This window comes from Condylostylus longicornis, unplaced genomic scaffold (assembly GCF_029603195.1).
Source record: "Condylostylus longicornis isolate FDR11 unplaced genomic scaffold, ASM2960319v2 ptg000010l, whole genome shotgun sequence".
Classification (NCBI taxonomy): domain Eukaryota; kingdom Metazoa; phylum Arthropoda; class Insecta; order Diptera; family Dolichopodidae; genus Condylostylus; species Condylostylus longicornis.
In genome coordinates, this window is record NW_026577979.1 from 1,747,525 (window position 1) to 2,035,882 (window position 288,358).

A 288,358-nucleotide genomic window follows, 5' to 3' on the forward strand; every position below is an offset into this window, starting at 1 on the left:
AGAATTCTTACATTGTGTTACGTAATTTAGCTTTATGTTATAGTACAATTGGTTTAGCTTTAATCCTAACTTTGCCTTAGTACAATTGTGTTAGTAGCTTTGGAGAGCAAGATACAAATCTCATAAATTGATTACTGAATTCAATACCATAATATAAAATTCCAAAAGTGAAGTATAATTAATTTTATAGTTAGATGAGCTTTATAAATAATTTGATTATCTATTTAGTACCTTGCTAATGTTTCAGCGTTTTAGTTTTTGCTTTCTACTTACTCATATCAATTATTGATATGATAAGGCCGGACAGGCAATCCATATTTTTCCACATTTGGTTCTATTTTCTGCATTTTGCTTAAATCATCAAATCTGATGTAAAAAATTTTTAATCTTTCTACAACTTAGCCCTCTTAATAAATAAAACTGTCATATAGCAAATTTCTTGACATTAAAATTTTAATGAGGTTTTAATGAGGTTTTATTAGAAGATTAAGATTTGAATTCCAAATACTATTAACCCCTTTGCACTATGAAGTCACCTCTGGCGTGACAAAAATATTTTTCTCTAAAACTCTGATGTTACCTCTGGCGTTACAAAACCGTTATTAATGCTTGCGCAATTCAATTATTGTTAGTATTGAGTGTATTCTCCAAGTAATTACTTCATACCTAAAATATGATATCAAAACCAGAAAAATTAATTTAAAGTTGGTCCAGAACAAATTAGAAAAACAATATTATAGTGCAAAGGGTTGAGCATAATAATTTTGTTATTAGAGATCTTATAGCAATTCGATTCCGGAATTTCGTTGGATGAGAACATTTCATGCAACAATAAATAAATCGGTTTTTTTTCTCTTATTTTCGATATTCTCATAATTTATTGAACGTTCTTTGTATATTATTATGTAGTATGTATGTATGTATGTATAAAATGTATGCATAGTGCCGCTAGAATTAAAAATAAGGCAATGAACTTTTTCCTATTAACTATTTTATGCATAAATTGCAAAATTTTGTTTGCATACGAAACATTTTCCATTTTTATTATTTTTTTTTTTTTTTTGTTTAAATGAATGAATATTATAAACAGCCCCAAGGGTATAAAGCAGGCATGCTCCGAAGAAAAAAAAAGTAAAAAAAGAAAAACGTTACTGTTAATGCAGATTTCAACTTTTTTATTTTTTATTTTTGTTTTTTTTTTTGAACAAAAATTAAAAAAAGAAAATTTTTTTTTTTAGTAAAATGGTAATAGAATATTGAATAGTTCGATATTTTTTTTTTAATAAAACTGATTCGATCAATACATTTACTACCTACCTTCGAACCTCTCTACATTAAGTTTTGTGCATTAAAATATCATTCTAATAAAAAGCACAACACAAAGAATAAAATTCAAGGAAAAACGACAATAAAACCAAAAACGAAAAATTTAGTGAATGTTTTTTTTTTTGTATGATGCACTGGGAAACAAAATAAACTGATATAGGCAAACGTTAGTAAAGGTGCTCCACACAAGGAGAGAGAAGGGGAGAGAGAGCGGAAGGAAGAAGAATTAAACAAACACATATATAACACATATAAAATATAGACACAAATCTCATAGCTCCACAAATAAAAGGAGATAGACTCGTTGAGTCGCTAAGATAGAAAAAGACGAAAATAAGGCCACATATAATACCTACAATAAAAAAAAAAGAAATACTTATCTTGTCGTAAAATTGTTTTAATTATGCTATAACATGATAACAGCATTACATGTAATTCGTGGTAACTCAGTTTTTGAAGAATTTTTAACAAAAATTTCATATTATATGTGATATTCCAAAAAGATTTTACTTGTATCTTATTTCTATAGCACGTATAATATGTACACGGAAATGTAATATGTATATACATATATATGTATATATAATATATTATATAACTATAAACTAAATAATAAAATATTTTTTGCAACGTTTTCAATCCATTACACGTACTCGTAGAAACTTAAGTTTTTTGTTTTAAGTTTTTCTCTTTAAAATTTACAAAAACAAGAAAATTTCTCTGAATAAAGTTGGGTCAAACCAATGGTTTGTATTGTAGCACTTTTCCCTTCAACAAGTGAAAATTCTGCTTTTAACTACACTATGTACACCTATCACACTATTAGAATTATTTTCATTCATGTTCAAAGCTATTTCTAGGATTGCATATATTTAGGATGATGCATACATGCAGTCTTCGAAATAAAGCAAAAATTAATATAAAGAGGGGTTAACATAATGCTCGATTTTAAGGTTTAATTGTGTAAGTTAAGAAAAATAATTATATTTTTTAATGTCATGGAATTTACCGTCAGCTTTTTGCGTTTATAGAAATTTGAAAAAGCTTGCGGTTTCGGAAATATAAGGTGTCAAAAATTCAAATTTTACAAATTTCATAGAGGCCATAACTTGAGAGGGGGTGGAGATGGAAAAAAATTTTCTTCTAACGAAATGAAGCATTTATTAGTGTATAATTGCTTCTAAAATTTTAAGCTTCTACAGGCCGGGGTCTAGAAGAAAAACGACATCAAAAATTTGGAAAAAAAGGACTTTAGATTACGGTAAATTTTAACGGCCATTTTGGTTTTCTAAAGTTTAACTATAGTATACCGCGGTAGGAAAAGCAAGCCACTGCCTTTCTGCGTTTGCAAAATTTCAAAAATGCTTATGGTTTCATTGCAACAAATAGTTAAAATAGGTTATTTTTAGTGCTTTGAGGGGGTTTAACTTCTAGAGGGGGGGAGATAGATAAAAATTTTGTTCTACGGAAATAAGTTTCTAGTGAAGATCTATGTACGTATTAAATTTCAGCTTTCTATCTTTAAGAATGTAGAAGTTTTGTAAATAGACACACGGACAGACGGACGGGCGGACGGACGGACGGACAGAGTGAAACTAATAAGCACTTTTTTTCAAAAAATTTTTGGAAAAGTGCTAAAAGTCTGAAAATGATTTTTTCGTCTTTTTTTTTTGGTATTAGAAAAGCGTTAATAACAATTATAAGAAGTATGTAATTGTGACAGACGGATTCGCGATTAGAAGATTCTTTATATATACACTAAATTACAAGTTTATTTATTAAATTTTTTACATTGACTGTTATTATAAAAATAGATATGCTGACTTGTAAATGCCCCTTTCAATGAGAGATAGAATTGAGAAAAATCTGCTATATAGGTATAAGTATGTAACGTACTATGAATATGCATAAGTTTTACGTAATTAACCTTAGAATCACTTTCACTTTAATTGAAGCCATCTTAAATCTTATATTCACTCTTATGACTTAGTTTTAATCAACATTATATCCCATTACAAAGCATTTCAATCAATTTTCATTATCAAATTGGAGCAACAAAGCGAACTTCACCAGTTATTTAGGCCTATTTTCTGACAACCTTATAAGTTATTGATTTTCAAATTGACTGCGATATTTCTCTTTTTTGCCATTTAATAGCCAGTCATATTTGCCATTTAATAGCCATTTACAGAAGTTTGTAACTCTCTTCTCCAAATACGTTTTTTTATTAATAAAATTTATCGTTAACTCAATCGGAATAATGTGCAGTAACAAGAGCACATATTGTCATTGTAATATAAAAAAAACATGACAACTTTTTGCTCATCAAATTAAATGCCAAATTTTTAAATGTCAATTATGAAAGTGTTATTCTCTTTCATATTATTGTTTACTCTCTCAACTATTCAATTAATTAATAAATTGTAATTTGATTTAAAATTTGATGCGGTAAGTGTTTATTTTGTTTGAAATACGAATAGTATATTAATCATAGTAACAAATCATATACTTACGATATCTAGAATTTTAAAGCTAAATATGCGTCATATATAACCAATGATATTCTGTTTTTTTTTTTTTTAAAGTAAACCAAGAAGCTGTATAAAAAATAACACAAAAATTTATAATTAATTGCATGAAATTTTTCTATAACCACCAACTGAGATTTTAATAATAAACATGATTTATTTCTTATTTAAGTTTACTTGAAAACATTGTGCCTCTTCATATTATTTCTTATTATAAGAGCTCGTCTGTATTAAATGATTAATACATTAAAATTGAAATGATATTAATAAAATAAACAGAAGCTGAGCAAAAAATATTAAATTTAACTCTCACTAGCTTTTAATATTTATTATAATACATAATTTATGTTATTTTAATAATTAATAATCGATTCATTTTCAATAATTTGATTACAAATGATTTGATTTTTTATTAATTTTTTTATGATTACAAAACTGCCATTTTTCTTCTACTTAAAGAATTGATTACGTACGTGTGGGTACTACTAAGAAATCTTGGAAATTTTTTGAATCAATTGTTCTTGTATGTATTTTATTTTAGTTTTAATTTGAGACTGTCAGAATTTTAAAGTTTTTATTATTACGCGGATTTATCCTTACGTGGAATTTGTCATGAATTCCCGCATATTTCTCAAAAACGCTTTTGCTCTATTATAATAAAACAAACACTTATATCGTTTTTGACAACTGTCCGAGCTCTAATGCTATATACTTTAAAAACTCTTGCTTCGCTTTAATTATCTTCAACTTTTTACTCTATGCTTGAAAATTAATCTAGATTTCTAAACATTTCCATACTCAATTTCTTCCCGAACATGAACTACGTGAACAAAAAATTTTACTCTTCAATTCATGTGTTTTATATATACATATGCGCATATCTACTCGAACAGAGTACAAAAATTTATGAATACTACATTATAGTAAAGGGGAATGAGGACTGAGGAGAGTATAATAAAGAATAAAACGTTCCTTAGGAGAAAAAGTGTAAAAATATCTAAAAACACTTACAATATTTTACTTAATCATGCAAGATATTGTTTCCATATTTCCTTTATTAAATATATAATATAAAATTACATGATAATTTTAAATAATAACATAAAATTTTAGTATTAATAAAAGTTTAGTAATTTTAGCTTTAAAATTTTCTATATATTGAACTACTCTTAATCAATTTTCTATCATATAAAATTATCATAATTTTGTATACAACAAAGTAATCAAATCATAAAAATTAACTCTTACCTTAAAATTCTCCTGATCAATGGCTACAATATATTAAATATTCTAGATCCATTACGGATATAGTGTAAAAAATGATATCCTGACACTATAATCGATCAAAATTTTAGAAAAAGAAAAACAAAAAACCAACAGATTGCATGAATTCAAATCTTTTAATTAATCGATTTCAATTTTTCATTAAAATTTTGCTTCAAGTTACCATTGAAATTCAATGATTAGCGTTATTCGAACTTATGTTTTACAACCACTTACAATTTATTTCCAATTTTTTTGTTTCTGTTTCATTCGTTTAAAATAAAGAAACACCACTTTAGTATTGCAAATTATATAGATTTTGTAACATAACTATTATACGAATGTTTATGATTTATTATATTTGTATATATACATACTAACTTAAATTAAGTATTAAGTTATAGACTCTTGTATTAAAAATAATAATGATGAAGATTTTAAACAAACAAAACATAAATTTAAAATCTAATGTAATAATTTTGAGGCAATATTTTTTTTTTATAATTGAATAGAATGGGAGTGAAGAAGAGAGATATAGGGTGTGTGTGTGTGTATATATTGAACGAATATCAATGATTTCTTTTCCTAATATTGATTTTTTCCAATAACATAATTATAGGAATTAATTTTAAATCAAACAAAACAGAAGAGAAAGAGCAAAGAAAAGCTGTAAATATCCGTGCCTAGCTATAGATTTTTTTTTTACCGTGTTTGTTTACCTTTAATTTTTTACGTTTATTTTTTTGCTTATGTCTAAATTATTAGTGTAATTTTTAAACGTCAAATTGAATTCTTTGTAATCATACGAGTATAGTCCCATGCAAAGTAGTAAAACAAAATTTTGGTTTGAGAAAATTTCTATTTGAAAAAGAAAAAATTCGAGTTTTTCGAACTATGAGGGTAATTTTCTTGATTGAAATTGTTAAGAAGTCAATAATTTGGTAAAATAAATTTTCTCAAGAATGAACATTAAAGTTTTAATTTTTTTTTAAATTTAAAACGACATTCAATAATTTCGGTTAATAGTAATAGTAAACTTTTAATACCTCTTGAACAGGAGATTCTGGAAAGCTATAGTCTTTTCAGAATAATCATATTTTTGAACCATTACGATCTTTACAATTTCATTCCATGTCGTTTCCTCTTTGACTCCGAATAAGTGCGTTTATTCATCGTAATCACACAAGATAAGGACACAAATTCTCCTTCAAATGCTCTTAATACAAGTAGCTTTCATAGTGAGCATGCTGGCGGTATGATTCATGTCAATTGTATGACTAGCAAGGCAATTTATTAGCAAGACCATCTATGCATTGAGATATAAATTCGCTAAATTTAATAATATGGTCATGATAAAAGATGGTAGCAAAACTATGAATATTACTTCTGTATTCAGCGGGCGTAATATATTCGGACTCATTTTAAAAATTATTCATAAATTATTCAAAAATCAACTTTTTTTTGATTTAATTTGAATTTTCAAATTATTTCCATACTTAAAGAATAAATTTTTACTACGCACCTTTCTTTTCTTCTATATAATTACATTTTTATATAGTGCTTAAATGTTTCAGTTTAATAAGTTCCTCTTTTAAATACAAACAGCATAAAATTCAATTTAAAAGAAACACATTTATAACACATAGGTTTGTATACACGCACACGCTCTTTATACATAAATATTTATACAATAATATGTGTGTACTACGGTAATAAGAAGTTAAATAATACCCTGCAAAATATCCTGATTCTAAAAAAACAATGCAACTTTAATAAGGCGATTGTTTAGTTCAATAAAATGTTGATTATAATTTTCCTAGAAATTATCATTTAAGAATTTAACTTGGGTACTCTAAAGGTACCCCATTGTAAACCATTTATTTCTGCCCCTAAATTAATTATATAAGAATGCTTATATACAATATGTTGTAATATTCTACAGTTGATTTTCTGATGATTTCTTTTTTCTTGCTTCATCAACTCTAATATTTTAACATTAACAACAATTTAAAATTGCATACTTTTATTTGTTGGCATTTTCAATATTTTTTTTTTACTTTTACCCTTATTTCATTTTTTATACCAGATATACTAATAGCAACGTGTACATTTATATGAGATCGTTTACAAAAGGGTGTTCCAATACTTTTTAAATTTTAATTTTAAATAAAATAGTAGCAAAAAATTTTTTTGTGTATAAAAATGAGATTGTCAAGTTATCGAACAAAAATTTACATTATTACTTTTAACATGCTAATCAAAGCTTCATCCAGTTGCTTGATAATAGATGCATGAGGAATGATTTCCCAGCTTATTGTACAGAGAAGATGGATCAATAAATTATTTCCATCTCTTATTATGGGTAATATGTGCATTATTTGGATAAATCTTTTGGAATTTTACAGAAAATTTTAATTAGCGGTTTTTTCTAAATTTCTCAACGTCATTAGTTTAAATAACTACATTATACCTCATTATCGCCACACTATTACAAGCATTTGAGTTTAATCTTACTTTAATACTGCAATTTAAGTTCTAAGTCGTCATTATGATTTTTCTCGGTTAATCATTCAAACGATGTCTACACACTGCCAGTTTTTCTAATTACTCTTACTTATTTCGAATTTTTCAATACCAAATAATACACAGTTCTAATTTTAATCGCTTCTACTTTAATTTTCAAATTATGAGGTTTTAAATTAACAACCTGCTGCAGAATAGTACATGTAGTAAAACAAAGATTCAATGTATTATGTACATTGTGTTTTTTAGAAATACAAAATATCTTTAGGGGATCATATACTTGTTACATTTTGAGTTGTTCGGTTCCTGCATATATCTTTATTATTTATCTTTTTTTTTCTGTTAAAATATTTCTTAACTTTTAATATTTAGTTAGTAATTCTCTTTTGTCATATTATTAAAATTTTAGTATAACCAATGATTTTAAAGGAATTCATTGAATTTATTAAGACCCCCAAATGATTTTGATTTGATGTTTCCTTTTTATATTATTATGATTGACTTCGTTCTATAGATAATATACACAAAATATGTTTGTAAAGAATACAAGAATATATATGTATAAATATATGTTATTTTTATTATTTTAGATTTTGTTGAGTATAATTAAATCATAAAAGGAAAATTTATATTAATCATAATATTAGCATTGTTTAAGGGCTTCAATAAATTTAATAAAATAAAAGGTATAAAATGTAAAAATTTTACATTTCCTTCATAAAATCTACATTAAATTGGAAATGGCTACTTGACAATAATTAATTTAAATTTTGAACTCAATTTAGTAAGAATTCATGATTCACCAATTTATATTATAAATTTTTAATGCTGTATAAACAGTGAAACCTCGACAACATAGAATTTGTTAATGAATTAGTGGTTGTGGTTATGAAAATTTAGCAACAAAATATGAAAATATATATAATGTATATAATTTAGATTATAGATTGAAATTTAAAATTATAATTTGAATATTGTCCTATGAAGATAGCCCTTTTAGATGCTAAGAGTTAATATAAACGATTTGCATCAAATTACATTATCAAATGGTAATATAAAATACCATATAATAAGTAAAGCTCTGCCATCCTCTATGAATTACTTAGCGCTTTTGTGTTTTTATGGCACCATGGTCGTTTGGGCAAAATTTCAGTATTACGTGAGTTTTGTTATAAGTAAATGTTTTAATGATTGCTATGTAGTAGACAATATTTCCCAATATACTTTATTTGTTATTACACTGATATTGACGTACAACAATAACAAATTTTTACAAAAAAAGTCACAATATCAAATCATAATTTTCTATGATTCTGGCACAGGCTCGAAATGAACACGAGAAAATTTCATATTTAAAGTTTTATTATTAAAATATTAAATCAAAATATTTTGACAATTATTAAAGTAATGGAAAATTCGCTAATTTGATTTTAGAAAATTTTAACAAAAATAATTTTTAAAATGCAAATTTAATGTCAAATTTTAGTAATAAATAAGAATAACTTAAACTTCAAGAGCAAGTTTTAGTAAATAAGAGAAAATATTGCATATTTAAAGGCGTTCGTTTTATTCATAAATTTTTTCTGTAAGTAACGAGGTAAATTATTATAAGAATTGTTGGTATTGCTTACCAACTGGTTAAAGCCAGACTTGTAATTTAGTTAGGAACCAATTAAATTCCGAAAGAATTTTTCAATTGTTGAACCCGCACTTAAATCAAAAACAAATACATACATAAATATCCTGCATTACCGTTAAATATAAATAAGTATAATTTATATTAAGCGTGAGAATTTCTGTGAGAATTTCTTGAATTGTATATAAAAAATAGTTCTTCGGCCAAGATTTATATGCTTACATGCATAACAAACCAAACACCAAATACGTATACGTACTAGTGAATTTCAATTTAAAATAACATTTAATAAAAAAAAAGCAATCCAACTGTGGTGTTTGAAATTTACTAACTAAGCACAGAGAAAAAAAAATTAAATTTATTAAAGTTAAATAAGAAATTTTCTTTTTAATATTGATTTATTGGCCGGCTTTTAAAATTAATTTTCAATTTCTATTTCTTTTTTTTTTACTTTGCTTCCAATGAGCTTACTGTGTTTTGTGCTAGATTTTAAAATAATAAATATTCTATCGGCTAAAATTCAATATGCGATCTAAAGCATTATCATACATATAAGTGAGTATTTAACAAAAAAAAAGAAAAAACTAATTTAATTATATTCCTGGCAGCAATAAACCTGAGCGTTAAATAAAAATATTTTTCGCTGAAAAATATTACAAATAATATTTAACTTAAATGTGCAAAAACCATTGTTGAACATAAGCACATAAGCGCATATGTTGTAATTCATTATTATAAAAATTTAAACAACATGTTCCTTGATCACTTGTTGCCTCTATACTAAATCACAAAATGTTGTAAATAACAATAAATTTTGTATTTCATACGTGAATTCATGAATTTGATCATAAATAATATGAGAAAAGTAGGTAAAAGTTGATTAGTTTTTAAATGAAATTTTATAAAGTGCATTGTACATAGCTGCGAAAAAAAAAACAAACAAATCAACGTTTTCGGAGAAAATTGCAAAAATATAAGAAATTCTAAATTTGTTCTTAAAGTTTTATGTGTGGGAAATAAAATTTGTGCTCGTATATGTTTTGCATTTGATTATGGATTTTCAGATACATAGGCGCTACGTTAGGGTAAAATATCTTGCAATTTCAGAAGTTTTACATATTAAATAAGCTAATATTAAATAAGTAAGCAATTAAATTAAGTAACTTATTACTCTAAGTAATTAATTATGCTCTAATGAGGTTTACTAGTAATACTGTAACAAAGGGTTCTTTATTATCCTTGGCATCAATTTTATAAATTTCAAAATTATTTAAGTTAGTTCAATATATTTTTCAAAATTCGTGATGTTTTTGGCTATTGTTGATTGATAAATCAATAAGTTAATGATGAACTGTCCCATATACTGTATAACATTAGATATCTACAAATTTCTCTATATATTATTAAAATACTTGACCCTCAACTATCTTTTATAATTATTAAAACTTCAATTATCTTTTAAAAAGTTCTATTCAAAATCAATTTATTGGCCTATATTAATATCAAAGTGAGGAATATTAAAAATTAGCTGGGAATCTTATATTACTTTACTTACACTATTGTAGTGTAACGAAACAAATGTCTATTATGCATGCCGTATCGACAACAGTCACATAAATTTATCACCAAATAAATGAGAACCATTAGAAATAATGAAATTTTTACCATAATATAAAGATTAAAATTTTATGAAAACAATTTTAATCATTAATATTATATTAAATTATACAAGTACAGTATAACAGTTAAAGAAAATAATTAAAATTTTTATATGAAAACAGCAGTGTTTTCTTCATTAAAATATTAAAAATTTTATTATAAAAAAATTTTTTTTTAATTAAAAATAAAAATCGTGATTACAAGTAAAGAAATAATAATATTATCCTATAACTATAAGTCTATTAGAAATCATTAAGGGAAGCATATGATTATTATCCAAAAAATCTAATAATTATCCAATTTATATGAAGTTCCCAGTGTCATTCATTTTCTTTCTACACTTTAATTCTCTTCTTTCTTTTTTGAACAATTTTATAACGATTTTCTATAAAATGAGAAGCAATACATACTAGTCAATAATAGTTCTTTCGCTTGATATTTGAAAGCACAATGATATAATGCAGGAGATTTACTAAATTCTTTAAATTAAATTGAAAATATTAAATATACCCAATTTTAATATAAAATTTTTGAAAAAGAATAATTATACTTTCATTAGCTTTTAACATTTTTAGTTTCAAGGAAAAATATAGCACATTAAATTTCTCAATAATAAAAATCTAAACGGCTTCTGTACTTCGAATTTTCTCTTAAGTACTGCGGCTTCTAAGTGTGTAGCTTAAAAGAAAATCTTGGTTTGTTTATTAAAAAACTAATTGACTTCAATTAAGTTTGAATTTTGTTTTAAATTTAGTTTTTTGAAAAATCAAAAAAAAAAAAATTTTTATTTTAATGTTACGAAGGGGATAATATTGTAACGCAGTATTAAAAATTTAAATGTTATTCATTGAGGTACAATATAATTGAAGTATGATAAATTCCAGGTGTAATAAAAAATTTCTTGACACTCCGTTTTAGTATTATCACCTGCGTTACAATTCAAATTTTGGTTTTCAATAGTAAAAAATTATGACACATACATTAGATCTTGCAAAGGTTACCCCAAAAAACATTCTGTTGAAAATATAAAAAGAAAAAAATAATAAGTTTGTAGAATAACTACACACCATTAAAATTTATCGAAATCTTTGATTTTTTATACTCTGCTTTTTATATTTTTTTTTAATAAACTAATCAACTTAAAGACTGATTGATGTTAATTGTTAACCTTTATGGATCCTTAAAGGAAAAATAATGAAAAAAGAACAACACGACAAAAAGCGAGAAAAAACTGTGAAGTCAATAATGTCAAAAAGAAAGGAGTTGCCTTGTCACACTATTACTAATAGAAGCACATATACATACACACATTTTAATATGACTTCATGTGTTTCCTTCCAATTCAACTCAAACGGACGGAATATGAAAATTGTATAAGTAAATACGATACGATACGAAAAATGATAATATGACTTGCATGCCTCATGAAAATATTTTTATGGTCAAAACGAAGGCATAACGGATATAAAGATTTTTATGGAATGATAAAAAAAAGTAAAATAAAACCATAAAAAAAAAATTTAATATATTTATAAAAAAATAATAAGAGATCGATATATTTATAATAACATTATAAAGAAAGAGAAGAAGAAATTCAAAAAAAAAAAAAATTGGGGGAGAAAAAGCGATCGAAAACGGAAAAAAGCGATTTAATGGGAATTTCGTGTGTTCAAAAAATCGAAAACCTAATTTTCTAAAAATAAGTTATTAAAATGAAAAAAAAAGAACATAAAAATATATTTTCGGTTTTTGGCTCTTTATCTATAGCAGGAAAAAAAAAAATAGTAACCTAAAATGTAACTTCTGGTTTTAGGTTGTAAATAATTAAGTTATTCAACCTATTCATGGGGTACACAACATTCTTACTTTAAATATTTTTGCGGTCATCATTATGAGAATTTTTTAATTTTTTATTATAATTGTAATCAATTTTATCAAGCAGTCAAAATATAGCATACAATTTCCTACAAGATGCTTAAAAAAGAATAGTAGGAAGACTTTTAGAGAAACTGCGTGAAAGGAATTAAGTAACTTGAATGTAGATTCTAAAAAATTACATTCAAAAGAGAATATTGCATACTACTTCTTTCGATCCATTATGACTTGTTTACTTTAAAAAAATTAGTTTTCAGATCTATACTAAATTTATTAACTAGTTGATCCTATGATAACTTCTAATTGAAATACAAATAAAAAATAGCCTCGGTTATCTTTCCTGCATTCCCTGCATTTTTTACTTTGTTTTTGCGCATTGAAAACATGACATTTTCAAGTTCGGCGTAATGCTAAAATTTCTTAGCATGAATTTTTAAAAGCAGATAATAAAATTATTCTTTCTGGCCATCTTTCTTCTATTCGATGATGTGCTAAAACTGATACAAAAAAAATATTTTATTGCAATCATGATGAAAATTCAAATCAAATATTTATAATACCCTTTCTATATCATAATTAAAATGACATTTTGTTTGACAATGATGATACGCTCTTCTTTCTCTTTCTTTTTTTTTTTTTTTTGCTTTCTCTTTTTATAATTATAATAACAAGAATGTTGGTTATCTTTAATAAATTGACAACTGTTTATGGTTTAAGCGATCCTATAAATTCTTAACACGAATGTCATAAACTAAAATATCGACTAGTAATAAAATGAGTATATAAAAATAATAAAAATATAAAAAAATATAAAAAATAAAACTCATAATGAGAAATCTCAAAAAATTTTCCTCTTTTTGTTTTCTTTATTATTTTGCGTTATTTTTGTGAATTGTGGTGACTTCAAAAAAAAATAACAAAACAAAAAATGAAAAAACGAAAAAAACTCTATTTTTACTATTTATTTATTTCGATGACATTTAATTAAATTAGATCGATATCGTAATATCGTATATATATAATTACCTATATAGAGAGTATCGATAACAAAAAAAAAATCGATTCTAAAATATTTTTGTATTTCCAATATGTTGGCATGATGTTTTGTTCACTATTATTATAATGTGTGTGACGTATGTGTTGAGGTAAAATACAAAAACTAAAATGCTCTTACGATATTGCAGTTAACATTGTCAAGTTAACAAATAAGCGAAAAAAAAGAAAATAATAATAATAGTTAAGCATTAGAGTAGATAAAATTTACTGTCTTTTTTTTCTTTTTAATATTTGCTTTGCTTTGCTTCTTATTATTATTGTTGTTGTTTGCAATTTTTCCAATTTTTATGGTCGGCACAAATCACGATTTTAGACTTTTATCAAATTAATGAACGATTGTTAAATATAGATTACGTAAATATATGTATAAAATCGTTTTTCGCTCTTTTTTTAATATTTTTGTTTTTCCTTATCGTATATTTATTTTATTTATTTTTTTTAATGAAAATTTAAAATAAAAGGAATAATAAATACTCGTATAGTAAAATAAAAAAAAAAACAAAAAAAAAAATTGATTTTTTTTTTTTTAATTTAGACATTTATGTCATTTCGTTAGGGTTATTTATGTCATTCAACTTTTTGAAATAACTCTGCTTTAACTTTTTTTTTTATAATCAGCTATTGTCGAAACTATTTTAGTTTCTATCTATCTTATAAAATAATATTGAAGAATTTTTTTTTTTCTTTTATGATGATATGATATGTAAGTATGTTAGATTTTTGCTATTTTTTTTTTTAAATATATTTTAGTCACGAAAAATTTTATAATATATTTAAAATTATAAACAAGAAGAATGCTAGAAAAAAAAAAAAATTTTTTTCTTATAATGAAAATTTAATAAATTAAGAATTAAATTAATTGAAAATACTTATATTTTCTAAATAGACGCAATGCACACAATATTAAATGCAAAATTTACGTATTTATAGAAGCAAGTACTCATGGGATTGAATAAATTATGGGAATAAAATATTAAATGAAAGGATTAAGATTTATTTAATTACTTATGCGAATAATTTTCGAAATTATCTTAATTGTAAAATGTTAAATTTGATTTTGATTAAAAAATTTATTAAAAATATTAATGACTCTCCCAATAGTTTATAATACAATTCCATTCAGAACAAATTTAATTTGAATTTATTTAATTTTAATCGTGTTTTAATAGATATAGTGAATAAATTTTATTTGTAGGATCCATCATTTTGTTTGGTATTCTATTTAATTTAAATTTCTATATGATTTCAATTTCATTATTTCAGGCGTAACTACATCAAAGTAAATGAGAGCATTAGAAACAAAAATTTACAGCAGTTAACATTTTTAACACCCTGTTGCTTATTATTTTTTATGTTTTTTACTTTTTAATTAATGTTTTACATTACTTGGGCTCAAACATTGGTTAAGATACTATAAGAAATATATTAATGTTATAAGTATTATAAAATATACGAAATAAAATGTTAATATAAAAAATATTTATCAATATATATATAAAATATAAACGATATTGTACACCGTACCAAAAATAAAACAATAAATACCTGTTATAGAGAAAAAACTATGACAGGCTAGTCATCCGCCTAATTAATCCATTAGTTGTTGGGTAAACTAAACCTTTGCTACAAAAAAATCAAGTGGAAGGCTCTAATACTCAATTGCCCCAAGTAGAGTAAGGAAAATAAAAATATTTTTTTGCTTGATTACTTTGATTTTATTTGACTATCAATTGTTTTTGTTGATTACTTTGTTTGACTTTTATTTTCAATATGATCCCTTAAAATTTAGCCCATCACAATCTCTTTAAAACAACCGTCGGCATACTTTTATGGGTTATCGGGAAATATGCACTATGTAAGTGTTAGCATGGGTCACTCGAATTTCTTACATTACCTACTAACAAGAAGAAATGACATTTTCAACTTATTTTATTAATTTTTTTGTTTTGATAAATAATAAATTCGTGTAGAATTTTATGTAGTTATGTTATATTATTGACATAAATTGAGTTTTTCAAATTTTAATAGTCGCAATTGTATAAATTTTTTCTTGCAATCAGAATGCCGAGCCGCAATTTACCAAAGACTTTTTTACAAATACCTTTTAAAATTTTTGAACTATTAAATGTTACCGGAATCGAATAGATAGTTGTAAAATGGTAATTTTAAGTGTGTTGAATACTAAAAAAAAAGTTCTATTATTTTGTTTTGAAAATGTGAAATTTTCGTGCTTTTGATACAATTAAGATTTGATTATTTAATTTGACATTATTAAGTAAAATTGATTAAAAATATGATTATGAGGATTTTGAAGCTATATTATTAAATCATATCTTCAATTAAACATAGAAAATCCTTGTCGAATAAAATTATTTTTTTTATAGAAATTACGGCCGCTATTAGAACAACTTCAGTTTGAAGTGATTCTTTCATGTTAATTCCTAATATCCTAAATAAATACGATATCAATTCCGCGCTCTCATTTAAACTAAAATTAAATTTCATTATTTCTCTGAACATGAAACAAAAAACACAATAATATAAAAATATATCGCTAACATTGAAACGCGTAATTTAATGAAAACCCACTATAAATATTTTACCAATGTCTTGTCTTTAAAAAAAAAAACACAATATTTTATCACAAAATTAATCAAGTGAAAATTATTTATAAATAAAACCTGAATAAACATTTTTGCAAAACTTTATTCCTTTGATGTTCATTCAATTTTGAAATAAAAGGGGAAAATTTTATATATAAATATTTTATATACAAAGTAATTATAAATTGCGTGATGAAAAACTTCAAATAGCTTTTGTAGGTAAACAAACAAAATAATAAATTTATATACATAAATAGGAAAAACAGGAGTAAACAAAGTAAACAAAGTAAAAAACTCATCTAATAAAATATTTAAAATTAACGCAAATACAATAATTGTGCTGAACAGTTTGAGTTCAATTAGGTTTAACTATACTAGATGATAATGAAAAGTGGAAAAATAAAAAAATTTTAATCATTAATATTTGCATATAACGGTCTACATATAATTACTTATTTATTTAGAGGCAATTTTATTTTTTAGATTTTCAACGCCAGTATTTACCTAATACTAATTACTTTGAAAAATAATAGAAGAAAACAATTAAATTGAATGTAAAACTGAAAAATTGAAAAAATTGCATATTTTTAGGAGTTTTTTTTATTAATAATAAATAATAATAAATAAGTGTAATTTCATTAAGAAATTACACTAATTTATTGCTGCCTCTTAATATAGACTTTTATACAGTTACATATAATGAAACAAATAAATCTGTTTTTTAAAAGTACCCAACGATTGCCCTTAATATACTCTTGTACTACAGTTTTCACGAAATAATATATTAAAATTTCTATTCGCAAACGGGAGCCGATTAAAAATTTGTATAATTATTAACTATATTAAAAAATTATTAAAAAAGAACTGCAGAAATTTTCATAATATATGCCAGACCTCTGTATTAACTTACAAGTTTTGGAAGAAAATGCAATTAATAAATTTTACTTTACAGCAATTTCATTTATGGAGGAATCAGAGTCAATGATACATGAATATAATTTAATGAAAATTTTAAACAATTAGAAAAAAGCTATTATAGCTAGCAGAACAATAAGAGTATTAAATTTTTTCAATAGTCTTAATAAGAGCAACTTGTTATACCCTGCACTTCGTGAAGGGTATATTAACTTTGGTATGGAGTTTGTAACTACTTGAAGGAGTCATCTGCGGTATGGACATATATATATATTCTTGCTCAGCGTAAAATTCTGCGTTGATTTAGACATGTCCGTCCGTCCGTCCGTCCGTCCGTCCGTCCGTCCGTCCGTCCGATCGCACGATAACTCAAAAACGAATAATGCAATCGACACCAAACTTTCACAAGTTGCTTCTTTTGTGCCAAGGACGAACCCTATTGTTATTGGACCAATTCGGACAACGGGTTCGGGTAGCTGCCATACAACTCAACGAGTTTATTTTAATTATTTCAAAAACTAATAAAGGTACAAATATAAAATTTTGTATACATGTGTCCAATTATATTCTGCATATGCTCTAAAAATTTTAATGAGATAGCTGCACCGGTTCGGGTGGCTGCCATGCAACTCCAAAAGCAAATTTTTTATATTCGGCAAAATAATAAAGTCAGATTCATGAAACTTGGCAGTCGTGTGTCCAATTATAGGACAAAGATATTTCTGAAGTTTTGGTGGAATTGCTTGACAGGTTCGAGTGGCTCCCATACAACTCCAAAAGCTTATTTTAAGTATTTGGAAAAGTAATAAAGTTAGATTCATGAAACTTGGCAGTTGTGTGTCCAATTATAGATCAGATATATTTGCGAAGTTTTAGTGGAATTGCTTGGCAGGTTCGGATAGCTGCCATACAACTCCAAAAGCTAATTTTAAATATTTGGAAAAATAATAAAGACAGATTCATTAAACTTGGCAGTTGTGTGTCTAATTATAGGTCAAAGATATTTCTGAAGTTTTTGTGGAATTGCTTGACAGGTTCGAGTGGCTCCCATACAAGTCCAAAAGCTTATTTTAAGTATTTGGAAAAGTAATAAAGTTAGATCCATGAAACTTGGCAGTTGTGTGTCCAATTATAGATCAGATATATTAGCGAAGTTTTAGTGGAATTATTTGGCAGGTTCAGGTACCTGCCATATAACTCCAAAAGCTAATTTTAAATATTTGGAAAAATAATAAAGTCCAATTCACGAAACTTGGTAGTTGTGTGTTCAGTTATAGATCAGACATATCCGCGAAGTTTCTATAGAATGGTTTCACAGGTTTGAGTAATTGCTATACAACAATGAAAGGTGCAGGGTATAATTCAATCGGTTCATACCGACTGAAACGTTTTTACTTGTTTATGATTACATTCATGCACAAGAGAATATTCACAAAAAAACAAAAATTATTGAATTTAGAAATTTTCGCATAAGTACAAATTTGAATTTTGTCTGTTGTATAGACCAAATTCAAATTTGAATACAGTTGTACATATATAGAGAGGCCTAGAAGCAGAAAGAGGAAACAATATTCTTTAAAATCACCCAATTTAAACCCTAATCAAAATAAATTTTAGAATAAGAACCAAACAAAATTATAATTTAGGAATAAAAAATCCCCATTAAATTTCGCCAAAATATTTATTAAGTGCCTTCATTTATACTAGATTAACATTTATTAATTTTATTAACTACATTTTAGTTTTACAAGTGAAATCAGGTGCTATAAATGAATAATTTGTAGAAAAAACATTGAAAAAAACCACAAATATTAAACAATACACAAGATTCAAGAAGCGTTTAAGTCTTAAAGAAGAAAGAATATTTTTTTTAGAAAACAAAAAAAAAATTTAAGAAAAATTTATGAAAGCTGAAAGATGCATTGTTTTCAACTTTTGTGGTTTTTCACATACACAATTTTACTTCTATAATAATTTCCTATTAAAAAAAAATTAACTGAAAAATTGTTATTATAGAAAAAGATGTAAAAAAATTTTTTTTGTAAAGAAAAAGAGTAAAATATGATAAATGAGCGTATAAAATATCAGACAAAAACGTTTAAATCGTAAAACAATTCTTTGTTGAAAAAAGAACACAGAAAAAACAAAAAAAACCTTTAAAAAGAACATTTTTATTTTTATATACCTATTTAGAGTAACCAATTAATCACAAATAATTTTTTTTCTTTTTCATGGAAAATTATTAGAATATTTATTTATGCTTATGAATCGTGTAACATTTATGAGCTCACAAATGATTTTCGGCCAACTATTTGACTACAAATTTTTCCAAAATTTTTCAAAAAATATTTTTCTGAAAAAAGTTGTTCAGGTCTATCTAATCTGAATTCTAATAATTTTTTTTTCTTGTGATTTAAGAGTAAAACACCAAAAATTAAGACGATCCTCACATTTTCCCAAGTTAACAAAGTTTAGAATTTTCCGAACAAATTTTAGTCAAACGATTTTTAACAAATCCAAAATATACTAAAAACACGAAAGCGCATTTGAAATTAGATTCGGAAGTGGGAGTGAAAATGTGAGTTTAATTCAGAGTAGAAGTTGAAATCAGGGTCAGAGGTGGACTAGGAGTCAGAATCGGGAAATGAAAGAGAAAGTAGGAATTTTATTGGAAGCAGTAGCCGAAATCAGAGTTAGAGACGGTGTCGAAGTCAGTTATCAGAGGCGATATTGGATTATTAGTCGATGTCCAAAACGTAGTCACAGTGGGAGTAGTAGTCAGACTGGGAAGAGAAAGTGAACGTCGGAGTTTTATCCGAAACAGTAACCGAAATCAGAGTCAGAGGCGGTGTTGGACTCTTACTCGAAGTCAAAATCGTGGTCGCAATCGGAGTAATGGTCAGAATCTGAAGAGAATAGCAGAAAGAGGGTCATCTAAAGTGAAAGTCACAATTTTATTGGCGGTATCCTATTCGAAGTCGATATCGGAGTCAGAGTAGCAGTCCCAAATTACACAATAAACATAAACGAGCCTTTTGTGGTGGCGGACAACTTTAAAAAAAATAATCATCAATCCGAAAACTTTCGGTAATAATTGCTTAACCCTACAATAATAACGCTTTTATGAAAAATTAATTTTATTACCTTTGAATTCTCACACAGGCATTGAAATAAATTTGTACATTGCAACTTCGAATCAAAAAGTGTTATACAAAAATATTATGAAATTATATGCAATTTAATTTACATTAAAAAATTTAACCAACATTTACACGCTTATTATAACTTTTTTTTTATTTTCAATTCAAAAATTAAATTTCAAAGAAAAATGGAATTTAACTAACCGCAAAATGATAAACTTCTCTTTTTTTTCCCTCATTTTAAACTTATAGCTATATGTATAACAATTCTTCTTTTACAAAAATGAAATTATACAAAAACTGAATTGAGGAAAGATAAATTTCCAGTAAAGGTTTTCTTGGTTTACTGCTTTTTATAAAAAATTTCTCATTTACTTATGCTCAAATTATTTTACCTATGTAATCAGCCAATGTCCGATAGTGTCCAGTTCATAAAAAAATTTAAATACTGCGTGAATTTTTTCTTTTTTTTTTTTTTTGGCTTTCTATTCAATACTCTTTGATTTTAACGCCTTTCTTAAAAGTAATAAAGTATAAATTTTATCACAAAAACCAAAAGAAAATTGGTTAAGAATTGAGGTTAATTTCTTTGAAATTCTCTATATACTTTTATTTTATAACATTTTAAGAATTTTAAAATTTTTTTCTATTTTTTTTTTTTGTTTTTAGAATTTACTATTAATCTTATATAAAATTATTTAATCAAATTAGTTAGGTGGAAATATCAAAAATCAAATATTTTCAAATGAAAAGAAAAAGCAAAACATTTAATTTTAAAATTTTAAAACAAATGCGAGCTTAGCATTTTCATTAGACATTTCACTGCTTTTATATAGAAAATTCTTGTAAATAAACGCAATGTGCGGTTTCAAAAGCAGGGTGAATGTTATTGGTTTGAAAATTTAAGATATGTGTATTTTAACCGAATTAACAGAAAATTGTTACAATGTTGATTAAGTGTACTATAAAATACAAAAGAAAGTTAAGTATAGAAAACGGGTTAAAAAAAAAAGAGTTAAATTGATTACAGAATTAATTTTTTTTTTGCTCTCTACCTTATTGATAAAACAAAAAACAAATTTTTAAATTTTTATTTTCTCTATTTCAATTAATGATTTAACTTAAAGGTGGAATCATTTGAATTGAGAAAAAAATATTTAAGTTTTCCTTTTTTTTTGTTTGCACATTTGAATACATTGGAAGTAGCTAGAGCTATAAATTATCGAAATAAGTAAAATTTGAGCAAAAATTTGTTAGGAAAAAAATGAAGAATTTATGCTGTTAGGAATTTGTGATTGAACACAGTTATACTTCAATTATTTGTACGATACTTAAAAAATTTGTTTGGAGATATCTAGATTTTGTTGCTCTTGTGTATATATTTTAATTGAATCAATTAAGATTTTCAAAAATATCTTTAAATAACACTAATTTTTAGCAAAAGGTGCTTATTAATCGTAACGCTAAGAAATAATGATCTGGGATATAGATATAATTCTGAAGCCGAATTCTGAGTTGATTTAACTATGAACCTTCCATCTGTTTAGGACCTATTTAAATTGTAATCGAGGTACTGATTCTACAAAAGGTTTTTTTTCGTATATTATAGAAACTATTGAATTTAACAGAGCAGAAATTTTGTATAAACAAATTTGGCCATTATTTTCAATAAAATGTTATAAATTTATAAAAAAACCATATAGATATGAAAGACGCCAACATTATGTGTGATATGGCAACAGTGTGAGATACAGCCCTTAAAATCATTCATTCGTACGAGTATCATAAAGTTGACACGGTAAACTCTATCCATACTAATTTTTTCAAATTACAAGAATAAGAGTGCATTAAGTTTAAATATATTTCTTTAAGAAAAATATTCTCTTCACAAAAAATCATTCAATCGATTTTATCACTCGGTGCGATTGAGTATTCAACATTATTCTTAAAATATTTTTATAAATAAATTTCAAAATTTTATTAATTTGTTGAATTTTTAAAATATTTTAATTTTTATACTAAAATTATGTCTTTTTCTTTTTTCTTTTCAGGTAATTCACTATATTTCCAACAATACTCTGGACATTGTAACAAAAAATCATAATTTTCAACAATAACGCTTGTTTAATACTTGTTTAATTCAAATTAAAAATAATTTATGTGGCAGTCACAGTACAGAACTACAACTAAGCGGACCATGCAAATTAATAATTCTAAAAAATTCTTTGTTGTTTTAAGTATTTCAAATAATATGTAGTACAGATGGTAATATGAACCTTTCGCAGCTACACTATTGTTGCAGGTTAAATATTGCGTACAAGATGTTTGCTTCAAATAATGTCTACTAAAATTCTATTACATAGAATTTTATACTCTTATGTAGATTAAGTACAATTTTCGGTTTATAAATTTCAAATTATATAAAATATTTCCTTAAAAAAAAATTCACATAAAAGAGCATTATTGCGCAAAACAATATTCGTAGCTTAAAAAAATATAATTTCAAAGATCACACCTTAATATTTGAAAAGTGAGTTGCCTTTAAAATGAAAAACAGAAAACGTTTACTTACTTTAACATTCTCCTAAGTGAGAACTCCCAATATCAAAATATCAAGAATTCTTATAAAATTTTTTCCTCTATATTTTTTGCAAAATCATTTAATCGGTACTACATCCTACGTATAATAAAGATATTTCAAAAGAAAATTATTTTATTCATTTAAAATCACCTTCGTATTGAATCATTATTAGTGAGTAAACAATATTCAAATTGCTCCCGTAAAACATCGGAAACATTCTTGTTCAGTGGCATATTCTTATACCTTAATGTTTAATATGCATATTTATTACTTTTATAGTGCAATATTTTCCAATTTTATGCTGATTGAAATTTCAAAACTACTGTCGAATATTATCCTTTTAGATGGCATTCTTTTTAAAATTAGTGATCCTATTTAACAAATTTGTACAAAAGGAAAACTTCATTGCTATTTAACTTAATTAGCTACTATGCAACTTGTTTAAGAGGAAAGAAAATTTTGTTATCGTAAAAGAAGAGTTCTTAGAACGAATTTTGAAAATACTGAAAAAAATATGAAAATACAAATAAAATTTTTGTGAAAACTCAGTATTTTACTAGAAATACAAAAGAAATGCTTGCCACAGGTTTCAATTTTCAAATAATTTATTCTGTTATTCTGTTATACAAGTATTTTTCCAATTTCAAAGTTCCGGCTGTGTTAAATTTACTTGAATATATCATTGCTATGTTTGAAGAGTGAAAACCAAATATTCTAATTGAATTCCGTATCAAATTCTGTAGTTCATATTCCAATAAAATTTTAAATTATCCAGTCAAATTTTTCACAAACTTCATATTTTAAAATTCAATGTTATTTTAATCTCTTATACAATAATAAAATATTTTTTGAGTAATTTACATAAAAGTCACCTTATATTTCAATAAAATTCAAAAAAACATTGCAATATTTTTAACCCTCTTTAACTTTAATATTAAAAAAATATGAGACTGTCAGTTTCCAATCACACATACGTTCCATGTTTGTAAATCACAAAAAATTTACTTGCTTATACTTATATTGAATGAAATCTTGTAAATAACTCAAATTTTATGATGAATAAAAATTGCATAAAATTCAACAAAAAAAAAAAAAAAATAGGTGTAATATATCAAGGTAAGAGCGCAATCAGCAGCAGCAGCAGGCAAATTACAAAAGAATTTCATCGCGTAATAACAATTTTTTTTTTTTCAAAATAACAACAATAAAGTGAAAAACAAATTTCTTTTGGCGCTACATTTTGACACTATAAATTATAAAATATGACATGACAAATATGTAAATGATTTTTTTTTTTTTTTTTTCATTTTCAACAAAAATATTTCAATTCCCATTCAATTTCAGAAGGACATAGTTACAAACATATTTTTGAAATCGAACATTTTGCGCAAAAAAAAAAAAATGTTACCTTTAAACTCATTTTTCTCCTTGAATTAATTTTCATATATGATATACACGAGCTACATAATATTGGGTACAAACACATGAGTAAGTGTAGATACGTTCTATAGGTATAACTTATAAATTGTGTATACTAAAGATGAATCCAATATTAATATTAAGAATGGCAAGAGAAAAATATTGTTTTTAGCATTTTCTTTATAACAATAATAAAAAAATTTTTATTTTAAAATATGATTAATTGGTTTGTTTTGCTCGTTCGTCCATTATTTTTGTTCATTCATTTGTAAAATGCTTTTCTTTTCTTTTGGTATTTTTGTAATAAAAAATTTTATTTTTTTTTTTGTAGAAAAAATATTATTATGTTGTTTACCTTTTTGGAGTAATAAAAAGGCGTAAACAATATTTTCTAAGAAAATTAATTTAATCCTGTGTTTTTTTTTCCAAAAAAACATATTGTAATAAAATATCCTATAAGAATAAATATTGTTAAGTTTGAATGTTCTTGTACTCTTTAAGAATTTGATTTTTAACAAAAAACGCTAAGGATATGTGCTATAAGGATAATATACATGTATATAATTATTATATGAAAAAGAAAAACCTGTGATCTAATTTCAAAAATTAAAACTATTCTTTGATCCTTTAGCAATTTTTTAAATTAATTAACTCGTTTAGCTGTTAAATAATAATTATGGCCATATTTTCGATTTCTCATAATATTTTCGTGCCGTGCATTTGGGTAAGAAAATACCATTACTTTATATAATAATTAGTGGAAAATATTGAAAAGGGTGTAAGAATTTAACTATATGTAAGTACTTGTATAAGGTCTGTAATTGTATAAGGCTTGTGAATTTAAAAATTTCGCAATTTGGAGATCAAAATATTAACGATTTCATTTAGACTGGCTAAGAGTATAGTTTGTTGATAATATAAAGAAAAAATTTTTAGTAAAATATTTAATTTATACAATATGATTTTGAACTAGTTTTCGTAAAATTTTTATTAATTATTGTTAATTTATTAGAATTGAAAATAATTATGGAATTAATTATGTTTAACAAATTAGTTGATTATTTAAGAAATTTTTCTATTTTTATAAAAACCCCCCATTTAAAAAAGGAAACGAAAATCGAACGAAAATCGAGCTAATCGAAAATCGACCAAAAGAAAATCGAGCTAATAATTTCCTACTAAATAATTATAAATTTCATATTACAAGGATTTTATTTTATCAAGTCTTTTCGATCGAACTTTTGTTCGAACTCGAGTAAAAATTCGATCGAACGACCGCATTCTTTCAAACACATTAAAACTTGTCCAATTCAATGAAATTTTGAAAAATCTTTTTCAACAATATTGCACTCATAATATTGAATTGTAATCTTAATAAATTAAATTTAAAATTATTCATACAAAATATTTAATTTATTATTTTTTTCCTGAAAATGTACTTATAAAAATTATTTATTTGATTACAAAACTTCTTTTAGTTGATTAAAACAATTTTATTTTTTTTTATCGACCGCATTGCATACAAAAAGCGAGGTTATCCGATAGCATCAAAATTCGGATGTCGAGTTTTCAGTGGGAAAGTACGAAAGCGTAATAAAAATATTTTTAGAGAAATGTCGGTCTGTGTGTCTGTGTGCGCATGTGTGTATCCCAAGTTCGGCTGAACCGATTTTGATAAAATTTTATGTGTGAGTTTATTTCGAATATATTACGAAGATATAATGAAAAATAATTGATTTTTTTGAAAATTAATATCTGAACTCATGGTGTTAATACAATTAACCTATAAATTTTTTCGAAATGTCAGTACACACATAAAATTGTAACCACTCGGAAACTGAACTTGGCGGCGATTTTACATTTTTCTTAATATCTAAGGAATTAATTGATGAATTGAGTTCTGGTGTTTTGTTACCAAAACTAACTCACAAACTTCTCACGGAATTCCGATGACACGAAGCAAAACTCAACTAACAGCCAAGTTTTCATTTTTCGAGGAATGTTAACTAAAACATTACTAGAGTCGCTAAAATTATAAAGAAGTTTTTAAAACGCATTTTCATTGCCTTCTGTAATACTTTCACTAAACTAGACTAACAACTAACAATATGCATTGCTGTCGGTTATGTGCTGATCACATCAAAAATTTTTTTTTGTTGTTCCCATATTCTGCGAAATTTTTTTATTATTTCGCCTTTACTTTTTTTTTATTAACATTAAAAATTTTCTTGAAACTTGAAAAATTTGTATAACATAAATTCAATATACTCGCATAAAATATATTGTAGATAGAATGAAATATATAAAATATCTCTTATATCTTTCTATTTAAATCTCTTCATTTTCATTATAAATTCAGTAAAGAAAAAAGTATAAAAATATCAGAACAGAAAAACATATAAAACACAATAATGAAGAGATAAAAAATGAAAAGCCTTTACAAAACAAAAAAAAAATGTAATAAATATTAAATGAAAAGATTTATTACGATTTATATACTTCCTCACCCATCATCTTTATTAAATATTATTTACCTTGTTAATAAAAAAAAAATTAAATGTACAAAAATATGCAAAAAATTGAAAAAAAAAAGAGGCACTGAAATGATTTTTTTTTATGATTTTTTTTATATTCAATATTTTTTTTAACAAAAATTTATTTATTTGCATTCACCAAACCTTTAAATCAAAATCAAAAAAGATGAAGCGTTTTCTTGTTGTTTTTGTTCCTGAAAGAAACAAAAAGTATCCCTTAAAATACACGAATTCACTTTATCAACGGAAATCCGTAGGCGTTTTTCAGAACTACTATACATATAGAGACGCAGAGAGAGAGAGACAGAAAGAAAAAAATTTCAATAACAAATAAAAAGGAATTTTTTCTTTTTCGTCTTTTTTTTTTTAAAAGTCAAGAGAAAATTTTTAACATTCATTGCATATCTCGTAAATCATTACAGTTTTTATTTTTTTTTACGTTTTTCTTATAAAATGAAAAAAGTCCATATATTATAATGTAGATTATGTAAGTAAACATGTGTGCTTGTATATCGGTAAACTTACTACGTAATATTAATAATATTTTGGTACGTAACTACGTACGACGAGTATAAGTTTTTTTTTTTTTGTGTATATCGGAATTGCAAATATTCATAACAATCATAACTCTTCTCTTCAATTCAATTCCTCTTCTTCATTCAAAAGAGACAAATTTTTTTTTTTTTTTTAGTTTTTATTCTCATTTTTTTATTTTGCCCCTGAATTTTTTTCATTGTTTTCAATTCCAACTCCAAACTCTTCATATTTTCTGATTGAAATTCAACCCTTTGAAAAATTCCAAAAATAAGAAAAAAGAAGAGAATAAATGGAATTTTTTATTGTTATACACTCAGAAAAAAAAATATATATATATGCATATATAGAATATGGAATGCAGCAACCAAAATTCACCTGACCAAAACATAAACTTATTTTTCAAAAAAAAAAAAATATTTTGAATACATTTGGAATATGTAGAAATTTTTTTTTTTTTTTTGGAGAATTGAAGAATTTTGAATTGGTTTGCTCGTCATAAGAATTATTATAAGAAATGCAAGAAAAAAAAAAATTGAGGGAATTTTTTCAAAAAAGAATTGAGGCGATTGAGAGGGCAAAAAAAAAATTAAAGAATACAAAAAAAAAAAAAAATTCTTTTAATTCACGAAAAATTTATGAAATTTCTCAAACGTATGAACTTATGTAGATATCTACGTCATATGTAGCAGGTATTTCGAAAATTAAAAAAGAAAATATTTGAAATTTTGTAAAAGATAAAATATGGTCAAATGTAGAACTAATTTTCTCTTATTGTGTAACATAATTGAGAAGTCATAATAAAATAAGGGAACAAGTTATTTTAAAAATTATAAATTTGATAAATTTTCTTTATTATTGTAAGAACAGCCAGATATGTAAGAACAGGTATACGTTATATCACTCAGAATGATAGTGAATTCATCATTAGTCCCTTCAACAAGTGAATACTGGTCATACTGCTTTTAAAAACTATCTAGAAATATAAATACTACATTATTAAATCATATACGAAAATATTTCAAAAATTGCATACCTTTAGGAGTGACAATATATTTATACTTTAAAATACAATGAAAAAAAAACTATTTAAAGAGGTCTTAACGTAATGCTCAGATTTAAAGGCTTTTATATAACAATATAAAACAATTTTATTTTTTAATGGAATTTACCGTTAGCTTTCTGCACTCATATAAATTTGTAAAAGCTTGCAGCTTCTGAAAATATAAAGCGCTAAAAATTCAAGTTTTACACATTTTAAGGGAGTTAATCTGAGTATGGGTGGAAGTGGAAAAAAATTTTCTTTTAGCGAAATGAGCTATTTATTAGTGTCCAATAGTTGCTAAAATTTCAGACTTCTACCTATAATAAAAGCAATTTTGCTTGTTATTGTTTAAATAATACAAGAGCTATTATTTTTACAATCAGTAACATTTCAACTTATTTTTAATTAAATTAATTAATTTTTAAAATAATTGAAGAAATTTTTAAAATAACCAGCGAATAATCAGCTTTCATAAAGCACTATGCATTCATTCGATTACGTTTTAAATGAATTTCCATATTCTTCTTTTCTATAATTGATAATAAACGAATATTCATTTGATTACTTTCATGTATACACAATATTACAGTGTGTTTTATGAAATACCAATAAAAGCATTCATTCATTTCGAATACCATTTCGTATTTATTTTTATACTCTCGTCAATTTAAATCAACAGAATCATAAAACAATACAAAACCCATCACTTAAGGTTATTGAATTAATTCTAAGAATTTCATTTAGTTTTTTGTTTCATACTTGTAATGTTTCTTTTCTCTCCCCCACATCTTCTCATTCATCACCCGTAAATCCATCATATAAGTACATATACATTTATTCATAACAAGTACATATTTTTATTTGCAATCCTGCAATTTTGAAAAAACAAAAACATGATCCATAAGTACATATGCATTATCCTTATCCTTAATTTTTTTCTCAATTGTGTATAAAAACAAAACTAAAACAAAAAAACAGATAGATATCTATAAAGATTCATTCATACACATACACAATATGCATTTACTCAATAAATACCCACAACTGGAATATATTGAAAACACCAAGAAAAAAAAAAGGATTATTCGATTGAAATAGATTTTGATCTAAAGTAGATATTTAATGAAATTCATGTACCTGTCCTTTTTTTCTTACAAAACAACAACCAAAAAAAAAAGACAAACCAAATGGTTACGATATCAAGCCAAAACAAAAGTAAAACAATCCCAGGTATATGGTAGTTATGTGTAAGTTTACCTTTTTAACTATAATAGTTAAATAATCATGGTTACCTTAAGTACAATCTTAAACATGTACAATTCAATGATAAAAGATAAAGAAGTGGAGAAAAAAAAAATTGCATATAAGTACACCAAAATCATTGGAACGTATAAGTGAAATTATGCAACAACAGCAACCGAACACTATAAAAGAGAAAAACAAACAACACTAAGCAAAATACAAGAATAACATAACAGATTTCAATGTTATACACAATAAGCATATCAAAAAACAAAAAAAAAAGTAGAGGAGTACTAACTACATTTTTCATAGAACTTAAGCATCTCATATCAATCAGGCTACAACAACTAAAACTCACAGGCAGAATATTGTATTTTATGTTTTGTGTACTTGTGTCTTTCATAAAAACAAAAAAAAAAAAAAGAGTGCAGGAGAAAAAAAAAATCTGAAAAGATTATAGGAAAACGCAATATAGCAACAACAACAAAAATAATAATATATTAAATACGAGGAATTGGGTAAACCCTCTCAGTTGGGCGCCACAATCATTCTCACAGTTTGTTCGAAAAAAAAAAAAAAAAAAAATTCTTCATAATATGTAAGGTGGATCACTTGTAATGTTTTGTTTTCTTTTTTCACTTATCGTTTATTTATTGTGTATTATTTCAGAGACTAGTTAGTATATTGTAAGGAAGGTATTAAATTCGGATCGAATATCTTAATTTTCAAGATTTTAACAGAAATGCAGACATAACCCAAAAATTATAAATTATATTTAAAAGATGGTTGAGTAATGTGAGGCAGATAAGTAGAAGTTTTCTTAATATAGGCGCGTACCAAAATGCAGACCTGTTGTCTTGACTAATAACTTGACTAATGCCTAATTTGACTAATTCAGAAAGTAAAATTATATTGAATAATTTGAATAAGACAAATTATAGTAAGATTACATGAATTTAGGTAGATGCCCAAAATTCCTATATAACTCTCATTTTCGTGCAGAGCAAAGAAAATTTAAAATAATAAAGCTTACCCTTTATTTTTGTATGATAAAAAAATTTGGGCTTTCTCTCTTAGGTTCATAGGTTTTCTCTCTTAGGCTTTCTCGCTTTCTAAAAGAAAATATAACACAAAGTAATTTGACATGATCATTTAATAGTCCTGATCCTGACCAAATAAATTTTTGTTTTTTCTTAAATTTTTTAATTGTTTTTCATATTTTTTATGATTGAAAAAATTAAAAAAATGGTTAAGGATTTCTTTGAACTTGCAGTTTAACCTTCAAAATTTTGTTAACAATTTACTTGAAAGAGTTTATTTGAGTTTCGACCAGACTGAGAACGTTATTAATTTTAATAATTGAAGTATAATAAGAGATGGATTCTAACAAAAATTTAAAATGGGAATTTATTTTTGTTCTTTAACAGATACTTTTTCATATATGATGACATAATATTGTGGCAGCAGGGTTAAAACAGACAGTTTAGAATAAATAACAGACAAAATAGTTACAATATTTTGCAAACATGTTATACTTATTTTCAAACTAATGTCCTCACCTTCTGCTTTCTAATATTTTTAGATATTTCTAGATGTTTCTGTTTTCTAGATATTTTTATACTGAGAAGCAATATGTTTAACTGAAAATTTAATTCATTGCATAGAATTATTCTTATGTTTTTATGTTATTGTTAAGCTAGCTCAGATAATACTTAAGATAGCTTGGGCTGATACTTTTAGATAGAGAAAAACTGCACTCTTTTATTTAATATAAATCAGTTACAATGTAAATTTTTCATGAAAATTCATTAGAAAGCTATTTACCATAAAATCTGCAACGACCAGCTCCAAAATAACGAAATCAAAGAACAAAAATTAATTTTACCATTCTTTTAACAGGCTTATTTCTGCTATATTTAATATGTAGTGGCAGTGTTATCCTATAGATGTGATATATAGCTTCATATAAGCTGAATCTGAAATTAGTTCATAATTTACTAATAATAATAATAATAGTAATAATAAATACCCGTATATACAAACTGATATGTAAATTTTTAATTAATTCAATTACTTAATAACTGTAATCATAATTAATTCAATTCCATATAATCTACGTTATGTTAATTTAACAATTTGCTTTAAATTTACATATATATGTATTGCATCCATTCGAAATTTTTAATAGTATTGGTATACCATATACATATAGATAACAGAACTGATTACTTATTTAGCATTTTAATTATTATAGGTGCATTATGCATTCATAGCTTGATTACTTTTAAAAAACAAAATAATAAAAATTTGGTTTTCCTTACTTTATTTTCAAATTTCTTTATCAAGTGATCATGATATTCTTTTATTCACTTGAATAAACGTTTCCTATATATGCTGCATTATTCAACTCGGACTGATCAGGAAAAACCAAAAAAAGAACCAAATAGAAGATGATGAAAATAAAAAAGAAATTTAAAAAATAATCTTTCAAACCAAAAATGATTTTTTTTATACAATGTTGCAGAACTAAATCCTATGTAAACAAAAATTTGTAATTTTCTTCTATAACTCTAAACACTTGAAACGGAACAGGCGGCGGGGAATACATACAGAAAATAAACAACATTTTGTAAAGAATAAAGCAGTTTTTGAGTGGAATACAAAGAATGAGAAAAATTTAAAGAACAACAACAGTAACACATGTAAAATAATTTGAAAACTATAAAAATTGGGAGTCAAAACAATTCTATTATCTTTTTGTCTATTTTGCTCCTATTCAATTTTTTATAAGATTTTGTTATACAATAAAAAACTAAAAAAAAAACTATCGAAAACTTTTTGATTTGATAACAAAATTATTAGAGAAATTTTTTTATTTACAATACGGAGACGGAAAATCTTTCCATTAAGACGATGACGGACGAATAAAAGCATAAATTTTTCACTATACAGATTTTATGTATATTTTTTAAAATTAAATTTTATGGTCTTATTATTTTGTTATGGTCTTTTTTCTTTTTGAAATTAGTTATACACGTTGTTTATAGTATATATAGAATAGCTTATATTATTATTGCTTACAGGCTCTTATAAAAGACCAAAAAAAACATTGGCAATCAATGATTTTGAAGAAATAACCAAATATAGAGTATACAAAGATGAGAAGAATTTGTAATACAGAGCATATCATACGTATACTTGTATAATACTACATGAATAAAAAATTATAATTACTTAATTAGAAGAGAAAAATTGTCTAGAGTATTATGAATGGACTCTACAGTCTATCTATTTATACGTTGTAGAATATGTATACATTTTGTAAATATTGATGGCTACAAGGAGAATTGCTTTAAATTTTAATACTGAATATATTTAAGTTTAAAATTATAATATTAGTTTTTAATTTTAAATTTTAATTGAAGGCGATGTTTTGGTGTACATAAATTAAACCGCTGATTTTAAAATTGTAATAATAAGCTATTTCTAAACAATTCGGCAACTAAATGTCTTAAGACTTAGTGAATAAAATTAAGGTTTGAGAAAGTGGCCAAAATTTTGTAAAAAAAAATTTCGAAGTTTCAAAAAATTTCGAACGAAAGTACCTGCTTAGAAAAAATTGAAATAATAAACAAGTAAAAACGTTTCGGTCGGTATAAACCGATTGAATTATACCCTGCACCGTTGTTGTATAGAAATTACTCAAACCTGTGAAACCATTCTATAGAAACTTTACGAATATGTTTGACCTATAACAGACACACAACTGCCAAATTTCATGAATCTGACTTTATTATTTTTCCAAATATTTAAAATTAGCTTTTGGAGTTGTATGGCAGGTACACGAACCTGTCAAGCAATTCCACTAAAACTTCAGAAATATATCTGACCTATAATTGGACACACGACTGCCAAGTTTCATGAATCTGACTTTATTATTTTGCCGAATATAAAAAATTTGCTTTTGTAGTTGTATGGCAGCCACCCGAACCGGTGCAGCTATACTATTAAAATTTTTAGAGCATATGTAGAATATAATTGGACCCATGTATACAAAATTTTATATTTGTACCTTTATTAGTTTTTGAAATATTTAAAATAAACTCTTTGAGTTGTATGGCAGCTAGCCGAACCCGTTGTCCAAATTAGTCCAATAACAATAGAGTTCGTCCTTGGCACAAAAGAAACAACTTGTGAAAGTTTGGTGTCGATTGCATTATTCGTTTTTGAGTTATCGTGCGATCGGACGGACGGACGGACGAACGGACGGACATGTCTAATTCGAAGCAGAATTTTACGCTGAGCAAGAATATATATATATATATGTTCATACCGCAGATGACTCCTTCAAGTAGTTATACACTCCATACCAAAGTTAATATACCCTTCACGAAGTGCAGGGTATAAAAAAGGGAGAAAAATTGATTTTTCCTAAAGTTCGAATGATTGGTATTCCGAAAGTACACAAAACACATAGCCAAGTCAGCTGTTTGTTTTAAGCCCTTTACTAGACCTTTCAGAAACTGATTGTTTGAAGCCCCTATCTTTTTCGGGACGGAAGTTATAATCAAAAAGCTTAGATAACTAGAAATTTCGTGAAAATTCGTTAAAATCCCTGTATCTCGAAAACCCTTGACATTTCGCACCTAGTTCGGAACAAAAGTTTTACCCATTTTTAACCCTCTAACCAATGGTATATGTTGCTGTTTACCTTTCTGAATCACCCTGTATATATGAGTTCTGAATTTACTTCCATATCCGAAGGCGTAACAAGACAAATTAATAGAATTTTTGACTAAAATATATATTATGTTTACTTAAATTATAAGTTAGCTTTGCATTGCGATCGATGCTTTGTTTATAAGAACTCTCACCTTAAAACTCTTTAAAAGAATCTTCATGAGCACATTATTTTCCATGAGCACAAGAACATTTAAAAATTCTACTTCCACTGCAGTACAATTTTACGTCTTAATTTCCTCTTAGTACGTGCAATTCTTTCGAACTTGATATTTTTCAAATAACTTAACATTTTCTATAATTGATAAAACTTAAATAGTTGCAAAATAAATTTTATTTTGATGTTACCTGGGACTGTCAATATATCTTTATGAATAATATTTATTGTAATGAGTACTATATGTATAACACATATGTATGTATATTCTAATACACTTGTTATAAAATAATAATAATATTATAATGAATTCGGTTTTTACCTTTAGTAATCTTTTTATACTCTCAGCATTATTATAGTATTTATATTGCAGTATAATAAATGTTCTTCATCTTCTTTTCTGTAACATTGATTGGCGTGGCGCTGTGGCGCCAATAAAAAAAACTCTTAGAGAAATCAACATAATATTGTTGTGATTATACAAAAGTATCTATAAAAAATTTTTATACGTGCATATAGTTTTCCATATTTATACTATAATACAAATGCATACTTAACTAAAATGTGTATGTGTGTCTTTTTCAATACAAATATTTAATTTTTCTGAAACTAATGTAAGTAATTATTATAAATTTTTTTTCTTTAGCTTTTACTTATTAGAATTTTGTGTTGATTCTACTGGTATTGAAAAGGTTAATAATTTAAGATTATTATTTGATTGGAACTAATTGACACAATATTATTAAATATACATATATAATATGATTGTACAATTTTGGAAAAGAAGAAATGAAATGAAATATTTATGATGATGATAGATAAACTAATTATTGAATATCACCAATATTTCTACTGTTATACAGAAAATTTCATGTTAAAAACAGTTTTTATTAAAGAACAGAACCACCTGAACCGCACTATTTAGAGTAAGACACCGTTCTTATAATAATATATAGTTTTAGAGCTAATTTCTTTCAGAGAAGGTTAGTTTGGTATATTAATCTGGTAATTTGTATTTGGAGTTAAAATTTCGTATAATAGAATATTGCTCTTTAACAAAACGCCAAGGTGTTGAATATTTGATGCGCTTACGGAAAATACAGCATAAACAGTACTTAATTAAAACAGACTTGAATTCCTAATTTTTCCTTAAATAGAAATCTCTTATATTCCCAATTTATTGCTACCTTACATAAAGTTTCGCTCATTTACTGCACTGTCGTGCGGCAAATTCTTATGTATACGATTTGTGTGACAATAAGAAGAAATGAGAACAATATAAAAAATGCATGAGCTATAAATTTTTGGATATTCGTTCGGCTTTTGCATAAGTATAAACTTTCAATTTACTAAAAATCAACTTTCTACACTGTTATACATGCATAATATTATATACATAAATTAATTTTTAGTAAAATCACTTCAAATATTCAAGAATGATTTTATTATCATCATTTCTTCTTTTCACATATTATTTTATATAATCAAAATGGGATGTCAAATAAAACGCTTCGAAAACGACTCATTCCTTCTTTTTTCCTTTCATTTTTTTTCCTTCAATTTTGATAATTTGGAATTTCTTCAATCTCATATCATCATCTCCGTTTCTCTTATACTACTTATATAAACTAAATTTAATATAGAAAACTCGTCACGTATCAATCCACACACATACACATAAACGTCTAGTAAAATAATATAGAGTTAAAATTATATTAAAACGTTTCATATCTGAATTCAAACAATTGAAGAATAAAATTCATAAAAGCAAAAAAAAAAAAATATTTTGATTTTATTTGCATTTTAAATGAAAGAATGGGAAACAGGAAGGCATGCACAAAAAAAAACAAAAATGGCAAATAAAACACAAACGAAATATCAAAGAATTTTTAATTTTATTTCCCTATTTTCCCAATCATTAGACAAACTTTGAGCAACATGAAAAGAATTTTTGATAGAAATTTTTCTCGAAAAAAAAAAAAAACTCTACACATCTATCGGAATACTAAAAATGTAAAAGTTTAAAATAGAAAAATTTGTATAGAGAATAAAATGACGAAAAATAATATAGAAGAAATAAAAAAATTTCATTTAATTTTCTCTTAAATTTTTCATATCCCAAAAGGATTGTAAAATGAAATAAGAAAAAAAAGCAAGAACAACAAAAAAAAGGGAGACAAAAATAAAAATATTTCCTTTTTTTTTTGATTTTTCAAGATGAAAGCCAAGGATGTGATGGCATTCACATGTCAATAATTTTAAATAACTTTAGAGTTATTTGAAAATGAAATCAAACAGAGGAAATACAAATAAAAATTTTAAAAATCTACCACATTAAATGCATAGCTAGCAGTACTTCTTTAAAATATTGTTCTATATTTCATAAAATTGATAATAATATTTTTATCGGTCTTTATATTATGCTTGTATAATGCTGCGTGAATGAGACTAAACAGTAAATTATTGAAGAATTTTTCAAAATAAATTGAATAGTTTATTTTTGAAATTCATAATTATAATTTTCTTTCATTATAATTTCAGTAAAAGTGTTGTGCTTCCCGGAATAACTGTGCCGAATTTTGATTGTAAAATTAAATTTGCAAAACAAAAATTACTTGTCAATATTACTGAGATTGTTTCACCTTTGCGAAGAATACATGACTCTTAATCTTATTCCTTTTCATGCTGTTACGGATATTATGTCAGACAGAAATTTTTTAATGCCATTTTCTTTGACCCTTGAAGCCACATTTGGACGTTCCAGTTCCCCACTTTAACGCAAACAATTTTTGTCCCAAAAAACTAAAAGAAATAATTTTGTAGCTTTTATGTCTGAATCGCCGTTTATATAAGAAAATTTCTTGTCTTTAAATTTATTTGCTCCTAATTTGTACATTAAACAATAAATTGATGATGAGGCTATGAATATATTACACTACATATAGTTACAATAATATTAGTATTAGAATAATTTATAAAATTGCCGATTGTTGATGTTTTAAAAGAAAAAGAAAATTTATCAAATCTTTAATTAAACCTTTTACTAAGTATATTTGTATATATATACAAATCTAGGATGAAATAGTAGTTTCCCATTCATATTTTAGATCTATGTGCACTATGTAAACGCAAATATGTATTTAGAATGTTATTTCTAACGTGAAGATATTTTGGAATTGAATGATTACAGTCGAAACTGCATAATTATATATTTTTATTTATAGGAATGTGATTCAATTATAATAGACTTTGTGATGATAGACTTGATTTGAATGAAAAATCATGCACAAATATTCCAATATTTTCATTATTTAATATAGGATAGGGAGGGAATGAGAGAGAAATAAATTTTTTCTCCATATCTAAGCACTCTGCAAATATTTGTTGGGTAAAAATCAAATGAATTTGGTATGTTTGGTAAATATGTATACAATGATGATGAAAATAAATGAAATCAAAATTTGAGTAGAGAAAAAAAGAAACACAAGAACAAAAAAAATATTTTAACAAATATTGTCAAATAACTGAAAATCAAATTGATATACGTTAAATGATTGCGTACATACACGTACGTGTACGTTTGAATAAAATTCCTATTTTTTTTTGTACACAAATTGTAATGTACACAAATGTGTGTGTAGCTTATATTTGAATATTGAATATAGAATTTTATCATGAAAAAATCTAGTTTGAGCTCAATACAATATGCATTAATACATCTATATAGATTGTATTCATACCTATACCAAATTCTCATCTATACTCATACAATACACTCTTTCAATACTATTGAAATTTGATATCCCAATATATAAAGGATTTATACATTTAATATTGATCTAGTTGAAATCATAGTCAATTTTGAAAAAAAAAAAAAAACTTTAATTTTTTTTTTTTGTTCTTTAACCACAATTTTGATGATCAAACATAAAACATACCAACGTATACAACAATGTATGAATTAATGTAAATTAAGATTTTGTTTACAAAATAATGCAATATCCCTACCATTTTTTTTAAATAATTTTCACAATATTGTTGCTATTATTCCTGTCATCATCTTCTATATCCATTGTATACTGAATTTACATCAAATTTACAATATTTGCAACAGTTTCCTATAATAATGAAACATGTTACACCAATGTATGATAGGACGGAAAGGATGTATGAAGGGTGATACGGGAATTTTTTTTTTTTGTTTAATTGCTATTACCGAATCCATATTTAACAAGATGTAGTTTTTTAATTCTCTACAGGTTGTATGTGTCAAACATATGCATTTGAACACGAATATTGCATGTGTATATATGTAATACTTGTATGGAATACCGTATGTGGTATTGATTTCTAATGAATGAAATAACCTCTAAGATTAAAATCTTTATTGAAAATAGTATGTAGTAAACTTTGTATATTATGTAAATATATTTAAATATTTTATATATGTATAGGATATTCACTTATTAAATAGTGGGTAAAGCGTATTATTACTATTCTAGGAAATTCACTGAAATAAAAAATTATTACCGTAAATGATAAAAATATTAGTATAATAATCTAGATGCAATTGAAATATAAATAATTTTATTAAGCATGAATTACATGCTTAATTAATAATATTAGATAAAAATATTGTGAAACAAAGGAATTACAAAATGAAATATTAGAGGAAATTGATTGTTAAACAAAACGCTGAAATCGTTAGTTTTTTAGGTGAATAATCGCCATTCATACATTTTTTTGAAGTTCAAAAAATGTTTTGAGGTTTCTGTATGTTTTGAGGTTTAATGGTGTAGAGAATAATGCTAACATCCCAGAATGTAATTAACAAAATCAGCAATGGTTTTTGACAATGACTATAGCACAAATTCCCATTCTCACAGCTAATATTTTTTGCATATTATATGTTTTTTGTTTTATTTACTTACATATGAATTTTGTCAAAGTTCATAATGACTACATTACTATCACGAACCATGAATTTTCTAATTCAAATCTTAGAAATTTTTAGTAAATAAATTACAATTTTTAATAACCAAATGCGATGTCAATTTTAAGAACACATTAATTTACAAAACATAGTCCAGAATAAAAGGAAAGAATGTTTTCGAATATTATTAATTTCGAAGTGTTGAGAGTACTCGTACCATAGATAATTGAGAATTAAATATAAGCCACTGTTTTGAGAGTTAAATTGCAAGGCTTAAAAGCTCTCGTTTAATTTCTATACTCTATGTTTTATTGTGACTTTTTAAAACCTTGCAGTTTTAACCTGAATGCATTTTCAAAATTCACTTAAATATGGGAGTTTCGTTAAAGCTTCACTAAACAAGCAACTAATATTATTCAAAAAAATTTTTTTAAATATTTTTTTTCTGTGAATTTAAATGTGATTTTTTTGCTGTGGAGAGTTTGGAACTCTTCTTCCTTTTTTTTTTCTCAGAATTAAACAATCCACTTTTTTTTTTTGTTTTACAATATTCTCTTTGAATTTGTTTTGGTTTTTACTCTTATTCCCCCATCTATTTTTATGCTATACGAATCCATTGGAGCTACATTATTAATTGTGTGATTGATTGATTTATTTCGATTTTTCTCATATATACTTTACTCTATCGATGAAAATAATGATGCTAAATCTGTTTTCTGATTGACTAAATAAGAAAGGAAGCAAGAACACGTAAACAAAAAAACCAAAATAATTAAAATTAAATTAATGGTAATGCGTGTATAGTTATATAAAATGATGGTAACTTTTAAATTACCAAGTTAATTTTATACATTTGTAAAGTAAGTATAAAATTCTTTTCTATATCCACCACACATAAATAGATAAAACCAAACAGGAATATAAAAATAAAAGGAACAAAAATAATAACTAAAAAAATTAAAGGATAATCCAGATAGATTGCATTGACATGTTATAGGTATGTAGGAGGTAGATAAGTAGTGAGTTGAGTATAGATGAAGTTGAATACATTGTAATGAATAAAAATAGTTCCATATCGTAGCTATAAGTGGCTTATAAAATACTTAAGTGTATAACGAGTACAAAAATTCTAATAAAGAGTTGGTTTGAGTTCATTTACTATAGCAAAAACCTCATTCATTTTTATTTTCGACTTAAGATATAAGTAAGCAAGTTGATATACAACTTGTATGCTGGTACAATTTAATCACTAGCTTAATGAGTGATTTTTTTTTTTGCACAATAAATATTTCATCTTTTTTTGGTTTAAATTTTTACTTAAACTTTTTATATTGAATTCAGTTGTAATAAAAACAGAAAAATGGGGGGAAATTAGGAATTTTTTTTTAATTGGGGGGGAATAAAAATACAATAATATTGATTAATTATAGAATTTGTTATCTTAAATTAAAAAAAAATAAGAGGCAAAAAGTGGTTTTTATTCAGTGTTCATAAAATTCAAGTGGCATTTAATTGAATTCTTAATTTTTTTTGAAGGTTTTTAAAGGGCATTCTCCAAAAGTGAACAATTAAAATTGAATATAAAAATAATTTTGTCAAAAAATTTCCCTTTTTATTGTATGGTTTCTAAAATTAAATCTCAATAAGAAAAAATTAAAATTGAAAAAAAAAAATTTATAAAAATTATTCAATATTTAATAAAAATGTTGTAAAGGTTAAAAGAATTTCAGATCAAAATAATTTGGTTCCTTAAATAGTTATATTTGTACAGCGGTAGATCTACCATATATGGTTAGAATGAGCACAGGAAAACAGGACTGCATTAAAAACTATTTCAATTTTTTCCAATTTTTTTTTCTTTCTGCTTGTATTTCCAGCGAAATTACTTACCTATATCTACTATACAAACATTGTAAAACAAAAAGCTGAAATTTTAATTCTAGGCCTTACCTAATTCTGTGACTAGTCTTGCATGCAGCATGCTAAAATTATAAAAAAGTGATTTATTATGCGTAATATTCAATGTTTTTTGCATATTGCTCATTGCTTAAGAAATGAGAGGCGCAATTTTTAAGAAACCGCTCAGGGCGCCGAGCAAGGTAAAACCGGCTCCGAATATGTATACAAAATATTTAAAAAATGAATTTGTATTTGTGTTTGTGTGTGCTGAAAAATTGAAAATCTGATTGACATTTTTATTTAAATTTCAATAAAATTTTTTTTTTTTGGAAATTGAGACTTGAGAATTAATTTGTTATATAGAATTTCTGTGAATATTATTAGTTACTCAATTCACTTTAATTACTTATAAATGAATTTTTATTAAGAATTTTTATGAAGATTGACAATCAAAAATAATTTTTTGTTGAAATAAAAATAATTGCATTAAATGAAAATTAGGCAACTGAGAATTGGAAATATGGAAAAAAAAGTTTTTGATTTTTAATTGAAATTTTAAGGTTAATTTTAAATCAATATTGATTTTTTCATAACCATTTCAATTTTGACATTTTAGTGAGTTAAAAATATTATACTCGTATTTAGAAATATTTATGAACATGTCAAATTTTGGTTTTTTTTATTTTGGAATTTTTCATTAATCTTCTTTGTGAAAACTTTTATTCAAATTCACTTATGATTTTTAGTTAGTGAAAGAAAAAAAATAATAAAATTTGATCTCCTGTTGAGAAAAAAAATCGCTTTTAATAGTAAATTAATTATGAAGTTTTTAGAACCATATTAACTCGTAATTTTATGGAAAATTTCAGGAAAAATCCGAAAAATCTAAAAACTACTCTATTTTACTTTTGATTCTCAAATATTTGTTAATTTTAATGCATTTCATTTAGTTTTCATGCAGTGTAGTAGACTACACTCATCCATATTTAGAATTTCCACAATGATAACAACTAAATGTTTTATATTTTTAGAAAATGGTCACCATATTCTAAGAAAAATTGAAGAACAGAGAATCTTCGAAAAGACTTTAGAAAAGAGTCTTCTTTTAAGAAAATTACATTAGAATTAAAAAAAAATTTAGATTATTTAGTAATTAATTTCTCTTTCTACCTATAGATTCCGAACGAAAAATTTCCAAACTCTTTCAAGTAAAAGTTTTTACCTTCTTAATACGGATCTGTAATTAATGTAATATGTTATTTACTAAACAAAATATTGAAAAATAAAAAATAACGAACAAAATGAACACAGTTAAGGAGTGAAGTGACAAAATTTCTTGATTGTCCAAGTCATTTTTCAAAATTTCAAATTTTTCGAAAGTCGGAATTAAAATTTTAAGATCAAAAGTTACATTTCTGGCAAGAGTATCCTTCAATTCTGCACATTGCAAACGAAATTAAAAAATTCGTTTTATCGATTGCGGACAATTACACAGCATTCTTAACTAGAACGGATATGAAATTTGTCATAACTTTACACTTACTCTTTCCGTTTCTTTTTAGTAATTTTAAATATTTTTTGAAACACATACAGAATTCTAATAATATTTTTAAAATACTCACAATATGACAAAAATGAAATTTAGGCTATATTTATCGAGAGACGCATTTTAGCCACTCTTGGTATAGCTGCTTAAAAGATGACTTTTTAAAGACCACTCTCGAAAAATTTAAATTTTGCACTTGGGAGTTATTCATTGTCTATAAATATTAAAACATTTTTACAATTAAAGAAAAAATTTTATATTTGAAACCAAAATTTATAAATTTTCTAAATAAAAACCAAAATGTAATTTATTTTTCTCTTTCATTTTGTGCAAATATTTCAATGAAAAACATAAAGAACAAAAAAACACAAACACACAAAAATTCCTTTTCATGTTTATAATTGATTAATTTTATGCAAAATAAAAAAAAGAGACAAAAAATATTTGTGTCTCGTTGTTGAGACTTAATATTAATAATTCTTTTCCACAAAAAAAATATTTTTACAATTTCTGAAAATGCAAAATATTAAATTTTCCAAAAATTTAGTTTTTTATTTTTTTCTTTTTTTTTTAATTTATTATTTAATATCCTGATATAATCCAATTAAAATATTGAAATTATTTATGTATTTTTCATTATTGACTTAATTTGAATATTGTAAAAAGAGAGAGAGAAACAAAAAAAAATAGTCTACTTTTCATCTATTAGAAAATATTTGCAAAAATTTTTACATTTATGGGCCCTCTATCCAGCCCCTAACAAAAATGTGTGCACAAAATTATTGTGAATTTGTTTAGTTGTAAAATTTTAAAACAATTTGTCAAAAAAGAGAATTGCAAAAATATCCTTAGGGTGAAAATTTTATTATTTTCAAATAATACAAAAAATAAATAATATGAAAATGAAGAAATAAATTTTTGTATGTGCATAGCTATAGAAAGAAACATAGATAGAAAATAATTTTGAAGTTGAATTATTTTTCAATTTAATAAATAGAACCCAAAAAAAAAAAAAAATAAAAACAAATATGAATGAAAAAATTCATATATGTAGGCATAATATTTTAGGAAATTTTATTGCAATAAAATATTTTCAGAAAATTTTGAAAATATCATCAATTAAAGAAGAACATGACAATTTTAATTAAATGAAAAACTAGTTTTAATTTTTCTTTTTGGTTTTTGTTTTGAAATAATTTTTGTATTTTACCATTTAAAAAATTTACAATACTGATGTAGGAATATTTATATATATATATGTATATATAATATGACTACATATTTTATGTGTGCATTGTGCAGTCATGCTATAAACATTAACATTTTGTCTGAAGATTTCAAAAAATTTTTTTGTATTTTGCATTTTTATAAAATAATCATTTATAGATAATTCAATTTATTATTATAAATAGAAAATACATAATAATATGGGGGTACAGCCTTTGTCAATAAAATTTGAATTAAGAATTTAAATTATTAAAATAATTTTTTAATTCTTAAGTTACGAAATTTTTGCTACTACTGCAGGAATAATCATTATTTTTTATAAATATTCAAATATTGCATACTTTTAGGTCTATGACAAATTAAGAATGTTTTCTGTAAATTTATTTCAGTCAGATTAGTGGTATTTATTATTTAATGAGTCTATTTTTCAATTAAAGTTTATCAAGTTTATAACTATTTTTCAAGATTTTTATGTTGTTCCCATACTTGAAACTCATTAAAATTGAGAAAATTTTCAAGATTTTATAATCAATATAAAGTGGCAATAATAGTTAAATATTTCAATTTGTAATGAATTTTCTCTAAACCCCATATTTTAACATAAAATTTTTTGAATGATTAATAAAAATTAAGTTTTTTTTTTGCTCAATTTCAAAATTCCTTACCCGCTGTTCTTCCTAATTTTTCATGCAAATTTCACGTTATAGAGTACGCGCTACCTAATGGGTACGTAAAAACTCGTCAAAAATTTTTTCGCTACAACAATAAATTTTATATTTTCAAGTACCTATAAATTTTTCTTAATAAATTTGCTCTTTAAAACGCACAAATTTCAAGTGGACAACAGCCCTTGAAAACCAAAATTCAGAAATTAATCACTTGTATTGTCAGAATTGGTGCTTTTGAGTATGGCTGTCTTTAAATATAAATTAATTACTCTATTCGAATATAAATTTTAGAATCAATTTCAGTTCTTAACATGTATTTTTTATTAAATGCATTTACATCTATAAATTTGGCATTACAAACTACCATAATTATGTAAAAAAATTTCCAAATACACTACTGTTTTAAAAATCATAAAATTTAAAATTAAATTAAATTCTTTAAATACAAATTACTTTACCATAAATTTGAATGTACATATACACAAACATATACAACATAATATAAATATGTCTATATATACACTTATGTGTCTAAACTTTATAAATCTCCGGATATTTAATCAAAATTTGCCTCCGAATAATTTAGAAAATATAAAATTAGAAAAGGATTTCATTTGTCATACAGACTCTTACATAATATAGAATGTTTTTTTTTTTTTTTTTTTTGTTATACTTACACAATTTTTTTTTGTATTCCAATTCCAGTTTGAAAAGTAAAATATTGTATATGGTATACATACCTACAGAATTTAATATGAAAATAATATAATGGAAATTGCATTCATCCTGCAAGAAAGACTATAAAATATAATAAGGATATCATTGACGTTCATATCCTATTCCTATATTACATTTCAAATTTATATTTTCCTTTATGCTTTTATCTTTTTTGTTTAAGTTTTTTATTTTTTTTTTTATCAGAATTTTGTGCTCTGTACTAAATTTATTGATTTAAAGGAAATTTAGAGAAAAAAAAAATAATTTTTTTTTTCATTATAAATTAAATTTTTTTCTCTTTTAATTGCAATTTAAAAAAATTTTTTTTTTATTTGTGTATTCAAATTAATTTTTTTTTTTTAATTGAATGAAAATCCTTTTAATTTGATTGGATTTTTCAGTTTAATGAAAAATTATTTTTACTTTTCCTAATTACAATTTTTAGAATTAGAAATTGTAATTTAATGGAATCGATTTCTAATAAAGTGCAATAAATTTCGGAAATTCGGAAATTTTTACGATTAATTTATAGAGAAATTAATGTAGTAATTGTTACGTCTGCGTGTGGGTTTGATAGGAAATATTTTAATTTTAAGGTTTACGGTCTTATTCATTTGTAAGTTCAGCTATTGGAAAATACGCTTAACATAACTTTATCTTAACGTATACTGTACACATAACCATTAAAAAACATGGTATTTCATGAACTTATTCTTTCTTAAGTCAAAATGCAGACACATAGAATGCAAAATAAGCAATTTTTTTTAGATTTATTATGCACATTTTTCAATTATTGCGACCAGAAATAACAATTTTAATTTTTCCACAAAATTCTAGTCCTTAATGTTGAACTAAATTTGTGGATTTATTTTTAGATTTGATTTCGCATTAATAATATAGTTGACAAAAATAATCAATTTTTTAAGTTTATCAGAGTATTTTTACAGATTTCTCACTTTGAATTTAGTATAGCTACGCAATAATTTCAAATTTCATAAATTTCATTCACGCAACAAGAAAATTTTTCATAATTCTACAAAGTTGAAATGGCGAAATGCGATTAATTTCTTTAAAATTATATTACGTGGCGGCAGCACATCCGTTTTTGTTTGCAGTTCGCGAAATACTGAACATTTTAAATTAATTTAAATTTTAAGAATGCTTTTAAATTAAATGAAAATTTTATCATAATCGAATTATAAAAATTGTCTTTCTTGTAATTTAAGAAATTGTAATTTATTGTAAAATTAATTGATGGTTCAAAAAAAAAAAATCAGAAAATTAAAACATTAATAGGCATAATGCATTTTAGATACCAAATTTATCCGAACTACCAAATTGTATTTTTTTACGATATCTTGAATTTGGCAAATCTTAAGAATTTTCTAAAATTTTAAAATTTACCTTTGAATTAATATTAATCACAAAATAACAAAGTTAATCTTAACAAAACTTATATATTTTTATTAACTATTATTATGCAACTAACCATCAAATTCCTTATAAAAGATTTTTGTATTAAATCCAATGCCAAGACTTAAAATTCAAAAATTCAACAATAATTTAACAATAATTTCATTCAAATCTTGCAATAACAATAATTATCAAAAATTCATGTAAAATTTTAAAATAAAATTATAACAGTTTTATTCATAATATATGAGCTAATTAACTTTAATTTATAATCAACTTAAAATACAAAAAAAAAATATAATAATAATTATTCGAAAAGATAGTCTAATTATAACTAATTTGTCATGAAGAAAACGAACCAAAATTCTATAACAAACAAAAAAAAGAAAAAACTTTTTGGTCAACTTCCTAATTAACATCACAATATTTTCAGTTTTCCTCTTTTTTTTTTTATATATAGCAACATCACCAAAAAAAAATTGTTATAATTTATAATTCATAATTTTTCTTCTAATTACATCCTTTCAAATTAAATGAAAGCGTTTCAAACAAAGAATCTCAAAAAAAAGCGCATATAAAAGAGAAAAATAAAAAAAAAATGAATAAAAATGGGGGAAAAAAAAAACATCCTTTTTGAATTTATTTGACCAAGAAAATCATTTAACATTTTCTCTGACATAAATACCATCAAATTTATATTTTTTCTCGAGTGTATAACAAGTAAAAAAAAATATAACAGAAAAAAATAAGAGTAAAACGGATAACTAATAATAAGAACAATAAGAAGAAAGAAGAGAAAAAGCAAAAGAAGAGAAAAATAATAATAAATATCAAAAAAGAGACATAAGTATCCTTGTCTCTTTTTGCTTTAGATTTTTCCAAAATGGAATTTTACTTGCTCACTTTTTTTTTTTTTGTTTTCGATTCTTTTCTGTTTTTTCCTTGTCATTTTTACGCTGAATGTCCAGAATTGTCTTCTACTACAAATATAAATATACATATAAACATATATACATAAATATTTCGTTATACTTACCATTCATTTTCCGAAAAAATTATCATAAATAAAGTCAAATGCAAACATAATTTATTCAAAAAATGTAACAAGAGCAGCAAAAAAAAAAGTATTTCCATTTATATTTCATTTTTTCTTGTATTTTTTTTTTATCATTTTCCTTCCATCTCTCTTAGTATATAGATATAGTATAAAAATTCATGATATTAAAATAAACAATAGCGTTACCATCGTTATATGATGACCAACAGACACTGACAGACTAAAAATATTACGATAAAATATTGAATTGCAACAATTAACGACTACTACATTTTATAATTGTAAAAGTAGAACCAAAGAGATGAACAGAAACGCCGGACCAGAACAAGAACCGTACGCCAAAATTAAATGCATGAGTTTTTGCAATATAATGTCACACACACACGTGGAAACAGATGATATCAAACAAAAAAGCCAGTCGTAAAGTGGAAATTTAAGCTATTTTCCGGCCAGTAGTTAAATTCGGGGCGTTAATTTTACTTAACTGAGGGCAGTGCCATTTAAATGTGTGTATTCTATATGAATTCTTATATTTTGCTGCAGAATATCGTACTTGACCTGTTTTAAACTAAATGCTGCCACTGAATTTTACTTAATGCAGAGTTACATGTTTTGTATTATTCAACTCAAATTATAAAATTTTTTGAATATTGTTTAGGTAATATTGTGAGATTTGTGAGAATAACTGAAATTTTTGAATTGTGAGAGAATGTCATTAATATTACTATTGTGCTCTCCACATATTATCAATGTTATCATAATTTTGTTACTCACTGTTTAGTTTAATGATAATAATAGTAACAATGAAATGGAACGATTTGTTTTTTTTTTGAGATTTTATTGTCCAAAATTGTTCCGATTCGATTTATAGTGAATTTTTTTTTAGGCCAAAGAATTTTAAAGATGATTTATGGTATAATAATTCTAAATAACTAAATTTTTAATTGTTAAAACTCAATAGTTAATTGATTTAATCAAATGTAGAAATGGACACTTTACTAGACCATTTTAATTATTAATATAACAAAATCCAGTTTTGGTTTAAAACAATTTTGGAACCAAATTATTTTAATTCCGGATTTCAAATATTTTAAATCTATTTGATTTTTTTTTTATTAATTTTACTTCGCACTCATATTTCAATTAGAAACTGTTATCAACCTGCCATATAAACTTAATTTTAATAAAAAAAAGTAAAACAAAAAAAAAACACAGTAATAGACCAGAAACACCATCTACAGTATAAGTAAATTGTTCCTGTTCGAATGCTCAATTACTATTTTGTTTTACACCAAATTTATTTTCGTGGTTCATAAGTTCCCTTAACAAAAACAAAAACTATATCTTAGATATCAGTCCCCTGACTGTCCTCAATAAAGTTTTTATTGCATATAAGTATACCTACCTTCTATATATTGAATTCAATTTTAAAACAATAACTATATATGTGTATGAAAATATCTGTATATATACAGACAACTCTCTAAATTTTCGCTCCTTTTCGCTTCGTTTGTCATTTTGCATAGTCAACATTTCATAAAATATTCGTATTTTGAGAAAAACAAAAAAAAAACGAAGCAGCAATAACAAAGAACAACATGAACGGTTAAATTAACAATAACAGCAGTTACCCATGGGATTCACTATACACATATACACATCAATATGGATGTATTTATATTCTGGAAAACGGTACCAGAAAAAGAATCGTCTATTTGTCGGTATACATTTCTCTTCTAAATACATAAATTAAACAGTTTTTTATGTTACATTTTTTTTTTTTGCTTAATTTTTTTTCTTGATTCATTTTTTGTTTGTTTCTTGTTTTGGAAAACATAAAAAACACATAAATAAAACTTTTCAACATAATATTTCATTTGGTCAGCATAAAAAATAAAATATATAACAGACACAAAGATGAAAAAAAAAACAATATACGTGGAAAGCAAAAAAAAAAAACCAAAATACAAAAGCACATTGTATCAGAATAACTGGCTACTTAGTGATACTCGTAGTTATGTATAATACTATTTAATACAATTGGAACAGGTATTGCCATATTTCTACTAAAAATCAAAGCAACAAACCGAAATATACTGAAAACAGTTTTCAATTAGCAAAAGTTTATTTGAATTTGATGCTGAATAGCAAGTACTCATCATGGTCGAGGTATCCTCTTTTTTAATGGTTTCTTTAGCTTGAAATTTTTGTAACTTTACAATTTCATAAAGCGAAATGCTCGTGCTGATGCGTGTCATCTCAAGCAATTGCCTTGCTCATTCATCAGTATTCCGAAATTCTTGAATTTCATCAAATGATATTGAGATTCTTCCAAATCAGTTAAAAATTTTAAATACACCACAAACAGTAAAAAATATTCACCAAGTTGTAATTTTTTAAGGAATTTCTACCGATCAACTCAAGTTCCATGAACTAAGTCAAACGAAATTTCAGCCAAATTGATATGAAACAATGCTAAAATATTAAAAGTTATTTAAAATAATTATTAAAAAATAAAAATGGTGTAGTTTTTAACAAAAATTTACAAAATATCTCACATATTCCTCATTAATCACAGATCCAAACCAAAAATGAACTTAAAAAGAATTTCTACCAATAAATTTATTAACATACATGGCAATACGATTACCACATTTTCAAATTGCAATACATTTTGCTTGATAAGACATAAGGTTCGGACTCGCGCACAAAATTTTACTTTAAAAAAACATGACAAAAAAAACCAAAATTGTACTGAAAACGAATGAAGCTTCATCCCAATTGTATACAAAATTTCTGTACTATGAAAGGCAAACAAAACATACACAAGAACGGAAAAATACATAATGAAAAGAGCATACACAACAATACTTCATATAAACTTTATTCATACTTCGTATAAACTTTATTCGTAACAAACATTGAAATGAAAAAAAAAAATCTGATGTGGTCAGCACATAACCGACCGCATTGTGTATTGTCTAGTTAAATGAAAGTGTTACAGAATATTATAAAAATGTCTGCTAAATACTTCTTTCCAATTTTTAGGACATTAGTAAGCTTATAGTTAACATACTTAGAAAAATGTAAATTGGGCTCTTAGTAGAGTTTCGCTTTGTGCTACCCGAATTCCCTGAAATGCTCGCCAGTTAGTTTCGGTAACAACCAGAACTCAAATATCAAATTTCAAGAAATTCCATCAATTTATTCTGTGGATATGGTGAAAAATGTAAAATCGGCCCGCAAATCAGTTCTCGAGTCCTGATCTTTCCAAAAAAGTTATATGTTCATTGCTTTAATATGAGGAATTCATATATTAAATTTCAATGAAATCGGTTGATTATTTCTCTTTATATACACAAAAGTGTATGTTTGGCCCGTAGTAAACGTCTAGTTGCCGATGCCTGATCTTTCCAAAAAATTTACATGTTCATTATTTTAATACGGGGAATTCATATATTAAATTTCAATGAAATCGGTTGATTATTTCTCTTTATATACACAAAAATGTATATTTGGCCCGTAGTAAACGCCCAGTTGTTGATGTCTGATTTCTTCCAAAAGTTAGGAATTTTTGCGTATGATCGAGCAAAGCTTATATATGAAATTTCAAGTAAATCGGTTGAATACTTTCTTCAAAATGGTGAAAAATGTAAAATCGGCCCGCAAATCCGTTTTCGAGCCCTGATCTTTCCAAAAAATTTACATGTTCATTGTTTTAATACGAGGAGTTCATATATTAAATTTCAATGAAATCGGTTGATTATTTCTCTTTATATACACAAAAATGTATATTTGGCCCGTAGTAAACGTCTTGTTGCCGATGCCTGATTTCTTCCAAAACATACGAATTTTTGCGGACGGTCGAGCTGAGCTTATATATAAAATTTCAAGTAAATCGGTTGAATACTTTCTTCAAAATGTTCAAAAATGTAAAACAGGCCCGCTAAAAAGTGCAGTTCCCGAGGCCTGATATATACCAAAAGTTGATCGATCCGTGCCATGGTGGAAACAAACTTACATATAAAATTTCAACAAATTCGGTTCAGCCGAACTTGAGATACACGCGTGCACACACAGACCGACAGACGGACAGACCGACAGACCGACAGACCGACAGACCGACAGGTTGCTAAAAATAGTTTATTTACACTTCCCCACTATGGAGAAGTACGTTCCCACCGAAAACTCGATATGCAAAATTTGTTGCCATCACATAACCTACCTATTGTTTACACAATACGGTCGGTAAAAATACTAAAAAAAAGTTATCAACGACTGCAATAAAATAAAAGCAAAAAAACTAACCGAAGAGGGCATAACAAAAAAAAAAATGTCCAATTTCAAAATGTTTGTTTGTATGTTTATGATACTTGCTATATGTATTCTTTTGTTTGCATGCTCTCATTCTATGATATTTTTTAATGTTATTTTGTTTTACTGTCATATTATATGTGTCCCAATAGTACCGTATATCCGCATACAAAATATCATCATAACTTTACTCATTGAACTAAAAGAATCCTCTCTATATATAAAAAGCAAAAAAAAAAAAAGCACAAATAATAAATGAGAAAAACATAAATATGTAATAACATAAAAAACTAAAATCAATTTTGACCCAAATGGTGAATCCAATCGAAGAAACGAACAAAAATTGTTAGAGAAAAAAAATTCAAATGTTATGAAACAAACTTCCCGACAAATGTTTGATTATAAAAATTTGATTCATTTGTAACTTATGAACATTATTTTCACATAAAATATGAGTAACACTTAAAAATTTTCGAAAAACTCAAAGTTTGGAGCACTATTTAAAATTAAAAAAAAATTGCATATTTTCGGGGGTAACCATTTTTATTATATTCCGATCGGGTATGTTAGTTAAGGACAAACTATAGCTATATTCCAGTTTTACACCATAATGTTTCTTAAAAACTTCAATCCATATTCTCACCTAAATATGATGGTAATTTAATAATATTGTGGAACTAAGAATATTTGGAGTTTCACCATGAATTGCTTTGCAATGCGGTTCATTCTTTCAACATTATTAAAAATGGTTCAGTGAATAAGACTCTGGTTTGGTTATAGTATCTCTATTTCAACTAACCGGTCTAAGATAGTGCTTAAAACTTATTTCACACATGTTCGAAATGGATGTTCGAACATCTGTACGTCAAATTGGAAATATTTTTATCGCGTCAGAAAATGAGTTAATTAATCATAGAGAACGTAAAAAATTGCTTGATTTTAAAGGCATCTTAAGTTAGTCATGGTAATTACCCTCATCAATAATATAGAACTCCAGGAATTTTGACAAATTTTTACAAATTAAGTACTTAAAAGTTGATTAGTTAATGGAACGAACCGCGGCTCTAATTTTCATACATGTAGAGATCGAAATCACTAAATTACTGAAATTATTTAATACGGTTGCTAATACTTGACCTGTAATAGTGTATTTCTTATGTGATCCAATGTTCGAATAATTTTTTTTGGTACATTTTGTAGGCTTTGTACTTGTATACGATATTTAATGCTATAATGTTGTTAGATGAACAAGTCTGTTAGGAAAATGTGTAAAATAATTTTATATGCACAGGAAAATTCTCATAAAAAATCCTGTAGTTTTATAATAATCAAATGGGATGTTAATGACAAAAGAAATGAAATTGTTTTCAAATGGAAAACAACGAATTTGTTTTTTCCATTTCCTACTAAAAACAGTACACTATAAAAGTTCTAAATTTAAATCGTCAGGGGTCGATGGTGTTTTTTTTTGTTTTTTTTTTCTCCTTTTCATTGTAAGTACAAGAAAATACGAGGAAATAATTTTAAAATAACAGCATATACGCATAATTACATAACAATTTAACAATGAAAATGTTTCAGTTTTATCTTTTAGAAATGTTAACAATAACGACATAATTTTTGTCAGCTGCGAATTAAAAGAGAGGCGTGTGTTATTAAATGTAAAATGCCTACAGGCACAAATTCTTACATATAAATGAAATTTTGGTGATAGTTTATGTACACTTACATTACATGCATGAGGATATGATAGGATGCTATTGCTATTGAAAATTAACTGGGTAGTGCTGATTATTTTAATAACAATTTATTGTTCGATCTCATTTACAGCAAAAAATTGTCATTTAGTTTAAACTTTATTTGTAATTTCCAATAAACTTTTTGAAAAATAAATTTCTGCGAAAATAGAAAGAAAGGATTGTTACAGTATTTCAAATTGTAAACACAAATATAATTGAATTACTTCATAAAATTGTTTTTAAGTCGTTTGGGATCATGAACAATTAAAAGTGATCAAAACCGTCAAAACTTAATTGAAAGACAGACAAAGTTCTAAAAATAAAATCTAATCCTCAATTATTATTAAATTTAAAAATCGTGTTAGGGTTTAACTGCTAACGAAATCTCAAATTTTTTATTTATGCTTATTTCGAATGGGAAGAATGGGAAGATAACTTTAAAATTTTCTTACATTTTGAAAATTTCCAATTTATTATTTGAAATTTTTTCACGTTAGCAGTCAGGGGTTAATACAGTGTTGAAATGTGGTATTAAAGCAATTCAATCTAAAAAATAAAAGTCATTGCTATTTTAAAACCCGGGATACTCACAATGGTGTCTTGTTGACCCCAACAGAATTTAATTCACTTATTTCTCTTTCAAAGTAACAGTAATCAAACATGTCATGAAATACATGTAAGTTATTTTTATTATTAGTTTACGACAAGAACTTGAACGGTAATTATATTTTGGCGAAAATACCCGAGAAATAGCATTACTCACCGTGGGGTTTGAGAATTTGGAAAAAATTTGTATTTTAGTTTTTTTTTTTATTAAAAATTTATAAAAAAAGATAAAAAAATTTATGCTTGTTTTCTCAGAAAAGACCTCGTACAAATTCTGCTTTTCGACTATTTTCAATTTACAAAAAATAGGATTGATATTCCAGGCTTGTAGACCCCAGTGTGAATAGATTGTTTCATATAAAATAAGTGTCAGTGTAGACGGTTTAAAGCATTTACTCTGTATTAAGATTCAATTTACCTGAATCCAAAATTATTGCTGGTGTTGAATTTAAATATTTCAACTTTGACTTTCGACCCAAATATTAAAAATTTTTTAAGTTTGAATTACCATACATACTGTAGGATAAGACAATAGAATTTCTATCCTAAGGAATTTTTGTATTGTAAATTTTGAAAAAAATTTTTTTTTTTTAAATTTTAAAGAGTTCAAAAATCAACTTTCATCTCTCATAATTATAAAAGATGATTTGAAAAATTCTAGACCCAGTTAACATAATGTAACTATAGAACTGCATAAAACTTTTAAAAACTCATTGCTTTTCAATTATTACCTATACAATTCAATTGGGCATTAATTTTTAATTTTCAAATTTCCGAAAATATAAAATGATACCAAATTATATTGTTTTATGGTACTGTAAATGCACAATTACAAATTTATTAAGCATACGTATATATGCGAATACATACAGGTATCTAAAAATGAACAAAAAAAAAAAAAAAAACAAGCAGACGAAAAAAAAACCCCAATCAGGGGAGACAAAATTTTTCGATCCTTTTGAAATTTCAAATTATTGTCTTTGTTTTTTTTGTTTTGTTTTGTTCCTCTTCTTTTTTACTTTCCACAATAACAAAAGTTGTAGTCTTACTAAAACTATATTTTTTCTGTTTACTTTTTGTTATTATACCCAGGTATATGCCCAGGTAAATTTTTATTATGATGGTCTTATATAATATTTTAGCTCCTGTCTTATTATTGTATTTCTTTTGAAATTTTTATAATATGACAGGAGGCTAACAAGGTAAACAACACAAGAAGATATAATAAAAACAAAAAGAAACCGAACTATAAACAAAAACTGAAAGATAACAGCAATAACAATGATATTACACAGAAAAAAATATCAACAACAATAATAAACAGACAAAAAAAAAAAATTGGGGCTTTAAAATTTTATTTGAATTGCTTTTGTTTTCCTTTGCTCCTTTTTGGAGCAATTTTTGTTCTCTTGTTTTAAAATTGTCAAGTTTATAAAAAAATTTTCTTCTTGTTTTATTTTCTGTTGTTCTTATTCTTTTTATTTTGTTAAGATCCTCTCTTTCAATAACTTACAATATGATGATGTTGATCATAATATTGCTGGGGTGATGATGATGCCTGATGTTGATAGTGATGACATTGATAATATTATGAGTGTATATGTGTGCCTATGTTGGTTTTGGTTTTATTTCTTAAATTTGAAGAAAATTAAAAGTTTCATAAAAGGATTCAAAATATAATAATAAAAAAAAGAGTAAAACTATAATGGAATTATTGTTGAAATAAAAAAAAAGATGACAAAAACCGAAAATCTTCTCTGATGTCAAATTTTCTTTCTGCTGCAGTTTTAATGTTGGACGTTTTTTATTTGTCGTATACATTGTCGTATACTCATTTTTTTGTACCTGTACATCTAAAGTGGGTATTTGAAATTTGTGTTCATACAATTGTTTTTTGTTTTATAGTTTTATTATTATTGTTTTGTTGAATGTTGTCATTTTTTTTTTCTTATTTTAGAATTTTGTCATCTCCAATGGTTTATTTTGTCTTCTACTGCCAATTTCAATTAAATTACATCCCTTTTTTTTTTGTTCAATATTATATTGTTCATTTCATCAGAAAAACTGTTCGAAAAAAAGTCAAAAAATGAGAGCAAGAAGTTTTTTTTTTGAAAATGGGAGAGATAAAATGAAAGATTTTTAGTATATGATCAAAAGGTATAGGGTTTAGTATTTGGTTTACCCTTACGGTGACCAAAAATACTGTAATGTTTGAACATTTTAGGTTATTTTTGACTACTTTTACAATATTACATCGTCGGTTGTTACACATAAATGTGATTAACTCTCTAACGGTTATTTGGTTTTTAGCTAGAATATTAGGCGGTAGAAATTTTAAACTACGGGGAGCGATAGGAATATAAACTAGAGCTAAAAGAGAAAAGTGTAACAAATTGAACGAAAAATCTTGAACACGGCAAAGTTCTGTTAGTACAGAAACCATAATTTGCTTCCTTATTCTGTAAGACGGAAACGTATTAAGGCTATTTCTTATGAGGCAATTTAAGAGATATTTCAGCGATTTCCTGTGTGGCCATAATGAACTTGAGGACTATTTAGGGCGTATATTGCATTATAAAGAATATTTCCTAGAGCTAATTTAGATTACCTGATCCATTCAGTAATACAAGATTTAATGTAAAAATTGTCGAATTTCTCTTGTGTAGTGTGAACATGTGGAATGTTTCTAAGAATACATTTGTTGTATGAACTCTATTGCTAAGGAAGACAAAATCTGTTTTTTTTTTGTTTTTATGCATATACGGCGGCTTACCCTTATATTTTTTTTGAAGTATTTTTATAAAATAACAAAATTTAAAGATTTCGGCAAATTTCTGATAAGTTTTCGTTTGTTTTCTGTTTTTTCTTTTATGTTGACATTTTTTTCAAGAACATTACAATCAATTGAATAGGACAAAAATAATAATGTTATATGAGGTATATAAGACAAAATAAACGATGTTATTGTTACCTACATTTATTTTGCTTCAGTTTATTTAATTTCATAATATGTGGGTTTTAAGATTGTATAAGAGAAAAATCTTAAAACTTTTTCTTACTACAGTGCCATCACAGTTTTGTTATAGTATTTAATAATATAAAAATATGTGTTATACACAACTGTTATATCTTTATACGTCAATATAAATTATGTGTGTGTGTGTATAAATATATTTTTATTTTAATCTTTATCTTTAATCTTAATCTTATCCCTTTCAATAGTATGCAAAATTTTAGTACGAAAATATATAGATTTTAGGTTTTAGATGTTATACTATGATAAGTGGTTTAAACGGTCTTTGTTTTTAAAGTGGAATATACATACGTATTAAAGCGATTTATGAAATCGTTTCTTACACAGCAAACTTAATTCATGAACTCAAATTTGATAAGACGAAATTTTTATAGAAATGACAATTTCTCTTCTGTGAAATAATACTAGTGTTATTGAGTAATTCTAAGAAATACATAATCATATAGTGTCTTGAATTTGTTATGGAAATTTTCTAAAAAATTAAATTATTTTTGAAATGCCATTGTATTTACATACCAGAAAATTCACACATATTTAAAAAAATTTTTAAAAATCAAAAACTTATTTGAGAATAATTGAGGTATTTAAACTGCAGGACGGAATTCAGATATCAAAAATATCGTGAACTTGTTCTCTATCTGGTCTTATCCATCCTTAATCCACAGTAATCCATCTTTAATAGACCGTAGATCAAATATTAGATCAATGTACAGAAACATAAAAATTAAAATCCTATTTCAATTTTTCTATTTCCTCATAGCAACAATATTGAGCAGTAACAGTGTTGCTGAGCAATTTAAATAACATCGCAATATACACTGGTAAAAAATATTATTTATATATTGTTCTTAAAACTCTTTTTATCTCTCACATATAATTTTATTATAGCAACATTATGTAAACTTTATTTTCCATTAACATTTTTATTTAAAGTCAATAATTTTTAAGATATTTTCACTTATTTCAATTTGTTATTTGAATTTTTAAAGTAGTTGCTATTTAACTTGAAACATTATTTTGACACTAGTTTCATTGATTCTCATATTATACATATACGCACGCATATACCAATATAACAATTTTAACTTTAATATTTTTCAATTTAGCGCTACACACATAAAAGACAATGTAAATGCACTGAATTTTCTTCTTTATTAAATCTTCTTTTCTCTTACATTATTGCAAAATTTAACATTGTTAAGCAGCTTAAAACAGCGTATCATATAGTAAAATAATAGCAAAAAGTTATTAAAATTTAGTATACTTATAATATGTAATTTACAGGTTGTTTCGTATAAGGTAGCAAATAATTTTAAGGACGATCCGATGGTTAATCTATGTCGCATAGTTTCAAAGTTATAGGCAATTTTTTATGTGCAGGAAAAGTCTGGTATTCTTTTATTTTCAATGAGTATATCTGGAACCGCTCTCCCCGCTCCTCCCCAGCCTGTACAATTTTTTCGTGGGAATTGATTAAAGAATCATCCCTGAAAATATTTGTAACCTTATGCGATACACCCTGTAGAAGAACAAAAATTACTGTTGTAAAAGAAAAACTGATAAAAATTTTAAAAATAAAATTAGTTTGATAAAAATTTAATAAAAAAAAAAATAATGTGTTGTGTAGGTTGTGAATTTTAAAATAAAATGCAATGAGAAACGATTTTACAAAAATATGTAAGTAAGTAGTTAAAGAAACAGAGGAAATAGAGTAACAATATAAAATAGTAACTGCAATGTCAACAACAGTTTTAATGGTAGTTATTAACTTTATATTTTTTAAGTATAAAATTTATATTGAAAATCGTATTGTAGATAATATTATGAGTGCAACATTATTTGCACAAAATATATTAACAGTTTATTAACGGTACTACATAAAAAAAAAACGAAAATTTTTGTTATCTTTGAGGAATGAGGAAAATGAGATGGAGTAAACTTTGGCTTGAAAATATTTGAATAAATTTAATTATTCGTGGGCCAATTTATCTAATATGAACTAATAGGATTAATACAAGCTAAAATGGTTTATTAACGGCTTACAGTACGTAGGAGTGTCAATATTGATTTGGTTTAAGCTAGGTTATAGTGGCGAATTTTAGATTATTTATTTACCATTCAATAACAGAAAAAATTTAATGTGATCAAAAATTTTAATTTAAATGCAGGCTGAATGACTTTGCTGCTTCATTAAACAAAAACCAAGACTCAAATTCATTTATAATTTTACTCTTCAAATTGTACAAAGTCTGAGACGATTTTCGTTTTTCAATCTATTTATACCATTCCACTCATGCTTCTTATTAACAATATAAATATTTTTAAATTATTATGAATATACCCGCATACACATACAATGTGTAATAAACTTAAAAATTTATGTTACATATTATATTTGTATATATTATGTATAAAAATATACAAAAGAAAAAATATAAGATCAACCTTGTAAAAATATTTTAATAGCTTTATAATGTATAACAAAAACAGAAAATGGTGCAGTGTAATACTGTTAAATTAAAACTCAAAAAATGAATAGTATGTCGTTGCGTATATATTTGTATTTATGTATTTATAAAATATTTTTAAAAGTACTTAACCCGTTTATTATTGTCTAAAAATGCAACTAAACTATGTAAGTGACAGTATAAATAATAAAAAGTAAGTATGTGTATTTATTTATGTAAAGTTTTTCTTTTTAATATTAAAGATGATCTACATATGTTGATATAATATATTTATGTTGCACAACATTTGTACACTCAAGGAAAAATAAAATTTTAAACACAAATTATGCCATTGCAAGCGAAACATGGCAAACAATATGGTATTAAATTTGAAGCTATTTACAATTTCTATTAATTCCTGTGCAACAACGGAATGATGTCGAATTATAACTGGAAGCTTCTTAAATATTCACTCATCAATTACTAAAATAAAGTAAATTTCGAAATCAACTCTCAAAAATAGGCAATTTTTTTTTTAATAAAATTTTTGTATTAAATATAGCTAGTTCATATTAACTAGCTATATTAGTTATATAATACAAACTAGCTATTAACTAGCATAAATATAGCTAGTTTGTATTATATAACTAGCTAGTTCATATTAACTTGAAATTACTTCAGTATAGATCATAATTTTTCCATTTTACCTATAATATTATTTCTTAATGTTTTTTTCCTTAAATTATGCAAAAGCGTAATTTTTTTAATGTAGTACGAATATATTATGGCAATAAAATTCAAAATAATGCGAAAGAATGTAGGTTTGCCGAAATTTAATTTAATTTACAACAGGAATAGAATCACACTATCTTTTTTTGTATGAAAGCTATAAGTAGCTTTTGTGGTACAATTGTGAATAATTTTAAGTTATACAAATAGAAAAGTAATGTTCAGAAGACTCAAATGTGCTCATTCTCAAAAACCACTAACTTCTTCCGAAATATTTTTGTTTTCTTCCTCTATATAACTTAAAATTGCAATCCCAAAAAAAAAAAAAACATATAGTAACTGTAACACTTGAAATCCAGCTGCAAATATAAAATAAAAACAAAAAAAAATTTAAATTCTTTAAAATTAAAATTACATACACACATCCATGCACATGTGTGCACATACGTTAGAAATATAATCTCTCTCTAAGGTGTGTTTATTTGTTTTGTAAGTGTACAAAAAAAAAAAAAAAAACAAAAAAAATAAATGCAATATTTTTTTTTTTTACAAAAGAGAAAAAAAAATTAAAATAATAAAATTATTGTTATTTTATTGTGATTTTAAACTCAAAAAGTTAAAAAAAAAAAAACAAATATACGAGAGAAAAAAACAATAAGAGAAAAAAAAAGGAAATTACGTTTTTTTTTCCTTGTGTACTCTCTCTCTCTCTCTTTCTCCAGCTTTGTCGTCATTTTATACTTTCGAAATTGTTTTTCTCAACAAAATGTACAAGAGAAGCGGTGAAATTTTGTCTGGTTCGTTTTTTTTTTAGTTTTTGCCCCGTTTTCAATGTTAACCATATATGTACGTATACCTTCATAAAAAAAAAAAAAAGAAAAAGATAGAAAGAGAAAATAAATTGTCATTTTAGCAGTGAAATAACAAGTACATATACACACACTCATACACGAAATAACCTGCAGGTAATCTGGTAAACTTCATGTACATGTAATTTAATGCAATGTCTCTTGTTTTACAGTTGCATTGTTTTGTATAATGTCAGTTTCAGTTTTTATTTTTGTTTTTCGTTTCTTTTCCCCCCTTTTCTCTCTCATTCCCGTTTCATTACATCCGTTTCATATTCGGAAAATTTAATTTCATTTCGATTCGCTTCATGTACGGTTTTTATATCTTTTTTTTTTTTGTGTATTTCAGTTTCATTTCTGATTGTGTTTGTTTGGAGGTTTCTTTTGTTTTTTAATTTTGTTTTTGGTTTTGAATTTTTGGTTTTTTTTTTTTTTTTGGTAATGCAATATTTTGACAGAGAGTTGATGGTTATGTCCTTTAAACATACGTTTTTATTTTTTTTATTATTTTTTATTTTATAGTTTCATTGTGATCTTATTAAATTTAAAAATTACTTTTATATTTTAGTTATTTTTTTTTTTGTTGTTGGTTTTGTATTAAGAAGACAACAAAATTTTTTTTATTTCATATTTTTAAAAACGTACGTATTTATACAATTTACTTTTGTAAAGTCTTCCCTAGATTCTTTAATAAAAAAGTTTACATATTTACGTTATAGTAAATACATAATGTACGTATGTTATTTTGTGACACATGTCATCATAACATGTGGACCGGATTTTTATGTTGATTGTTATTTGTGCACCTTGTATTTTGGTTTGGTTTGCTTATGTTTAAAGATTTATTTTTAGAGTTTCCTCTTTTGTTTTTTTGAAAAAAAAAAAAAAATAATTATAATTGAAGTTGAAATATTTAATAATATTTTTATACCATAAATAAAATAAGAAAATAAACATTATATTTGGTGACATTTTGGGGTTTTTAAGAGTAAAAGAAAAAGACTGAACATGACTTGTTTTTCTTTGCAAATTCTTTTTTTTGAATGCAGGTACTTAAAGGATTTAGTTATAGTGGCATATTTAAAATGATTTTTTAAATGGATAATATTATATTTGTATTGTTAAATTATATTCTTAGTATTAAAAGGTATTATTTTTTTTGTTATAATTCATTAAAATAAATGAAAATGTGATAAAATTAGGATTTTGGTTTGATAAATTTTATTCGTATTGTTAAAAATCATACATCATAATTGGCACTCTGAGAATAATACCCCAACATCTCAAAATTGTACAATTTTTTTACCTAAGCATGTAGTTAAAAGCTCAAAATATTTTTCTTTATTTTGCCCTAAATGACGTAACGATATATCAAAAATTACCGCTTATTCCAAATTTCTTAGTTTTCGGACTTTTTTCGAAGAGTGTGTTTCTTGCTAAATTCAATATTACGATATTTTGCGATATCACTCATCAAAAGATGTTATAATTCAATACCACGACATATTGAAATAATACACGCTTATCTCAAATTAATTGCAGCAATATTTCGATTATATTTTACATAACTTTAAATAGTGTAAAACAAAATGTTTCGCTCTTCAATTTCCCATATAAAAATAGGGTAATTTAAACTGAATTTACCCGAAAATATAAATTTAGAGATATTATGGTATTATTCTCTATATGCGACTATATTTTCAAGCTTACAATTAGAGATTATAACAAAGTATTTAGGAATTTTAGTACTTTTCATGTCAATTGGGAAATCTTATTCATAGAATGGTGTTTTAATTAAAAATATCTCCATCAGTTTCGAGTGCAATTACTTTAAATACACAATTATTTTGATATGTGGTTTCTGTAGAGATTTAGTTATCTTCATCGATATTATACAATAAAAATTTCCATCGTAAGCCGGTTTTAGATAAAATATAATATTATTAATAATTAAATGCCAGAAATTTTGTAAATAAGCGGTTCACTTTTCTGAAATTAAAAGGAAGTAAATTCCTATAGAAGCCGTTTGTCTTTGACTCAAATTGTATACTGTATAAACATAATGAAACTTAATAATTTTCTGAATATTTTAATAATTAAGAAAATTTTATAAAACACTTAAAATGTAGCTAAATATTTCATTTTATATTGCTTGTTGCTGTAGAAAACTAGCAATTATCCGCATGAACACAGAATTCCTAATTGAACTTTACTAATATTTAGCTACAATTTTTACTTTAACATTTTCTACTTAAAATAATTATTAAATTTTTAATATTTTTTTTTTGTGTACGAATTTTGTTTATAATATGCAATTTTTTTTAATCGAGAAATTCCTCTTCATTATTACAAAACAAAGATTTATTACAAAATTACAAATACAAAGAAAAACAAATTGTAAAAAATAAAAATTACAAATTATTGTCGGATCTTTTATTTTTCTAAAAAAAAAAAAAAACACACACAAAATGAGAAAAGTAGTAAAAAATTAATTTTAACATCTTAAATCATAATTATTAAAGCATTTGGGCCCCCTTCATCCCTACTTTCCATAACTATATTTATATAAAATATAAAATCATACTTATATAACATATTGATAATTTTTACAAATTAATTTTTCTGTAATTCACTTAAATTATCTTGTACTTTTATAAAAGAAAAAATGGAAAAAATAAAATAAAGTGTAGAAGAAGAAGAAGAAAACGCAATTATTTATAAATAAATGAAAACACGCATATTACACAACAACAACAACAAATGAATGAAAACAAAATGAAAATTCTATAGAAAATATTGGAAATCATACGCTCAATTAGTTGCAATCGTATATAAATAGAAACGCAAAAACAAATTACTTACATAATAATAAAAGAAGCCCATCATCATCACAATCAGCTTCAGCTTCAAAAGTCTGCATATAACCAAGCCTTAACTTTGTATTTTTTTTTCTACTTTTTTTTCCCATTTTTTTTTTTAATAATATTAAAAGTATCGTTAATAACATGTTTTTGTTTTTCTAGGTATTTTCCAGGTAAACAAACCTTGCACTTTACAACGACCACAATATTTAATTTTTTTTTTTTTTTTATAAGTAGAATGAAACTGCTATAGGTGTATGCATATAAAATAACCAAAGCGAAATGAACTTCTGATAATTTTTTTTTTTTTTTGTTTAACAAAACATAATAATAGTTAATGCTTATTGATTTTATAAGTGACGGATTAAGGAATTCAATTGATGCCTATTGAAATATTTAAGATTATTTAGTGATAATGGAGCAATAAAGGAATGTAGCTTGTCTTTGATTTTACTGTTAATAAATGAATTTTATATAAGAAAATATTATTGAACACTTGAGAGAAAATCCAGGAATATTGTAAAAAAATCTTGTAATTGTTAAAAGAAGCGGGGATTATAGACTATAGATTCTTAAAGCAAAATCTATTTGAAAAATAAACGTTGCTTCTTATTCAACCTCTAAAAATGACCTTATCAGTTTTTTTGAGTTAAAAATGACCTTATCACTTGTAAAAACTGAATATAATTTTGTTAAATTAAAATTTTATCCATTAAAAGTATTTAGTAATAGAAATGCCTAGAATAAAATGTTTCTGTCACGTGAGTAGGATGTAACCTAGCAAAATCTAAAAAAGTAGCTCACGATTCTTTTAAGTTAGGTTTAGGTTTAGGTTAGATATACTTAGGCCAAGTGCGCTCTTTTTGATACTGCTGGATATCCATATTCTTTAGATTTATTTAGGCGTCTAGGCCAGGTACGTGTCTCGCAAAAAAACATTGCGACCAAAGAAACCTCGGCCTTCTCCGTGTTGAACAATAAGACAGTGCCCAGTTATAACTCCTATGACAGCTCCGATGTCACGCTGAAGGAGAGACATCAGATTCGCTGTGCTTTACACGCAGATCTAGCGTAGACGAAAGTTATTTGGTCGCCCAGCTTACCGTTCTTATGAGCTACCAATAACCTTAATCCAGCCCTGTCTCTTATACAATTCCCTTCTAAATTAGCCAACTTTCACATACCTATACATTATTTAACCAAAGTTATATATATATGAGTAGTCATTTATTAAAATGAAAAATAGGAACAGAATTATTTTTATAAGAACAGCAACAACATTACAAAAAAGAAAAAAGAATGAAGTGGTTTAGTTAGGGTACTCACCATAGTATTGTAAACCTTTAGTGTGTATAACTATTAAACAATACGTTTTTCATAATCATTCTTATAATTGAGAACATTGTCGTATAATGCTTGCACCAATTAATGTATAAGAAGCGTGCTTAAGAAATAAAATTTTGTTGCTGTTGCTATTATTTTTTTTTTTTTGTTATTGGTTACGTTTTCTTGTAGACCTTGACGCGATGATGTTACGCGTGTTTTTTTTTTTTCAATTTTATTATTATAATTGTTTTTCTCATTTTCTTACAAATTTTTTTTTCTTTAAGTTGGTTTTTGTTCTTTTATTAAAGTATACAATACATAAACATTATCTTTATATAGTTGCATTGACTTTTAGGATCACAATAATGTCAATTCTTATTTCATTTGCTTATACTTAAAATAAAAATTTTCTACACAGTGTGTAGACTAAAAGAGTATAGATTTTGTTATACAAAATTTATTTTATATAGATGTGAAATGGTTTTTATTCTAAAACATGTTTTTAATGCAATATAGTAAAAATGCAATCAAACACATGCATACAATTTATTGTTTGACAACTATAAAGTTATATAATAACTATAAAATATAAAAGATATTATAAATGTTACAACATTAAGGCATCATAGTAAAAGCATCGCGTTCATATTGGTTTTTGGATAAATTATTTAATAGAAATGAGTGAGAAACAAACATAACTTTTTAATTTTATTAACAAACACGTTGCGAAATGCATATTATTCTATTATTTGTATATGATCATGTTTCTTATTAAAATAATTAGTAATGTATAACACTTTAAGAGCTACTTAATTTCAAAATAATAAATTTTTTGTTAACAATTATGATACAAGTTAATATTTTTCATGATATAGATTTTTTTAATATCGAACATGTTTGTTTTCTTATCAAACATGTTGTATATGGTTTGAAAACAATAAAAACCTCCAGTTTTTTTTATATTAGATGGATTTTCTCCCTAAAAATATTCAAAAGAAAATTATTATAATCGCATTTATCATTAATTACTCTTCTTCATTGCCCAGTTTATGTTTTCTCCTTTATAATACAAAATTTTCCAGTTGAAAGGCTCTCAAACATACATTTTTTCGTACTTTCAATAGGATATTTAATATTGAAATCTCATTTTAAAATAGTCTTCAAACCTTATACCATTACTTTTACGTTTCTTATTTTCGGTTGGTAAAATTACAATAGAATGGTGTTCAAATTCAAATTGTCACAAATTTTTTTACCATTTTTGTTTTTTAAATTCTTCTTATTTTTACTTAAAAATTTTATCCATTTCTTTTATTAACACGTTGCTATTTTCAATATCATTTGTATGTTAACTATATAGTTAAGAAAAGTGTATAAGAAAAGATTAGTTTTTTTTTTCGATTTTTTTCTACAATTGTAATTTGTGCAACTTAGATACGCTCTATTTCCAATTAAGTGCAATATCGGCTAAATTATTTGTCTCCTTTTTCTTGTTTCAACATCCCTTTTTTATTTTATTTTAAAATAAATATAAGAAAAACGTGTTTTCTTTTAGTTTTCCTTTTTTTTTATAAACCTTTTATGGATAAATGGAAAAGAAATGAAAAAAGAAAATTGAAAAGGGAAAAAAGATAAAATAACAAATAAGAATTTAATTTTTCACTTTAATATTATATGGACAAAGAATGGAATGTAGAAATATTTAAAGTTCTTACGATGATCACGATGATGACGATGACCATATGATAATGTTAGTGTTATTTACAATAAAGAACGAATGTGTTAAATAACAAATTCAACATTAATTTTTAGAACTAAACTAAAAAAAAGTAAAATTTTTAAAAAGTTCCAAAAATGTAATCATTTCGAGTCAATAAAATTCATTGAATAGCCAATGATTGAACATTACAACGAGTTGTAATAATTAGTTGCAACATTGTATTTGCATTTATAGCATCAAAAAAGAAGAAAGAAAATGTACTCAAATATCGTTTTTGTTTAACACTTTTGGATTAAATCATGAATTTAAATGGATTAGAGAATTAATAAAAATTATTTAGCTATGGTAAAAGAAATTTGATATGTAAAATAATGTGAATTTTAAGTAGATGATGGTGTAGTTAAAGGATTTAAAGTTTTTGTACATTATTACATAGTTGCAATACAATTCTAGCATTTTGTAAAAATAATTTTTTCTTCTGTTTTAGTATCAAAACTCTGAATTCAACATGGAATCGCAAAATGCAAAGTTTTATGATCGAAAATATTTGTTATTTAATAAAAATTTTTAGTTTTTTTTAGCTCCAGTACTGTCATACATAATATTTGTAATTGTTATCAAAGAACACTAAAGAACATAACATAATGAATATTCTTAGTATTAAAGAAGAACGGCTAAAAGAATTTAGTAACTAGTGCTTAAAATGAACTACAAAATTCGACACACTTTTCACTATATCTCTGAACCTAAGGGCTTTGTGAGCATATTAAAAACTCCTTCCGACTCGAATTATGATTGAACTAAACTTTCAGAGACTTTGAATTTCAGTATTTTAACTATAAAATCGTTGAATTTCAGTATTTTAACCATAATGATAGTTAATTTTGGTAAAAGCAATGCATATTTTTGTAATACAAGTTTGGGGCTTAGAGCGTGTTTTAACTTCCCGGACTTTATTGACAATTTATTAAAATATTCAATGAAATAATAAGAATTTTTAGAATTATTAGGGTCAAGTGAAAGAAAAGTGAAAGAGACGTTAACATAATGCTTGAAGTAGAGCGGCAATTGCGTGTGTTAGGAAAAATAATTATATTTTTTGGTGGTATGACATTTACCGTTAGATTTCTGTATTTATAGAAATTTAGAAAAGCTTGTGGTTTCGAAAATATAACGGTTCCGCGAAATTCGAGAGCCAATAACTTGAGACAGGGTGGAGTTGGAAAAAAAATTTCTTCTAATTAAATAAACTATTTATTAGTGTCGAAAAGCTGCTTAAATTTTAGACTCCTACATGCTGCAGTCTAGAAAAAAAAAAAACCATATCAAAAATTTAACAAAAACTGATTTTTAATAACAATTGATTTTAGCGGCCATCTTGTTTTTTTTTAAAGTCAAATGTGTTATGGTGACTTTTCAAGAAATGTTATTTTTAGAAGTGTCTTGAAGTTTTATAAACAAGTCCGTGGACTTAAAGAATGAAACTAATAAGCACTTTTTTTTTAATTTTTTTTGGAAAACTGTTAAAAAATATAAGAGCAAATACTTTGTATGCTATAAAATGCCTACAATGTTAAAGAAGACTTGTTTTTTTTTTTTTTTGTAAATTTTATTTGTGAATTTTCTTTCTTCTTTGTTGACAAATTCAATCAAAATATCCCGTTTCTTTCATTTTTCATATGACATACACAATATGCGAAAAATGTTGTTACAACTCAAATTAAATTTTAAATTCAGGTATGATAAAAATCTTAACATCGAAAAATTCTCTCTCTTTTATATCATGTATTTGTGTGTTGACGCCGAATTTTTTTTTTCTCATTTTCTCTTTCTTTTTTTCTCAATAATAATTATTGGCAATTGCTACTTAATGTTTGTTAATACTATGTGTATTAAAATAATTTCATAAAATTGGTCTCCGAAAATTGATCTGTTAAATGAAACCAAATCATTAGAACAATTTAATTTTAATGTTCCCCAATTTTAATCATCTGCGTGTTAGTTGCAACATTGTTGCAAAAACAAAAAGTGCTTAAAGAATTAAATTCCATTCCCACTTAAGGGCTTGATACATTGATTTCAAGTTAATTTTAAGTTTAAAAAAAAAACAAAATCAAAACAGAACAATAAGTTGAAACTTTTAATGGTAAAGTATGTACTTATATAATGAATGTTTGCAATAAACATTTTAAAAATACTGAAATCAACATTAAAATTAATGGTATAACATTAAATTTTAATTCAACTTGATGATTATAGTTTTACATGTTAAAAAATATTCTCAAAGGGAATCCAATATGGTTAAATTATAATACTCGTACATACATTGTATTGCTGCTGTATAATGATCAAGAAGTTTTAATATACGTACGTGTTCAGAAATATAAATTTATGTAAAAATACAAAAAAACAATATTGATTTGTGATAAGGTAAGTATAAATATACCAATCATTTTTGGCACATCTTTAAAAAAACAAAAAATTAAATTCCCTTTATTTGCAAAATTTCATTTGTTTCAAAATATTTTGATCACTACGGCTTTATTGCAGTGCATGAAGTTCGTAAATATCCAAATATCGAAAAATATTTCAGTTATACCAAGGCAAATATTAACGAGTCATTTTAGAATTTCTGCAAAAAAATTATGTAAATTGTTAATGATCATTTCCATTTTCTCTATAATTTACCCAATATATTTATTCAAGAACTACTTATTGGCTCAAAGTCATTGGATCGTATTGGATCATTTTAATTTTCTCTCTAATTTATTCAACAATTTATTCAAGAACAAGTTTATTTAATTATGTGTTTAAGAAGAAAACGAGGGAGTTTTAATGCTACACTAGTTACATATCATAACTATATTGTACTTTTACAGCTACTTTGACGAACTTAGACTCTAAGATACTAAAGAAATTTTCCATAATTGGACCACAATCATTTTATATATTTTTTATTACAAAATCACCCAACAAACACAGTGATTTACAAAAATTCCAGAAACTCCGAAAAATCCAGCCACGCATCACATCCACAATTATGAAAAAAAATAATCTTTTATTCTCTTACTAAAAATTTGGAGTATATACGAAAATTTTTTTCAATATCATTTTAATTTAATTAATGGGAAATGCCACTTTAGATTGCACTAAACCACAGAATTATACCAATGTTACAATAGCTCTTAAATACTTTATGCTCTTAATAAGCCTTAAACTTCAGATAACGAAAAATTCTATGGTTTCCATATTTTCTAGAGCTTTTTATCTAAGTATTAAAATTTTTTTTTTTTTTTTTTTTGAAAATTTTTATTAAATTTTTATAGTAGAGAAAAAATTGAAATATTTTCTTTGATTGAGATTGTGGTGGTCCTTTAAACATTAAAATAATACCGAGAAATTGAAAATTTCAATAAGAAGAAAACATAAAATTTGTATATACATATATACAGAGATAGCAAGCATATTAAAGGTACATGATAAGATTAAATAAAATATTTGAGAACTACGGGAGTGCAGGATGCTTTTTTCATTTTACCCTACAAATTAAGTTATTATAAAAGCCTTCTGTGAAAAAAATGAGTAAAAATTATTGTTTGTTTTACGCTTTTATTATTATTTTTTTCTTTTTCATGTTTTCTTGTTTTTTGTAAATTTTTTTTTTTTATTAAAAAACAAAAAATCTTCAAAAGGTTTTTAACATTGAAATTCCTTGAAATTCTCAAAATCAATTTGAAATTTAATTAAAAAATTTTTTTTATTTTATTTTATGCTTATACTCCATACCTGCCCTACCTTATCTATATAGTCAGAAACTATGGTTTTTAACATTAATTCAAGTTAAAATGTTTTCAAAAACACAAGAAGAGAAAAACAAATTGTTTTACATTGTTATACAAGATAAGATATCATAAAGATTGAAACACTTATATTCGAGTTTGAGTGTAAAATAAAAAATTTTAATATTAAACGGAAGAAGTTATAAGAGAAGAAGATACTTTGACCTACTTTTATATTATTTTTTTGTTCTAAAGGATTTTTTTCTACTATAGCAATGAATAATTGAAAATTTTAATATGAAAAAACAATATAATAACAATAACTTGAAGCTGGAAAATGTTTCAAGAAAAGTTTATTAAGTTTTATATGGTATAGGTTAAAGATTCATTATCATTGCCTTACAAGGGATCATATTTAAGAAATTCCACCTAGTGCTATAAAGAGTGGAATTTATTAAATACGGAAATTTTTATGAAAATTTCACAAATTATTGCACATGTTACAATGACGTCGCAGTCTAATTTATACAAAACAACTTGATCTTATTGATTTTCCAATATTAAATTTTGAATTGAGTACGGTAACTCAATCTTGTTTGGCTCATGAAATTTATCCGAATTTAAAGTGAGCTGAAATTTTATTCATTGTAGGAGTTGCATTGCAATAATGAATTTGGAATTTTCACGATTTCATTCTAAATTATATTCATTCATTAAGACAGGACAAATATTTGTTCTCAGCACAATATTACTCTTAATAATTAATTATATTCGAAAATTTTTTTATATCGGATTCGCCTGTGACATTCGAATAATTCAAATTTCAAGTTGTATATCTTTCTTTTTATAGTTAATAAGAAAATTTTTCAAAATAATCTTTCAAAATTTGACAAAATTATATTATAATCGATTTGCTTATGGTTTTGCACCACAATCGTAATTGTTATCCATGATGGTGGTGCAAAAACGGTGAGAAATTCTTCTCATTCTAAGAATAACAATGTTTTATTTCGTATTTTTGACATTTTAACAATTAAATTTTTTCTCAGTTTAGACAGTAAATTTACTCTTTCCTGTTTTATTATACCCTGCACTTCGTGAAGGGTATATTAACTTTGGTATGGAGTTTGTAACTACTTGAAGGAGTCATCTGCGGTATGGACATATATATATATTCTTGCTCAGCGTAAAATTCTGAGTCGATTTAGACATGTCCGTCTGTCCGTCCGTCCGTCCGTCCGTCCGTCCGTCCGTCCGTCCGTCCGTCCGTCCGATCGCACGATAACTCAAAAACGAATAATGCAATCGACACCAAACTTTCACAAGTTTTTTCTTTTGTGCCAAGGACGAGCCCTATTGTTATTGGACTAATTCGGACAACGGGTTCGGGTAGCTGCCATACAACTCAAAGAGTTTATTTTAAATATTTCAAAACCTAATAAACGTATAAATATAAAATTTTATATACATGTGTCCAATTGTATTCTACACATGCTCTAAAAATTTTAATGGGATAGCTGCACCGGTTCGGGTGGCTGCCATACAACTTCAACAGCAAATTTTTTATATTCGGCAAAATAATAAAGCCAGATTCATGAAACTTGGCAGTCATGTGTCCAATTATAGGTCAAATATATTTCTGAAGTTTTAGAGGAATCGCTTGACAGGTTCGGGTACCTGCCATACAACTCCAGAAGCTAATTTTAAATATTTGGAAAAATAATAAAGTCAGATTGATGAAACTTGGCAGTCATGTGTCCAATTATAGGTCCGACATATTTCTAAAGTGTTGGTGCGATTGCTTGACAGGTTCGAGTAGCTCCCATGCAAGTCTAAAAGCTTATTCTTAATATTTGGAAAAATAATAAAGTCAGATTCATGAAACTTGGCAGTCATGTGTCCAATTATAGGTCAAATATATTTCTGAAGTTTTAGAGGAATCGCTTGACAGGTTCGGGTACCTGCCATACAACTCCAGAAGCTAATTTTAAATATTTGGAAAAATAATAAAGTCAGATTGATGAAACTTGGCAATCATGTGTCCACTTATAGGTCCGACATATTTCTAAAGTTTTGGTACGATTGCTTGACAGGTTCGAGTAGCTCCCATGCAAGTCTAAAAGCTTATTCGTAATATTTGGAAAAATAATAAAGTCAGATTCATGAAATTTGGCAGTCATGTGTCCAATTATAGGTCAAATATATTTCTGAAGTTTTGGTGGAATTGCTCGACAGGTTCGAGTAGCTCCCATACAAGTCTAAAAGCTTATTTTAAATATTTGGAAAAATAATAAAGTCAAATTTATGAGACTTGGCAGTCGTGTGTCCAATTATAGGTCCGACATATTTCTAAAGTTTTGGTGGAATTGCTTATCAGGTTCGAGTAGATCCCATACAAGTCTAAAAGCTTATTCTTAATATTTGGCAAAATAATAAAGTTAGATTCATGAAACTTTGCAGTTGTATGTCCGATTATAGATCAGATATATTTGTGAAGTTTTGGTGGAATTGCTTAGCAGGTTCAGGTACTTACCATACAACTCCAAAAGCTAATTTTAAATATTTGGAAAAATTATAAGGTCAGATTCATGAAACTTGGCAGTCGGATGTCCAATTATAGGTCAGACATGTCCGTGAAGTTTCTATAGAATGATTTTAGAGGTTCAAGTAATTGCTACACAATAACGAAAGGTGCAGGGTATAATTCAATCGGTTTATACCGACTGAAACGTTTTTACTTGTTAACTTATGTCAGGATGGCGCTCTACTCAACAGATATAAATATAGAGCCTAATTTAAACACTTTATTTACCAATATAAATAAGTAGTGTAAAATTTTCAATACAAATTATTTTTCTCAAATAAATTATTATAGACCTCCCAAACAAAAAAAAAATTTATATAATTATTAAGTAAACTTTGACTTTAAATATCCCATTACATAACAAAAGTAAACTCATTAAATAATGTTTTTAAAAGTCTACCGTATATTTAAGGGCAAATGGAAAAATAAAACTAAAAACCAAATGTGGAAAACCCTTTAATTTTATACAAAAACTAAAAATAAAAGGTTAACCTTTTCCAGAGAGTGAAAGAGATGGTATAGAGATCTTTAAACTGTTTTATAATTTAATTCACGTTTCAATTTAATTACAAGTCTTATTACACATACCCATATTATATTAAATACTTAAATGTGCAATACAATTTGATTCCAGATCTGTTTAAATAATTTCATTTAATTTTATGCTCTTTTTATACTTCTGTCTGAGTTAAGTAATTCTTGAAAAATAAATTCACAGCATTAATACACAAATTCAGTTGAGTGTCTGAAATAATTTTTTTAACTTAAATAGCAACATTGTTGCTACAAAAATGGTGATATCAACATTATATATATAGATAGTCAAGGTACGTTTAAATTTGATTACCATATAAAAATGAATGCAAAAAAATTTTATTTTTTTTTCTTCTCTTACTTGAATTTTTATAGGCTGTAGGTATGGTATACCTACTGCTGTACAACCTAAAGAAATTTTTTTTATAAAAGATCATCATATTGCATGTACATACATATAATATTATTCTGTGGTGCATTATGATGGTGGCAAATTGTAAGAATTTACAAATAGTCAAGTCATATTGGAGAGAAAAAAGAGGAATATTTAAAAAAAACAAAAAATAATCCTGTGGTTTCTTTGAATTATAAAATGACAAAATTATGCGTAATTCATTTAATATTCTTTTATATAATAATATTATGATAAGTGATGTTTGCTATTTTATATCCTAGTTTAAATTAAATTCACTTTAAGGTGGGATATAACCGGTATAACAAATATATGTATTCCAAATAGGGATTTTCTATAATAGTAAAGAGATCACCCTAGAATTGCATATATTATGAATAATTAATTTAACAAGCTAAGGTTGATGAAAAAACCAAAAAAAATTAATTTAATACAAATTACAAATTTATCTATACCACATTCTGAAAATATATTCTAGTTTCATCTGTGATTTTTCTATACAATGTAATCTAATGAATTTCATTAAGTAAGATTCATTGAATATTTTTTAAAATCCTTTGGAAGTTCAAAGTATTTTCCAATGCTACAATTTTTAGTTAAATTGAAATTTATGTTTGAAATATAGTTTCAAATTTGGAAACGAAATTATCCTGCCCTATTACAAGGGCAGTCTTAAAGTTGTTCGTTACATAAATGAATTCCCAGTGAGATCTGTTTTTTATGTTGCTCTTAAATGACGAATTTTTAATGACATTAAGTTTTAAAGAAAATTTTTTATAATATTACGTATGAAGCATAAGTAGCTTCTTTTATGAAATTATTATGTCCGAAAATAATTATAACTTTTAAAATACATCCAGGAATTACAACATTATGAATCTTTTGCAGGGTATCTCCTCATTATAACAATTAGTGAGAAAACCACTAAAGAATGCGAATATAATTTAACTTTTTTCAAAGATTATTGAATTGCTGTCTTCCCGAATTTATTTCCCAACAAATAGGTACACTAATTATATTATTTCGTTTTCTTCCTTTACGAAATCTCCCTTTCGAAATCTAACTACATGACTCCAACTCTAGCTCAACTCTAACTTTAACTGTAACCATAATTTTAACTGTAACCATAACTATTATTTTTACTCTGACTAACACTCTTTGTTTGACTCTGATACTGTATATGACCCAGACTCTGCTTTATACTTTTACCTCTGCTCTAGCTTTCGCTCTGATTCTTATTCTGTTGTTGATTCTTCAAGCTAGCTATTCTTATTTCGAAAAATTTTTTTAAAGATTAGTGTAATATGCATAATATAACCACATTGATTCAAAAATAAAAATAATTTTCGTTAAAAATGTTGAAATTTTAAACTAATTAGGTCTTTTTAATTTTTTTTTAATTACAGTTTTCGACACAGGAAACTTTATGTCCAGATCATCCTGAATGTGCTACGGTAAGTTTTAATTTTATTTTATATATTCGTCTGTACTTTTTTAATTTATTCAAAAAATTTATTTTAAGGTATACAAAAAATAAAAGTATCATATTTCTTAAGGGTGTGTGTATTGTCAGCTGTGATTCATTTAAGTTATAGACGACTTAATAGTATTAATACTGTACATAACACTATTCATCTGAGAATCGGCCACCATTATGAACTGCAGATATACTAGATCTCGTACCATAAGATCTTTGAATAAAATTTTTAAGAGAAATTTTGTTTACTACGAGCTGCACTGCAATATTAAATAAAACTTATTGACCCAGCAAATATTCTGTAATACCAGCAATTTATTATCATAATTGTATTAATAATTCTTATTTCGGGCTAAAGGCCTTCCTTAAGGATGTCCTTTACGTAAAATTTATATGTAAATAGTTTTATAACAAGTTCCACTAGGTCAAAAAATTTATTTTTAAAATCAAATTATCTATATTCTACAAAATATTTAATTGAATTGTTGAAATTTAAAATGAAAATTTCAAAATTTTATTTAAAAGAAAAAAACAAAGATAATAAACTGATCTTGCACTCAATTTACATTTTGATTATTATGATATGAATGTTATTATTATATGTAGCTCAAATTTCCGCCAAATTTTTTTTTAATTTTCACCAAACACAGATCACATAAACAGATGCACAAACATGCTTTTAAGACATACATATACGTTAATCTTATTATATAAGTATGTGTGCCATGTGTACGCCTTAATATGATTTTACGCAGCTTTATTCTTAAAAAATAACATACCCAAATTAAAAAGAACTTGAAAAAAAAACAAAATTTTGTTTATATTATGCATGACAAAGCGTACCAAATACACTGTACAAAATATGATTCTAAAAGTCAAAATCAAACCTTACATAACATTATTATGCGATTCTTATAGCTTATCAAATTAATTCAAAAAAATGAAATGCAAAATATTATAAGGTGTAGAACACAAACGTTATGCAAGACCAAGAGAAGATTATTCACAAACCATAAGTAAAAAAAAAATCAGAAAAAATACAAAAAAAAACCTTTGAAATTTCCGTCGGTCAAATATAAAATATGAAAAGATAAGTTTTTTGGAAAAAAAAGAATCAAAAGAAAAAAATTTTTCTCTCCGCTTTACATTCTTAAACTCATATAGAACTCAGTCAGTCAGACAGGCACCAAAACATTTTGATATGAATCAAAAATTATCCAGCCTACCATAACTAATCCAATTTATATCACATGTGAATTTTCTTTTTATGTAAAAACAAAAAAGTTATGGTCAGCCAGAGTTAATATAGCAATTCAGGAAATGGCAATTTTTAAAATTCTGTTTTTTTTTTTCGGACATTATGCAATATTCTGTATTTATTACATCGTCTATTTACATATTATGTGTATGTATGTATGTGTATATGAATGAATAAAGTGTTATTATAAGGCGTTGCAAAATAATTTACGAAAAAATCCTTTTCTCTTTATGTGCCTTTGATTTTTCTTGATTCTTACTTGAATACAAAATAAAAAAACAGATTTTCATAATTTGATTTTAAAATCCAGACAGAAGAGGATAACACATTTTGAAATCAGATTAAAATCGCTTTAGAAATCACAGATTATTTCTCAAAATAAAAAAAGAGAGAAATTTTCCACAAAAATTTCACTTAAAGCTTAAGAAATTATTTGACAATATTGTGAATGAGTTTTTATGAAGAGCCTAAATTTAGACATTAAGCTAAAGAAATTGGGAATTTGATACTTGGTCTATTTAATTGTTATAAAAATTTTGTGATATTGAAATATGTGAAGTAATGTCACATCTTGTTTGCATAATATCTGTGATTTCAAACAATAGTCGCATATATCGAGATAAGCAAAAAGTAAATTTTTAACATTTCCTTCTGAATATCCTTTCCAAGTTAAACTAAAACCTTCATAACCCTTAGACATTAGCAATCATTGTTTTGTTGCCACAATTATTTCAATTTTGAATAACATTTTCCAATAAATACTTAGATTTCTGTTTTTAAATAACTTTAATTTCTGTTAAAATATTTAAGTTAATTTAGGAAACGATCTCCTATATTCTTTTAGTCGCATGCGAGATATTAGTTAGTAAAGTGTTTTGGTTTTCATTACACAATCCCAAACTTCAAAATTATGTGAGAAATTGTTAAAAATTATGCCTATACTAGAATTTTTTTCAAAACAGAATAATATTACGTTAACCTAATCTAACTTCTATTTTATTCTCACGGGTCTGCAGGCTTAAAAAACACGTAAGTAATTTGGGCTTAGAGACTGAAGGGTCTTTCAAGTATTGTAAAAGTTTAAACGGGACTCCGATGCGCCTTCCCAATGAATGTGGAGGGTTGATTAATAAGAGAAGTGAAAGCTTGGGCGGGCCTTGGCTGGTAGGCATGCCGTTGTCGGATAATGTGAATTTTCATCAAAAATGTGAGGAGTGCTCTAGATCGGGGTGCATCATTGCCTCATTCTACAATCTACAACTTCCATTTAAAATTATTTCAAAAATATTCGACGATATAAAGAACAAACTGCTTCAGTCGGTTAATATGACAAAATGGAGAGTTTATGACATTTTGATTCTGTCAGTTCAACACCTTCAATCCCATGTGTCATCATATTCCATATATTTTTACTTCAAATTACAATTACTTACACATCAACTAATATCATCATTGAATTTTCATAAAATATTCTCTCCAAAATTATTTCAAATTACTCTATTTCTGATGTAAACTTATAAAAACCTTAAAAGGTCACAATCTCAAGTATTTAATCAACAAAATATAAAATTAATATTAAATTTAGAATATAAATTTAACTAAGAATAGAAGACCAAAACTAAAACATTAACAACTACCTTAAGTTCTTAATAATATTGAGAATTTTATGTCTTAGACTCAAAATAGACACTCATCAATACCAACTACTCAATTTAATATTTTTTGCAACGCCACAATACACAAAACCCGTTTATTATCACCTATTATATTTTATTCAAAATATTTCAATAAAAATAATTTTAACGATATTTTAATAAAATTACTCTTTTACTATTTTCATTCTATTTTATATTCTTTACAATAATAACAATAATGATAGTAGGTATAACCTTCCATTTGAAAATCTAGGTAATAACCTTATGTTGTCCTATCATCATTCCAATTTTATAACAGCTATTCATTTTCTCTTGTTTTTTTTTTTGACTTTTAGTTTCTCAGAGCGCATATAAACAAAACTCACAGCATATGAACATATTTATGCATATACAATGTACATACATATTATGTACATATCCACATCTATATATAACAAAATATGTATATAGGCATACATACTTAAAACTCTGCGGGAAAACTTAAACATGTTTTCCTCTAATTTCCTTTCTATTCCTTTCTAATACTTAAACTTCAAACTTTTAAAAGAAGTAATAAAGAAAACAAAAAAAAAATAAAATAAAAATTAAACGTAACATGACTATAAAGTTAAACAGAACAACAACAACAAAAACGACAACAATAATAAAAAGAAGAATAAAAAATTGTGCCGAACGCCTTTTCACTTATTGTTTAGTTTACAATAAACATGGCACCATACTGTTTTTTCGGCATTAAAAAAAAATCTATGTAAGAAAAACAGAAAATAAAAATAATAATATCATAAAAAAAATAAAGAAATAATAATAAAAAAAAACAGTTACACTAAATGAAAGAATACAAAAGTAACCGTGGATCTGAAAGCTATAGTAGCCACGGTTAGAACTCAAATTTTGTAGCTGCCTTCGGTTTTGTGGCTAAAAAACGTAGTTTCTTCTTTATCAAAAAATACACCTATATTCGGTTAGTCCCATCATTTGACGTGATGGGTTTTAAAAAATTTTGCAAGTTTCTGATTAAAATCAATTATGAAAATTGAAATTCTATACTGAAAACTAAAACACTCTGTAGTAATATTCCATCATCAGAAGTGACACTACTTTAACACTGTTTCTTTCACATTTTATTAAGTTCGAACCCCTTGAGTTGACAATTTTCCATGAACGTTAAAAAATTTTTTATTAATTTGTTATTGAACGTAAAATTTCTCGCCATTTTTAATGTTTCTGAAATTCTAATTGAATTTCTGAAATTGTTTCCTAATATATCAAAGTTGCTAACGACTCACAGTTCACCAAACTCACAGTTTACCGGCTGAGTGCACTTGGTGCTATCAATTACATTTTATCAATTACAACTAGAACCAAAAGTGTTACACAATTTTCCAAATATTGCTCCAAACCAAATGAATAATATTTTTAACTACATACATAATATGTACCTGTGTTTGCTTTCAATGAGGCTATTAGTAGGAAACTATAATATAATCTTAATTTGAAAAATAGTTTATTTTTTCCTAGCTGGTTTTAGTCTAATTTGTTAAAAAAATTTTTGTGTTTTCGCTTTCAATTTTTTTTTTTAAATTTCTAAAATTATACTAACCAGATTTTAATACGTCTATGAAATTATTTGGAATATATTTACATACATACATGTATGTACATACTTATGTATTCGAATATGTATGAATATTAATGAAATGATATTAATTGCGCTGTTCTAAAATATGTAATTTTATTTTCAGTGAAATGACTTTATACTATTATCATTTCCCTTTGTAGCCTCATGTGAATAACTGTATATATGTAGTTATGTACGTGTAGTTACATAAATATTGATATCTGTTATAAAATTAAATTTAAATACTAACGTACATAAATATTATTTATACTAAACTTACTAGTATAAATAATAATGCTACAGTTGAACTATAGGGGAACACTATAAAGTAAAACGGAACAAATAAACAAGCAAAAAAAAAAAAATAATCGAAAATATTGTTATTGAGCACGAGATACAATGGTGGTTCAGTGTTCACCTATACTAGTTTTCATTCAGTTTCCTACATTTTTGAAAAAAAAAAAAACAAATTGCAAAGATAGACAAATGAATGAAATGAACGTGTGCTTCTTGTTCCAAATTCAAAATAATTGACATAAATATAAAAATTTATTGAAATTGAAAATTATAAGTCGAAAAAAGCTATAATTTTCAAATATAAAATAAATCGAATTTTTTTTTAAAAAATTTTTGGTACAATCAATAGTTTCGGTGTTATTCTTATAGAGAAAAATTGAAGTAGGAAAAAAAAAAGAGGTGAGGTTGTAATATTGATTATTTTTCCTTTTTATTTAATTTAAGCAATTTAAATTTAAATAATAAATTATAAAGAATTAAGAGAAGTAAATGAGAGGACTACTGACAATATAATGTAGGTATTTATATGGGTAGTTCAAATATCAAATATTTTTGAATTTGGGAAATAACAAAAACAAAAATAAATTCAATAATAGAGTTGTCGACTTGCAAAACTCTTGTATAGTGCAATAAATTAGAGTTTTTTAATAGAGTTAATTTAATAATTGGCAACATAAAATCATTATCGGACACTACTATATTAGCTGATTATGTTAGCCGTAATGAAATCTTCTTTGAAGTTTGACAAATTAGAATTATAACTCTAAATAGACGACAACATGAATCAGTTATGGGAAAAAATGTGAAATTCAAGTAATATAATTTTTGTCTATAATATTTGAAGGTCCATAATAGGTCTTTTTGATTAATTGTCATTAATCAACTAACTATCGAAACTTAAATCTATGCGTCACGAAAATTCAGCTTTTGTTCATTATACCGATACGATGAAGCTAAAATGCATATAATTCGTATATTGACCTTATATTGAGCGTCCAATCGGATTTTACAAATCCATTAACAAATTAAAATATCTTACTCATCTGGCTATTTGGAAATCCTTTTTATCATAATTTAGTTAATGAATTCCAAAAAAATTTTGCAACATTTTACCACTCATGTAATATTTAAATTAAATACCAAAAATTGATTTTCAAAATAATCACATTGGTATACGCAAGTATATGATTTTTTTTTTGTAACCCAAATACATATTTTTTTTTTGTTTCGCAAAGAAAACACAATTTTTATAATCAAATTTTCCTATTTTTGGAAAAAATAAAATTGCAAATTTTAATTTTTATTAAATTTATTAAAAAAGAAAGGAAAAACAGAAACCTAAATCTCAGTAGATATTGAAAGTGATTTTATTAACCTTTTTGATTTTATTCACCTATTCACCCATCAAAATTCAATAAAATTAATGAACACACGAACATACACATTTTATGTTTTAATACCAAAAATAAATTAAAAAAATTTAATTCTATTGTTAAAATCAAATAAAAATTTATCAAAAAGATAGCAAAAATATCGATACGAGATCTTATATGGCGTACACCGCCATTATTTAATTCAATTATAAAAAAAAAATTCCTTTTAAATATAATAAATATGTAAATTTTAATTGAAGAAATTATTGGGGTGTTACCATTGAATTTCTATTGAGGGTACAGCATTGCCCTCTAAGCGAATACTTTTATATATTAGGAATGGTTAACAAGTAACATTTATAGGTAGGAATCTTATCATGATTTCTTAGCCTACATCTTATATTATTCATTTTCAATAAAATAATATGTAAAATGATATTCGTGAACAGGTACAAGGCACATTGTGTCTTTAGATACATTTTTGGAGTATAATTCAGAATATCTTGTCGGAACAGAATACTCTTGGTTAAAATACTAAGAAGACTCCAGTTAATAAAATATATAAAGCACTTAATATAAAATTTGAAACAACTCTCGAGATTATGCCCGGAAAGCAGAACCTGGGCATGCCTCTTAGTAATGATAAGCTGGTCACTACGCAAAGTGACAGTGGAGTGCACAAATCTCAGATTGGCAAATGGAACAACGTGCAACGCGACGAGGAAGCTCTTGTGCAAGGTAGAATTGCGTCAAATAAAGGATTTCATATCTCTTCAACTGAGCGGTATCGGTGCTTTGATAGGGGTACTGATGGCCTATTGTCTGGTTGGCGAACATGCAATGAGAATGGGTCCCCCCGCAAACGATCTCTCTAGAAGCAATTGGAATAGTCACAAAGAACTTCAAAAAGAACTAAAACACGTTTTTACTTTAAAACGTGTTTTAGTGCTTTAACTCATTTAAGGCGTTTTTACTTACATTTTGAAGCATTTTAAATGTTGCGTAAAAGTAGAATAATATTTTCGGAAGTGATAAACATTTTCTGGGTCTGTAGAGCATTTAATGATAACTTTTATATTATCCTGTAATATTACCATTGTTCACAAGTAAAGCCAACTATATATAGGAACTCATTTAACATAATATGAATAATTTGTTATTATAAACACAAAATCTATTACAGACTCGAGAGAACGTATTTCCATTCGTAGTGACGATTTTAAACAATTCAATGACTTGCAATAATTTTTCGTCCAGCAATAAAATTTGGAATAATTAAATTTCATTTAGAACTCTAATAAAGCAGTTATTTAATTGACACGTAAATCGGTACCAATCTAAAGACCCTTTAAGTGCGCTTTATAATAAGAATTAAACACCTTTAATAATAATTTAACATTATAGATATTTGAATTCTATATTATTGACCTCAAAATAAATGACTCTATATTTTAATGATAATCAAAATTAATCGTATATATCAAAAAAATTAAAAAATTTTCAAAAGACAATATCTTTGATATGCGCACTGTTAAAATTTATCAAATCAATTACTTTTCATAGATTTATTTGTAATTTTTCATTTATTTTTATCATTTTGTTTTTGAAATATTCAAATTAATTTCTATATAATGATTTATTAAGCGCCATAGACAGATAAGTTTTATATTATATACATACGTTTATTGTCAACTAAAATAAAATTCGATGGCATTTAAATTTATAATGACAAACTTGTAAAATGCTCTATTGCTGCCTTCTTATGGGTATTAAACCCATAAATGGAATTAATTTCAAAATTATTTTTTATAATAAATACTTAAGAATATTATAATTTATTATTAGAAAAAAAAAATATGTCACTTGATTTTTGTATACGTATACCAATTTAAGTATTAAAATTTTATTAAACTTTAAAGAAAATAATTTTTGCAAGTTCATTTTTTATTTTTTTAAATTGGTTAATCAGCATATTAAATTGCCATATACATTTATCCAATCTGTCTTTAACCATAATTTATATTTGATTTAATCGCTATTTTTTTTTTTATAATACCAAAATATAAAATTTAATATACTTGTATAGTTGCTCTTCATACATATACAAAATATATAAAATGTTGAATTGATCAACACACCTTACAATCCGTCAGTATTTGCAAAATTGATGCATTCCTATAAAATTTATTTACTGTTAATACATAAGTATTATACAACTATGTATGTAGCTATATTCTCAACATATAATATTAATATGCATGTATTTTGCAATATCAATAAATTTTACGGTAATCTATCAGACGAAATCAAATAAAGCTTAAGTGTGACGAGAAAAACCAAACTAAAAGTGATATTTTGCTTTTTTTTTCACAATAATACAACAAATTGTCTAGTGTATAATGTACGAGTATAAAGACGAGTGTGTGAATATGTTTGCAAATGTACTCACAATAAATTTAAATTGAGATTTCCATTTAAAAAGTAAAAAATAAAATACAAAATATTTTTTTTTTCACTATCATCAAAATCTTATGTGAATTTTTTCTGCTTCTCTATTTATAATAATATACTCGTACATGTACATACTTAGAGCAGCTCTCTGTGTGTAAGTAAATTAAAATTAAGTCACAATTTGTATGCAAAGTTTAAAAAAATGAGTTAAAACAAGTCAAATATGTGTATTTTATTTATTTAAGGAGTTGATCAATTCAATTCTAGGTTACTTTACAACTATCCTTATCAATAAAATTTAGGCATCACTTTGAAAAGTATAAATTGCTTTAGGATGAAATAAAGAAATTTTGTTTTGTATAATTTGGAAAATTTTTGTATGACACAGAAAATTTTGTATGATACGATAAACTCTTGTATGATACGGGTAATTTTCGTATGTTTAGGGATTTTTTTTTTTTTTTTGAGGCAATGAATATTTTATATGATTTGAAGAACTTTTAAACTATTGTTTCATATATGAAGGTCAATTTAATTTTCAGTTGGATTCTGATACTTTCGAACATATTCAAGTCTATAATATAAAAATTAATATCAAATTATGCAATCAGTATTTATGAATTTTTTGAAAATATGAGCTACTTTATACTGGATCATCTAAAAAGTAATTTGTTCATTATTTAGTCTCCGACCTACTAACATATAGTATGTGCTCAACAGAGAAACATAATTCACTTTCCATAGAAAAACACAACAGTGTAATAGGTATAAGGCAGTTGAGATTCTATTCTGAGAGCTTTTTGTTAAACATACTTATAATGATTTTCGTATTAATCTCCGCCAATTTTAAAATAATTCTTGGATCAATAACTCGATCATACCCGAACATAGTCGATATTGTTAATTTTCTTTTAAATCAAAAGCAATTTTATAATACCCTATTAAATCGATGCGTTAAAAATTTAAAATAAATAAACATCTGCTCATTATCAAGTCATACTTTATTAGAATTAATGAGTCGTTTACTATTACGAGTACAATTTATTTTATTAACCATAATAATATAAATTTTCAAGAAAAAAAAAAGAGAAAAAAAGACTTTTAGTTATAAGTATTACAAATTTTCATTGAATTTAATAGACACATAATGAGGTTGGGTTACCTTATGTATTTTTATTATTATAAAGAGATTTCGAATAAATTGCCATGATTTTATAATAATAAGCTATCAACAAGTTAATCAAAATCATGTCCGGCCACCAATCAATTAAATCGATTTTGTATTGAATTTGAAAAAAAAAAATTGTTCGTGCATAATTTCTTTGAGATTTTTGGAAAAATATTATTTACATATTTTTATTCTCAGAACATATAAGATTGGATTTAAAAATTATTTTTAAAATTGAAATTTATAATTAAAATTGTTGTAGAGATTGTGTTTTTCTTATTTAAAGAATGGGCTTAGAATCGTAATTTAGAATAAAATAAAATTTGATTTATTCTGTAGCAATGCTTGTGTCATATTTCAGCCTGTGACTGATTTAAGGGCCTACAACAGGATGCATATTAGTATACTTTTGACCACACCCAGTAAACAGCCAGCTTATATTATATGAACATATTAACACAATGGTAACTGTTGGATCACTGATACCCCTCTGCAATTTTCTATTGAAAGAAACAAGGATGATCACCAGAAAAAATTCGCCAACGAAATAAATTTTCATGTAGCAAAAAATAACAAAGTATATAACAGCATTTTGTTGACTAGGATGAATTTAATTGATTCTAAGAAAATTTCTCCATTAAAGTTCAAAACGTTTCATATCAGGTTCAATTAGAAATTCAATACTCTTTCTTGAAGAAAGAGTAAAAATACAAAAGAATTTCATTATTTTGTATTTTTTAAATCAAAAAATATTCAAAAAATCATCTTAAGACTTATCTTTCTCTTCAATCTTTTTCAATATATTTTCTTTCCATTTCATATATACAACAACCCATTAGATGATTGATCCCATTTCGATAATTTCATAATTCCACTAATTGTTTCTAAATAAATTGAAAATATTTACTCCATTTAAACCCATTACTCTTTTGAAATCTTTATTGAAAGAAAAGAAAAGAAAAAATCTTTTTCTATATTTTTGGTATTATTTTTTTCTTTGTTTTGTTTGAAAAAGAAGCCCTAAAAAAACTGCGTGTACATTCACCTTTAATTTTAAATGATATTTTTTATATACACACAAACAAATGTATAACACATGTGGGTCATTCTACGGAAACTTGCCAAAAGTGAATAAAATTTTGCACAAAAAAAAATATGTTTTTCCTTATTCAAAGTAAGTTTTAAATGGTTACTTAAAGCATTTTAAAACATTTTCCAAAAAGGTTCACCTTATTTCTTCAATTTTAAGAGAATTATAACGAAATTTAAAAATATTGCTGACACGCTAGTGACAAGGATACCACGAAAATGACATACACATCAATTTATTAAATTTTTTCTTTATTTTAATTCAATTCACAAAAAGAAAAACGTTGTTTACATAAAAGGAACTTGAAAAAATGAAAAGTAATAAAAATTTATATCTAAATCCAGAATTCACACACTGGTAATTTTTCCTGAAACTCAAAAATTTGCTCATTATCATTATATATACTTTTTGGACTAATTAGAATTTTTAATATTTGTTTTTCCTTAATGTACGAGGTATCATTCTCAATTAATTTGAATCTTGTGTTTTGGGAATTAGCATTTTTTTTAAATATTACTTTTACGTTGAAGTGTTCTCCTTCATTTTTGGGATCTTCCAAACATTGATGACGTATCCCAATTTTGTCCTGGAAACTCTAGAAGCAAATATATCCTTTTTTAATGTAATTCAAAGCTAGTGATGAAGTTGGCGAAGCCGATAAAAATTGCGAAGAAAAATACACATCATATAAATTTAATCTTTGCATTTTATTTGGGTCTAAATCTATTTCAACTTCATTGACATTGGCATACTTCATAATTCCAAAGTCAAAATGGGAACATTTATTTTGGCATTTGAAATAACTTCATAATTTCCTCATATGTAACGTTGAAAATGTTTCACCAGATACGATCTGCCGAACTGCAAGTGTTCCTAAAATAAAAATATCAGTTAAAAATGATCAAAAATAATAGTGCAACAGTAACACCTTTAAAAGGCTTGATTTTTTTTCGTATGGTTTCTACCTTTTCAATATCTTCTTTGCTAGTTATAAAAAAACATATTTCTTTGCAGTTCGAATTTAAAAATTCCAAAAGAGTTAAAATGTTAGTCACATCCTTCCCGGAAGCAACAACGGTCAGCTGTTCGCTTACAAACACCGCCAATTCCGTCCGGTGTTCCTCTTCCATGGCCAGACTCTGTTTAGTTCAATGTAAATTTATAATTTCCAAAAAAAATTTTTTTTATATTCTTCGTCAAAAAATAGAACTTGGTATTGGTATTATTATATAGAAAGTTCGTTGTAATATGTTTAAAACCTTTAACCGTTCGCCCAAATTGCTGAAACATCATGGGATAAGGATGAGTTAAGTGTGCAGAAGTAGTTTTTAACACATTCGCAATTTCCGTTTTAGTTTTAAATAAAGTATATGTTTTTTCTTCTTCATTGCATAATATAGCATATTAAGACATAATATAGTAAATATGAAATTCTATTTCATTAAGTATTTTAATTGGTTTGACATTTAATTTAGCATTTACGTATTTCTTTGAATTATTTTAGTTAGAAAAAGTTAGTTAGTTAGGAAATTTTAAGCAAAAGAAGTCATTAGCGTGCCCGCATGTCATTGGCGTGATCACACATTAGCCAAACTAATGACGCCACTCTAATGACGAATTACAGGTTTTTTTTAAATAAATCGAAAAGTTTTGCACATATTTACGCCGAAAAAATTTAACAATAACTTTTTCAAATATTATTTAAATTATAATAAAAAAAATAAAAACTTTTAAGAAATTTAAATTAAAATTACTTACCACGAAAATGACAACTTCACTTGTGACACTTAAGTTTTTTCTTATTCTATCTTAAAAAAATTCACTTTTCCCATAAAAAAGGTATGCACTGACTTTGCACACGTAAGTACTAAATACTTACTGATCTCTATGCATTAACTTTTAAAGTTTCAAAAATTTAATGTCTAGAAAAATTAAGTTTAAGTAAAGAGAGTGTGAAATTAAGAAATGTATGGCGACAAGTAGAAAAACAAAAATTGAACTAAAAACAAAAAGAGCATTGTGAATGCGGCATACTCTCAGAGAAACTTGTTCAATTCTGATTTCATTAGAAATTACTAGAAATCAAAAATCAAATTTGAAATAACGAATTTTTAGATGTTTATTTGATGTAGTAGGCTTGGCGACAGCCACGCTAATGACAAAATCGTAACTTATCACAAAATTTCTACTAAAACAATAAAAAAATTTTAACTTTTTTTTCGTGGTAACGAACTATTAGTCCACCAGCAAATTTAAGAAGTTTAAAAAATTTAAAAATTTTTATTTTTTTAACTAAAATTATTCGGGGACATCAAATAAGCACGTTTCTGTAGAATGACCCATGTACATATAATATTTAATAAATAAACGAAAATACATTAAGAAACACAAAGCAAAGTGAATAAATGAAATGAAAACTCATTTTAACAATTGCTACATTTTTCTTTTCAAAAATAAAATGAATTGGAGTTCACCACAAATTCTCACAGTACAAAAATTTGAAATACGACTAAACAACAATTAGAATTCACATTTTGTATTAATGTGTACATGTGTGTATCGTCTTATACCGCAACATTAAGTATAAATTTCCATCATATGTCAAAAAAATTTTTTTTTGAAAAGTAAAATACAGAGCGAGTACAAAAATATATTTTATATTAAATTTGTTAAAACCATTTTAAAAAATATAATACATATACAAACTAAATAGAATGAAAATTAAGTGTTGTACCTCAAAACTATAAGATATTCGAAGTGTATTACAAAAGTGGGATAATTATGTTTTAAATGACGGAATATTTTTCAAATCAAACTAGTATTATCATACAATTTCACAATACTTAAATTCTAAGTAACTTGGAAAAATAAAATCTTGGAATAGTTGCACAAAATCAGGACACATTAGTAAATTATAAAATACAGTTATCCATTGGTTACCTTATTCTAAATCTTGTGCTTTATTATCGTCTTAATATTATTCCATATATAAGAAATGTTTTTCTTTCAGTAAATTAATAAAATTTAAATAAATTTTAGGTTTTTTCTTAAAGATTTCCGAAGCAACCGGATATTATTTTAAGAAGTCACTCATTATGTGATAATAGTCCCGTTTACCCTCATTAAATTTCAAATAACAGTGAAGAATCCGGGCCAATACAAATGTCATAAATCCTTCGGTCATATATCTCAATTGCTACAATTATACAAAAAATTAATAAAATTCTATTTATAATACCTTTGAAATACCCTTGCTTGTTTATAATACCCTTGCTTGAATAGCTAAAATAAGCATTATAAAGAAAATTATGCCCTACATTACATGAAATATTAAAATTTATTATCTGTTTTCATTTCTGGTTAAAGAAACCATCGAATCAAATTGAAAACCAAAACTGTCAAAATGACATGAAATCTCTTTCCTCTCGATTTCACTTATATGCACGTATTTTGTTTCTTAAAACAAAAAAGAAAAAAAAAAACGAAAAAGAGAGCAAAATATAAAATTATATTTCATTAAAACCTCATTTTTTATTATTTAACTTTTCAATAAAAAATATATTCTCTGCAACTATACAAACATCAAAATATAATCTGAAAGGCTGACATTAATATCACACCAAGTCAGCGCAATGTTTAGCCTCAATATTCTTTTTTTTTTCCTCTGTTAAAATTTAAAAGGCAAAATGCAGTTTAACATCGTTGCAATATTGGGTTTTTTTCTTCTTTTTCAAAAATAAAATTAAAGAATATTTTTAATTTTTTTTGATATTTTTTTTCATTTTTTGTAATCTCTAATGACGGACCATTTCCAGATTTCTTTCTGTGACCATGTTGTATATTATGAGATAGGTAGGCAGTTTCGATGAAAGATGCTGCTGACTTTGATTTTTTTTTCATGTGTTTTGCTGTTGTGTTGTCGCTTTCTTTAAGTTTTTGAAGTGCTGTCAAAATTTATACTTTAAAATTCGAGTGTCGATTTCGATTAAAAATTCACGCAATATTCTGATTTATAACAAATTTTTTTTTTATTTTTTCGTTAAAAAATGTACACGTACGAAGGTTATAAAATGATACAAGAAAAATATTTATTTTGCAGGCTTTTGTATTTTTTAATTTTTTTTTTGTTACTTTTACTTTCCCGATATTTTGTAGAGGAATAAATTAATTTTTTGCTAAACGATGAAATGAGGTCTGTTAATAAAGTATGTTTCGTAAAATTCAAGAAAAAGTGAAAGCAAGCTTGTTACTATTAAAGTCAATTAAAAATTCTTAATCATCTGAAAACAGAAAACGGTGAAAAATAATGATAAAGGGGTGTAGACCTTTTCAGGACAGTACTAGCTTTTTTATACGCATTAGAGTTTTGATGGCCCCCGAGCAGACGTCATAATCAAATGTATTATAATTTAATCAAATCACTTCCTTCTATATATTTATTGCGTATATTTCATTCCTAATTAATTAAACTTATTAGAGTTTGATGGCTCCCGAACACAAACCTTAAAAAATTTTTTCGTACAAATTTTGTACAATTTAATAACTTTTCATAAAATTCGCTCCCGAGCAGACGTCATAATTAAAAACCTCTAATTAACTATAGTCATTATAGTTTTGATGGCTCCCGAGCAGATGAATCATATTTCATATATTTTAATCGAAAATGCATTAACTATAGGAGCTAATTTGAAATTTTGTAATTATTTCTTAATTTACTATACTTATTACGTATTTGATGGCTCCTGAGCAAGTGCCTCATCAATATGTTTACAACATTATGAAGGTTCATAAAATATGAAGGTTACTTTTCTGAAATAAAATATAATTGTTCAATATGCTGTGGTTTTTAATTTTTCACGCGTTTCTTGGCTATAGAACACTTGATTTTAAAGGGAGACCAATCGAGAAAAGGACAACAAATTGTTTTCATACAGATTTTAAAACCTTAATGAATGAAATGTGTTTCTTATTTGACATTTTGATTTTTTTTTATTTTTGTATTTTCCTATCATTATTATTGTTTCGAAGATCGTCATACTTGGTTATAATGGTTATTTTATATTACTTATTGTTTTATTCGATCCATCTAAGATCATTTTAATTTTTTGTTTTTTTTTCAGTTTTGTAAGTTTCTTATTGCTTGAATTCTTTTTATGGTCTTCCTTTGCATTATTATTTTTCAGTTTTTTTTTTGAATTAAAGAAAAAAAAAACGGAGAAGAGAATTGAGCGGAACCGAAATATACTTTTCTTTTATTGTTTACATTCAGTGCACCTTTTATATATATGAAAATTTTACCTTTATAATGGAACAAGAAACTTTTGGTTATCATATTGCAGTGTCAATGTCACTCAACATTTTTATACTTGTTCTTTAACTTTTATTATATTCTTTTATTATTATGATCTACTCTACTATATAGAAGGAAGAGTATGATGACAATGATTATTGAATTCGAATGACTGCATAATATTATAAAGTTCACCTCATATTATAAATAAATACGCAGTACCATTGGTTGAAGGCGTTTTATAATACCATAAAATATTGTCCACTTTTACATATACTAATATACACATTTAGAATTACAAGTATATTGGATTGTTATGATGATGTGTAGATTATGCTTAATATTTTTTTTTCTGATACAAGATGAAAAGAGAAGAATATTATAAATTTAATTGCTATTATAATAAAAAAACTGGTTGGTTGTTTGGTTGGCTGATTGCTTATAGTTTTGCTTTCAGATATTCATTATAAATTCGCGATTTACAAAATAATAATAATAAGGAAAAAAATATTATGAAATTTCATATTTCGGTTTTTTTGCCATTTGATAACCATTCATGTACAATTATTATTATTTTGATAAGTTTTGATATTTGTCGGAAAATTATAATTGATTTTGATGGAGGATGGCATGAATTGATGTTCAGTTTTTTGTTTTCTTCAAAAAAAATTTTTTTTTGTTGGCTGGCGGAGAGAATTTTAATTTAACACATTTCGAATTTATTTTTTGTTGCCATTGTGATTTTTGATTAGTAAGGCGAAAATTTTTGGTAGAAATTTCAAATTTTTTTTTTTGGAAATATCAAAATGATAATTGATAATTGATATAGAAATTTTAATTGTTTTTCACCTACAAGGTGATTGAATGATAAATGCCATTGTCTCGTGCAATTTATATGTTTTTGTTTTCAGTTTTTTTTTTGGTATTATTAGATATTGTAAAACATGAAATCTAGAGTATTTTTATAAAAGCCTTAAATGTCTATGTAAGGTATTTTTATCCAATTTGTTATTAAATTTGTTGACCACTGGAATTTCCAATTAATTGCTTAACCAAAGAGAAAATATAAGTAATTTTGTAAATGACCTTTTGCACTATCAACCTGAATAGATGGAGAATACCTACATAAAGAAGAGAAATATTAAATATTTCAGGTGCATTGAAATGTTCAGGCAACTGAGTCGACGTACTATAGATTTACTCTTAAAAATTAAATCTTTAATCAAAACTAGATTTTAATTAATTTTTATATTTTTTTTAAATATTGTGATTACTAAGTTGTGAAAGAACATTTTATTAACACACGTTCATATTCCAACAAGTTTTAAATAAAAAAATTTTATTAATTACTCACATAAATACTTTTTACTACTTAAATCAAGTTTCATTATAGTATAATACGTTGATATCAAAGTGAAGACATAAATGCAAAAATTAAATTTACTTCAAGATCGCATCTGATTAATCAGTGTGAATTTTGCTACCGCATTTATGCATGCGGCATATAAGTAGTATGAATTAAATGTATTTTCTTTCACTATACAAGTTAAATATTTCTTGTATCTACACTGATTATGAAAATATTTAAAGAATTTAATTTTTATGTCCAATTCACTGAATTTTTATTATTATTATTAATTAAATTTAATTTTATTAAATTGAACATAAGAGTTTGGCATTAAAAACATATAATTGAATTTTATACAATGTGATTTAATTTAATCTTCCCAAATAAAAGATATTATCATTGGATATTCTTGTGATGAAGAATTATTAAAGAATTATTATGAAAACAAGATAAAAAATACAACGGTTATTGATGATTTGTGCATAAAAATTTGAAAATAATAAAATTTTTTTTCTAATAAAATGTTGTAATTGTGTGAAACAAGTAAATATAGAAACAACTTTTATAATAAAACAAGATTTCTATAAAGTTGCTGTTAGAAAAACTGCTGTTTTTTTAGGAAATTTTATTTGTAAGTAGCAAATTTGCAAGAACATGTTAACTTGAATGCATCTTTAATAATTATTTGGGCAAAAAATTAGAGAGTTTACACCGAGTATATCATATAATAATATTTAGACGAATAATGGTGTAGTAGAATAAGCGCGGGACCTATCAAATGTACAAAGCATTTGTAATGAGCGCCTGAAGTGAGCATTTGTAAATGAGCGTTTACCTGTGTACGCCTTTGAAAATTTAAAAACTTGAATGTTAAAAAAATAAAAATTTTTCCATTACGCGTTTTCTAACAATTTTTTCGTATCTATTTACATCGCAATTAATTTACTAACATGAATACCTATATACAAACATTATGAAAGGAAAAGGTGGGAGGAAGGAAGACACTTTTTAAAGCCACGTTAGGGTTTGGTTGGAACTGACAGTTAACAGAACTTGTGACCTTAACTTGTAAGTAAGTAAGTTGCTAATTGATTAACACTAAATTTAATACAAAATTTTCTCAAATAAAAATATAAGAAGCAAGACAAATTTTTACAATAAAACTAAATTCAAAATCTTCTCTGATTCGATATTTTCCCTTAAATTAAGCCAAGTTCGGACGCAAATCCACGAAAAATTCTGTTCAAATTCAAATTTTACTTGCGATCATTATCTGAATGTGTATGGTTTTTGGAATATTTATGAATATATATTAAAGCGTTACTACACACATATATTGAAAGTTTGTAGTAAGTTAAAGCATCTATGTCTTTTAAGAATCATTAAGGATTAAGCTCAATTTTTGACCTTAAATGTAAAATAACTTTTACTAGACACGACCGGAGTTCGAACTATCCTAGAGTTCACTATATCTCAATAATTCAAAACTGCGCAACTACTCCGCTTCGATTTCTCTTATATTTCTTTAAATTTGTACTTTTTTTTTCTACTACACCATGAATTCAAGGGTTAAATGTATAAAATTATTTTAACATAAGTAGTAATAATTATTTTATTTAAAATTTAATGTTTTCAAATTCACAATAACAGAATAAAATAATAAACAACTGTATCAAGGTTTTCTTTCAATAGGAGTACTATAAAACTACTATTTTTATAGTATACTTAAGAGTGCACTTAAAAAATGTTAATGATGATTTTTACGGGATCACTTCATCCATTTTCAATAAAAAACAAAAAATCTCTTCTATATTTCTTATCATTTTTAATTCAATAAAATTACTAAAAAGTATCTAAAATAATAAAAAAAATTTAAAACTCACCACATAATTACTACTTAAATTTTATTTCAACACCTTTAAGGGGATTTTGAATGCGCTTTTTTATTTTTTCATTAAAATTATCAAGTGATGATAAGTTCCTCTTTCTCTATAATCTAATATGAAGGTTATTTCTTTTAAAAATAAAATCAAAAATATCTCTTAAAGTTTTTTAAATATTTTATGCTTTTATGCTCATAATAAAATCTAAACCTGAATGAATCTTTTTTTTTAATAATAATAATATTATGTAGGTTAATGTTAATTAAAAACTATTAAAAATGAGAAAGAAATCCTTTTTAAAAAAAATTTTTTTATCGTATTTTTTAAGTAATTTTTTTTTTTACTCCAATATTGTGCATCTATACGAGTAAATGGGACGAATTTATCTTAAGGCATGTTATCAATGTTATATCTTAAAATATAAACTAACTGTTTTTAATACCTATTTACCTAAATCTCAATTTTATTCCGTATACCTGACTTAAAATTCTATTTTTTAACCTATAAATTTTATAAATTGAACATTTTTTTTCTATTTTAAAGCATTTCATCAACTCTATTTTTATATTATATAAAAAATTTTATATTAATCTCTGAAAACCTTAGGATGATTACAGATTTATGTTGAATAACATAAGTAATCTTTTTATAGAAGAAGTTCTTAAAAAAAAAGTTAATATAGCTTTAATTTAAAGAAGCTTTAATTATGTCGACTTTTGTTAAAATTTTCTACTAACTTAGTACGGAAAAATATCTTAGAAAAGCCTATTCCAATTGTTATAAATAAGTTGTATAATTGTTATAAATAAGTTGTCACGGGTACAGCTTCGAAAATGAGAAAAATTTTAGTTCGGAACATAGTGCTAAATAGGAACCGTTTTCAAGCTATAGGGATTTTAAGAAAATTATTTGAAATTTAAGATGGTATATGGCTCCTAACTTGTTGGTAAATCACCCTGTATAAGTAAAATCACCCTGCCCCATAAAATAATATAACATATATATGTAAACCATTTGAAACGGAGCAATTTTTCTCGAGAGAATCAAACCTTTGGCTATCTTTGCTATTCGAACAAGATTTTATTTCCAAAAATCTAGTTCGCCTATTTCGAACATCTTGTTCGTTCAAAAATACTACAGTTAATTATCAGTAAATATATTTTAAAACAAATATAATATACCTAAGGAAATTACTAATCCGTTCAGTATGGTTTAAATATTTGCTAAATTCAATATTAGCAAATACTCGAATTGTTGGCGAATATTACGCTTTCTCGGTGCTCTAGTTCTAGTACATGTATATCGAGCACTTTATACAAACTCGAACAAGCAGATTTTCTTGTCCAAAATATGTAAATAAAGAATGTTTACAGTTCTTCAAACCTATAGCCTAGACACAATGACGTTGATTTCGTGCAGTTTTACAAAATTACTTTGAAAACCCCAAAATATCTTCATTTTACCATTATTTCAGTAAGCATTACAAATTAAAAAACAAGTTAAAAATGTATTTACAAATTATGCATGCCTATAATGGGAACAAAATATTATATAGAAATACACATACTTCCTTAAAACAAATTCCGATACATTATAGTTCAGCTAAAGGAGGATAATAATTTCTCTTCTTTATCTTATCCAATTTTTTTTGATATTTTATCTGTATATAACTAATTTTTTTTTTATTTATTTTAATATTTTTCATAGTTCTATTAAAAGAAATTATTATTGTTATAAAATAACGCGATCTAATCAGCTAGAAGCACACGTAATAACAATCTCATCTTTTTTTCCCGGCTCAATATACTTGCACTAATAATGTAAAATTAAACTTATAACTGTGAATGAAAAGAAAAGCAACTTGCAGTTGTAATATATTATAGGGTATAGACTGATTATTTATTAAAAAAAAAAACAGTAAGTTCATAATAACTGCTTGTATACGTTGAATAAATTTATAATATTATAAAGTTGGTATACGCATTGTAGATTTTTAATTATAGTGCTTAACGATTCACTTGATTATATTGGAAGATAATTTAATAATAATAATACTAAATTCTTTCTATATATACATACATGTATTCGGTTTGGTATGGTTTAGCTTTTCAGCATGTTTTCTCGTTTTTATTTTGTGTGGATTTTATACTAAACAAGTCTACCATTAATAAGCAACTGTTATAAAAAAAAAATAAGAAGAGATAATCTTTGTTTTCTATTTTTCTTACTTGTTTATACTGATTATAATCTTATAAAATTATCTTTAGCAACTTACTAAATTTATAAGTTGAATTAAGAGAAGCAAAAAGTGGTAAGATGGTAAGAAAAAAAACAAGATGGTATAAATCATAATGATTGGCGTTTGATTGTAATTTTTGTTTAGAGCCTCTTTTTTTTATTATTATTGTTTTTAATATTTAATTTTTATTTTTTTTTATTTATATTGTTATTATAGCAATTTTCGGTGTTGCCGCAATCAAATAATAATAATTTAATTTTAATAAATGGTTTTGTTTTGAGATTTTAATTTCTTCTTGATTTTGCTAACATATTTAATATGGCTAACCATTATACAATTAAGTGGTTTATAAATAGACTCTATTTAATTCAGGATTTTTAAAAAAAAATTGGTACACACAATGATGGTATAATGAAGTTACATACACATATTCTTGAATCACACAAAAAATACTTTTAGAAATTTAAGAGACCATTTCAATCACTATGCAGCAATTTTTCGCTTTATAATAAAATTTTGTAATAGTTTTTATGGAATTCAAATGGAAGTACGCAGAAACCAACACATAAAATGCCCGTACGAAGACGATCTGTTTATCGAATTGTGCTACATTAATGCACAAATAGGTGAAAACACTCGCAAATCGATTTCTGTTTGAAAATATCTATACCATTCAGAGAAATTTTATTCACAATACGGAGCAAGTCAAAAAATAGTTCGTTAATTTACTCCTATCTAAATTGATAAATTTCAAAGTTCACTTGAAATTATGACAACCTTATTAATATAAAGCCTATTAAGTAATAACTAAAATAATTCCTATAATATATACTTTAAATAATAGCGGACCGAAACGTTCCCCTTATAATAATTATGAAATTGAGGTATAAGGGCTATTGTAATGTTTAGAACTGTTGCGATCACATTTAAGCGACTAAATAAAAATTGCAGTCAGTTTGTATAAAAATTGCAATCCTTTTGCAATAAATTTCATTTGTTTGAGTATTTAATTGCATGCGACAATACCGTTCTATATGTGAGTGCTTCAATATAAAGCTATATCTAATACAAATAAGCAGTTAAAGAGTTGCAAGACTAGAATTTGAATATCTTAGCCGCAAATGAATCACGAATGAGTAATTTTTATATGATCACAATCAATGAAAGTATTTTTTTTAAATATTGTTCAAAGAATGCGATGACAACACTGCTTTTCGAAGATTATGAAAAGAAATGGAAATCCGGAACGTAATTGACATGCTGTTAATTCATTAATATGGTAACTCCATTTATTATGACAGCGTATCATATGATAAGAACGCACATCTAACATTTATCTTATTACCTAACCATATGAATACACAAAAGACAAATAAAAAACTTACCGACACATTAAACATAGAGGTAAAAAAAAAAGTGGAACATAAAAAAAAAAAAAAAATTCATAAAAAATTGATGGATAGGTTTAGTTTTCAATTAAGAAATTCATAAAAAACTAGTTAAGTTTTTTATTTCTTTACTTCTTGAGTATTTTTGATCTCTTCTTTCATTGTTTTCTGTTTCTGTTGTTTCTTTTACTTTACTCTTTGGTCGGAAGTTTAACGATGATGATTAAAGTGATTAAAACGATTAAAAATGGAAATAAAAACTGAAAATAAAAAAAAAAAAACAAGAAAAAGTAATAAAGATTAAAACAAAAGTTTTTTTTTAGCAAAAGCAAAAGGTGATTCTAAATTTTCGCTTTGAAATATTCTAATTTTGTTTTTGTTGTCGTCCCTTTCTAACTTATTGAGAAAAATCTAAAAAAATATTTACTTGGTACCCACCATCAGATTTTAATGATAGAAAAAGTTACGATCTCATATAATTAATTTAACATTTTTCAAACCAAAAAAAAAAAAAAAAACAAGGTAAAACAAAAAAATTACCTAAAGTATTTTGACCTAAAGATTTTTGTTTTCTTATAAGTTAACTGCTAAATGAAGGTTATTGATCTGACGAAAATTCCAAGTTCATATTATACTAATTCATATTTTTAGTCATTAAAAATAATTTTTTTTTTTTGGATTATGATTATTTTGATTCATTACGGTTTAGGATGGATTTATTTTTGGTATAAAATGTAAGATTAAAGAGCTTTGATTATGATTAAGAAGCAAGAATTTGCGAAATATTAAATTGAATTACATAGAATGGGACAGTGAATTATAATTAATAATTTATGGGGTTGATAGCTTTTAGTACAGAACTCATAATTCAGTAATCAAAAGTTTATTAATTTACACATGAGAAAAATTTGTTGAGTTCGGCTTATGTTTGCAATTTTTATAATTGCAAAAGTTTATTAAAGATTCTAAATGTGCTTAGTCGTTTAATTTTATTTATTCAATAAAATTTTGTGTTGTTAAAATTTGTGTTATCACCACTTTATTAATATAATTTTCTCTGTACAAGAGAAGAAAAATGAACATAGTGGCAATTTACAGAAGGTATAAAATTAAATATGTTAATATTTCCAGCCCCTGTTTATTTGTATAATATTAGAGGAACTGTGCTTTGCACATGCAAAATAGAAATTCGATCTTAGAAAATAATTTCGACACAACTGCTTTGAACTAAACCTTTGAGATAATAAAAAGCAAATAAAAAATATGTAAATTATAACACATAGAAAAAAATTTATTAATTGCATGTATATAATGATATAATATAATGACTCGTTGCCAAAGTTGTCAGGTAGGCTAAAATTGAAGAAACCTCTAAGGTTATGTGACGTAGAAAATTATCGTTTTTTGAAAATGAATAGTTAAAATTTCAAATTTTTCGAATTTAAAAGTTATGTGATTGCGAAATCCGAACAGATTATAACTAATGTAGATATTCTCAAAAAATCTTCTATTCTGAGGTTTCCAAATCATATTTGCATACATAATGCGCCTGTCTTATACATGTCACGGAGTTATACTTAAAATTTTAAAAAAATAGAAAAATTTGTCGAAATTGATTTTAAGTCTCTTGTAACCTCGAACCTGTTGAAATGTGAACATCGTTTCTATACAAAAGTATTGTCTACTCATGAGGACCAATACAATGGTAAATGGTAAGCAGCGTATTTTAATTCCAAAGTATTTGGTCACAACAAACGTAAGGTGTTTCATAGATTTGTTTTATAAATTGACGTCAAATTCCAAACATGTATGAAAGTTGGTATTTTCTATTTAGTTTTACCTCTGCCATTTTGAATTTCTCTGATATGGCGTATTTCCTCATATCTAGCATTTCTTTTAATAAGGTCATATGTGATCCCTTATTATTGTAAGAAAGTGTGCTCTATTAATAAGTTATGCCCTATTGCAATATTAAATTCAAATAACTTTGAAAATTTCTCCAAAAATTTTATTACTACCTTCACATTTTATTTACCAGCATCAAGTTTATGAGCCATTATGACGTATATACCTCATATTTTTACGATTTTAAATCAAAAATCATCTTTTAAATATTGCCACAATATTATTGAATATCCGCAATATACTTACGATAAACCATAACTATAAATTTTATCTTTTTAATATTTAAAATACAATTTTTCATTTTTGTTTTCTCTCCTCTACATCAAAATTTATTAACAATATAGCCTTATTCTACAATATAAAAATTAATTTCTCATTTTAAAGATTGTTTCGTTTTGTATAATACGGAAAACGCTACAATTCGTTTAAAATCTCTTTTAATCTTTTCGTTTTATAAATTTATTTTTTTTTTAAATAATAAAAAACCAAATATAATATTAAATAAATATGGAATAAAATTATATTTTATAGCCAATCTTTTATTTTATTTTTTTTTCGTTAAACGAACAAGAAATTATTTAAATTATTAACTCTGAAATCGTTTTATAAAACGGCTACAATATTTAACGTTTATTTGTTTTCGACCACTATAAAAATTATTGGAGGAAAAAAAAGATAAGATAAGATTATAAAAATGGTAATCTGAGAAATAATTTTTTTATTTTGTTTTTTATAATAATAATATGTTTTTGTGTTTTCTGAAATATGATTTCTACTTCTTCTACTTCTTCAACATATTAAACTAGTTTCGCGTTATATAGCCTACATGCGTACGTAACAATATATGTACATATGTGAATATAAGCCATGTCAACATTATAGTATAAAAAATTTTGTATAAATATTCCGCGACACAAGGTTGTTCTTGTATCGAACGTTATTTTATGAAATTCGTTTTTGAAAAGAATTTTGAAAATTTATTATTATTATTGTGAAAATGAAAGTATTCCCGAATTTATGTAATAAATACTATATAGAGATGGCGAATCACTCTCACTGCCACGACATTTTTAAACCTATTTTGAATAGGCTTTTGTCAATCAAAAATACCTGACAAAAATAAACTAAAAAATTGGTTTTGGCAGACACTTCGGCCTGACAAGGAATTGTTCGAAAATTGTCTCGTCAGTTGTTCTTGGTATATAAATATTTATTATTGTAAGAGATTGACGGTCATTGTAGATAAATCTAGAAAAATTTTGATAGTGAAATGCGATTTTCCTGTTTTTAAGAAACCATTTATGCTAAAAATAGTGACGGTGACGGGAAGGATTTTTATAATTTTCTTTGTGGTCGTTAATTGACAGTAATGTGTCAGGCTTTTTTGGTTGACATGGCCCTGAAAGGGTTAAGAAGAAAAATTTTGAAAAAACTGAAAGAGTAAAAAATCAAAATTTTTAGTGAAATTTAATTAATTTTTTAAATAAAAATAAAAGTTGCTTATTGAAAGCTAAAAAAAAATTCTAAAATTTTTTTTTACAAAAATTTTACTTTTACAAAACGGGCCCAAGGGGGTTAGGACCTGTGTCAAGTTTTAATACCTTATATTTTAATACCTTATATTCTACTTTTAATGCCTTATATAGAAAAATAATTTTTTATAGCTATTTTTCAAAAAACTTCTGTTCCAAAAAGAAATGCTTGCCAAGACTAGATCTGTGTAACACCGACAGTGTTGCAGTGTCAGAAAAAACTATGCAAGAAATCACTCTCCGAAAGCTTTCACACCAGATTCGGCTTGAACAGACAATGAATTTTAATTTTTTCATAAGACTAGGGCAAAGACCCCCTTTAATATTAACTGTTTGTTTAAGTATTTACATTTAACCATTTGTAGTAAAGTGCCAAATATTTCATAAAAAATTAACACATTAGCAAAATTTTGATAACTAAAGCAGTAAAATCTAGCCATTTTCTCCGTGAAATATGTTTTAGATAATGTTGACAATGATAACGAAACTTTTAGTGTGAAAAATTTGAATTAGGTTTTTAGTCATAAATTTGAATATGGTTTAGTATGTAAAAATTGTAATCATTTTTAAATTAGAATATTATCAGTAAACTAAATTCAATTCCCTAAATGGTTCAAGCTCATATGAAAACCTCTTTTAATTCTGCTTAAAAATGTTTCTTTTCGCTTTATTTTGGAAAATTTCATTTGAAATTTCTGAAATTTTTGTTTTACAAGAAACTTATTTGGAAAAACAAATTTTGCTTTTATTTTGAAATTTTACTACTTGTCAACTAGAGTATACAATATAAATTTCACCATTCAACAGTGAAATTTAGACTGCATTCTCGATAAAAATGCTTTTAAAAGAATATTTTTGCTAATTTAAGAAATAAATTCATTAACAGATTAAAAATTAATAAATAAAAAATTAATTGAATCATAAAAATTTTTAACAACTTTATGAACGAATTGTCAAACACACAAGCACCTTTTATAAAACGGTTTTTTGGACCATAAACTCGTGAAATGTTTGAGGATGAGGAAGAATTAAAATAACCAAGAAAAACAAAATTATAAAATTTAATTAAAACATTTTGAGAGAAAAACAATAAATTTTTTTCCCATTTTTTGATTTCTACTTAAAATAAATAAAATAAATTTTAATTTTTTATTTTTTATTGTGTTTGGTGTTCTGAATTAAATTAATGGGCTCATAAAAATGAAATTAAATTAATAAATTAAAAATTTGAGACTTTTCTTTTTTTTTTGGAATTTTTTAATTTTCTCTATTTTTTTTTTGTTTTTGGAACATTAAGTTTGCATTTATTAATATTGGAATGGAAATGAAAATTTTATTTGGAAAATAATAGAAAAAAAAAACCAGTGGAATTTTTTTTTATTGTAATTTAATTAAAAAATGTCAGCAACACGCACTTGAAATACGGTTTTAATAAAAAAAAACGTGATTTTTTCGCCTTGTTTCGGAATAAATTTGAACAAAATTTTTTGAATTATTTAATAGTTACTCTAAATAAGAATCAAGGAGATTCTGACACAACAATTTTGAATTTTAATCTAACAGGCTTTAGAAAAAATGCTTACAATAATTGTGAAAATTGGATGCTTTTGAAATCTTGTTCGAATTTACAATGTTCGGCAATTCGAACAATTTTGACAATTTGTTCGAATTTAAAATGTACAAAATTTACATGCCGTTCGAACAACAATCACAATCACAATTTAATTATAATTTTTAAGAAATTATACGAAGCATTTTACTGTTCTATAATGTTCCACATATACTTCCACAATATTCAGTAGGAACTTTCATAATGTTCCACATACTTATCATTGTCTAATACACCACATTATTACTGTCTAAGCAATATTTTAAGTTGATAGTGCAATTTGGTATGTAAGATAAGTAACTCCTGGTATTGTTGTCTTTGGAGGGAATTTTATTACATTGAAAATTTAAATATGTTCACGTTTACAGTTCTAAGTCGAAATTTTATGTAATTGTAAATGTACTTTCATATAACAGTTAATTTTAATTGACAACAGTCAATTTTAATTTGCAGTTCTCGAAGAGTTCTTGCACTGAAGTTTTCGATTTTGATTTTTATTGCAAATAAATATTTGTATTGGCAGTATGGTTGTTAGTTCCATCACACTTTAGTAGCAAATATATAAGACCTGATTTAGTAAGAGCTGCAATAAGACTCTACCTAAAAAACACATTAATATGTGTTTCTTGGTGAGAAGAGATGCAATTTTTACGTTTATAAAATGGCATTGATATTCAATTTCTGCGAGGGCAAGTTTCAGGAAAACAGTTATGTTATTCATATTTAATTTATCAATATTGAACAAAGTTATGCAGTAGAATTTCCATAAATAACAAAATTTAATCATACAACCCTCTATGACTTTGAAGTACATACAAAACAGATTCAAACAGGTTTTGGCGATTCTTATACCGAAGAAAGGAATTTTAAATCTTATTAAAAATGCGTACAACTTCAATACCATTTTATTAAAAATTTTAAGTACCTACACAAGTATATACATAGGTACCTAATCATAAATCGATATTTTGTACTCAGTAGATTAAAAATTTTGATGCACAAAACTGATTTTCCATTAAAATTAAATCTCTTCTATTTTTTTTTTCCATCATTGAATTTTTTAATTTGCATATTTATAAAATCTTTATGGCCTTATCTTTATAATTTTCAGTCACATCAAATCATTTTTTTTAATATCCAAAAAAAAAAAAACGAAAAAATATCATTAATAAAGCGTCAAGTCATTTTCAATTATTCAATTCGATGATTTGGAATTGAGTACATAGCGAAGGCGTACATTTTAATAAATCTATATTACATGTGTGTGCTCGTGTGTTTGTGTACACAATGATATTTATTGGTAAATGTACTTTATTTATTTTTTTATTGTTTATTTTATATATATGTACTTAAATAATGAAAAAAAAATTGATTTTCTAAGGTGTGGAAAACAAAAAGTAGATTTAAAATCGAAAAGTTTGTTATTAAAATAATTTCAAAAAAAATAGAAAAACAGACAAGAAAAATTTATAAGAGTACAAGTGATGGACCCCTACACTTTTTACAATTTAAAAATTGAATTTATTGAATATGATTTTGATTTTGACTATATTTGTATTGGAACAAATTTTTAAGACAATATTGTAAAATTTGAATTTTAACTAAATGAAAAAAGCAGACAGAATATTATGAGAGAATTTTGGGCATAACAAGAGAAATATGATCGAATATTTAAGAATATTTTGAGATTAAATCATGCTATTTAAAAACTGCATTTATGAAGTTGTACACATAATTTTGTGGTGATGCAGCAGCTCAACAATATGCATGCAATTCGACACACAAATACTAATATTTCACTGCACGCTACAGATTTATTAAATATAAATATTTGGTATTGCAAATAATGCTAATACGGGTCATGTATTATTAATAATTTGTATAATTTATAAAAATCTTAAATAGTATCATACTTATTCATTAGATAGTTGCTTACGTGTGAATCCATTTAAATCAAGCTGGATCCGTTTAAAGCATGGATTCAAGTTTGGCTGATTTTGATAGGAGAGAGAAAAATAGAGGAAAGTGTATTATATATAAAGTCACATCCCGCTTTCAACGATCTCGCCATTTAATTAATAGATATAGAAAGAACTAAAAGAAGAATTCAAATTAATTGTATTAATTTTAAAGACAAACTCATAACACAGCTTAATAATCTTAAAATTTAAATTTATTTTTTGAAAAAAAAATTACAACAAATTTTTGTATTATACGAGTAATTCATAATATTTGAGATCTTTTAATCGAATTTGAATAGAATAAAGACTAAACTGTACGAAAATCGAGTTAGTAGTAAAATTTCACTTAAGCAGTTTTTACTTTTAACTATGGAATTATTATTGCCATCTAGGTGATTTTTTTCTTCTACAATTTAATAACAATTTTTTACAATTACGAGTACATTTAATTTAAAAACAAGAAATGAATTACATAAATTTACAGCTAGATTAGTTTAGTGAAAAAAAAAATAAATTTAATTTTAATTCACGATTAGGTTTTTTTTTCCTATACAGAAATATTCCTACATTTTGTTCCTCATATTCTCGCTTTAAACTCAACCAAATCGTTTATTACCACTTTAGCACTATTAAAAAAGCTCGCGCATTCTAAAATATTCGCCCATTCATTAATTTTTTTTTTTTGTAATATTCCAGTTTTTGTTTAACACAAAATTATTTTATTAGCAAATCTATAAGGTCTTAAATTTATTTCTGTAAAATAATTTTTATTGTGGTTGTTGTTACAATAATCTTAAACGTACAATGCTGATTACGAAAACAATCTCACTTTCAATTGCGTTTTTGCGAGAAAACAAAAACCTCAATTTGATTTCAAAAAAAAAATTTTTATAATTTAATTTGCCTTTTGCAAATACAATAAACCACAAGAATAATTATGTAATTTAATTTTAAATAAAATAAAAACTAAAAAATAATTTTATTACAAATTTATTTTATTTTCGAATAAAAAAAAATTTTTTATTTAAATTTATTTTGTTTTATTTTCCTCCTAAATTGCCATATAAAAAGTGTCATTAAATAATGATTTTTATTGATAACGACAAATTGAATTCCAAAAATACAATACAAAAGACAAGACACAATTTTTATTTACACGTTTAATCTGACATTAATTAAGTCTGTCCTAAAAAAAGAAAACAATATAAAAAATCTCAAATCCTCTGTGGACACCAAACACACCACAAATAAAATTTAAAATCGCAAATAATCGAAACCGGGTTGATCTGATGATTGTAACCTTAAATAACGCACATGAAATTGAGTTTAATTTTGTTAGTTTCAAAATATAAAATTTTAAATCCACAGATCGTATTTGTTTAGGCTATAAACTCTTTTAACAAAAAGTATTTTTAACTTACTATCAAAAAATTTTTAATTGATACTTCAAAGATTTTCGTCATTTCATTCTTAGTTTATTAATTTTCAATCGTGTTTGTTCATTTCTCTTAAACCTAATGATCAAAATCAAGAATATTGGAAAATATTTTATGTAAAATTTTATTGAAATCAGAGTTATAGGATAAAAATGGGTTAAAAACTAATATGGAGGCTTAATAATAAATCAATAGTTAAAATCATAAATTTTTTTATAAATAGAATTCAATTTTTTCTCTACCAAATTTATTTTATAATTAAATCCAGCCAACTGTGGCATTTAAAATTATATTGTGATGACCCATACAGACTTAACTATATTATAATAACTCTTTAATTACAATGATAATGGGAACTCAGTCGAATTTTTTGATATACACAACGTATTCTGATTTCATTTAGCTATTTAGAGATTCGCTTTATATTTCCGCTTAAATTATTATAAAAAAATTTAAATTTGATTTTCTGAAATATTCATACTTTGAACTACCTTTAAATTTAAGAAAATCAAAACTGATTATCCCATGTTCATAGATGTCGTCCTTTAAAAGAAGGGTATTCCTACAATTTGATTTTCTACTATAATTGCCTATTATATTGTCGCGAAGAAATTCAAAACAAAATTCGGTATCTATATTTTCAATAAAGTTCTTAATTGGCTAATAAATATTTTTATTATAGATATACAAAGTCTCCAGATAACAAAGGTTAAACAAATTAAATAAAAATATACAAAATTTATTACGAAAATTCTTGTTCATCAATAATAATATAATTAATCTTTTTTGTTTAAGGCAAGTACGTATTAGAATTTCAAATATTCAAAAATACTTGTGTATACACACTCCTAATTACTTGTATTTACTCATGTACTCAATTTCCAAAAAAATTTGCAATATTGAATACCACAGTAACAATCATAAATAAGGATTACATATTTTATTTTTTTATTTCTAATATTTTATTTTTAAAAAATGTCTTTTAAAAAAATTACCACCATATTTTATGACATATGCAATTTTACACTTTTATATAACAAAATAAATTCAAAAGTCATAAATTTTAAATATTTTTCTCGCATTCGCGAAAGCAATAACAGCAAAAATATAAAAATTTAAAACATGCAATTATTAAGAGGTCAAATTGTAATAAAATAATTTTTTTTTTCCTTTTTCTAAAATGAGGTGTGAAAATGTCTTTATGATAATTTTCAACTACTAGCTGTACTAAAATATCCTAAAGGTTTTTCTAATATTTGCAATAATATTTAAAAGTGTTAAAAATTTTGGTGCCACGACAGTTAAAAAATTTTCGTTTACAAAAAAAAAATTCGAATTTCAAAAAAAATTTACTAGATTTTAGTGTTCAAAATAGAAATGACATACAAACTAAGATTGTAAACTTAGTTCCCAAAATTTAGAAATAAAGTAAGATAGATAATAGATAGTAAATTCCCAAAATTTAGAAATAAAATGTAATTTTTACTTTGTTTGGCATATTTTCCCTGTATATTTAGTTTTGCATTGTCTGCCCGTTCGTTCCTCATTTTATGAAACTGCTTTTTCATGTGAAAGATTTTCATGTGAAAGAGACAGAAGAAAGAGAACATTACTTTTGCGAATTAGATTTTGTTATATTTTTTCTTTCAACCAGGTTATTAACTCTTAGAAGTAATGAAAGTAGTGAAAGGCTAATTAGTTCAAACGAAAAACAACATTTAAGATCTATAAACACAGATAGGTAAGAGATTGCATCTTTTATCACAAAAAACTACTAATAAATGTAAATAATATTGATTTGAACTCTTTAAATTAGAACTTCCCCCAAAATCAGTTTTTCGCGACTTTTTTTTGAGCAAATATTTCTGCTACACGTCAGCTCGAATGTGTTTGACTCTGAATTTTTAACAGTTTAAAAGATAAGTATTTTATTTTACTAGAACAAATATTTTTTTTTTTGCAATTTCTCCACAATTCGGGTTTTTATCACTCAAAGTCACAAAGCAATATTTTAACTTGTAGTCTCTTATTTGTTCGAAATTCTCAAAAAATGAAGTGAAAATGTAACAAAGAAAAGTTGTACCGTTCTTTTATCCAAAAGTACAGTCTTATATCCTAACTAAATTAAACATCAAAAATTATTGTTCCGTTAAAATTTCGCCTAAATTTATGCAAAATTATAATATGAATGAATTAATAAGAGCAAATTATTTTAATAGATCAGTTTCTTACTAAAGCTAAATATAAATATTAACTGTAGACTTAAATTGTTAAAAGGGATATGTGCTGTTTTACAATTAATCAATAACTCGAGTCGTACACCGTATTATGTACCATTTTTTACTCCTGATATGCAAATTTTCATTAATTTTTTAAGACAAAAAAAAAAAAAACAAAGTCTTACTTTTTAAATTAATTTAGATATTTTATAAAAATAGCTAGTAGTTTTACATTTTTTAAAATAAAAAATAGTCTTTTACTAAAAATGTAATACTTATTGAAAAATCTTGAACGTGGGCTACATATAAAATAATTTTGTAACAACAACAACAAATAGAAACCTTACTCAAATGGAATTTTCTTATTGTCGTATTGTAGGAAATTTTCGTATGTACACCAACTTGCATATTTTATTTTAATATTTAATTTTACCACATTGTGTAATTTTATGCATAAAAACAAGAGAGAGAGAGAGAGAAAAAATAACGAAAATTATAGTTATTGGCACATGCAAGCTATTAATAATTTGTGGTTCTATTCTTTTGGGTTGGTGTAAAATATATAGATTTATCAGTACAAACTAAATTTAATGTCGTTTTTATTTTTGAATATTGGGAATTCAAATTATAGTAATTTATTATGTTTTAAAAAATAAATTTTAATAAAAATATTTTTTCGAAATAAATTTGTTTTGTTTTTCTTCTTCTAACAAAGCATATACACACATTTAATTCTTGTATTATACTCGTAGCTCTCATATAACGAAAAAAATTTTCTCACCATATTTACTTTAATTTACCCACTAACACTTTTATGTAGGTATATACGTACAATACAAACTATAATATCGTACAAGTAATTATTATTATTGTGAATTGTGGCTGGTGAATATTTTTATTTATTGATTTCAATTCAATACTGGTACGTATTATGTACATAATATGTAAGATTAAGTATTACTAGGTGTTTAAGATATTTGCAGAATAGGCGTGCTTCTATTGTGCATGTATTAAGCTACAAATGTATAATAATATAAATATTAAAAGTATTTTGTTTTAACAACAATAGTCTTTAATATTAAAATAATGTCTATATTGTGAACACCTAGTTGTAATAAATATCCAATTTTATATGTAATATAGACCAATATATACTAAATTCTCAAATAATAATTACGGCTATATATACAAGGTATACTATACGTTCCTTAATTTGAAAATTTTAATGGGGACATTGTAATAAAAATAAATATTGAATTGGTTTTTTGTTAGCAATAAAATTTGATTTTCGTTTTTTTGTTTTTTGTGCGAATTTTATGTTCCCTTGGATTTTTCGTTTTTATAACTTTTATGATTAGACTTATTTTTTTTTAGCACATTAAAAATAGAAATTTAAAAATTTAATAGAAATGAGAAATATTTTAAGCAGTTGGGCATTCATTTCAAAATTTTTCTTATTTTGTTAAGGAATCCAGCGAATAACGAAACTACAGCATAGATGTGAAATTATTGACTCTATATAAGAAAACTTAATATATACTTGCTAATTTCACATTATTTAGCATGCTAATAATTTAGCATAGTTAATTGTCTTTTCTGATTTAAAACTCGGAATATAAATTTTAAAGCCATAACGACAATATTGGCAACATCTGTGTTTTATAAAAGATTTTGGGCAGCAAAACTTGTGGTACTAATGTTATTGTTATACAAATTATATTATTAAAACGAAAATTTATAACTAAATCTTAGTTCTATGTAAAAATTAATAAATTTTTTAAATTTGGAAAGATTTAATTTTACATACTACAAATTTAATTAATTTTGAAATTCTTAGACAAATAATTATTAAATTAATGTACCCCCAAAATAATGCAAAATTTAATATTTTCCAAATATGAGAAATGGCATTGGTAAACTCGTGCTTCTTGAAAGTACCATAATATGATCTAGAATTTGTTTTGTTTAAGAAAGCAATGACATTGCCAGAAAATTGAAATGTCGTTCACAATCAATATTACTACATTCAGTATAATTTTTAAGGAAGTGTGCTATTATTATTAGTAATTTACCATATTAGTTCATTTTTCAGTTTTAATATCTGAAATTGGTTTTCATTCTTATACCCATACGAATGTATGTTCCAAGATAATTTTAAATTTGCCTTACCGTTTGTAATGATAAGAAATAATGGTCTCTGATATTAACTCAAGTACATGTTTTTAATCAGTCTCAAATTCTGAGTCGATTAAACCATGTCTGTCCAATTGTTCACCGTCCGTCCGGCCATCCCAGTGACAACTCAAAAAATAATTCAATCAAGCTCACGAAATTTTTACAAAATGATTTATAATAGTCAATGTCCGAGCCATATTAATTGCAAGTAATCGAGGAAGTGGTTCGGTTAGTTGCCCTACAACTTTAGAAATTATTTGCCTATTATTTCTCAGAAATTATTGAAGCTATAACATAGAAACTTTGCTATAACAAGCACATTATTGGAGCTCTTATCTATCTTCATTCGTATACGGGTATCAAAAAGTTGACAGGATCAACTCTATACCTATTCTCGTTTTTTTTTTTTTTAAATTTTGCGCATTCGCATGCAAAATGACAATCTCATTCACAAATATTTTTTTGCATAAAAATTGGTTTTTCTTGAAATACGTTCAATACCTGAAAAAGAAATAAAAAAAAAAACAAAATGAGAAATAAAAATTGGAATTTTTTTTTTTTGATTTTTTGCATTTTGAGTTTAACAGGTAATAAAATTTTATGTTTTTTTCAATCAAAGTTTTTGTTTAAACGTATACAAAACGTATAAAACGTTTAAAACGTTTCTACATACAATACCAATAGTAATGCCTTCCATATAATAAGAAAAATCGTAATGATTGGAAATATTGAGATTTTTTATTTGTTTTTTTAGTCGAAAATTTATTCTGTGACAAAAAAATAACCCAAATGTCAGTATGTGCAAAATGTGTAGTAAATTAACATTTTGTATTTTACCTTGCTTTTTTTATTATTCGCATTTTTTTCCAATTTTCCGTTCATTTTTATACTTTTGGTATGGTTTTTATACTGTTATGCGTTCTTAAATGTTAGAGCTTAATGTACTCGTATATATTGGAAAGAAGAGGCGGGAAATGAATTCAGTATGTATTAAATCAGTATATTACCTGTTAAACTGTTGTAATAAAAAAAATCTATAAAAAACAAGCGTTTATGTTAGAAATACAAAAAAAAAACACTCTATAAAAAAGTAAAATTGAAAAAAAATAAAGTTGGGTCAAACCAATGGTTTGTATTGTAGCACTTTTCCCTTCAATAAGTGAAAATTCTGCTTTTAAATACAGTCTATGTATCACACTATAAAAATTATTTTCATTCATATACAAAACTATTACTAGGATTGCATATATTTAGGATGACGCATATATGCAGTCTTTGAAATAAAGCAAAAATTAACATAAAAAGGGGTTAACATAATGCTCGATTTTAAGGGTTAATTGTGTGAGTTAAGAAAAATAATTATATTTTTTAGTGTCACGAAATTTACCGTTAGCTTTTTGCGTTTTCAAAATTTCAAAAATACTTATGGTTTCATTGCAACAAATATTTAAAAAAGGCCATTTTTAGGGTTTTGGGGGGGTATAACTTCTAGAGGGGGGGAGATAGGTAAAAATTTTGTTCTACGAAAATAAGTTTCTAGTAAAGATCTATGTATATATAAAATTTCAGCTTTCTATCTTCAAGGGTGTAGAAGTTTTGTAAACAGACACACGGACAGACGGACGGACGGACGGACGGACGGACGGACGGACGGACGGACGGACAGAGTGAAACTAATAAGCACTTTTTTCAAAAAATTTTTTGGAAAAGTGCTAAAAAACAAGATCATTCGAATATGTTTTGGTTTATTTTTTAGCCCGATTTCTCGTGACCTAATACCATAAAATATAATATGTAAAATGTCAAGTAAATTACACAAAATAATTTTATTTTACATATTTTTTTTTTCTTAATTTATTTGGAAATAAAAAGCACCCTATATAGCACTAAACACACATTTAAAATTTAGAGTAAAATAAATTTTTACGTAAAAAATTTTTGACACTTTGAAAAAAAATTTACATCCGTTTACATAGCACATGTATGCATAAAAATAAATAAAAAATTGTGTGGTGTGGCGAAATTGCACTTTGATTGTAAAAATATTGCAAAAATTTTGGAATTAAATTTATTTTTATTTCTTAAACATTCAAAATGATAAATTTTCTTTTAATAAATGTAAAACCACACCAGCAAATAAAAGTTTTAATGTATACTGGAGTGGTTTTAAATTTACCTTGAACTCTTATAAGTGTATATTGTGTAGGGATTTAAGAGATATACATGACATATCAGCTTATATGACGCTATGTAACACCTAAGTATATTATCATAGTTTAATCATAATTTTCGAGTATTAACAGAAGCAAATTTCAAAATACCTAAGCTATATGTGTCCATCCTATTATTGTCTTAAATTTAAGAGAAATACTTGTTTTTCCATCACGTAAATCGATATAGTGAGAAAGAGTATCGTTGTAAAGTTCTCAAGAAAATGCTGTAATAATTTTTGTTTATATCCAATAACATTTGCAATTACCAGTCCGATAAGATAAGGATTCTAGAAAATGCCTTAAATTCTGATTTATGCCTTTTAATTTACAATATTAGTGCTTTTTATTTAGAATAATGACGGAAATTCAAAAAACGCGGTAATTCTCTGAATTTTTTAAAAATTAAAACAAAATTTAACATTACAAACTCAAATTTTTTTTCATAAAATTCATGTAACAATGTAGATTCTATTATATATCTATAATAATTAATTATTGTTAATTATTTAATAGTAATATCACAAAGTCATGATCTCTGGTTATTATACAGTTCTTAGGAGACAATTAATAAGTTTATCAAGAACATTCTTGAATACACGCATTCTATAACATCACAAAATTCGAATTTAATTTCAAAATATTGAATAATACCAGAAGTATTCAAAATATTATTATATAAGTCCAATAACTGCTGACTAAACAGAATAAAATTCCAAAAGCATCTTTAGAAAATCTAACAATAGGAATAAATGTGAAGACCCGGTTTCAATTTTCTGGCTCAAATTTCCCTCATTCTATTCGTTTTTTTCTTCTTAATTCAATTCACAAAACTTAAAATTAAAATTTTGTATAATTTTCTTCAATATTGTTATAAATAGTGTGTTAAAAATTGTGTCAGTCTTTAAATTCAAATAAAAACAATAATTTCATTATGAAAAAAAAAACAAGGGCAAAAAAATTCGAAAATAATGTTAAGTAGAATTTTAAGTGATTAAAATTATAATAAAGTTGAAATTTAAATACAAAATTATGCTGATTTTATTATATGAATTCCAACATTTCTACATTTTTTATAATACTTAGTCAAACATTATTTTTTGATTAAATTTCCCTATAAATTGTGTCTATAATGCGAAATTCAATTTAATCAAAGAATATAAAAAAATACGAAAAAATAAAATGAAGAATTTCAAGTTAATCCATTACTGAATTGAAAAATAAAAAAAAAAGGAAAAATTAAACTTAATTTTCAATTACAATGTAAATTAAATAATTATTATAATTAAACATGAGAATAAATAAAACTGTGAAAATAATAACAACGAATTGAATGAATTTTACAATTTTATCTTTATTTTAACATTTTTTTTTTATTAATTTAAAATTATTTTCTTTTCATTTGCAAAAGAATATTGGGTTTATATTATAAAAAGTAAAATATATAGGCATCCGAATTTTCCCGACAGTTTCCGACAGAAAATTTGAGAGCTATGTTATTATACGTTGTTAAAATGAATAATTTATTGAAGCAGAGAGTAACAGGCTAATCTTTCTAACAGAGAGCAGAGAGTTCTAAAGTTCTGTTATGCAGATCAGCCTTTTTACAATAAATACAGTGAATTTTCAATTAAAGAGTCTAGTCTAACATATATATTCTAATTAAACAGCAAATATTTTCCACTCTTCTCTCAGAAGTTCTGTATTCCCTTGCATTAACACGTATACTATTCTTTAAATTATAAGACTCTTCCTAAAGCTAAAGCATTTAGTTCATTTTTAAATTAATTTTTACAATTTCAACAACCTGTAATAAAATTATTATAAAAAAAAATATTTGAATTAATTAAAAATCAAAGATTTGAAGGAATATGTAAGGCATGTATGCATACGTATATGCTGACCAATATTTTTGGTTTGGATTACTAAACGAATTAAACATTGCAGTTAATGATTTAAAACACATAATTCCTATATGAGAGACAGCTGAATTTATTGCTAGAATCTGTCAGCAAAACATTTTTTATATCGCAGCTTTTGAATTGTCTTGCATACTGCTATTTTTATACTATTGTTCACAATTAGATCAGTTAAAGTGAGATATGTAAACTTGAAAGAAAATAAAGTGAAAAACACAATAGTCCTCATAAGATTCATGAAATTTCTTTGATAGAGTTTAGCATCTGCATACACTGTCAAAATTTAATTCATTCAATTACAAAATTTAATTTATTAATGGCATTACCAACACTTAATAATTAAAAATATTAACGTAATTTGAAATTTGTTTCTGTCATTGAACATCTTAATCAGCAGTACTGTTATAAATTATTGTCATCGTTATTTGTCATTATTCTCATAAGTATAGGCACTTAACTACTCAAATAAAACTATCGAGAAAATAATATTATGAGAACAGAAACAAAAGGAGAAAAAGAACAAAAAGTTATTTGACACTTCAGCAATTTTTCTTTTCAATAACGACAATACATAAATTAATTAATTGATTTTTATTGTGAACCTCTCTGTTCGAATTCTATATAGAATTTTTATTTAATTTTTAATTTTGTTTTCTTTTTCACTTTGAATAATTAAATCGAAAAGTTTTAAAAAAAAATGCCTTCAAAGGAGTGTTTAAAAATCACTTGTCAAAAACTGAATTTTTTCTCATACATTCCCCCCATAGCGATTTCTCGTTTTACGCGTTATACGTTTTGTTGATTTGATGTTTTGTGTTATTGGTAGGCGTTTTTTTATTTATAAATTTTCGAACAAAAACAACTCAACCTCTTCTTTTATATTTTGTTGTTTATTTTTGTTAACTCTTTATAATTATTTTTAATCATATAATTAACTCTAACGAAAACGAAAAAAAAAAAAACAATTTCAATAAATTAAGTTTTTTTTTAATAGAATATCGATTCTATATTATGTTGGTATTGTATGACATTTGTACACCATGTATAAATAAAATTGTAAGCTAATTGAATTTTATTGAATTTCCCAGATAGACTTTTTGTCGTACATTATACTGTAATCGCTGGTTTGGAAATTAATTAAAATGTTATGAGGTTTTTTGATTTTCGTTTTTTTTTTGCAAACAGTTTTGTTAAAAAGGTGGAACTGAAAATGAAAATTCGAAATTTTTGGAAAATATTATATTTTTTAAGCCGATACTTGCAACATAATTTAATTAACAAAAGCTTAATTAACAAAAGCAAAATATTAACTCAAATTTCCCTGTAACTACAACAATACTTAGTATGATAAAGAAATTGTAACAAAAATTCAAAAAGTAAGAAAAAAATATTTAAAATTCTTGGCTTTTAGGATATAGGAGGCATTTGGCCACTTTAATTATGGAAAGAATTTTGTGTATTTACTTATTACGTCTAAAGTCTCGAAACCTGTCCTACTGATAAATTTTCGTTCTAAGCGCGCATAAGATATGTAATATTGTAAGAGTAATATTCTAAGCGCAGTTGAGATTTTATACTTATTGTACAATAAATCCTATAACTGTAGATTATAAATTTGTACACCCGGAGTAACACCGCAACGCGACAGTGCCGTTTTTGAGATTCCGCCCTGACTGCCTCCTCCCTGATTTCTTTCTTAGTTCAAAAAGTAAAACAATATGTGATCCGGTTCCGCAGAATATCATCGGATGCTTCAGAATAGGTGAGATAGCTTCTGCTCTCGCTAGCGCGTTAGCTGCCTCATGTTCTTCTACACCCACATGGTGTGGCACCCGGTTCAGAGTAATCCGGATCCGCCCACCCAATTCATTGAGATTTATATGACCATCATGGTATATATCCAGAACATGACAGCCGGGGAGCAGACCCACAACCTACTTAAGATGGCCGTGCAAAACATAAATGCCCGGGTGGCCCGTACACATACAGCTTCCTCGTGACTTCGCCAAAGGAACTTGGAATCAAATACCACTACGAGATAAAGGGTACCAGGAGCATCGCATCATGACTGTGCTACCAGTAATTCCCTTTGGATTATGTCACAAGTGTATCATAAGCTTTGAACATAATTTTTTGTACAAGTAGTCTACGATGATATGGGATTCCATTTCTACTACAACTAGTGTACTATATCTGCTACGAAGATCATTTAATGAAAAATTTAGTTGATTAAAAATTTATACTAAAATTTTTTGTATTTTGTTGATTTTTAATTTAAATAAGTTAAAGGTAATTATATAAGCGCCATATTTATAGTTAAATCGTATGATATTAAGCAATCATTTGTAATTAATCAAATTTTCTCGAAATAAATATTTTTATCAATATTATAAATGGCAGCCACCATATGCTCATAATTTAGTGATCAATTTATTTATTTATTTTTGAATAAATTAATCTTGTATATATATGTATATACAAATATTATGTTTATAAATGTTCATGTCATATTTATTTTTTGAAATATCAATATTCTTTCATTCTTTTTGTACCACAAGAAAAACTTAATATTATAAAAATCATAAATTCTACAAAAATACAAAAGTAATATGCGTGAAATATGTTTTAATTTGATATTTTATTTAATATTATTGTTTTTCAAAAACTCGTTTACTTCATTGACTTTGATAGTAAATTAACGATTATTAAACAAAGAAGAATATTGAATAAATTCGATTTGATATTATTAGATTTTCAATACGTTACATATAGAATCAGATATACTGTATCACATGTACAGTCTGACCCGAATAAAATTAACTCGCATAAAATTAAAACTAGCAAACCAAAAGTGGGTCTTGTTCTTTTTCTTACACGAAATTTAAGCGATCAGAAGCACATCAGAATATTTTCCGAACGTTAGACATTTTTACCTTTGACATTGACCGTTTTCTTTATCGATTCCTATTTAAAAAATACAAAATTTAACTAAGAAAAATTTTGTATAATTTTATTTAAAATTTAATTTTGCCATTGTAGCTCTTACATATTCAATTCCAAATTAACTTAAGTAACATTATTCGTTTGAAATTTCATTTACTTGCCATTTTTGAAACCATTAATTAGAATTTTTTCTAATCAATGGTTTAGAAAGGCACATTTAAAGGCAACTCAGCTCGTTTATAAAAACAATCAGAAAAGCAACAAAAATTATGCGGCCTAGTGACGCATTTACATGTGGGTTCGACTGTATATAATACATGCTATATAACCAATATTGTTATTTATTTAATGTTAATTCATAAAATACTGAAGAAACAACAAACTTTTGAAACATAATTATAATAATTTACTTTGATTCTTTCTTTGATATTCTCTTTTTGTTTTCCATTATCAAAATTTGCTTCTAAAATCTTTTCTTCTTGTTTTCTTCTTTATCTTTTCCATTTTTTATTGATTTTATATTTTTTATCTAAAAATATAAACATAAAAAACATGATAGAAAAAAAAATGCCTCATCTTCGATTGTTTCGTATGTCATTTTTATTTTTTTTCTCTTTTGTTTTTTTTTAATAAAAATTAATTTACATAAATTTAAGTCTTTTGTTAAAATTTAATCGCCATATGGTTTTATGAGATTTTTTTCTTTTCTCTTTACTCTACTACATATATTTGTTAAGTTAATGTGAATGAGAATGAGAAAGCATCATAATAAATGTATGTTGGCACAAGATGTTTTTGTTTCCCTTGTTTTAAAGAGATAAATACATACATAATTTCAATTATAACCAATTTTTTTTTTTGGAAACCCAATCGTTATTGAATTTTTGTTTTGAAAAGAACAGTAATTTTAAACTAGTGTTACAAAATTTTTATAACGAAGCTATAGAGTAATACAATTGAGATCTTTAGAATACGTACCGCATATTACGTACCTGTAGGGCATTCTAAAGCACAGCTCTGCATAAAATTATTTCTGAAACTCAATCTGAAATTAAGAAAGCCTAAACACACAGTATAAATTTAAGAGTTTGATATTTTCACTGTATGCATGTTCTGAAGCTCTGCTAGAAGTTCGCTGTTTAGAAAACTTAATAAAAAAGTGAATTAAAAGTTAAAAATTTATTAAAAATTTTAAATATTTTTCTTTGAATTCGATTGATACCTATACCTTTTATCGAAATTTTTGCGATTTAAATTAAAAAATTACGATAGGAAATTTTATTTTTCACACCAAATATTTAAAACTAGTACCAAAAATACACTAAAAATTAAAAGTATAACAATATATTTGCAAAAGTAATAAGATCAGTTAAGAGAATTCGGAAAATTATGAAGTTGCATTATGTATTGCATATTTATAGGAGAATTAATGTTATACTCAAGCTATTTTACTTTATTACTGAATGAAAATACTAAACTTACAATACGGACTCATTGGCATATGAGTTGTTTGAAAATAAGAAAATGTATAACATACATAATTTATTCCATATTTTAATATGTAGTACATTTTATTTTGATGGATGGTAGGGCACACGTACGGTTCAAGTTATTTCTTTTATTTATAACTATTGATTTTCTAATAAACTAAAATATATTGAATTAACTAGCGTCATCATATTTCTAAAAATAAGACTATAATATAAAATCATATTTAATATAATTTTAACTACCATTATTAAATAATAGTTATTTATCTATATACAGAGTATTTCAGAATATTAACGAAAATAATTTTTCCCCCTAAATTTATGCAATTTTAAAATAAATTGTTGTGTTAATAATTATATTGTATGATAAAACACTTGGAAATACAAGTATGGGCATCTGTAAATCGAACAAAACACGGTAGGTTTTACCTTAAGAACCATTATTGCGCTCACTGAATTCAATAACTAGAGACTCGTACATAAAATATACCCATAATATCAATTTTAATTACTTGCAATTTTTTACAATTTACTTGGATAAAAAATGTTGTTGTACCATGCTATACTAAAAATATTCTAACTTTAAAATTGCATAGTAACAAAAAATATGTTTTCGTCTCTCTGAATTTTGTACACTGTGTCTTCTCTTAATATTATGTAGTATGAATATACTAAAAATCAATATAAATTATAAGTCATATTGTGTGTAGTATAGAATATAGATTTTAATAGAAAAAAAAAAACAGAAAAATGATTTTTCTTTAAAAAAAAAAAATAAAATATGGAAGGGAGAGAGAAAATTTTTAATAGTAATTATGATCGTAAAAAATAATGAAGTGAAAAAAATTGGGCCATAAAATTAGTAAAGTTGTAAAATAACTTTTAATTGGTTTCCTGTAGAATTATAAATTAATATTTTTTTCATATAGCATTTAACACACACATACATACACCGCATAGTCATGGTACAGAAAATGTCAATTTAAAATAAATTTCATTCACAGATGTTTGAAATTTACATTATGACTTACATATAAATATATATGCATTAATTATATATATATAAATATAAATATATCAGGATGGTAGTTACCTAACCATAGTTAACTTATGTAATGGAAGCAGAACAAAAAAAACTACTTCTATATTTTTCTAACAAAAGATTTTGTACTTGACGTAATGAAAGACTGTTTGACCCAATTATTTATTTTATTAATAATAAATATTTGTGTAGGTAAATACATAACTTATATACCTTAAATATAAATTTATTAATATATAGGTTAGGCTTAACTAGTCCCGGAAAGTTGACATTAATTTTATCATAGTTATAATTTATTCGTTTATAATGGTGTCAACTCCTTACATACTAAGAATAAGCATTAATTTAAGATAATTAGGAAGATTTTTATGAACCGAAATGAAAATGAATTTATAATTTTTTTTCTTTCTTATTCAAGCAATTTTATCAAGAATAAAATTTCATGGTGGGGAGGGGGTGATTTTTTCAAATTTCCGACAATATGCATATAAGAAAATTTCATTAAAATTTTGTATATTTTAATTAAGGACGCTAAAAGTTAATGGAAAATCAATGGAATTAAAAAAAAAAACTCATAAACTTCGATTATAACCATTTATGTATTTGAGAAAACATTTATTACAGGCACCTCTCGGAATAAACACTGTCTTGGAATAACGGAATAAACAGCAGTTTCTCAACTACTTGAACTACTTCACTCTTCCATTTAATATTTAATTAGATGCATGTTTAAAAGAAATATTTGAATGAATGTTATGTATAAAGACAAAAAAAACAAGAAACACAATTATTATCGATCTATATCATACACTGTTAAAAATTTTGTGTTTTCGGATTCACTGTTAAAAATTTCGAAATTTTCGGATTATTTAATTTTTCATATTAATAGTTAACAACCTTTTAACATACAATATTTAGTAAAATGTAACTAGTGTTGTGTTTTTATGCTACACCAGATTTACAGTTATTTAATAGTATATTTAGCACTTTGGCATCAAAACGTTTTAAATTTTGATTTTGAATTGCTAATGGAAATTTCTTCGTACAACTGTAGAACAGATGGATGGCGTAATCAAAGAAACGAGTCGAAACAGTGATCTACCGCTTTTTAGGCTGACGCTCTACCAACTGAGTTGTAGATTGTAGATTGCTGAGTTGATGCTTGCAGATTCTGTTGGGAGTGAAGGGGGGAGGTGCTGGGAGGCTTTGGTCTAACGGTGGCGGAGTTACGGTCTTCTGGTCGTCACAAGTTGCTTGAGTTCATCAGGAGGGTGGCTCTCGAGCGTGTGCTGTAGGGCATGCCCCGGACTCAGATGAGGGCACACAATAGATCCTTATACGTGGTCGCGGTGCATTGTTGCCCCCGTTGTACAAATCTACAAATCTACCAACTGAGTTACAGAGCATGAAGAAATTTGAAATTTAATTATTACTCAAATTTAAAATGCCCAATTTAAAACGTCCATTGGATTCAATACATCCGGAAATGTATCATTGGCAGTAATGAAAAGTGAATTTCATAAGAGCTTCATAAGATTTAAAATTTATACACCAAGTTTGCTTTTATTTAACTATGTCTAAATTATAAGCGAAAAATATTTAAATCGGCGTTTTTCGGAGATGCCATTATAATATTTTTCTTAAGTCGAGAAGGAAGGCTTAAAAAGCAAAATATTACTTGATGTTTTTTTATCGACTCGACGTATTTTATCATCCTGCCTTCTCAGACACCCTGCAATTAAAGAACAAATTGAATACTTAATTTCGAAATTGTTACAAAATATTGAAATAAAACAAAATGTATTTTTTACCGTGTATTTAATAAAGTAACTAATAACAACTATAATAAATTATATGGACAAAAATGCATAATAAGCACAAAAATAGAAAAATAGAATTGAGTAATAAAAATTTTAAGGTGAAATTTTCGAAAAAAGTAATAAAACACCTTTTTAATATACAAACTAACATTGTTAATTAACCATCATTAAAATAGTTATAATAATATAATTATTATACATATATTATTTTTTTTATTAAACTTAGAAATGAAATAAAAATTGAGACACTATAAAAACGAAATGAATTTTAATAACTAAATTATTTCATTTTCGGAAAACCCTATAAAATTTTTAATATGTTGAAAAGCAAGCTTATAACAATATTTTTTACTTTTAATAGTTTATGCATAATAATTCATAATATTCATAACATGGAGAGTAGTAAAGAAAAAATTTAGAGCCACTAATGAATAATTAAAAAAAAATTTAATATTCAAAGGTGATTAAAATGTCAACAGGTGTCTTGTATTTGATTGTAACAGAGAAAATATGAAAGAAAAGAAGAAATGAATTTATTTTATTTACTTTTTTTTCTTTAAATTGCAAATATTCACCTCAATGCTTATTAATTGATTAATTAAAAGAAATGAGAAAATTTTTCGAAAACAGATTTCTGTTTATTAATAAAATTGAAATTTTCAGTTTATAGTTTAGACATTACAATAACATTATGCATATAGGGAGCCTGGAATATAATAATATTTGATTTTAATTCAAAATTTTTCCATTTCAACACCACAGATTACTACGGAAGGGTGATATCAAGTTTGCGCGGTGCTTACGTGTGTGTGTCAATCTTTGTTAATGCAAACTGATAAATAAATTCTTAAAAATAAAATATAGTTTTATACAAAACATGACTGCATTTTCAAAAACATAATTCCTGACAGTTGATATTTTTGACAAAAATTCCATTATACTGAAATGATTATTGTCAGAGATTAATATTGATATAAATTCTTACTCAATGGTTTTCGTAAAATTTTTAAATCACAAATATGAAATTTATTTAAGCAAAAAGACTTTTATCTTGCACTTATCCTTCATTAATCCAATAAAATCCAATCGAACAAATGTTAGATTGAGGTGCACTGTCATCCATGTTGTTGCAATCTTTGAAAACTTAATCGTTTTATGAGAAACCGATCAATAATGCTCCATAATTGAGCATATAATACTGTCCTCTTGCGCTCAATTATTTATTAAACCATCAGAAAATATTGATTGCTTAGCCTATTTACAGCGATATTTTTCTATGAAAGTTTAGGGAACTATTTAAATAAGAAGCTGATTTCGATAAGTGAACTTTTTCTATATACTACTTAGCGTTACTTAAGAAGAATTAAAAAACTTTTACAAGTTCATATGTTAAATGGTTGTGGTAACTGCAAGTATAATAAAGTTCGTTGTATGTTGTATTAATAGTCTCGTGCATCACCTTTCCAGCGCATATTCAGTGTTTTTGTTTTTATCCTACTTCTCTACCGGAAGGATCATAGGGCTGGTGCATGATATTGTTGATAACCATGAACCAGTTTCTTAAGTCATTGAGTTTACTAGGTAGGTGACGAGCCTACCGTAAGTGCACCTTTTACGACTCAAAACTATTACCTAATTTCAATAAAGAAAGACCGAAAAAAATCTTGCCTTTAAGGGTTTCTACCTTTTAAATCAGCTGTAATCATCGGCTTCACCAATTGTAAAAAAATTGTTTTTTTACCAACACTTTTATAGTCAAAAAATTTTGATAAATTCCTCGATGAAAATTTACCAAAAAAATATCATAATAATTACTAACTATTTACAATTTTATATTGCGATTTACAATAGATAATAAAATTTTTATTTCCATATCAATTAATTAATAATTACAAATTACGTTCAAAAACAATAAATACAATTATTTTTATCAAATTAATTAATTTTGATTTTTTTTTTCTTTTTAATTACAGGTAAGTTAAATCGATTCAAAATTGCAATTACATGGTAAACAATTAGAGACACTAAGAACAAAATTATCGATAAGGTACAAAAGCGAAATTTTTCTAATAATTTCGACAATAATTATTCCCAACTCCAAGCTCAAATTGTAAGTAATTTTTTTACTGAAGCTATTATATATTTATGTATTTAAAAAAATTAATAAAACTATTTAAAAACCTTTGAAATTTGGAAAAAAAATTCACTTATTAATGCCAACCATGTTAAGAATTTGCTTTAAAATAAATTCATTTCGTGTAATTTAATATCAAAAATATTTTCGCTAATAAAACTTTAAATAATCAAATATTATGCAAAAAAAATTTTTAAATACAATGTGAGAAATTCACAAGAGCTGCGCATTTTGAAAAAAAAAGAACGAAAATGGGACACTCATAAAATTTTTATATACAATACAAAAAATGACAATAACTTATACAATATTAATTGGGCACATGAGCTATCACAAATATAAAAGATATTAAATAAAATATTAAATAAATAAATAAATAAATAATAATAAAAATATTAAGTTTGTTAAAAATAAAAATACAAAAACAAATAAATTTTATTTTCAAAATTATTTATGGGATTTATCTTGTGCTCTTTTTGTTTATTTTGTTGTATTTAGTCGAACCTTTTCAGTCATAAATTTAAAAATTTTGCATCATTCACACACAATACTAAAATTATTAAAATATTAAGTGAAAAAAAAAAATCCCAGTTAATTGAGTGTCATATAAAAGTACAATGTGTTTATACAATTTGCAATTTTATATTGATTTTCAAAATAAAAAAAAAAAAATAAATTTTTATTACATAATGAGTGTGGGAAAAAGACCCATTTCACTTTTAACAAAAAAATAAATAACGGGGTTTTAAAATTCTTCATGAAATTTCCAACAAAATTCTGTATTGCACAGTTTTTCACTATAATTATTTTTCAAGTGGAGCTTTTTTTAAATTGGTTGAATTAAACAATTTCGGCTTTCCCTTCAAAATTACAGCCTGTTGTTTCAACACTATCAATATTATCAAAACAAAACTATTTCTCCAAATGTTTTCATAATATTTGACGGAATATTTTAAGGGGGTATTCTCCAAGTTTTCCTTTGATTTTTACCTACATATTATACTTATTTTTGGATTTTGTATAGAGAATTTAAATAACCTTTAATTTACTTACGCATTAATACTCATTGAAACCTCAATTCATAAATCATAATGCAGAATCACCGGTAGGTTTGTATGCATAACCATTTAGAAACTATATGTATTTATTGACATATTATTTGTCCACTGCTATTACATATTATTTCTCAACAGATTTTAAAATTATTTGCGGTAACTCGAAAGTTAAGAAAGGTTTTGCATTTTATTAAACTTTAAATTATAACTACACTAGCTTTTAGATAAAAACTTTAAAAGATTCACATTAGTTTTCTTTTCCCAAAAATTTCTCCAATAGTCATGCCTTTCTTAACTTCATTGCTCTGTAAAAAACAACTCGCTGCAACAATAATTTAAAAATTCCGTTTAACGATTTTTAATTGTTTTAAGTTTCGCACGATGTTAGAACCGCATCACAATCCTTCCACCCATTTATGTGTTATTGTCACCCATATAATATTAATATTTTCTTACTGTTCCAATGTCAATTACATAATATATCTATTCATATTGCCGAACATTTTTTTTGCCGAACATTCTTCAATTTCAGTCTGCTTGTTATAAACTCTTAAACAAGTTAATTAAAACCAGTTTAAATGTTACTTTCATTAATTATATTTTTTATTCATCAGTTATGATAAAATTTTTTTTTTTTTATTATGTTTTACAAGAGACGTGATTCTCATATATGTTTTTTTAACATGTTTGCCACATTTTTCATTTTATGTACCAATTTTGTATCTTTTACAACTTGAAGCGTTTTCAATTTAGCTGCATAACTATTTTACGATATTTTGCTTTTCTTCTCTTCTCTTCTTATTTTTATTGGTTATTTATAAATCTTTTTAATAATTCATATTATATTGTATGTAAAGATAAAATATTTAATTTTACATAAATTATTTAAATAGCGAACCTCATAATTTGTAAAATAAACATAATTGGATTAAAATTTTAATAAAACACAAAAAACAAACAACAAACATTTTATTTATTTTATTCATTGATTTTTGCATATTTTATCTTTTTGCTTAATATTTTTTTTTTGTTCATGTTGAATACATAAGTTGTTTGAATAAAATTAATAAATTAAATAATTTTATATTTTAAAAATGCATAACATACTCTCGTATATTATAGAAAATATTAATTACAATTCAATTAATGTTAACAATAATTTTTTAAATGTCATTTACATATGTATGTGAATACATGTATGAGTCTATATAAGTAAAATGTGTGGAACATAATTTTCGCTTTAAGATATTTAAATTAAATCTGTACAAGAAAAATAATTTTAAACGCTTTGAAATTTGAGTTTTAATTGAGGCGGATTTGAATTTTTAATGGAGATTCAATTAAGACAAGATAACAAATAACAAAGGTATACGAAATTTCAGAAAATTCATTTAGAAAGCTTGAGAATTTCAAACTGTAATTGAAATTTAATACTCTAATATTTCTTTAATGTAAGCTATTGCACTAAATTCGAATTAATGAGAACAATAAAATTAAAATCTCTTCGTTGTCATCTTGTTTTCAATATCACGTGGGCTCATTCATCAGAGTAATTACATTAAGTTACAGCTGGTATTTTTTTTTTGTCATCTCCTTGTAGAAGCAGAAACCAAAATATAATTTCTGTTTATTATGAAAATGCTATAATAAAAGGTCTTAATTTCTTAAAATGACCAAATGGTATTGTATATGTTTCTTAAATTAATAAAGAAGAGAGTTGCAGAATTTTTACCAGAAATTTAAGTTTCATTTAGAAGAAAATTTTAGAGAAATTCGTTATGTTCAAAATATTCTAAAGCAAAAAAAAAGAAGAATATTTGAATAAGAACAATTAAATATATGGCAATACAGTAATAGCATCTTTAGCCATAATCTAGCCAAGTTTTTTTAAATTATTTAATCATTGTTATATTTAATTTATAGTATTTGTAGTATGTGAATTTACACCGATTTAATTAAGAAGAAAGAAAATAAGTTTTAAACTTAAAGCTTTCTGCACAATTCTGTAAAAATTTTTGTTTAATAATATTAATTTCGGTCTACAATCAATTCTAATTTAATGCTAAATTTACTGTGAATTCATAATTCAAAATACCAACTTAGTGTTAATAAGCCTCGCATCCTAGCCTCATCCCTTTTCGAATTATAAGTTTTCGGCCGTTCAACAAGTAGTAATCAAAATAATGTTATAAAGTGATTCAAATTCTCATAATTAATTCGTAATTTCCACGTTCTCCAAGAGTCTCAATTTTTCGTTATAATTGTAATACGGTTTATAGGTGGCAAATCCGTCCCTGTTCTCTGATTTACTTTTCTCTATGTATAATACGCATAATCATAAATCACTTAAACAAAATTCCCTATTAATAATTATTATTGTTATATAAATGCTTTAGATATAATATTTGACTGATTTATCGTTGTCTACAATGAATGACATATTCAATTAAAATTTTTAAAATATACCATTTATTTTACCATGTAGCTTTTATTTTTTAAATATAATTTTATAATGCTTAATTTAAATTTGTTTTTTATTTTGTTTTTACATCCCATTCACAATCCATCAATTAAAAAATCAAAAAGTAAAATATTTTTATACATTTACATCATGTATATACGTGTGTATGAGTGTGTGTTGGCATACCTTTATTGCATATCGAATTTACAATTATAGCAATTAAATAAAATTGAAAACAAAAAAAAACAATTTGAAAATTTAAATATTTCAATGTATTAAGTTAATTTTTTTTATTATAGGTAATTTAGATTTACTCTGTTACTATAATGGTTAGGTCTAGGTACCTATATTCCACCATATTGTTTTAAAATAATAAATTAACAAAATATTCAAAATATATAGTTTAAATTGTCAATAATATTGAAGTCAATTAATTTTGAAAAAATAATAATAAAATAACGGAAATATTTTGTTTTTCATTTTTAATTGTAAAAATAACTTTTAATTTACATTTAAAACTGTTTAAACTATAATACCGTTATGCAAATACCTGTGCCACGAACAGAACATACATTGTATCAGAAAATCTGATATTTAATTGCGATATTTTTTGCTCTATAATCGATTTATGTATAGTTTTGTACAAATGTTTGTACTTCATTTACATACAAATAAGTTTACATAAATATTCATGGAATTGCTAAAGTTAAGGTATGGTTAATTTTAATATTAGCATGAAAATGTCAAGATTTTTTAAAAGGAAAAATTATGTGGTAAAGTAGAAAATGAAGTAAATCAATATTGGTTTATTAATGGTTTCTTGTTTGTATGTTTGTAAATAAATTTATTGAAATCTTTTTATTTTATTTTTTTGTATACGCTTGAAATTACAGTAACAATTTATAATGTAGTTGATTTTCACATTGAAATTTTCAGGCATTTTCGACAGAAATTATTTAATTCAAAGTTTTTCTTGAAAATTCTTGAGATTGTTATTAAATTTTTTGATTACTTTTCAATTAGATTAAAAGAATATTTTTTGAAAATTCAAATTCAATTTTTATCATGAATAGCGTAAAGATATAAATTATGCAGAATTGTGAATATTAGTTAAAATATGCGATCACAATAGAATATAATTTTCAATTTATAATTCTTAAGAAATAAGACAAATGAATAAATGTGACACATTTAGTACATTTTCACGGAAACTATTGTTAATTATTAGAATTGCATAAATTTGAGCATTAATTGTTTTTTTTTGAAATTTGAACAATATTGTGAACTAATGTTTCGAGTGCCTAATGTGTTCCTATTCACAATATATGAGGCTATATTAATATTAAACAATAAATTGTTTTGCAGCAATGATTTCATTTTTAACTTCTATACTTCGGATTATGCAAATATTTTATACTTTATGCGTATTAAATGTTATAAATAACATTATGCAAATATTCAATTTCATATCTCTATGATCATTATTGCATTTGCAATTTACTATCATTACATAAATAACACGTTTTTTTTTTGTCTTTAAATTCAATCTACTTACGATATTTCAACAGAATAAAATTCTCATAATTTTTTTTTTCTTATATTATTTAATAAATTTATTATATTTTCGATTGAGTGTTTATTGCGAATTATCGATATTTGGAAATGATTAAATTTATTTAATAAGAAAACCAATATTTATATATGCAAAAATATAATTCTTACATTTTAAAATTTTATTAATATTTATTTTATTATTGATTTTTACGATAATATGGTAAGGAACCTGTTATTAACTGTATGTTATACTGTAGCAATGGTCATGTTGAAATAGTGCTTTTAAAAACACACAATATTTTAACTGTACTACATTTATAATCTAGTATACGGCATTTGAAAATGGTTTATAGTATTAAAAAATTATTATTTTAGCACGTATAAGAAAATTATGGTAAATGATAATTATTGGTTCTCATTCACAATAATAAATTCCTTTTATATTGTATATTATACACAAATTACATAGATATAAAAAAATGTGAATGAAATCATAAAACATGTACGCAATATTATTATCAAAATACTATGATCTTGCACAATAATATTAGTGTTACAATGTTATAACAGTAAAATATTGCTTAATATGCTTATACTGACATTTTTATTGCATCAGGTACTATGCAAAATAACAGTAATTGTTATAAATATAAGAGGGTTACTATTTTACATAGAATTTAATTGTAATTGTTCTTTGAATTAAATTTAAACATTTTTATTCAATTGTTATATTAAAAATTATATCGGCGTTTAGATTATACCCCAGCATCAAAAATACATCGATAGAAAAAAGTAAATTTCTCATGCTTTAAAATTACTAAAGACTTCAGTTGATTATTTATCAAGTCCAATATGAATACATATAATATTATTATATTAAAGTAAATTTAGAATTCAGCAATTGTATTGTGGAAGTTGTATTGGATGGTATTGGATCGCAAATATAAGGTTTCAAATATTCAAATTGTTACAAATTTCAAGAGGCGATAAAATGAGAGGGGGTGAAAAATTTTATTGTAAAGAAATGAACTATTTATTAGTGTCTAAAAGCTGTTACAATTTCAGACTTTTACAACTTGGGGTATAGGGAAAAAATTATATCAAAATTTTGAAAAGAAAACGGATTTTAGATAACGGTAAATTTTAACGGCCATTTTGTTTTTTTAAAGTTCGAATATAGTAAGCCGCGATAAAGGAAGCAACCCACTGCTCTTCTACGTTTGCAAAATTTGAAAAATAAATAGTTGAAAAATGGTATTTTTAGGGTTTTGGGTGGTAAAAATTTTTTTCTACGGAAGTAAGTTTCTAGTAAAGATCTGTGTATACATGTCCACGGACGGAAGAACAGAGTAAAATTAATAAGCACTTTTTTTTTTAAATTTTTTTGAAAAGTTCTAAAAATATTGTTTTCTATGCAGGTTACAAAATTACGTCGTATAATTACTACTTTTATGTTGAAATTATAACAAGGTGGCTGTATTTCGACTATATACGACAATAAAAATTATTTTGTTTTAATTTGTATCGGCGTTTATTGATTGGTTTTCTAAAAAATCCAATAAAATACCTTTACAATAGGAAAAGTAATATTACTGTCACATTTAATTAAGATGTTGTTACTGTCACATTAAATCAAGATGTGTAGATACTCATATTAATATTACACAAAACAAAAATATAAATAAAACTATTGAATCTTTACAAAATAAGCAAATTTTTTGTAGGAGAGAAATAAAATACTCATAATGTCATTAGATATATTCACTTTAAATACTAATTACACTGTATTGCAATTTCAACAATTATTTTGAAAATTAAGGTGGCAGGCTATTCCAAATTTGATATATGTTTCAATAAAACTGTAACCGCGGATGACTATAATTATCTTATGATAATAAGGAGTTATCAATCGTATATCACATTTAAGGAGCAAAATGCACATTTTAAGAATTTCGATTGGGTGTGCTATTTAATTAAACACAGTAGTACGAATACGAATAAATTTTTTTTTTATAAATTTATCGTGGAAATTTTTAAATTTTTATTGTTATCCTATCTGCTTAATTCGCTTATTGCATCTATGAACACTTGTGTCACTATATAAAACTTTTATTACAAATTTTTTTTTTTAATTAAATGTCACATTATGTCTAAAATATCATCATTTCCTGACACTAATATTACAAACAGAAACCTTAATTATAACTGAACTATTAAAATTTGAAATTAGAACTGGACTTGATACGATATATACACTCATACTATAATACATAAATGCTCTAATAATTAAAAATAAAGCAAAAACAAAAGAATTAAATTAAAAATTTTGATCCTCAATTCTTCCTACATGTATCTGTCTACTCTGCCTCACAATACACGTACGTACGTATTTCATTTTTTATCTAAACATTATTTAATATCAATCATGCATTAATGCAGCATGTCTGTGCGCTCATAATATATAAAAATGCATTCAATTTTTTACCTTATTTTTTTTTCTCTTATTAATATTAAAATTGTATGTGTGCATGTCATCCATTAATTACTATATACGATTTAATAGTTTGTCATTATATTTGCTTTAATTAATAATGGTGTCAATCGAATTAAATGTCTGTTCATATCCATGCAGTTTTTTTTTTCTCTTATTTTTTCATTTTAAAGGAAAAAAAGTAAAACAGCACGAAAAAAAAAAAGATTAATGATGAAAATGAATTTTTCTTGATATATAAAATTGTTTTTTTTTTTTTCATATTTTAAATAAGAAGAGAAAAAGAGACACAATAAGATAAAAATTTGATAAAAAATAAGTTGGTATGAAATCAAGGAATTCTTAAGAAGCACATTTTAACATTTTTATTAACAATGCGTTTATATTGATTTGGTTTACCACAATATTCCAAAAATAGAAGCAAATGGAAACCACAATATTCGAAAATAAAAAATTGTACAAATTTTAGAGCTGACAATTAGAATAATTTCAGATTTAGTGAAATTTTTTAAGCCTTTTGGAGGAAAATCGTAAAAATTCTTCAATTCTTGGGATTTGAATAACAAAGATTCCAGCCGAATAAATCATTAGGTTAAAATGTGAAAATTTCTTGACATCTTCCAAATTTCAGCAAAATGCATTTTCGATAACATATGTATATGAAATACATGATTTTCTTCAAACATACTATCGAATTTTATTATGTACAAAGTGAAACAAAGTCATTTTTTTTAAATATTTTTCTATTTATATGGGATGCTCGATAAGTCATGGTGTTTGTCAAAAGTTCATCACTGCCGCTGCGACACACTAAAATCGTACACGTGGCATTATTCATTTCTTTTTTTAAATTTTTATAACTGCAATTCTATAGTAAATGAAAGACTATAAAAATTGCTTTCTGTACCAATTTGCACTTGAATGTAAAAAATCAAATCGGATGTAATTGTCGCCCAGTATTTTGAATTCAAAATGGTGCTGTCATTTTTTTTAAAATTGCTTGGCTACGTTCATTTAGGTAACACTGAGTGTTAAAAATAATTTTTATAATCAAATTAACTAACAATGCTAAAGCGACAACAAAAAGGTAGGCCAGGGAATAAAAAATAATTGAAAATTTTTATTTTCTTGAAATGTGCCACAACAATTTCAATTCAGTTAAAAATATTAAAAAAAAATTGTAATTTATGTTATGAATTTTTTAATAAGAAAATTTATTAATAATGCAAAATGAAAAATATAATCTATAGTTATGTACGTAAGAATGTCAATATATTCATACATACACATAAATGTGTAAGAAGTAAAGAATCATAAAAATAAAATACTACGAGTATAATGACATTAAAGTAATATAAAGGTGTTTTGTTACATCTGTTAACGCACATTCATTGAATTTAATATTATTAAGAAGACAACATAATTTTTTATTCCTTATGGTGTACTGGTATAGGCATTCAGTTCATTATACTCATAATATATTTGTATGTATAGAGCTACATACATTAAATACCTATATAACAGTGTCTTTCAAATGGGATATAATTAGTGTTATAACGTTTCGTATAAATATAAAATATAAATCAAAATCAATAACAATAATAATAATGAATTATTAATAAACGTACATATTTATTATAAATTTAATTTATTTAATTTATATATTTCACAAATATGTAAGAATACGTATGAGCATAGTTAAAAATATAAGAAGAAAAATAAGAAGAATTTTAATTCTTTCGGTTGCATTCAAGTGATTTTACTGTATGTGGAAACTTGTGTAAGCAATGTGAAGATTTTATACAAAAATGATGACAAAACTTTTTGTTGAAATATTTATTGTAAGACATTTTTACATTTATAATATTATTGGGAATATATTCAATGTACATACTCATATATATCTGTAGAACTCATTTAGTTTTACAACATTATACGAATATTAATTAATTCAGGTGATATTTTTGACATTTGTATTAAGTTTTATGTAAAATATTTCAAATGTATTAATAACAATAATAAATTTTATAATTTTAAGCAAAATATTTTATTAAAAAAGTGAAGAGAAAAAGTGAATATTAAAACAATAATATTTTATACAATTTTTAAGATATTGCAATTTAAGAAAATTATGACGTATTTCATATTTGACTACCGAATATTGTTCACTTCATCAACATTTTGATAAATTAAAAAAATTTAAAATTTTTATTTTTTCAAATATTTACAAATAATACAAATTTCATTTTTAGTGGACCGAGTTCGCTAGGACTATAAGGCCAATAGACGAGGAACGTATAATATTTCATGAAAATACTAATCATTGTGTATTATGTCAACCGTTAGCAATATAGTGTTGTTGCTTAAATTGATGGCGATATGTATCTTAATATCCTAGTCAAAATCTATTTTAATTTTTTTTTCTCATTCTTCACCAGTGTTTTTGGTATACACAAACTTCTAATTTAATTCAAATGATATGAAATGATAGTTTATTAGAGAATTTGAATTATATATAGAAGCTCTATGTTGTTCTATTTTCAATAATATAATTATGTGTTTTCTCTGGTTACTTATACTTAGTGCCGAACCTACCTTATTTGCAAAAAGCGCCTAAGAATAGAGACGTGGAAGTTAAAACCGAGCCTGGCTATAATATCACCTAACAAGCTTGGATTTTGAAATGAGATTAATAAATAAAAGTTTCAAATCCATTTGTGAATAAACTACAAATAAAAAATCCTTTAAATATTATTTGCATCCAACAATATAGTGCACACTGTTTAACTATTATTTACTGCCCTCTCTATAGTTGCAAAAATTTCCTCCCTAACATGTTGCAATACAATCAAATAGAATGGAAAATATAAATGCTTATTGTGAATTTAGAATAACGATTATTGTGAATTAAGTATAAGACAAAAAAATTTTTGAATCAATTTTTTTTTAACCTCTAATTAACTATATAAATACAGTATTTATAAGTATTAAGTGTTAGAAAACATGCTATTTGTAATTTTCATGAGAGCCTTTAAGAAATTTTTGAATTACCTTAATCTAAATTTAGTAATAGATTTGATTTTAAATATATAATTACATATTATTTACTTAATTAAATTATTGCAGCTACTCTATGTTATTTAAATTTTATGCACAAATATACAAACATTTACAATATTATAGCTATACTGTAGTTCCAGAGCATAATTAAATTCATGAACAACAAGTACTTATTTAATAATTTCATTTAAAACTATAATTATTAAAATTTGTTTTTTGTTTCTTGAAAGTTTTTTCTTTAAAGTTCTTTGTAATGCATAAATGTACAACACAAGTACCCTACAATTATGCTAAAATTATAATTAATTAGAATAATCACTCAATCTTTTTTGCAATTATTTTTGACATTCATGTAAAGTAATATAATTATAATTTTATATATATATATAATATTGTAGTGCGATTACAATTAATTATAGCTATAAGTATATAGAGTTACGTGCAGACTTATACTTTAATAAAATGTACTTCAACACGAGCAGTATATGTATATATTTTAAATTATGTACATACACATAGATAAATATAGTTGTAATTTTATTTTTATATTAATTAATTAAAATGACAACGAAAAATTATTATGTATTAGTAGTTTTACATATTCTATGCAAATAGCTATATTCAAAATTTGTTAGATATAGATAATGTACAATAATAAAATAAATCAAAAGAAAATTATCTTTATAATTAAATGTACAGGTTGTGTCATAAATAAGAAACGAATAATGCCGTCAACAGAGGTAACAGAGATTAAACTATATAGAGAAAATATTGCAATCACGGGATATTCGGCGTCTTTTCTAAAATTCGACGGCTATACCATTAGATAGATAAAATAAAATTTAATGACAAAAAATTTATTAAAGAATATTCGCTTAAGAAATCACAACCGAATTTTAATTCGAGTTAAAAAGACTAAAGATCTTTATTGCTCAAACTTGAAATAAGAAATAATTAAAAATTTCGAAAAAGAGAAGTTGGGCCATTTTTTCAGAACAAAACAACAGAGACATTCGATGGACTATTGGCCTGTCTATTCGCGTAAATTTTTCTATTTGAACCTATATAACAATGGAAGAGGTAAACATAGCATTTAAAAGTATAAAACGATTCTTAAGGATACTACAGCTCAATTGAGCGTAGCAACTAGTTTTTTTTTCAAAATGTTAAATAGGCCACTAATATTGCCGAGTTGCACTTATATTTTTAAAAAAATTTTACAAAAAAAAAAACGTGGTGAATTGAAAAAGTAGATGAAGAAGCAATGTGAATTACTTGCGAATTAAAATAAGGTATTTAATAACTATTAATATAATATTGTTTTATTTTGAAATAATTGAAAAACCTGGATCCTTAAATGAATTTGATAAAATTAAGAAAATTTTCTCATCTTCTAATTCAGTGGAAGTAAAAGGTAATAAAATCTATTTCGAGCAATAAATTTTACTATATTATGAGACACCCTATTGATAGGTAAGAAAAGATAGTAAAATAATAAAAGTATTGTTGGGAAATTTCTCTATTCAAGAAAAATAATATACTTCTTAAAAATAATTATCATTATTAAGTAGAACTTTTTGAAGAAATAATAAGTTTTTTTTCTCTTTTTTGAGTAAATGAATTTTTTCAAGGGTAATATTCAATAAATTTAACAACCTTATACTTTTATTCAAGGTTAAAATTTTTGTATTGTTGTGACAAATTGTAATAAATTTTAACTACATACTTTGTTTTTTTATACATAATTAATTTCGAAGTTGTGAGACATGCGCTGTCTATATAATCCTATTATATTAAACTTCAAAATTACCTTTAGAAATTTTGTAGTTTAGGAATTAAATTAAAATAAAAATAATTGCTCACAAGAGATAATTTCTTGAATTCATGCAACTATAGCTTAATTACAGTAGTATACAAAAATTGTTGTATTGTTGTTTAGCACAATTCAGTTGTATTGTCGTTAAGCCAATAATAGTTTAGTGCGTGTTACATTTTACAGAACGTTTGTGTGTATTTAAAAATTCCATTAAATTTACAATTAATCAAGTTTTTACAAAGTCTAACTGAAGTAAGAATTAAAACTTTAACTTTTTGTGATACATTTTTATTAATTTTTTATTTTTTTTTTTAAATTAGACAAATTGTCTTTTGTATAGATTTTAGATGGACTTTAATGCCTCGACACCAGATGAATGCAGTTAAGGCTTGCACTTACTTGAAGGAACGTAACTCAGCCGCCGTGAATACGTAATTCGACAGTATTTCCTTTCTTTTACAGGCGAGGTCCTTTAAATATGGCAGAAGGTGCATCCTCCTACTCAAAATCTGTAAGTAGCATTTCTTGAGAAGACACTTGTGGGGATTATACCTGAATCTTGTCTAACCCTAAAACCCCATATAATCTCTGAGAAACTCCTTGGCCTTTCGAAGCCCCGAAAGATTTCTTCAGTACTCTTCACTTTTCTTTTTTAAGTTTCTACGAACGGTATATGGTGCGACTCCACAGTAGGATTCCGGACCACGAAGAGATGTGGTAGTTCTCTTCCTTATGGCGTTTTCATTTTATCTACGACCTCATTTCCAGCCATCCAGCTGCAAAATATCGGATATTACTATTTATTGAAGCTGTTAAATAAAACGTTAATCTAACAAAATGATGATAAAGTTTTCTTTCATTAAAAAATTCCATAATACTCTCTATTTTCCTCTCCGATATAACTATATATAACTATATTTTATAACTCTCTATTTTTTAATACACAATTATTATATTATTTAACCTGCAAATTGACTCTTGCACATATGCTGCATTACTATGATTAATGTGTCATATCACGCTGCAAATTCATAATAAACTCATGTGAATAATCTTAGAATTCTCCCACTTTCATGATTCAATAATAATAGAAATAATTTCATACCAAGTGTTAATATGGTAATTATAGATCATTTGATTTTAATTGCATATCTTTTGTTCAATTTCTACTCTCCTAATTTCCGATTTTGGTACAATTCTATAATACTCGTATAAATTTAATTATATTTTTAAGATTTTTTTGTTTATTCGAAAATTATATCTATTATTTGTGCAAGTTAACTTTATTTTTCGAAGTATGTAATTATTCAGGTTATATAATTAAATTTTTTTTTTTTGAAAGTTGATCATCCATAGCAAGAGCGCGCTATGTATCCATTATATATTCGTGTCATGTATTGAAAAAAACATATTGTAATCTATTTATAGTTTAGGAGCTCGAGTTATAAATTGTGAACTTGAAAAAAATAATGTTCTTATAGATTGGCAGTTTTATATAACAGAACAGTTACTGAGAATTTTTATTTATAGATTTGCTGCAAGTAAAATAGAAAATTATACGTGGAAGCGGAATACTAAAATATTCCCATTTTAAATATTTTAAAAATTCTGATAAGTAAAAAGAATGAACTTTCTATTTTAAAACACTGTAAAAGGTGAATTTATTAAAATTTTATTAGCTTTGTTGATAGAAGATCATGAGTTTGACTAATAGAGAAATGAACTACGTCTGACTTGCAACAACTATGACAACAATGCTGTCGAGTGGATCATATAGGATGAAAAATAAATTCATACATAAATTCCTTTCACATTTTACCAATAAAGTTGCAGTCTAGAAATAAAATTTGCCTTGTGGAACTCTAATACTTTATTATCGTCACTCTATTTAGACTAAACTTCTAATTTTTTTAAACTCAAATCAAAAATCAACCTAATAAGATAAATTCTCTATTTATTTTGAATCATCTTATTTGATTTCGAATGTTTATTATTAACCTTTGAACGGCAATTTTAAAAATTCGGGAAGAAAACTTCTAAATGATACTTTCGGAATTTTTTGTGTGTGTTTTGTAGAGTATTAAATAATTATTGTAATGGAAAATGACATTTTCGGTTTAACAATTTCAGTAAATACTGTCATTTGAATTGAAAAAACTAATTGATTTTAACAAATTATGGGAACAAGAGGATTGAAATTAAAAAGTAATTTTCATTAAAACCAAAAGTTGAAATCTGACCACAAATCATTGGCTTCTTTGAATGCTTTAGTTACTCTTTTTTATCTTGCATTTTTTGCAGTTTAGATATGAAATGACAATATGAATTTACTAAACTTTAAGAATTAACTGTAAATAACCCATTAGTATAGCTCGTCATAGACTTAATAAATTTCTATTTGACAATATTTTAACTACACTAAATATATATATACAACAGGTATATTTGCGACTATGCACTCGAAACGAAAAATTAAAGTGAATAACTTTTAACTTAAATGTATAATGATAAATTGAATTTAAACTTTTTATATTAATAATACAGGTGGTACCTAGCCCTACATATACACATATGAATGCATATTTATAATATGTAGCTTCATACATCTACTTTATACTTAATGAGGTAACGAGTTATAAGTTAGTTACACTATAAAAAATATAACATAAAAGGAATATGAATTTCCGTTTTACACGCTCCTCACGTCTTCCAGTTACTTGTCATTATTATTATGAAAAAAAAAAAATACAGTAAGTTTTCTTTTATTTTTCTTACTTATTTATCGCGAAATTCTTTTGAAATTAAAACAAAAATTATTTTTATTATTTTATTATTGCTTTTTTTCTTTCTGTATTTTTAAGTACGAAAAAAAAACATTTAAATAAATTTTCTTAAAAAAGAAATAAATAATTCTGAAGTTGAATTGGTACCATGTACACATACATCTACGTTTCTAGGAAAAATTATAGAAAATATAGGGAAAAAAAATATGATAATAAATTATGATTCTCGATAGTATAATTTATAATGTGTATCTGATATTCCGATATGTTCATATACTCGCGTATATTCTCTAGTGTTTTAACTCTGTCCCGCTATATGGCATGGCGTATACGTATTTATACAGCTGTTGTTTACAAGATGTCCAAGAGAAAAATCAATGGTATTTGAAATAAATGGGAGCCCTGTTAAATAAAATAGACAGTTAAACAGTTAGTAAACATTAAATTCAACAGGTTTTCACATAGGCGCACAAAATGTAACATCATTCCTCAAATAATAGAAGCGTATATTTATTATCATAGTTTAAGTTATAAAAGCAATTCAATTTGAAACGAGTTACAGGTTAATTACGTATAACGGTTAAAAAAAAATATTTCAAAAATTTTAATTTTCCCACTCAGAAAATTCATAAAGCAAAAACGCCTTCAATGCAACTTAGAGCACGGTTCCAAAAAATTTCATAAACTTAATTTATTAATTAATTCTATCCCTCTCGTATCATCATACTTATGATATTTCTCTCATATCTTCTAAGTTATATGAGGAAAAACATAATATAAAAGCGACACTTTTCAAGAAAACCAACTTTCCAGCCCAACAACTTAAGGAAGAAAAAATATTATTTCTAAAAAATGAACCGGACAGTTTGTTGCTCATCTCTGTTCATTTTATATTGATCTACTTTAGACCTACTAACGAATCAAGTCTCGGACACCTTCTAAATATTCATTTAAAGAAGTTACTTGTCAAAACTTAAGAGTATAAAATGTTATAAGTTAAATAGAATAAGAAAAATACAAGCAAATGAGAAAAACGGCAATAACATTTCACATGAGTAGCACAAAACGGAGAAAATATAATTGAATTTCACTTTAGCGAGCATAAATCTTTTTTTGCTTTCAGCTCATTTTATTATTTTTGTTTTCATTTTTATTATGTACTTCTTGTTTTCTTATTCTTTTGCTATTACGACTCTCTTTTGTTCTTATATTTTTATTTTTTCTCATATTCTTTTATTTCTTATTCCTTTCTAAAAATTCTGTTTTTCTATAGAAATTTTCTACTTCATTTTTTCTTATATTTTTTTTTTTATTTTTTGTTTTCATTCTCGACAAATTATTATTATTATATTTATTATTTTCATGCTAACTTAAGTAACTTAGATATGCCTTTAGTTAACTAAAAATATCTGTAAAAGGAATATAAAAATAAAATTAAAATATAATTTGTAATTTAAGTGTATTTCGTACAATTATAAGATTCTTAAGAAGGGTTTGTCAAATTTGAAGACTTTTTTAAAAATTCATTTCTTTATGCATAGCTTTAATGTAGAAGATGAGTTTCTCACCAGACATATTTTAATGCAGAGTGTTACCTAGTCAAAAATTTATTATTTTTTAGGAAGAGTCAAGCCAACACACCAGTTAATTGGTATATCCCACTTATTCGGAAATTCGAAAATTTTTTGAAAGTTATTCTTCCTTTTGAGAAATTTTTACGAAAAGAAGGTTTAGAAAAATCGTTATCTATATTACCTTATATTACCTATGAAACTACTTTCTTAGATATGAAGAAAGAGAGAAATGGCTCTCTATTAAAAACGAGTCAAATTATTATTGTAGGAAATTAAAATTTGCTTTATTGATTTGAAAATACAAATTTACTTTTGAATTAATTATAAAACTTCTGCAATATTAACGCAATTTCTCAATTTTCTCATCAATTTTTCGCCTCTCTATATTGGACTTTCAAATTCTTTCAATTGAACACGTTCCACTTCACTATTTTTTCTCTTGTCAAATTACCTCACTCAAAGTAAATTAAGGCTCACAACACAACACAACACTATGCATTCGTCAATTTAAATATTCATTCATTTTAGTACGTATTATAAAAGTTTATACAATTTATGACTAACAATTTAATTAAAACTAAATTATTCTTATATATTTTATAAGTAGGAAAAATAAAATTAAATTTACATAATATGACGTATAAGTTAATAGGAATGAAGAAAAAAGGAAGCATATAATAATAATATTGCGCTTAGTAAAATGTTACGTGTTAAATTTATTGCTTTTCATACAGAAATAATTTAGGATCCTTTTACAGTATTTTATAGAGGGAAGAGTATATATTTGGAGTTAAAAGTATATATATATTTATATATACGCAAATAATGTTAAGCTCTTGACAGTAGTAGACAAAGTCGCATGTACACAAAGAATAAAATTGTATAATTTTCTTTTTTTTTTTTTTAAATTAAAAAACAAAATGGTAAAGAAAAATGTAAGTAAGAAAAAAAAATAAGTAGTGCAAAATTTAAATTTCAAAGATAATTGTTGTAAAATGCTATAAATATTATAATTTTATTATTGTTATACTTTTATATTAGCATCAATAATACAACTACATATACAAATGTGTATAAAAATACTAGATGAGCTAAATATGCAAATTTGGTATATAGATGGCATGTATCTGTATATTCGAATGTAATTACATATTGTGTGATTATTTTCTAGAAACAATTTTTTCGAGTGATGTTTATTCCTCATCGTTCAGTGCTCTTTATCGATTCCTTTTAACAGTGATATAAAATATAACAAAATTTAATAAAATTCGTCCCTACAAATTTCAATTTCTCTAAAAATCAAAATATCAGCATGAAATGCCAAAATATGGCATATTTATAAATTCTAATAAATTCTATTCTTTTTAGTTTGAGGAAGGGATTGTGTACGTAATTATTAATGTTGAACTTCCGGAATTCGATTAAAAATTTGTTATACTCGTAGGCTAAAATTTTATATAAAAATATTGTTTTCATACTAATATTCATTTCATTCCTTTGTACTGAGAATGAGAAAAAAAGAAATTTAAAATAAAAAATGTACAAATTTTTCTACATTTTAAAAATTGCTCGGTTTTGCAAAAAATTCAGCTTAGAGAGAATTATTTATATACTAATTTTTTGTTATATAGTGGAAACGGTCACCTAAATGAGATGAAAATTGTTGGCGTCAGCGAGAATATCACTTATGGTTCGGTTTCTTAAAATATACAAGAAATTCATGCCATATTTTCTATTCCTTAACACAATTCATTTTAAAGAATCCTACTGAAGTTTGTGTTACGGGACTTAACTGTATAATAATTGTATATATAAATAACAATGTGCTTATTACATACAGCAATGGCATAGATTTTTTTATTACACCAATTATGAATCAATATTTTTAATTATTGCATACTTCTTAACTACTACTTTAATTTCTAAGTATCTCATAACAGAAATTCTCCTTTATTTTTCGGCTTTACTTTGAACTACAACTTTTAAATATGTGTACACATTCGCATTACACGCGTGACTTAAATAATTTTTCCAGTTTCTTTAATAATATAATTTACAATTTTCCAATAAAAAAAAACTCTTTATCTATACTTATGCAAAAACTTAAGAATTCATAATAATGCACAAAATTGACAGTCACCTCAATTCCAACAACTTAAAATACTTATTAACTTCAAACTCATACAAATTCATTCTTACACCCATATAAAAATTTCACTCATAATACTCGTTACTAAACAATTTAAATAGGGGAGGAGTAGCTGAAAAAAAGAAAATGAAAATTTTTAAATATTCTAATTTCATTTTGTCATCAAGCAGAATAATTATTTTAAATATTTAATTTTATTTTTTTTTTTATTTTGTATTTTGTACACATTTTTATTCCCAAACAACTTTATTTCCACTCAATTGAGAAGAAAATTCACTGTAAAATAATGCAATAAAGAGAAGGTAAAATAAAAAGAACAAGCACACAACACACAACAAATAACGAGCTCATAAGAAATGCGTTTACACAGAAAAAAAAATAATGATAAAAATAAAAAGCGCAAAACAATAAATAAAAAAATTGCATTCTTTGTCGTTTAAAAATACCTTATATAACCAGTCACCAAGAAAATAACCACAATAAGAACAAAAGAATTATAATATAGAAAAAAAAAACAAAAAAAAAAACATGCACCCCATCAAAACCAATAAAAATATTTACCGTTAACACATTCATAACACTTTAAAATAATACCCTATTTCTTACAGCTTTTAACCATTATCCTTATTTAAAAGAACACAAAAGAAAAAAAAAAAACACTGAAAAGTGCATTATATGTGCATTTGCGTGTGTCGTCTCTTGTATATATGCGAATATGTGCTCAAATACTTATTATATGCAATTCTCTTTTAACCAATTATCATAAATTTTATCAACCTACTTGTATAATAATGTGTATGCGTGTCCTTATAGAATGCATAATTATATTTTATACGAAAGAAATATGTGTGTGTGTGTTTTTGTGTGCGTTCCTCGGCTTACCTGTATACAATAAAAATATTTCGCTTTAATGCAATTTATGTGGTGCAAAATTGTTTTAAAAAGATTAAAAAAAAATGTAGGTATTTTTCATTTATATTATGTGTATACGAATGCGAAAACGCATAATTAAGTCAAATTATAACTTTATACTTATATGTATAAAACTAAATATATTTAAATATAACAGTATATAGCAACACATATACAAGTACGAATTTTTTATAAATATTTTAATGCGGGTATAGAATGTCATTATTATTATTATGATTATAAAGATTTTACCGTTATGTATACTTAATTTTGTTATTTATTTTTTTATTGTTTTTTTTTTTACTGCACTATATTATTGCTTATGTTGAAGAGAATTTTAAAATAAAAAAAATATTTAATAATTTGTAAATAAGTTTATTATTTATGAAATTTATAACGTGTGTCCGGAAAGCCAACATTATTCTTAACAGGACAGGGATAGGACCAAAACTAAAAATCTACCAAAAATAACGAAAATAATTTTTTTATTTAATAAGCTGTTGCAGCAAGCCGGGATCTTTAACTCAACTTAAAATTGGAGAATTTAAAATTCTAGTGAGATTCTCTTAATTATAGAATCTTAGAATTTAGACTCAGTTTTCTTTTGAAACAATATCATTGCGTTTCCTCGGCAATATTATCAATTTTTTAACTATCTGTTATATTATGTTAAATTTGCATTATTTTACAGTTAATAAAGTATTTCAGTGTGTCTTAAAATTTTTCTAATTTCTTATGTTATGTTCATTATACAACAGAAAAAAGAAAAGAATAATTAATGCAGTATTTGCAAACAAAAATTTTGTATGTAGACTACACACTCAGAAAAAATAGTTATATACTTAAAAACAATTGATACACTCAAAACAATTTTCAAAAAGAAATTTTCGACATTATGCAATAAAATGAATTAATTGTGTTGTAAGCAAGAATTTTTTTTTTAAAAAGTTAGTTTATTAATGGAATGCCCCTAATTGTATGCAATTTCGTATTGAGAATTTCTGTTATAATTTTTGCAAATTACAATATACTTTTTCTCAATAATGTGTTATAAGTATGTAAATATGTGTATATTATGATATTTTCATACTTATTTTTTAATATTTATCATAGACAAATTGTATGGGTATATTTGCACATACGAGAACATTACCGGATTACGTTCTTTAATTTATATGTGCAACAAATAATTCTTGTTGCACATTTTGTCTATTTTACTATACACGTATGTATATAAGTATGTAAAATAAGTATGCATATGTATATATATATATATATATATAAATATATTTTTCAACTTTTTTAATGTGTTCCACTTCATCGTTTCTGGGCACATATTATAAGAAAATATAACATTTATTTTATTATTTATACCCTCTTATACATAGCATTATATAATATAGACTGAAAATATGTATACAATTGCATGTTTATACTCGTATATAGAAAAAGACAACATTATAATACGATAAAGAGAATAATAATTTTTTATTATTTCTCCTATTTTTCTTATTCTCCATTGACATTTTTATTTAGATTTTCTTTCCTTCTAAGAATGGTTTCTATATATATGTACATACATATATAATAAATGCATTCAATATTAATGAGATAGAAGCAGAACAAACAATATAATGTAAGCAAAAAAATTGCATTAAACAAGGCGCAGAATAATAAACTTCAGAAAACCAAAACCAACAAAAAGAAAATAAATGGAAGAAAAAAAAATCCTTATTAGCACACATAAAAATATTTATAAATATTTTAATGCACTTTTCAAATACCTGTGAATTTTTATGATAATATACACGCATACGTATACATACACACAAATTATTATGTAAGCAAAAATTTATATAAGACTATATAAGAGAAATTATTTTGTAAGGGTTGTGAGGTGAGTGTGGTTCCCATATAAAATGAATATTTTATAAAATAAACATGAAAAAAATAAATGGTTATTGTTAAGATCGTTGTCACTTACATGCACAGTTACTAGAATACAGAGTGCATGTATAGTATAAAGTGAATAGCTTTCCTATACATTACGTGCGTCTACCTATATATACCTAAATTATATAAATTTTATAATCTTTAAATTACATAAAATAATCATTTATTTTACATATGAATGTAAATGAATAACACACACACACAAATTTTATAGAAGCGCATAAATATGTAAATGTTTCAAGTATTGTAAATGTAAAATTTTTTTTTTCTTATTATTATTTTAACGTGTATAAAATATTTGTTACATTTTAAATATGGCATTTAAATGGCGAATTCAAAGTATTAAATTCAATACAAAAAGGCCTCCTCTTAATTTTGCAATGTGTATACCAGGCCATTGTATATTGTGTAATAATAATTGTCAGATGAAATAAATTACATACTCATGTTATATTGTATAAATATACATAAGTATGTTATTATAAATATTGTTGTTGTTGCGCTCATTGTAAGTGCTCATTGTCTCAATTCATTTTCTTGTTACCATTTCATGTTTGGCTGGATTTTTTTTTGTTGTATTTTACGCAATTCTATATATATATATATAAAGTTGCAGCATACGTATATAAACACATACGCTTTTTTAATTCTATAAAATGTTTTCATAATTTATTTCCTTGCGGTTCTGTTTCTTATTTCTTATGTATTTAGTTTAAGAATTTGAATATGCAATTCTTAAGTAGGTCTATGTAATATGTAACGTATTCTTATTATATTGAAAGTATCTTTATATTAATATTATTCAAAAGTATATTTTGTTATTATGCAATATATGAATTGCATTCGAATTTGTTGAATGACATCGTCTACTCTTATACGTAATTATTTGGGTATATAGAACATTGTTATAAGGTTTTTGTTCTTTATAAACTTAAGTGTATTAATCTTGTATTTAAGTTATTAATTTAACCTAAATAAAATTATGTATTTTAAATATATGAAAATTTGTAGAGGATGGCATCGTTATACTTTAATATTAAATTGAATAATTGAAAAATTTTATATGACTTAAAATTGCGGTTTCCTATATTTAAAGGAATCTATATCTAAAGAATGAATATATTAAATTTAGTGTTATAAAACTCATTTACCTTTAAATGAAACCTAATAATTTTGCCTAATTTTTACAAAATTATTAAGTTTGGACCCCTATAAGTATGCAATTCTGTTTATGTGTACATATACGATTTTCTTAGTTATTTTTATTAACCTCTTTTCCAAATTTTTTATTTTTTTTCTTTCAAAATTTTATGAATCTAGGAATGCTATGATAATTTATGTTAAATTTAACATTGACGCAAAATCTCAAATTCAAGCAACAATTAAAAGCTATTTTGTTTAATTAAGTAACTTATAACTGAATTTTTATTAATTTCTTAAATCTTGCAAATTTATTTTATAAAAAAAATTTTATTTGTAATTCTTTAAATAAAAGGTAGCTAATTATTAATATATAATTATTTTTTCTCTTATTTCTTTCCAGGTAAGTCAAGTTTTATATTGGAAGCGTATTTTGGGTATGGTACATCTTTTTGGAAAATTAGTAATATAGGTACCTATGTTTTTATTCCAAAATTTCTATAGTGGACTGAATATTTCACATTGTGGCACCTATATAGTACGCTTTTCTTTTAAAGCATTGCAGGACGTGAACAAAATGTTTTACAAGGCATAATTTTTCATTACAACGCGCAAAAATTCTAAAATAATTTTTAAAAATTAATTTTTGAAAAATCTAATACTAAAATAATTTAGGATAAAAATTTTTTTTTCATATTACAAAAAATTTAATGAATTTAATTTAAAATTCCTAAACAAACTCAGTCACTAGAATTCAATTTTGATATTATTTCGATATTATTTCAATTATCTGATCAATGGTGCAGTGGCTATGGCATTGGTTCTTTAACCGAAGGGCCTGGGGATTAAATCCTGGTAAGGTCAATCTGATAATTGTATACTTAATATTATATAGCGCCATATACAATATTGTAAAATACCAAAATGTTAATATAAAAGTAATGGCGCATATATCCATAATAGTTAATAAAAAAAAATACGCAATAAAAATATTAATAACCTTTAATATTTAATACGTCCGGCTGATCAACGCCTAATTAATTCAATGACCTGTAAAACTGATTTTCTATGGTCTACGGTACGAGTCAATGGTCCAAAAAGAAGTAATAAAATTTTCTACTCTTAGTTTTTCAAAAATTTCTATTTTGCAAGGGAAAGTAATTTTCTACCCTAAATTTTACTCACAACTTCCTTAATTATTTTTTATGTACACCCAAAAATTTTCAAAATTCAGTTTTTTAAAGAAAACTTCTTTATTTATTTTTGTTGTTTTTTTTATTGGTTTTTTATTCAAAAAATATAATATTCTTGATAGCAATAATTAACATGTGAAATGACTCTCATATAAAACTATAATTTCCATGTAGATTACATATATTTGTATATATGTAGTTATTATAAAAGATTTTATTCTTTTCTTAAAGTTTCTCTCTTTAAATTTCAATATTAATAACATGGCTGGCAGAATAACATCTGAAATAAACTTTTAGTTTTTAATGAAAAACTTTTTTTCCCCTATATAATATTGTATATAACATAAATAGTATTATACATAAATAACTTATGCAGGTAACATGCATGCCAATATTACAAAGTACACATACACATATATGTTCTTGCAAACAAACATAACAGTAAATACAGGTTCAAATATAAAAGTGTATGCTCTATAGATTTTTAATGTGATGTTCTTTAAGAATATTTATGTATATACATTATATACATATTATATACATAAAATAAAACCTTTGGGCCCGCATAAACCGAAACCAATGAAACCATATAAAGTTTTTTCTTTTCTTATTTGATTATTTCTTTGCTTTTGTTTTTTTTTTTTTATTTTTCTTAAAAAATATACAAGATATTTTTAAGTAAATTGGAATATTCTAAATTAATAATGTATAAATATGTTTGTTCTCCATTATTATGTACATATATATATATATAAAAACAAAAAAGAGAAATACATAAAAAATAAAAATAACATAAAAAAAAAGTTCTAAGACAAAAAAAAAATAATAAAAAGATACAGGTGAAAAGAACAACAAAATAATATTAAACAAGTACATAATTACTGTGAAAAGAAAATATATAAAACATGTAAGATAATATTACAGTACTTTCCGAAATTATCAGTACCATGCATAAATTAAATTAGTTTTTGAAGTAACAAAGCCTTTATCGGCATCACTTTGATTTATGTACAGGATGACATGGTGAGGAAAAAGAGAATAAATATTATTTGCTCATTTGCTCATCTCAATTTTTCTAGAATTGACAGTATACTCGAACTGTAGCCACAATTTTTTTTTAAAATGACATATTTAGTCGAAATTTTGCAGTCAAGGTTTCAAAAACTTCTTCAAAATGTTCAGTTGTCACTAAAATAATATTATACATGTATACATTTAAGGAGAAACGTAAAATTAAAAATGTTAAATGTTAATGAATGTTACACGCCTTATTAGTCGTCACGACTAATAAGGCGTGTAACAACTAATATTTTTGAATATCACAGAGCTTTCACATCAAAATTCCAATTTTCTGTTTTACTTTAAAGGTCTATAAGTTGAAGCGGAGAAAAAATTTTGCAAAATATTGCTCTTAAGAAATGTTTTTTTTTATTACAACGACTTACAACGGTGGGTCTCGCAACAGAATTTTTGTTTCGTAGTAGACAATGTATTATTGTTGCTCCACCGAAATTCATTGATAGTTAGTTGCATGAATAAATTGACAGGATGGGTTGTTATTAAAAATTTGTGCAATTTTCGGAATGAAAGCGATTTTGAAATTTGAAGTTCTATACCAAAAATCAATAATGTGATGCAACTAACAGACAATTTGGGTGGTTATATTTTATAGTCTCCACTAATTAAAAACCATTCATTAAAAATGTTCAAAAATTTTTATATTTCACTGTAAAATTCGATAAAGAATACGAGTACCAAATTAAAGATCAATAAATTTTCTTTTTTAATTTAGTTTTAGTTCCGGCCTTTCTTATTTTTATTTTTTTTTTTTGGTACTCTTTCAAAAGAAAGTTCTTTATTAAGTTTTTGTATGTACTTAAAATTTTCTCTAAACACATATTATAATGTTCACGTGCACATTGTGTATATTATGAGAAAATAAAAGGTAAAAGTAAATTATTTAATAAAGAAAAACAACCTGCATTATTAGTTTAATATTGTCTTCTTTTTTTTTGGTGTACCTTTTTATAGGTGGATTATTGGAAAAATAAAATTTGTTTTCTTTGAAACAAGAATAAAAAAGATATAAAAATGTTTTTTTTATAGTTAAAATAAATAGACCTATAGGCCTTGCCTATCTTGTACATGTTTTGTTTTTTGTTTTTTTATTAAACCATTCTTAAATATTATTATTTTGTTAAATCTGGCATATTAACAATGTTTTGTTCCTCCAAAATGATGTTAAACTTTATTACAACAAGAGCTTATATGTATTAGTGTAAGAAGGGAGGGAAAAGGAGGCATAGCAAATTGATTTTAAGTTAAAAATTAATTTTTTTATGTATAGTTATAGGTTTATATTCTGAACAACTTGTATAACAATTATTTAGAAAAAAAAAAAAACATTTTTGTCATAAACTTTTATATTGCAACTACATTGAAACACCTTCAAATGATTCTAAAGTGGAACAGCAGTTTGAAAGAAAAGAAAATTTCGGTAAAGAAAACTTTTGTTCGTTATTGGGCGCAATTTAATGGAGAAAAAATTTATGGTCACACACAAAAAAAAAAAGCTGTAAGTTATGTAAGTTGACCTGGCACAAAATTAAGACCGTAATATTTAAATATTCAAGTTATATTATGTAGAAGAATTCTGGCTCGATTCAAAGAAACTCGTCTATAAATTCGAATTAAGTTAGTTTTCAAAATTTTGCTAAAAAAATTTTTCAATATTAAAATTTTACCTGATTCCCACAAAAACTAACTTACACTTCTCCAGCTCAGTTAGCCGAGCATCCACTTAGAAAGAAGTAATTCTCTGGCTCGAGTACAGTTCGAGTAGAAAAATACTTTAATTTTTGTGCAGGAACTCGTTCCTTTGATTACACGTCATCCATCTGTTCTGTAATTGTATGAAAGAATTTTCATTATTTTTTCTCAGAATTTACCTAATTAGAAAAAATCGAATAATCCGAGTGAGGTATTCTCGATAATATGAGTGAACGAGTGGGTTGCGTCAACAAAAATCTTTTTCAACCTCTTTAGTTCACCTGTAATATTCTGTAAAGCAAGAATTTTTTTACTATACAATTCGACTATTTCGTAGATAAAACTAGTCTAACATCTAAATGTCTCAAAAAAATTTATAAAATTAAATTCATTTAATTTTCTTTTTTCAGTAATTTTTACGAGAAAACCATAAACTTAAATATTATCCGCATAAAGAGAGGATAAAAAAAATAAGTGCATAATTTGCGTGTCCATAATATAGAAGCTTTATTACCATAATACAATTACATACAAGTACATAGTATGTGATAAGATAAATATTTGGGCCTGCATTGTAGTATAATATTGTTGATTCACAAACACTATAATATTTTATTTATTGCATAAGGAGAGGTAGCCTAACATTACTTTCTAATACTGTGCTATACACAACATATGCCACGAATTTACTTACACCTATGTAACGTATTCTATATTGTAATTGATATCGTTGTTTATATAGTTAAGGTTTTTAAAAAATTCTATTCTAAATATGAAATTTTATCAGTAATATAGGTTCACATATGTGCACGATATTATACTTACATGTGTATAACATAAAATAATGTATGCATGTATTTCAAATTGCACCCTTCTTGCATGATACGAGAAAACAAATACTTTTCTTTTATTAAGGGGCAAAAACTTTTCTAAGATTTTACTAAATATATACACTGACGAAATACTTGCCAGATATAGGGAACTATTTTCAATCAACTGGAAATAACCATAATAGATTTTAGAAGAAAAATTTTGATTACATAGCTCAAAATAAAAATGTATTGAAAATTTGAAGAATACGCCTCTAAAATAAATTTAAATGTTACATTGAAAAGCCGCCATAGACTCAAAACCAACTAAATTTAATTCTATGGCAGTCGAGATATAGAAAATGGTTCTTTCTAGCAGCATATATGAAAATAAAAATTATTCTTGTAAATGAAACGTGGCAAGAAAACATAACTATGTTTACATTTGGTTAGCTTATATGTGGCAATGTTACCAATTGTATTCAATTTCTAATTAAATTTACAAAATAAAAATTAAATCATATTAAGTTCTTCTTAAGTGACTCAAAACACTTTGCATATTATGAATGTGTTTCTTATGATGACATCCAAATGTGAATAGCATTAATTTGAAGCGAGTGTGAACCAATGACATTAATTTTCTTAAATATATACAGATCGCTTTTAAAATTACATTTACAATATGCAGTAATTAAAAGTATGCCTGTTATCGAAAATTATCGTCAAATACTCGTATCTTTATTTTATCAACACAATAATACACGTAGTTAAAATGAATGATATTATTTTTCGCTGAATTAAAAAAATCTCATATTCTGGCCTTTCTCTATATTTAAAATCAAAATCTTGGAAGAGTCCAATATGACACGAAAAGTATTTTCGTATATTTTTTTTAACATACAAAAATTGCCCAATTTGAAAAGGGTTGTAACGCTACAATTATGGAAAGCTTCATGTTTTAAGTCTTTGAGTAATCGAATGTAATCGAATTTTTATTCAGAACTAATTTTATAGTTTATTCAAATATTTTCCTTTGGAAATTCTCGAATTTCTTACTTATTCACTAATAATTCTATTTGGAAGAAAAAGTAAATTGGCCACACTTAAATTTCTACACAAACACCTGGCCATACTTAAATCTCTACATATATCCTTAGAAAAATATCATTTACCTATGCAAATAGTGCATGTACTAGTATGTACATTATAAATATTATACATACATACAAAGAATTCATACAATTCTACAAAATGTAAATAACAATTTAAGTTTCAGCACATACATTTAACATTTTAATTTATAGCTGTTTATACTTTGTGGAAATTTATTGAATTTTTTTACATATAGTGTAGATAAAGAGGAAAATGGAAAAGTTTGTTATATTTTTCCAGGATTGTTGTATTTTTTTGTTCTTCTTTGGTTTTGTTGTTGTTGTTGTTGTTGATATATCGTTATTGTTTTTGGTTGTTTATCGTTTTTACGAATGAACTAAAACTTCATATACATATTTTGTTTATTTTTTAATTTTCGCTTTTGTTTTTCTTTTATTTTTTGCTTTCTACCTAATTTTTCATATTTATTTTTCTGTTTGAATTTTATTATTTATTATGTCGCATGTTCCATATTCCATCGCGTTCTTACTTTTTATTGTTGTTTTCAAACTTTAAATATTAAAAAATAAAATCATTGTTTTTTTTTTATCATTTATTTTCATATTTTTATTTTTATTTAGGAAAAATTGTTTACTACTGTACACTATAAACACACAATTATAAAGACGCGACAGTTCTTAGTAAATTATTTTTTTGATTATAGGAAAATATTATAATCCCGCTAGAAATCTTAAACTAACAAGGGATTCGAGCAGATTTGAAATTTCAATTTCAAAATACAAAAATTTGGGAAAATTTCTTTTAGATATACCGAAATAATCTTAATATTACAGAACCCATTGGCAATACTACGATATTACTAGTTAAATTGCTATAAATTAAATTATAAGACTTGAGTAATGGCGATTACATGGTCATATTTTGCTTTCCCATTGATAACCTTACTAATGTATGCTTAAAAACCTAATTTATAAAAAGCTGAACTCATACTCTAAAAAATGAACTAATTGTAAATTAATATAAAAAATCAGATGAAAGTGAATAATTGTTAATCCCTCATCTGCCATATCATGAAAGGGAACACCCATATTGCATCTGGGGCCCTATTGCTTTTCCCTTTTTTTCATATATTTTTTGATCAATTAATCAAAAATTTGCGAATTTCAACATTTAAATTCCTCTTCTTCTTTCTTAACATTGCAGTTCTCTGTGAGCCAAAACTTATTCTCATCATTCTCTGCGATTTTAAGCCAACGTATTGTAATTTCTGATATACATCACATTTAAATCAACTATGAGCATTTTCAACCATCTACTTTTCGGTCTTCCTCTCGCCCTTACGCCTTGATCGTGGTGCATAGAGATTTTTTTCAAGATTGTCTCATTGGACATACGAATAATGTGGCCCAGTTAACTTATTCTCTTCGGAAACATTTAAATTAGAATAGTTATAATTTATTTAGCGTTGGCATGTAAAATAATATTTTAATACGAGTAACTTTGTTTCAAAACTATGTTATTCATATTGTTAAAAAATGATGAAGTTGAATAGTTCTACAAAAATATTATTGTTTAAATAATATTGTTATTATGAAAATATTTTCATAGTTCCGTAAAATTATGTTAATTATGCATTTACATATACAAAATTTGAATAAAATATAAAAATAGGAAAAATAATATACAGCAATATTGTATTTATGTTAAAAATTAAATTATTTATTTGGTTGTTAGTATTAAGAATGAAAAATTATTTCAATTTATATTGCAGAAAAAAATTCCGTGAAAAACTTCTAATTTGTTTTTTTTTATATTCTTCACTTTTTTTGACATATCAAATTACATACAAGACAGTTGTTGTTGTCAAGTTTATTTTCCTGTATTTTTTCCTTATTAAATACAATGCGGATTAAATAAGTTTTTATTTTATTGTTGTTTTGTTTTTTTATGCCCTCATGCTAGAAATATTAGTTATGTCAAATATTATATAAGGGATCTTCATGTCAGGTTTAATTAAATGAATTTGTGATAGAAGTTACTACTACATTATTATTATAATAACTGAGTTACTATGCCATCAGCAGTGATATTTTTGTAATAAAAGCGTTTGGACAGAAATTTTTAAAGTACTAACTATTAGAATTAAATTTATATAGAGTATAACTTCAATCACAAGAAACACAATTAAATATTGGAAAACGGTCAAGAAAATTAAAATTTACTTGTTACTAATTGAAAGGAAAGCCTAGTTGCTAAGATTTTACTTGAAAATTTAAGCTAAGAGTAAAATTTTAGTTTGAAGAAAAGCAGTTACTTGGACTATATAGAAATCAACTTTTCATGGTAGTTATTTTTGTATTTTAATATTGCGATTATTTGAGTCTTTCAAAATTATTTCTAAAAATCATTAAAAAGGACGAGATATTGATATTCTTATGGTTAACTTTCTTTATAATCCATAATATTTTTAATCCTTTCCTTAGACATTCAGTTGAACTTCAAAGAAAATTCAATAGTTCCAAATATATAGGTACTTTTTATATACGAATTTTGTTTCTAAAGCTTCTTTCATACTTTTATAAAGCATTAATTGCAAGAAAAAAAACTCTAGCAAGTTTCTTTTCCTTTATATGTGTGACTATGTGTGCCACCCTATATATGTATATGAAGGTATTCTGCGTTAATTGGAATTTCTATTATTTTAAATAATTTCTTGAAATTTCTCACCCGGAAAATTGCAGAATATCATACTCATTCCTATTGAATCCTTTGACACTAATTTTAAAAAAATATTATTAAATAATTCTTAAATTTCATATTAAAAAAATCAAATGTTATAGAATATTATGAAAATGTCTTTTGAACACTTCTTTTCAATTTTACAAGTAAGGAAGTTAGGAATTTTTTAGTTAATGTTCCTAGGAAAATGTGAACTTGGCTCTTAGTAGAATTTCGTTTTTGCCATTCGAACTCTCTGAGAAGTTCACCAATTAGTTTCGGTAGCAACCAGAACTCAAACATCAAATTTTAAGAAATTCCATCAATTCGTTTCGTAGATATGGTAAAAAATGGTAAAAAATCGACTCCGAGTTCGGTTGTATAGCCATGGTCTCTCTAATAAGTTTATAGGATCATATTTTTAACACCCCGAATTTGATATTTGACAGCAAAATCGTTTCAGCCGAACTTGAGATACACGCGTGGATACACAGACCGACAGACCGACATCTCTCTAAAAATGGTTTATTTATGCTTGCCCACCATAAATGCGTTTGTACCCCATCGACATCCGAAATTTGGTCCATCACATTACCTCCCTTATTGTATTCAATGCGGTAGTAAAAATTTTTTTATCAATAAAATTTTTTCATTAAATAGATTAAATAGCTTCCTTCTAACAATATTACTATTTTATAATTTTCATTATTTCCAATTTTTAATTTTTAAAATCATCACTTTTCAATATTTTCCATAAAATTATTTTGCCAATGAATTAACGTTGTCACAGCATTGTTTACACAAATTAACACTAAATATTCAAAATGCTTTTCTTGACATTTAATATTAAGATTTCAGTATTTTTTCTTCTCTTTATTATACCCGTACGAACGTATGTTCGAAGGGTATACTAAATTTTTATACCCGTACGAACGTATGTTCGAAGGGTATACTAAATTTGCCTTACCGTTTGTAACGCTAAGAAATAACGGTCTTAGACATAGACTCAAGTGTATGTTTTTGATCAGCGTCAAATTCTGAGTTGATTTAGCTTTGTCTGTCCGTCCGTCCGTCCGTCCGTCCGTCCGTCCGTCCGTCCGTCCGTCCCAACGATAACTCAAAAACTAATTGAGCTAAGTTCACCAAATTTTCACAAATTATTTATTGTAGTAAGTGCCAGAACCCTATTTAAATTGGACATGATCGGGGTACCGGTTCGGGTAGCTGCCATACAACTTCAAAATTTATTTGGCTATATCTCAGACACTATAAAAGTTGTGGTATTGAAATTTCACACAAACGAATATATTAGTAGGGCCAATGTGTATAATAAGAGTTGTTGAAATTACTTGGCTCCTTCTGGTACCTGCCATACAACTTCAAAAGTTATTTGGCTACATCTCAGAAACTATATAAGCTATGGTATTGAAATTTCACACAAACGAATATATTAGTAGGGCCAATGTGTTTGATAAAATTTGTTAAAATTTCTTAGCTCTTTCTGGTAGCTGCCATACAACTTAAATAGTAGTTTGGCACACACAGTATTTTGAAAAACACACAGTACTGAAATTTTGCATAAATTAATATGGTAATACGGCAACTTAAAGTCATGGTCTGTCCCATGGTCAGTTATGGCATCTTTATTTGCACATAGGATAACAAATTCGTACGGGTATCACAGAGTTGACAAGGTCAACTCTATTTTTTTTCTCGTTTTAATTATAAGAAAAATTATAAAGGAAAACCTTTTATATATAAAAGTGTAAACAGTTTTGACTTAAAATTTTCAATTACTTAAAAAATTTCATTTTCCTTTTCTTTTCTTTTATGATTTTCTTTTGCAAAAACAAAATTAATATTAACAATGAAGTTCATTATCAAAAATTATTAATTAAATTATAAAAACAAGACAAAAAATATTTTTATAACAATGAAAAATAACCTCACTAATTCTATTGTAGGTGGGTTGTTAAAATTTGTATTTATTTATTCTCTCTACATATATATATATACAGATATAAATACAGTCTGTATAACTAAAGATATTCCATTTTTTTACAAAACACCCAATTAGAAGTTCTTTTTTGAAATCAATTAACTTTTTACATAAATTTTCATTCCTTTTTATTTCGCTTTTGCTAAAAATATTTTTTTATTTTTCTCTATGTTTCTTCGTTTTTATTTTTATTGTGTATAGATACTTGTCCCGAGTAATTTTTCGGGTGAAATGAGTATAGGAAGAAAGCTGCTATGAAAGAGGCAAAAAAAAAAACTTTTTAAAATCAGTAATTCGAAATTTTTCACAGTGTATACGAATTTTTTCTTTCCCTTTTTTGTATATTTTTATACACTTAATTCTTTTTAAATAACAGTTATATTATTTCGGATTTTGTTATACGTATATTCATAATAATGTATAATATAAAGAAATTTGTAACAATAGAAGCACCGTTTCTCTTACCCGAAATTTCCACTCCCGTAAATCTAAAATTTGAAGTGAAGAAGAAAAATTTTTAAGAGAAAAAAAAAATTAACCGCCACCCACAATTAATATCCCAATCAGTCCTGTTATTATTATTTATAAAAAATTATTTATTGTATAGAATTGATTACAGAATGTGGCGAAAAAAAATATTGATTACAAGTTTTCCATAATGTTAATGAGATTTCGAAAAATTTGGAAAAAATTTGGTATATATGAATAAATTTAAGACGTACAAAATTTGGTGTTATAATTTTGACATTGGGGCAGCAACTGGATCAATACAAGAACAGCAAGAATTCAAATGATACCTCTTTCTCAATATAAACAAGAAATATAATTATACTTTCTAAACCAGAATAATCTCTCCTAAACCGCTAATAGCTATCAACCGATATTATTTTGTAAAAGACAGAGAACTTTCGGCTCGTTAGTTTTCTTCAAATGATTTTTCATAATATTTTTGGAATAAAGTACGAGGGAATATTAATGATTAATTTCAAACAAAATTTTAGACTTTGTTTAATAAAAATTTTCTAGTGAATCATGGGAAAAGACAAGAGTGGCAAAAGTTATATAAATTTACTTAATTCTTAAATGAACGAAATTCCTGTGAACAGGGCAGCAGAATAAAAATTGATTTGCAAAACTTGCTACTTCACCAGTTCTTGTAATTTGAATTAAACATTGTGACTTCTTTGTTAAGATGATAATCCTTGCATAATAAAATAATTTTCTCGAATTTGGCCATAAATTTTTAGTTATAATTCAAAAATTTATAAATATCATTCGATTCCTGTACACACAATAATTTCCAATTGAAAAAGTTCTTCACATTGCCCTTACATTACCTCTATACTTATATAGTGTATAAAGGATTTCATTATACTTACAACATTACAAACGGAATTTATTATATTACTTGAAGGCAAAATATTGTGTATTAAGAAAAGAAACCCCAACTTTTAAATGAGAGCAATTAAAGGAACAAGACCGCTAGGGTTATTTTTTTTTTTTGCATTCTCTTCTTCTTTTTCTCTGTAACAGAACAAAATACTTTTCCCCCTTTTACCACAATACCAAGAATATCAGGAAAGAGTAGTCTTTATTCCATAATAGCTTCGTTTGTTCCTAGAAATTTTTCTGCTCTAAATTTCGTATAAATATTCCGGTTTTCCTTTTCTATATCATATTTTGCTCTTTCAAGGAAAACACAAAAGTTATTAAAGAATATTTTTCTTATCTTTTTCTTTATACTTTTACAATAAAATAAAATTGTTGCTGGTACACATATTTTTTTTACTTTCCTAATTTTTTTTTTTTTATAAAAGTTGAGTAAAGCTGGTATTCGTGTGTATTTTGTAGATAATAAATAATATAAAAAATATAAATGGTGTCCCTGGCAGAGAATTTTATAAAATTTGTATCCTTTCTGTTGTTTTTATGTTTTTTCTCTTTTTCTTAACAATTTTACTTAAATTCTCTTTTTTATCTTCATATTATTCTTATAATTTCGCCTAAAGCAAAAAAAAAAAAAATTTAATATACACAATCCTCTGTATACAAATAGAGTAAATAGAATTTTCTTGCAAAAAGGACACAAATAAAAAAGAAGAGACCATTGAATAAAAAGAGAGAAAGAAAAAAGTTTTAACGAAATTCTTTTGATCTTTATGTTTCGGGAGTAGTGTGTATTTGTGTGCGTTTGTATACAGTATGGTAGAAAAATGTTTAAATGAAATTTAAACATTGTAGTAGAAACAGATTCTAGTTTGATAAAAGAAAATGTTTAGTAAATTTTACATTCACAAGGAACGGTCTAGAGTAAATATTTGCTTCTGAGGAACGCTTATATAATCATTTTCAACTGTTTACTTTTAAAAATTTTATGCAAAATATTGTGTTGTAAATTTAAGCATTAGTATGACATTAAAATATGCCTACCGTGTTAATACCAAATAATTTTCGATTGTCGAGTTCCACATGGTTCAACTATGAAAGAAAGTCAAGAAATTTATCATTTTTGTAATTTTTCACTAATTGCAAAATGCGCCATGTTAATTAAATATTTTGCATTATAATTCATAGGACAGAGTCAATGCTATTTTCTATATATTTTATAAATTGAACTATATATAGTGCAATTTAATGCAAGTGGCGGAGGTTTTTCATAATATTCAAAATTTTAATTCTGTTTTTTAATTGTGTTTTATCACATTATGTATAGTTGCCCGAATTGAACGAAATTTCGCTAGATTATAGATTTACACATCAAGAATTCAAGCACTACCGAATCACGGATTCGTAGTAAAATAACTTAGGCAACTTTACCTTATTGTCCAAACTAAATAAATTTAAATTATCTTTAATTAATCTTAAAGCGGCAGCACTAATCCTTCCTAATAAACAAAAAAAACATAATATTAATTTTTATAACACTCATTACTTTAATAATTTAAAAAGGAAAATACAACTACCATTACAAAATATATAATTTTACAATATAATAGAATGAAAATAAATTGATAAAAATAAGTAAAGAAAAGAGACAAGATAATTTCATTTTCATTGTATTGTAAAGTTAAAGAGAAACAAGAAAACAAAAAGAAAATTAAAATAAAAAAACCAAGATGAAAAAGTAAAGGAAAATTGGAATAAAATTACTTCGAAAGTACGTGCATTACTATGATCTAAAATAGATTTACAAGCCAAGATATAAAATTTTTAAAACGTACACAATATAGTCCTAGATATTCTCGATTCTGAATCTATATAATATATATACATACGTGTTTTTATGTACTTGTACTGTAATTCTTAAGAAACAAACTAAATTCAATTTTCTCATGGTACCGACATAATAAAGTTTTGAACAAAAAAAAAAAAATTTTATTCTTTTTCTTTTCCCAATTTCGTTTAAATTTTTTGGAAGATTTACAAAAAATTTTCGACAATCAAATAATTTTACAATAGAAAATTATAAATGAAATTTCCCAAAAAGAAAAAATATTTCATATTTCTTTTATTTTATAAAAGATTTTTGTATATGTACACATAATTTGTACAAAATATTATTAATTTTAGTCTACAGACAAAAAGTTAAATTTAAAATGTAAGGACTAGGTATAAAAATTTAAAGCATACTAGAGAACAAAATAGTCTTCACAGATTGGGTAATTGAAGAAAAGAGATTAACAGCTCACTTAATTCTCTCTATATACAATATTTATAGAGAAGATGTAATGTGAAATGCAATTTGTGTATGTGAATTTTTCAATGCAGATTAACTTAATGCAAAGTGTTTGATAAATTTTCAGATATTAAATTAATAAATTATACAAGTACCTAGTTTTAAATTTTCAAATAAAATTTAATTGAATTAATTTGAACTCCCAATAGATGTTTTTTAATATTCAAGCTCAATTCGTCCATTTCAATTCGTCTCATCACTTTAAATGGCGAACCATTTACTACTCTTCAACATGTTGGCTATTTACATGAAGTTGTTTACTTTATTTCTAAATGCTCAGAAATGTGTTTCCTTCAACTCCTTTTCTCGAATCTGTACATTCTAAAATCACAAAATTATCAAATATTGGACCATGGAATTTTTCTGAATTTTTAGAGATTATTCAAATCTATGTAAGTTCAGGTGCGATTTGTATTTTTTCGGAAATAATTAAATTTAACAAAAACGGATATTTTTTCAGATATTTTTCTAAAACATATGAGTAGATTAACAGTCAATTTAAATAACTTCATAGCTTTTTTTATACCCTGCACTTCGTGAAGGGTATATTAACTTTGGTATGGAGTTTGTAACTACTTGAAGGAGTCACCTGCGGTATGGACATATATATATATTCTTGCTCAGCGTAAAATTCTGCGTTGATTTAGACATGTCCGTCCGTCCGTCCGTCCGTCCGTCCGTCCGTCCGATCGCACGATAACTCAAAAACGAATAATGCAATCGACACCAAACTTTCACAAGTTGCTTCTTTTGTGCCAAGGACGAACCCTATTGTTATTGGACCAATTCGGACAACGGGTTCGGGTAGCTGCCATACAACTCAAAGAGTTTATTTTAATTATTTCAAAAACTAATAAAGGTACAAATGTAAAATTTTGTATACATGTGTCCAATTATATTCTACATATGCTCTAAAAATTCTAATGAGATAGCTGCACCGGTTCGGGTGGCTGCCATACAACTCCAAAAGCAAATTTTTTATAATCGGCAAAATAATAAAGTCAGATTCATGAAACTTGGCAGTCGTGTGTCCAATTATAGGTCAAAGATATTTCTGAAGTTTTGGTGAAATTGCTTGACAGGTTCGAGTGGCTCCCATACAAGTCCAAAAGCTTATTTTAAATATTTGGAAAAATAACGAAGTTAGATTCATGAAACTTGGCAGTTGTGTGTCCAATTATAGATCAGATATACCTGTGCAGTTTTAGTGGAATTGCTTGACAGGTTCGGGTACCTGCCATACAACTCCAAAAGCTAATTTTAAATATTTGGAAAAATAATAAAGTCAAATTCATGAAACTTGGTAGTTGTGTGTCCAATTATAGATCAGATATATTTGCGAAGTTTTAGTGGAATTGCTTGGCAGGTTCGGGTACCTGCCATACAACTCTAAAAGCTAATTTTAAATATTTGGAAAAATAATAAAGCCAGATTCATAAAACTTGGCAGTTGTGTGTCCAATTATAGGTCAAAGATATTTCTGAAGTTTTGGTGAAATTGCTTGACAGGTTCGAGTGGCTCCCATACAAGTCCAAAAGCTTATTTTAAATATTTGGAAAAGTAATAAAGTTAGATTCATGAAACTTGGCAGTTGTGTGTCCAATTATAGATCAGATATATTAGCGAAGTTTTAGTGGAATTGCTTGGCAGGTTTGGGTACCTGCCATACAACTCCAAAAGCTAATTTTAAATATTTGGAAAAAAAATAAAGTCAGATTCATGAAACTTGGTAGTTGTGTGTTCAGTTATAGGTCAGACATATCCGTGAAGTTTCTATAGAATGGTTTCACAGGTTTGAGTAATTGCTATACAACAATGAAAGGTGCAGGGTATAATTCAATCGGTTCATACCGACTGAAACGTTTTTACTTGTTAACATTATTAAAGTGAATGTAGCCGTCATCATCATTATGATTATTTTTCAGTATGTTTGCGAATTTTTATAAACCGTACATATGCATATGAGTGTCAATTGATATCCTTACGTTTTAATTAATTAATATTAAAATAATTTTTAATTTTGTTAATATAAAAACTTTTTTTTTTTTTTGAAAACTTGAAATTTTAAACAGAATTAATGCATAATTAATTTTTATTGAAATGCGATTTCAATTAAAGTATTATGTAACAATAGGATTTACAACAATAAAAGTAAAATTTTTATACCCGTACGAACGTATGTTCGAAGGGTATACTAAATTTGCTTTACCGTTTGTAACGCTAAGAAATAACGGCTTTAGATATAGACTAAAGTGTATGTTTTTGATCAGCGTCAAATTCTGAGTTGATGTAGCTTTGTCTGTCCGTCCGACTGTCCGAACGATAACTCAAAAATTAATTGAGCTAAGTTCACCAAATTTTCACAAATGATTTATTGTAGTAAGTGCCAGAACCCTATTTAAATTGGACATGATCGGGGTACCGGTTCGGGTAACTGCCATACAACTTCAAAAGTTATTTGGCTATAACTCAGAAACTATAAAAGCTGTGATATTGACATTTCACATTAGCAGGGCCGATGTTTCTTGATAAAATTCGCTAAAATTTCTTGGCTCTTTCTGGTAGCTGCCATACAACTTCAATAGTAGTTTGACACAACCAGTGTTTTGAAAAACACATAGTACTGAAATTTTGCATAAATAAATATGGTAATACGGCAACTTAAAGTCATATAGTCTGCCCCATAGTTAGTTATGGCACATTAGTTATTCGCACATAGAGATGGCACATTAGTTATTCGCACATATCACAGAGTTGACAGGTCAACTCTATTTTTTTTCTCGTTTTAAATGAAACTTTTTTTTCTTAAATTAATTATTTTTATATTTTATAAAAAATTTAAATATTTCAAATGTGGATAAAAACAAAATAAATAATTCACAAAATTATTGATTACTAAAAAAAAAAGTTTGACAGGTGTAAAAATGGATTTAATTTTCATAAAAAAAAACACCAAAAAACTGGATTATTAACCTCATGCAACCTATTTTTTATTGCTCATATACTTCTTTCAAAATAATGTCAAAGTGTCAACTTTGAGACACCCTTACGAATAAATGATTTTAAATGTCGGATATAACTGGCATACAGTTTCCTACAAGCTCTTGTTTTTTATATCTAATGCTATTTTATACATATATGGTAGTTACTATATAAACAAATATCATCTGAAGGGGCTTTACTGCAAATGATAACCACAATTCCTTTGTCCAACATTTCAGATTTGTTACCCTAATAATTTCTAGGTTTTGAACAAACTGCTTATGAACCAATATCCCCATCATATCCAATTTAAATATGGTTCGGGCATTTACTAATATTTATAACAAATAATTTGTGAAAATTTGATGAACTTCGCTCAATTAGTTTTTGAATTATCGTTGGGGCGGAAGGACGGACGGGATGGACAGACAAAGCTAAATCGACTCCGAATTCGACGCTGATCTCAGACCATTATTTATTAGCGTTACAAACGGTAAGGCAAATGTAGTATACCCTTCGTGTTTACGTTCATAATCTGCTTTATTAGTTCATAATTCACTCTTTTAAGATATTAAATTATTATTAAAAAATTATATTTTTTGATAAGGGTAATTTTTTCTTTTATAGCTATTAAAATAATTTTTGAACAATCTGCTTTTATTAATCGGTAAAATTAAGAAGATTTTAATTCTAGAATCGTATTTAAACGATATTATTATTTTATTATCATTACCCAATTTAATCACTGTCAATGATAACAAAAATATGAACTTATACATGAGGTAGATAGGCACTTCTTTCTTATAGGTATAAATTGAGTTTAACGCAGTACGCTTTTTTAAGATATCCTTTAGAATATTGCAAAGCTTTATAATAAAATTTTCAATATTATAGAGCAACAAATTCACTAAAACTTGAATTCTTCTGAAAACTTATAAAAAGGCCGTTAACAACTTAATGTATTTTTGTAAACTCATTTAAGATGAATGTCTCTATGCGATTTATACGTAAGCATACATTAACCCCAAAGAAAATATTGAACTTTAGTATTAAGTGGTAAGCACCAGTTAGTCTAAAAATAAAAAAAAAGATATCCTAGTTATATATTAAAAGATAAAAATAATATAATTTTAAATATTTTTCAAAAAATTTTACTTTCATCCTTTTTTTTTTTTGGGCTTTTTTCCTGCAGAAATTTGATAAATTACAACTCTTATAATAATACCATTACGGAAAAACATCAAAGTGTTAATCTCTTCAACAATTAAATATTTCAAATAACTTTTAATCTTCGGAATCTTTTGATGTTGAAAATATTTTTCGTTTGTATCTTCATATACATATTTTGAATTTATCCTTTGTTGCCAAAGGATATTTTGAAAATTATAATATTATCTATATACCCTTCCTTCAGGTTTTAACAGGATGCAATCTTTTATGTATGTGTATTTAGTCTTTTTACTTATTTTGTTTTTTTTTTGGGATTTGAAAGTTTTACAAGAAAATAGGGTTGAAAAAATTGAGATTGCAATATTTATAACATTGATGCCTGCTACTACAGCTACTGAGTACATTTGGTACAGCTACTGAGCTGTACATTTATATTTTATTTCATATATCGTTATTAAATTTTTCCGTAAATGATTTTAGATGGTCGAAGAAATATTGTGCCCAATTAAATATATATTTTATAAAAATGAAGAAAATTTAGAAATAAATGATTTCAGAAGAAATTTTATATTTTTTCTGAAAATTATAATTATTATATTGCGTCAACGAATCAACAAGACAAGAACATTTAAGAGACAATTTTCAAACTTACACTTGCACGTATAATATACAAAAATTTTCTTATATTGAAATACATTTCACTTATTACGAGAACAGCAATACTTTACGAATTAATATCGTTCCCATACAAACATTAAGAACAATCTACATTTGAAAACTTTGAATTATTTGCTGTTCAGTCTTTAATTACCCACGAACATTAACGTTTGTAGCATTGTTGTAACACTAACATTCTGTAACACATAAAGAAGAAAAATTAACTCCGAAAAATGTCAAAAACTTAAATGCATATGAATTCCGAACAAACAGAAAACGAAAAAACAAAATAAATGAAGGCAAAAATAAAAAATGAGAGAATAATATTAAGGTGTTCAAAGATTTATGTCGGACTTAATGAGAATTTATTTAAACCATAAATGACACAAATACTCGTATATAAAAAAACACCCAAAAATAAAAAAACTAGTAAATTTTTTCCTCTCTTTATTTCTATTTTTAGTACCTTTCCAAAAAAATTTTTGAATGAAAATGGCTTATTAGTTTTACTCTGTCCGTTCGTCCATTTTTACTAGAAACTTATTTCCTTCTATAAAAGAAAATTTGTATCTACCTCCTACCTTCTAGAAAATTATAACCGCGCAAATCTCTAAAAGTTCCAGAAGTTAACCAGCTTCTTTTAATATTTTTTTCTGTTACCCTAAATGTATGCAATCTTTGAAATATTTTGTTATATGAATGAAATGTAATAAATTGCTTTTAAAAGTAGTATTTTCCCTTTTTGAATGGAAAACTGCTACTTTAAAAACCTCATTGGTTTGACTCAACTTTATTTTTTCTGTTTATTATTGAAAATAAAATGTACGCAATTTAATTTTCGGTTTTCTTGTAAAACAATAAAATATAAACAAGAGAACGTTGTTCTGTTCTATTTCGAGTGATGGTAGACCGGGGAAGTGATAGGAGAGTACAATGATGAAAAAAAAAATTAAAACAAATGTTGATATATTGGTCAGTTCCAATTCAAGTCGTTTTCAATTTCTTATTTAAAATGAAAATGAAACAAAAACTATAAATTTGAGAAACAAAAAAAAAAGAAACAAAAACATGTATTAAATTTCGTCTTTTCTTGACGTAACCACTAACTAACAAATCTGACAAAAATGACTAAAACTGACAACAAATAAAAAAACTATAAAAATCATTGTTGTTTTGTCTTTTATTATTGTTAATAAGAAATAAAATTAAAAAAATTTAATTTTCATCAACTTGACACAGTTGTAATATAGAAACTAAATCGTAAACCAAATTACCTACATCAATTTACGAAAAATATGAAATGTTGAAGTTGCTTAGACATCAAAATATGTGCTCAAGCTATCGTACTCTTTAAGAAAAAAATTCATGTTAAAATAAGGTACGGCAGCCGGTTAGTTTACTCTAAACCTACCCCCCGCTTCAGTAATAAAAGACAATCCTCAGGGCATCCCTTTATAAGCAACCAATTTCGAACGCGCATGCCTATACGTATTATTAATCTTGTGTGAACACTTCTACTTTTTGATAAAGCTAACAGAATTTAGAACCACTTCTACTTGTTGAATTTGAACAAAAAGAACGGACAAATTTACTAATATGCTATTTTAAACTATTTCCCAAAAATTTCCATTAATTCTAAAGTATGCCTTCAAAAACTGGGTGTTTAAGATTCGTATTTAAAAAATTTTCAAAACTTTTGGAAAAAAAAAACAAATTTTTCATGTAAAATATAAAATTTTTTTTTTCTTGTCGTTAATTTCATCTCATTCTATATTTTTTGACCAATTAATAAATATCGAATTACTTTAGCTTATAAATTTAATAAAAAAAATTTTGTAAGGTGTTTTACTTTGAATGACTTGACAAATGCAATAAAACGTACGTTTGCTTCTCGAAAAAGTTTTTCGTTTTTTTTTTTTTTTTTGCGTTTTTCAATTCTTTTAAATTATTTTAGTGTTTTTTATGTATAATATTTACTTCAGCTCTTTTATTGGTGTCGTGCTTAGCTTTTGCACCTCTGGTAATAGATTGCGTCAAACAAAAACAAATTAAGAAAATTTGATTGGAATGTTTGAAATAAACTGGATCTTTAACCCTGTTTCATGTTTGCTGTTTCATTTCCATAAGAATCGAACGATATTTTGGCACATATTTTTATAAAGTGTCGCATTTTGTGAATAAATGCAAAATTTTGTTCTATTTTGGTATAACAAAATATGGCCGAAATTTGCAAAATTGTTAAAATTGAATTAATAAAAGCAACCAACAAGGAAAATTTGTGAAAGTTGGAAGAGTAATTAAAATTACAGTATAGTTAAGTATTACTTTTTGACAATTTTTTTTTCTCGATAGGTGATAATTCAAAACGTTGGGGATTCTTGTAAAGAAAATTTCACAAAAACTTTGACTGTCTCGAAAGCAAAGCAATTAGTCATTTGCACATTAGGTTGTGTTGTTATAGTTTTAATATCATGAGTGCGACAGATTGATAATTTTTTTTTTTTTTTGGTTTTACAATGTGGCAGTCTTATTCTAATGATGCAATACATTGAGTATCCCAAAACTTGATGTTATTTTGATATGTTATAAGTAGTGTGGTTTGTTTTTGACATTAAAAATAAATTTTATTTGCATAACAAAAATATTACCTTTCTTTACGCAGTCCCATAGCAGCCTCATCTTCAATATAAATTCAGAATTTATTTTCTGTCTTTGTTTTATTACTTTAAATATATTTTATCAAAAGTAAAATTCCTACGCGTTATTTGAAGCACAAAAAAAAAAAAAGAAAAACGCTGCTTATAACACAACATTTTTAAAATTTTAGTTTCACAGTAGAAATTTACGAAATTTACGATAAAACTGAATGGTATAGTCTGCAGTTTACCTGAATTTAGTTTTGTTAATTTTTTTTTTATTTTGATTTTAGTTAATCTTCATGGGAAAGATAAAGAGAAAGCTTTAAAATTAAGAGAAATAAATAAAAGACGAAAATTTGAATAATTTTAAAAAGTGACATATGAGATGCGCAGCTATCAAATTTCAAATATCAAGCTTAAAATTCCAATTATATGATGCCATAATTTGATAAATTTCAACAAAAGAAAAAATTTCTTTTATCACTTTAATATTATTTTTTTAAATCGATTAATTTGAATTAAGTAATAATAAAAATTAATAAAAATGTTGTCAACGTTAATCAATTTTAAATTTTTTTTTTCCTCAAATTTGATTAATACAATTTTTATGGTTTATATACAATTTATTTTATTTATATAAGTAGATTAATATAAACTGTGTATATAAATATTTTGACGTGATTAAATACTTAGCATATAAACAAAGCTATTAATTAATTGTTATGATTTTTTAATATTAAAATCGCTGACGACTAACAAATTTGACGCTGCGATAATGAAGTTTATTCATATGTTGTTCATATTATGTCACTATATGCTCATTTTTGGTATTTTGGCGAAAATAATTTTTATAATATTAAGATAAATTTAAGTAAGCTAAGTAACACTTATTCATTTTATTGGAAAGCTAACTGGGTATGACTCAATTATACAATATTCAAATAAGCAATTTAGGTTTACATAACTAATCGTATATAGTAATCTAACTAATATACATAATTAATATAACTAATAAACATAACTAATATACATAACTAATCGTATATAATATGTACATATACCAATGTTCCTGTAGCGGTCAATGTTCCTGTAATTAATGTCGTATATCGTAATCCGGTTCTCATAACATCCGTACAAGAATACTACTACCTATACTATTCAATTATCTAATAATTTAATTATAATTTTTTTATAACTAATTTATCTATATTAAAATTAATTATTATAGAAATAATTATTATTATACAAGAATTACTATACCTGGTGGTACTTCACACAATACGGTTGCACTAAATAATGAGAAGAAGTTATTGGAAGCATATTGCTTTTATGAGTAGAATGAAACATAGGTAGCGGATGGTACGGATGGTATTATTTACAATAAAGACAGCTATATACGAGTACATATGAAATAATCACAATTTTTTCAAAAATATAATTTTTTATATTTTTTTGGATCTTGTAAAGTTATTAAATACGATGAACATTTACAACGCATGGGCATCTATATATACATAAACTCCATGATAATAATATTGTCAAAGAAGTGATTAACTCTTTCACAATAATAATTGCCCTTGATTACTTTAATTAAATTCGCTTTATTATACTTTTATTGTTGTTTCTCGCAACGTTTTACATAATTCCCCAAAAATTATTTTGGTCTTGCATATGTGCTTGTTCATTGGAAATGCGGTAGAAAGCTTTATACACGGCATCCATGAAATTTTGTTATGTTATAGAAATTAATGATAAAGAACAAAGCAAGAATAATTGTTTGTTTTATTTTCCTTTTAATAATTTTATTATAGTGTCTACATAAATTTTTCTACTCATCTCTTTTTCTCAATATTGATCCTTTTTTAATCGTTACAAAAACATTCAAGCGTAATTTTTATTAAGTATATGAGAAAAAAGTCATGAAATCAATTAAAATATGTAGTACACACAAACAATACCTAAAAATTTAAAAATTAAAATCAATTCAACCGACTAGTTATTAGAAAAGTTAAGTGATTCAAGAGGAAATTCAAGAGGAAAATTTCTAATTTTTAAGGGAATTTTTCCTGTAAGTTCGGCTTTTTGTTGAACTTTCAGTAGTTATGCGTTACTTCGAGAAGCTTTCTTGTAAACGGAAACACTGATTTTAGTCTTAATTTTAAAAATATATAAATAATTATTTTACCTAGAGTTCTCGATGAATTTTTGAAAGTAGATTTAAATATGACAGACTTCTAAATATTTTTTCAGAAACAAAATATTTTATAGGCATTCGAATGTGAATATGATTTCAGGTAATAAAAATTTAATAAGACCCTGTGACTAGTATTTCTGTTATACAAGTAAGTTTAATTGGGTATTTGTCATGAACGTTTCAAATTATGGTCATGTATGAAGAAATTATATTTGTCTTAAATTATGTAAATTTAAAAATATCCCCGTACTGGCCGTTAATACTATATTTTAAGTTGTATTATTAATGATAACTTAAATAATTCCGGGCTCTCTATGAAAACAATTCAAAATATACATTACTTACCCAATTGTAAAGTTAATTACTTCACCATAATATGGGCTTTATGACAATACAGAATTTGTCCCTACTAAATAGCACGCATATGTATATTATTTGCACAGGACGTTTATTATTTGTATAGTAACATTAACTGAGTCCAAACTACTTAATTGTATATATTGTAAAGGATATAACAAAACCATAAGAAAAATAAAAAACAAAATACAAAAATATTGCCTATGGGTAAAAATAATATCCGGATTTTTAAAATGTTAATATGGAATCTTTTGGAATATTTCAAGTAAATTGGAGTATTTGATCCGTGTGTAAATAAATATAAAAGGAATTCCTGTTTTTGTTTTTTATTTACACATGAATAGGATGAACGTTTATCATAATGGTGAAATGAATTTGATTTTCCGTTTGTAATACGAAATTAATATTTAATTATGGTATCAAGCCCTTGAAATCGAATTTCAACACAGCCATCAAAAGGAACAATTAAAGAGACCAACCACTAATTGATTAGTTTTACAATTTTACAATTTTTTCAAATTGAATTTACTCGAAACACAGTTTCCTGACTTAATGCTTTCTGCTTCTTAACCGACGATATTATAAAATTATAAATATAATAGATTGTTTGTGTACTAAAATATTAATTTACTTTGAATTTTTAACACCAGTCTGATACTAAGATCCAATGCTCACTAATAAAACCTTCTAAAACATTTTAATTATTAAATTCTATTAAATATTAAATTTATAAGTCATTGCCTAAATTCCTGCAAAAAAATCTACCTACTTCTATAAGTAGTATAATGTAGAGGCCTATCGCTATGCAATAATGATTAGAATGAAAATAATTTTTTTATTTCTTTTAACTAAATTCTGTTGTTCTGAACAACATGTTAACAGTGTAAAATAACAAAGGAATTGTTGGAAAATTGTTTTATTTTTCATTTTATTATTTTTCATCTTTTTCGTTATTTCAATGTTTTGTTTTTTTTTTGTACATAACTTTATATTTACATGATATATTACATAATTTATATACTTATACTCATATAAATATTTATGCTTGTATTCTTGGAATATAATATAGTCATTATTCAACCCTTTTCATATTGTTTTTTATCGAAATTTTCCTTATGAAAATTCATCCACGCGAATAAAGGGAAAAAAGGATATTTATTTTTATTTTTATATTTATATTACATATATATATATTCTTGCTTATATATTTTCTCATTTTCGTTATTTCAATATTTTTGATCTATATTTTATTTAATTTGTTTATGTTTAAGACTGAACATGTTTTTTTTTGTTATATAAGATGTTTCATTGAGTTCTTTTTATTCTTATAATTGGCGGAATCTTTTATATTTGACAAAATGTATTATTATATGAGAATTCTGGTACTAAAGAGTAGCTAATAATGTAAACACTAAAATAGCGAAGACATAGGCAGTCAAATTATTAGTTTAAATAAAACTTTTTCATGTTCTGCTGCAAATTTCTCTAGTTTACATGGAAATCAAAAAAAAAAAAAAACATAATTTCCTGAAATCTCATTAAGTTTTCTAATTTATTTACTAATTCGTTTGTGACTATTGAGAGGTTTAAAGATAGGTAGTAATTTTATAGAATTCAATCGGATCGCCCATTCTGATGGTTGTGTGAGTGGTGCTATTTTAATAAAATTTCAAAACAGAAGGATCACCTGAATTCTTCTCTTGAAATTTTACTAAAATAGTACTCGTATCACTTCTTCTTCTGAAATCTGGGCTCTCTTGATTGCACTATTCCACTTACCGTAATAGTTTTACCAGTAATTATACCAGTGTCAATTATATCAGTGTTGTCACATGATTAATAGGCCCTCATTTAATATCATTTAAATGGCAATCATATGGAATAGACACTTTGTTTTTACGTAAATAAATTATGTATGTATGTATATACCAACACAGATGTAATAAAGTATGTAAGTATGACGTACTATAATAACAAAACAGTATGTTATAAAAAAAGTTTTTTTTTTCTTTTGTTTTGTTTTCTTTTTTTTTTTTATTTAATTCTCCTTTGAGATCATCAAAGAAAATATCTGGAGCATGGAAATACGTACATATTTTTTGTGTTTATCATATTTCAAATAGATAGAATGGCTTCGAAAAAATATTTTGAATTTTTTTTTATGGTTCGGAAAATATAAAAAAATATAAACAAAACAGTAATAACAACAACAACAACAATAACAATAAATAAAATATAAAATAAAAATATTACAATATTTTTGCTTATTTTTCATGGATTTTTTTCTGTGTTTTTGATTCCTTGATGAAAAATAATTCAAACAAACAGTGAAGCTATGGGATTTGTGAGTAAATTAAGGCAATTGGAATATCATTATACAAACAGACATAATATTTATATGTGTGTATATTATAAATATGTATATACGTATATTTTGATTAAAGAAAATTTTTTTAAAATTTTGAAGAGATCAAAAATATTCTTAATTTAAAAATAATGGGTTTAATTTAATATATATGTATGTATGTAGATATATTTTAAATATACAATGGAAATGATTATGGTATAGCAAACATTTAATATAAAAGGGTCCTATATTAAAATTAAAATTAAATTTATTTTACTGAAAATTTTAATGATTGTAAATGAAATTTTAAATTTTTTAACTCAAAAAGGGTCTCAAAACATTTAGAAGAAACATTCATTAAAATTACTTATACCTTTAATATTTGAGATTGTTGATCAACATTTTATTTGTATAAGTTTGTTGAGCTACTGTTGATACTACATAAACGCATTTATAAAATTGTCTTAAAAGCATTGGAACAGTTTCAAAAGCATATTATCGCTAAAATATTGAAAAATTACAAAATTTGTTTAAGTTTCGATAAATTGGTTTATTGTGCCCAAAGTATGCGTTATAAAAATTAATTTATTTTATATTTTGAACCTACATTTCAATAATATCGTAAAGTAGTACCTTTTAACACGAATTTTTTTTTTCTTTTTTTTTAGGTAAGCATTGGAAGCTGATATTTTAAATCTTTTTAATGTGGACTTTGACATCAACATGCTAAGGTGAAAAATATATTGACCAACTACCTGTTTTCTTACAAAATCTTGACAGTATTAGTAAATTGTCAATAAAGTTATTAAGGAATAATGCTTGAAAAATTTATGGATTTTGGTTGTACTTTTATTATTGGGGATTAAAAGGAATAATTATGCATTGGACAACCCAAAATGAGTTTTTCGGCAAACCTTAGCTTATTTAAAATATTTAACGGAGTTGAGCCGAACAAAATATCATTTAGTATATAAATCATAGATAATAGTTAGAAATTTTTCCTATAAAGGCAGTGTGTATTAAGAATTGCTATTTGATATTATTATGAATTTTAATAACTTCCTTTCATTCAGAATTTAGTTTAGCTTTAGATTTTAAGGTTGTATAGAAGTGCTACTAATGGTTTCTTAAATAATATTTTATAACCTGTGAAAAATATTTTTTACGAAATCATTTTTTATTAAAAATAAATTGAAAAATCGTATTGTAGTAACAGAAAGAAAGTGATAAAATTCTAATTGTATAGTTATACTGATTTTTTCAAAATACGTCCAATTACCCAATAAGATATTAATAATATTAGGTAGATGAAGTATAATTTTAATTCACCTAAAATTAAAATTTTCATAATTTGAAATCGAATTCAATATTGTTAGTAACTATTACTAACAATTGAACTCAACTACGTATTGAAATAGCATGGAAACATTGAAATCACACAACAAATTACCAGAAATCATTTATTTTACATCTTGCATGTAAAAATATTTGACTATACATAAAATTCATATGAAAGCGCGAATCTAGAAAAAATACGATAATTAATGATAAATAATTTAATCGTCAACTTGGAGCTATCACAGAATACCATTATGAATTTTTGTGTCATCAAATAAATAGGGAAAAAAAATTATTTTCGTTTCTCTCATTTCTATTTATTGTTTTTTTTTTTTTTGTCGATAACATTCATTAGGGAATCATGTAATTAACGTAAATAGTGCGGGCGGCACCTATTCATCATTCATCAACATATAAAAGAAAATCATTAACAAAAAGCAAAAAAAAATAAAATGAAATGGAACACTAAACAAACACACTAAAAATTAATTTAAAAAAAAAAATTTAAACACGATTTTGTGCCACTTTGAGCATAGGAAACGCATTCACAAGAATTAAATAGTCATGATTGTAACATTTATGCTCGTAACGTCAACCTGTTGGTAACAAAATTGTAATTAATTTAGTTTTTTTTTTTTTTGTGATTTAAAAATAAAATCAATTTTAAAGTATTTAGTAACTAAACAGTTTAAATCATAATAGCAATTTAACTAAATTGTTTGTATTAAAAAATTAATGAAAAAAGCATTGAAACATCAACATAGTAGTTAGTGAATGTTTTAATTTTTTCCATTATTGAATACAAGTACAAAGCATAATTATATTATGTACTATATTTCTGTAAATACAAACCTGAAGCCCCTAGTGCGAATTGCACTAAATTCAAATGTTTTGGAAAATATTGAAGCAAAATTAAGGAAATATGAATGTAGGAAAATTTTGAAATTAAATCAGGTTGCCGTTAACTCGCAAAATAAAAAAATTTCTAACCGTATACCGGCACAGAAATAGTCATTGTAGTGAAGCGAAATATTTTAAGCAAAGAAGTAACTGTAATGAAAGTCGACAAAAATTTTAAATGTTAAGATTAAACCTAAAATTTTATTTTAGAATACTCGTAATACGAATTCGAAATAAATAAACAGGAAACTGTAGTAAAACTCCTGCTTTCTGGGTAATTTTAAATACTATTATTATAATTATAAAATTTTTATCATGTTCTTAATTTATTCCTAATTATAGAATTATTGCTACTGTATAGCTTTTGAGTATAATAGAGATTTTCATAAATGCAATATTACAAAACAATAAATGCGAAATGCAATACTGCAAAAACATAACGTGATAAATATATGCAATATATTTTTAACTGCTCTAATTAAAATGAAGGGAATTTCTAAAATGATTTAACTACAATACTTGTACTAGTTCCACTACTATTGCAATTATTTAGCAATGTTTCGCTACTCACAAGGCAAAACATCTTAAGTTGTTTTTCTAACTTTTCAGTATGACGAAAATAAGATTCAAATTTAAAAAAGTTTTAAATACACGTAAAAAAAAGTAAATAGAGGACCAAAATGCATAATATATTAAGTTAAGCTTAAGATGTTTTGACTTGTGCAGAATTGAGAAATATTTGCGCTGAAAATGATTTTACCGAGTCAATAAAACAATAACGGAGGTGGATATAGACGAAATCATCGAAGTCAGAGCAAAGTATGGAAATGGTATTCAGACAATTAAAATGTTTCGACTTAAAACGTTTTACCTTGCGATTTATGAACAAATTTAATTAGCAACATTTGTTTGTGAACAAAAATACAGCGCAATTTTCGCTATATACTGCGATATACTGCGTTTATGAAATGGCCTAGTGCCATAGTAGGTATTTCATTCTAAAATTTTCATAAAGTATTCATTTAGAAGAAACTTATACATAAAATGTAAATAGATAAATTTTTCGCATACGAGTATAATCAAATTATTATCAAATTAGACAAAAATCAAAATATAAAATGTGAAATTTTATCAAAATTTCTAAATAAACTACGATTTTTTATCACTTATTTTGATAATATTTCAAATTTGATTGTTTGAATTTGAGCCGAGTGGAATGAAATTAAAAAAATGTTTATAATTTTTAACAGAGCATGTAAATAATGGTTACCATAGTCTAATAAATGTAAAAAAAAAACATGTTATATTGTGGGTGTTTGAACAAACATTTAAACTGTTTGATTTGATTTAGTTTTTATTGCGTGTTTTTCAAGTTTTTTATTTTCTTTCTCTTTTCTTTAATTTTTATAGCATTTTATTTATTTATTTATTACTGTGTTTTATTTGTTTTATTTTTACTTTTTCATTTTATTTAATTTTTTTTCTCTTTATTTATTTTTGTGTCTTGTTAAAAGAAAACGAATGATTAGGTTAAAATAATAAAAAAAAAATTGTAAAAACGACCTTTTGATTAATTGGTGATCATTATATTTATTTGTTTATTTGACTTTTTTATTATTTTTTGTTGCCTATTGTTTGGCTCTTGTTTTCATGTTACAACTTTTATTGTAAAATGTAGATACAATGTGCATTCACATAAATTTTTGTATTGTTAAATGAACATTTTGAACAACCAACAGCAAATTGAGAAAAAGCACAGTAACAACACAACGGATTCATATAATGATTATGATGACTATAAAGAATGATTTTATTTTTGGAACTCTCATTATTTCAATTCCAAAAGAAAAATACTGAAAACATGATGATAAATTACTATTCAATGAAGCCAAGTATATAGAGGAATGATACAATTTAAAGAATTTTCTTTTATAATAATATTATTCACTGTATATATGAATAGTTTCGAATGGGCGGGAAATTTTACCAAAAACATAATTTTTTTTTTCTAGTTAATTATTTAAAATTAAAAAAAAAAATTATTTTTCTTCTATATTATACAATGTTAGTGGGCGACATTTTTCATGTTGAACATGCTACAATATTTTTATATTTATAGAATGTATGCGTATATTATAGGGTTTTGTATTGCATTTAGAAAATGCATCATCAAGAAGTATTTAGGGTATTGAAAGATTGGCGAAATTCTTGTACAGAACAATGCGTTGAAAAATTCTTTTAAATTCTTATGCTTTTCATCGCGTCATCTCATAATATTTATAAATATATTATAGATTTAGGTATGTACATGTATATATTTAGATAAAATTTTGGGTATAAAATATATTAGAATTTTTATTGAGGAAATAACATTTCCCTTTTGCAAGTTATTAATAATATTTATAACAAGCCATACAAGATTATATGGTATAAAAATTAAGTAATTTACATAATTTCTCCCAAAACTATTAAGTAGATTGTGGGTAAACGTTTTATAAAATTTTCAATATTTTTGTAGGTTATCGGAGTGTTGCTGAAGGTATGGAAGTTGTTCATTGTGATTTGGTCATTTAAATAACAAAATTTTTATCATATATTCTGGATTTTTTTGTCAAAAATTTTATGAATTTAATCGAGTTGTGATATTAAACAGTGTTGATATTAAAGCGTATTTGACTGTTTATATAAAATTATAAGAAAGAAGGGTATGCGTATATTTCTTAAATTAAATAATTATTCTACATAGCAGTCTTCAAATATTAAAGGGAAATGCATCATAATACAAAAAATATCAAAACTAATTTTCGACACCATTTTAATAACTGATTGAATAAGCCTGAATTCAATTATAATCTAGTAATCAAGACCGATTTTAATCCATTATAATACCATCTATAATAATTCTTATTTAATATAGAGCGATTAATTTTAATTTATACAAAGTGTTAGAATTAGATTATATACGTATTATAAAACGCTTTCAAGAAAATGGTGACCTATTTTATCTTTTTTACCATGCACCTTCTGTATTATTATCTCTTAAAATTAAATTTATTATATTAGATAGTATAACAGTTTTAAATAAAATTTTTGTATAGAATACTTAAATGTAGATATCTTCACCATTATAAATATTTAGATAAAATATTATTGTTTCATTGTATACAATGATGTATACAGAAATTCAAATTAAATACAAAAAATTCTCAATAAATTAATTTACACTCAAATGATTTATGAAACACGAAACGTTGATTATTTTCTTCTTTTATTATTAGTCATATTTAAATTCATATACCAATTGTATGTATGTATGTACATGTACAAATTTTATTGGTATTTAAATTTTTGAATATTTTAAAATTTTAAATAAGAATCACAATAATAACAATGATGAAAATATTTTAAAATTTTGGAAAAAATTTTTTTATTTTTTTTTGATTTATGGTACAAGCAACCAAAACCGGATGAATTGATTTTTTTTAAAATGAAATTTTATTAAGTAGCTTAATTAATTCAACTACTTTTCTTTTGGTTATTTCTATTTGGGTAAGATTTTATTGTCATATTATTAATTGTATGGTAATTTTTTTATTAGAGAGAAAAATAAAATATATTGTTAGTTCTTTGTATAAGAGCATTTAATAATATTTATAGAGAATTTCCTATTTTAGCTCTTTTCCAAAAAAAAATTTGAAAAAAGTGCTAATTTCACTCTGTCTCACCGTCCATGGACATGTTTTCAAAACTTCTACACCCTTGAAGGTAGAAAGCTGAAAAATCTTATGTCTATATATAATAATAGAAGATTTTTATCTATCTCATCCTCTTTAAAATTTATAGCCCCTCAAACACCCAAAAATGCCATATTTTAAATTCATTATGGCAAAATTATAAGCACTGTGTTGTCCCATCCTACAAGTATGCAATTTTTGAATTATTTTCGTATGTGAATGAAAGTAGTTTTAATAATGTAGTAATATATCGGTAGATTGTTGTTAAAAGCAATATTTTCACTTATTGAAGGAAAAAGTGCTACATTACAAACCACTGGTTTGACTTACCATTATTTTTTAATAATTTTATTATAGGTAGTGTCATATTTTGTAAAGCATAAACATTTTGGTCTATTAAAATTATATTTTTATTAATACAATGAAGATGTTTTTTTTTTTTTTTTTGGGAATGAGACATTTTAATTAAAAAGTGATTAATATAAACGAAAGAAAGGCTTTGAAATGAGGTGCCAAAGAATTGCTTTTATTGCAAATGTAATAGGTTGTTTGTATAACAGCATAATAAAAATTTGTATAATAATTTTGTAAATGAGATTTTTTTGTAAATATTTCGCTGTAAACTATTTTTTATGGTAGAAAATTTATGAATTAGTAACCAAATTTTAGTTTGCCAGCAGTTTTTGTTACTTATTTGCTCATAATGCTCTTATTAATTTCCTAATTAGAAAAACCACTCATTTTTTTAAAATCAAGTCTTTGAATAGCAAAATATAGGCGAAAATACTTTAAATATTAATTTTAAGTATAAGCATGATTTTGTTGGGTTTGTCAAAATTGTATAACGAGAAACTATTAAAAATCACATGTAAATATCGTATAAAGTAATACTATCATGTCTATTTATTATTTTAGAATTCGTAGAAGTGATAATTAAAAGTGGTACCAATTTTACTGTGATGCCAGATATTAAAATCATTGCTCTTTCTGTAAAACTTTCCATATTGTGACGTGATAGTTATTTTTATCACCACAATATTTGCATTCGAAAGGCCATCCCATCAAGGTCTTTAAGTTTAAATGCATAATATGAATAAAAGGGGAAAATTGATAAATCCAGTAGTTAGAAGCTAAAAGCAGTGGTGTAACTAATAGAATGTAGTTGACATAATAATTAGAAGAGTAATGCTTGGAGGAAATAATATTCTAGAATAAATTGTTTATTTAATTTACTTTTATTTAATAGAATTCAGGAATATTTAAAAATATATTTACTTTTACTTCAAATCATAAGAAAGCAGGAAGAGTAAAATTTTTTAAAAAATATTTTCAAAAATATCTTAAAAATTTTTTAATAAATTAGGTGATTCTTATAAAATTTACCAAAAGGAAAGCTCAAAATTTTAAATTCAAATTAATTCTATTTATATACCATTAAAAGGATAATTTAATATAAATGTATAGCTGCTCCTAAAGTATATAATAATGGTGAACGCAATAATTTTCTTCAAGTTAAATATTCCATTTATAGAAAAAGCAACTTGATATTAACAACTTGATGAAAAACAAATTAAAAAAAAAAATTCTAAAATTAAAATAAATTAGACTTTTTTTTTAAATTAGAAAATATTTTTGTTTTCTTGAAATTTATTTTAAAATTTCTATAATATTTTTTTAATTACTACACGCAACACTAAATACTCATATTCTTGTATACTTACTTATTATGTAAATAATATTGTTATATAAAAGTGTAAGAATTTTAAAAAAATGCTGATAATAATTTTTCTTTAATAAAAATTTTCTCTTCTAATAATAAATTATTGTTGTATATAAATTTCTCTGTGCAAATATGTTTGTAATACAATAAAAATTATTCTACTTTACTCTCTAGAGGCATTAATTGTATATTAGATATTTTACATGTTAAATATAATTAAAAGGAAATTCTGTTATATAAAGCCACAATTATTTTTCTTTTATGTATACGGATCCTTTAACCAAGACAAACCATTTATAATAAATGAATTTCAACAACATAATAATATCATCATACATATACAAATTATATGTATAACAATAATATTATACGTATGTAGATATGCTTTTATTTTAGAAATATCTTGCACTTTTTCATATTAAATTATTATTACCATAAAATACATAAAGTATTTAATTTTATAATGTTATACAATTGTATATAAGTTTTCATATTAATACAAATATTGTGTTATATACCTATTAATAATGTGTAGAAATATAAACTTATAAGAAAATATTTTATTATATAAAAGTAAAAATTATAAGAAAAGGCCTTAAATACTCATTTAGCGTAAAAAGAAAGTTAAGTACAATATAATATATAATGTTATATACTGTGTGTATAACAATAATATATATGAATATAACAACATAGAATTAAAAGAGAGGAAGAAAGATAGAAAGAACAACAACATCAAAAACAACCCCATGATATTATAAGAATAAGAATAGGAACCTTAAAAGGCCCATTAAAATCTAAACTAAAATTAATGGTACTTTTTTATTTATTTATTTACGTTCTTAGACTTGTTTTTTTTTTTAAGTTTTCAGCCTCTTTTTCGATGTTTTTCACAAAAAAAAAAAAAAAAGAGGAAACAAAAATTTTCCAATTAATTTATAATGTAATATTTTTGTTATACAACAATAGATTTTTATAAAAAAAGAAAAATAATATTATAATGTACGAGAGTACTGTAAAAATATATCAATTTCTATATTCGTATTTTATAATATACACAAAAAAATAATGTTATTTAAGAATTTGTTGCCTCTTCTTACCAAAAATAACGAAATTTATAGAAACCCATTTTTTAACCAATATAAATAGTACAATTATATAATAATATACAGTTAATATTATTATGGGTAAAAATGGTCGAAAAAAGAAGAATTGAAAGTCTATATAAATATTTTTGTAATGCGTACGAAAATATACCAAGAAAAAAAAACACAAATTTGAAATAAGAATGTAAAAATTTAAGCAGTATAATATGTAGAAATCAGCAGCAATATCAGCAATATAAGGAATATATTAGTATATTTGAAGATTGTTCTATTCTCTAAATTTTGTATTTGTTCAATGCAACTGTAAGATATTCGTGATTGTTCTAGATTTAAATTTCAGCTAAACAAAATAGTGAAAATAAAATTAAGTATTTCAAATTGCGGTTGGATTGAAATTTCCGAATTGAAGTTTTTGAAAATGGAACTGGTGTTATTCATACACAATTTCATTATATTCGGAATTGTTTCATCTATTTGGAAATTATTTGAAAAGCACGCCGAACGTGTTTGAAAGACATGTATGCGTTATTATCCGGACGTGTATGAAACGAACGTACATACATCCCAATGTTAATGCTTTTATAAAAGAAAATTATACACGATGTTTTCATATTTGCATAAAATACGTGACGCTTACGTTATTAACAAACAGGTATAGAATCATTTTACAAGAGACCAATAATTAAATGCTACTCTAATTTAGAAATATTAAGCTTAAAGCTTATAATTTACACTTAACACATATTCCATCTGGTTATTTAATTTATTGTTGATTTCTGATGCCAAAGAACAAATTTGTTGTTTAGATGAAAATATATTGAAAAATTGCTTGTCAGACTACAAGCAATTTGCCCTATAATGTTCATATAATAATTAAGGAATAATTTTTCAACATAATGTACGAAAATAATTGTTTGTTATACCAATTTTCAATAATTTGTTCATACTTGTATACCAACATAAAAAAAATAAATTTGAACAATATAATTTTTGTTGAATCACATTTTATTTGTTAACGCAATAATTTTTAACCAGAAAGACTAAAAAAGAATATAACATCTGTACATACGTATATAAAACATATACAAAGAAAATATTTACAAAATAAAATTTTGGTAACAAAAAATTGAACATAAATTCACATTTTTCCCAAAAGAATATTTTATTTTTAATTTTTTCTCTTATATTTTTGAAATTGTACCAAAAAAATAAATCCTTTCTAACAAAACAAAAATAAAAACAGGAGAAATGTAATAGAAAAGCAAGTACACCAGAAAATAAAATGATTTCGTAGCAAAAAATTATTTAAAGAGTACAAAAATTGTTGGAAATTGTTGAAAATATTAAAAAAATTAAATCAGAAATTCCCATGTTGGTAACACAATATTTGCCATCGGAAAAAATTCCGCTCATATGTTACATAAACACGCTCCTATGGTACCTTTGTTTATGAAGAACAATTATGTAACTAAATTCTAATTCGAAGTAATTACTCATATTTAAATGCAAATTTTATTTAATTCTTAATTCCACTAAAAATATAAATATTATTAAATAAAGTCCTTTTATAATTTTAAGGACTCATTCTACACACTATTTTCTTATTCACTATGAGAACGTTTCCGGTATTATATATTTCGCATTCCTAAGCGAGTATATTATATAAGTAGGTCAATTGTCCTCAACATTTTCAAATTTCTTTTCTTAAAATGCATAAAATACTGCAAAATTACATACATACACACATTGTATATAAAGAGTTACAAGTCCATTCAAACACTTTGAACTAATTTCAAATATTTACGTTCGAACAAAACATTGAAAATCACTTTAAAATTTTCTCTTAAATAAAAAAAGAAAATATAACAAAAAAATGAAAATTTATTTTTAAATTTAATAGATAGGCTTAAATTAAATTCAAAATATTTAGTCAACATTTTTTATAGTGATAAAAAAGAAAAGCTCATAAAATATTTCGATTTTGAAACACATTTTTAAATAGTCCCCAATATCTGATTACGAATATCCCTAAATAACTAGGGTAAAATTAAAGAAAATAAAAATTTTTATCAAAAAATATAAAAGTGATGCCAATATAACAATATAACAAATATTCATAAAAAAAAATGTATAATATCAAAAGTCATTTAATTTTATTTCTTCTTTGTTTTAATATAGATGAATTGAATAATATAGAACTAGAGAATACAGCATGCTAAACAATTATTATTGAATTTTAGAATAATATTTTTTGGTTAATAATCTGCCTTAATTACAGTGCACGCCAAATTTAAAGGTACATATCTAAAAAATTCTCTATAAATGATTAAATTCCTAGTGAGTGTTGTAATGACATATCACAGACACAAACCACATATAAAACTACATATTATTTTGTACCTTGTTCGAGATTCTTGCTCGTTGAAAAACAAGAAGAGTTCTTGCGCGAATTTCATTATTTTACCAATAATGTTATAAGTAAAACTAGATGAAGGCTACAAAACAATAATAAATTCCAAAATTAAAATTTAAAATTAAACTTTCTTTGTAAATTTTGTATGAAACAGAATTTGAAATGAATTTTTTTCACTTCAAGAATTATTTCCAAAAGAAAATTTTTGGAAAACGCTTTAAAAGTATTTTTCAAACTCTTGTTATTTAAATTATTCTTTAATTGGTTCATATTCCGTGAACTCTTCTGTATTTAAAATGTACTATGCTTGTATCTTATATTATTGTCCTAAATTTTTACTAACCACATTAGCCATATTTCCCATGCGGAGAGAATCCTTTATTCTCTTTAATACTTATTTTGTTTTATTTTTGCTTTTAGATTTAGTTATTTTATTCAATTTTATTATAATATATACATTGATATTGTGTATACATAGTATATACAACAATGACCTAATTGAGAGCTGTAATATAAGAATGTACAAATATGTACATATTAATATACATACATAGAATACATTAAAATGTTTTAATAACGTACATACCACATAATGTGTTTTACCAAGGATTCCAATATTTTACAATTCTTCTGCATATCCTTTATATATATATACGGCTACATATTATTATTACTGTTTTATTGTTCTTGGTATAAATTTAATTTTATATAAGTACATTATAGTATTCTCTTATTCAATATACATATAAAAGTTTTATTATCTTAAATTTATATAATAGGTCCATTTGTGTCGTATATGTATGTTGGTATATGAAACAAAAATAATTGTTTGAATTTTCATTTGGTTGTTTATTTTTTTAACAAAAACATTTTGTTCTCTATAAATCTTTTCAATGTTTTTATTTAGGCTTTTTAATGTTATTTTATATTCGTCTATATAAAATGAACATAATTATTATTTTAAATAAATAGTATTAAATAAATACATACATATATATATATATAAATGTTAATAATTTGGAATATATTCAATATTCGGCAGGATATCTTCAATTATTACGAATAATCGATTGTATATATAAAAGTTATTTAAAAACTGTTATATTATTAAAAAAATTATTTAGTTAGAATTAGATTTAGTTTATGTTTTATTTCATTTCAAAGTGTATAACAGAATTTTAGCGTTAAGATTGTATACTACTTTAAGTGTATATCAATATCAAATGAGAGAAATATTAAAGTAAATTTATTTCGATATAAAGCATAACTTGAAGTAGAAAATAAATGCCAAATCCTTCTTGTTTAAATTTATATATATCAGTTTTCATTCTTGTATGACAGAATTTTCTTACAGATTAGCATTTTATTTACAAATCATTCTAAAGTAAAATTTCTGGCATACGTTATAATTATATTCCTATGAAAGTAATGTGTCATATAAAAGTGTATAACACTTTGGTTTATATAACACTTCCCGCTATACTAGTCTATAAAAACGGATCGTTACGTTAATTCTGGTAGGAAATGAAAAATCAAATCTATAATATTTAAATTTATAGATAAGTATTTTCTTTGTATAACAGAATTTTTTATACAAAAAAAGCGTTCCAGTTAAAATATACAATCATTAGAAAACTATTCTCGTTAGATACAGCATCGCTTCATTGACTTTCAATTGAAATTAAAGCTTATTTTTGTGAAAAAAATTTTGTTTAGTCTTTCGTAAATCTCATCTAATATTTATAGTCCCAACACTTAGGTCCATTAAACGCTATTCATTTGTTAAAGGGTTTTTTGACTTAAAATTGAAAAATTTCAGTTTTTAACTTATAGTTTAATGTAGAGATTGATTCAAGAACACTGGATTTCGTGTGATAAAAAAATTAAATGCTAATGCTAAAACTATGATAGTTTCTATAATTACACTTTTCCTAACAAAAGTGATTTAAAATTTTTGATGTAATTGTGTTATTCACAATATTGACTTATACATTATTTATGTGTACAAGACAAAGATTTATTTAAAAAAAAAATTCAAAATTTCATAAAACAACATTAAATTCTCATTTAAAAAATTATTTTTTTCTATAGAATAGAAACAAGGATAAACTTTTCATAATTTAATTTCTCTTATATTTTCATTGTATTTTTAGGTCATATTTTGAATATACTGTTATATTTTGAATAATAAACAAGAGTAAAATAAATTTTCAAAAAAAAATTGCTCTTATGAGATATAAGAGATAATTTTTTATTGTTTTTTATTTTTTGTGTTTTATTGCATCATTGGTGCATTTTATCTGGAAAACAAAGGACATAAACTATTTCATTCATTTTTAGGTTATTATGATATTATAGAAAAACAGAAATTATAATTTATTTGTATAATATGCAGTATTTTTAGTTTTGTACTAAATTCATTTCACACAATAGGATATTTTTTGAAAGGGAAAATAAAATTTTAAAGGATTATCATGTTATGTAACATGCTTTAATATTTACATACAGTGTTAGTATATAGATACTGTAATTATTGAATATGATTAAAATTAAAATATGACCTCCAATTTGGGGAATTTTGAATTATTTTAGTAATTTTTGAAATCTATTAGTTTTATTACTATTAAACTCAAATAATTAAGTAGGTTTTATTACTAGATTTTTTAGAAAAATTAAACTATAATATTTTTTGCTTAATATTCTCAAGGTATTGTCCTTTGTGTTAATAATATTTGAAATAAAATGTACATAGTATCAAAATTTTGCCTTTAATAGAATTGGAAATAGTTTTTGGGATCTCTGATATTATTTTAATTTCCTAGCTAGAATAATTTAACATTTTCGCTTCGATTCAATGCATGGTTTTCAATGAGTTATGACTAATTTATAAAGATTTTGTATGAACCAGTAAAAAAGATTTTCGTATTAAAACATAAATTTATTGTAAAACCCGGTAATTAAGACGACTTACCCCTTCAAAACGTAAAAACGGAAGAATATTTTTGTAATAATTACTTATCTATGCGATTTATGGCTTATAAATTTAAGTTCAAATCACATATGTTCGTTTGAAAAGAATATTTGATTTTTAATTCTTTAATTAAATTCCTCTTTCACGATATTTATACTTAGGAATAATTATGCAGTATGCATTTAACATTAGATATTTCATATTTTCCACCCCATTTATAATACTAGAAAATCAGAATTGTGGTACAAATATTTTAATCTGTCCATTCAAAACCTTAAGAATCTCTGAAGATTGAGAAGGATAACCGCAAATTGTCACTGTTTTTTCAGCTAAAATATTGTCACTGTTTTTTCAGCTTTTTTGAACTTCTGAAAAAGAGACTGAAATTTTAATATACCGGACTGCTTTTCGGACCGGACTCTTTCTGCTTTAATATACCGGACTCTTTCGATATAAAGTTGCATTCTAAATAGTTGTACAATAATATAATTTTTTTAAATTTCTACAAGAGTCCCAGAGTTGAATATTATTTTATAAATTCTCGTTTTAAATCATAATTTCATTCACTTTAAAGAAATTCGCATATAAATATCCTTGAGAAATTATTTTGACTATATCCTTTTAATCCCATAATATTTCACGCATTTGTGAACTCCTGTGACACACATTATAGATTAACAAAAGACAGGAAAAAAAGGAAAAAAAAGAAAAAAAAAATTATTAACCCTGCAAAATAATCTAACCGTACACAAAAAAAAAAAATTTAAAACCTACACGTATCATGTAACATAACGAGTTTAGGGTAGGTAATTGATAGGGTTAATTTATCTTTTGACATTGACGAATCTTTGGAAATTTATTATTTGAGTTGACTCCCTTAAAATTGTTTTTTATTTTGTCTAGCTAGTTATAATATTTTAAGTTAGTAAAAAATATGTGTGCATATGTTTGTCATTGTCAGTTATAAACAGTCACAAATAACATGGCTATTGGCATACGAGGGTTTAAAATTTTTCAATCTTACTTTTTTCATATAAGTAGTGTGAAATAAATTAAAATTTCTCACATCATATGTTTAGGAATGAAAGTAAAAATTTTTTTTTTTTTATTAGATATCAATGTCGTTTTGTAATTATATTACAACTGTGAATTTTTGACATATATTTAATTGGAAGAATGCAGCCGGTACTGAAATTGTATTTGATGATAATCGTGAGGGCCGTTTCAGAGTACATACGTCAGGTCTTGTCTTCTTCTTCATAATGTTGATATAGATGGTACTGAGGATGTACCGAAGTGTTTCCTTCGTTTTGCTTTTTGGGTACAGTATGGTCGGATCCGCTTAGTTTGCCCCGTAATGAAAGTAAACTTCAGGTTTTGCAGTTAAGGTCGGTTCGTTGTAGTAGTGTGGTTTCTGATATAGTTTTCTAAGAATAATCAATAACGTAGTGTCCTCGGTTTTATTTCGCGAAATTTCTTACAGGGAGAATACCAATAACTTGAGGGCGGCGGAGCTTTTCAATGGCTTCGTTGTCATCCGATGGTTTCTGATTAAGTTTTCATTCATTATCTAATGCAATTGCAATTTTTACTTTACTCAATCAAAATATAAATGGATGCCATCTGTTTTACATAGTGTCTTTGATAATGACAAATAGAAAATAATATTTCTGTAGAATTAGACTATAAATAAAAAAAAATTTTATATATTCTGGGGAAAAAGGTAAAATCGTAATCATATAGGAAAATAAAATTTTCATAATAATTAATGGCCACAATTTCCTGGTTCATTTTTCAATATAAATTTGTTTTTTAACATTCTGCTAGGGTTTTCACTATTTGTAACTTATGTGTACCCTTATAACAAAAGGAGCAAACAATAATTTCTGCTGTAATAAATAAAATGTTCAAATAATATTGATGTAACAACTTTATGAATTTGGGATTAAAATCGATAGCAAGTCTACATTTACAATAACTTTATAGTATGTCACATAAAGTGAAAATTTAATAATGAAATTAATAATGTAATCCGGATTAAAACAATTGTATTGGTTGAGTAAGATATTTCGGTTAATAAATTTAATGTCGATGCAAGATGTCTCAGTTCTGTTCAATAATCATTTTTAAAATGCTTAACGTAATAAAATAATGAATGAAATTTTACAAAATGGCCATGACTATGGCATTTAGTATAATAAATAAATTAAGTGAATTTTCAAATGTTGGGACCGTGTCAAGGCATATATTGGGACCGTGTTATTAAATTAACATCAATTGAATTTGAGGATATTTGAACAACACTCTTCGGTGTTGAATAATATAAGATAAATTAACGTTGAATTTTACACTCATGATTTAAGAATTTTAATGATTTTTCATAAAATTTCTGTTTGCCTAAGTGTTATTGCTTATAACTCAAGTTACGAATATTTTTGGAAAGGGATAGTGAAGATTTGAGATCAAAATACAATTTTATCTTCTATTTTATGCATATTCGGAATAGAATTCGTGCTTTGATAGAACCAAGAACGATAATATATATCAAAGCATTTATTACAGAATCACCCTGTATATTGTTCATTTATCTTAATTAAATCTTAATATAAAATTTGTGATTAAAATTTTTTTTCAACACTCGCATTTTGATTCAAAGCCAATGAAGGTTTCTAATTTCTGATCTAATTCATAGTAATTCTTGTTATACAGTATAACATAAACCCTCACACACCCATATATAATAATATTTTATGCAATATCCTTGAATACAATTAAATTATATCCTGCAGGGTTCTTTTTCTGTACATATACATATGTAGGATAATATTATTATACTGAATTTGATTTCTAACATAATTACATAGAAATATGAAAAATCAAAAAGAATTTTCTCTATTTCAATAAATCATAATGTGATATTTTTTTATATGACTTATAGGAATTTGCTAAATTTTGAATTCATAGTTCTCATATTTCATGGTCCTTAAATATTCTACGTTTACAACGTATTTATCCATATTATCCATATTACACACACCCATATATTATGTAATTATTTAACATTATTTTTACATTATAACTCTGGGTGAGAAAATAAAAAAAATGAAATGAAACAGGAACAAGGTTTTTTTTTACACTCGCTTTTATGTCCTGTTCTAAATATTTTGCTTCAAATTGTTGTTATTATTTAGTTTTTCTTTTCTTATTATTTCCTTACAATTACTTCGATGGAATTTTCTTGTTTTCGAAAATATAGAGAATATATAGACCCTTCCCTATAACAAATGTCATCATATTTTGTATTTGGAAACAAAATATCTAGTTATAACTTTGACCTAGATAACAAATTTTTTCATAATTTGGCATCTAACATTTATGTAAAATAAATATTTTTTTTATATTATACAAAATAATAATTTACGAGATTAAAAAATTTATATGATAAAATTGTGGTTTGATTTTTCAGATTTAAAATTAAAATTATTTAAATTGTATAAGTAAAAAAAAATTTTTTTCATTTAATTATTTAAGTATGTACAATATTATCTTAATGTTAGAATTAAAATGTAGTAATTATACTGGAATAGTGTGAAAATTAATACGATAATAATTAAATAATAGGCACAATTAGAATTAAGCAATGGTCGACAGTATTTGTACTATATAAAATCCATTACACATATTGTATGTGTAATCTCAATCTCTATTATATATATATATATATATATATATATATATATATATAAATAGAATCAATACATAAAATGTTGACAATGGCATTTACTCCCGCCGCATATGCAATGAAATTCAAATGAAATTTGATATTTTTGTATATAATATTTTAGCACAAATTTTTACGAGATGCAAATTTAACATTTTTTCCATTTTCAAATTTAATTAATTAAATTTCAAAAAGATTTAGAATTTTGAAATGCGTAAAGGAGGAAAACATAATTGCAAACATTTATTATAATTTCCTGTTTTCTTGAATGTATATAGTATTGTAATTTAATTTCGTCATGTGTAATATAAGAAATAGTAGTATGTACCCGCAAATTACGATTTTATTTGATTTTTTTCTGTAAGGGCTTAATTTTATAAAAAATATTAAATATAGAGAGAAGAAAACCCCAAATTCGTATTTTTTTTTAGCCCATCGATTGAATGTTATCGCAATTTTTTCAATTCATTTGTTTCTAGTTACTGATTATATTTAGTGTATACATACTCCATCTGAACAAATTTCATATTTCTAATACTGACTCATTTTTATATAAAAGCTTCTTTTTGGGTAGAATAGTTTCATAAATGAATTTAAGATATTTGATTAAATTGGAGTGCTCCATAATTATTTAACATTTATAAACGTTCTTGGGGACTCATATTAAAATGCTCATATTAAAGGCATTTTCAAATTGATTTTTCAATTTTTGTCATTAAAAATTCTAAAATATAATTTTCTTGACTAATTTTGGGCTGTGCCGTGAAAAATTGTAAATCTATATATCAAGCTCGGCTAGACAATTCTTATACGTTTTATGAATTATGTAAATTCAAAAGTTTATTTGAATTTAAAAATTAAATAGTGAAATAAAAATCTCACTAAACATTAACGTTCCTGTTCCTAAATAATATCAATTCGATTTTTTCTCTTCATAATAATATTGTTTGTTACCTTAAAAATTACTTATGTACGTATAATTATAGCATTTTATTGATTTAACCTGAATTATAAATTAGAATAAACACTAACGCGTTTAACATGCAATTCTTTATGAGTTCATTTACCTCAAAAGTGTACATGAACGTGTCACCTTAACCACATACATATATATTTTATTATAACTATATAATATATTATTATAAACTAGGTATAGAAAATTCAATCATCCCCAGTTCTTTAACAATAAAATTTCATCACTCATTCCTAAAAAGCGCACAAATTTAGTACAAATATAATAATAAAAGAAAAACTCAAATCACTTCCTATCAATTATGATTTCTGAAAAAAAAAAAAAAATACTAAACAATAACAACAACCTCACATATCTTTTAAAAATTATCTTTTGAAAAAAAAAAAAACTATTACTTCAACTACAATTATAAATAATAATTGGAATTAAAGAGGGTGAAAATTTACGTTTTCAATAATAACACTAACAACAACAGAGTCTTGACTATGTGACTATAAAAATTATGTTTAGCAAAGTGTGTATTGGGTATAAGAGTTACGTATCTATGGATTATGTGCATAACACGTAAACAATACTTACGTATATACTACATGTACGCATATAATAATTACTTTAATATATTTACCACCCTCTTAGAATTTCAAGATTGTAATCAAATATTTAGTAATTCTTATTTTAATTTAAGTAAAAGAAAAAAAAAATAAAAAAGCAAAACATGAATGACTTCAATTACACAAAATACAGTGATTATCGCAATAAAAAAAAATAACACATTGAATATTTTAACCCCCCGCCCCCAAATCACTTCATTTTATTACTCGAGAACTAGAAGTATAAAACAATTTTATTAAAAGATTATAATCGGTTCTGATAAGCATTATTTTATATGTAATTTGTACAATGTGATGGTATCGCCAATAAATTGTGATGAATTAATCAAAAATAAATTCAATTTTTGGGGAAAATTTTTGGGGTATAGTTGTGTTATAAGTATGCCAATTTTACAAATTCCATACTTTTTTTTTTGAAAAGGCAAACGAAATAGTCTCGATGTCACTCGTTCAGTACAGGAAAACAGGAGTTAAATAAAAACTTGAACTCGTTATAAACTTGAAGTTTCTCAATTTTAATTATAATTTTGATTTTCAATTATCGAAACTTATTGCGTACGGTATTTCACCTCAATTTATTCCACTCACAACACCAGAATTTTTGTAATTTGGTTATTTTATTATAGACTGGTTAGAACCGCACTCTAATATAAATCCGAAACTCGTTTACTCAATACCACTCTTAATTTAACTACATAGTTTTTCGCTTATATTCTTAAATTCGTATATGTTCGTCTCACAATTATTTAGAATTTCAGAAGAGAATAAGAATTTCATTTTAATATTTCAAATAACACCCACTACTTACATACTTATATAAAACACAATTTTTAGTATATACCAAAATTTTTATAATAGGAGAAGAAAAAATTCAATACTATGGCCTAATATTTAACAATAGCCTTTAGCCAAATTATATATTTTTTCTCACTTACATACATACATGTATAGTCGCATGTTCGTATATGGTTTACTTACATTGAATAATAGGAAGATTTCAAGTTTGTTAACATACAATTTTTTTCTTTTCCATCATAAATTATAGTTAAATCCCCAGCAATCATAATCCAGTTGAATAATATTTTGTTTTCCATTCTCCGTTCTATTTTTGATTGATGAAATTTTCATGTTCAATTAAAATCATAATGACATTAATTCTCTGTTGGAGCGTTTTTCTCATATAAATACTTAAGGGCTCTAAAATACATACGGACATTACATATGTATGTATATATGTATTTAAAATCGTAGTTATTTTTTGAAAAAAATTAAAAACAAGTAAATTATTATCTATAAAAATTCTTATAATGATTGTTGGTCTACCAACGAGTATGTAAGACGAAAATATGTGGTATAAGAATGAAAAAAAAAATATTGTCATTTCGTGTTGATTTTTTCAATTGAAAAACTAAAGAAAACAAATTGTGACGCATTTTTATTGGATTATAGAAAAGAAGTTAGGAACATGGAGGAAGAGGAGTAAGGGAAATGGTAGTAAATTTATTGACAAGTCTTTTTGTTGGTTGGTTGATTATTTATTTCAGTTTTTGTTTTTTTTTGTTTTTAGATCTCATAATAATGTAAAGAATTCTGAATTGGATTGGATTAAAAAAAAGAAAAGAATGTTTGTATGTTTTGGATTTTTTTTTTTATTTTTCGTTGACTGATTGTATAGTTTTGTGATTGAATATCAATTTACAATATTTTTTTCTGATCCTAGTACTTGATTTTGTGGCTTAATTCAAATGTAGTCTCCTATTTTATTAGTATATTTAAAAACTGATTCCAATTGGGGCTAAAAATAAGAGAAAATGAATACATAAGTTAGACATTGGAATCGAAAATAAAGTACCTTACCTGAGAGATTACGAGTACATATGAAATTTATAATTTTTCACTAATGCAAAGCCGGAATTTGCAAGCAACTTAAGGGCGAGCTGATTAGAAATATCATTTGCAGCTACATTATATTTTCACTAAATTAAAAAAGTAAAATTGCCAGCTCAAATTATTTAAAGTTTCCTAATTTAAGTAGATCTTTGTAAATTACTGAGACTGTATTACAGTTGTAAGCTGCATTTGCAATCAGTCTGTTTTTGAGAACAAAATTGAAATACCATTTTTTATTGTTTATATCTGTCATTCTTAAGAAATGAATACGCATTCGGTAAGGAAAATGGATAGAACTGATTTAGAAAGGGATTATAAGCAAAGAGTTAAAGTAAAACCGATTATACGAGTTGTATCATTTTGAAAATTCTTATCTTCTTATCCTTGTCTGCCCACCTCCTTATATTTTTTTTTCATCTCTTTTTTCGATTTTCTTATAGTTGAGGTTTATTGCAATCTGCTTTTACCAATTTAAATTTACGATAAAAATGAGGCAAGTAAATTCGGCAACGGACTTACAATTTTCGGGAGCAGTTATTTTCGAATTGTTTTTATTTTTTTGTTTATCTATTTATTAATCTCGATTGCTCTTATTTTATTTTATTTTTACTTAATACTATTTTCAGTTTTGATCTATTTCTTTAGATGAAAATTTCAATAAGAAGAAAAACTTTAATCCAAAATATATATTTTTTTTTATATAAAACTTTCCCTTCTCGGACTATCTGTGTTTATGTCTTTGCTTATCTTTTCTTTCAATTCTCTTTATATTACTTCCCCTCTTTCTTGTCCTCTCTCTAACTTTTCTACTCTTCCTTTTTTATTTATTTCTCTTTCTTGCTATACCATTATTTATTATTGGTTTATAAGAATATGCGGATAAAAATATAAAGCTGTCTTGTAATTAGATAAAACCGTAAAAAGATGGACGATTTCAGAGTTTTTCTTTTTTTTTTGTTCTTTCTACCAGAATAAGCGTTTTTATACCCTGCACTTCGGGATGGGTATATTAACTTTGGTATGGAGTTTGTAACTACTTGAAGGAGTCATCTGCGGTATGGACATATATATATATTCTTGCTCAGCGTAAAATTCTGCGTCGATTTAGACATGTCCGTCCGTCCGTCCGTCCGTCCGATCGCACGATAACTCAAAAACGAATAATGCTATCGACACCAAACTTTCACAAGCTTTTTCTTTTGTGCCAAGGACGAACCCTATTGTTATTGGACTAATTCGGACAACGGGTTCGGGTAGCTGCCATACAACTCAAAGAGTTTATTTTAAATATTTCGAAAACTAATAAAGCAATAAATATAAAATTTTGTACACATGTGTCCAATTACATTTTACACATGCTCTAAAAATTATAATGGGATAGCTGCACCGGTTCGGGTGGCTGCCATACAACTCCAACAGCAAATTTTTTATATTCGGCAAAATAATAAAGTCAGATTCATGAAACTTGGCAGTCATGTGTCCAATTATAGGTCAAATATATTTCTGAAGTTTTAGAAGAATTGCTTGACAGGTTCGGGTACCTGCCATACAACTCCAGAAGCTAATTTTAAATATTTGGAAAAATAATAAAGTCAGATTCATGAAACTTGGCAGTTATGTGTCCGATTGTAGATCAGACATATTTGTGAAGTTTTAGTGGAATTGCTTGACAGGTTCGGGTACTTGTCATGCAAGTCTAAAAGCTTATTTTAAATATTTGGAAAAATAATAAAGTCAGATTCATGAGACTTGGCAGTCGTGTGTCCAATTATAGGTCAGATATATTTCTAAAGTTTTGGTGGGATTGCTTGGCAGGTTCGAGTAGCTCCCATACAAGTCTAAAAGCTTATTCTTAATATTTGGAAAAATAATAAAGTCAGATTCATGAAACTTGGCAGTTGTGTGTCCGATTATAGATCAGATATATTTGTGAAGTTTTAGTGGAATTGCTTAACAGGTTCGGGTACTTGCCATACAACTTCAACAGCAAATTTTTTATATTCGGCAAAATAATAAAGTCAGATTCATGAAACTTGGCAGTCATGTGTCCAATTATAGGCCAAATATATTTCTGAAGTTTTAGAAGAATTGCTTGACAGGTTCGGGTACCTGCCATATAACTCCAGAAGTTAATTTTAAATATTTGAAAAAATAATAAAGCCAGATTCATGAAACTTGGCAGTTGTGTGTCCGATTGTAGATCAGATATATGAAGTTTTGATGGAATTGCTTGACAGGTTCAGGTACCTGCCATACAACTGTAAAAGCTAATTTTTAATATTTGGAAAAATTATAAAGTCAGATTCATGAAACTTGACAGTCGGATGTCCAATAATAGGTCAGACATATCCGTGAAGTTTCTATAGAATATCTTCACGTGTTCGAGTAATTGCTACACAATAACGAAAGGTGCAGGGTATAATTCAATCGGTTTATACCGACTGAAACGTTTTTACTTGTTTTTTTCTCTTTTTGTTATCGTATAATTTTTTTTTACTTTCTTCTTATTTAGCTATTATTTTCTATTGGGATAATTATTAAATGAGAAAAAAAAGTAAAAGTATATAAGGATTAAGAAAAGATAAATAATCGAGCAAAAGAATTGAATAAAGGCGAAAATAAAAGAAAAAAAAACAACAAAATAGAAAATTCTTTTGTGATTATTAAATTTGAAGAGATTTAATGGGATTATAAATGGCGACGACAACCCTAGTTAAGACCGTATGATTATTTTTAAGAAAATTGTAAGGAAAAAAAAATTAAGAATAGTAGACCAACAAAGCAAAAGCGAAAAAAACAAGGCAATCAAATATGATGCATTTCATTTAACATTTAATCTGCTATAAGTATTGAGTTAATATTCATGCGTGGTTATTGTGGCCATAAATAAATTCTTCCATATGAATTCATGAATATTTTTAAAATTTTTATTATAAAATTTGATTTCTTATGAAAGTAAGGTTTGATAATAGCCTACACACATACAGTCAGTATGGCAAAAAAACTCGAGTAGGTACCTGTTATTAAAATGAGAAAAAACAAACATGTTAATTATCACAATTATCTTATTAAAAAATTTAAAAAAATTTTGATCATATGATTTAAAAATCAAATTAATTTGATTTGAAATTCAATACTCGTATTGTTAAGTGGGTTTTGGTTTTTTTTCTTGAAATTTTGAATTTTAAATCTTTTTGTTTTAATCCGCATTTGTTTTCAAAATTTTCAATGTCGAAAAGATTATAGATTTTTTGAAATTTATAGAAATGACAAGAAAGACAGCAAAATTGATGTATGTATGTAATTTTAATCCGCATAATTATAGAAATCTAGGTTATTCAGAAATAATAATATAGTGACATTTTATACAAAAAATTAAAAAAAAAATTTGAACGCACAATACATTTAATTATAAATTTAATCTCGCATTCAATAATTATTCAACTACTTTATTAATTGTTTGCTATTGTCAATCGGAGAATCGCTTTTCGGTAGTGAATAAATGATTCACACCCCTCAGAGAATATTAAAGTAATGAAATTTCTGTTACTTTCTCTCTTTCTCTATCCCATTCAACATTCAACTGGCGTCCTCTTCTCAGAAATATCTCTTTGAAACATTCGCTAGAAATGTGATGACCCGGCAATACTAGCAATATACCATTTGATTCTTAACTTCACTTAATGCTCTCATTCCATAATTTCTTACGTTTAAATTTTTAAGTCAATTTTTAATAAAAATGTTTGAAAAAATTTAAGGTTAAAGAAAAATCATATTGTGCAAATAAAAGTATCTCCGAAAAAATATTTAAATAAAAGAATAACAGGAAAAAGAGTAACAAAATTTATGCAATACAAAAAAAGAAAAACATAAAAAAAAATCGTAAGCGAGTATTCATTAAAAATTTTTAATTAACATTTTTTTAACATTCATTTAAAACAAAAAAAAAATCCCCTCCCATTTTATTTAAACATTAAAAAATAAAAACAAAACACAAAAAAAATTTATTATTATTGTATGCGCAATATTTGCGCAGAAAAATAATTCTTTACGAATGGTTGCATACGAACACGCATATCCAACAAGAAGAGTATGCAGAACGGGTACAAACACAGTTCGGTAGATCAAACTTTAATTTTTCGTTTCTATAAATTAAATCTGTTCAGGAAATTTTATTTTAGCAATAATAGGATGTAGTTTCAATGTCTAATTTTTGGCAATAAAGGTACTCATTTTATTGATATTCACAAACAAAATGGAAATTTTAATTCTTTTTTTCTCAGTATAGCAATATTGGATTACGGAATAAAATCTACAAAATGAAGTTTGTAGGCATGATTTGCTTCTTTTTTCGTTTCAAAAACGCATTAAATGCAATTCGGAAATCATAAAATTGTAAAATTTTGCCTAGATACAATACAGGAGCTTAAGACATTGTTTGTTTTCTTAACAGTACGGAATATTGCCATGGTTTAAGTTGCATCAAAAATTTGGAATACTTCTTAAAACAATTTTTTTCAATAAAATCTTAAAAACATTTGGAATGTTCTCAAATACGCAATTGGAATGTAATAAATCTTAGACGTTTCTTACGGAATTGTTTCTGAAAATTTAATATGTGGCAGACTCGAAAAATCAATAGTGTGTTGCTATAATTTATTATTTTTGTTGAATCTTTATTTTCGCTAAATTTAAAAACCTTACATTTTAAATAGAAATTCCTATTATAGATTAGAATTCCAGTAAGGTTTAGTTTGCAGATTATTGTCAATTAAACTAGTGGCGCTTCGAATTGATTAGTTTAAAACCTAGACAATGATGTTAGATTAGTGCATATTTTATAATAAATTGCAAGTTTATTATATCTGTTGATTTTATCTAAGTTAAGCACATATTATTGAACATATTAAAAGTTTTTGGAATTTTACGGGTATAAAAGAGGGTTATAATAGGAAATTACTACAGTAGATCAAATTAATCGGAAAATTTTTATACTTAAGCAAAAATTTTGTGCGATAAATTAGGATTAAATTAATTAGGGAAACTATAATTCTATCATAAATTTTATTACAAATATTATTCAGACGAATGAGTTGGACATAGTGAATTGTATAACAAATCAACTTTATTATAGTTTACGAATATTTCATATTTACTTATTGGTATTATAAATGGAAAATATCAAATTTCTAATATCATTTTTTAAAATTTTTTATTTCATTTTTTTACATGAATTTTTAAATAAATAAAAAAAAAAATGTGTATTTTTTTTTTTTCACTCTCTAAAATTATTAACCGTGACCTATGACAATGAACGTATGCACATACATATAAGTTTTTTAATGGAAAAAAAAATTATATATGTAGAGCTAGGATTAATTTTTATATTTTATTTAAAAAAAGCTAATAAAAATAAAATTATTATAGAAATGGGAAAAAATAAGCAATTTTAAAGCAAATAATAATTTGTAGAATATTTTTTTGCTTTTAGTTTATTTTTATTGCATTTTATGCTTTTATATACTGCATTCAGGTGTACATAACATAGGGAGTGTGCAAGTGAAATACGAGTATCTACTATAATGAACTCGCAGAATATCGCAACATGCAAATTTAAATATTTTTTTTTTAATAATTTCTATGTATGTTTTTAGCGTGATGTATGCTTATGCTAATGCAACATAATGTACGAATATGTACGTAAGTATGTGTTCACGTGTGTATTTCGCTATATAAATGAATTTTAATAATAAAATAGAATTTACATGATTTAATGTAGTTTTGTTTGTATTCCCCCCTACTACATGTTATAAAGTGCATAAAACGAGTATTTGAGGGCATATTATGTATACATATGTATGTATTACGTGTGATATGTATGTACATATGCATGTTATTTAAAAGTATATTGTGCACCCTTTATATACAACTGCAATTAATAATAATTTTTATGGTATATGTAGGTAGTGAAAATTAAATTAGGAAAAAAATTGCGATATTTAGAAAGCAAAATGCATTTTTTTTTTCATAATTATCCTTTTTATTAATTGTAACAAACGTAAAAATTAATTAGTATACGTTTTTTTACTTTTTTCATATTTTCTATTCTCGTAAGGCTTTGTTATTTAATTTGAGAATTTTAAAAGAAATTTCTATTGTTTATTGGTGTATATAACAGTTTTGTTAATTTTAAACTAAAATATGAATCAAAACTGTAAGGCTATGAATTTATTACCAAAGATTAAATAGACTTTCCATGGTCGAAATTTTGACTTACAGGAATCACCGTAAAGGATAATTATATTATTATAAGAAATTCGATCCGAAATATTCAAATTTTAATTGACTCCTACGATACGACGAAAGTAATTCTTACAGAATAATTTCTAAAAAAAATTAGAATCTGTGCGGAAAATAATTCTTAATTCAGAATTTTTAATTCAGTTAAAATTTAATTTTTTTTACAAAAAAACTGTATAAGAACTAGAAAGTAGAATAGTTACGATACTCGAATCCTTTATATTCTATAAAAAAATGCAAATATTTTTTAAACAATTCAATAATTTGCATATACTTTAAGCTACTACTACATTTAAATTTACGTGCATATTTAATGCATGTATTTATATATGAAGAATAAAATCGTTATGTATGTATGTATATATGTGTATAAAATTGAATAAATAATAAAAGAGAAAGAAATCGTTCAAACTGTCACTATCATAATGTAAATAAAATGCAAATTAGTTTATACTTAAAATGTCGCTAACAAAACTTTCAATTTTTCCATGACGTTTCTTCTCATTCAACATCATTATACTTTGTCCAGTGTATTCAGATGTACAACAATTAAACTATAAATATATTATTACATACGTGCATATATATGTATATTAATAGTATGAATTTATATACGAGGTAACAGTACTGTACTAAAGTATTTTTCCTCCTAAAAACTCTTGTTTTTATTTTGAACAAGGATAATATTGAAAAATTAGGCTCTTGGATCAGTTTGAGAGACATGATCACAACAGACTTGCACTTGTATAACAATAAAAATAGTATTAAGCCAAATTTGAATAGAATGCAAAGGTGGTGAATAAACTAAAATTTGGCTATGAATTCTGTATTGAGGTCTTCCATTATATTATGGACATTTTATCATATTGAATAGGTAAACCGAATTGTTCATAAGAATTTAATCATATTATTTTAATAAATTCTTATCCATTGAGTGTTATGACTTATTCTTAAACATAAAAATGTTAGAAAAAAAACATGTTGGTTCTAACAATGTGTTACTTTTAATTTTATAAATGAAGCACTAACAAATGTTTAACTTATTTAAAATGGAATTAATAATTCAATTTTAATTCAAGTTTCAATGAAGAAATAATTGAGTTGAGTATAATTGGCGATATAATGATATTTGGTTTTGCATTATCAACTCCAAAATTCATCTTAGCATAATTCATTTTTCGATTTTTGCGTGATCCTTCAGAAAAATGTAAAATTTTTCTTGAAATATTAAAAAAAACCATTGCTGTTATTATTGCCCTAGACTGTGGACATCAACTATCGCCGTAATCATGCATACATAATTAAATAAATACATATATATATAGATGTATACATAACTATGTTTCACAAAGGATTTAATGGTAATGGTCCCTGAAGATTTTTTTTTTCTAGTATTTTCAGATATTCATTTTTAAATTGCAAGGATAACGAGCCATTTGTGTTCATACGATTTCATTTTCACTGTCATTTTTCTTTATTATTTTTTTTTTTTTGCTTTTTTCATTTGTTTTCTTGTTATTCTATTATAATATTGTTTTAAAATTGAAAATTAAAAAAAAAAGCTCTTGAGTTTTTTATTTTTGTTATTTTTTTTTAAAAAAAAGTTATAAGGACGTTTTCAGCCGTTTTATTCAATTCAATTTTTTTTTTTTAGTATTCTGTATTTTTTTATAGTTTTATCATTTTTGTACTCAATTATAAAAAATTTTCCAAAAAGGAAGTTAAAGAAAATAAAAATAAAAAAAATATTAAATACGAAAGCAATTTGCCAGACATTTTGAAACAAGAGAAAAAAAGGACGAATAAAAATGATAACGTTTTTATTTTCCAACTTTTTCAACTCATTCATTCATTAACAATTGACTTTAAATTCTAAAAGGATTTTAATGAAAAAAAATATTCCGGACAAAAGTTAAAGACAAAGTTAACACGTTTTTACATTTTTTTTTGTTTCCGCGTTTTGGATACGGAAATCGGTCATTGCCAAAAAACAAAAAGAAAAAACAGAAAAGAAAATTCAATTATGCAAAAAAAATTTATTAATTAACACACGTTATACTCGTAAACTCGTGTTTAAAATTCCACATAAAATTTGAATGTCATTGAAAAATTATGAAGTTTTTCTTTAATTGTGAAATATGTGAATCGCAGTTGCATGAGACATGAATTTTTAATAAAATATTTGGAGTAAAAAGAACGAAATTTAAATTTCTAAATAATTTTCCAGAAACACGATTAATTAATAATAAACTTTAGAGTAAAAGTCAAATTATCAAATATACATGGGGTAACAATGCATCACAGCCCGTGAAGTGAATCTATTTTTCCACTGTCACGTCTAAAACTCTCCCCCGAAACTTATTCTACTAATAAACTTGAGTATATTGTGGAAGACCCTCTATTATTTATACCATATCAATTTCACTTCGAATTCTGTTAACCTTGCATATTTTGCGTACTATGCTTATATTTTTATCCTTATAACATGGGCATCCTAGAAGTCATAAATTTTTGTTTTCAAGATTAAACGCCTTAATGAGGAACTAATATAATATGATTCTGCTATTTATTTTACAATATTTACGCTCCATTTAGGATAGATGTCTGTAACTCTTCGTTAATACGAGTATTCTTTTAATTAGACTCTTGTTTTGTTTGGGAATTTGTGAATGAGATGGACCAATACTTCTAGAAATGATTATGTTACCAATATTCATATTGACAAAATGCAATATTTTTTATAAAAAATAATTTTGGAGAATAATTTTATAAAATTTATTTGAGGAGCTCAGCACATCAGTGACCTATCCAAGATTTTTGCGAAAATGAGTTAATACTCGTAAGTTCAATAGAGTTGTAATGGCCTAAGGTGTTGTTCTATAATTTCAAAATACTTAGTTTACTTCTTTTTTTACTCTATTTTGACATAAGTTCGTTTTAGCCTTTTAAAGATTTTCTTAAAATTTAAATATTTTAATCGCCATTTACTCGAAATGTCATTTTTGCAAGTAGACCGGCCACTAATGTGCTGAGCGTTTCATTTAGTATTATTGATTATCAGAATAGGAAAATATTTTACAATTAGAATTTACAATTTTCCTATTGGATTTTTATAACTTTTTCAATTAAATTTCTTATTATTTCTTAATAAAATTTCGAAATTTCCAAGCAATATTTCCCGAAAATTACTAAATTCATATTATTTTCACACAAATTTTTGAAATATAAAGGCAGTTACTATTTTTAAATAGTACACATAATTCTTTAATTGTGTGTAAATTTATTTCTTATATAAGCGGCTGATTTCAGTAATTCTGTTTCCTATAATTTAACTCTGGAATTGATTAAGTACATTAAACTCAAAATTACATAAATAAGCCTTTAATTAAAATTTTTCATTATAAATTAAAATGAAAAAAATTAATTTTAAACAAGCACATATTTTTACATCGAAATTCTCTATATTTATAAAATCATAAAAAAAAATTATTAGAGTGTCCTTAACATTAAAACGTATTAAATACGACCATTGGCGTACAATGCATAAACTAATTCCTATACTTAATATAAGCTCATGTATATGCCATCATATAAATTTCAATTCAATTATAAAAAAAAAATGATTTCCTCTTTTAATATTTTCAGGGTTGAGTAACCTTGATCTTTAAATGGAAAATTTTTATTTAATTAACGTTTTATATAATATTATTATCCTTTATATATACATTTACAAAACAAACAATTAAATAATTAAAAATCTACTATTCAAAAAAAAAATAGAAAACAGAAAACAAAAGAAGAGTTCATTGTAATTTATTTTATATTTTTTATAATTTATTTTAAATAAATATTTTTATTAAATATAAAATGAAAATTTTTATTTCATTTTCTATTTTGAAAGTGAATATGTGAATCCTTTTCTCTTGTTGTATTTATTTTTTTTAATTTCTCCTTTTTTCTTTTTGTTTCATTTAATTTCCATAACATACTCTTGATCATCATAGTATCATGGTTGAAATTTTCATTCAACAAAACAGAAATCATATTAGAGATTTTCTAAATATTATTGTTAATCCATGTATCTATGTGTATAGTTTTAATAAAATATTCTATGTACAGGGATGTACATAAATAAATTAATAAATATAGCTTTTAGGTATATATATATATATAGGGTGGTCCGGATTTGATGTTACATCTACCTGCGTGTGTAGGATTCACTACTGAATTAAGAAAATTTTAAGCCCCCGCGAAAGTTTTTTAGAATATTCTTATTATATTGGAAGAAAGACGGGAAGGTTAGGCGTGTTGGGATAATTTTGAAGGGTTAAAGAAAATCAGGTTGAAAAAATTCTGTTACAGAAATGATCACAACTGCTTTAAAACTTATGAAGCTATAGAAATGCATTGTTCGCCATTATTTTTCTCAGTTAACACACTGACGGTAATGTTATAATTTATGTATTATTTATGTTTCTTCTTTAGTATTCAAAAAGTCGTCTAACCCTTGTTGTTAGAGGTGAAAATTATTTGTGACCAAATATGTATTGACTTTTTTTAATATAATTTGAAAATTATCAGTTTCCTTACTCAAAATTACATGCTTAAGCAGCTATTACTTAAAAACTATAAGATTGACATCAACATTATTGGTATTGCCGTTATGTTTGTCTATTAAATGAAAGCAGTTGCGAGCTTACATTAACTTCAACAGCTTCGAAGCTATATATGTTATGGATATTTGCCAGATAGAATTTTTTCAAATTGATTTTATTTTTTCTTAAAAAAAATCCAAGGGTTCAATACAAAATCAGAATCACCCTGTGAAAAAAATGAGAAAAAAAATTTATATTTTATTATCCTTTTTAGTGAAATGTTGACATTAGAAAATTTCTATTTTTTTTTTTTATTTTTATCATTTTTTTTTTTTTGCTTTTCCTGCTCTTATATATTATTTTTAATATGTTATAACAAAAGATATACCATTAGTATTATTTTGCATCCTACATATGCACATTTATTTTAAATGCATTAATATTACAAAGTGCATCTTGAATTTATATAAAATGTTATATAATTGCATTTACGTATTTAATTTTTTCTATAACTATAATATTTGTATGAATATAACTTATATATAACGTATATGTCAAAGGATATGAACTTGACGTTTTTCTTATATACTTACTATGGTTATAGTACACAAATGGTATTGTGAATATTTTATTTTCTTTAAAAATAAATATAAGAAAATTTCTTAAAAAAATTACACACACTTTAAATATTATATGCATAGTTTAAAATCATTATACAGAATTTAAAACTAAATGTATAAGATATTGTACATATAAAGAAAATAGAACACGTACGTAATGTACATGTGTGTCCTTTCAAGTGAAAATCACAGATTTTAAAGGAAATATTTTTAAGAAAATAAATAAATAAATAATTTTAAGACAATATGGTATAAAAATAAGAAGTTCATGTAGTGAATATTTTCGAACAGTATTCCAAAATTTTATTGTAAATTTGTATAACAGATCCATAGCAGTTCAGAAGTATAACATGCAACATTACATGTTACACTTCCGAACTGTAACATTTGTGTAACAATATCATGGTCAGAACATTGAAAATTTTCTGATCTAAAACCGAATCAATTTCATTAAGTTGAAATTTATTTTCAAACAAAAATTAAAGAACCGACAGAAAATTCAATCGGTTCTCTAGTTTTCTTCTTACGAAAAATAACCTGAAAATTTATTTGAAAATCAATTCTTTTTTAAATTAATAAATTAATGAATGATAAACTTTGAATGAGTTTATTTAATTTCTCAGCTTAAAAAGTTTCTAAACGGCATTGATGGATTTCATTGTACGGCTTTACTCAAAGCAAAATAAATATTCCTCAGTTGGACAAGAGTTTCGCAGTTTATTCAGTCAGTTTGTAAATTTACGGTAAAATCAAGGAAAATATGTGATTCAAAAAAGAACTTCATTTATTGAATCAATTAGTATGAAATCAGCCATTCTATATGAATTAAGAGTCTAACTTACTTTACGAAGGTTTTTTTATTCATTCATTGAACAATGTTCCTGGAATGATTTGCTAAACACATTTTTGTATAATTAGTTCATACTGAAATTAATATATTTTCAATATTTTCAATATTTTAGATTTTCTCATTTATTATAGTAATTTTGCATCAAACTTGTTTTTAGAGCATTAAATTTTTAAAGTCAAATTACTTAAAATCTATTTTAAGAATTTCTTATATTTTTGAGAAATGCAACTTTTTCCAAAACTTAATAAGAATTTTCCATTTACATTTCCTTATTTTATTAAATTTTATCAACAATTTTTACAACACCTTGTAAACACCGAAGATAATAATTACATGCATTTTTATAGGTTTGTTAAGTATGCGAGTACATTTTGTAAATACAAATTAATATTTTATACATATCCATACATGCTTTCAAATGTACATACATATATACACAAGATATTTAAGATATTTTAAACGTGCTGTATAACAAGTTTTATGCTATTAATTTTGTTCTTATTTTATTTTTCTGGAATGACATATTTGTGTACAATATTTAACTTCATTGCAGATGTCACACAATTACATGATCTATATAATATGTACGTGTTTATTGTATAAAGATGCAGTATGTATAAGAGTAAAGAATGTGTTTATCACAAATATATACTGAAATATACAGTATGTACATTTAATTTCCGAAATATATACATAATATATGCAGTTGCATACACATTTTGTGCATAACATGATTCATTCCTACATACATATAAATATGTATATACATTTTGTACTTACATAAGTACTTCAGAATTTCCTTCACTTGTTTCCTTTCTATCTCTGTTTGTGAAAAATCTGTTTATTTTCCTCGTTTTCACTTTAATTTTTTGTTCTCACAATATTCTTTTTCAAAGATTTTCTTTAAAGCTTCTTACACAGAAAAAAAAATAAAGAAAATAAATGTAAAAAAAATAAAGAAAATGAAAAATTTTAAAGTGATATTTAAGAACGTTTTATTAAAAATGTGTACCATACCTACATTACCAATATACAATGACAATAATAACAAGAAGAAGAGCAGCAACAAAAATAAAGGATAGTGAAAATATACATGCATTCTGTGATGTAATAATTTTTTTTTTATAAAAGGAAAAACTCCAAGAAAAAGGATAATACAATTTACACTTTTAATGAAAATAAGAGCTATACAAAAAAAAACAGACAAAGATTTCCTTCAATTTGTTAAAAATTTCTAAGTAGCACAGTACAGAATAGCAGCAAGTTTAATTTATATACAATTGCGTCTTAAAATAGAAGTGTGTATATACAAAGAATATAATATGAAAATAGAAATCTAAAACAATTATAAAAGAAAAGAGGATTTTGAAATGTTTGGAAAACTAAATGTTATGGAAAAAAAATGTATGTATGCTCCGAATATTATGGAATCCAAGGCAAAAGAGAATGAATGACCTGAAGATTTTGGCATCTAAAAAGAAAAAAAAATTTAATGTTACATTCGATATTACATTGTTTTGTAAAGGATGTCATTACAAGAATATGTAGGTCAATTTGTTATATATAGAAGAATGTTATTGGTGGTACACCAATATTATTTGGAAGCAAATTTATAATTTCTATTAAGATATTTGAAATTCGAATTTAAATTAAATTAAAATTGGTTTTTAAATTAAGCAACAATATTTTAAGCTGCTGAAGTAGTTATTGCCTTAAGTAAGTGCTTTAATTAAATTGTTTCTGGTCCGTTCCAATTCTTGGTTCGATGGCACAACACAATTACATGCTATATACATCGGGTATTCTTTGTTTTAATTTAATAAAATATTTTCATTGAATTCAAAGTATTTTTAATAATATTTATTTAAGCAACATTTTAAATAAATTTTAATTATTGAAATTGTGTTGTTACTGCTTTATTTCTATAAAATACCGGTAATATTCCGACATGCAGGAAAAATCTGATACCATATTAGCTCGAAAACAATTCTCTATATCTGCCCCTCGGTACAATTTTTTTACTTATTTTAAAATTTATCAAAGAATCATCTCTAAAATTAAAATTTTCCACCTTATGCCAAACACCTTGTTTATTGTACTTTTGTTTAAATTATAAATCCTTTAAAAATCTTTTAAATTAATTGAAAAGAAAATTACCTTTTTCTTAAAGGATTTGTTTGAGCTTTTGTTTTTATAAGAAACAAAATATAAAAATAATTTTTGAGATTAAAGTTGAGTTCAAAAAGAGGAGACCTTGTATACTCTTTTGTATACTGTTTAGTAGATTTTCTTTGTGTTGACATCTTTTTTTCCCTCAGTTTTTCGTTTCTCTTACCTTTAATTTTTCTAATAAGAGAACACCAATAATTTTGAATAATTGAGAAATAAGCAGAAATTTGCACTGAAAAAACACCATGAAAAACTTTTGGTTTGTTCGGCCAACTATAAGATCTATTCTTAAAAATATGATTGTTTGCTGGAAATAATTTTTGAATTTTAGTTCAGGTTATTATCACACAATACTGAACGTAAAGGTAAGCTTGTTTGATAATTTACAGCTGTGATTATTATTTCATGTTCCATTGTGCTTATTATTCCATTCAGGATCCATTGTACATCGTGAATATGCAAAAAGCAGGTAGAACAAAATGCCTATACAGTTTAATTTTCATTTAGTTAAATTTCTTCATTGTAAAGAAATTTTAATTCTTATGTTCGAAAAATCAAGGCGAGTTATGAGGAACTGAAATTACGAATCTTTCAGAAGTTTATCATTTTCTTTATAAACGCCTGTTCACTTTAAGTCTATATTTTTTATATTATTACAGATGTAATTTGAAATTGCTTATATCTTTCCCTATAAGTATTTCCTTTTATTATTTAATTTATTGCTTTTTATTAAAAATGTTTACAACTTTCTTATCTTCTTTTATCACAACTTATGAAAATATTGGTACTTTTCGAAAAGTTTTTGTTAACAAAACTTTTCGATATTTTAAGAAAATTATTATAAGTACTTTTGTAAATCCTTTTCTTTTTGAAATTTTCGCTAATCTTTCTTTAGCTTTTTAAAAAATTTTTAATTGAATAACATTGAACTCAGAATTATTTTATTCGAAAATAGTTTGTTGAATAGTATAGTGTGGGAAATAATAACACTAATTGAAAATTGGATTCTTATTACATAAAATTTAAATAATTGAAATTTTTGTTTTTGATGATAATGATAAAAATTTTACTTATATTCATGTAACATGACTCTGTTATAAAATTGTAATAACTCCAAGTACTTCGAATTTTAATTGAAACAAAAATTTATTCTTTGAAAACCGTATATAAATTTGTAGTCGCAATAACAGCTGTCCGGACTACAAATTAAGGCTATTTTGAATTCAATTAAATAATTTCTAATAATCTAAAATTTTGTTTAATATCCGATAATACTTGCAATATTCACAAAATTATCTATAATAATTAAAAATTATAACTTTAGAAGAAAAATTTTTTGAAAATCTCTTAAATAAATACAATAAATTCACATACTTACCTTAGATACTTAGATATTAAAATTATTCATCTTAACGCACCATAAAAATAGCTCTACACATATTTATAACAACCAACATTAAAATAATAAGAATCTCAAATTCAAACATATAAAAAATGTTGAAAAAAATAAAACCAACCAAAGTTGTAAATCTTTACTTAAATCTACTCTATAAGTCATTTCTCTTTAGCGCCTTTCGTTATTAAAAGGTTAAATATCTAATAATCTCTAAATTACATTTCATTTTTCATATAAATGCAAGCAAACCAACCAAACAACAATAAACAAATCTTAAATGGAAACATTCATAAGAGGCGAAAATGCTTAAGAAATTCTAATCAAGAAAAAGTAAAAGCAGAAAAAAAAAAATCCCAAAATCCATAAACCATAGGTACTTAAGAAAATAAAAATTCAGTACTTCATCCAATCCAAACCAACAAACAAACTAAAAAAAAATTTCATTCTAGAAAGGCAAAAAAAAAAACTCATTGAGCGTCTTATAATCTTGAAAAATTATTCGCCCGCAAGGTATTTGTATGAACTATTCATCATTTTCTTAATAAAAAAAAAAAACAAGAGAAAATCAAGAAATGGGAAAAAAATCATTATTATTGTGAATTTTTCTACTTCTTCCAAAAAAAAACCCACTAAACATGAATATTTGAAGTAATTTTGAAGAAAATATTTTAGCCTGCTCCTTGATAATTCACATATTTACATACACGTTCTTATACATTATATACCTACACCTTGGAATATTGTGTATGCCTATGTAATACATATGGGCTCGAAGAATATATCATGTAAAATGATTTTAGAATTGTTTTTTTTTTATTTTTATGAATTATGTCCAATCCTCAGGATATTTTGATCTTATTATTTTTTATAATTTTTTTTTCTGTGTAGAATTGTTTTCTTTTTATTATTATTATTATTTTATTTAATTATTTTTCACTGTTTCAGTTTAACTATTGTACTACTGAATCTTCTATATATATATCTATTTTTTGGATTTCAGTCATATAGATGGTGTCTATGTTATTTTATAGCTCGTTTCTCTTATATTGTTTATTAAATTCAGCAATTCTATAGAGTAGATTTTTCATTATTGTACAATGTCGAGTTTTTCTGTTCTGATAGAGCAATTTAAACACAATTGAAAATAATATTATTGTATTTTTGTATTTGGGTGTAATATGAGTACAAGGTGTCGCCGACCTAGGGTATTTTATTTAGAAACTAATATATAGACTCCATTTTAAATAAATTTGATAATTTTTTGAGTATTATGGTTTTATATTTTAGTTTCATGAATTTTTAAAAATAATACAAAAAAAATTTTGTCAAACGCACTAAATAATGTAGCTGTAACATAAGAAGAGTTAATAATATAGCTGTAAGAGATCTCATGTCAATTGATTTTTTTTTCAGCCTATATTTAAATTGTATTGCTTAATATGGAAATTTATTGACGTAACGTCTTCGTGTTCACAGTATAGCCTGTATAGTTTAATTGAGAATAGAAATATATACATATATTTGAATAGAAGCATTGAAAGATTTTTTAACCTGACCATTGGTGCAGTGGTTATGGCACCGGCCCTTTAACCGAAGAGTCTCGGGTTCAAACCCCGGTCAGGTCACTATAAAAATTATATTCAATATTATATACATAACTTAATATGCAATACTAATAAATAACAAGTTATTTTCAAATATTCATAATATTCGATACTAAAGACTAAGAAAAATAAACAGTAAATATTAATAAACTGAAATATTTGATATAATTAAAAACTACGGTAGGCTAGTCACCTACCTAGCTAACTTTCTATGACTATAGAAACTAGGGCATGATAGATATCATGCACTAGCCCTATACTCCTCCTTGAAGTGAATAAGGAAAAAAAAAAAAATTGAAAGATTTTAAAGTACTAGAAACAACAAGACTAGAATGTATAAGATGTGCCATAACAAATGAAACATAAAATTCTTAAAAAAAAAATTGGTGACTCGAACTAAGGTGCTCAAGTTAACCAAAAGAAACTTAATATTTTTAACATTTCTAATAAGTAATTACATTTTGTCATAATGTTGCTGAATTTTTTATTTATTCAATACTTTTGGAAATTGTACAGAAATTTATATTCGGGTGAAGTGTATACCTTAATGAAAGTGATCATAATGTATTTGGAAAGTGAATAATTTTTCTTTGTGGAGAGAAAACAATAAAATCAGAACGGTGAATACAATAAAAACACGAGACATTGTTCATCCTAAATTTCAATGGGATTTCACTGTGAATTTCATTCAAAGAAAAAGACAACAACAATGATTGTAGCATAATGAAATTCCTAAACGAAGCTACTTTTGTTATAATGCAAAAAAATGTATATCGTTATAATTTATATTTGACACTTGTTTAACAAAACCCTCGCTTATCTTAGATTAGCTTAGATATACGAATAGAAAATGATTTTCGTTGTGTCTCCCAAATCTTCTTATTAATAATTTACGTTCATTCGATCCAGACTAAAAATTTTGTTGTACATTTTACTGAGGTTAAAGTTTAGGTTACGTTGTTTTTTTTTTCATTCCTTTCACTTTTACTTGAAAACACCAATTTTTTTCGCCTCAAATTTGGGACAATTTGTTCAAATAGGCCCAAATAAAATTTTATATATACTCGTACATATAATGTATTATAAATTCGTATATAAATAAAAAAAAAAACAATATTTTCCCCGCATAAGTCATATATCATTTTTAAGTAGTGAAGGTAGAAGGAAGAATGATAAAGGTATACAAAATAAAAATGATAAAATAAAAAATAAATTAATAATAAAAACAAACCTTATTATTATCAGTGAACATTTATGTACAATATATAAAGTTTACCTCAAGGGATTTTCAAGTGTTATACATGTACTATCGCAGATATACTCGTAATTTTTAGATTTACTATACATTTGTAGTATATTTTTGAGTGAGGCCGAGACTGAAAGTGTGTACAACATACATTATGCAGTATATACGAACAATTTATGTATGAAGGAATTATTGTAATGATCATATATACATGTGGCTTATATGTGTTAATATTAAAGTACGTCTACCTCCAAACTTTTTAAATTTATTATACACATTTGTTCTTCTGTTTTTTTTTCTTTGCTTTTTAATTTTATTTCATTCATACGTTACATTTGGTAGCAATTTGCAAGCCTAATCGTTAATAATAAAATATATTTAGAAAATTACTACTTGTATATTATTAGGCACATAATACATATACATGTGTACAAACTTATATGAGTAGGTATAATATGAGTTTAATTTATATGAAAGTGCAATCAAAATAATTTTTTCATTCTTAAGATAATTTCCACTTAATTTTATGGTTTATAACACAATAATAACTCTGACTTTTATATAATTTGCCACTACATTCTAGTTACGAGACTTCAACTTCTCTATTATCGGCTTTCATTTTGTACTTCTTATACCCAGTGTTTTCTATTAGAGAATAGAGAAGAACTATCTCTTATTCTCTGCGGTTGAACATAATTTACAATATTCCATTTGTTTATTAATTGATTTGATTCTTAATTTGTGTTTTATAAATACATTCGGTACTCAAGTTTTCTAGGACAAAAAATTTTTTTTTATTAATATTTTTACTTTTAAAGATTCCGAAATTGAATAAGTCAATGAGCTTGGATCGACATAACAATATTGCCTTTATAAAATCTAAAATTTTCTCAGACTTCATGGTTATAGAGACGAATATTGGTCTTTCACGAAAAGTTACGACTTCAAGCTACGGTAAACTATTTGAATTCGGCACTACAATTTTAAAATTAATCACGTGGTAAATAAAATTCATAGAATTTAATAAAGTATGCAATATGAACAGATGCATTCAATTAAAATGTTAATACAACTTAGGGACAGAAATTCTATATTTTATTACTTGTGTTATACAAATTATTATTATAATTACTACATATGTGCTGCAATATATACTTCAATTTCTATTTTAATTTTACTATATCAATTTTCTTTGACTACTCTATTGTTTTATTCACATAGTCCAAGAACCGCCAATGCTTAAAAGTTACTAAAATTAAAGTATGAAAAAACAATAATTTCAAAACCAAAAGAAAAAACAATAAAGAAAAATTTATTTACGAAATTTCTTTAAAAACTTTTTCTGAATGTCACAACACACACTCACGCTCACACATATTGTATAACACTTAACAAATTTTGAAGCATCTGTAACCAAGAGTTTATATGGATCTTGTTATTGTTTCCATCTTATTATTACAATAATTGTTCTTTAAAACAAAAAAATTTCTTAAAGAATCATAAAAACAAAAAAACTAAAAGTTTCTTATTCTGTACAATTTAAAATGCCCGACTACCAACCACATACATCGTGTACACTTATCCATACTTATACTTATTCTATTCTTAACTGTTTTATTAAATTGGCAAACTATTCATAAGTCAAAGCATAAGTGCAAAAGACTTTTTCTTTCAAATTTCATTTCCAGAATATTCACACACACGCACACACACAATAATACTTAACACTGTAATAACAACATTTGTTGGCATGTATATTACTTTTAATACCACTTTTACATACTTAGCACACTCTTTAAACTTCATAAACATTGTAACTATATTTTATTATTATTGTTTTAATAACCATTATGATGATGACTGAGAAAATTATGATGATGATAAATAGGATGGGCACATGTGTGTGTGCTTATGAGTAGCCAGAATTAAAATTTTTGTGTTAGTTTTGGGTGCATATGGGCACAAAGTTCCTAGACATTCAATATAGCCGGTATTAACAGGCTGATTTCTCACATAAATCGCTATCAAACAGGCAAAGTACCATTGAAACATCGTCGTAAGACTTGTTCGAAATTAAATCCCAACTAAACCATATACTCCTTTGATGCTCATTAAATCAGACATGGCTCCAAAAACAGCACTTCCTTCGATTTCCTAAAGCTGAACTCTCTATTAAACACGCAAATTTTATTTCAAGAGTTTACATTTTTATTATTCTTATCTTGTCTTGTTGTTTATTATTGTGTTCGACTATTTTAATAGAAGTACTTTGTAAACTACAAGGGTATATAGATATAAATTGTTAAATGAATGAAAAATATGTTTTAGAATTTTTGAAATATTGAGATTTGTTGAAATGTTATTAATCATAAAATATTAGTGTACACTGTAAGAAAAAATTCGAAAATTTCTTTGAAATAATATGTTTAATATGAAAACCTTAAATTAGGCCTCTATGTAACGATATTTCATATTTATGTCATAAACAAATGCTAGTAATATTTTATTTCGTTCATAAACTTTGTTAAATTGTCAGCAATTTAGTGAAATTGTTATGTGCAGTGCAGTTATGTCATGTGAATTTGTTCACGTTCTGTTTTTGCATAGTATTGCGTTTTGCAGTTATTTGTTTTGCAGTTTGGCTATTATGAAAATCTTCATTGTTTTAAAAAATTAATTGAAAAATTATAATTTGTTGCTTAACAAACTACACACTAAATATATTCAACTATGTACATAATGTGTAGGCATTTATGAATATGAAATAATATAACAGAAATACAATAAATTAAACTACTAGATTCAATACTTTAGAATTAACAATAAATTTGAGCTCATACTTCTGTCACATGTCAACATTTTCAAAATTCGACTAAACATGCTTAATTTTCAAGTCTATAACCATTATTTTATAATCAATAAAACTAAAATATATAATTTTCGCAGAGTTGAAACACCAAATTTTTCTCAGTGTAAGAATAAAAATATTCACCTCCAAATAATAAAACAAAAAATTAAACCACACACAAACCCTTAATGTCCTGGAGGTATTTCGTAGATTAAAGTTAATGATATATATTTTTTTTTGGCTTGTTGGATTCGTGTGTGTATATGCTTTTTCCGTTCTCTGTCTTTAAATTTATACTGTTGCTCTTTTGATAAGAAGTTTTTATAAAAATGTAGAAAACAAAAAAAAATTTCTTTGTTTCTTGACATTTACAATCTAAATTCGGAAATAAAACAAAAAAAATAGCAAATAAAATTTATATTTGACAGAAGATTATTATTAGTCGAGTACGTTATAAGGGTGCGTCTTCAAAAACTTAAAATATTAAGTGTATATGGAGAAGCGAAAGCAAAAATTATTATACTGGCGCACATACACTGTCTGCCTATATATGCAAAGAAAATATGAACATATTTTGATTTAGAATTTTTGAAGGGAAAATTATTATTAATTTTTTTAAAGAACATAATTAATTATTTGCCTTTTATAATTTTATTCTTCAAAATTTAGAACAAACAAAAGCAAAAAAAAAATTAAAATATTTTAAAAGGTAATTCTTTACTGTCATAATGGTACGCGTATAATATTGTGTAGAGATACTTAAAACAATTTTCATTTATAATTCAAAATTATTGTGTACCATATGATGAATTAGTGAAGTATTCATATTTAATGCCTATGGGAATCAAAAAAAAAATGCATTTCTTTTATTAATAAAAATAATATAAAAGCGGGTTTAATTTATTCACTTGTGTTTTACGCAATTGTTCCATATTGCATATGTGGAAATTGTTGTGTTGGAAACGGTTTAAATAAATTTGTTTGAATATTATTAGGGATGAGCTATATAAATTGTGTAATTAGGTATAAAATGAAAAAGAGATGGTCAAAGAATATATTATTGCACAAGTATAAAACAAACATGTGTTTCTATTATTTCTACTGTATTTATTTTTGGTATGTCATAATTTTATATTTCATATTATTATAATTGAAGAGATGTTGTACCTGTGATACAGGTCATAACAGGGAATCATTTGAATAATGAACATGCCAGAAGAAGAGCCGCAAGAGATTTTTGACAGAATCATTGCGACCAGGTAGGAAAGGAGAAGACGTTTACTCATTCCAGTTACACATCTTCGATTTTGTCAAAAAGAGGCCAAGACGGGGTTGTATTTCTGTTTGTTTACTATGAATCTAGTGAAAATACCAGGTATTTCAACAATTCTACACAATTGTCGAGTTGTATCATGTGAATCTGGAAGTATGAAATTCTAAAGCTTTATTCCAATCTGACCTATATGTAAACTTTACGATAGCAGTGTCAGTCAAGCTTAACCTAACTTAATAATTTTAGTGAACAAAATGTTCGGTGTTTTCTTATAATGCGACGAATATTAATTCATGTGGTTGGAGTCGTTATTATTATTAACTATATTACTTCATTAAGTTATACTGGCTGGTTGAATATTACACTTCTTAAATATTCAATAATCTTTCTAAAGTATTCTATGAACAATACATGGATTTTTTTTAAGAAGCATTGAATCAAATGTGAACAGATAATAAATAAATACTTAATTATACCTGCTATTGAATAATCACCATAAAGGCTTAGTAATATTTTCAATTATTTGAAATTTCAGTTGACAATATAACTAGTCGCAATTTAAAAACTCTTTAGCGAATAATTTTGATAAACGCTATAATAAATACATAAATCACAATAACCTCAAAGTTGTTAATATAATGTCAATGCCACTTCACTAGAGGGTAAATAATTATAATGTGTAGATACAATTTTGTGCAAATAAACCATAATATCATCAATATTTAAAATATTTATCTGTACATAATAATTTAAATTCAACCTTTTATAATAATTACTATCTATTTATTTTAAATATTTCTAAGAATCTAAGATAATAAACCTTTACTAATTATTAATTCATATACTAAAAAATCAAATGTCAGTCTATATATACAACTTATTAAAAATTCTTATATAAGCTATTTATTATTCTATTTATATAATTATATAAAAGAGAATTATTATTGTATAAATGCTAAGTTAATATTATTTCATATATATACAATGTACAAATTCAAACAAGAAATTATATTGTAAATAGTTACACCATTAAAAAGAAAACTTAAATTACAAAAAAATATTAATAATTAATTTTATTATTCCTTCAAATATAATATATATGTATATAATGTATATACATAATACAAGTATATTTATATAACAAATATTTACTTTGTTTACCTTACGCGCTGATAAATACGAAATATATCAACTTAATAATAATATGAATTAAAACGAGAATAGGTAGAGTTGCCCATGTCAACTTTGTGACACCCGTACGAATGAATGACTTTAAGAGTTGTATTATAATTGCCACAATATTTTACACGACCATGATTTTTTTTATGTAAACTGCTATATTTTATTCATATTGGCAATTACCACGTAAACTCATATCATCTCAGAGATTTTTACTGAATTTCAGCACTGTAAAAGCACTATAATTTACGGCCATGACTTTCCAAGTTGAATGGCAGCTATCACCACGAATAAAAAAATTTCAACCAGTTCGACCGAATCACTGGACAACATCTAATTTAAACAGCGTTTCGGCATTTACTACATAAAATGATTTGTGAAAATTTGGTGAGCTTAGATCAATTAATTTTTGAGTTATATTTGGGATGGATGAACAGACGGAAATGCGTGGTTAAATCGACCCAGAATTCAATGCTGATCAAAGACATACACTTATGTTTCACGTACACCTCAGACCATTATTTCTTAGCATTACAAATGGTAAGGCAAATTTATAATAGAAACCCTTCCGTTATACAAACATTTTATAATAAACATTTTATACTTTGTATAATGTCTGTAATATCCTGTTCATTTGTAATATCTTTTAATGTAAATTAGTTAAGACTAATATAAAATGTGCGTATACGTGTAGTATATAAGAAAGTATAATGTGTATGGTATGTATATAAGAAATCTTTTCCAAAAGGTTAAAAAACGCACTTACCATTATAAAATTATTCCGTGTTTATTTCGCGTTAAATAAATATATACGCATATTTAATCTACCTATACCATAGTTATTTGTAAATTATACATATATACATACATATACATATATATAAATATACTCAAATGTAGGTGCATATTAATATTAGAGTAAATATTGATATTTTATATAGGAAATGAAAATAATAAAGCTCATTTTGTATTTATTAATATTTTCATTGTGTCATAAACGTATAATATTGGTCTAGCTCGTAGAGCACAACGAACTTCAATAGTGTGTATAAATATAGAATATTTTATTATTTCAATTTTAAATTATATAGGTATGTTTAATTATCAACGGGATATTTTATCGATAATTGTGTTTTACAGAGATATTTTGTGGTGAGTTTTCCAGAAGACGGTCTAGTAGAAATCGAATTCCTTAATTTTATTGATTAATCTAAGAATTCTAAAGAATTTAATTATTCATAAGATACCATTCTTACTATATAAAAATTAAAACGAAATTATGAAAGGAACAAAAGGAATGTTGTTACAAAAAATCATGAATCGGCAACCTATACAACTCGTGGATCATCGATTATTTTCCCTCATCGTCATTATGATGGATATTAGAACAAAAAAAAATGTGTTTATACTAAACCTAATATTTTCATTCTATTGGAGTGAATCTAGTACTCATAATATTCGATGAAAACTCAAAGTATATGAAACCTCGTTGATCGGCAATAGTAGATGGATTTATAAAAATATTCGAAAGACGTAGATGTTTGTATTAGCCTTAAAATGACTAAATAATTACGTATGATCAAAATATCTCTTGCATACTCACAATTAATAATCATGATTTAGTTACGTATTCAGAAAAGGCTGATCAACCTCTCGGTTACAATCAATCTGTATTACTGAAAAAATGCTAATAACCTTAAAAAATTCAGTAAATTCAATTTAAAATTTTGTCATTTTTATTAAAAGATTTATGAATTTAATATCGATTTTAAATCATACAAATAACCAAGAATACTTTACTCGTAATATTATTTTATAACTTTTTTACTATATGTCACGAATTATATTGTACGTTATCTACTTTTATAGCATACTCATCAAACTCTTAAAAATTTTGCGGCACGTACTTCTTAATAATATTATTTTCTCTTAATAAATCAATAATACCGAATTCTATTGTTCAAGTAGGTACTTTTTGCTTCATTATAAAAGTGTAAATTAGCCTTTATGTGTTCACATACACACCGTTTTTACGTTATATGTGCGCCGCAGTGCACCACCGCACCAGTATACACAAATACGTATTCTCATTTTATTATTATTATTAGAGAAAACAAAATATGTATGCATGTATGTAAAGAACAAAAAAAAAATTCTCTAGGCGGAAAATTTTATACTTTGAAATGTGCGTGTTCACATGAAAATTTTATATAAAACGCAGGGAGAATCCGCACTCGTATATACAAGTATAGTATAAGAAGTTCTGCGTGTCGTTTATAGTATACAACACAAACATTATTATAAGTATTTAATTTGAAAACTGAACCAGAATCGGAAAAATCAGAAGAAAAAATATTAAGGACATAAAGTGAGGGTCTTATATTTCACTTTTGAGAATAAAGGTAATCTAGTAGGCTAATAAAGGCATACTTTATGTGTACCTCCTGTTTATATATAAATACATATATTTTTTTTAACAATATAGGTAAACAAAAGTAAGACTCTTGTTGTTGTTTTCTCTTTTCTTTAGAAAATTTTTTTCAATTTTGTTGCGTTCTTTTATAAAAACAAAAGCGTTAAAAAAGGATATTGAAAAAGTATTTTCAAACATCCTTTTTTAATAAGCATACTTGTATATGCTTAGCGACATTATACATAAATGAACACCAAGTAAAATAAAAAAGAGAGGAGGGGGAAATGTTATTATGGTGCAATAATGTGCATTGAAAATTATACCGGACAGGAATTTTTCTTATACTTACTTATTTTAAATTCTTTTTATGTTCGATAATATAAAGAAGTACACTCATAGAATGGAACTTATTGAATATTTTAAATATAAAAGTGCGTATACGTACTCAACAATATTATGTATAACAAACAGGGTGTTTCACGTAATTATATTTCCTATTTTATGTTGGTTCTCTATTGGCAATTTTTTGTTTGCAAAATCTTTGAACATAAGTCTTGTTTTCGAAATTTTTCCATATTCTTTTGCTAGATTTTGACAAATTTTGGCCTTTTGATAAAATATGGAATTCTTAATTCCAGTTTTCGGTTTGCAACTGTTTTAATTTTGTGGTACTAGTAAAATGCTTTATTGTAGAATCAATTAAGCTTGCAAATTTTTGCAAAATATTCTGAAAGATTAAAAAAGTTTTATAAGGGAAATTATGATATTAAAAATATTTGTTGCAGTTAAATAAAAATTGTATATAATTATACGAGTATAACAGTTTTCGGATTAGTTTATTTCTCAATTAATTAATTGTATTGAAAATTTGTACTTGATCTTATGGTCAAAATTGTCTATTGAGAAATTCAAAGAACTATTATTAGGCGATTTTCGAATTGCTCACGGTTCTAAATTTAATTTGTTTCTCAAAATTTGCAAGATTTTTTAAAAGTTTACATTGTATTCTGCAGAATGTTATAAAATTTTCTAAAATTATAATTTTGGTAGAACATTCTGTATATATTATACATTATATATCTATTACCTATATATTATTTAGATTGTTCTATACAAGTTTACATAATATAGTTTTCATTAATATAATAATAGAATTTTTTTTAAAATTTATAACAAAAATAAATATTATATTATGAAATATTATTTAAAAGGATGTTGTTTATTAATTAATGGAATATAAAATGACTGCAATATGTTCTGCGAATTAATAAATATATAGGGGAAAATTTAGAATATAAATGCAACAATATTCTTTTCTTGTTATTTTTTTAGCAATTTATTTATGGATTTAATTGATTTATATGTAAACATGTAAAATTTTAAAAGAAATTTTCAATATGAAAATGTCGGAGTAAAAATTAAGATTTCATATATATATATATATAGGAAATGCTTATGGATACGCATATATTTAAAGTTGGCAAAAGGTTTCCGAATAATTCTTATATTTTATGCATTAATGTATGTATGCGTATTGTAAGTATTTCCTTACCTCATTTATAATGTACCCAGAACCTTATTTATATTTACATTAATTAATTAATTAGCTGATAGCTATATTATGTTCTACTTGTTTTCTTGTTTATTATAATGCTTATAAGAAATTTTAAGCACATACATATAAATTTTGATATTGTATGTAAATTTGTTTAATATTTTGATTATTAAAACGGCTTTTCATGTTTACTTTATATTAGAAATTATGCTTAGTTCAATCTTTAGGTATTTATTTATTATTTTATGTTTATATTTTAAAATATAGAATTTTATAATATTTTAATTTAATATAAGGAAATATGCATGTTAACAGTGAACCTACACAACAAGTTGTGTATATATGAATTTTGCATTCAATACAATATTAAAAAATATTTACATAATACATAAATAACAATTTTAAATCAAGTGAAAATATTTGAAATTTTAATATTCTAAAATTTCTGATGTTCTTATTTTATAATTTTACTAAAGGAATTTAACACACAGCACAATTTAACAGCATGTATTACAATAATTGCCTATAATAGGGGGTGATTTCATTCTATTAAAACTATTTAAGCAATGTGTAGTGTAGACTCACAACAATATTGTATAAAATAAAAAAAAAAATTAAATTTCAGGAAATATTTCTTAAAATTTTAATTACTTTGCAATTTAAGATCTAATATCATAATAATTTTTTTTTAATTTCAGTGCTGGGAAGAATGTGGTAAACCCCCACCATCAAAATTAGCAAAAACAATTCAAGAAACATGGTCATTACGTACAGTTTCAATGTTACAACAAGATTCATTAGTTTTAGTTGATGTTGCATGGGATCCACAATTGAATACACCAAATCAATGTTTGGTTACATGGGAAGTATCTGGTGGTGGACTAATGGGAAATTTACTAACTGAAACTTATAGTGTACAATTATCATTATGGCCAGATACAAAATATCGTGTACAAGTTACCTGCAAAAATAAGGTAAAAATATTCATTAAAAATACATTTTTGCATTCTAAAGAAATAAAATGTTTAAATTTTTAAGGTTTTAAATTAATACCTTAATTTTTTTTTATTTTTTTCAAAATTATATAGAATACTGGTTCAATGAGTCGTTCACTTCCATTAAATATTGATACATCAGAAGCAATAACAACTCATCTTCCTATACGTACAACTCGTAAACCAATTATACAATCGACATCAAAACAACAATCACAAACATCAAATATATTAATAACAACAACTCAATCATCATTAATGGCTAATTTACCATTTGCAACATCATCATCATCAGCATCAGCACCAATATCAGCACCAATACCAACATTTATGGATCATCCATTATCATCATTTGAAGATAATGATGAAGATAATATTGAAAATATTGATGATCAACATTTGAATGAAATATCATCTAATAAAAATCGACAACAACAGCAACAGCATCAACAGATACAAGATGAGCAACATGAACAAAAACAACAACCAATACAATATATTAATCATAAACATACAAATTATATATTTGATTGGCATCATGGTAAAGCAATTGATATTACTGATGATAATACACAATCTGATGTACAAATTGATAAATTAATACCATTAAATCAATCTGATTTAAATATAATAACAATAGCAACATTATCTGATATACAAAAACCATTATTATTTGGTGTTGTTGCTGGCATATTATTGCTAACATTCGTCCTAGCTATGTATATTTGTGCATTACGCAGTCAACGTGTTCCTAGTGACAAAACAGCTCTAATTGAAGATGATGGCTGTAATAGTTCTTTAGATAATCATAATACAAATATATGTAATAGTAGTTGTATTGAAAATGGTTTTAGTGGTTGTAATGGTAATGGTATTTGTAATGGTGATTCAGTTATAGGTGGTGGAATTGGTGGTGGCGGTGTCGGTGGTGTTGGCGGTGGTATTATAAATCCAACAGCAACATCAAATATTAATATACCGCCATATAATGCTGCTACAAATCATTTTGGTAGTGGTCCTAGTAATATTTTAAATCCAAATTTTTATTCTAGAAATGTTCATGTATTGACTGTGTAAAAAAGTTTTTTTTTTTTTTTTAATTTTTTTTATATAATACGAGTAATCATAAAAATAATTTATTATTATTAAAATTTTCTCTTTGTAATAATTTAATATTAACTTTTTTTTTTTGCCGAAAAATTAAAATTCAATCATATTTTAATTGTAAATGTAATTAAATAAATGTCAAATTCTGTTGATTTATTAAATTAAAATTTTTGGGACAGTGTACCAACAATCTGTCTGATTAAATTCATATAAGAGAGTTGTTGTTATAAGAGAGTTGTTCTTATATGAGATTATGCTCTTGACGATTTATTGAAATTTTGAGAATATTTTTTGTAACAACGATGCAACACAGTTCATTATTAATTTCATATCGAACCTTCTATCTTATACCTTTAATTCGTGTTCTAATGTAGTGACTTACATAATAAGTACGTTAAATATTATTTGCGTTTGTGTTATTCATTTTCTAAATTAATTATAACAAATGAGTATCTGTAGCATTGCCATCACAGCATATTTTCAATTTTTTAACTTTGACGGTGTTAAAAAAAATAGTATACAACAGCAACATTTTCATTTATGAATTTGACAATGTCATCAAATTCAGCAAAAGTAAACACTCTCTATAAAATCACAGAATTTGCTCAAAAATTTTTTTACATAAAGAAAATTTTATTGATATTTTAATTTTAATTATTTTTTTATTTAAACAAAAATTTTTTTTTCTTGTATTTACAAACCATAATATGAGCGAGAATTCGAATGAGTTTTTTTTGTTAAAATGATAATTGTACATGTATTTTGTAAGTATGTATTGTAAAATATCAAAACAAAAAAAAAAAATACAAAAAAAAATTTATTACAATTAATTTTCCTAAAATTGAAAAAAACGAAAAATTGAAAAAAAAAAAAAACAATTACAAAATGTAAAACAAAACTTCTTCATAACAATAAAACAAATGGTAAAAAATTAAATTTAAAAAAAAAAAACATTGAGTGATAAAATTGTATTATGAGTGAGATATTTTGGGTGCATGTGTACTTTTGAATGAGTGAATATTTTTGATTAAAATAAAACAAAAAAAAAATTAATAATAAAAAAAATTACAATTTTTTATTTTGTACGAATGAAAATTAAGAAATTTTTTAATTTGTAATTTAAGTTAGTTTCAATATTAATCATGAGTATATTTTTATTATACAAACAAACAAAAAACACAAAAACAATAAAAAAAAAATTTAAATGTTATACTTTATACCTTATTATTTTTGTTTTTATTTAAAATTATAATTTTGTATAACAAACAAATTAAAAATTTAAAATTAATTTTGTGTGTCTGCCCGAAAATTTTCAATATATTACATACATGTGCATATATATATATTATATATAATATTTATTAATATATATTATTGGTACCAGAAATTTAAATATTTATAAAAGAAAAATATAATTATAAATTAATTAAATACTAAATAAGAATATTATATAAGTATTTAATTAATGAACCAAAATTAAAAATAATTTTAAAAAAAATAATAGTACAGAAATTTCAATTTTTATTTTAAATACTTTTTTATTATTTTAAAATTAAAATTATTTATTAAAATTAAAAAAATACTTTCTTATTTTTCTTAGTTTTGTTTTCTCTTTGTTTCCGTTTCTTTTTCTGACAATACAAAAAAAAAAAACAAAACTCTGAATATTGTTATACAAAATTTGCTTGATACAAAAAAAAGAAAAATAGAATTAAAAAAAAAGAAATTTTCACTAAATATATTATTATACAGACAAACTAATTGAAAAATGAAGAAAACTAATTGCATATTTACATTATATAACAATAATAATTATTATACATATACAATATTTATGTAATTAATATTATATAATGTATATTTATATAAAAATATACTGAAAGAAAATTAAAGTACATAAATTACAATATCTATATAAAGAAATAATAAAAATTAATTATACTTAATATTTGAAAATAAATAAAATATATATATATATATATATATATACTCGTATATCATCTATATTACATAAATATAGACGATGCGGATTATTTTTTAAAAAGAAAGGAATTATAGAAATAAAAACTGGAAAGAAAAAAAAACTATAAAATTTAAATTTATATCATAGTATTTAAACAAAAATAAATAAAAAAATAAACAATTTAATATTAAAATTTAATAATATTTTGAAATCTTAATTTTTCATTAAATATTTTTTTAATTTTTATTTTAATATATTTGAATATTTTTTTGTATTATACCTCTTTCTCCAACTTTATATAATATACAATAATAATTAAAATAACAATAGATGATCAATAATATATTATATAATATTAAATAATAATAATAATAATAAAAGTGTATAATAGAATTTTTTCCAAAAATATTCAAATTAGCAATAAAAGAAAATTTCAATAAAATTTTAATTAGTATACGTTAATCATGAATAAAATAATTAAAAAAATATTTAAAATATTAAAATACTTAATTTTATTTTTTTATAATTTCAATATTGTATAACAATATTATGGTACACATACATATATTTTAACGTATATGTATGTACTAAAATAAATAATGAAAAATTTCGCTCAATACTATAGCTATACATAATATTATATATAGAAATAAAAATTTTGATTATTATATTTTTTTATGGAATGGAATATAAGTTGATACTCATAAAATATAATTATTTATTAATTTCATAATTAATTAAATTTTTTGATTATTTAATTTTCTATGTACTAAGATATAAATAATAACTTACGTCTTTAGTATATTGTTTTAAAATAATGTCGAAAAATAATTTCGTATATTAATTATTTAATTCGAAAACTTTAATATTGTTTAGGTACAGTGTTACTTTGTGCAATTTCTTATTTACGTCTCTTATAATTTTTAAAAAAAAAATTTTATTAAAATATTCACAAACAATTAGTTTTACTATCCAATAAGAAATTGATAAATATTTCATGAATAATTTTCTTATTAGTTTCTAGAACAACTGAGTCCAAACATAAAAATCAGATTTTACTAAAATGTATAGTGTGAAATTTATTACTCGTATGTTAGCCTCAGTTAGTACCCACTTTTAGTCTTTAAAACTATTTAGAATTTTTTACAATAAATCGGCCTTGTATGGCCGATTTAATAAAATCAAAATAAACTATAGAAATGAACTACGCTATAGGGTTCGTTGTGTTTTAAACGCATATATCTAAATTTAAGATTTACTTGCAATATTTTCAAAATAAAAATCTTCTATACGCCAAACTACTATTTTTGATCTTTATATGATTTTTTATATTTTCATTTCCATTCTAAAATATAACCAATACTTCTTTTTATTATTAAATTAGTAAATGATATAAAATGTTTTTTTTACATAAAATAAAAATACAAAATTCAAAAACAATATTCCCAAAATATCAAAAATAAATAATCAAAATATCAACATTAAAAATGCAAAATAAATATAAATTTATAAAATAAAAATATTAATTTATATTTATAAAATTATTATTGAAGAATAAATTCAAAATAATAAGAGGGAAATTAAATATTAAAAAAATTATAAATAATTAACAAAAAATAAAATTTATAAAATTTTTTTTTATAAGCTTAAAAAAAACAAAAAAAAAAAAAAAGAAAAAAAAATACCTAGTCCACTATTAAATTATAAAAATTATAGTTGATTAATTAATAAATAAAAAAAAATTAATTAATTAACTGAAAGAATTTAAAATGAAAAAAAATTTAATATTTAATTTTTCAAATTTAAATTAATTTTCAGCCAAACATTTTTGCTTTCTACCACTCTTTTTTCGCCTTCATTTCTTTTTTACCATTCTAATATTAATATTAATAATTAATAACAAAAAAAAATATAATATATCTAGTAAATAATAGTAATGACTTAGTATTATTGTAAAATACTCATAAATTAATTGGCTAAACAAAAAAACAAAAATGATATTAATATTAAATAAAAAATGTTTTTAATATTACAATTTATATAAGGATATTAATTGAAAAAATATTAAAACCTTAGAAAAAATCCGTCTTTCCATGATAATTGTTTATATGTAGAAATTATATGAAACCGAAAAAAAAAACCAACTATGTCCTAAATAAAAGCAAGTCTTAATTATTTAGAATCGATTGAAATTAATTTTTTTTCAAGCAGATTTAAGAATTTTTGCTGGATTAAGTGAAATTTTCTTTTAAATTTTAATATGTTTGTATGATGACATAACAATGTACAGTCTGGCATAGTATTTACCGCATGTAATAAATTAGTGAAATATTGTTGTTTTTTCATAAAATTTACTTCTTAAAGTTTACTGTACATGAAGCTTTCAAAATTTCTAATTGCTAACTTTTTTTAAACTGACCAATGGTTCAAGTAGTTAATACACTGATCGTTTAACTGAAGGGTCTCAGGCTCAAAGCCTGATTACATATAAAATGAAAAATTAATATCAACTAATTTCCATCTTTCGAACAATAAAATATCAATAATAAATAAAAGATGTCCCAAAATTTACGCCAGATTTTAATTTTACGCCATTTGTGCGGTAAAGGGTTTCCAACCAAAAAAAAAATACAGCGTGACAGCTGACTTACAACGAAGAGAAGTTCGTTGAATTTCGATATGTTCGGATTATGGAACAACAAAAAGTGGATGCTGATTTTTCGAATAAAATCATCTTCACGTTTTATATAACTTTAAAACTAGTTCATGGTAGTTATCCACAATATATAATGCACCAGCCCTATTGGCTCATCAGAATAAAAAAATATGCTAAGTTTTAGAACTAAATATTCAATATCACATTATATTTAGTCAAATTGATTGATTACCATAATCAGTATAAACTTTTGAATTAAAATTACTTTTCGAGCAGTTTTTGACACCAGTTTTACTAGATTTTACACCATAAAACCTTTGCCAATATAAGTATACTGGGAATGCCAGTATAAATATTCTTTTACTTAATTATTGAAGACACAAGTGAATAAAGGTGTCAACTACAGTTTTACTACAGTTGAAATTTCGAGTAAATTAATCTTCTTTCAAAGCAAAAATAATTCAAAAGTGTGACCTAACCCTAAATAACACCTTTTAAAGACAAGCTGTCTCTTAAAATGAGTCCTTTTTTGAAGATAAACATTCAACATGACAACTTCATTCACTCGTGTCTTCTATTGTCAAATCACTCAATTGTTATCAATTGAATAATCAAACATAACCACCTTTCTTTGTTACATACTTTTAATGAAATCATTATTCTTTCAATTCTTACAATCGATTCAAATAATAATTAAATTGCTTATATTAAGACTATAATATAATTTAATAATAAAAAAATAAATAAATAATATTATTATTAAAAAAAATAATATTAGATTAATAAAAAAAAAAAAATTTTTTTTAATGTAAATTTAAAACCTAAAAATATAAAAAGAAAAATCAAAAAAAAAATTTAGCATTTCTCTTTCTTAATCATTTTCTAATCCTATATAACAACAATACAAAAAAATTAATTATAAATTTTTTTTTTACCTTCTTTACCAACAATTTTTCCCTTAGCCTTAACAATGAAAATTTTTAAATACTTATACACATACATGCATTTTATATTGTAAAAAAAAAAAAACTTAAAATTTATTTTTCAACCTAAGCAATAATACAGAATAGTACTTTTAAAATTTTATTCACAATAGAATTTTTTACGTTGAAATTCACAATTTTAAAATATAAGCATACGTAATCAATCGTAAATGAAATAAACTTTATAAAAATTTTAAAATAATTTTTTTTTTTAATTTAATTTTATTTTTTATATTTTTATTAATTAATATTTTACTTTCATTCTAATTACTGGCATATTAACAAACTTTACTTTTATTTTAATTTCAAAAATCCTTATTTCCCCCACAAAATATTGAATAAAAATTATCCAAAATAAAAAAAAAATCGTAAGAAATTATAAAAATTATAAAAGAAAAAATAAAATTTTTAACAAAAAATGAGCACGACAAAATTCCTCATAATTAAAACAAAAAACAAAAATTTAAAAAAAAAATTTAAAAATTATCTAAATTTATAATTAAAATGAAAAAAGAAAAAAAAAATCAAAATTTAAGAAAAAAAAAAAAATATAAAGATTAATTTAAAATAAAAAAAAAATGGTTTGGAATATAAAAATTTATAAATTTAACCTTTCGGCTTGATCAAAATTTATATTGTATTAAAAAAAAAAAAAAAAAAAAAAATAAAAAAAAAAAAAATTAATAAATTTGTAATGGATAAAAGAAAAATGTGGATTTTTGTACAAAAAAAATATTAAAAAAAGTAAAAAAATATTGAAAAAAAAAAAAATAAAATCATTAATAAAATAACAAAAAATATATTTGTAAAAAATGTGCGAAATTAATTAAAAATTTATATTGAAAGTAAAAAAAAAAAATATGTTTGAAATTTTAAAGAAAAAGTTTTTTATGTGTCAGCAATATTTATAATGCTGGTTAATGTAAAGGAAAATTATAAAAAATGTGAAAATTATTATTGCAATATTTAAGAATCTCGAAATTATTTACAAAATTTTATTTTTTTATTATCAAATAATTAAATGGCAGCATTGAATAACAGTAAAATAATTTTAATTGTTCTCCATATTCAAATTAAGAGCCAACATTCAATTTTAAAATTAAAATTCATTTCCTCTCATTTTCAGTTCCTCTAATTAAAAGTCATCATTTTCATAAATTCTCTCGTTTGATTTTCTGCTAATTACGACTCTCTCGTTTGATTTTCTAAGAATAACGAGTCTTCTTGTTTGATTTTCTACGAATTACGGCTCTCTCGTTTGATTTACTACGAATAACGAGTCTTCTCGTTTGATTTACTGCTAATTACGACTCTCTCGTTTGATGTTCTACAAATTACGACTCTCTCGTTTGATTTTAAACGAATTAAGAAATACACATCCCACTCCGTAGGAAATTTTATAAAACACCAGTTATACTGATATTTAGCAAAAAAAAAAACTCATAATTTAAATTGTGAATGAAATATTGTATTGCTGCAATTTAGAAAAACAGAATAACGTATTACCGTAATTTATTAGCTGATATTTAATTATTACGTGAAAATTTATGAGAGTAAGTATCTTAAAGTCAAGAGAAATAAAATGAAATACAAATGAAAAATATTGATTTTAAAGTTAACTATAAAATTTATTTACCAAATATTTATTTTATTAAATTATCAAAATTATTTTTCCTCCGTTTCTTTTCGGAAACGTATATAAGTGAGAGAAAATATATTGACATTTGGAATTGAATTTATTTCTTAATAATTATCAGATAACAGTATAGTGTTAATATTACGTAGTTTAAAGTATATTCGAATAAAAATCATTAAATTCAGCTTAATTTTTAAAAAAAAAGCCCTATATTTTTGCGTTATGCAAATAGAGAGATGTCGAGGTTCTGAAACAATTTTTTGCAATTAGAATGAATATCAAATCATAATCTAAAATCTTAAAATATAATTAAAATTGTTTTCAATATTTTTAATGAACTCTCCTCATAATTTTTGCAAATTATTGCATTTTTATATTATAATAATCTTCTCACTCATTATATTAAATATAGTGCTCAATTATTAAACACTGTATAACTAATTGTACATAATAATTTTCCATTTAATTAATTTTCCAAATATCAACTGCATTCAATAATATGCGTTATGTGTATGTAAATTAAATAATATTAATATTATATATACAAAAGCAAAAAAAAAAAAAATATAAAAATTAAAAATGATATAAAATATTTTAAAATTTTTATCCTGTTGAATTTAAAAAGTAAAATAAAAAAACAATTTCTTTCCTCATTGAAAAACAAATTTTTTTTTATTAAAAAAATAATTTAATCCTTTTTAAATTGTTTGTCTATATCTTCTATAATTTCTTTAAATAAATTTTATTTTAATTAATTTTCTATTCTGTTTTTATATATTTTTTAAAATTAATGAAGAGCTTAAAAATGCAAAATTTTTTATTTATGTAATTAGTTTTTAAATTTTCTTTAATTAAATATTGTGAAGACTGTAAATATAATTTTTTTGTTTTTCTTGTTTTTTTTTTTAAATATTAAATTAATTAAAAATAATAAAAACAAATTTAATTAAAAAAAAAATATAATTATATATAATATTTAACTTTGCTAATAATGAAAAAAAAGAAAAAAAAATTAAAAAAAAAACCAATTTATCCTTAGATTTTTAATATTAAAAAATAAATAGTATAAAAATTAAGATAAAATAAAAAAAAATTAAAAGTAAAAAAAAAAACTGAATATTCATAATGATTTAAGATGTAGCTAATATATAATTATATTTATAAATAAATACAAAAAAAAAATAATAATAATTAAATAATTTCATAAATTAATGAAGAAAAGAAGATAAAAATAAATTCATAACATAAAAATTTAGTAATTAAATAATATTTTTAAAAATAATAAATTAATATAAAAATTAAATAAAAAAAAATGAATTTAATTAAATAATTTAAAAAAAACTTACCAACCAATTTATTTAATTAATTATTTTTATTTAAAAAACAAAAACTAAATAAAAATAATAAAAAAATAAAAAATTAATTAAAAATTATTAAAAATTATATGAAATAAAATTCAAATTTAAAAATATGATGGTATATAGAAATGGTAATGCAAAACTATGTAAAAAGTAAAAGAAAAAATAAATAAATAAACAGAAAAACAAAAGGAATATAAAAAGAAATAAAAATATATTATAAAAAATATGCAAAAATCAAATAATAAAAAAAAAATATTAGTTTTTAGTATTAAACAAAAAAAAAAAAAATTAAATTTAGAATAATAAATAAAAATTATTAAAAAAAAAAATGAAGAGAGAAAAAAAAGTAATAAAAAGTAAATCAAAAATAAAATATGATTGAAGAAAATAAAAAGAAAGCAACAAAACTTTAAATGAAAAAGATGAAGAAAATAAAAAAAATTGGAAAATAAAAATTTATTATATATAAAAATAATTAAAAATCTTTTTTGTGTTTATTTCTTATTTTACACGCCCTCGGCACACAACGTGATTCAAATGAAAATTGGCTAACAAGCAAATTATATTAGGATGCTATAGTAAGGGTCGGCAATCTGGAACCTTCGCATCTTTTTACGCGGTCCGCCAAATCAATATAATTTTAAGAAAAATTTAACAGAGCTTAGACGGTAAGCATGCGAAAATGTGCACCGTGACAAAAATGTCCACTAACACAAGCATAATGCGAAATCTATTTTACTGATTGACCAGGATACGTTGATGAACAGACTAATATCCACTGTATACATTCAAATATGAATTTCATGAGTAAAAATATTATGAGGGTCTCAGAAGCAGAGTGGCGTAACCCACATTTTGGTTTACGCCACTCTGCTTCTGAGCCCGTGATATATGAACAAGAAGAATCAATCTTATTGCTTTACTTTGTAATTTTTACATTCGTTCAACACTCTCACGATTTAGTAAAATCACTATGGGGGAATAATATTCAAAATGTGATCTTATGAAAGTGTTACAAGTTTTCATTGCACATTCCATAGATAATTGCAGAAATAAATTTTGTTTGAGATTATTTAAATAAAATTATAAAATGTTGCGTTAAAGTCGTCTGTCCCCGTTTTATTGTAACTGATTTTTCGAGATCGAAGGTATATAAAATTAGTTTACTAAACAGGCGACTAGAGACCATGTTTAAATCATTTTTAATGAAAATTTTCAGGCGAATTTGATGGTATACCATAATATGGCTGAAAATATTTTAGTAACAAATATAGAAAATGGTGTATGAATGTAACATATAACCACAGTGTCGTTCATTATTCTAAAATTTTTAACTTTTAAAGCTCCAATTATTTTAATATTTCACTAGCTTATGCATAGGATCGTATGTACGTTTTTGTACAAATTATTAAACTTAATTAATATAGAAAATTTTTTCTTTAACTTATTAAAATTTTGAAATTAAAGTTCATAATTCGAGTTTTCTTTAAAAATAAAATTAAATGCATCTGTTTAAATAAAAATTTTCTCTATTTCAATTTAAACTGGGAAAATGTGTTAAAGAAAGCACTCACATTGTAAACAACACTAAAAAATTATACTTAAATTCTTATCTAATTTAATTAGTGTGCAATTTATGCCGTAAAGAAGTCTCAAAAGTAGATTACTTTTTATTTATTTTATAAAAAGGACCATACTGAATGTATGCTTATGTACCCCTTATTAACGAATACCATGTGTACTTTAATACATTAGTATACATTAGTAAAAAAAACTTTCTATAGCAGAAAATATAAAAGTAAATTTTAATATAGAAATATAGTTTTTCGTTATTTCATTATTTTCCCTTAAGAAATTTTATGAATGTTAAAACTCTTGAGTCAAGTTCGAGGTCAACTAGTTGTCATGATTATGAAATGATTTCAGAATAGGAATAGTATTTAATATAATTTTTGCAATTAATTGTGGTAGATACCTGAATAATTATATAAAGCTGCTTTGAGAAGTGGTTGGAATTCCAGTGAGTCTAAAACCTGGTAACAAAGTTCTTAGTTAAATAGAAAATTTTTCATTACCATATACTTATAACCCTTGCAATTCCTCTCCTCCAGCCACAGCAACAAGCCATGTCTTATTATAGTCCTACCATATTCAACTTAAACTACCCCGATTCCAAGGAAATACCCGAAGATATCACTCAGAGAGTTGGAAATGACCTCCCTAATAAAATATTACTTTATAACACCAATTAATTGCAATTAAATTGAAATTTTCGTTAGGAGATTGACTAAATTTTCAAAAATTTATTACGGACTGTTCCCGAGAGCTTTATATTCAATATAAATTTTTATATAGATATTCCTGTAACTGTGATAATCATGTTATTACTGCGTATTTTAAATGTGGATTCAAAAATTCATGATTGCATTTCTGTTTTATTATTCTTAAAAATTTATTACAGATTTTCATTTACAGTATAACTATAACAAGAGCATTCTTTATCCACGATTCTAAATAAATTTCAATAGTTCACATACACACACACACAATTATAATTTGAAGATTTAGCCCAGTATAAAAAGTGACTATTATAGCAATAAATTTATTAAAAAAAAAAAAAAACTTGAACGGAAAGTATTCTCCAACGGAAGCATTTAAAACTAAAATTAAAAAAAGAACCTCTTGTCTAAGTGTGTATGTATACCCAATTATATAATAGCATACAATGTATAATATTATCCCATATTTTATACTGGCAAACTTTATCTTTATACTGCATGCTTTTTTCCCTGTATACTGCACTGCACTGCACTCTTTAATTATTTTATATTTGCTTAAAAAAAAGAGAAGAAGAGAAAAAATTCAATAAGTAAATAAATAACGATTATGTTTTTTTTTTTTTTTTTTTCAAAATTTCATATAGAAAGGTCCTTATACGTTTCTATTCCGGAAAAAGTCAGTAAAATTGTTTTTTTTTTTTTTTTGAATCGTCATGCAAAAAAAAATGCAAGGGTATAAGATTTTATAGTTGGTAGTTTTGTTGTGTGTGTGTGTTTGTTTGATTTTAATAGCATTTTCATATTATATAATACTGCAATTTACACAGTCATAGAGACAGAAAATGAACGTGAGAAATTTATTTTTGTTTTTTGCGTTCCCCCCTTATTTATGCAACAATTTTTTATTTTCAGATTTTTAAAAAGCATAATGATCCTTTTTTTTCTTCTTGTTTGGTTAAATAAAAAATTGTGTGAAAAAATTAGAGAGATTTGAATTCGGTTTTACCGACTTCAATATTCTGGAAATGATTTTGTATTAAAAGGCTTTGTTTTGACTATGAATTTTCAGGTCACAAATAGCTTGCTACAGGAAAAACTGGAAAAATTGTAAAATTACCGAAAATTGCATAATTTAAGGGAAAATTGAAAATTTTAAATTTTTATAAAAATCAGAAATTAAGGTACAACTTTATAATAGGTTTTTGTTTTATAACTGGGGAAAACGAAAAATATTTAAAATTTTTCCACTGTTAAAACAAGACTTCAGGCATTTTTTTAAAAACAAAGAAAACTTTTATTCTGCGTTTGCAGTTTACTCTACTATAAACTAAACTGATTGCTAAGCTGGATTGAAAAAAGCCAATTTTAATGAATTCGCAAAATTCATTTGTTTTTACCCAGAGTCCTAATATTGCCACATCAAAAACTATATATAACACGGAGCGAAATTGTTTCAGACAGCAATATATTCAATATAAGTTAAAAATATGAACCCGGCAGACTCTGTTCTGAAATAGGCATACGTGAAAAATATTATATTTTTACAAAAAGCATACAGTAAGAGATACCAAGTTTTAATATTTCCACTTGAGTCTCCACCTGATATTGTTAAAAATACTAAAATAATATGGATGATATGCATTTTATGAAGGCATAGCATACACTATACTATTTTGAAAATAAAACTATAAAAAATATATCCTGGCAGCAAAAATATCAACTGAATTAGTTCAGTTTTTAAAAAGTTTTTTTCCCCTATATAATATATGGCATCACCCCATAGAAAAAGTTTTAAACTTTATACATACTCTAATATTAATAATACATTTTATATGTGTTATACTGTTATACATGGGTATAATATGAATTTTTATAAATGTATGTAGGCATTGTAGTAGTAGTGTTTTTTTTTATATTTTATTAAATTTTTATATGGGGTTTTTTATTTTCCACATATCCTTCTATTCAATATAATGTACAGTAAAACTTTATTAGTTCGAACCTCTTCCAACTTAAGCTTAACTTTAAATAGAAACATTTTTATTTACTATGAATTTTCAAATAGTTTTTTTAGGTTTAAATTCCCCAAAAATTGGAATTTTCTTATTCGAATTATTTTGTAATTTTGACTTAAAATTTTCAGTTGAACTAAATAAACAAATTAAAAGAACCTTTTCATTTGAAAATTGAATGAGAATCAATTAGAATTAATGGTAAATTTATTCAAAGTGCAATGTTAATGCCACCAACTGTAAGGATTCACCTGCATAGGTTTGGAAAATTGGACTCTTCCCAGCGCAGATTTTGCGGGGACGGTGATGAAACTGCCTTGTATATCCTTTACGATTACCCAGTACTGGCTGTCCGGCGCCGCAATTGTTTTGGACAGGGTTTCCTAAGCGTTCAGGACCTGCTGTTCAACTCCCTTATGGATGTCTTCGATTTCATACTTGAAACGGGTATATTGTAGGTGGGCGCGTAGGGAGGTAACTATAAATCAGGAATTGCTGCGGTGACCCGGAGGATACTCCTGCCTCACTCGGATTCCTTAGAAATCTACAATATATAGTCAACCACCAATTAAGTTGGTGGTAAATTATATTTAAAATTTTAAAAATTTATTTATATTATTCTTATATAAAGAACTAGAATGGAACTAGAATATAAAACCATAATTCAAAGAAATAGGAGGTAAGATTTTTCATGTTGTTGTTTGTAAGATTTTTGTTTTTATATATGCATTTGAGATTTGTTACAAAATGTCACCGTCCACTCAATTCTATTTATATTGGCCATTTTCCGAAGTGATTCTAATAAAATTTATGCAAAAATTCACTATTTTTCTGTATTCTTTTTTTTCAATTTAAAATTCAAGCTTCAAGTGCTTAAATTGAAAAAACCCCCCAATATAAACAGTATTTAAGAAATATTCGATTTAATGAAGGTTTACTGTATAATATATAGAAATTAAGTATTGCAAGCATAATATGAATTGAAAATTTTACTATAGGAAACTCTATTCGAATATAGTAAAAAAAAAAAAACAAAAAAATTTAATAATCGTTGAATTAATTTTTTTTTTATTTTTATGTTATTAAGAATTTAAAAAAGTTTTTGTATTTTCTTGTTGTTGTGATTTTCATATACACATACGAAAGTATATGAAAAGTTTTTAATATGGAATTTTAGAATGAAATAGAAGATCTTGTTGAAGTTATTGAATCACATGCAAATAAAAGTTAGTCCTTATACTTTAGAATTTTAGCTACTTAAAGTTTTAAAGAAGTTTTTCAACGTTAAAAAATATTTTTTTATTAAATTTAAAGTGTGTAATACAAGATGGAAATCTTAAAGGAATTTTATTCAAAATTTTATAGAAAGTATTAAGTATTTATACTTATATACCATACATTGAAAGTCATTGCCATACGGGTACACGTCCAACTTCTTAAAACTATGTATGTGTGTGCAAATGTACATAATGTGTAAGAGAAATAGTAAAAATTTTAAAATAAATAGTAAACGGAACAGAAAAAATCAATAAAATTAAAATATAAAGGTGAGTATTTAAAATTTTGTTTTATATTCGACATGCGTTTCAGACAAATTAAGGCGGTGTAAGACGATTTTTAAATTAAAAAGTTTTACATAGTTTTTCCAAGAAATTTATTTGATGCAAAGGTTTCCATATTTTTGTGTATAGTATGGTATTCGCACTCTGAATTTCTTATTGGTTTTTGATAGAAAACAATTAAAAAAATTGGTAGATTGTATACAGGGTTGCTAAAATTTCTTCAAATGTTGATCTGTGCAAGGGTTTTGAATTAAATTGAAATGAATTTGGAAAGAAAGAAAATATTTTTCATAATCAGCGATTAAAAATTAAAATTATTAGAAAATGGTTTCAATAATTTTAAAATGAGAAAAGAATATACTTACATAGTTTGTAAATCACTTGGAATTGTTCTGATATACTTAGTCGCAAATAACTTGTATATAATATTATTGATTAACGCATTTTTAAATGAAGATGTCCTAGTAGTTCTGTGAAATTTTAATTTCAAAATATACGATAATGTTAACGTGTTCCTTGTTAAATGAATTTCGAATAATTTTTAATTACTCGTATACATAAATCACCAACGTATTTCTTATAATTTTTGTATATTAAAAAAATTTAATTTCAAAATTGTCGTATAGCAATAAACTCAATATAGACAATGGTATTGTATGACAATATTGTATATTGTTGTCGTAATTATCGCTATAGATTGATATTGCTTTCGGGTCTATACTTTCACGCATAAAAATTTAATGAGTTGCGAATGGCATATAATCGACCGCATTGCATACAATAAGAGAGGTTATGTGATGACATCAAATTTCGGATGTCGATTTTTCGGTTCTAACGCATTTCTCTGTGGTAGAAAAGTGTAATTAAACTATTTTTGGAGAGATAAACGTGTTACACACGTATTACTCAAGTTCGGTTGCACCGATTTTGATGAAATTTTATGTTTGTTTATTTTGACTATTTCACGAATTTGCCAACTTTGCGATATTTGAAGTCTCGCGAATAGAACATTTTCGCGAGCCGATTTCACATTGTTACGTACATAGAGAGAAATAATCAAGCAATGTCTTTCGAATTTGATATTTAAATTTAGAGTGTTAAAATAATGAACCTATAAATTTTTTGGAACAATCAGGGTTCGGGAACTGGACTAGGAACCAATTTTACATATTTTGTCATATCTACGGAACTAATTGATGCAATTTCTTGACATTTTATATTTAAGTTCTGGGTGTCACCGAAATTAACTCAGAGAAATCGGATAGCACGAAGGGAAACTGTATTCGGAGCGATATATTAACTAACTAGTTTCATTAAAATTGGAAAGAAGTGTTTGAAAGGCATTTTCGTAATCTTCTGTAACCCTTTAGTTGAACTAGATAATAACATTGCAGTCGGTTATGTGCTGATTTCAGTAGATTTTTTTCAATAGAGAGCATGGTATAGAATATCGAAAATAATATTATTGTTTAACACAAAAAGCAAATTTCGAAACTTGTGTTATTTAAATCATTTATTCACCGTTAAATAATCAAATGTGTGATAAATTCTATGGGTTTGTGCAAAATTCTTATACACAATTTTTTCAAAAATTTAGAAAAACAAGAAAAATGTAAACCTTCTAACTAAATCTCTTCAAAATTTTAAAATAAATTTCAATTAATTAATTATTTACTTCTTCTTTTTTAGTCAATTCATTCAAGTAAAACTTTAAATCTTACGATGTTTTAGAGAAAGAAAAACTTTCTTTACTACTATGTATAACAAACTTTTATAACTATAAAATTTCTTTCTATATAAAAGTCTCCATTTACTAAATATTTAATATTAAAACTAAAATTTACAATTTTAAAACGTAAACTTCTACGAGAATTCCATTAAGAACTATGTGAACGGACAACACTTAAAAACTTTCAAACGACTATAAACAACCTCCATTTCTCCCTTTCTTTTGAACTTTATTTTGTATGTATGTATGTGTATGAAACTCGTAAATTTTGCATATCTACCTACTTTCTTTTTTTTTTTTATAGAGTTTAACGCAATACAAATTACTCATGAACAAATTGCAACAAAATGTTATTCAAACTTTCTCTCTAGCATTAATTTAGAAAACTTTTACATAAAATGACATAAGACGGAATGACATTTTGTTGTATAAATGAAATACGGTTAATGTTATACATAAAAAACTCTGTGTAATAAAAAAACGGAGGAAAAAAGTTTGTAAATTTCGTTCAATGACCATTTTAAACTCTTTAAGGAATATGGTATGAAAGGATCTGTAGAATTTCATGTACACTTTGACATGGATTATAATTTAGAAGATGGTATGGAACTGAAGTTAAATTGAATAGATCAAGTGCAGCAGTTGCAAAATAAATATATAGAAGTGACCATTTTAAATGATGACGTTTGTTTTTCTTTTTCTATCTTAGCAAAAGTTGAAGACAAATGCTTTTATGGTCATAAAAATTTTCTTTTATTTTCTGAATAAATGAAGTGAGCGTCAGTTTTTGAAAATTTTCTTTAGAGTTCATGCAATCTATTTTGTGTTTCTTTTAATATTTAAAGTTTCTCTTAATTTGTTTTTCAATTAAGTATGTTATAAATCTTCTTGTGTTAAAGTTTTTGAAAATCATACTTAATACAGCAGTCCTGAAAATGTAATATATATGAGTTTTCGCTATGTAATGGCCCTATAACCCTATTTACTCTCTCAGCCTTGGAGTTCCGGCCTTCCGAGCCTCACCAGGTGTTCGAGCTCATGAGGAGGTATGCTGTAGGTAGAACATTCCCCCCACACAGTGGAGGCGCATGATAGATCCTAATACGTGATGTCGGTGCACTGTTACTCCTGTTGTGTAAATTTAGAATTTGGTATAATTAGAACCGTAGGCAATTCAACTAACTAAGAATTTGTAATTTTCCCAAAAAATGTTGTTAATTACTGTATGGGAACTGTTCAAGAATATGGAATAGACACCCGACCCTTTGAGATTCGATTTATAACAAATTAAAGCTTCAAATTTTTGAATTAAAATTATAGATATCAATTGAAATAAAATGTAAATGTCTTAAAGATCTGGTGTTGCGGGTATAGCCCATGTGCTCCAAAATTCAATGAATTTAATTTTAAATTCAATAAAAATTTCTGTTATAATCACGTGAAGTTTGAGCTAATATTTAAAATACATAGTAATATTTAGGCCAATAAATCTTAGCTCGGCTAAAGATGGAAAATTTCAACATTCTAATAATTAAAAAGTGCGTTTCTTTTTATAAACTCAACCATAATGTTGAATTTAACCTCATTTTCCTGGCATATCAATTCGCGACGAAATTCAAAAATCAAATACATACAAATTTTTGGCAAAAAAAAATTTTAAATATAAATTTCTTAAATTATCAACAGAACCAATAATTAATCATTACAAAACATAAGTTGATAATAAAATTTAAAATTTTTACTTAAAAAAAGAATATTAAAGTCAATTTCTTAATACCTAATTTAACATTCAAACTCAATCATGTTAAAAACTAATTAATTTTCAAAAATTTTAAAGAAGTTTCATGAATTTTTATACATACAAGTATAATTATGTGTGTGTGTTATAAGTCAGGAAAGCATAGCCAAACGACAAAAAAAAAATAATGAAAAAAATGGTAAAATTTTCGATGTTCGCATGTAAGTTTCGCACAGCATTAATCATAAAATGCCGAAAACAAAAAAAGGAAAAATTTTTCTTTCAAATGAAAAATGTTAAAAAAATATTTGCACGTGCAATGAATGCACTTTTTGACATCATAATTAATAACTTTTTGCTGGAATATTGGGTGAAATATTTGACAAATTTCTTTTTTTTTTTTTTTTTGAAAAAAAGAAAAACTAAAACACGACAAGACTTAAAAACATTGTTAAAAAATTTTCAAATCTTTTCAATATTTTACGTTTCTAAAGGACACCTTTTGCCGTATACAGGTAAAATTTTTTAGCGAAATTTTCTTGTTTTTCTATTTTATTGTTTTTTTTTTTTTGTTTTTTTTTTTCTGTACAATAATGTTTATTCATAACTCTTTGTCATTATTCTTATTTTCAAATTTTTGAGTTTCTTGTTTTGTTCTCATTTTCATATTTTTTGGTAGATGTTTCAAAATTTTACTGACTATTGACTTCTTTTAAGTTGTTATAATATACACAGTTAAGTTATGCGACAGAGAGAAACCACCAATCTGGCAACCAAAAACAGAAGAAAAAAACATAACAATGAAAATGTGTTTTATGTCGGTCTATGTTGTCTGTTGTACACCCTACACTTAATAGAAAACTTGAAAAAAATATTTATGGTCATAAAATAATTAGGAATTTTACACAAAAATAAGCAGGGATAAATAAACTAAATAAATATGGACAACAAAATGAATATTTTTTCTATTTTGGGTTTTCGTCCAATTCGTAGACTACATCAGTAAAATTGGTATTGTGTTCATGTTTGCAGTTTTAGGCTTAACTAAATGAGTTCTGAGGATTTTATTATACTTTAAAGCAAACAGTAACCATGTTAATTTGTAATTTAGTGAAAGTTCTGACATAAAATTTTTATTAAAAAATTCAGTTCTATCTTATGGTAGTTCTATTTGATACCTTATCACTGACTTTCAGTTCTACTCGTATCCCATAATAAGTATATAAGAATTGAGTTATTTTAACTAGAGCTAGTTAAAATCTGGAATAATTAACCCAACCTATGATTAACCCAAAGCGAATCAAGTAAATTCTTTTATGATATACTTATATGTATCCATAATATACTTATATGTACTTTAAGCATGCCTATGCACTAAGATTGCCAAATATTGTAGGTACATCTGGAAATTATCACTAGAATTGGGAGAAGTGTATCGCAATATAGTTTATTGGAAATTTTTCGGGCAATTATAGAGCACCGGCACCAGAACAAATAAAAACTATTCGATCTATATGAACAGTTTTGGAGAAAAACAGCAATAAAATTTGTTCTTAATGAAAAATTGCAATTACAAAAAAAAATTTTCAGGTTTTATATAATCCAAAAAGCTAATTTTATCAATTAATCAAATTCTAACGTAAAATGTAGGGTATACACATAAAAAAACGCTATTGTGACAAAAATCAAATATAAAAATAATAAATTTTAAAATTTTCAAGGTACAAAAAAGGGTTGGACTTGTGTTATGTTCAATATTATGTTGAATTGTTCTTTTCATATATTATTTGTTGTTGTTCTTATTGTTTTTATGTTCTTTTGTTGTAAGTTCGGACAAGAAAACATTTCATTTATGACACCGAAGACCAAACATTTTTCACCAGAAATATCTGCTTTAGTGAACACAAAAAAAAAATCATATTACATAAGATGACAAACAAAAAAAATTTTTGTTTTATAAGAGAGAACTAAAAAAAAAAAAACAAATAGAAAAAAAGAGAGAAAAGAAGAGTAAAATTTACACAAGAACAAAAAAAAATTGAATTTTAAATATTCCACGTAATTAATGACATTCTCAGATGTTGATAACATGACAAACCACCACAGAATACACACCACACCAAAAAAATATTTTTTTTTTTATTGATTTGAATTTAAAATTAAGTCAACTAACTATATACAATGATAAATTGAGGGAAAAAAAAGTTGAATTTTTAATAAATTTACTTGGAAAAAATTTTCACAAAATTTTTTTAATTTTTTATTTAAAAACATAAATTTTTTTTTCATATTCCTTTCGGCTTTTCTTGTATAAAAATCGGTCCTTTAATATTTCCTTGACATACAATATAATTTTTGCACTTCTGCTGCTATTTCTTTAGAATAGGAATTCTATAGAAACTACGAAATATCTCTGACGAGTAAAGGAAAGTTATTACGTGCAATGAGGGTAATTCAAGTCTGCAAGACCAGAGTAATTTCCTGAGAATATTGGTGACATTTACTACCCAATAAAGTTGGATAAAATCGATTGTTTGTAAAATTACTTAAAATTACCGTCATTTTAATAGCTTAATACTACAATCTACTAGTTAATTATTAATTTAATTAAATCATATACCAAAATATTTAAATTTATTGCATACATATAGGATGTGCAAAAAAAACGATATTGTTAAATGGCGAGTAACGATTGAAAATGCAATATGGCCGACATTATATTATTTATGTTTATTAATTTGCCGGAATATTAAAACATTCGAAGTGTGTATGCTTGTACTTTTTTTTTTAATTTATCACGCCTTCAATTTACTACATTAAAAACACTTATTCTTTTCTTATTCATTTCAAGATGTCTTCCAAAACCACCGTTTTACAAGCTTCGTTAATAAAAAACGCAATATCCAAATACAAAGATAACAATATCAAAAATTTGGGAAAAAAATTCATTTAAAATTCTGCATTGAACCCCCAAATTTTCTCTATAAAATAATAATTTTTAAAACTTATTATTTAATATTTTAACGATCTCAAAGCAAACTTTATTCCTTTCTAAATTAATTTTAAGTTTCTTACCAAACAATTTCCTTTTTTTTTCGTTCTCCTTCTTCTCTCTGTTCAACTTCGTTTTCAATTCAATATTCATGATGGCTAAGCAGTGCACTTTTATCCTTTAAAATGCACTCTATTCGAATAAATTTCCAATTTAATTCATATTCGAAAAATGCATGTGGGTGTGTATATGTTAAGTAACCTTATTATTTCTACAATAACAAAAAGTACATACGTATGTAATGAAAATCGTACATCTAGTCTCTCTTCTGTACATCCACGAATATTAACACTTTTATCATTTCTACAGTGCTACACTAAGTTGTTCTAATAACTTAATATATAAGGGAGCTTTTCTTTAAAGCAATTTTAAAATATCCAAAAACATTTTAACTATTAAAAACACACCATATTCAATAATTGCGCTAAAGTATGTGTAGTGTAAACGATACTATAGTTCCTATAATATATGCATGTCGTGAATCCTTTTGCAGTGTGTACTATATTATTATGTTTCATTGTATGAAACGTTGTATTTTTATATCATACGTATTGTCGCCTAAGATGAAAACCAGCCTTAGTTCATTTGCAAGAAAAAAGTTTTATTTTTGCGGCTAATTTGAAAACTTAGACTCTTTCAGAGTTGCTGTTGTTCTTTTAAAATTTACAAGTTGAAATTACAAAAAATTAGGAATGTCAATCTTTTCCTAGTCGCCATTGATTTTATTTTTAAAAAAAATAAATATATTTCAAAAACCTTAAATTTGCTCTCCTGAAAAATTTTCAAAATTCGATTTAGGATGATTTCAATCTAAGGTGAAAATGTGTGTTGCATGATTTTTAAGTTATTTTATTATATATATGTATAATATGTGTACGTGAACAATTCAACATTGACACATTATTGAATTAAGAACTATGAAATTTTATTTTTTGTTTTTAGGAGAGAATGGAAAGTTAAGAACTTTTATTTTTCTTCTACAGAGTAGAAACCATAACTAAAATCTAAGCTAAGCGCAATGTGGTTCTTTATATACAACATAACGTCTATATTATATATATACATATGGTTACATATAGTATAATGTAGTTCAATGAATATTACAATATTGTATTGAACAAGTTAGTGTGAGAAATATCTAGAAAATAGAAATTGCGATTATCATTTTTCCGAAAGTAGTTTTAAACCACTTAAGCATTCAATAAATTCCAATTATATTCACCAATTTCATCATCATTAAATAAATGTACCGTATAAGAAGAATAACGTTATATCGTATTAGAAGTTATATGGTTACATCTTATCGGATTATTATTATATTGGAAATTTTGATATTATGTAAAAATTTTATATAATCATCATATAAATGCCATAGCACTGGGGATATTTGGAAGAAATGATAATTTTAGTTGTAATATTAACAGTTTTTTTTTGTAGTCGTGATGGTGGTCTTGTGAATTTTCAATTTCTTATCGTTTAAATCCGATAGTTTATTTTGGATATTATAAGTTTTTAATGAGTTGTCACTAAAATTTTCATATTCAATTTTATGATTCCTATATAATGCGAATTTTGTATTTCATACGAGTATTATTAAACTGAATTTTACAAAATATTGGCATGAATTTTTAGCTTTTGGAAAAATTGAAAATGGTGAAAGCAATATTATAATTCAATTGACTTTAATGATCCATGATTATTGAAAATACAAAAAGTTATCGGCTTCACAATACTTATTCAATTCTTTGTCTATTAATCGTTCGATATAATTTAGTACTGGAGCGTTTGTAGAAAAGTTAGAATATAAGTCACGAATAATTGACCAAAAGTACTTTGTGTGGAACTGAAATTTAAATAGCTGATAAAATTAAATGCTTGTTCTCATATACGATTCCTTTTGAAGATCTGTAATTTATAATCAAATTGGGATCTAAAATTGCCTTTGATCAGATCAGGAAGGTAATTCATGTAAATTATCGGTATTATGAAATAAGTCATGGATTTGAACAGACTCCATTGCTACTCATTTGCGGAAATATTCTAAAATACAGGCAGTAAGACATTAAGCAAAATGTTCACGTTATCGTAGAAATATTGCTAAATACTGAATATTCGCTGACTAACCTAAATATTTTTATTCAATCTTTTTAGCTTTAACTTTAAAATCGTTTCAAATTATCATTCCAATTTAACTCAATTATATTATCCTTTGTCCATATAATAATTATAACTATATATGAAGAATAAACCCTAATTTTGATTAATAAAAAGAGAAAATGATGAAAATAGAATTTGAAATTTAAACTAAGCATATCGGTACATAAAAGAGCTTTTAATAAAATTACAGTATCATTAGAGGCATAGTGAAAATTACATTTTCAGATTAAAAAAATTGAAATAATCCCTGTTCTATATTTTATAATGTAAAATTACTACGAAAATCAAATCATAATTTCCATTACAATGAGCATAGTATCTTCTTCTCTTTTGTTACCAAAATATATACATCCAAAATGTTAAGTAATGTACAAGCAAAGGGGAAGTGGAACAGAAAAAGTATGAGAGAAAAGAAATTGAAATTGAAATGAAAATTACAATTTCATTTTAAAGTAACTTTTTTCTTTTTTCGCTTTTATCCTTTTTTCGTATTTGAATTTCAATTTGTTCAATTACTTTACATAATAATAAAGAGAAGAAGATCTTTTTACATTCAAAATTTATGTTTTTGTAATCAATATTTAAGCAAACAGCTATACTCATATTACGATGTGAGTACGTAACGTATGTATGTATGTGTTTATAAAGTAAAATTTTATTTCATTTTGTTATCCTTTCTTTTAAATCTCTAATGGATTTTTTTTTGCACTCTCAGAAATAACCTTCATACTATTCTTTTCAACTTTTTCAGAAAAATAAAAGTAGGCCACTAAAACAAAATTAAAATAGATCAGTATTGAATGTACAGTGTTATTTTTTCATTTAGTATGTATGTACATGTGTGTGTATGTTTTTATAAATGATATTGGAAATGGAAATATTTATGTTATACACTTATACTTACGTCATCATTTACAATATCAATTACACATTGTTATAAGAAAAGAAAATTTGAAAATAATTGAACAAAAAAAAAAATAATTAAAACTCACTTTAAGAACAAAATTGGGGAATATTTTTGCAACGCGACTATAACGCAGTTAACTGTAATTTTTCAATTGAAAAACAAACGCCTGATCATATGCAATTTTATCATAACAATTTTTAATTTTATAAAGAGAAATAATCAACCTATGTCATTGAAATTTAATATTTGAATTCTTCGTATTAAAACAATGAACATATAAATTTTTTGGATAAATCAGGGCTCGAAAACTGATCTGCAGGCCGATTTTACATTTTTCACCATATCTACGGAACGAATTGATGGAATTTCTTGAAATTCGATATTTGAGTTCTGGTTGTTACCAAAACTGGCGAGCATTTCAGGGAATTCGGGTAGCACAAAGCAAAATTCTCGTAACAGCCAAATTTACATTTTTGTAGGTATGTTAACTATAAGCTTATAAACGTCCTAAAAATTGGAAAGAAGTATTTAACAGACATTTTTATAATATTCTGTAACATTTTCACTTAACTAAGCAATACACATTGCGGTCGGTTATGTGCTGACCACATCAGATTGATTTTATTCTTACTCCTCTTGGCAGTATACGACTTACAATTGACATCTCCATTTTATTGATCCTATTGATGGCCAATTTTTTAACTTGATCCCATGTCAAACATGCACTTTTCAGCTTTGTTTTAACGATCTGCGCCAAGTATTATCAACTTTACGTAACTAAAATGAGTATTAGATGAGAAGATATTGAGAAAGATTTAAAATCCTTATTCGATGAGAATTTAAACGTAAAAAATTACAAGAGTAAGACTATTATTTAAAAAAAGTTCTATTGATTAAAAAAATAAATAAAAAATATTATAGAAGTCATTGTATCCTATTATTGCCTTTAATTACAAGACAAGATGTCTCACAAGTGAATTGTTAAAAATACTTAAAACAGATTTGAGAACTTTATTGCATTATTTATGCTTTTCGTATATGTACCTATATTACTTCCATTCTTCCTCTTTTTTATCACGAAATTGCGATATTTATGATCAATTTAAGTTATGAGCTATATATAACAATTGAATACTTTAAAATCAATTCGATAATTTTATTTGAAGTTCCAGTGTAGTCATTCGAAGAGTAAAAATGTTTATGTTATTCTTCTTCCACTGGATATAGATGCAATCAATCAATGACAAATTTAGATGTTAATTTTATTACTCATGGTGATTCAAATTTGGTATTTTCATATTGTTTTATATAGTTAAAATATTTTATACACTTTTATGTTATTCTTTATAAAACACATCAAACACCACACATAATATTATGTGAATAGCAAGCAGTGGTGATATACAATTTCTTTTAATGAATTGCACGCATTACTAGCTGTACGAAATTCAAAAAATTAGCTGAAAACGTTATCCACAATTGAGCGCAAGATAGTATTTGTGTTGTTTCTGAATTCAAATTGATCTCTAAAATATTTAATAAAAAAACAATTTTTGTTCAATAATTTAGAATCGAAAATAAATTTTCAGAAAACATTGTCTCTGTGCTTTTTTGGATATTACGATTAATATTTTTTAGAAAAGTTAAAATTGGTATAGCAGTATGACACAATATAAGAGAACCCATGACATGCTAATAACTGTCAATTACAAAAAATGGTGAAGTGGTTTTCTGTAAATCAGGTTCAGATTATTTAGTTTATGTTGGTTTAATAAAAGCTTTTAACTATTTAGGCGAAATAATATAGCTTAGAAAACGAATTTTTAAAAATATTATTGAATTTACAAATATAAGACCTTTACAATAAGACGCTAAGTTTTTTATTAAATCACATAACCATTCATTCATGAAAACCAAAATATTACATTGATTTTAATTATAATTTAACAAACTTAAGCGTGGCTTCCCACATATTTTTAATTAAAAATTTATTGATTTCACACAAATATTTTTATTAGTCAACAGGTTTAATATGCCCTTATTTAATTTTCAATTAATTTTAATTGAAATTGAATTAAATATTTGCAATTTTTTAACGTTGAACCAATCATTACAGAAATAAGTTTTGAAAAATTAATTTACAAATTTGTAAATTTTACATTGCAATTGCAGTTGATCGCTTTTGCAAAATGACCTTTCCGGCCAAGAGTTTTACACTATACATGAAAACTTTATTAAAAATTTTATTACATAAGTAAAATTAAATGAGTGATATGCGAACTTCCGGCGGCACGCGTTTAACAAAAATTTACTATGCCATTTTTTTTTTATACCCTGCACTTCGTGAAGGGTATATTAACTTTGGTATGGAGTTTGTAACTACTTGAAGGAGTCATCTGCGGTATGGACATATATATATATTCTTGCTCAGCGTAAAATTCTGCGTCGATTTAGACATGTCCGTCTGTCCGTCCGTCCGTCCGTCCGTCCGTCCGTCCGTCCGTCCGTCCGTCCGTCCGTCCGTCCGTCCGATCGCACGATAACTCAAAAACGAATAATGCGATCGACACCAAACTTTCACAAGTTTTTTCTTTTGTGCCAAGGACGAGCCCTATTGTTATTGGACTAATTCGGACAACGGGTTCGGGTAGCTGCCATACAACTCAAAGAGTTTATTTTAAATATTTCAAAAACTAATAAAGTTATAAATATAAAATTTTGTATACATGTGTCCAATTATATTCTACATATGCTCTAGAAATTATAATGGGATAGCTGCACCGGTTCGTGTGGCTGCCATACAACTCCAACAGCAAATTTTTTATATTCGGCAAAATAATAAAGTCAGATTCATGAAACTTGGCAGTCATATGTCCAATTATAGGTCAAATATACTTCTGAAGTTTTAGAGGAATTGCTTTACAGGTTCGGGTACCTGCCATACAACTCCAGAAGCTAATTTTAAATATTTGGGAAAATAATAAAGTCAGATTCATGAAACTTGGCAGTTGGATGTCCGATTATAGATCAGATATATTTGTGAAGTTTTAGAGGAATTGCTTGACAGGTTCGGGTACCTGCCATACAACTCCAGAAGCTAGTTTTAAATATTTGGAAAAATAATAAAGTCAAATTCATGAAACTTGGCAATTTTGTGTCGAGTTATAGGTCAGATATATTTCTGAAGTTTTAGTGGAATTGCTTGACAAGTTCGAGTAGCTCCCATACAAGTCTAAAAGCTTATTTTAAAAATTTGGAAAAATAATAAAGTCAGATTCATGAAACTTGGCAGTTGGATGTCCGATTATAGATCAGATATATTTGTGAAGTTTTAGAGGAATTGCTTGACAGGTTCGGGTACCTGCCATACAACTCCAGAAGCTAATTTTAAATATTTGGAAAAATAATAAAGTCAGATTCATGAAACTTGGCAGTTTTGTGTCGAGTTATAGGTCAGATATATTTCTGAAGTTTTAGTGGAATTGCTTGACAGGTTCGAGTAGCTCCCATACAAGTCTAAAAGCTTATTTTAAAAATTTGGAAAAATAATAAAGTCATATTCATGAGATTTGGCAGTCGTGTGTCCGGTTATAGATCAGACATATTTCTAAAGTTTTAATGGGATTGCTTGACAGGTTCGAGTAGCTCCCATGCAAGTCTTAAAGCTTATTCTTAATATTTGGAAAAACAATAAAGTCAGATCCATGAAACTTGGCAGTTGTGTGTCAGATTATAGATCAGATATATTTGTGAAGTAATATTTGACAGGTTCGGGGACTTGCCAAACAACCCCAAAAGCTTATTTTAAATATTTGGAAAAATAATAAAATCAGATTCATGAAACTTGGCAGTTGTGTGTCCGATTATAGATCAGATATATTTGTGAAGTTTTGATGGAATTGTTTGACAGGTTCAGGTACTTGCCATACAACTCCAAAAGCTAATTTTAAATATTTGGAAAAATTATAAAGTCAGATTCATGAAACTTGGCAGTCGGATGTCCAATTATAGGTCAGACATATCCGTGAAGTTTCTATAGAATGACTTCACAGGTTAGAGTAAGTGCTACACAATAACGCAAGGTGCAGGGTATAATTCAATCGGTTTATACCGACTGAAACGTTTTTACTTGTTTTTTTTCATTTTAATCAAGTATAAAAGAATAAATTATTCCACTTTTTGTTTTCTGTTATATTCATTTTTTTTTTAAAGTTTTTATGCAAATTTCATATTATATATAAAATTTATATTTCCTTATAACTCTTTGTGTAATTCAAAAAGATTTGAAAAACTAAATGGAAAATAAAAATCAATAAAAAAAATTATTGAACCACGATGGCTAAAAAAAAAAAAAACAAAAATGAAATATTAGCGCAGAATCGATTGAAATTTTATTTTTTTATTGATTTAAATTGTGATTGAAAATTCATTTTAATTCGAGTATGGAAGATATGCATAAAATAAAAATGAAGTATAGGAACAAATGGACAGTAAAGAAAGAACAAGCATTCTATAAAAATAAAGTTAATAAAAATCAATAAAAAAAAATAAATAAGAAGAAGGTTAACAAAATTCGGATGGAAATCTGTAACATGTCCCCATGTCCACAAGTGGACATGATGGAACATAATTTAAAGAAATGATAAAAAAAATAAAATGTGACATAAAAAAATAAAGAAACGCCAATGACAGCTAAGACAAAAAAAAACACAACTAATTTGCATTTTTAAGAAATTCCAAAAAAAACAAGGATTGAAAAAATTCAGTAAAAAAAAAGTATAGGAAAAAATATGCGAAAATAAAAAAAGCAAAATTTACGAGCGCGCAATAATCATTAAAATTACAGCGTTTATGTAAATGATAATTAAGTCATTCATGATGTTTTTAATTTAGTATTCATCAAAAACGAGAACGTTTGACATATTTGACATATTTTTAGTATTTTTTTTTATTTTTGAATTTTTTTTTTTAACTAAAATACTTTTTAATAAAAATTTACATTTTTTATTTTAATTCACAAAAAAAAAAATTATCTGAAAGGGAACAGAAAACTAATTATTTTGGAACTAATTGGTAGTCAACGTTGAACGTTATATTTGTCTGGACGGATATGTTAATGAGTTTTGCATATAAAACGCAACATACATGGTAAAAGTAAAGAGTTTTATGAGAAAGAATAATTTGCCATGCTATGCTTAAATATTAAAAATAATTTTTTTTGTTTTGGGGAATTTAATGTAAAAATTTTATTATTCAATATGTGTGGTAAGTATGTATTGCCAGCTCCAAATACAACAATTTCAAGTAGACTTACAAATGAAAGTTTTCCCTTATTCTGTGAATTCTCTATAACCATGAGCATTTACTTAACTATAAATTTTTGTATACCTAGCTTAATAGAAATTCCAGAAAATATATAAAAAAAAATTATTGTAAGTTGTTCAAGAGGATTTTAAATATTGTATTCGTACTTGCAGAAGATAAGTTTCGCAAACATAATTTCAAAATGGTTTACATTAATAAGGTATCGTAAAACGTTTAGTATTTGTTAAGTTGCATTTAAAACCTGGTCGAGTATCGTATATCGATTTTTTACTCAGTTTTTCTTCACTTTCAAATCAGAATTCTCGGCATCTGATAGAAATCAGAATTCTCGGTGAAATATCCATTGGAACACATTCTTTCAATTGAATTTTTGTATTTGCATTCTTTCAAAAACAAAGTGAATAAATTTTGTATGCATTTAAGAAAAAAAAACGACATACGCAATACCAAATAATATTCTTCTCACTTTCCGAATAAAATAGAGAAATAGACAATTAGACCCTTCAAGTGCGTGAAAAATGATAAATTTTAGTCAAAGTCGCAATAATAATCACACAACAATAAGGTTTTATTAAAAAGAATTACAATATTTTCATAAAGATTACATTTGTTCTAACTCTTCTCACAGTTGAAAGCATTCCTTTTATAATATTTTTGTAATATGGTATTTATGCATACAATAATAAGAAAAATATTCTATCTCCTGAAAACGTATGTTTTTAAGATACAATAGTTGTATCAGGTATCATCGTTATGTACCATTTTTATGTATGTTTAGTGTGTATTTCAAAAAATTACCCGATTAAATGTGAGTGAGTTGAGTGAGTAGCGTTGTTGTTTAACATTTTTTCATATGTTCTGAAGGATCAAGTTCAATAGTTATTTAAAAAAACCATTTTCTGTTTACATATGAGTTCTGTTTAGTAAATACCTAATATTAATCAATATAAAGTTTTTCTCTATATTGTTATCTAGCTTAGCTTATCGGTATAAACCGTTTTTAATATTATTGACTTGCACGTCAAACAACCTTGGATTAGATTAGAACAAGTTTTAAATTTTAAATATCATTCAAAATTTTCACTAATTTAAAACACATTAATAAAATTATAAATAGTCCAGTTAAAAAATTGGAATATTTTTGAATTAAATAAAACTATTTTGTTACTAAAACAAATTTTTATTTTTTATAGTAGATATTTTTTTGTTTAAAATAATTTTATTATAGAATTTTTAAATACAGCGAAAAATAAATACAGTGAAATTAAAATAAGTCTTTATCTAAATTTTTAAGCTGTGAAAATACTTGACATAAAATTTAAATGAAACTAGAAATAAATCAATTCCCTTAAAATATTTTAAAACTGATTTTGAAATTTTGAATATATGCTAAAAACTTTAACGTAGTGGACTCGGTTTTAAAAAATTCCAAGCTCAAACGTATGATTTAAATAACTAACAAGCAACTGATTGGTCATCAATATTTTAAACCTAAAGCATAATATTATAAAAGCTTATATTATACAAATTTGAATTTTATTTTGTAATAATAATTTCCATCAAAATAATACTTTTGAATATCCTGCTGATTAAAGGTTATTAAATAATTTTTTCAGCAAGAACTCATTTTAGTGGCTATATAATATACGTAAGAATACCTATAATTTCAGAGGTCAACAAAATTTTGAAAAAAACATTAAAATTTTTTCATATAATATTTCAAAAATCAGTTATATTTTATATAATTTCCAAATTTTATGTAGAATTGAAAAAAGAAACAGTAAAATTATTTTTTGTCGTTTAACAGTAAACTCCCTGTAGAGATCCTGTTACAGAGGCGGATAAAATTTATTATTACTGATTTTTAAAAAAAATATTAATTCTGTTAACGTAAATTTATACGATATAATAAAATTTTATTTTTATATTATTATTCTTGCAAAGAAATTATTATTTTTTTTACGAGTAACTCTTCTTATAATATTTAAAAATACATAATAATAAATAAATAAAGAAAAAAAAAATGCCAATCGTTTTTTAATTTCTCTTAATTAAAGATTAATAAAATAATTTAAAATAAGCAAAAAAAAAATTGTGAATATAGCATATGTGTGCAAAAATAACAACAATGGCAGTAACAAAAAAATAATATGATACTGTGAGCCTACAACAATAATATTATTGTGAGAACGTAAAATTGTGAATTTTAATTAAGTGTTCATCGACTTAAAAATTCTCTGTTCTTATGTAGGTATTCAAATAAAACTCTTATATTTTTATAAAAGATATGAATCAGAATTAATTTAGAATACTTACATATATATTTTTTTTAATATTTGCATTTAATGAGCCATTTTTACATTTTAATCAATTTCTTTTTTAAAAATAAAAAGTAAAGTGATTATAAAATTACCAATACAATACGTAATAATTACCTTATATGCTTAAAGGAAATTTGAATTTAAAAATGTGGTAATTAAAATGGGAAATTTATACAAAAAATAAAAATGTGAATCAGCAGGCAAAAAAGAATATTCAAAATTTATGTTCGTGCTCAAAATAAATTATTTTAGAAAGCACAACATATGATTACTTTTGGGTTGTTATTGTGAATAAGTGAGGTATGAAAATCAAAAAAATAATGTGGGAATGGGAATGCATGAAATTGAAATTTTTTTATTATTAAATTTAATTTTATACGTTCTGACAAAAGTTTTATTAAATTATTACATAATTAAATTTATTATAATTAAAATTTAAATAGAAAAATCTTACATCGAATAGTTTTAATGATCGGTACTGTGAAATTTGTCACTAATATTGTAAGTAGTACCTAGTACCCGTATGGAACTATTTCCAAATTTTGAATTAAATACGAAATTAGCACGGTCTTAAACCATATCTCTTACTACTTGTTAAAATATTCATTATTTCCTCAAATACATGAATTATTATAAAGCGCAGTTTATGAAACAGAGAGACAGTTTTCAGTAAGTTTTTACAAGCTGCCACCGTTACATAATATTGGAATAATAAAAAAAGACTTTAAATTCGTATATACGTTATTATTATAAATTGCCAGGAATGTACCTACATATATGTGCTCTTTTTGGGGATAACTTTGTTTTTACATTTAATTTTAGAAAATTATTAAATATAATATTGCAAGCGATATAAAAACAAATTATGTTCAAAGACAAAAAAGTCATTGCCGATTTGTTAAAATTTCACTAGACATTTATAAAAATTTTATTTGAAATAGTTATTAAATTTGTATTATAAAAATAAAGAAATTGTAGAAAAAGTAAATTGAAACCAATGTATACTTGATATACCGCTATTTCAATGCTGACAAAGGACAAACTGCATTTATCTATATAGATAATGTATCAAAAACACAATTTAAAGCCAGCTTTTAAGCTATTTTAATAGCGCAAGTCGATAATATATATAATGTTCGAAATGATTTGCTGATTTTAGGCACAAATTTTTTTTACAAAAAACTGAAATACGCAGTTAAAAGACTAGATACATTTCATAATATTCATAATAAAGCAATATGTGCGTTGAACAAAATACCATCATGTCTCCATACCGCAAGCCCAAGTCGTTATAAAAAAAAAATGAATTCATTTATAGATTGAGCGAAAACCAAATTTTTACTAGCTTCTTGTTTTTTTCTAATATTCAATAATTTTATGTACTAACTATTTCCAAGCACTGTGTGATCACATATACAAATGTACAATATCGACTATAATAAAAATTACATTAATTTTTGTGTTAATGCAGTTTCTCGAATTCATTATAATTTTTTTGTTTTGCTCCAAATTTGAAACTGTTCAAATCAATCAATAATATTGAAATTCAATAATATTGAAAAGATATAAAATTTTAAGTAATATTATAAAATTGTTTAAATATTTGGAGCACATAAATTTTTTTATAAAAATTTAAAAAAATAAATACATGTATGTATACATAAAAAAAATAACATTCATTTTCTCTTATTTTGGTTTCTCTTTTAAATTAGTTGTCGTCTTTTTCGAAATTTTGTATAAAATGTCAGTCATTATTCACAAAACAAGTTTAAATTTTTTGCATTAAATGTTAAAACAATCATCAAAACAATCAAAACAAATCTAATAATATGCACATACCTACATATTTACAAAAATTCATTTATATTAAATTTTATTTTTGAAATAAAAAAGAAATAAAAATAACTTTATTAATATTGTTATAAGAAAAAATCATGTTGATTTTTTATTACTATAATCAGTTAAATGTTACGAGAAAGACAAGCAAAGCAACTGCGTTTTTGATAATCCAGTTCTAACCTATAATATTAATTAATGTAACTTACGTTTTACAATAAAATACTGCACTTGCTATCAAAAAAATGTGTTTTGTAATGCGGTACTATTTTGAAAGTTTGTTTTATAACTATAATTGTATGCTAAGGTATTTAAGATATATGTAGGTTTTTTTTTTAATTTTGTTATTACTTTAATAAAAAATTTGAATTTATAAATTCAGCTGTCAATAATAAAGAAATTTTTTATGCTAACATCAAATTTGTGTGTTTTACAGCTGTGCCCTTCTATGATCCAATATATAACTTATAAAGTTATAAGTTCTAAGTTAAAAATAACGCCTCAAAAACGCCTTAACAAGAACTAGATTAAGCGTTCTGCATAATTTGTCTTTTGTAAATTAAAGACTTTACCAATTAGGTGAATTCGATTAAAACTTAAATGAAGTTACACTATTTGTAAATAATTTTGAGCGACTCAAAGTTATTCTTAAAAATAACTTTAATAATATTCATTTGATGATTTTTTAGTGCACGCAAACAAATAGCAAGTGACTTGAAGATTTTATTGGAAAAATGTAATTAATTTTTTATGTAAAATTTTTAAAAATTCTTTCAAAAAATGCAATTATTTTTTCTCGGAATAAATCAAACTTCAACATGTAAAAACGTTTCAGTCGGTATAAACCGATTGAATTATACCCTGCACGTTTCGTTGTTGTGTAGCAATTACTCAAACCTATGAAACCATTCTATAGAAACTTCACGAATATGTCTGACCTATAATTGGACACACAACTGCCAAGTTTCATGAATCTGACTTTATTATTTTTCCAAATATTTAAAATAAGTTTTTAGAGTTGTATGGGAGCTACTCGAACCTGTCAAGCAATTCCATTAAAACCTCAGAAATGTATCTGACCTATAATTGGTTTTTGAAATATTTAAAATAAACTCTTTGAGTTGTATGCCAGCAACCCGATCCCGTTGTCCGAATTAGTCCAATTACAATTGGGTTTGTTCTTGGCACAAAAGAAACAACTTGTGAAAGTTTGGTGTCGATTGCATTATTCGTTTTTGAGTTATCGTGCGATCGGACGGACGGACATGTCTAAATCGACGCAGAATTTGACGCTGACCAAAAATTATATATATGTCTATACCGGAGACGACTCCTTCAAGTAGTTACAAACTCCATACCAAAGTTAATATACTCTTCACGAAGTGCAGGGTATAATAATTATTGAATTAACAATAAAAATGTAAAACATTAAATAAACAACTAAAAAGGTTTCAGTCGATATTAGCTGACTGAATTATATATATTCTACACATCAAAAGCTAGTAAGGCAGCTGAAAATTTTTTTGAATCGTATACAAACCATAATTCTATTTGTAAATAAAGAATTATGGTTTGTATACGATGTAAATTCATAAAAGTGTTTAAAATAATCTATTTAAATTATATGGAAGTTATCCGAACTCATTTTTTAAATTAGACTATATTGTTTACATCAACGCAGAATTTCACTTTGACCAGGAACATAAATACTACATGTTTATACTGCAGACGATTCCTTTAAAGGGTTATAAATTTCATACTAAAGCTAAAATATCATTCGCTAAGATGTGGGGCATAAAAACAACTTTATTAACATATTATTGATTTAATTTTGTATTTTAAATACCATAAAAAATATACGAGAAATAAGAAAATAAAGAAGACAAAATTATCAATTCAAGAATCGAATAAAAAATGCCAACATCTAATTGAAATATCATTAATCCAGATAAAAATAATGTTCAGCTGCGAAAAAAAAAATTATCTGGTTTCTCTTAATATTTTCAAAACACTATTCACTCTGAAATTTATGATGATTTTTTTTTAACTTTAAGATTACACATAAGATCACCGATATATAAGCAATCAAAATGATTATTTATCTTGCTTTATTTAATAGCACTTATACACTTAACTTTAAAATTATTATTTCTGTTTTTTGCTTTCATTGCAATTCTTTTTATGTAAAATTACAAATAAAGCAGATAATATGGAGTTATGCATTATATTTATTTGAAAATCTATATCTTATCTCAAATGGCACCCAATAAAACGATTACTACCTGTCGCTTTTAAAAAGCAGAAAAAAAATATTAAAGATAAACATAATCGAAAACTGATTCTGATTTCATCCAGACAATCTGACTTTTTAGTTCATTTTTATACCCTATACCTTGATAAAGAGTATTTAATTTTAGTATGGAAATTGTAACTTCTTAAAAGGAAACACAATTCTGCTTTAATTTGGACGCCTCCGAAGGATTGGTAGATAACTTGAAAACAGACATATCAAAGATTTAAAAACTGCAACGGATTCAGCTGTGGTTGGCTTACAATTCAAAGAGATTATTTTAAAAATTCAAAAACTTGATAATGATGTTGTGTCTAATTGTAGCTCATATAATATATCCTAGAATTGTTTTTTAAATGGCTCAGCTATTTCGGGTACCTGCTATAAAACTTTAAGAAATATTAAATTATAGATAATTCAGAAACTAATTTTAATAGTCAGTAGATATTATATATACAATAGTAGGTAAATTATACCCTACAATAGAATAAGTAGGGTATAATTTAGTCAATTAAGTTTGATTGAAACATTTTTACTTGTTTAATTTTCAATAAGAAAGAAAATCCATTGCGGCGAAAATGTTCTTGTTTTAGCTAGCGCGCGTAAATATACTATTATTAAAAGAACGACTGTGTATTTATCGGTCTGTCGCTCTACGCATTTCTGCTTCTCAAGAATAATGTTCTTGAAAAATAAAATCACTTGTTTGTTTATCTGAATGAAACAATCAGTTCAAGAACACGATCATGACGACGAGGAGTTAAAACTATGTAAAGCTATAAATTATAAGCGTTAAATTCTTCATCCAGCGTCAAATTCTGAATCTATTTTATTGTTTTCTTAATAAAGATATTGGATGTTTTCTGGTCAGTGTTGATTAGGACAAAATGTAATGAAATAATTCTGTAAATTATTTTAAGACAAAAATTTACTATTTTAAATACTTATATAAATTCTTTATTGTTTATTTTTTATGTTCTGTTTTTCTACATATATAAATTCTTGAAGTCAAAGTTTACTCGAGACATTCTCCTTTGTTAGTCACGCACATCGCATTTTTAGATTCAAAATACATACTCTCTTTACAGGTTTTTATTGTTGGTCGATTAAGACATAAAATATATTTTTTACAACTATTCGGATGTGGCACGGATGTTCCCCACGACTTTCCTAAGCAAAGATTATTTGAATTTTTCATTTTATGGCTTCTATAAACTGGTTGATGAATCCCTCCAATTTTTCCGTGAGAACAAGATCCGTCGTTTGGAATACAAAAGTTTGCTTTTTTGTTAAAGTATTGACCAGGTAAACAGTTTTGCTCTCTCCAAATTCCTTTTACGCATAAATGAAATTTAGAACAGTCCAGCTCATGTTCTTTGTATTCACCGTGAATACATCTGCTACAAGATCCATTATTTATAATACAAACATTTCTCTCTTTACTAAAATATTGACCTTCCGGGCAAATTTCATGTCTCCAGACATTTAATACGCACAAATAAAAATTAAAACAACTAGCTGGGTCTTCTCTATATTGACCATGTATGCAATTCGGACTGGGTTTTTCCGAAGTGGTAGTCATACCACCATGACATGAGCCATCATCAACTACGCAATGCTTTAAGATTTTGTTAAAATACTGTCCCGATGGACAAATCTGGATCTTCCAATTTCCATGAACGCATAATTGGAATCTTGTACAATCTCCAATGTATTCTTCAAATTTTCCATGCACGCATCCTGGATTTGCTGTGGTTGTGCTCATGGTGGAATGTGTTCCAGGTTTGCATGTTCCATCTTCAGGTATGCAATAATTTTTTTGTTTGCTAAAGTATTGACCGTTAGGACAAACTTGCATTCTCCACTTTCCATTTACACATAAATAAAATTTTTCACAATCACCAGAATGGTCCTTAAATTTACCATGCACGCACTGAGGCCCATTTGTTGTTGTAGATGATGTGGTTGAACCGCAAGTACCGTCGTGTGGCACACAATGCTTTCTGACCTTGTTAAAGTATTGACCAATTGGACAAGTTTGCAATTTCAACTTTCCATTAACACACACGTAGAATTTTTCGCAATCATCAGGATAGTCCTGAAATTTCCCATGTTGACATTGTGGGATTTCTGTAGTTGTAGTTGACGATGTTATTGTGCTTGAAGTGCTGGTTGATGAAGTAGTTTTGCAAGTTCCATCTTCTGGTACACAATAATTTTTTTGCTTGTTAAAATATTGACCATTAGGACAATTTTGCATTCTCCAATTTCCATTTACACACAAATAAAATTTTTCACAGTCGTTTGAATGGCCTCTAAATTTACCATGTATACACTGAGGTCCATTTGTTGTGGTAGATGATGTGGTAGAACCGCAAGTGCCGTCGTGAAGTATACAGTGCTTCTTGACTTTGTTAAAATATTGACCAATTGGACAAGTTTGCAATTTTAACTTTCCATTAACACACACGTAGAATTTTTCACAATTATCAGGATAGTCCTGAAATTTCCCATGTTGACATTGGGGAATTACCGTGGTTGTAGTTGAGGTGGTTGACGTTGTAGTGGACCTGCACGTACCATCTTCTGGTATACAATAGTTCTTTTCTTTGTTAAAATATTGCCCATTAGGACATCTTTGAGATCTCCACTTTCCGTTCACACATAGGTAGAATTTTTCGCAATCATTTGGGTATTTCTCAAATGCGCCATGTTGGCACTCAGGTTTTTCGGTAGAAGTTGTTGTTGAACTAGAAGACGTAGTCGTCGTTGACGGAGTTGATGTAGTTGTACTAGAACTAGTGGATGTTGTGGTAGATCTGCACGTACCATCTTCTGGAATGCAATAGTTCTTCTCTTTGTTAAAATATTGCCCATTAGGACATCTTTGAGATCTCCACTTTCCGTTCACACATAGGTAGAATTTTTCGCAATCATTTGGGTATTTCTCAAATGCGCCATGTTGGCACTCAGGTTTTTCGGTAGAAGTTGTTGTTGAACTAGAAGACGTAGTCGTCGTTGACGGAGTTGATGTAGTTGTACTAGAACTAGTGGATGTTGTGGTAGATCTGCACGTACCATCTTCTGGAATGCAATAGTTCTTCTCTTTGTTAAAATATTGCCCATTAGGACATCTTTGAGATCTCCACTTTCCGTTCACACATAGGTAGAATTTTTCGCAATCATTTGGGTATTTCTCAAATGCGCCATGTTGGCACTCAGGTTTTTCGGTAGAAGTTGTTGTTGAACTAGAAGACGTAGTCGTCGTTGACGGAGTTGATGTAGTTGTACTAGAACTAGTGGATGTTGTGGTAGATCTGCACGTACCATCTTCTGGAATGCAATAGTTCTTCTCTTTGTTAAAATATTGCCCATTAGGACATCTTTGAGATCTCCACTTTCCGTTCACACATAGGTAGAATTTTTCGCAATCATTTGGGTATTTCTCAAATGCGCCATGTTGGCACTCAGGTTTTTCGGTAGAAGTTGTTGTTGAACTAGAAGACGTAGTCGTCGTTGACGGAGTTGATGTAGTTGTACTAGAACTAGTGGATGTTGTGGTAGATCTGCACGTACCATCTTCTGGAATGCAATAGTTCTTCTCTTTGTTAAAATATTGCCCATTAGGACATCTTTGAGATCTCCACTTTCCGTTCACACACAGGTAGAATTTTTCGCAATCATTTGGGTACTTCTCAAATGCGCCATGTTGGCACTCAGGTTTTTCGGTAGAAGTTGTTGTTGAACTAGTAGACGTGCTCGTCGTTGACGGAGTTGATGTAGTTGTACTAGAGCTAACCGTTGTTGTGGTAGATCTGCACGTACCATCTTCTGGAATGCAATAATTCTTTTCCTTATTAAAGTATTGACCATTAGGACACGACTGTAATCTCCACTTTCCATTTACGCATAAGTAGAATTTTTCGCAATCACTAGGATACTCTTGGAATTCACCATGTTGACATTCTGGTTTTTCTGTTGTTGTCGTAGTTGTTGAAGTGGTTGAAGTGGTTGTTGAAGGGGTGGTAGTGGTGGTACTGGAAGACGTTGATGTTGTTGTACTTCTACATGTTCCATCTTCAGGAATACAATAATTCTTTTGCTTATTAAAGTATTGACCGTTAGGACACGACTGTAATCTCCACTTGCCATTTACGCATAAGTAGAATTTTTCGCAATCACTAGGATACTCTTGGAACTCACCATGTTGACATTCTGGTTTTTCTGTTGTTGTCGTACTTGTTGAGGTGGTTGTTGTTGAAGGCGTTGTAGTAGTGGTACTGGAAGACGTTGATGTTGTTGTACTTCTACATGTTCCATCCTCAGGAATACAATAATTCTTTTGCTTATTAAAGTATTGACCGTTAGGACACGACTGTAATCTCCACTTTCCATTTACGCATAAGTAGAATTTTTCGCAATCACCAGGATACTCTTGGAATTCACCATGTTGACATTCTGGTTTTTCGGTTGTTGTCGTAGTTGTTGAAGTGGTTGAAGTGGTTGTTGAAGGGGTGGTAGTAGTCGTACTGGAAGAAGTTGATGTTGTTGTACTTCTACATGTTCCATCTTCTGGAATGCAATAATTCTTTTCCTTATTAAAGTATTGACCATTAGGACACGACTGTAATCTCCACTTTCCATTTACGCATAAGTAGAATTTTTCGCAATCACTAGGATACTCTTGGAAATCACCATGTTGACATTCTGGTTTTTCTGTTGTTGTCGTAGTTGTTGAAGTGGTTGAAGTGGTTGTTGAAGGAGTGGTAGTAGTCGTACTGGAAGACGTTGATGTTGTTGTACTTCTACATGTTCCATCCTCAGGAATACAATAATTCTTTTGCTTATTAAAGTATTGACCATTAGGACACGACTGTAATCTCCACTTTCCATTTACGCATAAGTAGAATTTTTCGCAATTACCAGGATACTCTTGGAATTCACCATGTTGACATTCTGGTTTTTCTGTTGTTGTCGTAGTTGTTGAAGTCGTTGAAGTGGTTGTTGAAGGGGTGGTAGTAGTCGTACTGGAAGACGTTGATGTTGTTGTACTTCTACATGTTCCATCCTCAGGAATACAATAATTCTTTTCCTTATTAAAGTATTGACCATTAGGACACGACTGTAATCTCCACTTTCCATTTACGCATAAGTAGAATTTTTCGCAATCACCAGGATATTCTTGGAATTCACCATGTTGACATTCTGGTTTTTCTGTTGTTGTCGTAGTTGTTGAAGTGGTTGAAGTGGTTGTTGAAGGGGTGGTAGTAGTCGTACTGGAAGACGTTGATGTTGTTGTACTTCTACATGTTCCATCCTCAGGAATACAATAATTCTTTTCCTTATTAAAGTATTGACCATTAGGACACGACTGTAATCTCCACTTTCCATTTACGCATAAGTAGAATTTTTCGCAATCACCAGGATACTCTTGGAATTCACCATGTTGACATTCTGGTTTTTCTGTTGTTGTCGTAGTTGTTGAAGTGGTTGAAGTTGTTGTTGAAGGGGTGGTAGTAGTCGTACTGGAAGAAGTTGATGTTGTTGTACTTCTACATGTTCCATCTTCTGGAATGCAATAATTCTTTTCCTTATTAAAGTATTGACCATTAGGACACGACTGTAATCTCCACTTTCCATTTACGCATAAGTAGAATTTTTCGCAATCACTAGGATATTCTTGGAATTCACCATGTTGACATTCTGGTTTTTCTGTTGTCGTAGTTGTTGAAGTGGTTGAAGTGGTTGTTGAAGGGGTGGTGGTAGTCGTACTGGAAGATGTTGATGTTGTTGTACTTCTACATGTTCCATCCTCAGGAATACAATAATTGTTTTGCTTATTAAAGTATTGACCGTTAGGACACGACTGTAATCTCCACTTTCCATTTACGCATAAGTAGAATTTTTCGCAATCACCAGGATACTCTTGGAATTCACCATGTTGACATTCTGGTTTTTCAGTTGTTGTCGTAGTTGTTGGAGTGGTTGAAGTGGTTGTTGAAGGGGTGGTGGTAGTCGTACTGGAAGAAGTTGATGTTGTTGTACTTCTACATGTTCCATCTTCTGGAATGCAATAATTCTTTTCCTTATTAAAGTATTGACCATTAGGACACGACTGTAATCTCCACTTTCCATTTACGCATAAGTAGAATTTTTCGCAATCACTAGGATACTCTTGGAATTCACCATGTTGACATTCTGGTTTTTCGGTTGTTGTCGTAGTTGTTGAAGTGGTTGAAGTGGTTGTTGAAGGGGTGGTAGTAGTCGTACTGGAAGAAGTTGATGTTGTTGTACTTCTACATGTTCCATCTTCTGGAATGCAATAATTCTTTTCCTTATTAAAGTATTGACCATTAGGACACGACTGTAATCTCCACTTTCCATTTACGCATAAGTAGAATTTTTCGCAATCACTAGGATACTCTTGGAATTCACCATGTTGACATTCTGGTTTTTCTGTTGTTGTCGTAGTTGTTGAAGTGGTTGAAGTGGTTGTTGAAGGGGTGGTAGTAGTGGTACTGGAAGACGTTGATGTTGTTGTACTTCTACATGTTCCATCTTCAGGAATACAATAATTCTTTTGCTTATTAAAGTATTGACCGTTAGGACACGACTGTAATCTCCACTTGCCATTTACGCATAAGTAGAATTTTTCGCAATTACCAGGATACTCTTGGAATTCACCATGTTGACATTCTGGTTTTTCTGTTGTTGTCGTAGTTGTTGAAGTGGTTGAAGTGGTTGTTGAAGGGGTGGTAGTAGTCGTACTGGAAGAAGTTGATGTTGTTGTACTTCTACATGTTCCATCTTCTGGAATGCAATAATTCTTTTCCTTATTAAAGTATTGACCATTAGGACACGACTGTAATCTCCACTTTCCATTTACGCATAAGTAGAATTTTTCGCAATCACCAGGATACTCTTGGAATTCACTATGTTGACATTCTGGTTTTTCGGTTGTTGTCGTAGTTGTTGAAGTGGTTGAAGTGGTTGTTGAAGGGGTGGTAGTAGTCGTACTGGAAGATGTTGACGTTGTTGTACTTCTACATGTTCCATCCTCAGGAATACAATAATTCTTTTCCTTATTAAAGTATTGACCGTTAGGACACGAATGTAATCTCCACTTTCCATTTGCGCATAGGTAGAACTTTTCACAATCACCAGGATATTCTTGGAATTCACCGCGCGTACATTCAGGCTTTTCTGTTGTTGTCGTACTTGTTGAGGTGGTTGTTGTTGAAGGTGTGGTAGTAGTTGTACTGGAAGAAGTAGATGTTGTTGTACTTCTACATGTTCCATCCTCAGGGATACAATAATTCTTTTCCGTATTAAAGTATTGACCGTTAGGACACGAATGTAATCTCCACTTTCCATTTGCGCATAAGTAGAACTTTTCGCAATCACCAGGATACTCTTGGAATTCACCGCGTGTACATTCAGGCTTTTCTGTTGTTGTCGTACTTGTTGAAGTAGTTGTTGTTGAAGGTGTGGTAGTAGTCGTACTGGAAGAAGTTGATGTTGTTGTACTTCTGCATGTTCCATCCTCAGGAATACAATAATTCTTTTCCTTATTGAAGTATTGGCCGTTAGGACACGAATGTAATATCCACTTTCCATTTACGCATAGGTAGAACTTTTCACAATTACTAGGATACTCTTGGAATTCACCGTGTGTACATTCAGGCTTTTCTGTTGTTGTCGTACTTGTTGAAGTGGTTGAAGTGGTTGTTGTTGTTGAAGGCGTTGTAGTAGTCGTACTGGAAGAAGTTGATGTTGTTGTACTTCTACATGTTCCATCCTCAGGAATACAATAGTTTTCTTCCTTATTAAAGTATTGGCCATTGGGACACGACTGTAATCTCCACTTTCCATTTACGCATAGGTAGAACTTTTCGCAATCACTCGGATACTCTTGGAATTCACCATGTTGACATTCTGGTTTTTCTGTTGTTGTCGTACTTGTTGAGGTGGTAGTTGTTGAAGGTGTGGTAGTAGTTGTACTGGAAGAAGTTGACGTTGTTGTACTTCTACATGTTCCATCCTCAGGAATACAATAATTCTTTTCCTTATTAAAGTATTGACCGTTAGGACACGAATGTAATCTCCACTTTCCATTTGCGCATAGGTAGAACTTTTCGCAATCACCAGGATACTCTTGGAATTCACCGCGGGTACATTCAGGCTTTTCTGTTGTTGTCGTACTTGTTGAAGTAGTTGTTGTTGAAGGTGTGGTAGTAGTCGTACTGGAAGAAGTTGATGTTGTTGTACTTCTACATGTTCCATCTTCTGGAATACAATAATTCTTTTCCTTATTAAAGTATTGGCCGTTAGGACACGAATGTAATATCCATTTTCCATTTACGCATAAGTAGAACTTTTCGCAATCACTAGGATACTCTTGGAACTCACCATGTTGACATTCTGGTTTTTCTGTTGTTGTCGTACTTGTTGAGGTGGTTGTTGTTGAAGGCGTTGTAGTAGTGGTACTGGAAGAAGTTGATGTTGTTGTACTTCTGCATGTTCCGTCCTCAGGAATACAATAATTCTTTTCCTTATTAAAGTATTGGCCATTGGGACACGACTGTAATCTCCACTTTCCATTTACGCATAAGTAGAATTTTTCGCAATCACTAGGATACTCTTGGAATTCACCATGTTGACATTCTGGTTTTTCTGTTGTTGTCGTAGTTGTTGAAGTGGTTGAAGTGGTTGTTGATGGGGTGGTAGTAGTCGTACTGGAAGAAGTTGATGTTGTTGTACTTCTACATGTTCCATCTTCAGGAATACAATAATTCTTTTGCTTATTAAAGTATTGACCGTTAGGACACGACTGTAACCTCCACTTTCCATTTACGCATAAGTAGAATTTTTCGCAATCACCAGGATACTCTTGGAATTCACCATGTTGACATTCTGGTTTTTCTGTTGTTGTCGTAGTTGTTGAGGTGGTTGTTGTTGAAGGGGTGGTAGTAGTCGTGCTGGAAGAAGTTGATGTTGTTGTACTTCTACATGTTCCATCCTCAGGAATACAATAATTCTTTTGCTTATTAAAATATTGACCGTTAGGACAGGAGTGTAATCTCCACTTTCCGTTTACGCATAAGTAGAATTTTTCGCAATCACTAGGATATTCTTGGAATTCACCATGTTGACATTCTGGTTTTTCTGTTGTTGTCGTAGTTGTTGAAGTGGTTGAAGTGGTTGTTGATGGGGTGGTAGTAGTCGTACTGGAAGAAGTTGATGTTGTTGTACTTCTACATGTTCCATCTTCAGGAATACAATAATTCTTTTGCTTATTAAAGTATTGACCGTTAGGACACGACTGTAATCTCCACTTTCCATTTACGCATAAGTAGAATTTTTCGCAATCACCAGGATACTCTTGGAATTCACCATGTTGACATTCTGGTTTTTCTGTTGTTGTCGTAGTTGTTGAGGTGGTTGTTGTTGAAGGGGTGGTAGTAGTCGTGCTGGAAGAAGTTGATGTTGTTGTACTTCTACATGTTCCATCCTCAGGAATACAATAATTGTTTTGCTTATTAAAGTATTGACCGTTAGGACACGACTGTAATCTCCACTTTCCATTTACGCATAAGTAGAATTTTTCGCAATCACCAGGATACTCTTGGAATTCACCATGTTGACATTCTGGTTTTTCTGTTGTTGTCGTAGTTGTTGAGGTGGTTGTTGTTGAAGGGGTGGTAGTAGTCGTGCTGGAAGAAGTTGATGTTGTTGTACTTCTACATGTTCCATCCTCAGGAATACAATAATTCTTTTGCTTATTAAAATATTGACCGTTAGGACAGGAGTGTAATCTCCACTTTCCATTTACGCATAAGTAGAATTTTTCGCAATCTCCAGAATACTCTTGGAATTCACCATGTTCGCATTCTGGTTTTTCTGTGGTTGTCGTACTTGTTGATGTTGTTGTTGTTGATGAAGGCGTGGAAGTAGTCGTACTGGAAGAAGTTGATGTTGTTGTACTTCTGCAAGTGCCATCCTCAGGAATACAATAATTCTTTTCCTTGTTAAAGTACAGACCGTTGGGGCAAGTATGTAATCTCCACTTTCCATTTACGCATAAGTAGAACTTTTCGCAATCACTAAGATACTCTTGGAATTCACCATGTTGACATTCTGGTTTTTCTGTTGTTGTCGTACTTGTTGAAGTAGTTGTTGTTGTTGATGGCGTCGAAGTAGAAGAAGTGGAAGAAGTTGATGTGGTTGTACTTCTACATGTTCCATCCTCAGGAATACAATAATTCTTTTCTTTGTTGAAGTATTGCCCTGTGGGACACCTATGCAATCTCAATTTACCATAGACGCACAAGTAGAATTTCTCGCAGTCTTCCGCATATACTTCAAATTCCCCGTGTGTACATTCTGGGGCTTCTGTTGTGGTGGTTGTGGTCGAGGTTGTAGATGTTGTTGTCGTTGATGGCGTGGTTGTGCTAGAAGTAGTTGATGAAGTATTTCGACAGGTACCATCTTCTGGTATACAATATTTCTTTTCTTTGTTAAAATATTGTCCGCTAGGGCACGTGTGCAATCTCCACTTGCCATTCACACACAAGAAGAATTTTTCGCAGTTGCTACGGTCTTCTTCAAATTTACCATGTTCACATTCTGGTTTTTCTGTAGAAGTTGTAGTTGATGTAGTTGAAGTTGTGCTAGAACTACTGGACGTTGTTGTAGTTTTACAAGTTCCGTCTTCTGGTATACAGTAGTTCTTTTTTTTGTTGAAGTATTGTCCGGTAGGACACGTATGTAGTCTCCATTTTCCATTTACGCATAAGTAGAACTTTTCACAATCTTTCGGATACTCTTCAAAATCTCCGCTTTGACATTCTGGCTTTTCTGTTGTAGTGGTTGATGTGGTTGTTGTTGAAGGGGTGGTTGTAGTCGTACTGGAAGTTGTCGATGTTGTTGTACTTCGGCAAGTTCCATCTTCAGGGATGCAATAATTCTTTGCTTTATTAAAGTATTGGCCACTAGGACAAGAATGTTGTCTCCATACACCGTTGACACATAAGTAGAACTTCTCGCAATTTTCGAAATCTTCCTCAAATTCGCCATGTTGACATTCTGGTTTTTGTGTAGTGGTTGTAGTGGATGTTGTAGTTGAAGGCGTCGTTGTACTTGTTGTTGAGGTAGTGGTTGATGTGGTAGAGGTAGTCGTGGTTCTGCATGTTCCATCTTCAGGAATACAGTAGTTCTTGAATTTATTGAAGTACTGACCAGTTGGACACGATTGTGATCGCCATTTACCACTAACACATAAGTAGAATTTTTCGCAATTATTACGATCTTCTTCAAATTCGCCATGTTCACATTCTGGTTTTTCTGTAGTAGTTGTAGTTGATGTAGTTGTCGTTGTACTAGAACTACTAGACGTTGTAGTAGTTCTACATGTTCCATCTTCCGGTATACAATAATTCTTTTCTTTGTTAAAATATTGTCCGTTAGGGCACGTGTGAAGTCTCCATTTTCCATTAATACATAAATGGAATTTTTCACAATCATTAGGATATTTTTGGAACTCGCCATGTGTGCATTCGGGTTTTTCTGTTGTACTAGTAGATGAAGTAGTTGTACTCGTAGTGGAAGAAGTTGTACTCCAAGGTGTCGTTGGTTTGCATGTTCCATCTTCTAGTATGCAGTACTTTTTAAATTTGTTAAAGTATTGACCTTCTGGGCAATATTGGGTTAACCACTTGCCGTTTACGCATACGCGGAATCTTTCACAGTCATTTGGATATTCTTCAAATTCTCCGTGTAAGCATTCGGGTTTTTCTGTAGTTGTAGTAGTTGTTGAGGTTGAAATTGTAGTGGATGAAGAAGTGGTATGACATGTTCCATCATCAGGTATGCAATACTTTTTAGATTTACTAAAATATTGATTTTCGGGACAGGAATGTAGTCGCCAGTAGCCTAAAATGCATAACTCAAATTTGGCGCAGTCTTGGTCGTATTCCCTGAATTCGCCATTTACGCAGTCGGGAGCTGGTGTTGGTGTTGTTGTTGTCGTTGTTGTAGTTGTAGTACTTTTCGTTGTGGATGTTGTTTTGCAGGTTCCATCTTCTGGAACACAGTAATTTTTGGTTTTGTCAAAATATTGATTAGGAGAGCATTTGTGGAGCCTCCAGTATCCAAGAACACACAGTTCAAATTTAGTGCAATCTTCATCATAAGATCGATATTCACCATGTATACATTCTGGACGTTCAGTTGAAGTTGTAGTTGTAGAGCTACAGGTTCCGTCCTCAGGAATACAATAATTTTTTTCTTTATTAAAGTATTGCCCTTTTGAACAGAATTGTTCTCTCCAACGTCCGAGAACGCATAAGAAAAATTTAACACAATTCGTTGGGTGATATGTATACTCTCCGTGCGTACATTCTGGTTGGGGTGTTGGGGTAGGAGTGGGAGTTACGCGACATGTTCCATCTTCAGGTATGCAATAGTTTTTTTCTACATTGAAGTATTGATTTTGAGAACAAGTTTTTATTCGCCATCTGTCTACAACGCACAAATAAAATTTGGTACAATCATCAGGATATTGTTTATATTCTCCGTGTATGCATTCTGGTTTTGGTGTAGTTGACGACGTTGTCGTAGAACGACAGGTACCATCGTCACGCACACAATTATTTTTGATAGGATCGAAATATTGGTTTTCGGAACATTGTTGAACTCTCCATCTATCGACCACGCATAAGTTGAATTTTGTACAATCACCAGGAAATTCTTTATATTCGCCATGTATGCATTCTGGTTTTGGTGTAGTTGATGTTGTTGTAGTTTTACAAGTTCCATCTTCTGGTATACAGTAATTTTTATCTACATTAAAGTACTGATTTGCGTTACATGACTTATTGTGCCATTTTCCATTCAAGCAAAGGAAAAATTTCGTACAATCTTCAAGATTCTCTTTATATTGACCATGATGGCAATCAGGCTTTATCGTAGTTTTGACGGTAGAACATACGTTGTTTGTGTCTGGTTCGCAATAATTTAAATCTTTGTTAAAATATTGGTATATACTACATTCCTGTAATCTCCATTTTCCATTAACACATAAATAATACCTTGCACAATTTTGATCATCTTCTTTATAGGCACCATGATCACATTCATCAACACATGTACCATCATCTGGTACACAGAAATTTTGTGTTTTATTGAAATACTGATTTCGGGAGCACGTTTGCAATCTCCAAATTCCAGAAACGCACAAATAAAATTTACGACAGTAGCAATCATCTGGTATATATTGCCCATCAAGGCAAGTCTCTCCTAATCTTTTTTCGTTTTTTTCAGAACAGCTTCCAAGAGCATTTCGCTTTCGTCGACTATTTGGGTTAAAATCTGTTCCGCATAAAATACGTGGTTCATTCTCACATTGCTTAGAGTAACCATCGAAAACTTTTTGGTATTCACAATGAATCTCTTGACAATTATTTTGATAATCACATTTATAATAAGATCTACAACGGTTATTTAAATTTGGATAAAAAATGATTTGATCTTTCTTCAAAACCTGAAAAAAAAAATATTTATTGTTTTTTAATCTGTAAATTGGTTTTTTTTTTTTCTTATTTACTTTAAAACCGAAAAAAGTCCGAAATGAATAATTTCAGATAATTATAACATATGTATGCATTTAACTCACATTTGGGGTTTGAAGCGACGAAATATAATTGTTTTCACATTTTACATTCCCAATTTGAAAAGTACACTCACCTCTACGTGAGTCGTACAGTTGTCCGTTACTGCAAATTTCTATTTTTGAAATTCCATCGGAACATGTTATGTAAGATCGGCAATTATCGTAATAGTTTCCTATTCGGAAACCATCTTCAAGCGAGGAACAGTTCTAAAAATAACATTTAATTAAAGATTTATTAAAAACAAAAATTCTTGTTCAAAAGGTTACTTTTTTCGATTGAATTATTTTTTTCTAATTTACTATATAATTAATATTTATAGCAGCTTTAATAATAATTATTAGTAATTTTAATAATACAAAAAATTCTAACTCTAATAACAAAAATTAACTGTTCTAAGAAAATAATATCGCGGGCGGTCGAGCGAAACTCATGGAAGAAATTGGGCGTCAGCAACTGGACGTTAACTGCGGGTCAAATATCCATTTGTGCATATATAAAGAGAAATAATCAACCGTTTTCATTGAAATTTAATATTTAAATTCGTATTAAACTAATAAACATATAAATTTTTTGGAAAGATCAGGGCTTGGAAACTGCGATTTTACATTTTTCACCATATCTACGGAACGAATTGATGGAATTTCTTGAAATTCCATATTTGAGCTCTGGTTGTTACCGAAACTAACTGGCGAGCATTTCAAGGAATTCGGGTAGCATAAAGCGACACTCTACTAAGAGTCAGATTTACATTTTTCTACGTATGCTAGAAAAAATGTAATAAATATTCTAAAAATTGGAAAGAGGTATTTATAAGACATTTTTATAATATTCTGTAACATTTTCACTTAACTAGACAACACACATTGCGGTCGGTTATGTGCTGACCACATCAGATTTTTTTTTTACTTTTAATATAAATTTAAAAATCTCAGAAATTGAGAAAACAAAAACTCATATATTACAAAAATATGTAATATATAAATATAGAAAATGTTAAGCTTATTTTTTTTTAATAAAAAACAAATTCTATGTTGATCGTTTTTAATAATATTCTAAATAGCTTCCATATTTGCGTATTTTAAAAATTATGTAGGCATTATAGTTTAATATTTGACATTTTTTAATTGTAAAAATTTCGAGTTATATAGGAATAGATGAAGTTTCAATCAAATATTTTACATTCAATCAACAAATAATTATTCAAAAAATTTAATTTTTCTGGATTTTTACACCCATAATACAGATGATGTAAAATATCTAATCATAAGTTTCAGAGCAAAAACAGTGATCTCAATAAAAACATTAATTTTGTAATTAATTCCAAATTATTGACAAATAGTATTCAGAAATTAATAATTATAATCAAAATTAAAAATAATTTCTAAATTGGCTTAATTAATAATAAGATAAAGTTGATTTTCTTATAACTTATGTAATTCTTAAAAAATATTACAAAAATTTTTTTTTCTTGTGTAATTAAAAACTCGCTAACTAATTAAATAAAATAAATTAAATGTTTTCAAATTTTAAAATAAATATTTATAAAATTTGCAACAAAATTTTATTATTCACAGATTGTAGAAAAAATCAGAAATCAGAAGCAATATTCAGAATAGAAGCAAACAATAGATTGTAAAAAAAATTAGAAACTAAAAGAACTGAAAGAAATTCCAAAAAAATGCGTCTTTTTTTTTAAGGAATAAACTCTTTTTAATTTTCGTTTCATAATATAAAAATAATGTACGCGTAAACAAAAACAAAAAAAACTAATTGAAAAGTTTTGAAGGACGAAATAATCCGTGAGTTCTTCATATTTAAATTTAATTTCATATTTTTGTTTTTTATTTTCTAAAATTTTTTACACTAAATAGCTTAATAAGAATAAATTGAAACTAGTTTTTATTATTTTTTTTAACAATTTGCACTAAAATATTATATGAATGTACAGTTATACAAAATTTTCATTTTATAAACGTAAAATTAACTTACATAAATACTTTGGACTGGTATTGTACTATTTGTCATACAAAAACCACTAGGATATACACATACTTCCAAAATTGGATTATATTCAAGTCCTTTTGGACAATTTTGTTCACGTAAAATATGGGATTCATCACATTTAAAAAATTTATGACAATCTGTAGGATGTGCTACCTGTACTGCAAAACCGTGAACATTTTGCTGAAAACAACGTTCATCGGCACATAATATAGCAACTGTTGTTATTAATAAATTAATAAAAACCACAATTGAAAACTTCATTTAGATTTCCTTATTATTTTTTTTTTTTCTATGTTATTTTTTTTTTTTTTTTAAATTTCATATAAATATATTTTATTCACTATATGTAGGTATCACTTATTTATTAAAACTAAATTTATTTTTAATATTATTCTTTTAATATAAGCATTGTATATTTATAAAATTTTTTATTTTATTTTTTTTTAAATTATTATTTTTTAAGAGATTTGTTCCTGTTTGATGCTTTTGTTGTGTGTAGTGAAAATTTTTTTAATTATCCTTGGTTGTTTAATTATTTTCCTTTTTCTTGTTTTTGTTTATTATTTTAATCCTTGGAAGGTTTTTGTATATTAATTTTTTTTATGAAAGGATATGACGAGTAAATTCCTTAATTAATTGAAAAAAAAAAACCAGTGATGTTAAAAAAAAATATTACAAGATCGTTTCAGTCCAAAATTTCTTGTATATAATTTTAGTTTAAGTTATTCACAATAATTAAAATATTATAAATAAGATCGATCGATAAATATTGTTAAAGTGAATCTGAAATTTTTTATAATAATTTTTGATCATTTATACCAAAAAAAAAAGAAAAAAATAATTTTGTTCTATCTTATCGTTATATGGTATTTTTTTTTTTTTTTTTAATGTTGAACAAACATAAAATTGATATTATACTAAGATAAATTTTTTTATATAAATTTCAAATATGTACCTACATTATAATATATACAAATATTGTACATAATTATAAATAATTGCATGTAAATATATATATATATATATATATATATATATGTAAGTGATATCAAATCTTATAATCAATTTCTAACTTTTTTTTTTTTTTGATTTTTGATTTTAACTTTTGATTTTTATCAGTTAAAAGCATTCTGAGATAGACATCATGTTCTTATGTTTGGTTAAAAGAAAAACTATTATATTTGTATATTTATACAAATATTTTGGTATGTATACGTATATGTAAGTTACATTATGTATATGATGTGCAAATGTATGTAACCTGATTTATAAATAAATCTTCTATTGTATTCTTAAATATTAAATTTCCTATTTCAATACATGTTTATACATATGTGTGTCAAGTTAGAAAATTTTTAAATATTATAATTACATATATGAATGTATATATATGTATGTATATGATAGATATCATAGCTATGTGTAAAGTTAGAACTCATCAGTGAGCATAATAATATAAAATTAAAATTTATCTACATCTATAAAACAATAATTAACATTATTGTAGTTGTATTTGTGCCCTTGACAAGATTCTCTTTTATTCTTTTGTTTGTTTTTAATTTTATAATGCAAAAAATAAATAAAAATTTTTTCTATAAAATTTTGCATTTTAAAAATTTATAAATTTTAATTTTTTTTTTTATATTATATTTAAAAAGAATGTTCATGGAAAATTCCTTATACTATTAAATTTTATTACAATAGCTATCACCTCCGAATTTTTCTTTTGCAACCCGTATTTTAATTTCCAAATAAACCATATTAATTTTGTACTTAAAGTGTAATACATATGCTTAACTTTTAAGCTTATGCACTTGTGTAATTCGAGTTGACAAATAATTTTTTTTTTGACGTGTAGGTGGCCATTTTAATGTCAAGAGAATTCATTATTTAAAAAATGCAGAGTGATAAAAATTAAATATTAATTATGAATTTTTCATTCACAAATAAAACCATTGTGAATTCTGAAAAACCACGTGCAAATAAGTTTTTGTTAAAACACTAAAAATGACATTTTAAATAAGTAAGACTCAATACAAACAACATAAAATTAATTTGAGTAAAAAATTATATGTCAAACTATTTCATCTATCTAGAGTTAGAATAATGTTTTTATTTATTATTTTCTCGCACATGCATTTCACCAAACTTACTAATTAAAGAAACATAAATTTATTTAAAAGAAAGTATTATATTGTATTGAGTTGCATGTCATGAATTACGCGTGTCGAACCTCATTATCATGACATACGAAAAAAAATTGCAATTATTGATTTTGAGTCTTATAGTTGTAGAGTTTTTGTAAAGATCTCGATATTACTTATTCCTAGTTCAATTTTTTTTTTTGGAATTACAAAGATATATTGTGAATTCTATTATAGATAGCTACTATTTCAATATTATACAAGTAATATTCTATTAATTCGTAATTCAGCAATTACGACTCTAAATGCTAAATTCTGAATTAATATTGTACAATAAACAAATTAATTTTCATGAAATTTAATGATCATTTTTTTTGTTCTTTGCTGAATGATGTTATACTTTGAAAAAAAATAAACCAATAATAATATTTCATAATATTCAGACATGATTTAAGATAAAATTTCAACAAAAATCAAATATAAATTACCAAAAAAAAAATATTCATTAATGAACTTTTTACCTGATTTTAAAACACCTTTTATCACAACGTTATTATATTATTATTCTTATGTTTTTTTTTATATTTAACATGCGTATTTAATGCACCTTTTCAATATTTTAAATATGCACAATGCACCATGATATCCCCAAGGCATAACAAAATTTTCATGCATTCAAATCCGTTTAAAATTATTTTTTTTTCTTTTCTTTCTTTTTTGTTTTCTTTTTCTTTTATTCCATTTATATTCCTTTAATATATGTACATATGTATATTTAAATGTAGTTGACATTATATTGTAAGCTTCTATAGACGATGTAAAGCCTATACATCTACTTATGTATATATTAAAGGCTTAAATAAATGCTCATGTTTGTCCATATATGTATAAGGATGAATGCATATTTAATACATCCATAATATTGAATTGAAAATGTAATACCGGAATGTTTAAAGCCTGAAAATGGAATAAAATTAATAAAAAAAAAAAAAAAAAAAAACAAAAATGAAATTTGATATGCAGTTGAATTAAGTGAGGTTACTGAAATCATTGAATAAAACAAAAAAATAAAAAGAAAACAGGAAAACCGAAATCTATATTTACCCTTTATCTCTTCCTCCTTTTACGTTTTAATTTTGATGAGTTGACTCTGCTCAATGTAATATGCACTAGTATTTAGTGGGTGTATGATGTCGTAAGACAGATGTTTTTAAAATTTGAAATAAGCAAATAAGCTCTCCTTCATTTAGGAATTTTTAAATTGCACACAATTATTAAAAATTTTATAGAAATTTTCTAAAAATTGAATATCTCACTTGCTTACTCCGAAATAAGAGAGTGCTTATTAATATTAATTATTATTTGAACAAATAATATTAATATTGCATTACAGCTCTCTAAAGTATATTTGGCAATTTTCAGTTAGACGTTTTTGAGGTCTCTTAGTACTTACTATGTAAACTAAATACTAGACTAAATAAATCATTATTTCACTGTAGTCAACGCATATTCTATTTGTTATGAATTATAAAAAGTTGGTGCTGACTTATATTCTTATATCATACTGGATTCTGTATTATATACACGTCTGTAATATAGAATCCAGTATGATATGAGAAGTATGATGAGTATGATACAGATACGTCATTCTGTATTACATGCGACTTAATATTGCCGTATTATACAATATTCACACACAATTAATAGACATTTTAGTTAGAAGTTATAATATAGTTCCTTAATTGAAAATTGAAGTACGAGTACATAATATGATGGTAATATGCGATTCAACTTATGAATTGCTCAAGTTCCTGAATTTTGTATCAATACGATATTACTGCAATATTGTATAGTCCAAAAGGGCGATAATACGTTTTCGGATTAAAAAACATTGACAATGTAGTAGTCAATAAGATCGAAACTTATTCAATTGCTAAAAAAAACTTATTCCTCTTTTAATAAATTTTATAAAAAGAAAAAAAAAATTTGAAACAACCAAAAAAACATCTTTAAATTGCATAAAAATTTCATTTAATAATATTAAAGTTTGTGTAGCCGCAAATTGAAATTGCATCCTGTTGAAACCGAACCGAAAATAATATCAAAAAGTATTGAAAAAAAAATCAGTAAGAAAAAAATCAAAGTTGAATTATTTATTACGAAAAAGGGATCATCATAATAAATTGAAATTCTGCCAAAATATAAACAAGAAAAAAAAAGTAAAAGAAAGAGAAAGAAATAAGAAAATTTTCAATTCTAAAATGTCTATACGGTAAAAATTATTGCCGTTACTTAATATAATTATTACAACATACACACATATTTGCATTATTTTTATTGCTTTTATAATATTAAATAAAATTATTATTCGTACAATAAAGCAAAAACAAAATAATCCAAAAGATCAAAAAACAAATTTGCCATCACAAAAAAATCCTTTATAAAAAAAAAATTCTTAAACCTTCCAGCTTACATTTTTGACTTTAAAAGAGGTTCTCAAATTCAAACTTACTAACAGTATGCAATATGAAAATGTTCAATATAAAAGGAAGATATTCGCATATAAAATTCTAGAAGAGAGAAAACACAATTATAACAACAACAATGCTTGATTCGAACAATTAAAATATTATTGTGTAAAGGTAGTGGAAGGTGTATGTAAAGTTTTTTTACTCCTTTTTCGATTGATAAGCATAAAATCTCATTTTACGTTTAATTTGTTTTATTTTTTTTTTTTTCGGGAAAAGTATATGCTTAATATGGTGTGCATTTAAATAATGGTATTATTAAAATGTATTCAGAATTACATTAAATTTCTATATAATTTTTGACTTTAATATTTTATTTTATTGTTATATACATATAAGTATGAGTATATACGCTTGGTTTTATAAAAGAGGTAAAAAAATTAAAGGAAAATGATTTATTTAAAAGCTATTATAAAAAAATTGTGTGCAAATTTAAATACTCTTGTGACTGTGTACTTATAGGTACTTACATTAAAATATTAATGTATGTATTAAAATAATATGAATACCTGTATTTCATATACAAATAAATGAAAATATAAAATTAATCATATTATTTTTAGTATAAAAAATATTTAAAAATAAAAAAATCTGATGTGGTCAGCGCATAACCGATCGCAAAGTTAGACTACTGTTACAGAAGATTATGCAAATACCTTTTTAACGATTTTTTCCAAATTAAAGGGACTTAGTATGCTTTTAGTTAATAAAATATAAATTTGGCTCTTACAGTTACGCTTTGTGCAATCCGAATTTTCACTGGAAAGCTCGCCAGTTAGTTTCGATAACAACCATAGAACTGAAATATTAAATTTCAGGAAATTTCATAAATTGTTACCTTAGATATGATAAAAAAATCCGGTTTCCGAGCCTATTTTGTTCAAAAAAATTTATAGGTTCATTGTGTGTTCCGAACTTAAATATTAAATTTCAAGGAAATTAGTAGATTATTTTACTCTTTAAATGTGCAAAGATGTAAAATCGGCCCGGAAAAAACTCATGTTACCAAGGCTTGATATATCCCAAAACTTGATCAATCCGTGAATAGCCATAGCAAACTCACATAATAAAATTTCATCAAAATCTGTTCAGCCGAACTTACACACAGCCCGATATCTTGCTAATAAAAGAGTTTATTTACACTTCCCTACCATGAAAAAACGCATTTCTACCGAAAATTCGATATGCGAAATTTGTGCCATCACATCACCCCTCTTCCCTTATTATATGTATGTAATGCGGTCGGTAAAGAAAGTATAAAAATAATACCGAAAAATTGAAATAAAAAAGTTGTGACTTAAATTTTTTCACGGGTGTCAATTTATTTTGAAGTGGAAAATTTGTATTATTATTTGAGCTTAAAGATTTACTTATGTAAGTATGTAGGGACTTGTTGTAATTTACTTGATGAATCTCTGATAATTATTAAAATTTACAAAAGAATAGATAGTCAATACGCTAACTTTTCCAACAATCTGTTATTTTCATATTCTATTTTTATTATATTTAAAAACTTAGCTATAGTTTAATTTTCTTAGTCAAAAATTGGTCAGATTTCATGGCAATTTGATTATATTTCGGCAAGAAAATGGCCTACTTCTATTTAAATTCCGGCTAGCAGTATTTTATTTCACAGGGTTCAATTTATTTTTAATGGACAAACTGTAGTAAGTCCTAATCACTGGACTTTGAGCCCAATTATTCGAAAATAAGTATTATTTACCTATCATATACACATATACATTATATACATAGTTCATACATAAATTATACTCCTATATTGATCACGTATCTATCTAACGCATTACACGTAATATAACAATATCTTTTTATGTCGTACTATGACGTAGCAATGCATATTTAGTTTATACTTTGCATTACTTAATCAGTATTTTTTCTAAAATATTATTATTATGTTAAAAAAGATTAAACTTTACCATGGCAGAAAAAAAATGTTAACCAAATAAATCTCATTATGTCAATAGTAATCCCATACGGAATTATTACTTATGAATTATTTTCCTTATCTACGTTTTTATTGATGCGGTAATCTTTATTTACATATAATTAATAATTTAATGGTAATTTAATGCTCTTATCTTTCGATCATAATTTTTTTACTTTAAAGAAATATTTTCTAATATTTTCTTAACGAAAAAAAAAAAATTAATAAAAAATTCGAATAGTTTCTAAAGTAGCACATTTCCAAGTTTCTATACACATAACATATTTAAATTTGTTCTCATATCATACTAGTATGTTATAAAATTACTGCATACCTTCAGTATATGGAAAGAATATTAGAAGAAGCTTTAACAAATTGTAGAATTCAAAAGTTAATTGAATCATTTAAAATCTGGTAAGTTTGTAGATTCGAAGAAACGAGAAGTCACAATTTGAAAATAGAGATACGGGATTGAGATAAGAGTAAAAAGAAATTTTTTCTTCCAAAATATATTCTAGAAATTTCTGAGATTTCGAACATGGACAGTTTACCGTCAAAGACAAAAATTATGTCAAAGCAAGTCACTGCTTTTTATGTTTCTGTCAAAAATAGCAAATTTAGAACTTTTAGAGGCTGCAAATATCGAAAAGGGACTGTAAGGAAAAATGTTCTTTTAAAGAATTAGGTTTTGCGGCATTAGTTTATAAAATAATATTTTAATTTGTGTAAAAATTTGAAGAGTTTAAAGGTTTCATAAACAGACGTATTGATGAACTAACGGAATAAAAACAAATAAGAATTTTTTTTCGAATTTTATTGGAAATTTGCTGAAAAAGCATAAGTACAAATTAATATAAAATGTACCGAAATTTTAAGATATGCTCAATTATTAATTTAATCAGTATATTTAAAATTCAAAATATTAATAAAAACATAATAATGCTTGTGTAAATAAATTAAAGTAATAAATTTATTTTATTGCACGCGAAAAATTTTATGTTTACAGATACTTATGGACAGTATTATAGGAACATATACATATCTATAACACTTAAGTTATGATTAAGAATTTTATGTTTGACGGATAACAATTATTTTGAAATCAATATAATAGAATTGCTATAGGTTATGGTTGGTGGTGGTTTTATACGTAAGTACCTTATACAATATTTTTTTATGAAATGCGGTGTTTTTGTGTGTATACATTAGTAACTATTTGAATTTAATATTGTTATTATGCTCATTATCTTTGTATATAACAAGAAATAAAAGATTGTTTTTAATTTATCCGGTATTTTATGTTTTGATTACATTTATACTTTTTGCTATTCGGTATAGGGTTAATATACATGATAACCATAATAATATGTAATATCTAATTTGGGAATATTATGTTTTAGTTTAGAACTATAGTATATGTTTGTGTATGTATGAAGTTTTATTTAATTAGAGTCAAGAGTTTAGTATAATATTATAAACCCTGTAAACGTATATTTCACACAGTTGCAAAGTGATTTGGCGGCTTGATTTTTTAGAATTACGCTTGAAATTAAGGGCAATTAAGATTTTATTATTAAAATTTGTATGTAGATTGTAGAAGAATAAACAGAATGAAATTGCAAAAGTTGGAAAATTTAAATACTTTCGGTAAAAACTTATTATTAGTTACTAGAACTTTTTTAAAAATTTAAGGTGTGTACTAAAGAATGTTTATTTTTTGTTTAATTATAATAATTAATTTTTGAAAATTTCTAAGAAATAATATTGATAAAAATAAATTTTGTTAAAATAATTACACATGTTTTATATTTTAAGTGTTTAAGTATTTAAATATGTACTTTTCGAAAGCTATTAAAAATTATATTGAGCTATAGCTAGAGCTATAAAATATTGTAGTTTACAATTTTTGAAATTGCTAAAAAAAATTTTGGGAAAACTAAATTGCAGTGTTAACCCGATTGCCTTTTATTAAGCACACAAGAAATGCTTATTCAACTGATGGCACTAAAATTTTAAAAAGCATGAGGAAACACCAGAATAAAAAGGTATGCCATTGCACATACATACGTATATATTATTTTAATAGTAAACTCAACAAAGGGAATAAAGCTAATAAAGCTAGTTTTGCAAGGGGAATAGTGGAATCTAGTAAATGAAGACATTAATATGACATATATGAAGAAGGTCATTAAAGAAACCACTCAAATTTCTAGAGTTCTACGAGAAAATACAAAGGCGTACTCTCTCAAATTATACTAGAGTACCATACAAATGAGTATTTTCTTAAATTTAGAAGTTTAAAAATGACTTATAATTTGCTGAAGCACCATTTTTAAAAGTGATTCATTAATTTTTCATAATTTAGGGGATTTCCCTTTTTCATAATTCAAAATTATTATTTCCGTTCTAAGCTATTTTTTATCTTGGAAAAAATAGTTTAAAAAATCTGAAACCAAACTTCCTTTCCGTAAATACTGCACCCACAGTTCATTTTGTTATATTTAGAATATTTCAAACATTTATCATAATAATGTTTAGAGCAATAATGTGCAATAATTGCTAATTTATCTTGTTAACATTTATTTTTTGCCGAAAAAAGTTTGACGGAATAGATCAAAAGATAAAAAGAACATCACGATATGGAAAATTTGTTGTTAAAAATAAAAAATATCATGCAATTATTTTAAGTAAATTGTTTTATAATAATATTAGAAAGTTAGTGTTTTGACATAAAACGCAAAATATATGAACAGACGGTTTTGTTTCCGATACAAAAATTGTAAGGCAATTCTAGATAAATTCAAAGCATCAATGATTTTATTTATAACTACAATTCATAATAGTTTCATTTTTATTAAAGTTTACTTTAAGTTATATCGTATATGATCGTGTGATGCCACTCTTCGGTCGAAATAATGATAATGGCGCCACTCTTGAATTTCAGCCGACAAAATGGTTAGAGATAGAGTGAGGCAATTTTCGTTTAAGTCTTATCATTGATAT

The 288,358-nt window shown here is 25.4% G+C and overlaps 2 protein-coding genes across 2 annotated transcripts; one reads left to right on the forward strand and one right to left on the reverse strand.

Annotated features, from left to right (window-relative positions):
- Positions 1-53,199: 53,199 nt before the first annotated feature.
- Positions 53,200-228,554, forward strand: LOC129618842 (uncharacterized). Its single transcript, XM_055533860.1, has 6 exons — positions 53,200-53,205; positions 55,988-55,999; positions 56,387-56,491; positions 76,576-76,623; positions 225,854-226,129; positions 226,244-228,554. Exons 1-6 carry the CDS (start codon positions 53,200-53,202, stop codon positions 227,225-227,227), a joined length of 1,431 nt encoding a protein of 476 aa, XP_055389835.1. The 3' UTR covers positions 227,228-228,554.
- A 35,525-nt stretch (positions 228,555-264,079) lies between these two features.
- Positions 264,080-278,999, reverse strand: LOC129618843 (mucin-2-like). Its single transcript, XM_055533861.1, is given in 14 exon segments — positions 264,080-265,896; positions 266,032-266,959; positions 267,019-267,073; positions 267,075-269,084; positions 270,252-270,350; positions 270,507-270,590; positions 270,750-271,307; positions 271,470-273,536; positions 273,924-273,989; positions 274,149-274,260; positions 274,396-274,440; positions 275,065-276,604; positions 276,737-276,940; positions 278,724-278,999. Coding segments are annotated over 14 exon segments (9,861 nt in total).
- Between the last annotated feature and the right edge of the window lie 9,359 nt (positions 279,000-288,358).

What these genes read in the sequence shown, in the direction of transcription:
- LOC129618842 (XM_055533860.1), top strand. An exon ending in ACATTGATAATATTATGAGT is followed by an intron (nt 56,492 to 76,575) that starts GTATATGTGTGC and finishes TTTTAATTACAG; the next exon opens with TTTTCGACACAGGAAACTTT. An exon ending in ATCATCCTGAATGTGCTACG is followed by an intron (nt 76,624 to 225,853) that starts GTAAGTTTTAAT and finishes TTTTAATTTCAG; the next exon opens with TGCTGGGAAGAATGTGGTAA.